At 34.6% G+C, this 288,358-nt stretch overlaps 6 protein-coding genes and 4 long non-coding RNA genes across 29 annotated transcripts; 6 read left to right on the top strand and 4 right to left on the bottom strand.

The window, feature by feature from the left end:
• The first annotated feature begins 36,857 nt into the window (after nt 1-36,857).
• On the top strand, nt 36,858-98,823 carry LOC141448584 (uncharacterized). The gene is made up of 3 exons (XR_012455143.1): nt 36,858-39,291; nt 40,811-57,213; nt 97,193-98,823. It is a non-coding gene; the product is annotated as an uncharacterized lncRNA (long non-coding RNA).
• A 17,291-nt stretch (nt 98,824-116,114) lies between these two features.
• On the top strand, nt 116,115-129,259 carry LOC141448586 (uncharacterized). 2 transcript variants are annotated; one of them, XR_012455146.1, is made up of 4 exons: nt 116,115-117,027; nt 117,963-118,070; nt 118,149-118,235; nt 118,698-129,259. It is a non-coding gene; the product is annotated as an uncharacterized lncRNA (long non-coding RNA). The 2 variants fall into 2 exon arrangements; XR_012455145.1 differs by having other exon boundaries at nt 116,115-118,070.
• Nucleotides 129,260-139,173: 9,914 nt separating this feature from the next.
• LOC141448552 (uncharacterized) lies at nt 139,174-144,905 on the bottom strand. The gene is made up of 3 exons (XM_074116973.1): nt 143,971-144,905; nt 143,082-143,116; nt 139,174-142,122 (listed from the first exon to the last, which is right to left on the bottom strand). Exons 1-3 carry the CDS (start codon nt 144,380-144,382, stop codon nt 139,405-139,407), a joined length of 3,165 nt encoding a protein of 1,054 aa, XP_073973074.1. The 5' UTR covers nt 144,383-144,905; the 3' UTR covers nt 139,174-139,404.
• A 190-nt stretch (nt 144,906-145,095) lies between these two features.
• Nucleotides 145,096-186,044, top strand: LOC141448557 (uncharacterized). 3 transcript variants are annotated; one of them, XM_074116981.1, is made up of 2 exons: nt 145,096-145,257; nt 180,489-186,044. In XM_074116981.1, the coding sequence occupies exons 1-2, from the start codon at nt 145,245-145,247 to the stop codon at nt 182,405-182,407; spliced, it is 1,932 nt and encodes a 643-aa protein (XP_073973082.1). In that variant the 5' UTR covers nt 145,096-145,244; the 3' UTR covers nt 182,408-186,044. The 3 variants fall into 3 exon arrangements, with proteins under 3 accessions (XP_073973082.1, XP_073973084.1, XP_073973083.1); XM_074116983.1 differs by lacking the exon at nt 145,096-145,257 and adding an exon at nt 178,457-178,702; XM_074116982.1 differs by lacking the exon at nt 145,096-145,257 and adding an exon at nt 178,457-178,805.
• Nucleotides 146,538-178,339, bottom strand: mle (dosage compensation regulator mle). Of its 4 annotated transcripts, none has more exons than XM_074116957.1 (24): nt 178,081-178,338; nt 177,812-177,891; nt 177,411-177,580; nt 176,001-176,171; nt 175,757-175,896; nt 170,773-170,819; nt 159,433-159,659; nt 159,183-159,350; nt 158,745-158,942; nt 158,450-158,663; nt 158,118-158,357; nt 157,784-157,998; nt 156,624-156,738; nt 155,459-155,553; nt 155,151-155,363; nt 154,729-154,903; nt 154,452-154,628; nt 153,853-154,034; nt 153,611-153,772; nt 153,366-153,470; nt 153,141-153,256; nt 152,827-153,024; nt 149,092-149,165; nt 146,538-146,978 (listed from the first exon to the last, which is right to left on the bottom strand). In XM_074116957.1, exons 2-24 carry the CDS (start codon nt 177,888-177,890, stop codon nt 146,743-146,745), a joined length of 3,717 nt encoding a protein of 1,238 aa, XP_073973058.1. In that variant the 5' UTR covers nt 177,891; nt 178,081-178,338; the 3' UTR covers nt 146,538-146,742. The 4 variants fall into 4 exon arrangements, with proteins under 4 accessions (XP_073973058.1, XP_073973061.1, XP_073973059.1 ...); XM_074116958.1 differs by lacking the exon at nt 146,538-146,978 and adding an exon at nt 147,025-148,225 and having other exon boundaries at nt 178,081-178,339; XM_074116959.1 differs by lacking the exon at nt 146,538-146,978 and having other exon boundaries at nt 149,112-151,818; nt 178,081-178,339.
• Nucleotides 186,045-186,187: 143 nt separating the features above from the next.
• galla-2 (MIP18 family protein galla-2) lies at nt 186,188-187,427 on the bottom strand. The gene is made up of 3 exons (XM_074117037.1): nt 187,186-187,427; nt 186,995-187,074; nt 186,188-186,576 (listed from the first exon to the last, which is right to left on the bottom strand). Exons 1-3 carry the CDS (start codon nt 187,310-187,312, stop codon nt 186,298-186,300), a joined length of 486 nt encoding a protein of 161 aa, XP_073973138.1. The 5' UTR covers nt 187,313-187,427; the 3' UTR covers nt 186,188-186,297.
• Nucleotides 187,428-187,434: 7 nt separating this feature from the next.
• Nucleotides 187,435-234,381, top strand: LOC141448572 (beta-1,3-galactosyltransferase 5). 5 transcript variants are annotated; one of them, XM_074117015.1, is made up of 7 exons: nt 187,435-187,556; nt 188,884-189,165; nt 189,506-189,625; nt 194,812-194,930; nt 221,399-221,929; nt 222,457-222,663; nt 225,333-225,887. In XM_074117015.1, the coding sequence occupies exons 5-7, from the start codon at nt 221,427-221,429 to the stop codon at nt 225,724-225,726; spliced, it is 1,104 nt and encodes a 367-aa protein (XP_073973116.1). In that variant the 5' UTR covers nt 187,435-187,556; nt 188,884-189,165; nt 189,506-189,625; nt 194,812-194,930; nt 221,399-221,426; the 3' UTR covers nt 225,727-225,887. The 5 variants fall into 5 exon arrangements, with proteins under 5 accessions (XP_073973116.1, XP_073973119.1, XP_073973118.1 ...); XM_074117018.1 differs by lacking the exons at nt 187,435-187,556; nt 188,884-189,165; nt 189,506-189,625 and adding an exon at nt 234,012-234,381 and having other exon boundaries at nt 193,848-194,930; nt 225,333-225,490; XM_074117017.1 differs by lacking the exons at nt 187,435-187,556; nt 188,884-189,165; nt 189,506-189,625 and adding an exon at nt 229,476-232,868 and having other exon boundaries at nt 193,848-194,930; nt 225,333-225,490.
• Nucleotides 234,382-234,476: 95 nt separating this feature from the next.
• Nucleotides 234,477-240,390, top strand: LOC141448570 (uncharacterized). 5 transcript variants are annotated; one of them, XM_074117011.1, is made up of 5 exons: nt 234,477-234,543; nt 235,371-235,448; nt 235,755-235,906; nt 236,976-237,152; nt 238,183-240,390. In XM_074117011.1, the coding sequence occupies exons 4-5, from the start codon at nt 237,114-237,116 to the stop codon at nt 239,293-239,295; spliced, it is 1,152 nt and encodes a 383-aa protein (XP_073973112.1). In that variant the 5' UTR covers nt 234,477-234,543; nt 235,371-235,448; nt 235,755-235,906; nt 236,976-237,113; the 3' UTR covers nt 239,296-240,390. The 5 variants fall into 5 exon arrangements, with proteins under 5 accessions (XP_073973112.1, XP_073973111.1, XP_073973110.1 ...); XM_074117010.1 differs by having other exon boundaries at nt 235,755-235,977; XM_074117009.1 differs by lacking the exons at nt 234,477-234,543; nt 235,371-235,448; nt 235,755-235,906 and adding exons at nt 235,917-236,094; nt 236,259-236,272.
• Nucleotides 240,391-248,961: 8,571 nt separating this feature from the next.
• Nucleotides 248,962-265,481, bottom strand: LOC141448581 (uncharacterized). Of its 4 annotated transcripts, XR_012455140.1 has the most exons (8): nt 265,287-265,481; nt 258,949-259,818; nt 257,888-258,061; nt 257,028-257,443; nt 256,740-256,918; nt 254,972-255,101; nt 249,815-250,027; nt 248,962-249,212 (listed from the first exon to the last, which is right to left on the bottom strand). It is a non-coding gene; the product is annotated as an uncharacterized lncRNA (long non-coding RNA). The 4 variants fall into 4 exon arrangements; XR_012455138.1 differs by lacking the exon at nt 254,972-255,101 and having other exon boundaries at nt 265,287-265,480; XR_012455137.1 differs by lacking the exons at nt 248,962-249,212; nt 249,815-250,027; nt 254,972-255,101 and having other exon boundaries at nt 255,870-256,918.
• Nucleotides 265,482-270,419: 4,938 nt separating this feature from the next.
• LOC141450067 (uncharacterized) lies at nt 270,420-282,753 on the top strand. 3 transcript variants are annotated; one of them, XR_012455916.1, is made up of 5 exons: nt 270,420-272,690; nt 272,874-273,032; nt 277,207-277,399; nt 278,181-278,419; nt 279,108-282,753. It is a non-coding gene; the product is annotated as an uncharacterized lncRNA (long non-coding RNA). The 3 variants fall into 3 exon arrangements; XR_012455918.1 differs by having other exon boundaries at nt 270,426-272,690; nt 277,207-277,274; XR_012455917.1 differs by lacking the exon at nt 277,207-277,399 and having other exon boundaries at nt 270,432-272,690.
• Nucleotides 282,754-288,358: the final 5,605 nt, after the last annotated feature.

Below are 288,358 nucleotides of genomic sequence, written 5' to 3'. Positions count from 1 at the left end.
GTGGTTAGGTACACAGTGTTGGATAATAACGTTGATTTTTATCCTTCTTTTTTTAGGCGCCACGATAGCCGAGCGGTTAAGAGATTAGACCCGCAATGCTAAGATGTATTGTTGGTTTAGTAGGTTCGATTCTTAGTGTCTAAGCCTTGGATTTTATTTAATGGTTAATATGAGAAATTTATAATAAAGTATGTTAGGCGGTTAAGAGACTAGACCCGCTAAGAAGTATTGTTGGTTTAGAGGGTTCGATTTCCGGTGTCTAGGCCTTGGAATTTATTTAATGGATAATATGAGAAATTTAAAGTAAAGTATGTTTGCTAGTCGCCTCCGTCCACGACACCTAATTTGGTAGTTGGACGTAAAGCCCGCCTGAAAAAATAGGCATTACTCTACAACTTTAATTTTATCCGTCTTTTATGGCATCCCTGACCGGCTTCGAACTTTCATCCATGATCAGAGGTAGACTAATCAGTTTGGAGTAAAGAATTCCGACTTCACTTATGTTTCCGTCTCACACTCACAGACAGCATCCATACGTTACGTTCAAATGACACTTTAGAGGTATGCCCAACCAACCCCACACACGGAAGTGTATTTAACAGAAACCAGGAAACCCCAAAAACGAATATATTTATGGTGTATAATCGAAAATTTTTATTTACGATAACAATACTTCCTGTAAGAGAAAAATAAAAATAAAAAAAGAAATAATAAATAACGTTGCGTGTCCCAAATCACCTGTTTCAAATATTGCCATCTGTTTTTCCGAATTCCCATTACGACGAACTTTGCACTATCTGGGTTAAGTCTGCAATACGTAATATATTTTATAAGCATGAAAGAGAATAGTTTTAGTCACGTGATCAGACTGATGACTTCATTTTGGATTTTATTACCTAAAGCCATAAAACTTCACTTTAGCTACTCTGTCATAAACTCTCAGCATGTGAATTTAAATTAAAAAAAACATGATGTAATTAACTTCAACTTTTATGGAGCCATTACAAAGAAATTTTTATTTAATAAGGGTAATATTTAATTTTAACTCCTAAATGCTTTATAAAGCAATAATAAAGTAGCCATAATAGTTAGTAAACACTGGAAATGTCTACATTTTAAGGCTAGAAGTGTATTACGCTGTTCTTCAGAGATAACGCTGTAGAAAGATTTACTTCGCTAAAAAAATAGGTTCCTCAAAAAAGAATCAAGGCAGCGAATATGGGAAGATTACAATGGACTGATGCACCCAACTTGAACTACCGCTTTTGGCTCAAATTAAAGACGTGCTAAGTCTAAAACTTAGCATTAGGCAACTTAGACATTTTTATGGACAATTAGTTACAAAAAAAAAAAAAAAAATTGAAACTTTTATCTACAAACAAATTAATATATAATTTGCAAGTGGTTCAATGATAAAGCCTTGCGTCATGAACGGACAATTCCAGACAGACCTTGGAGAATCTGGGCTTTGCCTGCTATAAGAACCAGAACTGGTAGGGATTAGATCACTTCGAATCTTCGCCACAAGATCAGTTAGAGAGAGAGAGAGAGAGAGAGAGAGATTGCAGATTGTATAGATCAAAGCCAAATAAAATGCAAAGTATCAGTGTTTATGGATGTAGGCGTCTGTAATATATGATTATATGTGTGGTGTATTAGATGAGCTCGAGTTGGCCTGTGGGTTTGCTAAACCCAAATCAACCATCTCTCTGTGAGCCCTACTTGAAGGGAATTCAGTTTTTTTCACATTTAATAATATATAACATCTTGAAATTTCATCCGTCGTGGCAAAAAATCATGTTTATTATAACATAGGCCGGTTTTGGATCTGCATCCATCATCAGCGGTAGATCATAAGCTTCACTTATGTTTCCGTCTCGTTTTACACTCGCTGACTTACTGATGGAGATTACCTTCGTGACGCGAAGGTTTCAAATGGAGTAGAAATCTCTGCGCCAAACTGATTAATCCGGGATACATTGCGTGATACGACCGATAAAATACGTGATATTATCCAACACTGCGGACCTTACCAAATTGTCAATATTTCCATGTTTGTTATCTCTTAGTAACATCTCGTACGCATATACTGATAAAAGAAGCAATTAACAAAAAAAAAACTAATCTACAATTAACTATTCCACCATTAAATATTATAGATTTAATGTAACCAATCAATAAATTGCATTTATTATTTTCGAGGTGTAAAGTAAAAAAAGTAAAGTAGCCCTATTTTTTTCAGGCGGGCTTTACCTCCAACTTCCAATTAGGTGTCGTGGCGGAGGTGACTAGCAAACATACTTTACTGTAAATTTCTCATATTAACCATTAAATAGAATCCAAGGCCTAGAGACCGGGGAATCGAACCCACTAAACCAACAATACATCTTAGCATTGCGGGTCTAGTATCTTAATCGCTCGGCGACCATGGCACCTATTTTCGAGATGTATTCCTAGGCCCTTTGTTTCTGTATGGTGATGGAGGTTTCAGTGTAAAAGTGATTATCGTATTGTTAGACAGGAAAATAACCACAGTGACTGGGTAAAAAACTACAGTGACACCAAGTTTCCTGAAGAAGTGAGCTAGTTTGCTTTCCCTGATGAGGATCAAAATAAAGTCATCCCAGTGGTGGTTGCAGATTGCCAAAATTACCATCCAAGGCTAGCTCCTCCGACAATCCTTCTTAGAGTTACCTACACTTCTAAATACTAAAATTTCTATTCCAGCTCAAAACTCGACATGAATTGAAGGAAGAGAATTTGTACACGTAGATGCGTAGTAACTAGTTCCCGCCGTACTAAACGACAGGCCCACATCTGCTGGCTATTTACCAAACCAACGGAAGTTTAAGATTAGTCAGAGGTTCGTGTGGGAGAGAGATAGAGAGTAAAGAAGAAGGAATAAAAAGTAGTTTAGTTTACAACCTTTTGATAAAAAAGAGATGAACTAAAAAAAAATTCTTAAAGTTTTTAGATGTAAAAAGACCCCAAGTCTTCTGCAGTAGTGGTAGTGGTGAGAACTATGATGACATCAGTTTCCGTTTGTATGCAAGTTTTTATTGATGATATGATGATGCAATGAAGCTATTGCCATTGTGCTGCTGATGCTGCTGGTCATCTTACTAGCTGTCAACCAGTTCTCAAGTTAGCATCCAACTGGTCAGCCTTGTTCTCATCTCTCTCTCTCTCACACACACAGCCACATTGTTTAGCTACTCCCGCGGGTCCTGTCCATTCATATTCCACAAAGAATGGAATGAAAGATGCAGCAGCAAGCTGGCAAACTGAATAACATACACACACACTGATGCAGGCGCACCGTTGCAGTTCATATAACCTTGAGAAACTTTCTTGCATTAAAAACCAGCATCTCCATAATAATGCATAATCTCCCACCCTCTTAAAGTATTTCTCAGGAGGGGGAAAAAAAGAAAAAAAAATCTCAAATATTAAAAATACTTGGCGTAGTTACTAGCACGATGAAACAGTGTTTTTCAGGCGGGCTTTACATCCAACTACCAATTAGGTGTCATGGACGGAGGCGACTAGCAAACATACTTTACTACTAAATTCCTCATATTAACCATTAAATAAAATCCAAGTTCTAGACACTGAGGATCGAAACCACTAAACCAACAATACATCTTAGCTTTGCGGGTCTAGCCTATAACCACCTACTTTACTACAAATTCCTCATATTAACCATTAAATAAAATCCAAGGCCTAGATACCGGGAATCGAATCCACTAAACCAACAATACATCTTAGCATTGCGGGTCTAGTCTCTTAACCGCTCGGCTACCGTGGCGCCTTCACAAGCAAATATATTATAGGTAAAGATTAAATATGACCCAATGTTCGAGAATTTTTACAAATAATTTTACGATTTTTCCTACGATAACATACGTTACAACCATGAGAACTACAGTAAAAGGAACGTCAGAGTGTAAACAATTTTATTTTCTCGTAGTTTTACTTGGTGGTAGAGCAAGGGATAAAAGATAAAGGAAGAAAAAACTGCGTGAGAAAATTAGTTTAACATTTTTTTTTTTGAAAAAATGATAACCTAACTGTTGCTGCCCTAGAGGAGTAGTTGTGGACAATATGGTGAGGGAACCTCTTAGCTAGTATAGTGGGGAAACATGTTGACCGGTGGACATTACAGGAGATGTAACCCAAGGGGAAGATGACCTTGAAATACTCCCCCTCATTCTGTACCCTTCTTGTATACGTGGAAGATTTCCTATTTCTGTAACGTCCTCCTTCAACTAAGCAGGTCTTCTTTGCTAGTAACACCTCCTCCCTTTTGAGAGAAAGAGTGTGTGTCCGTGTTAGTAACAAAATAACCTGAGAATCATCTAACCTAGAAATGCATAGTTGCTATAATCTTCCACAGCTAGTTTCTTCTACAGCTTCTTCTTCTTTTTTTTTTTTGCCTTCCTTCCTTTTAACCTAAGAAATAAAGAGTGCTTACTGTAGGCGAACGGTAGAGACTTTGCAGGAAAGCAAACGATTGAGGGTGGAACACAAAGGGTATCTCACCCTTTTCTTTTTTTCCATCTTTTGTCTATTTCTATTGAAAGAAGTTGGAACTTTAAGGCGAGAGAGGGTGGGGAACCGGATCTTCTAGTTGCTTGTTGCAACCCTTCTTTTAATAGTGAAACGTTTAAATAGTGAAGAAGCCTGCATTGTCAGGAGCACTTCAATTGAACTTCTAGTTCGCTAGCCCGCTAGTCCTCTCTTTCCTTCTCTTAGAGATTACATCTTCAACGCTTAGTTACAAATATCCTTTTTTTTTCCTTTTATTTTTTGTTTTTCTCTTAAAGGATTGTACAAAAACTGGATCTCGTTTCAATAGTTATGTAAATCTCTTAGGAATTGCTGACGCATTAAAAATCTGTGACCATTAGCGCCCAAAGCTTTTTACAGTGCACTACCGATCTCTGGAACAGTGAACTCTCGTTACAAGAAGCTCCTAAGTAGAAAGGCAGAGAAACTTTAAAAGGGCTTTATTAATGAATTCGCGGCTGTACATTACAGTGACGCATCAAGCACATTTGATAACTCCACCAAAAATTAAGTACAAATAAAAACTAAAATAATAATATCAGAAAAAGATTGATTCAAAGTATCGTATGAATTGATTTCGAAAGATGAAGACTTCTTTATTGTTCCACCAGTTGGTCGCGAGATCATTGAAAGCTTCAGTCCTTCAGAGAAGGATTTGACGGGAAGTTACATAGTTTAACGGCGGGACAAAATAGCGGATTTAACAGAGGTCGCCAAAGTGGTCTATATTTATAGACCCCCCCCCCCGTGTCTATTTAACAAAACTAGGGGTCGAAGGAAAAAACAATTTCGAACCCAATATAGCAAACCTTGCAAAGAAACACCAGGCATACCCATCTCATTAAATGTACAAACACAGTACCTAATAGATGGTTTTATTTTTAATTAACTGAAAATTACTTTTTAATGGGGGTCGATGGAGATTTCGAAAAAAAAGTTTGGCGACCCCTGAAATCTATCAAACCTGGGCAAACGTAGGAAAAAATTGGATTCGTTCAGTGGGTGGTACTAAAGGGAATTTTTGACTGGAGGGTTTTGGTTCCTATATTAGATTAGGAAGTAAGACGTCTAAAGCTTCCTAATTACAGTCTTCTTTGGTGACGCCCTCTGGGAAATTAATAAAATTATAATATATATATTAAAAAAATAATAATAAAATTATGAGAAATTAATAGTAAAGTATGTTTGGCGGGTAGAGACTAGACCCGCAATGCTAAGATGTATTGTTGGTTTAGTGGGATCGATTCCCCAGGTCTAGGCCTTGGATTTTATTTAATGGTTAATATGAGAAATTTATAGTAAAGTATGTTAGGCGGTTAAGAGACTAGACCCGCAATGCTAAGATGTATTGTTGGTTTAGTGGGTTCGATTCCCCCGGTGTCTAGGCCTTGGATTTTATTTAATGGTTAATATGAGAAATTTATAGTAAAGTGTGTTAGGCGGTTAAGAGACTAGACCCGCAATGCTAAGATGTATTGTTGGTTTAGTGGGTACGATTCCCCTGGTCTAGGTCTTGCATTTTATTTAATGGTTAATATGAGAAAATAGTAAAGTATGTTAGGCGGTTAAGATACTAGACCCGCAATGCTAAGATGTATTGTTGGTTTAGTGGATTCGATTCCCGGTGTCTAAGCCTTGGATTTTATTTAATGGTTAATAAAAGAAATTTATAGTAAAGTACGTTTGCTAGACGCCTCCGTCCACGACACCTAATTGGTAGTTGGACGTAAAGCCCGCCTGAAAAAATAGGCAATTAATTTTACTTTTTATTTGCTTGTGAACTACCATACTGAAAGTGATTCAGAAAAAGTCGAACTTCCGGATGATTTATATGAACAAAAAGGTGATTAGATTTTCCGGTGGTACTTAAGCGAAATAATATAAGGAAGGAGCTGTGTTGATTACGATGACTCCTCAGCCTATTATCCCAGTATCCTATCGTCGTTGTAGAACGGAAGTGGAGCAGTGGATTTTGAAGGAACCCCCAGAAACGCTGGAGATCTCGAGCTGATTGCCGTCAGGCTAACGGAATTCTTGGCCTATGGTTTGGCTTCAGCCCGGTCCCGGATCCGCCAATTTGGTTCAGGTTGGTTGAGTGGACATTGAGTGGCGAATTTAGCGGACCATCTATTCTCAAATGTGGCCTTACCCAGTCTCGCCAATTTGCGCTGGCTCGGGTGAGTCCAATGAGAGACTTTGTGCGGCACTTTGTAGAGGAGTGTCCCTGTTTATTCCTAAAACTAGATTCCTCAGTCTTCGAGGAGGTTAAATGTTTCCCTCCCGGAGATTGTGCCATCAACTGGTAATCTTTACCAGAACTTTCTTGGTATATTCAGTGCACTGGGCGATTGAGTCCCCATGCTCCCCTAGTGTCCTGTCACTTCTTGATTAGTTTATTGCACTGTTATCCAGCAATTTTTTGCCAGATTTGTTGGTCTTGAAGACCCCGATGCCTCTTATGGATAGTTGGACGTAAAGCTCGCCTGAAAAAATAGGCAATTACTTTAACTTTTACTTTTTTTACATGGCAGGGCAACCTTTACCAATAGACTTTGAACCATCACCGTTATTAAATGACAATGTTTTCGACTTATTTTGAAATAATACGCGCAATCGTTGATTGGGTGGTTATTACGACAATCCTTTTGTCGTAAAGTACTTGGAGATTACCCAAGGATTACCCACGACATTCCAACCAGTCTGAATTTCTTAAATTCGCATGGATGTGGTTTAGGTACACTATATAGAGCGCGATTGACCATAATAATGATTTACATTATTACGTCATTGTAAATAAAAATGTTTATAAACGTAATTATGTTTATTACGAAATTTACATAATAGTTTACGTTATCTACAAGACAGTTGTTTACATCATCTGCATTTCCTTTTAACTTTCCCTTATTAGGTAAGGAAAATATTTTTACAATCATGTCAAATTATTGGTTTCAATGTTTCATCGGGTTGGAAATAACCAGGTTTTTTTGGAAAGCCTAGGGTCAGAACAAAATGGGTTTAAGTGCTTGAATGGAACAAAATGTCCCAAAAACAAAAACAAATTCCAGAAAGCTGAAAGTTCTATTTCGATTTTGAATTTTCGAGCGATATGAGTGTAGACTTAACGATCAACAATTCTTAAACGGAAGTACCACTTTAAAAAATTATTATAATTTTTTTTTTTTCACAGGAAGCGATCATGAGAAAAATCTTAAAATATGGAACATTCCAATATTTTACGGAAAAGTAGGATTTCCGGTGAGCTGTTTCTCATCAAATTTGGAAATGAAAATTCCTACATTTGTTTCTTATTATTATTAAACAGGTGGTAATTAAGTGCAATTAACAGTAAAGGCACTTTAGAGGATAGCCTAAACGTCCCAATTTTCCAGGAGTAGACTTAGTCGAATTTTCCAGCAAAAACGTTTCAATTAAAAGTGATAGACCTACTTATGGAACACATTGGAACCATTTGCGAGTGAAATGCTAAACAAAATTGAAAGATCTAGTTCCAGTAAAGGCGTACTTCCGGTAGCCCAAAACTGAGCTGAATATCAATATTTGAATATTCTGGATTTTTTAGATTTTGATTTACGTTGGCTAGAAAGGGAGACTAATTTGTAAATACTATAATTTCTGACTTGGAGGGGGCCTCTAAATATTTACGAGATAGAATTACTCAAAACCTAGGAATCTGTAGCTATTTCTTAGTAGTGTAGAAGCAAGTAAAGAGTAAATAATAACAAAAGAAATATATCAAAAAAGATCACACGACCATAAGTTTGTCCGGGATAAGTTGGTAATGATAGTTTAGTAACAATACAACAGGAAGTCAGTGCGCGTTAATACGTACAACAGGTGAAGGACCTTCTGTGAGGGTGCCTTCAACCTGACCGAAACGTTCGCCATGTTCTGTGATATGGTTAAGAGCAAAATAAATCTACAGTTTTATAAAACTAGGTATTTCTTTTTTTTTCTTTTTTTTTTTTTTTTTTTTTTTTTGTATTGGCATCGGCAGCTTTATTTCAGTGTACTGCCGGCCACCAGACAATGTTCTCTCGTTACAGATCAAATTGTTCATCACAGTGATGTATCCAATACAAGCAACTGGATTTGAATCAGTGATCTCCGAATTTTCAATCCACGTCTAAGCACATCCATAAAAATATTAAATTTTTATTATTATTTTATAATGTGCGGTAGACAATAATAAAATGAATATTTTTAAACAGTAAATAATTTTTTTAATGGATCTTTTATCAATGAACCAATAAAACAATTTGAAGCGATGACCTTTTCGTACCCTGATTAATAAATAACATTTAGAAATATTACTTAAAATAGACCACCTGTTCATTTTCCATCAACAGGTGAAAATTAATATTGGATTAAACAAAGAGAGTAGTTGACATTTGCATAAAGGTCATCTTTATTAATTTAACCATGCACATAGAAGGAATTTTCCTAACTATATTATAAAGTAAAGTAATCGCCCAGTTTTTTTAGGCAGGGCTTAACATCCAATTACCAGAATTAGGTGTCGTGGAAGGTGGAAGGAAGCTCATACTTTACTATAAACAATTTTTTTTCTAACAAATAAAAAGTAGCCATACGCAGGATTCGAACTGGCGATCTCCCGCACACAAAGCCACTATCTTGACCACTAGACCAACACCCGCCTCCTAACCTATTCAAATATATATTTTCAAGACAACAAATTTTGCACTCTTTAAAAACTATTGTTTCCATTTTACATACAGTTTTATAAAGTTTAGTTATTGTTATGTATTTAAATTTAGAATTTTTGAAACATAAAGTAGATCCTAGAGAATAGTTTGCGGATGACCAATTACTGATAGCCCCCCCAAAAAAGGAGGATTTGGAAATCATGGCGAAAAAAAGGAAATTTGAGATCAACTATAGACAGAAATGGGGGTATCCGATTTGTAGGCACTTAAAGTAATGGCAAATGTAGAGAACACTGCAGAATAAAAAAAAATGACCAGATGATCATTTCAAAAGTAAAGAAAACAAGATTTTTTGGGGGGCACTCGATAATAATCGATAGCATCCAACTGTAAACGTAGGGAAACGTTGGACCACCTTTCAGCAAAATGTATAGAGATGGATTTTTGGGGAGAAGATCTCTGAGAAAGAGACCATGATGGATAAGGATAAGAAATGAAAGGTCAAGAGTTGTTATGTAAGTAAGAGGAACAACATCATCGGGAATTTAGTGAAGAATAAAATTGAGTTGGTACAGGTCAAATAAAAGGCGGATAGTACCGACTAGGTGGCCAGATAGGGTGCCACCATGGGTAGAACAAAAGAGAGAAAGACCACGGACCATACGTCGGAGGATGCAATCCTGGAGAATACGGCGGATTGTGGTTTGGCTGATGGTAACCCCTTGGGGGAACGGAGCAGCCGATAAAAGTAAGGGGAATATTTTAGTAAGAATAAGAAATTTGGATGTTTATGCCAGATTGTATTTTTTTACCACTTAGCAGAATCGAAGTATAATTGAAGTAATCCAGGGTTTAAGTACCAATTAGGGGGTGAAGGGAAGCTGTGACCTTCAACAGCAGAACGATCTCGTTAAACAAACAAAGTAGCTAGAGGTCGCTAGCCACTTTGCTAGACACAATAAGTAGCAAAAGTACAATTATATTTGTAAATGTGTCCCAATTAGCAGTTCTTATTTACACAGTTGTAATTCCAGTGTGTAAGCTTAACACATGTTTACTTTTGTAATTATCACTGACCTAGATTCTTGATGGTTCAAATGCAACCTTGTTATCTAGTTAACTCCATTTTCTAAATATAATTTTTTTCTGTTTGATGAAATTAACCCAAATAATCGGTTTTGAAGACATTATGTTTACAAAACATGTTTACAAAACACTATGCAGGGAAAGATCATTTATAGGTACAGTCATAATTTTTTTTTTTTTTTTAAATTAGTTTTAAAGCCAAGCTTTCAATCTAGGGATTAAGGTTATCTTAGATTAAACTAGGGCGGGGCAGACAGATTACAGTAATGGTAATAAAGGAAGATTCTATAAAACTATGGTAGATCAGTTACCTCTAGACAACCATGGTTTAAGGGGAACTGTCACTAATAAACAGGCTGAGAGCGAACCACGCGGTGTGTGCGGAAGATCGTATCTTCACAGGATCAACAAAAAGGTCCTCCACTCCTCTTTGCGTAGATTGCGATGAGGAGGAGGATTTCAAGACAATATAATAATGGATATTATTATTATTACCCCACGTTATGGGGTAGAGAAAGGAAACGAATGTTTGACGACTTATACAGGTATTTAGATGCACCATTTCACTACGAAGACATAATATTCTCCACCAACATTTATGTGCTTAAGTCGATAGCAGAGCTAGCAATGAAATATGAATGTATTTAAAAGTTATAGCCGAATTAGAATGAATGGAAGAAATGATTAGAGAAGGATTACGTGATTTTAATTTCGGTTAAGCTATAAGGATGGCAGGAATATAGAGTACTGATCCATCCATTAGTTGTATGTAAATAGTTGTATATAGTAGAGGGATGAATGTGTAAAGCGAATGTATTTATAAGTAAGAATGGAGAGTGAATGATATTCTAGTGATAAGCACCTAGACGATGCTGCCTGTATGGCGAAAGCCAATGCCAAAAAAAGGCAAACAAAAACAAACAAAATCCTACGCCACTGCGATCCCTTTGGATCTATTGTGGCTCCCCTCACTCTAAAGCTCGCCCTCCAGACCTCGTCCTTTTAATCAGACTCTTAATTCTGGGAGAGCGGCTCTTGGGTAAAGCTCCTCAGGCCTTGGGTTATCTTCATGGCTTATACTTTTTAAAAATTGTTATTTATAGAGAAGGACTTAGCTGAAGTGATTCGCAAATACTAGATTTTAACGCGGAGATCACAGGTTCGAATCCAGCTGGTAACCCATAGATTTTTTTTTTTTTCTAGCAGCTTCTTACAGCCTTGTCTGTAACTAGAGAACAAATACCGGTAAATCACTGAAAAAAAAAAAAAAAAAAGCTCCGAGCTTTAAAGTCCTTGAATAAGTAGGTTTATATTAATGCTTTAAATAAGAATGAGGTGACCCAATAGCAAAATTTGGGGGATGCGTAGCCTGTTCCTCAGATTCAGCCCACCAAAAAGTACTCAGGGCTTTTAGAAATAAAGCGTACCTGGGTATTTAGCGTCTTTGAAGAGAATCGTTATCAATTTTCCGATTATTTTACATCATAAGCTGTATTCTTTGATTTAATGCTAAGGCAAAGATGTCTCTTCTGACTGAAGATACAGGAAAATGACACTTACGGTGGATTTTCATGAGTTATATTGCCAACTGACGTACAAATAGACCAAACTTCCGTGTTCAGGTGATTTAGAAACTTCCGGTTCCGAAAGACTGCACGATTGCAATACCTCTTCTTACGTGGGGTAAGAGGAAGTTAAGATTTTTTTTTTTAACAAATGGAGAGTCTCTTCTCGTTCCCAAAAAAAGGGAAACCGGAAGGAGAGAAGAATAGTAAGTGTGGAGGAGTTGAGAGCGAATAGAGAACCAGAAACTGGGACACGAGATAGCAGTGGAAGGCTGTGGTGGAATTTACATCCGGAAAGGAGACGGTGCAGTTTTTCCCGATCATTCCTCCACTGGTTTTTTTTTTTTTTTTCTGGACCGCTCTCTCTCCGCTTAATTTACTATATCGTGCGCCGAACAGAGATAGAAGGAGTCTCTCCTCCAAACAAGCAACCCCACTCGAGGCGCCCTCTACCACAGAATTGTCTCTCCCAGCCGGAGTCCAGCAAGCTGTACAGGAAGATCTCTCTGTCTCTCTGTCTCTCTCTACTCTGCACATACCACACCGGCTCGGAAAATACCCAAGGAGACATGCGCGCTCCTATCGAACTGTCTGTGGAGCGCCTGTCCGTTCTCTCTCTCTCTCTCTCTCTCTAACACGGCTCTTCGTCCTTCGTCCAGACAATTGCGCTGCAAGGATGTGGCTTGGTCACTAGGGATTATGTGGAATTGGGCTCGCCGAACGGCAAGTATTTACCGTTTTAGCTGCACCGGTTTTAAATTGTGATTAATAATTTTTTAAACGATGCATTTACATTGATTTTTTGAAAAAAAGTAAAAAGTAATAATGTGTGTTTTCGTCTTGAGAGTTATGTCGATATTGACGTCTTCTAGAATGTTAAAATTAGAGATTTTGTTAATCTACTTTAGTCACTGGACTCCCACGCGGAGGTCCCAGGTTCGAATCCAGCTGCTGACCCTTAGATTTTCTCTCTTCCTAGGAGCTTCTTACAGCTCACTGTCTCCGGTGACGGTGCAGTGTTGTCTGTAACGAGAGAACACTATCCGGAGGCCGGCAGTGTACTGGGAAAAGCTCCGGGCGCCAATAACCTCAGATGTTTGACGCGCCTTAAATCATTAAAAAAAAAAAAAAATCTACTTTAGTGGGGGGCGAACTCCCATCCTAAGTGATGTACACCATCTTGACAACTAAAAGAGACGTACATCAACAAAAAAAAAAAAAAAATTTGACTCCAGTGACACTGAATTCTAGAAAATCGCTTCAGGCATCGATAATTTGAAACGATTGGAGTACTTCTTTCCGCCAAATTTTATAAAAATATCGGCAAAGATTTACAGAATGGTAGAGAGGGCCTTAAAAAACATGGGAGGCGGGGCTAACTCCTCTCCTTGTACGGGCATCGAAACCCACAAAAGGCTGATCAACATGAAATTTCGAATCGATTTTTCACTTTATCCATCAAAAATTGGTTTAGGTTAAGCGTTTAGATTCTTCCAGACGATCGAGTGATTTGGTTTTTATCAGAAAATAAATAATCGATAATCAAAAATTGCTATTTAAGGTTTATCGAAAAAAAAAATCGACCGACTTTCTTTAAACTTAAATTTAATCACAATCGTGCGGATTTATTTGTAACATCTATCCAGGAAAAGTTGAACTTCTAGAAGAGATGCAACAGAAAGCTATTTTAGATTCTACACGTAGACTTTAAATGGAGTAGCTGTTAAGACGAAGCCATTGTGGCTTCCAAAAAAAAAAAAATTGGGTCAACATTTTTGCATAGAATATGCATATACGTAATGATTTAGAGTTCGTGCCTGTTGAGACACGTTAAGCCCAAGTTACACATGGAGTATGAGTATTTGGGGTGGCCAACGAGAGAGGGCACTCCCGGGCGTCTATGACCTCACCTGATGACGCGCCTAAAATAATGAATATAATTTAACGACTACAATTAAATTCTTTGCCCAAATTACAAGGGTCGTTTGAAAAGTCCGTGCAAAAATAAAAACTACTTAATTTTTTGGGGTAAACCTTTTTTATTTTTCAACAAAGTCTCCTTTTAGGCTTATACACTTCGTCCAACGCTGCTCTAGTTTGTTGATCCCTTCCGAATAATAGGATTTGTCCAAGTCTGAAAAATAGCCATTCGTTTCTGCAATCACCTCCTCGTTTGAATAAAATCTTTTTCCCGCCAGCCATTTCTTCATATTGGGGAACAAATAGTAGTCCGAGGGAGCCAAGTCTGAAGAATAGGGGGGGATGTGAAACGAGTTGGAACCCTATTTCCATTAATTTTGCGACCACAACTGCTGAGGTGTGAGCTGGTGCGTTGTCGTGATGGAAAAGGACTTTTTTGTGGGCCAATCGTGGGCGTTTTTCTTGCAGCTCGGTTTTCAAACGGTCCAATAACGATGAATAATATGCACCTGTAATAGTTTTACCCTTTTCCAGATAGTCGATGAGGATTATTCCTTGCGAATCCCAAAAGACAGTCGCCATAATCTTTCCGGCCGAAAGAACGGTCTTCGCCTTTTTTGGCGCAGATTCCCCCTTGGTAACCCATTGTTTACATTGTTCTTTGGTTTCAGGAGTGTAGTGATGTATCCATGTTTCATCCACAGTGACGAAACGACGCTTAAAGTCCTGCGGATTCTTCTGCAACAGCTGCAAACCGTCCTTGCAACACTTCACACGATTTCGTTTTTAGTCAAGCGTGAGCAACCGCGGCACCCATCTTGCGGATAGCTTTGTCATGTCCAAATGTTGATGCAAAATATTATGTACCCGTTCATTCGAGATGCCCACAGCACTAGCAATCTCACGCACCTTCACTCTTCTGTCATCCATCACCATATCATGGATTTTATCAATGATTTCTGGAGTACTAACCTCAACAGGGCGTCCAGAACGTTCAGCGTCACTTGTGCCCATATGGCCACTCCGAAAATTTTGAAACCACTTATAAACTGTTCTAATCGAAGGTGCAGAGTCACCATAATGTTTATCAAGCGTCTCTTTAGTCTCCTCAGGCGTTTTGCCTTTCATAAAGTAGTGTTTAATCAACACACGAAATTCTTTTTCGTCCATTTTTTGAAAAATCACTCGACTTCCTCGATTCAAACGAATGCCAAACACAAAGAAATAGACCGATCTGGCTGAAACTTGGTGTGTGTTCTTCCAAGGGATGCTACTAACTAAACATAACCTCGATACGCGCCAGTGGGGCTATCTCTCTGACTTTGCACGGACTTTTCAAACGACCCTCGTACAGAAAAATAAATTAAATTACAGATTAATAACTAATTAATTCTGCTCAATATTAAAAAATAAATAATTATTAACACCAAAAAAGAGGGTCAAATTATGTTCTCCGCACTGAAATATTCTCTATAATAACGATCATGTAAGGTCTGCATCATTTGAACACTTATTTTTTTTCATAACTATCGTCTATTTTTCAGGAAGACGTACTCGTATTGAAGCACATTTAGGTGTACGTGAACATATCGGACCCTCTACTATAAGTTCAGTCGACCACTTCTTTATAGACCTAAAAATGATGAATTCTTAACTTTACGAGAAGGGAAGTATATTATTTATTAATTTTTTTTATAAATTAAATTTTTTAAATTGATAATTTTTATTGTTTTATATTTATCTGTATTTATACCACCGGATGTAGTAATTAAAATTAAATAATACTTTGGTTCAGTAGGCAGTTTTTCTGGTATAAAGTGGTGGGATAGGTAATTCGTTATTTTTCTTTGACATTTACTAGTGATAACAAACGTAGGCTCAATTTTCTTGGGAAGAAAAAAAAAATTTAAAAAAATGTTTTCCAAAATATTTTTTTGTACCATTTTCGGGAAAATTATTTAATTTTATTTTTATTGGTAAGAAGGAAGGGTGACGTCACTGTTCTACTAGAACCACTCTAGATCATATTAAAATTCAGATGTCATTTTAGCACGATAACTACGTCGCAAATATTGTAAATACCTTATTGCGATGTGGTTTACAAATCGTACAAATCGCAAGGTCTAACTAGTTGACAATCTCTGAATAGATTACTTCCGGTGATATGGAAAAAAAAAAGAAGCTATCTTTGTACTTTCCGGTAGATAAAAGTGGCTAGGTTGATTGTAAATTTTCTTAATTATTATTTTTTTTTTTAATGATTTAAGGCGCGTCAACATCTAAGGTTATTGGCGCCCGGAGCTTTTTTCAGTGCACTGCCGGCCTCCGGACAGTGTTCTCTCGTTACAGACAACACTGTCCATCACCGGACAGTGAGCTGTAAGAAGCTCCTAGGAAGAGAAAATCTAAGGGTCAGCAGCTGGATTCGAACCCGGGACCTCCGCGTGGGAGTCCAGTATGCTAACCTCATACCTTATTATTATTATTATTATTTTTATTTTTATTATTATTATTTGACAATGCATATAGACGATGCCTAAAATGGGCAAAAATGGCATGTTCAAAAATTGTTTGCAACGTAGCGCTTAAACATATTTTGTAGTAACAAATCAATAATTATTCTATATTTTCAGTTAGAAATAGAAAAAAAAGAATAACTCCGCACACAAAGTGCCGCAATGGAGAATGTGGTTGCCAGTCCCTATGCTAACTGTGGCCAAGAGGAACGGAAGTAAGTGGTTTATATTTCCGTCTGATTACATTGCAGATCAAAGGAGATATACCGCAGAAAAACCCAACAAAAGGAAATATTTACCTGTATTTTCCCTTAAAACTTGTAACATTATTTATTATTTTTTTTTTTTTTTTGTAAAATACTTGAGCTACATATAATTTCGTGTCAATGGAAAATTTAAAAAACCCGGAGGGTGGCCCAGAAAGTGCGCGTGCACGAGCGCAAGAGAGAGAGAGAAGTGTTGCAGTTATAAGAGCTCTGTCTCTCTCTTCCAAGGAAGTGGCGTGCACAACTTTCCTACAAATTGCAAAGTGCCAAGTCAAGGTCAAGTGCACGCTATGCAGTTCTATGTTGCAAAGTATATTTGCAATAAATATACTTACGAGTATTGGTCCTGCAGCAATAAGTAAGCAGCCAATGGCACCCATTTATTTGTCCACCATTTCCGCCAAAAATGATGAAATTAATTTTGGCCATTTCCTCCCCACACTAACTGCAACAAGGGGTGGGTGGGGAGGAAATGAATCCGAATAGTTTCAAGATTCATAAAGAGCTTAAGAGCTCTTTAAGAGATTCTGTAAGCTAAATAACCGACGAATTCGCGTCTAAAAAGGAAATTAACCTCAAAATTTGTCTGGCAGCCGTCTCCTTCTTTATTTCCTGTTGGCGAAATATGAATGCCTAATTAGGCTAGTCCCGGGAATAGCTACTGAGCTAAATCTAAATGTAACCTAAAAGATCTGTGGTTGGGGACTCTCTCGGATTCAGCTGTTTCAGTAAATGATTGGAGTTAAGCATTGATTATGAATTAAATTAAATTTCAAATTTGAAAAAAAAAAAAACCGAAGATTACCGGAAGTGCAATTTCACTGAACTGTCCATAGTTCCCGGAAGTGCAATTTCACTGAACTATTCATAGTTTCCGGAAGTGCCATTTCACTGAACTGTTCATAGTTTCCGGAAGTGTCATTCCACTGAACTGTTCATAGTTTCCGGAAGTGCCATTTCACTGAACTGTTCATAGTTTCCAGAAGTGCCATTTCACTGAACTGTTCATAGTTTCCGGAAGTACCATTCCAGTGAACTGTTCATAGTTTTTATATTTAAATATAAATTTTTTTTTTTTTTTTAATTTAAGACGCGTCATATCTGAGTCATTGGTGCCCTTAGAGCTTTTCAGTGCATTTCCGGCCTCTGGGGCAGTGTTCTCTCACGTCGTAAAAGGCAACACTGTATTTTTTCCCTCATCTATTTATCTATTTTTATTTTTATCTATTTTTTTTTTTCGGAATGATACATTTTAATGGTGAACGCATTTAATATTGAAGACATTTACTTTGCCGACAAAATTATCAGTTTGATTGGATTTCATTTAAAGGCTATTAAAGGGAAAATCCGCTATATTTCACGCTACAATTGCCGGAAATTGTATCTTTAGACGTAGTATATAGATAACAAAATGGAGAAGTGTGTCTGTAAGTGCGTAACGAACTAGTCTGAATGCATGCACATTTCTACTGCCTTTTTTTTTTTCTAATATTCTAACATCCTGTAGCCAACATAATATAAAGCTCAGATATCCGCACAGACCGTGTGGGATAGTGTTCAGAACTTAACGAGAAAGTAGCCCTATCTCTAGAAACGTAGAGTACGCGTGTCCAGAGAGAGAAGATAGTTTACGAGATTTTTACTTTCATAGTTTACGCAACTATTTCCCTAATCTCTCCTAGCGCTATCGCTACATAGTTCTTATCATATTGCTAGAATTTCTTATTATTTATTTTATTTTTTTGGCGAACTACGCCAATTGCGGATAATTTCTCTAATATTACTTGTGTATTGTTCAGCTCTCAGGAGTGGTGGCTTGCTACCGCTGGGCAGAGACAGGCGAAGGAGTTTATTAAAGGTTATTCGCCGAGGCTGACTGCAGAATTAATCCGTCCAGGCCGTGGGGCTATAAGGATCATTGTAGGCCTATTAACTGGCCACTGCAGGCTCAGGAAACACATGCATCGCATGGGCCTGGCAGATGAGACAGCCTTTTGTAGGTTCTGTCAGGAAGAGGAGGAAACGGCACTGCACGTGTTGTGTCAGTGTGAGGGGCTCGTGTGGCTAAGGATGTTACTTCTCGGGGAGGAAAAAACCAAGGCCTGAGAGCTTTACCCAAGAGTCGCTCTCCAGCATTAAGAGTCTGATTAAAAGGACAGGTCTGGGAGGGTGAGCTTTAAAGTGAGGGGAGCCACAATAGATCCAAAGGGGTCGCAGTGGCATAGGCCTTGAGGCCGCCCTAGTCTAATCTAATCTAATCTAATCAGCTCACTTTTTGATGTCCATACTTCTTCATACAAGGAGACTGCACAATCTGAAACAAAACGGAAAATTATAAAATATAAAAAATCAATAAAATATTAAATAACACTGTTAATTCGGAATTTCAGCATCTGATTTATTTTATTATTATTTTTTAATATAACAAGTGGTAGGAATGTCCATTGGGATAAAATAGTACATTAGAGAGAAGTCTATTTTTATTTCTAACATTTTCGCGGGAAATAAAAGGCACTTTTGAGCGAGAAGGGTAGAACAGCTACCATGCAAAGTGGCGCCAATATACATAAATGTTGGAAGCGCTTTTTAAATTAAAATAAAATGTCATAAAATAATTAATTAATACTCATTAACTTTAAAAATTAATTTAAAAAAAAATGAATTAAAAAGAAAAACGAATTGTGTAAAAACACAGGAAAGAGAACAAAACAAATGTTATTACAGACGGTAGAGGTTAAAATTTGGAGGGAAAATGGACGATGCGTAAGCCCAGATGAGGTTATAAAAAAACTTATTCCCACTACAAAAATGATGTAACATATGATTCGTAATTTTGACGTCACTTTTGGCGCCAAACTATCGATCGGCCATTTTTCGTTGTTTTATTTATTTATTTGTTTTTTATTAAATATTTGACACAAAAATTGTACGAATTCAAGGCGTACAGTACAAGACATACTTTAGCTAGAATTGATTACAAGCGTTAACAGGTATTTTAACCAGTTAAGCGTGGAATTTAGTTTTTAAAAAAAATCCTCACAGTGAGCGGAATTAAATTCAAACAATGACATGTATACACGTCGAACGCAGGCAGAGCAAAACAAACCAAAAGTTTACAATAGTCGTAATGGTCACTGCAAACGACTTTTTCCTGCAATCTCTCTGGAGGGCTTGAGATTACCAGAGCATTCTGTGCTCATTTCAAAAATCTTGCACCGCTTTACGTTATGCATTGCTCCTAGTTAACTAGGGGCGCAAGAGCTTATTTACAAGGAAGAAAAGAGAGCTTTGGATTCTGTGCAAAATGAAATCATGCTCGTACTGAGAGGTCTGAACCTCTATCTAAGGTAAAAAAACGGGCATTGCTCAAGGGTTGAGAGCTTCTATTTATGTACGTAATTCCCCAATCTCTATTGCGGAGACCAAACATGTACCAACCACTTATCATTTGGCTGGCTCCCACCGCAGTTCTATTGGATAAGATAAAGGAAACATCCCACCAAATAATATTCTTATTGTATTTTATTAAAATTACCGAGTTTTTATAGTTAATGGCAATTTTTATATTTTTCCACAACGAGTATACACGTCAAACGCACCCGTAATAGAGATTTGTGTATACACGTCAAACACGCTTAATTGGTTAAACCATATTCTGGTGCCGGTAATTCAGTTCATGTTTTGGGGGCAATTTTTGAAGAAAAGCCCAAAAACTAGATAAACAATTAACCTTAACTATTATTTACTAGTTGAGCTAGTTGTAAATTCATTTAACACTAGCACGAATCTCACTGATTCCCTCTCCGCCAATGAGGAGTACGATAATTAACAAGTCCAACAATAATTAGCCCATTTAGGTTTCAGTATGATTTACCATGCACTCAATTAGTATTCCTGTCGTTCCAGAAAAAAGAAAAACCCTCTTTCACTTTGGGAAAACTTTCATACACGCTTTCCAAAATCATTAACCTCACATTTACAAGCCACCATTAAAAGGTAATTAACTCGACTATACATAGAATTTAAATACATGGATTAAAGTATGTGGTTAATTTCATGTTAAAGCAAGATAAAACTTGCAACATTTAATGCATGAATTCACAATGGAATTTCACCATACAGGTAGGTGGGAAGTTTATTTTCTGTGCTTTCTTTTATTATTATTATTGTGGAATTTTTGAAAACGAGTTGTGAAAGGCAAAAGTGAAATTGCTTCACCACACACACACACACACACACACACACACACACACACACACACACACACACACACACAAGTGAAAGTAGGGCTGTCCGCAGAGTGGGGAGAAAAATTTTTTAGTGGTGGGGATGTGCAAGAGTGAACACGACTGGCGCGTGAACGTCTTGTTTTAGTCGCGGTGTAGACCGCTAGGTGGTGAATTGAGCGCTGTATAATTAAGCCACCTTTAGTGGGCTACAAAGTATAGCCTACTAGAAATATTAATGTTATAATTAATATAACCGATAAAATTAATGTTATTAGTATTTTTTTTTCAACTTTAAACCTCGAAACAGCCATTATGGGAATGTAATAGTTCCCGAAAATTAGAGATAAAAGGTGGGTACCAGCCGAGAATAAGTTTAGTGGAAAGTAAAGAGGGAGAATTGATTTGCGACGAAGCGGCAATTCTTGAGAGATGGGCTCAATACTTTGAAGAGGTTTTGAATGAGGGGGCCTTGGATGAGGATGAGGGTAGTTTAGGTTTGGGAGAAGTAGGAAGAAATGATGATGAGGAAGAAGAACTGGAAAGCCCGCCATCAAAAGACGAGTTTGAATATATTTTAGAGTTGATGAAAAATAACAAGGCCCCAGGAGTGGATGGGATGAGCGCTGAGATGTTGAAAGCAGCAGGAAGAAATAAAGATACATTGTTTCATCTTATATCGGATGTGTGGTGCCGTGAAGTAATGCCTAAGGAGTGGGCTGGCGCACTTATTTGCCCTATATTCAAGAAAGGAAACCGTTTAAATTGTGCCAACTACAGAGGGATTTCACTCTTGAGTGTCCCATACAAAATTCTGGCAACCATAATTAATAAAAGATTGATGGAAAGGTCAGAAATAGTTGTTGGGGACTACCAAAGTGGATTCAGACCGGGTAGATCTACAATGGATCATATTTTCACAGTGAGGGCCATATTGGAAAAGTTTTATGAGCTAAATGTGGATACTCACTCGCTCTTTGTAGATTTTAAAATGGCTTATGATCGGATTAGTAGAGCTGGTTTGTTTCGATGTATGAGAGAACTGGGATACCCGAAGAAATTGATTCGGCTCGTCAGAATGTGCTTGGCCGGCAACTATGGGCAGGTAGCAATCCAAGGGAAAACCTCCAGAGAGTTTAGGATAAACTCAGGTCTGAGACAAGGGGACCCAATGTCACCGACACTGTTCAATATAGTGTTGGAAGCTATTGTGAGGAGGTTGTCAATCAATTTGAGTGGCAATCTTTACAATAGAATGGTGCAAATAGTAGCTTATGCCGATGATGTGGCAATACTGGCAAGGTCGCAGCAGGAGCTAAAATTAGCTTTTCTGGAGCTGGATGTGGCTGCGAAGGAATTCGGTTTAGAGGTTAATAGCGAAAAAACCAAGTATATGGTCAATACGAGAAGAAGAAGAATATTCCGGAACCTACGGGTGGGGGAATATTCTTTTGAAGGGGTTAAAGAATTTAAATACTTGGAGGCAGTTTTAACCTCTAATAACAGTGTTAGAGAAGATATTTGCGAGAGAATCGCAGCCGGTAACAGATGTCTCTGGGCGCTGCAGCCAGTTTTCAAAAGGAAATGCTTGTCCCGAGCCATAAAGTTAAGAATATACCAGACTACCCTGCGTCCAATCGTTACCTATGGTTCGGAAGCGTGGGTATTAACCACAATAAAGTTTTTCCACTCACTAGTGAGGAAAGTGACACTAATGGGAATTTTTCCCCACTAGTGAGGTAAAGTTGGGCATTACACAGCTGATTTTAATTGAGTAATGAGAACATTCCTACATGGTTGCAGAAAAAAAAAAAATTTTGTTTAGAGTGTCCAGGGATGCGCATAAAATGTGTTCATCTGATGATGACTCATAGTTGGAAAACTGCATGATCTCTTGATAGGTTAGTGAAAGTAAAAAAAGCAAAAATAACCGCGAATTATAATGCAGTAGTAGCAGCCGCAAATACATACAATAGAAGGAAGTGATGTAGTATATACTATATATATGTACATAAAAAGGGCGCGCCAAATAACTGGGTCATGTGGAGTTTGGCGGGAATCGATCCGAGAGCTGTCTAGTAAGAGAGGAACGCTGCTCTCCTCTCTTTCTCCATCCCGCGCTGTCGCTAGAGAGCATTCCCGAACAAAACCAGCACCAACTGGATCTGGAGCGAGGCACTCTCCCTGTTCCAGGACCTCTCTCTCCCTCTGCTGGAACACACACACACAGAGAGAGAGAGAGAGAGAGTATGCACCCTCCATGCTGTTCCCCCCTTATCGGTCGGTTTGGCATTTTTTTTTTTTACCTGGTAGTCCTGGCAGTCACATAAAAAACCAGCTCCGTTCCTAAGATGTACCGCCCATCTCATGTACTCTGCGGGCCGGAAGTAACATCACTGTAACCTCCTCACGTACACTTAATAAAATATTTTGCTAACAAAATGGTGGACTCCAATAGAACCCTAAAAACCCAGGGTCCGAATGTCTACCATCCTTTCACTACCAACATCCAGCGTTACCAACTTTAACTTATATCATTGTTCCCAGTAATCTTTACTGAAGCGGAGTTATTTTAGTGAAAGGTGGAATTAAGCTTTCGTTACATAGTACTTTTTCCGATTTCAAGAATTATACACCGGAAACGCGTAGTAATGTCCAATGAGTCATCAAAAGAGTTTTATTTTGAAATTTTCACATAATGTATAAACCTAAGGTCCTCTCCTCTTTGCGTAGATTGCAATGAGGAGGAGGATTTCAAGACAATATAATAATGGATATGTCCACGTTATGTAGTAGAAAGGAAACGAATGTTTGACGACTTATACTGGTATTTAGAAGCACCATTTCGCTACGAAGACATAATATTCACCACCAACATCTATGTGCTTAAATCTGTAGCAGAGCTAGCAATGAAATATGAATGTATTTAAAAGTTATAGCCGATTAGAATGAATGGAAGAAAATGATTAGAGAAGGATTACGTGATTTTAATTTCGGTTCTAGCTGTAAGGCTGGCAGGAATATTGGAGTACTGATCCATCCATTAGTTGTAAGTTTGTATGTAAATAGTTGTATATAGTAGAGGGATGAATGTGTGAAGCGAATGTATTATAAGTAAGAATGGAGAGTGAGTGATATTCTAGGGATAAGCACCTAGACGATGCTGGCTGTATGGCGGAAGCCAATGCCCCCCAAAAAAAACAAAAAAAAATAAATAAACCTATCACTTCCGTTTGAAAGTTTTTCTCAGGAAATATGATTTTGGAAAGGCTTTTGAATGCAAGAAAATAAAGTCAAAAGTCAAAAAAGTCAAAGGTTGGAAGTACAGGTCCCTAAGTCTTAAGTCAATTTATTAAAAATTTTCCTACTACAGAGCCAATCAAAGAACTGCATCAAGTAAACCAGCTGTCAGCAGAGGAACCTAGTGGTAACTCACCAAAAACAATATTTAATGGCTGATCTTCCATCGCCGAAGAAATCGAGCGGCCAACAACCCTTCTGATGTCGAATAGGATTGTTGAGTGGAAGAGTATGAGATAAGAACTGCTGGATTAATGGATTGGAAGTCGTTGATGAATGGTATCATCAAGATCATCATGGATGGTGCGTTAGCCATTTGGTGAAGAATTTTTGGAATATAGGACTGCTTTTGCTCAGCTCCATTCTTTTGAGTCCGCAAAATCCAAATCTGGTTTCAGTAGTGAGTTGGGAAAAGTACTAATTTTATTGGTTAGTCTTAGTCTTGATAGACTATCAAGTTAGTCGCACCAGCTTCTGGTCGCTTGTCTTGAACGTGAATTGCAATTCAGACGTTTATCAATAAACATAAAATTTTTTTTTGCGATAGATACTTCTGCCAAGAAGCCAAAACAGAAGCTAAAGCCATTTGTGATTACCCAAGACTAAAACTGGAGTATCTCGAGAATGATCACCTCAAAAGCTTTCTCACCTCAAAAAGCGTTTTGGAAGAGAATTACATTTCAGACAGTTGGACAAACAGATGTTTTTCTATTCTAAATACAGTTTCAAACATCATACCAGTATGGACTGAAACAAAATGGCAGACCATCGCAGGTAGAAGAAGCGGGACAAAAAAACAAATGGTATAAACACCATTTTTCCTTGAAGGAAGACGCTCCTCTGTGAAGGAATAAGATATACCTGTGGAAGAGCCTTTTTTTGGCAGCCATTTATTTAGATTTTGATGGTAAAAAATGGTTAACTTGGCAGGTACACCAGTACATGGCCTACCCCAAATTCTTTGACATGTTCGGAAATAACAAACTGATTGGCTTAGAGTTCTTTTTCATTAAGAGAGAAATGGCGGCACGAATGTACGTCATATTTGGAACGTATATTTCAATACTATCCAATGAAAAATCTGTAATTTATTTTGACGTCACAATTTAATCCAGTTATTTAACCACTATATATTATAAAACCAGTAAAATCGTAAATTACACTGAAATTGTACTTTAGACCGGAAGAATAGCACCTTCCTCTCCCAAGGTACCCAAAAAAATAATGCTAATAAATTAGAAAATAAAATTTTAAAAAACTGGTAAATCGATTGAACTCCCGGTTGGCTACTTTTGTCCACAGCCACATAAATACGCGCAGGGGGAAAAAAATAAACATTTTTTTGAAAACAAATATCGTCAAAACGGATACTTCCGGTTAAAATCTGATATAATAAAATGTGACGTCATCTACATACTTTCTCTTAATTCTTACAAAGTAGTCATTAGGCCGATGTTGCTCTACGCCTGCTCCGCTTGGAGCCTGGACTTGTAGTAGCAACATCAAGAAACTCGCAAAGACAACACAGAACAAATTACTCAGACTCGCAACAGACTCTCCAAGAGCACTAGAATTGACTCACTCCACAGAGACTGCGCCCATTATCCCCCGTACACTCCTATATCCAAAATCGTCTGCTCAAAACTCCTTTCCATCCTAGACTGCTATCCCAATCCACTATGCCAGTATCTTCTCGAGAACTGGACCTCCTATTGAGAGTATACTTGAACACATGTGGTCTTGATTTTCGCAGTGCTGAATAATATCGTGATTTTTACCCTCCTTAGCTTGGCAATCCTTCGGCATTGGTAGCATGATGTGGGCTAGGGAAGTGCTGGGAGCAGCTCCTTAGCGCCATATGTTCCCTCCTCTCCTTCCAGACACTTCCTCCGAAGAATTCCGAAGATGACTTTCCCCACATGAGATGCAGAGATTATAAAAGAAATTTACAGTAAAGTATGTTAGGCGGTTATAGGCTAGACCCGCAATGCTAAGATGTATTGTTGGTTAGTGGGTTCGATTCTCGGTGACTAGGCCTTGGATTTTATTTAAAGGTTTATAAAAGAAATTTACAGTAAAGTATGTTAGGCGGTTATAGGCTAGACCCGCAATGCTAAGATGTATTGTTGGTTAGTGGGTTCGATTCTCGGTGACTAGGCCTTGGATTTTATTTAAAGGTTTATAAAAGAAATTTACAGTAAAGTATGTTAGGCGGTTATAGGCTAGACCCGCAATGCTAAAATGTATTGTTGGTTAGTGGGTTCGATTCTCGGTGACTAGGCCTTGGATTTTATTTAAAGGTTTATAAAAGAAATTTACAGTAAAGTATGTTAGGCGGTTATAGGCTAGACCCGCAATGCTAAGATGTATTGTTGGTTTAGTGGGATCGATTCCCAGTGTCTAGGGCCTTGGATTTTATTTAATGTTTAATATGAGTTTATAGTAAAGTAATCCTTCAACCACGACACCAATTGGTAGTTGGACGTAAAGCCCGCCTGAAAAAATAGGCGATTACTTTACTCTTTTTTTACTTTACTTTATTTAGCAGTGTTTGGATACTGAATATTTTTCAGAAAACTCTCAGTTGGCTTTAGATAATATTAGATTATCGGGGCGAGACCTATGCCCACGGCACCGCAGCCAAAAGAGGCTTATTGTGCCTTCCCCATTGGATCTAGTGGACGAACCCTTCCCTACTAAAGAGGTAAAGAGGTTAAGGACTTTCCCTAATAGTTCTTTTTGCGCTACTATCTCCTTTGGTCTCCAAAGATTTCCTAGCGCAATCAAACAGCAAGTGAGAGGCCGTTTCCACCTCATCCTGTCACAATCTGCATCAACGGTTCCGAGATAATAAACCCCCCCCCCTTGTACAGATGACTATGCCCCCTATGTGTACTGTGTAAATGTATTGGGGTGTTGCTCATGTTCATGATGTTAGGCTTGGATACCCGCAGGGACGCCAAGTACCCTGAAGAAGTGGGCTAATCCACTTCCCCCTACGGGGTCTCAGTTGACTTCAGTAACGCAATCAATTACAAGATCCAGCAGGTATATGTAGTAACTTAAACAAAACAAAGACAAAAAATGTTTTTAGAAATTTGATAAATTTACAACTGCAATTTACAATTTTCCTTCTGTGTACCCCCATCTTCATAAATCAAGCTACTTCAATAAGAAGCTCTACGTGCTATACACTAAAGTAACGACCGTACACAGTACTTGCAGTGGTAATGTCAACAGGCTAGACCAGAAGATATGTGACAACAGAGAGAGGAAGAAGTAACAGCCGAACTGTGTCGTGTGAGAAATGATATCACCTCACTTCTCCACCCTGGTGTCAAGATCTTCCACGATAAATGATAATACGCTCTGGGAATGATATCATTATGTCAGATGAGGTGGGCCGGTGGAACGTGTCGCAAATCATGATACATAGCACGCAGCTATCAACAAATGTTTCGAGTTCTCCATTTCCTCCAAATCTCTCTAAAAACTGGGCGGAAGTCTTCAAAGATAACTTTAGCGTATAAAGGAAATATCTGGTGCATAGATTCAGTCAGCTTTCTCCTTTAATCTGATTCTAACTAATACAATTCTACCAACTCAAAAATATAAAGCATATAGCTTTATTTTTAGCAAAGCTAAGATGTATTGTTGGTTTAGTAGGTTCGATTTCTGGTGTCTAGGCCTTGGATTTTATTTAATGGTTAATAAAAGAAATTTACAGCAAAGTATGTAAAGTAAAGTAAGAGACTAGACCCGCAATGCTAAGATGTATTGTTGGTTTAGTGGGTTCGATTCCCTGTGCCTAGGCCTTGGATTTTATTTAATGGTTAATAAAAGAAATTTATAGTAAAGTATGTTAGGCGGTTAGAGACTAGACCCGCAATGCTAAGATGTATTGTTGGTTTAGTGTGTTCGATCTCCAGGTCTAGGCTTTGGATTTTATTTAATGATTAATATGAGAAATTTACAGTAAAATATGTTCGCTAATCGCCTCCGTCCACGACACCCTAATTGGTAATTGGACGTAAAGCCCGCATGAAAAAATAGGCGATTACTTGACTTTACTTACTACTTTTTACATTGAACAGGATTAAAAAAAAAAAAATTTAAGGCACTCCAAAATCTGAGGTCATCGGCAGCTGGAGCTCTTTATTTCGCACTGCCGGCCTCTGGACAGTGTTCTCTCGATACAGGCAATACTATCATCGGACAATGAACTGTAAGAGAATACCTAGGAAGAGATAGAATCAACGGGGCTAGGCAAGCTGGATTCGAACCCATGATCTCCGCGTTTAGAAACCAGTACTCTAAAGTCTAAACCACTCGACTAATCCCTCCCCACTGAATAGATCATCATTACAAGCAATTATCAGAGTCCTGATTACAGCAGTAAATGTGCACGTTAAAAACACACACAGATATTATCACTACATATGCATATTTGTATTTTATTGCGCATTTAATGTAATTATTAGTTTAATTAAAAAAAATGTAATTAAAACCAATAATAATATTAATAAAAGGAAATAATAAGTTCACACTATCAGCCGGTTATTGTGGTTTATCACTCGAGATAACGTTTCTGTCAACAGGGACTACGCCCCCCTCCTTTTCAATTGTTTATTGTAACATTTTTTTTTCGTTTTTTATTATACATATATATAACACAATAAATGAATATTTAAATTCTGATTTTTTTTTGTTTCACATTATGGAGTGGACTGTACCTGAAATGTGTAAATATAAATAATACGTAGAGCGAACATCAGTTCAAACATTTCTTTTTGCTAAGACAAAAAAATTGAATGCGTAAAATTACGAGGGTCGTTTGAAAAGTCCGTGCAAAAATAAAAACTACTTAATTTTTTGGGGTAAACCTTTTTTATTTTTCAACATAGTCTCCTTTTAGGCTTATACACTTCGTCCAACGCTGCTCTAGTTTGTTGATCCCTTCCGAATAATAGGATTTGTCCAAGTCTGTAAAAATAGCCATTCGTTTCTGCAATCACCTCTTCGTTTGAATAAAATCTTTTTCCCGCCAGCCATTTCTTCATATTGGGGAACAAATAGTAGTCCGAGGAAGCCAAGTCTGGAGAATAGGGGGGGGGGGATGTGAAACGAGTTGGAACCCTATTTCCATTAATTTTGCGACCACAACTGCTGAGGTGTGAGCTGGTGCGTTGTCGTGATGGAAAAGGACTTTTTTTGTGGGCCAATCGTGGGCGTTTTTCTTGCAGCTCGGTTTTTCAAACGGTCCAATAACGATGAATAATATGCACCTGTAATAGTTTTACCCTTTTCCAGATAGTCGATGAGGATTATTCCTTGCGAATCCCAAAAGACAGTCGCCATAATCTTTCCTCAGGAACGGTCTTCGCCTTTTTTGGCGCAGATTCCCCCTTGGTAACCAATTGTTTAGATTGTTCTTTGGTCTCAGAAGTGTAGTGATGTATCCATGTTTCATCCACAGTGACGAAACGACGCTTAAAGTCCTGCGGATTCTTCTGGAACAGCTGCAAACCGTCCCTTGCAACACTTCACACGATTTCGTTTTTGGTCAAGCGTGAGCAATCGCGGCACCCATCTTGCGGATAGCTTTGTCATGTCCAAAATGTTGATGCAAAATATTATGTACCCGTTCATTCGAGATGCCCACAGCACTAGCGCAATCTCACGCACCTTCACTCTTCTGTCATCCATCACCATATCATGGATTTTATCAATGATTTCTGGAGTAGTAACCTCAACAGGGCGTCCAGAACGTTCAGCGTCACTTGTGCCCATATGGCCACTCCGAAAATTTTGAAACCACTTATAAACTGTTCTAATCGAAGGTGCAGAGTCACCATAATGTTTATCAAGCTTCTCTTTAGTCTCCTGAGGCGTTTTGCCTTTCATAAAGTAGTGTTTAATCAACACACGAAATTCTTTTTCGTCCATTTTTTGAAAATCACTCGACTTCCTCGATTCAAACGAATGCCAAACACAAAGAAATAGACCAATCTGGCTGAAACTTGGTGGTGTGTTCTTCCAAGAGATGCTACTAACTAAACATAACCTCGATACGCGCCAGTGTTGCTATCTCTCTGACTTTGCACGGACTTTTCAAACGACCCTCGTAAGTTTTGAACACGTGTAAAATTTGTTGATTTTACCGGAAATATGCTTTTTTTTAAAGGGTACTTCCTGTGTGAAAAAAGAAAAATAAGACCCGTCTATTTACTAACAGGAAATAACTCAAAATAACTTTCTTTATATTACCCCAAAAAAATAAAAATTTTTGACGGAACTTGACAAGGTTTCTTTTTTCAAGATTCAAATTGATGAATCCATGCAGTTCCCGGAATGTTCGCTCGCTGCAAAATTTTATTACGTCAAATTTTGAATAATGAATTGTCTTCGGAAAAAAAATCCATTTTTGAGGTACCCTGAATCCCTCTCCTCCCACGTCTGTACGTCAGTCTATACGTAACTCAAAGAATGAAACAACGCAGGAAGTCTAAATTTAGGTACAGCCATCGGCGGCTTATAAATAAGCTTTCGAGAGAAAATCAGCAAAGAGGAAGTGCCACTTAGATTATTTCTCCCTCCCCCCAGTTTTTTGGGAGGAATTCCCCAGAAATGGCTGCCACAATTTTCTTTAAACCAGATTTACTTCTTCTTTTTATTCCACGGGTTCGAATCCAAACAAAAAAAAATGGATGACCGGAAGTGCCATTTTGAAAAATTTAATGACGTAAAAACAGCGGAAGTGGAAGTCTTGTGAGTGTTCACACCAGATTTTTATCGTTTCTTTTTGAATGGAAAAAAAAGAAGTTCCACGATTTCTTTTAAAATATAATTAGATTTCAGTTAGTAATATGTATCGATTAGATTTCCTCAGTAAGAATTAAAGTGTGGTAGCTACTGTCAGATCGATACGCTGAAGAATGTAGAATTAGGTCACCGCGCTGTCAGAGCGCTGCTCACGCATTCTAGCCACAATATCCGCTTTTCACTCAATTTATTATCAATTTTTCTCTTCGGATGTTTAAAGTTTTCTCTCTCTCTCTAATCTACTCATAACAGGAAATATGGTAACCGGTGTAGATTTTCGACTTTCAAGTTTTCATCAGAATCCAGATGTCTAAGCTAAAGAAGTACCAACTTAGCCACTAGAGCTAAACAGGAAATCGCCAAAATTTCCGAGTTAAGAAAGAAATGATCGTTCCACCGGAAATATGCGACTGCCTGTTTCGGATTGTTCAATTTATCTAGAGAAATTACGTTTGTTTTGCAAGAAAATGTGTTCACGAGCACTCAAGAGTGTTAGTTTATCAAGTTAATAAGGAAGTCAAAGATTACAAATATTTCCTAACATTTTCTCAAATATTTCAGAGAGATCAGAAGTAATTTTTTTTTTTAAGTGCAATTTCTCATACGAAGATAAAAGGAATGCTGGCCAAATGATATACCGTTTAAAAGCCCACATTAGGCAAGGAAACTTATACTAAAAAGTGCCAGCATATAGGTCTGATAATGATCACATAACGGCCTAATGAGTTTTCTTCAAAAATTGCCGATTACTTTTATTTTCCCAGTATCCAGGAGGAAGATTTAAGGCTTTTCGGAGAATAATTTATGCTTCAAAATGTTGTCAATTTTCTAACCGTGTCATCAGAATCGGATTCGTGACGAAAACTTTCTGAGAAATAACATTTTTATTGGAAAAAAAAAGTAATGATTTTAGAAAAAAAAAATTAAAGTGACGTCACTCAAGAGCAGTAGAAAATATGAAGTTGGCCAATACGTCATTGAACTCCACTTTAGATGTACTACACACAGTAGGCCTATGGACAATAGTTACTGGTTCACCCTGTACACAGACAGACACAAGAGGGGGGGGAGCGAGTGAAATCATTTTTCCGACTCAAAATGAGTACTTCTGGTGGACAGCATAAAAATTCGAGGAAAAAAAAAAACATCTGCACCGATTACACTTACTCAGAATACAGGAAGTGACGGTAAAAATTACTGTGACGTCATTATTTAAATTGAATGAATTTTAACTAGTTATCCAATTTCATGAGAATAAAAGCAATTAAACTGAATAACATGTGAATTGCAGTTCCGGGTTATTAGCATTTAACGTTAGGGCAGGTTGTTGTAATGATAACGAAAAGTTATTGTATGTTCCCCCCACGGATTATGATGTCATTGGATATTAAAATTTTTTGATGTCAGTTAATAAACATAAAACGACATTTAAAAAAATTATTGCATTTTCTAATCTATTTACGATATAAAACAGTTTAATCCTGGCAGAATGAAAGAAAAAGATTGCGTCCTATTTTAAGGAATCATCTCTATTATTACCAGTTTAACTATTGCCTAAGTTCTTTTAAAAGAACAATGTCTTTACTAAAACTAATTCCATTATTTAGCGAAAATATTCTTTTATTGTTTACAACTAAAAAACAAAAGAACCTAAACTCTCATACAACTTTGTTTATTCCAATTCTCGAGTTATTAACTAAATATTTTTTAAAACATTGTTATTAACTAAGAATTTTAAAAAAAAACATTGAAATATTACTAACAATAACTAGACTATAATTCAGTTACGTAGTACTTCCAAATAAGGAATTTGGTTCTAACTTGGAATTCTAACAATTTACAGTACCTAAAATACACAGGACCGTCAATTACACTGGCAAAAGTACTTCAGCAGGACGTATCAATCAATCACCCCTCTCCCAGAAGTGGCCCCTAATGAAATTTCCCACTTCAAATGAAATATAAGTATAATTTAAAGTTTTCAACCTCTACTGAAAACTATTATCTCAATTTAATAGCCGACAATAATTAGACTGATCTAAGAAAATTATCTTTTTCAAGAAAGATCTATAGAAACTTTTTTTTTTTTTCGTCATTGAAACTATCCATTCACGATTTCTCATTTTCACACAGAAGCCCATCCTGAAATCCTAATACAACAGCTAGAGAACTCTTTCCTCTATAATCCATCCTGATAATCCACCACGTGAGCTCCTATCCTAGACAATACAAATTATTAAAATTCTCGATAGCACTGATTGATTTCTGTATTCCTGTGTCCTATACCAGGGGGGGGGGTGTCGGCAACCTATTTCAAGTAGAGAGCCATTTTCTCCTTAAATAATTTTAATAAATCTTATCAAGAGCCGCAATGTAAAAAATTCTGTAGATCACAATTTATGATTTTACGATATTCAATAACATTTAAATGTTTTATATATTTATTTTCACATATTGCAAAGTAAATAAACAAATAAATAATAACTTAACGAATGAAAAGGCGGCAGTCCTACAATATAAATCAAGTACTTTATTTTGATATTGTATAATTCCATTCAATTTCGAACCTACTTCAAAATTATTTTTGAAAAAATACCTTTAATAAATGGAATTTTCATTTGTTTCAATAACTATACAATATATTTTGGGCAGGCTGAAGAGCCACACAATTTGGATAAAAGGGCCGCATGCGGCTCGCGAGCCGCGGGTTGCCGACCCCTGGCCTATACCATTTAATTGTTTACGCTTTCTATATATTCCAAATTTTCTATTCTTTATTTCGCCTGACCTATATTCCATAGGTAATACTAGGAAAGAAAACCACTCTAAAGCTCACTCTCAAGACCCGTCCTTTTATTCAGACTCCTAAATCTGGAGAGCGGCTCCCGGGTAAAGCTCCTCAGGCCTTGGTTTTTTCCTCCCCGAGGAGTCACATCCTTAGACCCCCCCTCACCCTGACAAAACACCTGCAGTGCCGTTTCCTCCTCCACCTATGTCGAATAGAATGCAGAAGGAGGAAAATTGCAAAAAAAAAAGATTTGAGGGAAGCCAGTTGGGGATGAAACCTCTGCCTTCAAAGAGTTTAGAAAAATAGAGGTAGTAACTTTGAACTCGTGGGCCTTTCTGGTATGTCGATAAGGTATTTCTTCTTGGAACGGTTATTTATGGTTTACTGTTTGACGGATAAAAGATGAGCTAAGCGGGATATCAGATTGGCCGGTACTAAAAGAAAGAAGTCCACTGCAGATAAAAGAGCGACGTCAAGGTTGAGAATTCTGCAAGAATGATGGAAGATTGTAACCAAAAATAAAGCATACTTGATCCCCCACCAAGAGATTGGTTATCCCACCTCCACTGCGTCTTCTGTGTCTTTCTTACAAGGTATTCGGCTAGAGAGTATGAATCGTACTTTACGAGAGGATAAAGCGTATGCTAGTAAGACAAAAAAAAAAAAAGAAAAAAAGTCTATTGACTTTTTGATATCTTGTCCCGCGGTCTAGGCGGGGGTGAATATTTGGCAGCGAGTCCGAATAAAAGTCGAACATAAAGAGTCTAGGGAAAAGTCAAAAGAAAAAAAGGAGAAGAACCATGGCGAAGAAGAATCAGCCAAGAAGAACAGAGTGAAGGAGCTACGAGTAGGTGATGTAGTATTGTCCGTAGTATAGGCCTGCAGCTGTGGTTGTGCGGCGTTCTGGGCCACGTGTAAGAAAGTAGGTCGCACCCAGCGCTCCAGTGGTGGGGGCCTGAATCAATACTGGCTGTGTGACCCAGATATGCGCTAGGTGCGCGCGGCCTACAACACAATTTTACTTCCAACCAACTCTCCTGCCGAACTAAATAGCGCTGCTACAGGAGGAGCCCACTAGAGAGAGGCTTTGGACAAGCGCTGGCCGAGCAGTAGGGGGGTGCGGAGCGTTACTCATGATGCGTAAACTAAAATCCGCAACTCCTTCGCAACAAAATAATAAAGTTATTTCCGCCCAAGATAGATAGAGAAATCTAGTGCGAACACACACTCGACTTTCTTAGACTATCGTGGCTCCAACAAATCCACCTTCTTACTCTAAAACTTTCTGAGTGATAAAACTTTGTAAACGTACATTATCCTGAAATAAAAACACCCCCCTCTTAGAATTGCTCTAAACATAGAATATTTCTATTAAAAAATAATCAAGTAAAAGTTATGTCAGCAAATGTAGTGAGAGAGATGGAAACATAAGGTGAAGTCGAAATCTTTCAAACAAACTGATAATTCTCCCCTGATAATGGATGAACGTTCGAAGGTGGTCAGGGATACAATAAATATGCGAGCTATGGCGGATCAAGTCCAAGAAAAAAGTTATAAGATTATTATATATATAGAGGAAGTTCAGAAAAAATTCTAGGAATCATTTTTCGAGAAAGCGGAAAAAATCCACTGAATATTGCGTCACTTCTGGCTGAACAAGAATTTATTTTAGCGCTCATTAATACACCTGAATATGGCGCCACGGTAGCCGAGCGGTTAAGAGACTAGTCCCGCAATGCTAAGATGTATTGCTGGTTTAGTGGGTTCAATTCCTCAGTGTCTAGGCCTTGGATTTTATTTAATGGTTAATATGAGAAATTTACAGTAAAGTATGTTTGCTAGTCGCCTAATTGGTAGTTGGACGTAAAGCCCGCCTGAAATAGGCGATTACTTACACATAAATGAAAACCAACTACGATATTTTCGTTTTTTAGTTATTGTAGGGATACACGTACTCAAGCACAGGCCCATTTATAAAATTCATTTTTCTCGTACTCTAAACTGCCCTTAAAAAACGGAAATTTCAAATCAAAATTCAAAATCGATAATCTACACGATTACTATATTTTCTCTTATTATAGTAGAGTAAGAGAAATTGAAAGAAACCACAATTTTGGTCGATTTACGTCCAAAAATTGATTTTTCAATATTTTTAACGAAAATAGCTTTTATGATTTATTTTAAATGATTAAATAAATAATTTTAAAAATCCCCACTTTTTATTTGGCGATTTTTTTTGAAAGTAGTACCCATTTAAGTGAATATGTTTAATTTTGAAGCGAACTTCTTTTTATTGAAAAATTGAAAGTATCAAGAAAACTTTGGTCAGAGAAAAAACGTAAGAGGTTTTCCTGACCAGGAAACCATAAAACGATCATTTCCGGTGTAAATGTTAAATTTCGTTTGTCTCTGACCACGATCACAAAGCTTCCCTCACTAGGGGCAAGAGAAAGTACAAGAAGTGTAAATAAACAAAATTATAGAACAGGTTCCTTTTTCTGTTTGTAGCTTTGTCCGACGAGAGCTCACTCGTTATCCCGGAAACACGGTCCAGTTCTCTCTCTCCCGTGTATACTTTCACCTTTACCAAAGCTTTAATGCCAGCAAGTCGACTTGTTCTCCGGCCAGTGATGCCACTAACAGGGAATATTTCGTGGGGGGAAAAAAAATACTACTCGTGAGAACTCACCTCTACCACTTTCTCTTTAGAACGGATATTTTTACCTTTGCGATTTGAAGAGAGTCAACATCTCGCGAAGCTTCTTTCTATGGCCTCCGCTCACCAACGTGAAATTGATAATTTTTTTAAAAAAGAATTTTACTGAAATTTACTTCTTTTTAACTGAAAAAACTACGAATGGTAAGGTACAAGGGCTACGATTGGTTGTACCAATCACTTCCCCTTAAACCGTAAAGGACCTCTCCTATCTATTTAGCACAGATTCTCTTGTAACTAGTAAGTAAGTAAGTAAAGTAAAGTAATTGCCTATTTTTTTCAGGCCGGCTTTACGTCCAATTACCAATTAGGTGTCGTGGATGGAGGCGACTAGCAAACATACTTTACTGTAAATTTCTTTTATTAAACATTAAATAAAATCCAGGGAAGGGATTAGCTATGAGGTTAGCATACTGGACTTCCACGCGGAGGTCCCGGGTTCGAATCCAGCAGCTGACCCTTAGATTTTCTCTTCCTAGGAGCTTCTTACAGCTCACTGTTCGGTGATGGACAGTGTTGTCTGTAACGAGAGAACACTGTCCGGAGGCCGGCAGTGCACTGGAAAAAGCTCCGGGCGCTAATAACCTCAGCTGTTGATGCGCCAAAAAAAAAAAAAAAATAAATAAAAAAATAAAATAAAATCCAAGGCCTAAGACCGGGAATCGAACCCACTAAACCAACAATACATCTTAGCTTTGCGGGTCTAGTCTCTTAACCGCCTAACATACTTTACTATAAATTTCTCATATTAACCATTAAATAAAATCCAAGACCTAGACCCCAGGAATCGAACCCACTAAACCAGCAATACATCTTAGCATTGCGGGTCTAGTCTCTTAACCGCCTAACATACTTTACTATAAATTTCTCATATTAACCATTAAATAAAATCCAAGACCTAGACCCCAGGAATCGAACCCACTTAACCAGCAATACATCTTAGCATTGCGGGTCTAGTCTCTTAACCGCCTAACATACTTTACTATAAATTTCTCATATTAACCATTAAATAAAATCCAAGGCCTAGACACTGAGGAATCGAACCCACTAAACCAGCAATACATCTTAGCATTGCGGGTCTAGTCTCTTAACCGCCTAACATACTTTACTATAAATTTCTCATATTAACCATTAAATAAAATCCAAGGCCTAGACACTGAGGAATCGAACCCACTAAACCAGCAATACATCTTACCATTGCGGGTCTAGTCTCTTAACCGCCTAACATACTTTACTATAAATTTCTCATATTAACCATTAAATAAAATCCAAGACCTAGACCCCAGGAATCGAACCCACTAACCAGCAATACATCTTAGCATTGCCGGTCTAGTCTCTTAACCGCTCGGCTACCGTGGCACCTCTCTTGTAACTAATTTGAGGGCATCATCGACGACACACCACTTTACATTTTACTAATTTACTAATTATTTTTAATACTGTTCACAACTGCCGGAAATGCACTCATTAAAGTGACTATTCCGGATTTTATCGGTAAGTTGCGATTTTAATATACATATATCAGTATCTCGAAGGTAGGTATACAATACTGAGTCCATATTTTTTTTTTTTTTAAATGTTTCTATTAAAAAAGTACTGTTTTTTTATTACCCAAACATCTGTTAACGTGCATCTATGTTACTAATTGTTATTATTGAACAAAGATTGAAGTAAAATAACTCCCGTGGGTTTCTAAGTAAGAAAATACCGTGAAAAAATTTCGTGGTATTGATATATTTAGTGAAGAATGCCTCATTTTTTTTCAGGCAGGGCTACCCAAATTAGGTGCCTCGAATCGAAGCATATACTTTATTATTAACCATTTTTCTAATACAAAGTAATTACAGATGGGATTGGAACTGAGAATCTCGCACTTACAAAAAACCATGCTTCATAACCACGCATTACTTTATACATGTTTTTAATAAAACACCATTTTTTCTAGACCCAAAGAATCTTAAAACGAATTTAACTGCTGAAACCTGGATATCCAGACATCTTACTTAGAAGCCAAGAAATTAAATACGAATAGGATCGGTGTGAATGCAAGACGATACCTCAAAAGTTCATTTTAAGGAAAGAAAAAAAATTGAACAATCGATTCAAGTAATCCGGTACTTCCGGAAAAATTGAACATTTCGCGATTTCTCCAATTTTTTTTTTTTTGTTCTGCCCATTCAGACAGACAGACAAAATTTTTCCAAAAAACTGGTTCTTTTTTGTGATCAGAATCTCAATTTTCACGTAAAAAAAAGAGCAAAAATCGAGAAAATCTCCGCATTCTTTCTCAGATATCATAAAAAAAAGGAAGTGATAAGTAATTCATTTAAAAATTTATTAAAACAATGAAAAAGTAAAACTATTTAAAAAAAAATCTTATACAAACATACAGAAATAATAGAAGTAGGTAATAGAGTAAAAACAAAATCCAGCTTTAATAGTAAGAAAGAGTGAGCACTGGGCGGACTAGTGAGTGAAGCTGAAACCCATGTGCCGAACCCCTCCCTTGAGGGGTCCCCCTCTTACCCCTCGTCCACTCTAGCCCACCACCCGGGACACTTGGCTGTATACTGCGCTAGAGGCGCTGCCTCATTCTGTCACAAAGCTTCGTTTAGTACTTTTCGCGTAATTTTTCTTGGGGGGGCTCTTAATACTTTTTTTAAATTATTTATATATATTTTCATTGGTATTACATGAGAAATAAGTAATATGTAATTTCAGTCTGGTAATTACTTATTTTTTGTTTGTTTATTTGCCTTGTTTGTAACGGTTACTTTTGCTCACGAATATTCTGGATTACGTAGCAAGTCAAACTAAGGAATGAACGACTGAGTAAGTATTCATTTCATTTTTTAATAGTTTTATTACGCAATACATGATCTTAACAAAATCTTAAACCTGTGGTGACTAAATCATTTAGTGGAACAATTTTTTTGTTATCAAGTTACCAATATTGATATTGCCCTATTTAATATGATCAAAACCTTACGTTTTCTCTTTCAGATATTGGGGCACGTCGTGCTATTAGTACATTTTAAGTGTCATAATCTTGTTCCGAAAAGCTTGGTGCCCAGTTAGGTATTTACGTGAGTTAAGCTTACGTGGGTATTATTTTCATTCTCGTTAATGGTGTTCACGTATATTCATAAATGGATAAGTTTCTTCGAACTTAGCGTCATTTTGTTTGCAATGAAAAAATTAACGCTAAAAAAATAACTTAATTTTCCTCAGTTTAGTTTAATGCCGTAGTCAATAGATGTCATTGGTTGCCTGTTTAATTTGCTGAAAGTCCGGTAGAGTGCTCGTGTAGTTTAATTTACTCGTACTTTTTTAATAAAGATCAGCAATTTCAGTGATATGAAGTAGAAAAATAACTTCAAGATTTCCTTTCTTTTTTTTTAATACATTAGAAGAGGTCTTTGACCAGTATACTTCCAAATGGGCGTCAGGCACGTGTGAGGAATGTTTCAGTTAGATGTGATGTAAAGCCTTCGGGATTGTACGGAGCTGAATCGTAGAAGAGTAGGGTTTTAGTTTTTTTTTTTTTTTACTCTCTAGGGTGACACGTGTAGGGGCGTGGGTTTCCACGTGACGTCACAGTAATGGGTGGTCTAATACTGGTGGGGGATATAGGACCAATGGGGTTTAGTTCTGGTGGTGGTATAGTTGCGCATGCGTATCTTGAAAGTGGGGGGAATAGAAAGAAAGAGAAGAAAAAAAAAATAATAAAAATAAAAGGATCAAGGACTAAAGTGGGGATAGATGGCATTGGCAGTGTTGCGGAATAGTGGGAGAAGTTGGTTTCCTTTCCTGACGTTGGGGGATCCTTTGGGGCTTTACTTACATGCTGACCTTCTATGCAGTCAGTGGTGAGCTTTTGTGGCTTGCAAGTGTTCTCCTTTTTTTTTTTTACATTTTTGGTAGGGAACTTTCTGCCTACTAAATGCTGACCGTATTCAATGTTCTGAGTAAACAATAAGTGAATTTAAAAGTGTTCTTTGAGTGTTGAAAGGTGTGCCGAAGTAAAAAATTAATCGTGAATTTTCATATGAAGAAATAGTGCAGAAGTTTTTGGAAAGTACATCTTGAGGAAACAAAAGGATACTCTCCCAAGATGTTCGTCCAGTCAACCTGTTTTTTTTTTTTTTGAAAGTGTTCATCAATTTTCTTTTAATCTGTTTTTGTTGGGGAATATCGATAATATAAACGCCAAGTGCTCAATATCGATAATAAAACGCCGAGTGCTCAGTGATGTATCGGGGAGAGAATCGGGCTAGGCTCAGGTTTTTTTTTTCAAAAAAAGGAAAAATTACGTTTTTACGTTTAGTCAGTCTTTTTCTCTCTCCTATAGATTCACTGGACCAATCGACACTTCTGCGCATGCTCTTTCATCGTCATTTTCACCGTCATCATCAACAACAACCAACCCTTCTTCTTTCGTCGCAACATTGGCCATCGTTCTAGTTTTTATACACTCTTAAAATTATGGATTTCTTTTTTTTTTTCTTTATAACTGCGCCATAAGTTTTAGTCTCTAAAGAATTGAACACCTTATATGTATCAAGTTGTTCAGCCATATATATTTTTTCCTCTCTATGCCTTTTAGATATATCTGTTCTTAACATATACCTCATTAATAGTTCGAAATTTAATTTAGTTTGTAGTATCTCTTTTTCTTTTTTCTTTCCCCCTGCAACTATACATATTAAGGAATTCAATAAGTATCATTGTAAGAACCTTACTTTTGGATGTCAATAATCCTCGTTTCTCCCACTTCCGGTGGATATTAATCAAGAGTTTGAGCAACTTTTTTTTTTATGTACGATCTTTTGCGTGATGTTAAAAAAAAAAAATTGCATTAGTGAATAGTGATTCTACAAGAAAATCCCCGGAAATGGAGGAAATAGTGAAATTATACATCTTGAAGTCGAAAAAAATTTTTTTGTAAGTGTAATAGTTTATAAGAAAATTATAAAAAATTGCTGTTACTTTTTTCATAAGACATTTTTTTCTGTTTAAATCGTTCGATTTTATTCTAGCGGTGTTTTTTCATTGGGGTAAACTTATGAAACTTTCATACACACACTTGTACTTATAGTTCGCCCTTGAAAATTAATTTTCCGCCATGTTGTCAAAAAAAAAAAAAAAATGCGTCACTTGAGCTGGCGAGCATTTTCCCCTTCCGGTGTGAATTGGTTTCCTTCATTTAGGGAAATAATTTTTATGAAATTTTTGTATTTTATACACGCATTTATCAATGATCATTTTTTCTTCGTTAATTACTGTAGAAAATCAATGTAAATAAGTGCGGAAAAGTTTTTATAATTTGTGTTGTGCGAGGTTATTTTTCTTTTTTTCCGCAATTTCTACTTTTGACTCATTCCTTAGTGTCGCATTCTTTCGCAGTGACATTTTGGTAGTGGGGGGGGGGGAGAGGCAAGTCAGTGTTCTGAAATAAGATGCGAGATTTTTGGGGAAAGATTTAATATTTGCGAGAAAGCCATACTGTTTTTTTTTTTGGCACTATATTCTAGAAATAACCTCAAAATGTTTTGCCAGGTAATTTTATTTCTCAATTCTTGTTGGGTCCCTCTTTGTCGATGATGTAAGAGACTCAAACACGCACACTCTTTTCTCATTCTCTCTCTCTCTCTCTGTCCTTCTCCTCTTGTTTAAAAAGGAGAATGAAGTAGTTACCCAAGTTGGTGGGGGGGATGTATGCTGAGCCTCTAGAATACGTTTTACCCACAGAGGTAGTAGAATGCGCGGGAAACACACTCCACTCTTCGCGGGAGGAAGGCACAATATAAATGGTTGAGAGAGGTAAGAGAGAGAGAGAGAGACTTGGCAACGTCGCTTTTTTGCACTATTATGGCTGAGTTGATGTTAACCTCTTCTCCTCCTCCTCCTCTCAACAGAAACTCCTCCCCACTCTCTTTTAAACTTAATTCTCTCATAACTGGCGCGCGGATCCGCCATTACTACTATATGAGAGAGAGAGAGAGAAACACCGCGTTTTGTTAAGGTTGGAGGGGTCGTTATTTCTCCCTAAGAGGTTTTAGAAAAAATATTACCCAAGATCACAGACAAAAACACATTTGTTATTTACACATTTCTATAACGTTGTAAAATATATTGTTAAAATTGTGGAATCATGTACACTTAGCAAAAAATACAAACTTTTAACGCTCAATGACTATAATTTGTGTAAATAATCGCCAAGAAATGCTAGTATAGCCTTGGAGGTTATGTAACGTTTAATAAAACTTACCCCAAACGATTCTCTCATTCATTATCGATTATTATATTATTAAATGTTGTGTAGTATTAAATGAAGAAAAAACATTTGTTCAACGAGAATTGTGTTTTTAATCAATAAAGTTTTATGTATCACGTTAAAAGCAATTTTATTTTCATTTCCCTTTTATTGTGAATTTCACTATGTTAATTCTCATTTTTCCTGTAATAGGTATTACTGAAGAAAGAGGATGTGCCACTTTGATAATCCGATTACTGGTTATTCATTTTTTAATTTCCAATTTTTTGATTCTCTTAAAGGAACAGTGTTTTCTTTTAGTCAGATAACTAACCTAAGATGCTAATTCTACACGTAACTACCAAGCTGGTGCATATATATTTGCTGGGCCACCGTTATAAGTAACTCTTTTTTTTGTATATTTTAGAATAAGCGTAGAAAATTAAGCCAACTGTATTGAGTGAGCAAGCGAAACTATCACTGATTTTTTTTTTATTTAAGATTGAACTTTTACATATAGCCGTCAGGCTAAAGAAATACTTGGCCTGTCAAAAACGGTAATTAGTTGGTTTTAGCAGGTCCCGGATCCCGGCCAGTTGGTTGAATGGACATGCGACTTTAGCGTATCATCATTTCAAATGCGGTCTTATCCAGCCTTGCCAATCAGCGCTGGCTGATGGTGGAGTCCAATGAGACTGTGCGGCACTTTGTAGGAGGTGTGTCCCGTTTATTCTGAAAACTAGATTTCTCTTCTTCGGGAAGGTACAAATTCCCTACCGGAGATTGTAGCATCTGATAATCTTCACTCCAGAACTTTCTAGGTTTATCCAGTGCACTGAGGCGATTGAGTCGCCATGCTCCTCTAGTGTCCTGTTGCTACTTTATCAGTTTATTGTACTGTTATCCGGCAATCTTTAGCCGGATTTGTTGTTCTAAAGCCCCGGTATCTCTCATGAGATGAGGGGTGGACAGGGAACAATGGGAACCATTTTGGATTGCCTGCGTTCCTTCCCCTTTTTGGTGGAACCGCCCTTCTAATACAGTCTACAATATTATATTTGTGATCCCAACAATTCTATACAGGTAAAACGGGTTGCATGTATTAAGCAAAGAGGACTGACTAATCCCCACCTCTAAATCATAGGGGTTACTCACAATAACAGCTCGTGTCCTAAAAAAATATTCAAATCGCCAGCCCATTTCTCAATACCTAATTACTGTGCAGTATATTCAAACGCTTTCTAGCCTAGTTATGAATGAAGGTGGTCATATATTGTGAAGACCCATAACAGCCAGCAGCAACAGCAACCCCTCTCACTGGAAAAGGGTGTTTTCGATTTAGCAAACATGGGGGGGTATAGAAGGTTATAGAACCCCCATCTTGCGATAATCCAACAGGAAATCCGCTTAGCATGTTACAATCTTTACGGTCCTCAAATGTGGAAGGAAGGTAAAAGTTTCGTGAACGTTTTATGCCAGATCTTTTTCCGTTTGTAATTTCTTGTGATTTCCGATTCGCCGAACAAAATGAAATCTTTGCTAAGACCACTTACGGCTTACAACTTAAAAGAAAGCATTACAGCAAATGCGAAAATAAAGCTTTCTACGTGTGCCTTACTGTAATTTTAGCTTACAACTCTCCTCTGACCCCCCGGGTCGTTACCCAGTCCAAAGAGGCTGTTTCGTTCTCCTCTCTCTCCAGCTTCACTGTCCTCCCATAGTTGCTGACCTAGTTCTCTAAATATATTTTCGTTTGAATACATTCATTCTCCATGATACGATATTTGTTCTTTCTTTAGAATTATTCCTTTGCTACTACTGTTTTCTCTGCTCCTTTGACCGCCATTCTGTTCAAGCGATTAGATAACAATAAGAAAGGGACAACAACACGAAGAATCGAATAAAAAAGAAACCAAGAGAATAAAGTTGAATACAACGGAGTGAATGGAATTAAAGATACAGTAATGGAGCAGAACTGAGAGGTAGATTACCACCACAAAGAAGAGGGCTGAAAGAGTACAGAAAAAGAACAAAGATGCTGTGATGCAAAGGAAGATACTGAAAATGAGAAGAGGCTGTGGAAGAAAGAGAAAAGATGGTAAAGAGGATTGATGTGCATAATGGAAACGAAGACTACGAGACAAATGCTAAATCTGTTGCCAACAAATAGTGTGATAAACTTGGACTTGGGAATTAATTAGAAGGTTAACTGAATACCAACTGATAGAACCAGTGGTGGCAACCTACCGGTTCGCGCGAACCGTTTTTTTTTTTTTAATTATGGAACCTCAGGGAACCGGTTATATTAAAAAAAAATAAATGAATTACTCGTGACTTCAATTTTGAATCGTGCGCCCTGCAGTGTTGCAAATGTAAGTTCGGGAGCCGCACAAAATTGCAATAGCGCCCGTAATCTGGTGTCGCCATAGTGTAAAAACCGCAGAGGAAGTCGTTAGAGCGGAAGTTCCATGAATCAACAAAATTAGAAAAAGAAATATTCCTTAGTTTTGTTATCGACATATTATTTTTATCTATCGCTCTCGCTCGTGAGAGCCAGTTTTGAAAGAAGTAACTTTTTTTTATTTAGTTCCGGTTTGAAGTCATGTTTCCCCCCACTATAATTTTATTTAAAATTTTGGCTAAAGTTGGAAATTAGAGACTCTGACAAAATTGAACTACAAATTCCAGTGGATCTATAACATAATTCTTGTAATAAGATTTTATATTTTGATTTTGGGGGTGCTTCGACTACCGAAGTCATTAGCGCCCCTAATCAAATTATACGTGAAAAAATGGTATTTTTAATGCAAAGTGAGGCCTAGGTAAGTGATTTGGTTTTTACTCTTAAATAATAAAGAATAGGTTCTCTCTACGGAAGGGGTATTAGCTTCCGACACGCGGGTCCCGGGTTCGAATCCAGCTGCTGACCCTTAGATTTTCTCTTCCTAGGAGCTTCTTACAGCTCACTGTCCCGGTGATGGACAGTGTTGTCTGAAACGAGAGAACACTTTCCGGAGGGGGCCGGCAGTGCACTGAAAAAAGCTCCGGGAGCCAATAACCTTAGATGTTGATGCGCCTTAAGTCATAGAAAAAAAAATATTTTTAAAAAAAAAATAGGTTCTCCTAGATATCACTTTGACTTTATGGAACCGGTTCCTAAAAAAAAATTGAGGATGCCATCACTGGATAGATAGAATCATAAGCAAAATAGCATTTAAGGTTGGCAGATATCAGAAAAGCTTGTTTAGTGCACATTGGGCATCGATTAAACCAAATTTAAATTCGACCATTTGTCGATTTTCCGATCCACAGAATTCAATTGTTGCAAATTGACCCACAAACGTTTGAAGAACACTCATTCCTTACACTGGTGACGTCAAAACATGCATTGCCGACGAAAACATGAACTCGATTGATCACAAATCCCCACTTCTCATTGGAAGTAAGAAAAATGAAGTAATTTTAACCAAATAAACGTATTTCAGTGTAATGAATTTTTAAACAATATGAGTTCATAAAATAAATGAAGAACTAAGGAGATATTTATAACTCAGGGTTATTTTACTCGTGGCTAAAAGAATTGCTACGAAGCGAAAGTTATAAATAAGCCTAGCCTAAAATGCAGCTGATGCAATCTCGTGTAACACTTAAAAATTCTATATTTATAAGTGCACAACTTCTTCTAGAGAGAGACCCATAATTTTTCTAGTTAAAATAGTAACTTGGTACAACCTAGATTTTTTACTAGTATCACTGATTATTAAAATGTATTTATTTATTTTTAATATTTATCCTCTCAACAAACTTCAAGGTAAAAACTTTTAACTTAATTAAACCAGCTACAGACAGAAATTATTTGCAATTGGTTATCTAATAATAATTTTTCTGTACTTACAGTTTTTATATTTCTTTAAACTTTAAAACTTTAGTGGAAAATTCAGGGTAACCTAAAAAAAAAAAAAAAAAGAAAAGTAATTTACAGTGAAAAATAAATAAGAGAAATTGATCACAACACTTCCTTCTAAAAAAGGTTAAGAGAAAGTGAAAATCTATGTACAAAAATAGGACAATGAAACGCCGTGAAAAAAATAAATTAACTGTAAGAATAAAGTTCCACTTTCAGCTGTTACTAGTGACGTAAGACATAACCTTCTCTGACTTAAACTATGTGAAACCATATGTGGGGAAATCTAATACTGTAAATAATATTGATGTGCTCTTGGAAAGATAGGAATGAACAGACAATACAAACATTCAAAACAATGACCAATATGAACACTAAAACGACTTAAGCCTTCTTACTTCTTACATTCAAAGTTCGGACTCCACAAATATCCCTATTTTACCCCCATGCTAAATTCTAACAAAAAAAGATTGGAAAAACCATAAATTACGCTGAAGTATAACCTTTAACAGGGAAACCTTCCCAAGGGCTGCCCTAAAACGAGCTCTTTTTTTCCCCATCTTAAGAAAATAATAAATGGAAAGAATTCATAAACCCATGAGGGACTGAAATTGAAAATACAAAGTTGACTGAAAAAGTCTAGCATCTATTTTTTACAGGAAGTGAAAAAAAAATCCATTTGAATAAAAAAGAGGAAATTCCGGTTCGAGTGATTTTAGTCATACATTGAACACTCTCCTCCCCTTAAGGTATAGGGTGCTACAGTACATTGTACTGAAATGGTGCTTTAGAGCAGGAAATCTACTCAAATACCCCGTAACTGGAAACCCCAAAACTGAAACCTTGTAATAATACTTCCTGCAATAATTGTCACCAGAGAGAAAGTGGAAAATATGAATGTACAAACATCCTTCCCTTCAACACAGGTTTTGTATCAAGTAATCGATCTTATTAAAAAAAAAACAACTAATTTTCATCAACTTAACATTTTTAAAACTTATCACTAACATTATCTACATTATATAACTTGTACTTTACACCTTGAAATGACTGTGGGGAAAACCAACACGTTTTTTCCTTCCTCAGAACGTAAAGTTTTTATGACTGTAAATTATTAAAATCAAAGTTATCGATTTGTGTGGAGTTAAGAGACAATCGATTAGTATGTACAGTACAAATTGATATTATATTCTTCAAACTAGGAAATATTGCCACTAATCAGCAACCACAATGATTCTTCCTTAACAGAACTTAAGAGTAATTCTAAAAATAAACGTTAAACTGAAATACCATTAATCGAATCGAAAGGGCGCCACGATAGCCGAGCGGTTAAGAGATCAAACAAGGCCGTTTGTAAGAAGTTACTGCATGCTATTTATTTGTAGCCTCCATTCCCATAATAGTTTCGACAGATTTATCTAGATAATTTTGTTAAATCATATCTAGAACTTAAAAGAGAAGTGTGCAGGATTTTGGGTTGACTAGAAGAATCAATTTAGTATAATTTAAAGTCCTGTAAGGACGCCAGAATACCGCTCGGGACACTCAATTGCATTTAGGTTTCCCATCCCCAAACTTGACATCCATAACAGACAACCGCACGTGAAGCTGCATTAAAGACTTGAAACTTGGCACTTAATGGAACCTCATTCTCAGAGATAAAGCGAGACCAGATACTATTAATTCCCGCTTTAGCGGATGAAATTTTATCATCAAAGTGAGGCTTAAAAGAGAGGCGTGGAGTTAATGTTACTCCCAAGTATTTATACTGATTTACATTCTCCAAGCGTGAGCCAACGCTCACGGGCAGCTGGACGGCCTCCTTTCTTAAAAACCAGTACTTTAGATTTAGTAAGATTGAGATTAAGGTTCCAGCGGTCGCAATTTTAGAAATAGTTTATATTTAGTTTACCCCAGTTAGTTATTGCAATTTTGCGCTCGTTCCTGAGTTAGGGTTAACGCTATCCATTAAACTCTTAGTCAGTAGTATTATCTTTTATTCTATTTCAGCCCTTCTGCCATTCATATTCATGCCCTTATTATCTGGTACTTTTCCTGGCTGTATTCTTCGACATCAACCTTATTCACTGCTAACAACCCAGTATTCCACTAAGAGGTAGATGCAAATTTTTTGAAGTATGCAGTTACAGTTAATTATCTAAAGTACAAATATAAAGGCAACTGGATTGTTATTGTACTGTTCCTTTTATATATTTTACGTCTTACATTCCACAGAATAATTGCTTTATATTATATTTATTTTTTCAGATTAGGCGCCACGGAAACCGGAGCGGTTAAGAGACTAGACCCGCAATGCTAAGATGTATTGTTGGTTTAGTGGGTTCGATTCCCGGTCTTAGGTCTTGGATTTTATTTAATGGTTTATATGAGAAATTTATAGTAAAGTATGTTTGCTAGTCGCCTCCGTCACAACACCTAATTTGGTAGTTGGACGTTAAGCCCCGCCTGAAGAAATAGGCGATTACTTTACTTTTTTTTGACAATCAAGAAAAATAGCTCGCAACATTTTTCAATCATTCATTCACAATAAATAGCACTGATGAAATTTGAAGCAATTTAGACGAGACCTACAGATAATACAAAATCCATAATCATGATCACAAATATTAGTGTACAAGCATTTCATAAAAACTGATTGGCTACAAGAAATTGAACGGCAATAAATGCAAAAACATTTTCCAAGAACATGACGTAATAATTCTTTTCAAAATGTTGTGATTCGATCAAGTAAAAAGGTTTAGTTTTTCTTTAATTTATGTTTAAAAAACATCTTCATGTTGAAGATTACTAGTAGATCAGTTTAAACACAGAAGTAACTTAAGCTGTTGTTACTTGGATAGATAAGAAAGAAAAATTACAGTTAAAACTAATCATAGTGAGTTAAATACACAAATTGCCTTTTAGATTAATAAAAAACATCCGTTTCAAATTATACAAAGATTAACAATGAATAAAGTTAACAAGAACTTACCTTCAAGTAAACACAACAATAGAGAGAAATAATAATCTGCGGTCATTATCCACACATTGTGTAGCCAAACACCTTCTGTTTTGTTTTTTTAAACAGTTATTTTAAAGAAGGGAGGGATGCCTTATTATTGAAATTGGGTACTTATTAATTGGACTTAGGAAAACAATGTAGACACACAACTGTAAAACTGGATTAAACTTCACTATCACCTGACCACAAGGATGCCATGTTTGACTGTCAGCTGTTTGGTAGGTTTCATTGTTTATAATCCGTTACCATGGAATCCCAACAGGTTATGTGTAGTTTTAATGGTTATCAATTTTTTTTTTTTTTAAATCTTATAAACAAATTTAAAATAATACTTGTACAATTTCTAATGATAAAAATACATGATGCAAACACGCACACGACTTAATCTTATAAAAATTTACTTATTTTAAATTATAGAATATTTCTGTTGGATGAAAGATGACGTCATACTTCCCCCAGAAACAAAATATATATCGATAAAATGTTTTACGATTCATGAACAGTTTCAATTACACACATGCACAACAATTTTGTATCCCTCACATAGCAAATATCAACTGAAAACGGTCAGCAATACAATAAACATGCTCGCTAAAATGGTTTTTGCAACTATTTTATTTTTTTTAGCCCTGTGCAAGACGCGCTGCGGTACTTTATAATCTTTAAAGGAAAAGCCGCCTGATCGAATGTTCTTAAAAAAATGTACAGTTTTTTTTTATTTAACAAAATTGTCGAGCTAAAGCGGTAAATACCTAAAGACAACAAAAATTAAAATTCTTTTCTTCCTGTTAAGTAATATTTACGTATCTTCGTTACAGTTACGTTTTCCGGTAAAATTCAATCAAAATATTAAGTTACAGCTTTCGTTCACCACGCCCACACAAAACTTCAATTTTCTTAAAAACCACTTATTCCAGGTCGAGGGGGGCCCCAAAATTGATAATTTAAAAAAAAAATTAATTTGATCTTATTTACTTAATTAAAAAAAAAAAAAAATTGAAAGTAAATAAATGTAAATTGCAATTTGAATGCTGCTCTTGGCCGCCATACCAGGAAATGTACTTATCTACGTCCAAGGACAACAATCATTTTAGATAAAAAAACGTTCATAACTGAAATTTGCAATAATAATAACATTTGTATTTATTAATAAAAATTGAAAAAAAAGTAATTCATTTGATAATATTACGCAATATAACTTCCTTTAATTTTATTGCAAAATATTTTATATTAATTTTTTGTATTTTGTTTTTTTAAATTTATACCACTATTATCATAAAGTACAAGTTGATTTTTGATCAATCTTAAATGTATCTCTAAAGTAGTCGTGTTAACTCGCAAGTTTTTGAGGAAGAAGTGTTAACTCGCAAGTTTTTCAGGAAGAAGTCGTGTTAACTCGCAAGTTTTTAGGAAGTAGTCGTGTTAACTCGCAAGTTTTTGAGGAAGAAGTCGTGTTAACTCGCAAGTTTTTCAGGAAGTAGTCGTGTTAACTCGCAAGTTTTTGAGGAAGAAGTCGTGTTAACTCGCAAGTTTTTCAGGAAGTAGTCGTGTTAACTCGCAAGTTTTTCAGGAAGAGTCGTGTTAACTCGCAGGTTTTTGAGGAAGAAGACGTGTTAACTTGCAAGTTTTTCAGGAAGAAGTCGTGTTAACTCGCAAGTTTTTTTAGGAAGAAGTCGTGTTAACTCACAAGTTTTTAGAAAGAAGTCGTGTTAACTCGCAAGTTTTTAGGAAGAAGTCGTGTTAACTCGCAAGTTTTTGAGGAAGAAGTGTTAACTCGCAAGTTTTTCAGGAAGAAGTCGTGTTAACTCGCAAGTTTTTAGGAAGTAGTCGTGTTAACTCGCAAGTTTTTGAGGAAGAAGTCGTGTTAACTCGCAAGTTTTTCAGGAAGTAGTCGTGTTAACTCGCAAGTTTTTCAGGAAGAGTCGTGTTAACTCGCAGGTTTTTGAGGAAGAAGACGTGTTAACTTGCAAGTTTTTCAGGAAGAAGTCGTGTTAACTCGCAAGTTTTTTTAGGAAGAAGTCGTGTTAACTCGCAAGTTTTTCAGGAAGTAGTCGTGTTAACTCGCAAGTTTTTCAGGAAGTAGTCGTGTTAACTCGCAAGTTTTTCAGGAAAAAGTCGTGTTAACTCGCAAGTTTTTGAGGAAGAAGTCGTGTTAACTCGCAACTTTTTAGGAAGAAGTCGTGTTAACTCGCAACTTTTTTTTTTTTTTTTTAGGGCACATCATTCAGCAACTGGAGCTTTTTTTTCAGTGCTCTGCCAACCTCTGAACAGTGTTCTCTCTGTTACGGACATATAAAGGCCAAATGAGCAGTAGGAAGTTCTTAGCGAAAAAAAAAATTCTATAGGCCAACAGCTGCTGGATTCGAACCCAGAATCTGCAACACGTGGGAATCCAACAGTATCTCCCTAAACAACACTTAAACCAACCGTCAGATAACACAATTTTTTTGGGGGGGGGGTTCTTACTTCACTTTTGTAAGAGCTAAGATGCGTGTCAAAATTATCGATAACAATATGATAACCTCCATGAATCGTGATAATACGTACAAACAAAACAAAAATTCCCTCTCAAGAAACAATACAGCTCCCACTCCCCCGCCACCATTGGAGATAATAAAATTTATGTTCAAAAATTTCCTGTACTTTTCTTTTTTGTTTACATTAATATTGCGTATTGATTTCGATCGCTTGATGATTCATCCGCAAGGAGCGCTTATTGATAGATTATTTTATTTACAAAATGAAACAGTGAAGTAACGAGTCAACACTTGAAATTGCAGACAATCTCATGCAACATGCATTCAGCGAGTGTTATGTTTTAGTTTTCAACAATTTGTACATTAGTTGGTAATATTGATTTGTTTTTTTTATTATTATTATTATTTTGTTTTCAGATGTGGAGTCTCATTTCCTGTGTAAAGTTTATATGCATAGTGAAGAACGGATGTGATTATCAACTGCGTCGTACGCAGTTTGTTGCCCTTTTTTAGCCATTTTATTTTATTTTAATAATAGGTTATAACTTTTTTTTTTTTGTTAATGAACAGCTGGAATTAACAAAATGTCAGTTTTTTTAAATGGAAATTTTATTTTATACATTTATAGTGATAGTATAATATAACCCGTATTGTTTATATAGCAGTTGGCAATCTTACGACAAATAATTTCGAACTATTATTCGGATATAAAAAAAGTTCAAATCAATTATTGATGACTTTGAATTGTGATATTTAAATTTTTGTTAACACTATACAGTTAGATTAGATTTAGATTTGAAAGGTGGGACCGGACCCAAGCCTCACGGCACCGCAGCTACCAAAAGGCTTATTGTGCCTTCCCTTAAGTCTAGTAGATGAAACCTCCCCGTCTAAGAAGGTTGAAGGCTTTCCCTACCAGTTCCTTCTGCTCTATAATCTCCTTTGGTCCCAAAGTACCAAAGATATCTGTAGCGCAGTCTCTCGATTGCAAAGCAATCGAATAACAGGTGAGAGGCCGTTTCCTCCTCTTCCTGGCACAATCTGCACAACGGTTCCCCAAGCTAATAAGCCCTATCTTGTGCAGGTACTTCCTGAACCTACCGTGCCCCTGTGTGTGAATAGGCCTGTAGATCAGAGTAATCTGGATTTCTGCCCAAACCTAGAATCACTTTGTGGTTCTTTGTTTGCACAGCCAAGGGCATAACCCTCATTGCTGTGTTTGACCCCCAGGAAGCATCACCCAGTTCTCTTTTCATGTTCTCCAGATCCAATCTCTGAGAGCCGCACGAACTGCACCCCTAGTGATACCCCAGGACAGGCTCCGGGCTAATGAAAGGAGAGTACTAGCTCGATTCCTGGCCAACTGATCAGCTATTTCATTCCCCTTGATCCCCACATGGCTCGGCACCCATTCCAATCGGACTTGGTTGCGCCAAGCCAGTTGATCTAAGGCCTTTTTACATTCCCAGACCAGGGAAGAGGTAGTTCTGAAAGGAGAGAGTGCCTTCAGTGCCGCTTGACTGTCCGAAACCCTACTTTATACTACTGAAAAAATGTGCGTTACACTCAGAAAAGCTAGAAAAACAATTTTCCTTGCCAAATCATTGAAATAAAAGTAATAGATGTTTAAAATACCTCTAGTTCAGGAAAATAGAAATATTGTTGGAGCTAGTTTGTATAAAATTTCCCAAAAAAGTGAAAAATATGTTTGATGTGATTTTTTTTTTTGAAACACGGAATTTTTAGGTACGCATTAATTTTCCTCGTATTTATTATACAGGACTTTAAATTATGCTAAATTGATTCTTCTAGTCAACCCAAAATCCTGCACACTTCTCTTTTAAGTTCTAGATATGATTTAACAAAATTATCTAGATAAATCTGTCGAAACTATTATGGGAATGGAGGCTGCAAATAAATAGCATGCAGTAACTTCTTACAAACGGCAGACCAAGTGGGTTTGCAGATGAGCCCTGCAATAATAACAGCATCAGTTATGTTAATAATCTCCAGTATTTACCATACAATGGGATCATTTAATATACATATATATATTTATATATATTTTGATTTAATCATTATGATGAGTAGGTGGCAGCATTGGAAGAATGGTGCCACTGATTGCCATTGTTTAGCGGATGCTGTGAGCAGTATCTAAGGAGAGATCAAACAAGGTTCTGAGAAGGTGTAATTTATCATCCTACAATAAGGAGACGGAAGTTTTTAGTAAGTTCCCGCCCTCTATCCGACTAAATCTATGTCGCAAGTCGAGGCAGATGAACCTAATGATTTAATCTCTAAAAGTAGGAGTAAAGCAGAAACTGGTCTAAATCTCAGTCTACAATAAGCCTCTTGTGGGGATTTGCTTAGTGGTTAGCTTATTCTAGATTCCAACGCGGAGATCTTGGGTTCGAATCCAGCCATTAGACTTTTCTCTTCCTTGGAGCTTCTTACAACTTATTGCCCGGTGATGGACAGTATTGTAACGAGAGAACACTTTTATACCTAGCTACCTTTTCAGTATAAGCCTTGAAGATGGTGCCTAGATCGAAAGCTTGGTAACTAATAAATAAATCAGCCATTAAATAAGATAAATATATAACTATAGAGTTACAGAATTAGGATTACAAAAGCGGGGCGAGACCCCAATGCCCCAAGGCATCGCAGCCAAAAGAGGCTTCTTTGTGTCCTGTCCCTTGTTACAGAATTAGGAAATTCCAAAGATGGGAAAAAGTGGCTGTGAAAGATTTGAAGAGTTTGAAGCCAGGAACGGCTCAGAATAGATGCTGTCCAAAGCCATCAGAGTATATAAGGACGCCAGAATACCGCTCGGTACACTCAATTGCATTCACTCCCTGAGGATTCATTCTTACACTCTCTTCACGACGTCACTCTACTCGTCATCCAGTTTAGCCAATTCTTTTAGAAATAGTTTATATTTAGTTTACCCCAGTTAGTTATTGCAATTTTGCGCTCTTTCCTGAGTTAGGGTTAATGCTATCCATTAAACTCTTAGTCAGTAGTATTATCTTTTATTCTATTTCAGCCCTTCTGCCTTTCTTATTCATGCCCTTATTATCTGGTACTTTTCGTGGCTGTATTCTTCGACATCAACCTTATTCACTGCTAACAACCCAGTATTCCACTAAGAGGTAGATGCAAATTTTTTGAAGTATGCAGTTACAGTTAATTATCTAAAGTACAAATATAAAGGCAACTGGATTGTAATTGTACTGTTCCTTTTATATATTTTACGTCTTACATTCCACAGAATAATTGCTTTATATTATATTTATTTTTTCAGGTTAGGCGCCACGGTAGCCGGAGCGGTTAAGAGACTAGACCCGCAATGCTAAGATGTATTGTTGGTTTAGCGGGTTCGATTCCCGGTCTTAGGTCTTGGATTTTATTTAATGGTTTATATGAGAAATTTATAGTAAAGTATGTTTGCTATTCGCCTCCGTCCACGACACCTAATTGGTAGTTGGACGTTAAGCCCCGCCTGAAAAAATAGGCAATTACTTTACTACTTACTTATTTTTTTGAGGACACCAACTGCTAAATTTAGCTTTAGCCTCCAGAACCACTAAGCTTAATCTTTAGAATGTTTTCAGATCTATTTGGATGGTTTTTCCCTAAGCAAGGAAAATATGAATTAAGCAGATTTGAATCAAGAAATGGCATGAATAAAGGATTACTCAAAGAATTTTCATTCACAAAGCAATAATCAAATGCAATTTTATTCTATCCATTGAATAAATACTATGTAAAGAATGGCCTCTTTCTTCAAGCGCTGGATGACCTAATTTATCTTCTTAATTGTCGTCGCAAGTAATGGTCATTTAAATGAAACCATCAGATAAGAAGAGCGTGCGGTGTTTATTTTTTTCCATGGAAGTGCATTATGCAATAATGCAAGTAACAGGTAAAGTTACTAACACACTCAAGACACGAACACCCCAATGATATAATAGTGCACAGGATAAAGCTAACTATGGACGACTTGCGGAGGGAGAGGTCTGCAAGGCTAAACTTATGCAACAGTCGGAAGGTGGTAAGTTTTTATAAATAATTCTATTGCGAACACTCACACGACTCTTACACCTCTACCTCTTCGAGTATAAATAATGACATGTTAAGTAAAATTAATGACGTAACATGCGGGAAGAGGAAGTTATACATATTTGTGGGGTTGTGCACACACCAATTGTTCTGTGTTGAGTGCACCACTACACGATTACAATACTCCCTTCGCACAATGTAAGGGAAAGTATTAATACGTACAGGTAGTACAATACTTGGACAGGAAGTAAATCAAGAGAGCGGAAAACAACCAAGATCTTCTCTTAAAATGATCACTGCTAACTCAATGGTAAAAGATTTAGAATTACCCAAGACTGACAAAAGCATTTTTTTCTATCCACACTGACCTTGGGGAAATTTTTTTTTTTTAATGTCTGATTTATGTTGCCAAATTCATTTATAATTTGACTATCCTAAAATATATATATGTACACATGCTCCGCCCACGGCCTCATATATAAAAGATAAGAAAATTAAAGAGTCATCACTGTTTGCACATATGTATATTTTTTTTTTATTTCATACAACAGTTGGCAATACCTCTCAAACTGCATCAAATTAAACTTGGACAGAAATCTTATAATATCTACTTTTAGTTTGTTTTTTTTTAAGCGCATCTTTTGCCAAATACATTTGATTTCATCTGTCGTATTCTCGAGTTTTAATTTCTTTTTTTTTGTTTTGAGAGGAATGTCTCAAAGATGGGGGAGGGCCATAATTTTAGAAACTAAATTAAATAGCTAAATAGCTGGCAATTAATTTCTATTACAATTTAATTTGCGGCGGCGCGTCTATATCTGAGGTTATTTTTGCATCACTATTGCATTTTTATGGTGCACTGCCATAATAATGTTCATCACCGGACAGTGAACTGTAAGTAGCTCCTAGAAAGAAAAAAAATCTAAGGGCGCCAGAACTAGCTGGATTCGAACCCATGAACTCTGTGTTGTAAGCCAGTATCTTCTAACCACTCAGCTAATTCTCTCTCCATTAGTGGCTTACTCTTTTCTAGGTAAGTAAAGAATTGCAATTTTTTTTTTTTTTTTTAATTGAGTTACAGTAGAGTGTCTCGGTTATCCGTCATGACCGGGACCCGGACACGTGACGGATAGTCGAACAGACGGATAATGGAAAAAAAACAGGAAAACTTCCAGATTCTTTTGTTTAACGTGTATAAAACTTTGTATTAACTGGTATACATATTTTATACGTTTATACGCTTAAGCCTTAGAGTTCAGCTATCTTTCATTATTCAATTCATTCTATTGTGTATTAAAATTAATGAATACAATGTCTGCGACATCTAATCGGTTTTGTGGGCGGTTTTGTTCGTGGTTGATCTTTTTAGGAGAAAACCCACAAACTGTCGAATGATGGACACGAGTATGGACCTAAAAGACAAAGGGAAAAATCTCAAAGAAAGTTTTCTTTTTAAAATAATTTTTTGGGTTTTTTTATTAATTTTTAAACACTGAGGACAGTGACGGCGGTTAATTGGAATGGACGGATAAAAGGGTGACGGATAACCGAGACTCCACTGTATCTCTATTTTTTTGACAAAGAGTGAGGTGAAAGATGCCCTTATCTCCGGCAATACATCAAAGCCTCAGCAGTATGTCTACAAAAGATCCGCTTTTACAAACATTAGTCGGCAAAAAAGAGCAACATCAAAACCGATGTGGTTTTTAACTAAGTTCTATTTTATTCCAGCTACGGCTTCACACTTACTACTTCACAGTTAACGTGCACCAAACAAAGCTTAAAGCTTGGCCATTGTATTTATTACCAGAAATCAGTTAAGTTTCTATCATCTCAGTTTTATTCCGTCTACTTTTTTACTCTCTGATCTTAGTTTCCATCTAGTGTTTGTTTGTATATCATGTAATTACAGAATTATTATTTTAAGGCTGTGCTTTTTCATTGTAGAATCCTTCGCCGTTCAGATGAACTGATAACCTAAAATTCTGCTTTCCTCCCTCCACCAAGTGCTTTGTTCATTAAAGGTCCAACAAAGAGGCTTGCATTTTAGAAATGGCAGAATTCACCCCAGCTAGCTAACTCTATGGCAAGCATACTTGTATTTAGTTTTTGGCAGTGCCAACTGCTGCCAACTTTAAGTATGGTATTTCTTTCTTTCTTTGGCAAGGGCCGCCAAGATGCCTGCATAAGTGAATTCCCCTCATTCACTTCCCCCACCACCAAACAGGAAGGGGAAGTGATGACTTAATCTCTATACAACGAAAGTTGCATAAGTATTGTTGGATGACATGCAATCTTGGCTGCATTCTTAAGATTCACTCTACCGGACCGGTTTCTTTTTTTTAACGGATTCGTCCATCCGTTTTGAGTAATTTACACTCCTTTTTACAATTTCACAAAATCTTGCAACAATTTTTTTTTGAATATTTAGAATTCAAAGTAACTTTACTTTTTTTACTTTCTTTCTCCCTTTTTCGCCTATTTTTTCGGTGAAGTTTACCGTCCAACTACCAATTAGGTATCGTATACTGTAGCGCGGAAGCTCATACTTCACTATAAACAAATTTTTGCTAATAAATAAAAAGTAGCCATACGCGGGATTCGATTCGGGGACCTCCCACACACAAAGCCACTATCTTGACCGCTACACCAACTATCGCCTCACTTATCTTTTGTTATGAAGTTATTAAAACGACAGTTCAACTTTGAAGATTTTGAGATTTCACCAAAATTAACCATTTTGAGTTTCCCTTCAATCCGGAAAAGTGATTTTTTTTCTCTCTCTCTCACAAATTGATCTGAGTCTGTATGTGTGAGGCCAGTATAACTTGAAAACGGAAACTTGAAATGAAGTTCAAGTTCAGATATTTGGAACAGACGCCATGATTGGAACCCGTATAAAGCTTTTAGACTAAATCAGCCAACCGGAAATGCTGGTTAAAACCGATTTATCATTATTTTTGGGGATTTATTTTTTTCTTGAAAAATCAGCTCCACGATTTTCTGTAAAATTCAAAATAACTCATTGGGTACATCTGGAAATTTGTTAAGTTTTTATTTTAAAACATTTTCTCATGAGAAAATGGCAGTTTTTTGGGGGGGGAGAGTTGGGGTTGAGTATTCCACTGTGTTATTTCCGTAAACTTTGAAGGAACGTGGTTAAACGGAAGTGATATTTTACGGAATAAATTGTGTGATTTTTTACCATTTTTTTGTTTTGCTTTTGATCTAATTTCCGGAATCGAAAATTTAATTAGAAATGTAGTTAAGTTTATCTTTGGTTTTATCCGTCGTAGCACGGATGTTTATTGTATCCCTGGCAGTTTTCATATTTTCGTCCATCAACAGAGGTACATTTATCAGTTCGGTGTATGAGATTTCCGCTTCCTTTATCCGTCACTGGACTCAGCAAGTGCTTCACAAAAACATTCAAGTTTAGCACAATGTTGTAGCACTTATGTTGTTCCTCAACTGTTTCTTGTTTCCGTTTTCCGGTTTATTTGTTATCAATTATGTTTTTTTTTATTTTTTTTTTTTGCACAGGAAGTCTCAAAACTAATTTGGGCACATCCGATGAATCTTAAAAAAATGAATAAATACTATGCATATTTTTAAAAACCAAAGAGCTCCTATAATGGATGAAATCCCAGTCTATTACGTATTTTTAGAAGGAGTAAGAGCTCTCAGTAAACTATTCAGCGCTGATGTATTTGTAAGAGTGCAATGTCCTCTCCCTGTGTTTACTTACATAATCAGATCAATTGAATAATTCTTAGATACACAGAAATTTTATACATTTTAAGTGTGAATGACGTTAGCATATATATATTTTTTTTTTCTAATGGAAAAACTAGTTTTTCTAAAATTTTATTGTTTTTCTTGAAATTCCTGTCAGTGTGAGTGTGTGCGCGTGTGTGGAATGTGCAGTTAGATAAGCGATGTTAATGTAAGTAATATTTTATTCTAGACGCTTGCATAATGTTTTCAACCTCTCATATATTTAAATAAGTGTAACACATACGTCACTTCTAGATTTATAACTGTATTCTTAAGAGAAGAAATTGTTATTTATTTGACAAGTTTTTATAGTTGTGTTTTCTTTTACATATCCAAGCTTAATGGTTTTGGCCGCTATTAAACTATAGCGCTGGTAGCTAACTGATCTGGTGTGATTCCTGTTATCTTTACTGCCTCAGCATTTAATTCTTTTTTTTTTTTATCTCTCTTTCTCAAAGTGGAGGTATTCCGGTCCTAAAACTCTTCTTCTTCCGATCTCAGTCTTTCCATGTAACGAGAGAACATTGTCCGGAGGCTGGCAGTGCGCTGAATAAAGCTCAATACGTTGTTAAAAAACTATGTTCAAAGGATGTACAATAGTTTTTATTGCAGTGTGTGTTAACTTTAATAGAATTATATGCATCAATAATCCAAGTCCTAAGTCGTGATGATGAACAAAATACCACGATAGCCGAGCGGTTAAGAGACTAGACCCGCAATGCTAAGATGGATTGTTGGTTTAGTGGGTTCGATTCCCCGGTGTCTAGGCCTTGGATTTTTATTTAATGGTTAATATGAGAAATTTACAGTAAAGTATGTTAGGCGGTTAAGAGACTAGACCCGCAATGCTAAGGTGTATTGTTGGTTTAGTGGGTTCGATTCCCCAGTGTCTAGGCCTTGGATTTTTATTTAATGGTTAATATGAGAAATTTATAGTAAAGTATGTTAGGCGGTTATAGGCTAGACCCGCAATGCTAAGATGCATTGTTGGTTTAGTGGGTTCGATTCCCCAGTGTCTAAGCCTTGGATTTTATTTAATGGTTTAATATGAGAAATTTATAGTAAAGTATGTTAGGCGGTTATAGGCTAGACCCGCAATGCTAAGATGCATTGTTGGTTTAGTGGGTTCGATTGCCGGTTTTAGGCCTTGGATTTTATTTAATGGTTAATAAAAGGAATTTACAGTAAAGTATGTTTGCTAGTCGCCTCCATCCACGACACCTAATTGGTAGTTGGACGTAATGCCCCGCCTGAAAAAATAGGCGATTACTTTACTTTTTACGACTTTTACTAAATACGTTCATAGAAACGTTGCCTTAGCAAGTTTCTTTAAAACAAAAATAATAAACTGCTCAAAATTTAAGGAAATAATATCTACTAATAACTGGACATAAACCTTATGTCACCTTATATAATATTATCAATTATCACCAATTTTATCACCCTATATAGATTAGATTGTTTACAAATTAACACTGTTTCCCAAACAATAAAAAGAAGACAATTTTCTGACTCTAAGGGACTCAAAACTTGTAAATGGTTATTGAAAATTGTTAAAGATCGTTTTCTACTTCTTTTTTGGTAATAACCAAATGAAGCCTAGGCAATCGCTCTTCACACACAAAACATTGAGTATTATTGGGTGAAAATAAATTTATCGAATCAGCGGTGAATGTAAGTTGCGCGCCTTTACTGAAAATACTCTACGCATGCGCCCTAAAACAACCTTGGGAATAAAAAGCCTCTTCCCACCCCTCCATAAAGAGGGATCTCGTCCTTCCCCCCACCCCTTCTCATCAAGCCACAACGCACAAATCTCTCCTCTCTCTCTTGGTTGCTCAACCAACAGCCTCGAGTCTATTAGAAAGATAGAGAAGAACAGGGGTGGTGGTAGAGCTGCACGACCACTTTGAAAACAACTTCTCTTTTCAACGTATACGTATGTGTGCGTGCGTATATTATGTGCGTGTAGATGATTATCCCATGGGTGTGTTAGTAGCTTGCTAGCTACAGCGCTATACCGTGTACCCACTTACGGGTGGTGCCCTTCTCACCGAGAACTGTAGCTGACCTTGAGTTTTATAACAGCCGCCTCACGGGGGTCTTTATTTTATTTTTTTTTGCTTTTTGTTTTTAAAAAATTTCTGCGGGAGGAAGAAATAAAGCGTGCTTTGAGTTTGAGGAAACATGTAAACCGGAAATGGTTTGAAAGAAGTCCATACTATCCATCCCTCTCTTCCGGAAGAGTTCTTCATGGAATGTTTTCTAGATTTTCTTTTCTTTTTGGTTATAAATGCGCAATTATTAAAAGGGGGAAATCCTAAGGGACTTAGGATGAACTTCACCCTTGGTGATCCCCAGGACATGCTCCGGGGCCAATGAAAGGAGAGTGTTAGCTCCGTTCCTAGCCAGTTGATCAGCTCTTTTCATTCCCCTTAATCCCCTCATGGCCCGGCACCCATTCTAGTGTGAACCCATTATTGTGCCTGGCCAGTTCTAGGGCTTTTATAACTACATTGCTTAAAAAAAAAAATTGCAAATCTCTCTTATTTCTAAGATCCATTCGCAGACTTTCCTCAGCGCAAGTTTTTATAAAGACCTCAGCCTGGAAGACGGTGGCATATCTCCCAAGAGCTCTCTCAGAGGTAACACCCCATACACTACTCTAGCTTCGGTCCCACAAACCATCTTGGAGCCATTCGTGAACCACATAGACTCCCTTCCGGCACTGTTTTTTTTTTTATTATTATTATTTAAGGCGCGTCAACATCTAAGGTTATTGGCGCCCGGAGCTTTTTCCAGTGCACTGCCGGCCTCCGGACAGTGTTCTCTCGTTACAGGCAACACTGTCCATCACCAGAAGCTCCTAGGAAGAGAAAATCTAAGGGTCAGCAGCTGGATTCGAACCCGGAACCTCCGCGTGGGAGTCCAGTATGCTAAACCTCATGGCCAATTCCTTCCCTTTCCGGCACTGTTCTGTCCAGTTTACCCTCCATTCAGTCCTCGATCTGAGGATCACCTGAAATGGAGCCTCGAAACTGTATCTAGAACCAGACGCTGTCCCCAACCATGGCCTATAACTGGCAAAGGGTCGACCTTGTCTGTAATATTCATCTGTCCAGTAGAGGAGCTAGTGCGCCTCCATTGTCCATTTCTCGCTAGTCTGTACTTGCCTCCACCTGAATAACAACAAACTGAAGTGGAGACAACTCCAGCAGTACCTCCAGCGATTACTTTTACTTTTAATAAGAATCAAATATTGGTTCTAAATTTTTCAAACTTAATGAAAATTAGTATTTTTTTTCTTTGAAAAATAAATATAAAGTAAATAAAGAAAAAATAAATGAAGTATACAATAAAATGTTAGGACTGAAAACTAAGAACGATTTACATATCTGTAAGGATACTTAAAGAAGGGGTTTACAGAGACGAAAGAATTGTGGGAAATACTAGCAGTGTAGATAATTAGAGCATTGTTTCAGTTCTTACTTAGTACCTAATTCTGAATGTAGTCTTAAACTGTATAATTGCTAATAAAAAGAAAAAAGACTACAAACAAAACTAGTAAAATAGAAATAGTAATTTCACAAATAACACAATAAGCAGGTTTTTTTTATTACGGTGTTCTTATTGTTAGCAAGTGTGTTATTCAAATTAATATGGTATACATAAAACAAGTTAGGGCAATTAATTACCCCCCACTTGCACCATATTATAACCCCAAGCTAGATAATATACACGAACAAAAGAGAGAAAAAGTTAGAAACCCATTGTTTATTAAATAAAGTATAACTTTAAACATTAAAAAAAATTACCGGTTTGTTTAGTTTATTGTTTGTTTTGTATTTTACTTGTGGTAAAACAAATTAAAGAACTAATTTAATGTTTACACTCAAAAATCTATGACGCAATCATTAACTGAAAATAAAATACAAACGGAAATAACAAAAAAACCTAGGTTAGGTTATAAACCAAAAATGTTTTAATAGCAAAAAAAAAAAGAGAGTTTTGATGAAATTTAATCCTATTTGCGGTTAACTTCTTTTAAGTTGTTGTTGTCAACCTGCCGGTCTGTCTGTAGTTCTTGGTTAAACAACAAAGAGGAAATGTGATCGATCACTGAATTTATATTTAAGTGAGTAAAAAAGCACGCATTGTCATGCACTTTTTTTTTTTTTTAGTTACTGCATTTCTGCAATTAGGCAGATTTTTTTTTTTTTTGGACTTGCGTGTTTTTTTTACCGGAAATGATCTGAAAAAGGGTATTATTTTGCGAATTGGTGTCTCTTTTGTGTGGGAGTGTGTGTATTTACGTAATCGCCTCTTTAACTTCCTTCCTTCCTTCCTCTCTCTTTCACTCCCTCTCTTTCTTCCTCTCACTCTCTCTTTCTCTCTCTCACACTCTCTCTTACTCTTTCTTTCTCTCTCTCTCTATATATGTATATCAACGATATCTCATCATCTATCAAGAATTGCAAATATAGCCTATATGCAGATGATTTACCAGATATACCTTCATTGCCCATTGTCTGAATTAGAACAGGGTATAGCCCAAGTCAATTCCGATGTTTATTCAATTAATGAATGGGTGAAACAAAATTGTATTGAGTTTAATGTTTCCAAAACCAAAGCCATGATTGTTGGAAGTGCCAGATATATCAACGATATTGATATGAGTTCTATTTCAAAAATAACAATAGATCAGGCTTCTATTCCTTATGTTGATTCTGCTAAATGTTTGGGTGTCACTATTACTAGTACTCTATCATGGAATAATCATGTTGGTGACATATCTAACAAAATTTCTAAAACTTTGTGCCAGCTTAAATACAATAGGAATATTCTGCCTATTTCGCTAAGAAAACAGCTGATTACCACACTTATATTTCCGCATTTAGATTACTGTTCGCTAGTGTACAATGATTTAACAGCTGAATTGAACATAAAATTACAAAGGTCAATAAATTCCTGTGTTCGTTTTATTCTAAATGTAAGAAGAGATGAGCATATTACTCCTCATTTTATTTTTCTTAATTGGCTGAATGTCAAGTATAGAAGGAAGTACTTATTGGGAAGGTTTCTGTTTATGCTTCTAAAAAATCAACGTCCCGAATATTTATTTAATCTGTTTATCAGGAAGGCCCAATTAGATTTAAAAAATACCAGAACTGTTAATTCCAAATTTTATATTTCTCCATATCGAACAGTTACCTATAAAAATTCATTTCTTGTGCAATCTTCTCTTTTCTGGAATTCTTTACCTCTTACATTAATTCATAAAAGTACAATAGCTTCATTTAAAAATGCATTGTATGATTTCTTAATGCGGTCCTTCATAGAAGACGCTTCTCATTAGAGAATTTATTATTTAGTTTTATATCTATAAATTAAGTGCATTTCAATGTAATTTTTGTTATAATAATTTTACTTTTATATTGCTTTTACTTATAGAGAACTTATTGTAATTAATTTTGTAATTTAAATTTTGTTTGTTGTCCTTAAGGGATATTGTCCCAGGACAAAATAAAAGTTTCTTTCTTTCTTTCTTTCCTCCCTTTCTTCCTCTCACTCTCTTTCTCCCACTCTCCCTTTCCCTCACTCGCTCTTTTTCTCTCTCTTTTTCTCTTTCTCTCACTCTCTCTTTGTCTCTCTCTTTCTCTTTCATTCTCTCGCTTTCTCCCACTCTCCCTTTCCCCCACTCTCTCTCTTTCTCTTTCTTTCTCTCTCAGCTGGTCAGTACACTGATATTCCCTTATTTAGATTATTGCTGCCTAGTGTATGCTGATTTGACTGCGGAACTCAACTTAAAGCTAAAACGATCACTAAACTCATGTGTCCGTTTTATATTAAATATGCGAAAAGACGAACATATAACAGCACATTACCATGAGTTGGGGGGGGGGCTTAATGTTGTGTTCCGCAGGAAATATTTTAAGGGCAATTTTCTGTACCAGTTGTTTAGGACGCAGACTCCACGATATCTGTTTGACATGTTTACTGCTAAGGGTGTACTGGACTTACGGACTACAAGGACTGTCCACACCAGACTGTACATACTAACTTACAAGACTGCTACCTATCAGAACTCTCTTTTCGTCACTTCCTGTAGACTGTGGAACGACCTACCAACGGACCTTACGAATAGGAAAACAATTTTTAATTTCAGATTTTCATTTTATGACTACTTATTACAGGAATTTAGGAGGAAATAGTTTATTTATTTATACTAGTTGTGAAAGTTATTTATAATTTTTTCTTATTAGTTTATATTTATTGTAAATAATTGTTTGCGAACAGCTGTTTGGATTTTATTTTATATTTTATTATTTTAACCGAGAGTTTTTTGTGTTTATTATGTAAATTTTATTTATTTTTGTTGCTCTTAAGGGACATGAGTCCCAGGGCATAATAAACGTATCTTTCTTTCTTTCTCTTTCTTTCTTTCTATCACTCTCTTTTTTTTCTCTCTTTCCCTCTCTCTTAGGAAATAGGTGTAATTTTATTTATTACTATTATTAATAAATTTTATTAGTAATTTTATGTTGGAGTAAAAAATATTAATTGCAATTGTTTACCGACTTTTTCATCAAAAATCTCAGAAACGGAAAGAGCAAAGCACCCCAAAAAAACCAACATGAACTTAGTAATTGCATTTCCTGCAGTTTTCCATTTTTTTTTTTTTAATTAATTTTGCAAATTGATCAATTGGCTAAGAGCTCTGACTTATTCATTCCTAGAGTTGAACGACACAGAAATTGGAAAAATTCGACGAACCGAGTTATCGGCTTTAATCTTACTGTTTCTCCATTCCCCACTTCTCTATTGATGTTAGGCATCTTCTGCTAATAATATCACAGCTTCTTTTCATCTATTTCATCAAAAACAGACCTATTTTTTATCCATTTTACTTTAATTTTTTTCTTTTTCCCATTAAATTACTTCGTTTTATCTCATTGCCTTATCGTCTTTAAAGTGAAAATGTTTACAATCCTTTTTCTTGTCAAAGTATTAAGTATTTAGGGATGATTATATTAAAAGAAATGGGTTTAAAAATCCTTCCAAGCTGAACAGTGCTAGTGGTTGGCGTATTAACTCGAGTGTTTACTGATTGGATTCTCACGCGGAGAATTGCAGCTATTTCCGTTGATGGACAGTGTTGGTCTGTAACGAGAAAATAATACCCAGAGGTAGGAAGTGCGCTGAAAAAAAGCACCAAGTCCCGTATGGCGCCTATATACCTGTGGGATTATCTCAGTGGACTCCCTCGCTTCTTTTGATTCTTTTTCCTTCCTCCTTACACAGCTCATTGTCCCGGTGATGGACGATGTTGTCAGTAGGCCTGGTCTCCTGGTCGCCATTAACGCGCCTTAGATACAACTTTCTGTACAAAACGTTGATTTTTTTTAATAAACTAAAAGAAGTAAAACAGCCGCAGATCTTGAGGAAGGAAAATTTGGATCAGTACAAGGCGCTCTTGCGGAATGTTTCGATATCAAGAGAATTTTTTAGAAAAGCGAAGGAAAATCAAACCGGAAACTCAATTTGGTATACATTTATGATTTCCGTAAGGCATCTCACAACGAACCACAAAGATTGATGCTCATTTTGCTCGCAATTTCTGCTTTTATAGACTCAAACGACATTCTCTGGCTACAAATACTCATGAATCAAAAGCTTTATGGTGAGTGTGGTGAAGCTTGGACGCTTTCGTTGGGCAGGACACGTAGGCAGAATGAATCTCGAGGAAATACCACACAAGATAATAAAAGAAAATATATATGGCACACGACGAGTGGGCAGACCGAGATCGCGATGGATGCAAGAACTCCCCTTGGTGTCCGAAACTGGATGGTGGCCGGCAGCATTAGACCGGGACAACTGGCAAACTTTGATAGAGGAGGCCAAGATTCGCGGAAGCGAGTTGTAGCGCCAGTTAAGAAGAAAGCTTTAAACGGTTTTTAACATAGGACCTGTGCTTTGTTTGTGCAATTATTTGGACTTAGCGTACCCACAGGTGAACTTATCATCCTCACAGAGATTCGTACACTCTACAGACGCCTACATTACACCAACAACTTTTTTTTACGAAAAGCTTCAGGAGGTCTTTTTTATAGGCTTAGACATTGCTGCCACTACCTGTAGATAATCTACCTGCTGGAAGACGTTACCTGTAACTCACATTCCCAAAGTGACAAGTGAGTGAAATAAATGAAGAAGGACCCCCGCCCAAGGACAAAATGAATGAAACGCCGTTGGCTGCTGGAAATGCTGGAAATGGAGGGGCCGACCTGACCACCCCTAGCCTTAGCATCCACCCTCGACAATCCCCCCCTCTCACCACTAAACTTCTCCTTTACCTACCACAATGAAGACCACTATTAACCATTTAGCCAACTGAAGATACCGAACGTCCTGCTTCATCTTTTATCGTGCCACAGTTTCCTCGCCGCCATTGCTCTTTTTTTTTCATCATCTCTACCAGTTACCATTTAACAAAGAGAGAGATATTTACGAATTATCTTCACCTCACTTTTTTTGTTATCCATCTTTACGCTTATTTCTTCATTCCTGAGGATTTATATTTTAACAAAATGGCTGCCAGTTTTTCCACTTCCTCCTTCTGATCTTCTCATACTCTTTCATTCTACTTCTAACACATTCTTTTTTAGCACTTAATCTACCAAATATTTTATTCAAATATTTTTTTCACGCAATGTGGCATTAATCGATAGATCGATTATTTCTTGAATTATATAATTCTTTTTTTTTTTTTAATCAGTTCAGTAACGTCACATTTCCGGTTTATAGTTTTCAGCTACAAAACTGAGTATAAGAAGCGATCGGAAACTAAATTCAAGCTTCCTGTTTGTTTTTAGTTTTTCGAGTTACTCTATATTCTCAAATTTGACGCTTAAAATATCTATTTCCGATTAAAATATGCACGCTTTTTAGAAAATTTTATACGATTGCATATTTGTTGAAATGCATGATGCACAATTCGCTCCTTTTTTTTTTTACATTTATATGAAGTATAATGCATTTGCAAACTTGCATCCTTTTTAATAATCACTCACATCCTTTAACGCATGCGCACGCGGCCGGGTAACCAATTTCCTGTACTAGTTTTGTTTCTACAAACGTTGAAAATACTATTTATTTAAAATACATAGCATTAACGTTCAAATTTTTACATCACTGGTTTAAAGTAATAATATTTAATTATTTATTTATTGCCGTAATTAATAAAAATGATGCGATTTTTGCCCCAAATAATTTTATTGCTTTATTCTTTAATTAACTTTAATCGTCAACAGAGAGCGCTGTACAAAACTTAATCTAGAAATTCCCTAGATTTAGGGAAAATTCCCCAAAGACTTGGCCACCCTGGTTTGGCTCTTTTTTTTTTAACCACAAACTTGAGCTCCTATAAATACAAAAATTATTAGCTCCTGGTATCCACAGCACAAATTTAACTCATTTATTTACTTTTTTGTAATTAATTCTTGTTAATTTTTTTAATTTTAACTAGTATTTAATTTTCTCATTTAGAAGTGAGGTATTTCTAAATTAATAAAAAGAGAATCGTTCGGCCATTTTTATTCAATTACAATCAATAACAGGGGGGAGCAAAAGGAGGGGTAATAAAAAAAAAATTTAATTAATGCCAGGAGAGCAAAAAATGGAGGAGTTCAGCCGTCGAAAACTTGCAAGTAACACCTGATACAATTAAATGTTAATGTACTTATGTATGGTGTAATGGAGGCGTGTTTGTAATGAACAGCTGCCGGAAGTTGAAAATTCACCAACTTTCTCTCTGCCTCCCCCCAAGACAACACTTTTTCTTTTTAACCTCCAAACAATGGGCAGAAAATGGAATAATAATAATAATAATAAAGCAAATTGATAAAAAGAAAAAGGCAAATGAGAAATCGAAAAGTTTTTACTAACAACTCTCGTTAGTTTTTGAGAAATCAACCAATGGAAAATGAACATGATTTTAATTGGCAATTATGTTAGGAGAACCCAATCAAGTTGTAACTGCGTATTGATTAATGATAAAGAATATTTGTTATCTCTTTTTCTTGCTCATATTTGCTTTGTGTTATTGCAAGCAAATAATTACTGCGATCTTGATAAATGTTTGCATTTTTTAAGCGGAAGTGGGTATTATTTTGGGATCCGGTTAATATGAACAAGATTTTTTTTTTTTTTTAGCTCATAGACTGTGCATAAGTTGAGTTTTTGACACAATAGTCCCTGAAATGTCTAACTTGGTATTCAGTTTTAGTTCGGGAGAACAATGTAGAAACAAACAGCGATGCGATCATTGTTCTGGAACAATATAATATCAAGAATTGTTCCTTGAAACTATTCCATTGATTAGACAAGACAAAAAAACAAAATAAAATCTATTGCGTACGCGCTGATGAGTTTGTACGTTTGTACGTTTGTACGAGTTACCTGTGACGTATAAAAGTTTCCGTTATAGCGCTAACAGAGACGTTATACGCTTGCGCTTGGAATGTAAAAAAAAAATCGGTCACCGTTATGTACATCTTTGCTTAACTAACCATATTTTGAAAGTCGTTTCACAGATTCCACGTTAAGGAAATAAAATGTTGCCAAAGGGAAAAAGGGAGAGCGAAGAATTAAAGATTAAAATTGAGAGAGATTAGTTTCTGTATTGCTGCACGTAATTGGGGATCCCAAAAAAAGAAGATAATAGTTTCATGAAATCTAATAGTGCTAAAGAGAAATGGGAATCGAGGCCACCATTTTGGAATTTTGGCAAAGTCCAGGGGCTTTAGTGTTGAGCGAGGTTGTGAGTAGATTATTGATCTGATGAAGTTGTCGGTCCGAAATGTTGGAGGGTCTGTGCACCAGTATCACCATCTCTCTCTCGCACGCTGTGTCATAGACCCACCCCTACTCAATCCCCTACATCCCTACCACTATTAGGCTCCCCGCAGATATATATTTCAACCCCCTTCAATATGGACATGATATCCCAGCAGGAGCTATAATTACATGTAACAACACGTTACACAAATTCATTAAATAATTCAATGGAGTTTTTATTCATTTATTGGTTAAATGTTTGAAAGCAATATAATCGATGTATTGAACAATCGAGTATTTTGCTTTACAAATTACTGTATAGTAGATCTTTTGGCTGCTACTGTCGATCATTGAAACATCAGTAATTAAATCGAAATCCCTAAATTAGGCCCTTAAAATTTTGGTTTTAGACCCAAACTGTTTCTACGTCCTAACAATGTTCTGGACCTTGCAAAGAAGCCTGTATAGTCTAAATTAAAAGCAACACGTTTTTTAATTAGATTTGAAAGTCTTGGCACAACGGCAACGGTTATGCTCGGCGATAGTATTGCCAAGTCAAGATTTATATGAGACGAGAGCGTTAACCGCTCAGCTGGGCGTCAGCAGGTTGAAAAAATAAAATGAAAGAAGCACATTATTTGAAGGTTAAAAACCGCCATATCAAAGTAGTGGACATGTTCTTCTTCAATTAGGAATGGGAAGTGTTATTACGCAGTTAATACTGCGATTAAAAATGTCGCTTGTAGACTTCTAAGGTTAGACACTGAAATCAGATAAAACCTAAATAGACAAAGGGCTGCCATATTCATTCCAAACACAAATCCTTCCTTCCTCCAGTGGCTTCAAAGAGGAACCTTTCTCCAGTGGCTCCAAAGAGGAACCTGCCTCCAGTGGCTCCAAAGAGGAACCTTCCTCCAGTGGCTCCAAAGAGGAACCTTCCTCCAGTGGCTTCAAAGAGGAATCTTCCTCCAGTGGCTTCAAAAAGGAACCTTCCTCCAGTGCCTCCAAAGAGGAACCTTCCTCCAGTGCCTCCAAAGAGGAACCTTCCTCCAGTGCCTCCAAAGAAGATCCTTCCTCCACAGGCTCCAAAGAGGAAGTGGATTAGCCACTTCTTCAAAGACCTAGTTACACGCTTTTCCAGCCTAACAACTTTCAATACTCTTATTATTCACAAAATAAACACGTAACAACCTCGTCTTCTCGAAGAGGAGGAAATACTACGTCATGAGAATTTTCTATTTTTTAGTTTTCACAGGAAATACACATTTTGAAGTCCCCTGAATTCGAAGCAGTGATTTTGCCATCTCTAATTTGCTCTGTTTTACCAAGTCAGTGCTCAGCGTTAGGCGGTCGCATTGTAGCGACTGAGATCGGCAGCTTGCTAACTTAATCCTTGCCAAAAAAATGGCAAGCGATGAATGTGGTTTTTACGAAAGAATAGTGCGAAGAGTTGAAGCAGTTTGCCTAGAAATTGGAAGTCCCTGGATAAGCCGAATTTTTTTTTTGTTTTTTTTGAGGCCTGATGACGAAATAAGTCGATGACTGGCGAAAGAGTTCATCGGAAATATTTTTGGGCAAACTACTTCTTATTTTTGGAATTCCACAGAATTGGATTTAAAAGTTCGGGATGATTCTTGGTAAATATCTTTGACTCAATGACCATTTCCAAGGGGAACACTGATCCAAGATATCCTGAACGTATCCATCTTTCACTTAACCTCACCCTTCGAACACACTTATTCCATTCCTCTATACTTTCTACGATCTACGGTAGAGCTAAATAGATTTATCAGTTTTTAATAATATAAAACTAGAATGAACTTGGTAATTTTCTACACTTAAGATTCATGTTTGGACATAATGTTGAGATCATTTTTAACATATTTCGCCACCCGACCTTACTTACTGAAGGTAGAGAGTTAGCATGCTAGTTCGGCCAGAATGTCGGCGATCAGGTCGATGAACTTGGACGCCGCACATTCTACAGTTATAAACACTGGCCCACCGGCGCATCTACCTCATCTATACTTTTAAAAAAACACACACACGGACTCAAATGATGTTTTACGACGAAATGACTGTAAGAGTGGAGGCTCCCATTTTACAGTTTTCAGTTTAAAAAAAAAAAAAATCAATAAAATAGAACATCGATCGTTGCCAATGAAATTACAGTACATTTTAAATGAATGCTTGAAAAATGCTTAGGGTCGCAATTCTTCCTGATACACCAGTATGATGTCCCCTAAATTATAAGGCTATATTCTTTGGACCTGAATCTGAACCGGTTTCCAGTGGCAACTCTGTTGGATGTAGATCTTAAAAACTTCTCTAATTGCCTAAGCTCTCGGTACGGATGTGTGCCTTCATCAGGGGCAGGTGCTGTAAGCCGCTGGCTCTTTTTCAAATTTTGATTGATAAACAATAATTTTTTATTTGAATCGATTTTCCTGCAATAGTTTCAGTAAAACAGAAAAAAAATCGATCCAATAACGGAGTCGATATTTAAGTACCATGTCCTTAAAAAGCCTTACCTTACAAAGAAATCATCAAATCTGTTGTCACCACCAAATTACCCAACTTTTACTCACCTGAAACATAAAATAAAAAGAAAATTACATTAATTACATCATTACAAGAGTTAAAATGAAAAAAAAACAACACTAATTAACCATTAGAGTACTTAAATTAGGAAGGCATGCCAAAGTTCTGACGTAATCACAATTTCCCGAATCTAGAGAAAAGATGATTCCCTTAAACCTAACTAGGAAATCAATCAATCCTCTAGCTTCAGGGGGCACAATATTTTCTGAATAATGGATCCTCAGGTCCATCACAGTCTTATTATTTGAAGCGTCCACAATCTTAAGGAGATCATTGTCATCAAAAATCTCAGATACCAAATTTGCTGGTCCCGTTCTAGCTAAAATTTTCCTCGGAAGTTCTATTTCCTGAAAAATTTAGGGGCTTCCTAATCTGTATATAATACTTCCGCTATAAAAATTAGTGGTGGGAGCCAAATTGTCCAACATCGGTTTACTACTTATTCTTGCTTCAATTCTTCTTCAGTTTTTTGTCTCCTCAACACTCGTCATCCATCTTTCCTCCTTCAAAGCTGCCTTCATCTACCACTTCTTCCAGGTTTGCATCCTGGATACTCTCGCATCCTTTCCGCGAGAGTTCCGCCCACTCCAATCGCCCCAATTTAATAAAGTTCTTTATATTTTTATGTTCTAATGTTCCCTTTGATCTCGGTACTGAAGTCATGTCAGTCTGCATAGTGAGAGATGGAAAAATCACTCGAAGTCGTACTCTACACCAAACGGACTAATAAACCCCTGATGGTGGATAAATATTTGGTAACAAAAAAAAAGACTTGCTGCAGCCGATAAAGTCAATGATATTCAGCACTAGAGACCAAATTACGTAACCTTTACAGATAATTATATTTATTACCTAATATCTATAATAATAAATTCTAGTTGGTGAATCACATTTTTTCAGATTGTACCATCACGGGGTCGGAACCGGATGTTCATAGTCCCCCCCCCAAATTAAGACCATGCTTTAATCTAATTTTCTTGGATGAAATGTTTCAAAAAAACAAACTTGAAACGCCTAATGGAGTAATATTTAAAGAATTTTTTTTAAAAACCCCAGGAAAATCATGGAAAGAGTAACGATTTCCTCCTGCAATTACGAGGGTCGTTTGAAAAGTCCGTGCAAAGTCAGAGAGATAGCACCACTGGCGCGTATCGAGGTTATGTTTAGTTAGTAGCATCTCTTGGAAGAACACACACCAAGTTTCAGCCAGATCGGTCTATTTCTTTGTGTTTGGCATTCGTTTGAATCGAGGAAGTCGAGTGATTTTCAAATCGTGTGAAGTGTTGCAAGGATGGTTTGCAGCTGTTCCAGAAGAATCCGCAGGACTTTAAGCGTCGTTTCGTCACTGTGGATGAAACATGGATACATCACTACACTCCTGAGACCAAAGAACAATCTAAACAATGGGTTACCAAGGGGGAATCTGCGCCAAAAAAGGCGAAGACCGTTCCTTCGGCCGGAAAAATTATGGCGACTGTCTTTTGGGATTCGCAAGGAATAATCCTCATCGACTATCTGGAAAAGGGTAAAACTATTACAGGTGCATATTATTCACCGTTATTGGACCGTTTGAAAAACCGAACTGCAAGAAAAACGCCCACGATAGGCCCACAAAAAAAGTCCTTTTCCATCACGACAACGCACCAGCTCACACCTCAGCAGTTGTGGTCGCAAAATTAATGGAAATAGGGTTCCAACTCGTTTCACATCCCCCCCTATTCTCCAGACTTGGCTCCCTCGGACTACTATTTGTTCCCCAATATGAAGAAATGGCTGGCGGGAAAAAGATTTTATTCAAACGAAGAGGTGATTGCAGAAACGAATGGCTATTTTTCAGACTTGGACAAATCCTATTATTCGTAAGGGATCAACAAACTAGAGCAGCGTTGGACGAAGTGTATAAGCCTAAAAAGAGACTATGTTGAAAAATAAAAAAGGTTTACCCCAAAAAATTAAGTAGTTTTTATTTTTGCACGGACTTTTCAAACGACCCTCGTACCGGAAGTCGTGTGATTGATTCACACGTATCGTGAAAATGAAAATTTACTGTAGAAAGATAACTAATGTTTTTTGCTCCTCTATAAATTTAACAACTAGGAAAAAAAAATTTTGGCAAAGCTTGCTAGAGAATATAATCTATTCGGTTAATATTTTCTTAGAAATTTTAAACGGTCTAGACAAATTTGCTTATTTTAGAATTAAAAATAGCGAAAGCTAAAAATAAGTTCAGCATGCACACGCTTGGCAAATCATCTTCTTCTATCTCACATTCGCTTCGTCATTTTGACTATCTCTTCTAAGTAAAGAGAAATAAAAGTTTTGTGCTTTACAAATCGCACAAAATTGTTATTGTGTTAGATTTTCAATTTTGGGTGATTTAATCGAGAATATTTGAATTTTTTGACGTCCTCAGGAGTAAGAAAAAGAGGTTATGTAATTACGCATCTGTTTATCTGTCTATTGGGATGGCAGCTACCCTACTTCGCTGGAAGGGATTCGCTGATATTAGGTTCTTCGAGGATAGCCAGGCTGCAATTAAAGCTCTGGCCTCTCCTGGTAAGAACCAAATTTCGGTCAATTCTTGGCCATGCTGCTCTCAATTTGTTGGGAGCTTTGAATACTGTTTCGGTTACCTGGTCTCCTAGTCATTCCAGAATTACGGGTAAAGAACTTGCTGATGAAACAGCAAAGGAAGGAGCTGCGTTGATTACGATGACTACACAGCCCATTTTCCCTTTACCCTATCGACTTTGTAGAACTGAGGTGGAGCAGTGGATTCTTGAAGGAACACCGGAAACGGTTCCCGAGCTGACTACCGTCAGGCTAACGGAATTCTTGGCCTGTCGAAAACAACTGTGATTGGATTCAGCAGGTCCCGAAATCCGCCAGTTTGGTTCAGGTTGGTTGAGTGGACATGCGAATTTAGCGTATTCATCTTTTCAAATGCGGCCTTACCCAGTCTCGCCAATTGGCGCTGGCTGTGGTGGTGTGCAATGAGACTTTACGGCACTTTGTAGAGGTGAGTCCAGTTTATTCTGTAAAACTAGATCCCTCGGCTTCAGGAAGTCAAACGTCCTCCGGAGATTGTGGGCATCTGGTAGTCTTAACTAGAAGTTTCTTGGTTTATTACAGTACTCTGGGCGATTGAGTCGCCATTCTCCATAGTGTCCTGTTACTACTTTATTAGTTTATTGTAGCGGCCTTATCCAGTCGCAAATTCTGCGCTGGCTGTGGTGTGTCCAGTGATATGGCACTTTGTAGTGGAGTGCCCCGATTAGTCTAAAACTAGATTCCTCGTCTTCGGCTACCGGAGATTGTGGCATCTGGTAGTCTTTACTGGTAGAACTTTCTTGGTATATTCTGTGCATTGGGCGATTTGAGTTACCATGCTCCCTAGTGTCCTGTCACTACTTGATTAGTTTATTGTACTGTTATCCGGCAATCTTTAACCGGATTTGTTGGTCTTGAAGACGGCCCTCTTATGATGCCTCTTATAAGCTGAGGACTGGGCGGGGAACTATGGGTATTATATTCGGTCCAATGGCAGAAATGTATCTTCTACTGAAGTTCAAAGGTGGATAGAAAACGGGTTTTTCCACAAGAAGGGAAATTGCAATATTTCACCGCCGAAAAGCCCGCCAAACATTTCTTGCTTGTTCACTCATTAAATATAAAATTTCAATGAAAAGTGTTACATAAGGTCGTAAAAATTAATATTTGGAACTTTATAGAATAGAGTATTACATATATTAGCTTTGCTAATACACGGACTGAATTGTGCAGAGGGGGAAGCTAATATCTGTGTGTTGTGCTGGACAAACACTAGTTAAGCATGACGTCAGCGCTCTTGGAATCTAAACATCCGCTATTTCAATGCCAACCTAATCATTCATCGGTTCGCTTCAAAAAGACCGCCTCCATTCACCCTCTCCATCTATCTCGCTTGTCTTAACTCCTTTCTCTGTCTTCAGGTTTCTTTTGCTTCATTCTGCTTTATCTGTTGCGTTGTACACTCCCTTTATTCATATATATTTATATATATATATAAAGACTACATGGCGGCAAGAAAAGAGATAATCCTCAATCCCACATCTCTCTGCATCTCATGTGGGGAAAGTCATCTTCGGAATTCTTCGGAGGAAGTGTCTGGAAGGAGAGGAGGGAACATATGGCGCTAAGGAGCTGCTCCCAGCACTTCCCTAGCCCACATCATGCTACCAATGCCGAAGGATCGCCAAGCTAAGGAGGGTAAAAATCACGATATTATTCAGCACTGCGAAAATCAAGACCACATGTGTTCAAGTATACTCTCAATAGGAGGTCCAGTTCTCGAGAAGATACTGGTAGAACAATAATCTACGAATAAATGGATGGTGATGCATTAAGCGGTCACAGTTTTAAGAAAACCAAAATAGTTAAACTAGAAGACGCCTAATGTCTGCAGAGCCTTTCGACCCTTGCCGAAGAATTAATGTGGTGGTCCAGGGGGTGGTCTGGAGTCTCTGAAACTCCATACACCAGAAGTAAGCTTTCCTTACTTTGTAAACCGGGGGCTTGGGAGGCATTTGTCTTCCCTAGAATCGGCTAAACGTTAAATGACAATGAATGAATGAATAAATATTTATTACAATAAATATTTATACATAAAGTAAATACAGAAGGGTAAATGTATTATACATTTTAACCTTCTTATGTAGTGAAGGAAGAGAAAAGTTAGGTGAGGAGGATTGGAATGCAGGGAAAAAAGGAGAGGAAAAACCTGCAGCTAGTGTAGAGAGTTAGAGCAGGATATGTTTTAGTCTTCTGTGTCTGTATGTTGTAGAAGGATCTGTAGGAGGCTATGTCGCGGCATAGTGGATTGGGATGGCAGTCTAGCATGGAAAGGAGTTTGAGCAGACGATTTTGGATATGAGTGTGTACGGGGGATAATGGACGCAGTCTCTGTGGAGTGAGTCAATCTAGTGCACCGTGGAGAGTCTATTGCGAGTCTCCAGAAATTCGTTCTGTGTTGTCCTGGAGTTTCTTGATGTTGCTACTACAAGTCAGTTTCCAGGCGGAGCAGGCGTAGAGCAACATCGGCCTAATGACTACTTTGTAAAGGAGTAGCTTTGTTGGTCACAGTCATTTTGGAGTCACTTGGAGAGTAGAGGAAATAATGGTCTTATAGTCCAGTTTGCCTGAGTTTACGTCAGTTTGTTGTCCAAAGTTAGGCCTAAGTACTTAACGTGGGTAGACCACGGGATCAGAGGATTATTGAGTCTAAACCGTCAGTTAAAAGAGAGCCTACGTTTGGTGAAGAGTATAGCGTTAGTCTTGTCGTGGTTAATTTTAATTTTCCATTTACTGCAGAATTTTGTTAGTCTATCTATTGCTGCAAAGAGTAAGTCTGTTGGTGATGGTGTCCATACTCCAAGATGACGTGTCAAAAGACCACGTCATCAGCGTACAAGGCAAGGTTGACATGAGGAGGTTTTAGGGAGGAGGATTTATGTAGGTGTTAAACAGGACTAGGACCTAGGATGGAACCTTGGGGAACGCCTGCTGCGATTGGCTAGGGATATGGAGGAGGCAGAGTTTAGGACGTTAAATGAAAAAATTGCTTGCATATTCTCCAACGTATAGATCCAGATCACGTGGACCTTTAGCCCAAGCTAAAGACAATTTCAAAACTCTAACAAGATTGGCTGCTTCTATAGAGCTAGTAGCTTTTTAAATTTCTACATACAACTGTGAGGCTCAGGTCATTGAAACTAAAAAAAAAACCCATTCCATAATTGGCGTTAAACCACTACTAAGATGTTGCTCAACTTCATAATGATTCACCTGCTTTACAACAACAAGGTAAAATTATTAGAGCATCTTTTGTGGTGAAATTCTAACCTCGATTATGGACAAACTAACCTATTAACCTAATTTAAAGAAGCGGAAACAATGTCTTGTCGAGCAAAATGAATACTGCGTGCCAGTTACATTGTTTAGTAAGTAGATAAAGCTACATAACGTAATATATACTCATTGGCTGGAGTAATATCAATGTAAATACACCATGTATATGTATGTATTAGGCAATAACAAAATAATTGGGTCAAGAGGGCTGGCTATTATTTTAGTCCACGTGAGCATACATTAGCTCTTAAAGTACACAAATTACAAACAATTATCATCTGTGTCAAAGAGGGAAGGGATTATTAGCTAAAGTGGTTAGCAGAGATCCACAACAGCCGAAAACACTCGAGATCAGAGGCTCAAGTCTGTAACCTACTTTTTTTTTTAAGTAATTACTGGTAAGATTTATTTGATCTAAAAACAAAAACAAAAACGCAACGAAATAAAACATCCAAAAATACAGCAGACTTCAGCTAAATCCCAGGTAGGAGTCTGTGGTCCAAAAAAAAAAAAGCAATCTGGCTAAAAGAAAATACGATCACTTCCTGCAAAGACCGGTTTAAGGAAACTTAAACTGAATAGAATATGTTTATCTGTAATATTTAGATACATAGAATGAAAAAGCGTTGGAATAAATATTTGGTACTGCCATTGCCCACAAGATCCTGAAGATGAATGATTACACGAAATGGTTGATAACCACAAAATTGAGCCCATAGCTTTCACGAAAACTAAACTACCTACATATGTGGTTTCCAGCCTCTTCTCACCCAGCTAGAACTACGTGCTTCAAAAAAAAAATAACCATCTATCTGTCCACTTGTTGAATGTGTTTATAAGATTTCTTGCGCAATACATCATCAATACATGGCCGAGCTTGAAGCTAGTATTGGGCAATGTTTCGTGTGAGTGCGAGAGAGAGAAAGAGAGAGAAGATGCAGTGATGCAATGCACATAATCATCATCAACAGCTGCACTTTCATAAAGTTTTAATAATATTCTCGAGTCTGGCATAAAACTGTCAATACAATCACTAACTTAGTTAATCGGAAGTGTTGCGATCTTATCGAATTTTCTGTATCGATTTTTTTTTTTTTTTCATCTGAAATATCCGTTTTAAGGACCTACTTTTTTTGTAAAATGGTCTCTCTATTGTTAATAAAAATAATCCAGAATCCAGCACTTAGATTTTTCTCTTCCTAGGGAGCTTCTTACAGACAACACTGTCCGCTGATGGACAATGTTGTCTGTAACTAGAGAACACTGTCCGAAGGCTGGCAGTGCACTGAAAAAAGCTCCGGGCGCCAATAAATAACCTTAGATGTTGACGTGCCTTAAAGTCATTTTAAAAAAAAAAGAAAAGTCAAATAATAAAAAAAGCTTAAACTTATTATTTCGCTAATTTTCTCAAACAAGTGGTAAAGAGATGGATATCCAGCAACCGGAAGTACAGATTTCCCCCCCTTTTTTTTAGATTTCCTCAAAAATAGCTGCAACGAGTTTTTTTTTTAATTTAATTTTTTTTATCAAGAAATTTTGATTTTCCGCAGCACTTCCGGGGGAATTAGCTGGGGTAGACTTCCCTTTACGATTGCTAGATTATATTGATCACAAGTAATTTGTACTAAAATACAACTATAATGCATAGATTTGCTAAATATAGATTGCCTTAAAGTCTAGAGTGAGGGTGTTTGAAGTGTTATTCGTGTAGTTAGACTGGGATACCCGCAGGGACGCCAAATAACCTGAACAAGTGGCTAGCCTACTTTCCACTACGTGACCCCCACCTCGCCCTTCCAACAAAATTTTGAAGTTAATTTTTAAATGAACTTTTGTTCTGCTTTTGCCTAGTAACTTGAAAAAAAAAAAAAAAAAAAAAAATCACTGTACTCAAAATACCTGGTCGCTTTTCCATAGAATTTTCATTTAAGGAAAAACTATTTTTCTAGGCAATTTATTGGCCTTTTTTTTTTTTTTAAGCCAAGTGCAACGGTAAAGATTCTATGTTTCAAGAAAAAGGGAAAGCTGGTGGAAATGATACAAATTCAGGCTTATCTTAGCTACTTCCGGTGGAAAATCGATATTGGAAATTCGAGCTGCTCGCTATCCTTGCGATATACCACCACAGTTGGAAAACGCTAATTGGTTATTACCAGAAAAACGACGCCATTTTTTTGAATAGTTAATAAAGAATCTATTTTCTTATCAGTTTACTTTTATACATCCATTTCTATAAATAGCAATGCAAAGTGAATTGCTATGGATTTTTTTTTAATGCACAATCTTTACTGCACCAATAAAACTTTATACTGCGATAGTGAGTTTAAAGAAAAATGAAAATAAATACCATAAACAATGAAATAAAACTGAAGTAGGGGAAACAATTGCAAGCAAATGCATTATTATTTTTTTTTTTTTGCATGCAATATCACTTTAAAGTTATGGGCATTACTCATTCCAACGATATAAATTATACTTAGCGATAACATGAAAACAAAACAAAAAATCTTGCTCTTAAAAAATAGAGTTGAGTTTTAATGTCTAACTTTTTTGAGTTGTTTTTTAATGCTTAAAATGTTAAGAAACAAAAAGAGAAAACTTGCAATTTCCTGCAAGAAAGTAAAACAGTTATTATCTTTGGATTTGATCTGTCGTAGCATGCATGTTTCTGGTAATCCTGATCGCTTTCGGATCTCCATTTGTTGTACAGAATAAGACTTCGCTTTACGTTACCGTCACTGTGTAGAATGATTTAGAGTCAGCAAGTGTAATGTGAGAGATGGTAAGTGGTTCTTCTCCAATAAGAGCCATTTCGATGTAATGTACAATAATACTAATTGTATATTGTGATTAAAATAATACATAGAGGTATGAGAATAGGTAAAAGTAAAGTAAGTCTATATTTCACAAGCGGGCTTTACGTCCAACTACCAAATTAGGTGACGCGGACGGAGGCGATTAGCAAATATACTTTACTGTAAACTTTTATTAACCATTAAATAAAATCCAAGGCCTAAGATAGGGGAATCGAACCCACTAAACCAACAATACATCTTAGCGTTGCGGGTCTAGTCTCTTAACCACTCGGCTATCATGGCGCCTAAGGTTTAAAGAGAATACATGAGTATTTTAAAATTAATAGAATCAAAATTAAACAAATAGAAAATTCATTTGAGCGTTCACACCCAGAGATTTTACTTGTTCATCAGCTTTCTGAGCATTTATTTCCGGCTAGAGTTCGCCGCGGTTCCAACACTTTGAAACAGCTGACTGTTTACTGAAGCTTGTTTACGCTAGATTGCTAGCTATTTACGCTGAGCTGTAAATTTTTATTCATTCATTTTTTATAACATTTTAATTTGTTTACAAAATAAATATAAATTGTTTATCTAGTTTACATAATTTTATCAAATTAAGTGATTTTTACTGCCTCTTATATCTTGTAAACTTTTGTAAGTAAAATTTAAACTCACTTAAGCTTAACAACTTTTTTTGTTAATTATTTAAGGCACGACAATATCTGAAGTTAATGGCGCCTGGAGCTTTTTTCAGCGCCCTGCTGCCGGCCTCCGCCGTATTCTCTTGTTACAGACGATAAACTCCAGTATACGCTAACCACTGAACTAAACCCTTCCCTGGAAGGAGATGTTGCAATAATTTTCCCGATGAGAACATTTCTTTTCCTTTCCTGGAACCAGCCCTCCAGAAAATATTAATCAACTCTGATTACCTAGGAGGGGGAAATAGTAATTTCTATTCCAACTCCTTATGATTATATAACTTCCGTTTTTATATAATTTGCGTGACACGGATATTACTAACAAACAAACTTTCCATGAAGTCAGTATTTATTTACTATTTTTACTCTTTTATACATACATAATTGTGTGTAAACAAAAAAAATTGAGTACAAAATTCGAGAGGTTTGGTATGAAATATTTAAGTTACAAATATCAGAAATTTAGTAAGAGAAAGTCTGGGTATAGGATGTTAGCACTTAAACTCAATATTGAATTTGAGCTCAGTGTTATTTTTGTATATGAGTTACGGTGGATACTGGGGCTGGAGTGTATGGGGTTAAACCCGAGGTACTCATTGAGAGGTCTTTTGGGAGATATGCCACCGTCTTCCAGGGCCGAGGTGTTTGCTATAAAAACTTGTGCTGAGGAAAACCTGCGATCTTAGAAATAGGGAGATCTGCATCTTTTCGGCTGCGCTGGAGGCCATTGTTTCCTTCAGAATAAACTCTTCCCTGGTCTGGGAATGCAGGAAGGCCCTGGAACTGTGTGGCTCGGCACAATAAAGTTCGGTTTGGAATGGGTGCCGGGACATATGGGGATTAAGGGGAAATGAAAAGAGCTGATCAACTGGCCAGGAATGGAGCTAACACACCTTTCATCGGCCCGGAGCCTGTTCTGGGGATCACTAGGGGGATCGGCCAGAGATTGGATCTGGAGGGAGCACGAAAGGAACTGGGTGATGTGTCCTGGGGTTTTAAACACAGCAAGACTAGAATGCCTTGGCTGTGCAAGCAAAGAGCCCAAAGAGACCCTGTGTTTGGGCAGAAATCAGATTACTCTGATTACAGGCCTACTCTCAGGGGCATGGTAGGTTCAGGAAGCACCTGCACAAGGTGGGTGGCTTATTAGCTCGGAACCGTTGTGCAGACTGTGTCAGGAAGAGGAGAAAACGGCCTCTCACTGGCTGTTCGATTGTGTTGCAATCGAGCGGTTGCGCTATGAAACCTTTGGATCTTTGAGGCCAAAGGAGATAGTAGCGCAAAAAGAACTAATAGGGAAAGTCCTCAACCTCTTTAGTAGGGGAGGTTTCAACTATAAGACTCAAAAGGGGAAGGCACTGTTGAGCCTCTAGTGGCTGCCGTGGGGCATAGGTCCCGTCCCGTTTTCTAATCTTCTTCTTCTTCTTCTTCTAAGGTGGATACATACGAGGGTCGTTTGAAAAGTCCGTGCAAAGTCAGAGAGATAGCACTACTGGCGCGTATCGAGCTTATGTTTAGTTAGTAGCATCTCTTGGAAGAACACACACCAACTTTCAGCCAGATCGGTCTATTTCTTTGTGTTTGACATTCGTTTGAATCGAGGAAGTCGAGTGATTTTCAAATCGTGTGAAGTGTTGCAAGGACGGTTTGCAGCTTTTCCAGAAGAATCCGCAGGACTTTAAGCGTCGTTTCGTCACTGTGGATGAAACATGGATACATCACTACACTCCTGAGACCAAAGAACAATCTAAACAATGGGTTAACAAGGAGGAATCTGCGCCAAAAAAGGCGAAGACCGTTCCTTCGGCCGGAAAGATTATGGCGACTGTCTTTTGGGATTCGCAAGGAATAATCCTCATCGATTATCTGGAAAAGGGTAAAACTATTACAGGTGCATATTATTCATCGTTATTGGACCGTTTGAAAACCGAGCTGCAAGAAAAACGCCCACGATAGGCCCACAAAAAAGTCCTTTTCCATCACGACAACGCACCAGCTCACACCTCAGCAGTTGTGGTCGCAAAATTAATGGAAATAGGGTTCCAACTCGTTTCACATCCCCCCCTATTCTCCAGACTTGGCTCCCTCGGACTACTATTTGTTCCCCAATATGAAGAAATGGCTGGCGGGAAAAAGATTTTATTCAAACGAGGAGGTGATTGCAGAAACGAATGGCTATTTTTCAGACTTGGACAAATCCTATTATTCAGAAGGGATCAACAAACTAGAGCAGCGTTGGACGAAGTGTATAAGCCTAAAAGGAGACTATGTTGAAAAATAAAAAAGGTTTACCCCAAAAAATTAAATAGTTTTTATTTTTGCACGGACTTTTCAAACGACCCTCGTACAAACTCACAGATAAGACAGACAAACAACTAGACAGACACAGAAATCTCCAAAATTGAAAATCAGCATCATTACAAAAGCTTGTCTAACTCAAAAGTAAAGCAAGTGAAAGTAATAGAAGACGGAAATTGGCCAAGGAAATGTTTGCCCAAGAAGTAAAAAAAAAAAAAATTAATTCATATTTATTTGCGGAAGTTGAATGCCTGATGAGCGTCTCCACCAGATTCCCCAATCCACCCTCCTCCACTTTAAAGTAGCGATTGAATGAAAGATAACATTGCTATATCTATCGTGTGTACAAAAAATTGAAAATATATTTCCGTTTAAATCTTAAAATAAATCATGTGCTCCTTTACGTGGGTGTTCCGCTGTTACATTATCTGTTCGGGTAAATTTATTTATCTTCAGTGAATAAAACAGAAGAATGATCGTCTTAAAAAACAACAAGTGGCGGTGGAAATGAAAATATATTGTGAAGGTTATAAAAGTGTTAAGTGTGTTGGAGCGGGAATTTCGTTTCTTTTTTTTCCTTTATAAATGGCGGGAAATAAAGCGCGCACAAAATTTCCTTGTTGGAGAGAGAGAGAGAGTATTTTCCTTCTTTCTTTCTTTGTAGGCGTATTAAAATGAAGATAATTATGTATGAGTCATAATAATGATCAACTTGCTGTATTATACTCGTACGTGGCTTCACAAACCAGTTCAGCACTTTTTATAATATATTTCTTAACTGCTCTGCTCAACCACGTCACACACGCACGTACATACAAACAGCACCATTCCTAATTCTATTGAGCGCGTACCATATTCTCTGAAGATTTGTTTTAATACTTTTTAGTGAGGGGGGGAATTTTGTACCGGAAGTACAACTTTTGAGGCCCTTGTTTTTGGAATTCTAAAAATTCTGATTAACAGAAAATTGCGCATATGTTTTTTCAGGCGGAGTTGGCTGCCATTGAGATGACAGCTACCTTACTCCGCTGGAAGGGATTTGCCGGAACTGATATTAGGTTCTTCACAGGATAGCCAGACTGCAATTAAAGCACTGGCCTCTCCTAGTAAGAACCAAATTTCGGTCAATTCTTGGCCATGCTACTCTCAATTTGTTAGGGAGCTTTGAATAATGTTTCGGTTGCGTGGTCCCCCTGGTCGTTTCGCGGGATTCCGGTTAACGAACTGGCTGATAATGATCAGCAAAGGAAGGAGCTGCGTTGATAACCAATGACTCCTTAGCCCATTATCCCTGTATCCTATCGACGTTGTGTAGAACAGAGGTGAAAAAGTGAATTTTGAAGGAACATCGGAAAAGGGTGGAGATCCCGAGCTGATTGCCGCCAGGCTAAGGAAATTCTTGGCCTGTCAAAAACGTCTATAGTTTGGTTTTAGCAGGTCCCGGATCCCGGCCAATTTGGTTCAGGTTGGTTGAGTAGACATGCGAATTTAGCGTACCATCTTTTCTCAAATGCGGCCTTACCCAGTCTCGCCAATTGGCGCTGGCTGTGGTGGAGTCCAATGAGACTGTACGGCACTTTGTGGGAGGTGTGTCCAGTTTATTCTGTAAAACTAGATCCCTCGGCTGCAGGAAGTCAATCGTCCTCCGGAGATTGTGGCATCTGGTAATCTTTACCAGAAGTTTCTTGGTTTAGTCAGTGCACTGAGGCGATTGGGTCGCCATGCTCCATAGTGTCCTGTTGCTACTTTATTAGTTTCTTGTACTGTTGTCCAACAATCTTTAGCCGGATTTGTTGGTCTTGAAGCCCCGATGTCTTTTATAAGGTAAGGGATGTGCGGGGCATTTTGGATTGCCTGCGTTCCTTCCCCTTTTCGGCGGAACCGCCCTTTTAATACAATCTAATCTAATCTACAGCAAATTGTGTTTAATGTATGTAAAATTGTGTGTATGTAAGGTAACTGATGAAATTTTGTAAGAAAGTCGAAGAATCAGAACTAAGAATAGGTTATCGGTCGAAAATATTTAAGTCTATCACACTTAAAAAGTATTATTAACTATAATTAAATAATTTGAACAAAAAAATAAAAATACAAAATACGATTATTTAATCCATTAAGTGGCAACACTGACTAGCACATATTGGCATCACTGTACATATCTGCTTCGCTAAACCTAACCTAAACCTAACTGAAGCGAATTAAAAAAAGACCCAAAAAACAAGCTCTTTTACCTAAAATTATAGGTTACTCAAATCCTAAGATAAATTGGATTAGAATACAAGTTTAGTGAACAATAATTAACTTTAAAAAAAAAAAAAAAAATTAGGATCGTGAGTTAAGGTACGCATGCGTACTAGGTGGCTGAAGAAATGGTAAAAGCGTGTAAGGTTAGGCAATGGAATTGCCTGGAAAGCAGGGTGCGTCTGAAACCGGTTTTTCTTTCTCATCTTTACAGCATCTTTACATCATGATTCTCACTTCTTTCTATGTTTTTTTGGGGGTGGGGGTGGGGGTGGGGTAAGTTATGGTTTTGAAAAGAAGATGATCGATTACCTTGATAAGTTAATCATTAGAAAATATCGATTTAGAATATGTTTTTGATGCCCAGTTATGGGACTAGATGCTGCTAATGATATAATAATAATGTAGTAATAATTTTTAACAAAATTTTAGAAAAATGAAAAATACATTCAGAGCAATCGGGACTTCCGGTTCAGAATTCTCCCTCCCACAAAATATGAATTTTCCGTTAAAATAATTCTAAATCTAAAAACTCTCCGCACCAATGCAAAGTGAAAATACAATCGAGCATGGGTAAAGAATGTAACTATGTAAAAAGTGATGGGAGGGCGGGCGGGCGCGGGAAATAATTATAAAAGCGAAGGCAGCGAACTTGCCCGCTAGCGGTGGAGTTGGGCCGAATCTATTTTAGAGTCTTGTGTAACAGCTAAATAAAATTCAACAAGGTAACCCACCTGATATGTATTTCTATAATTCCTATATTTAGATCGTAGCCAGTTCGCGCGCATTTAGCTATATCGATTTAAAGAAAATATATTTTAATTACATATTAAATGTTCGTTTGGTATTTTTTTTCTTTTGATCAAAAATGGAATCGAATTCATGTATTGTGGTACTGGGTTCGATTCCCGGTCTAAGCCTTGGATTTTATTTAATGGTAAACAAAAGAAATTTACCAGTAAAGCATGTTTGCTAGTCGCCTCCGTCCACGACACCTAATTGGTAGATGGATGTAAAGCCCGCCTGAATATATATATATTTTCCTATATCTTATGTAGGAATCGAATTCAGTATCATCAATTGTACATCCACGTTCTTTTACTTGAATCAGCTGGAATTTTCGTTATCGAATAATTACACTATGAAGGATTTGAATAATCGTTAAGGATCCAGTCCTAAAACGCTTATCTTAGCAGACGGAAATAGCAAAAAAGCTTTAAAAGCAAGGATGCTCCAGGTAATTAACCACAGCATGGCTGAATTTCGGATGGACTCCATATTTTAAGTAATGTAAATCGCCTATTTTTTTTCAGGCGGAGCTTAACGTCCAACTACCAATTAGTTAGTCGTGGACTGTAGCGGAAGCTCATACTTTTACTATAAACAATTTTTTTCTATCAAATAAAAAGTAGTCAGTCATACGCGGGTTTCGAACTGGTGATCTCCAGCACACAAAGCCACTATCTTGACCACTAGACCAGCCCCACCAATTTCAATAATTTCAATAGAATTCCATTTTAAACAAGATGTTTGGCGAGAAACATTTTGCTTCAAAATTTGAATATTTAATCCCTGAGAAATAATTATTTTAGGCAATATGGCCACAAATTACCTATAAGCGTACACTTTAAAGGGAGCTAATCCCGATCTATCCTTCAAATCGACTCTAGGAGTATTTTGCTGGGGAATTTTTTTTTTCCAAATAAAAGTTATACAATGAGCGTAGGATTTACTTTTTGGTTAACTTTTTGGAATTTGACCAAAATCTTACTCAGTTGAGCTGCAATGTTATACAGTATGGACAGACAAAACGGATATTGCCGATGAAAAAAAAATTAAAACAATTGAAAATTTATACGATTATAGTATCTTCCTCTTTACTATGGAGTAGAGGGTTCAAAGGAGAGGAAATGGGGCCACGTTTGACGTAGATCATCATCATAATCATTCCCCCAGTTTACCGCCTAAGCAGTGTTGGGAGTTTTTTTGTAGAGTGCGGTCCAACTCTGTCTGTCCCCCGCCAGCTCCTTTCTCTTCTGCCAATCTATTCCTCTCCTCTGACAGGCCTCTTTAACACCTTCCTCCCATTTCCATCTGGGTCTACCTCTCTCTCTTTTCCCTTCCACCTGTGTGCCGTATGCAATCTTTGCTACTCGGCTAGGATCCATGCGTAGCAGGTGTCCCAGTCATCTTAACCTGTTTTCTCCTATCTTTTCTACAGCTGGTCTGGTTTCGAGCTTTGCCCTGATCGTTGTGTTGCGGATCCTATCTCTTCTCGTTTTACCTTCCACTTTCCTCAAGAACCTCATTTCGGTGGCTTGAATTTTTGATTTATTTTTAGAGGTTAAGGTCCAGGACTCGCTCGAGTATGTTAGGATAGGAAGGAATGTTGATTTATAAACAGCCATTTTTGTAGCCTTAGTCACCTCTCTGTGATTCAGGAAGCCTCTCTTGGTCGCCTCGAACATCCTGCTTGCCGCGCTGACTCTTTCAGTTATTTCCCGATCAAAAAAGCCATTCTCCTGCAGGTGTGCGCCTAGATATTTGAAGGTCTCCACTCTCTCAATCACCTTTCCATTTAATCTGATGACCCTCATTGGTTTCCCGGATTTTTTGCCTATCTTCATGACCTTCGTTTTTTCTGGATTAATACTCATGTTTATTCTAGTTAATTCTTCTTGGAGAATCTTCAGGTTATCCTGAAGATCTCTGTCATTTTCCGCGAGTATTACCAAATCATCGGCAAACGCCAGTACGGATAGGCTAACTGGTCTCAGGTTTAAGTAACCAAGGTTAAATTTCTTCATCCTTTCCTTAGCATTTTTTATGGCTGTGTCCAATACCAAAATAAATAGTAGCGGACTTAGACTGCATCCCTGTCTTATACCCCACTGACGTTTCAAATTCTGGGGATACATTACCGGCAAATCTCACCACACTTCTTGTCTTTGAATAGAGACTTCTAACTGCAAATACCAATCCTTTGTGTCCTTTCTCTCTTAGGACTTTATATATGTAGATATTGACTTTAATACTGCGATTACTTCCGGTGGACTCTTAAAGAATTCCAGCCAGCTGCAAGAATTAGTAGAGAGCAGCATCAATATAAGGGAAATCTTATACTCGGAACTACAATGGAAGTAACTCGCTCTAACTCACTTAGAGCAACATCAAACAGACGGTAGCCGTTCCAAGTGTACCAACAGTTGCGTGGGAAGTCTCCCCTCTGATGATAAAAAAAAAAACGAAAAACAAAAAATGAAGGTCACCGCCAATTCATGCCTCTGTTATACCCACCACTACGACTTTTTTATTTTTTATTTTTATTTCAAATTCTTCTCACACAGACGCACACTTACAAAACAAAAATCTGTCGTCTCATCATTTCTTGTGATTCATTTTTTTTTTTTTTTTGACTTTAAAGATGAAGGAGGTAAGAACACTTGTTGAGCACGTGTGCGTTTGGATGGGTGGTGAGCGATGATGCTAATCGAGATCTTCATTTTTAATGAAGGCAATTTTATTTCTTTTGTTCCTTTTTTTGTGGTCAGAATACAAAAAAATGTTCCGTCCACTGCCCATCCCCCTCAAAATGCCGAGTAAAACACGACTACCAAAAGATCTAATTGCGTCCCAACTCAGTGAAGACGGAAAACTCCTTTCCCAGCCGATTTCCATATTTCCCAAATCCTTAATCTTACGCTCCTAAATTGCTTCGAGGAATTTTACCCACACAATTCAATCTTCTGTAAAAGAAAACCAGAGATACCATATATCATATATCCCGTAAAAATATGGTCCCTTTAAGGGAAATCCCTCCCCATTCTTTTAAAAGTCCTCTTAAACCCCAAAATTTTCTTAGCAAAAATGTTCCAAATGAATTATTATAGATATCCAATAAGAGTACGAAGTTAACCTTACTTAATTCCCAGGTGCTGCAGCCCGGGTCGCGCCTTGATCTCCAAAAGAAATTGACCCCAATCGTCCCTATCCAAAGCCTTAGACCGCCAATTCCGCGCGCCCTGCCTGGTTGCATCCCTTCCAACTTGGTCCATCCATGGAGCCTTCGGGCGTCCAACTTTTCTGGTACCGATGACACTTTCTTCGGCATTCTGCCGTCTTCCATCCTCAGAACATGTGCCAACCCACCGGAGCCTATTAATGCGGATTACTTGCACGGCGCCGTAGTATCTTCAAATTTATCGTAGAGCTCTTGATTATGTCTCCTTCTCCATTCACCATTAACTTGAACTGGTCCGTAAATCTGCCTTAAAAATGTTTCTTTCAAATATGGCAATTTTTTTGCTCGTCCACTTTTTTGAGTGTCCAGCATTCTGAACCATAAGCTAATATTGGTCGAATTAAAGTCTTGGTTTTTTTGGTGAAATTAGTCCGTAATAACATCTACTAGCTAACGCTATTCTCTTTTCTATTTCTTTTGAGATGTTATTTTCGGCATTTACCCAGATAAACAAAACCTTTGATCTACTTCGTACTTGTAATTTTCAATTTGCAGATAAGGAGGAGTAGAGCAATTACTTCCGACTACCATATACTTGGACTTTTTTTTCATTTATTACGAGTCCCAATTTTGTATTAGCTGACGCTTGCGATGCTTTGAACGCCTCTTTAATTCCAGCTTCCGACCGGATAACCGGTGTTATCAAATATCGTCTGCATAAGCTAGTAATTGAACTTGTTTATATTGAAGATAATGGCTATTCGTTTGTATACGGGAATCTCGTATTACTTTCTCAAGTGAAATATTAAATAGCAGGCATGCCAAGGCATCTCCCTGCTTTGTACGAAGTTTAAAGAAAACCATTTAAAAAAAAGAATATCGAAGCAGTTTCAGAGAAAAACTGAAAAAAGTTAAACTTCCGGTTTATAGATTTTGAAGAAAATTTGATTGTGGCTTCCTCTAACGAGATTATCATATCCAAACTTCCGGCGATTTTTCATTTTTTCAAATAACGAACTCACACACAAAAGGAAAGAAAAGATTTAGAAAAGAAAAACCATTGAACAACGGGAGGTCTCAAAACTTGGGGGAAAATAAAGAGAAAATCTAACACACTTGTGGAAAAACCCAAGCAGAAAAAAAAGAAATAGAATGAACTTAGTGCTAAGTAACTGCTTCCTTTTCCAATGCCAATAAAAAAAGCGGCTTAAATACTATGCAATTCTGGGGGCTTCCTTTTTCCTGTTCTAGCAGGAAGTTTAGTAAACAAGTGCTTGCATTATGGCTGGTGTTTATTTTATGAAGATTTAGTCCGTTTGTACCAAAAAAAAGTAAATCTTTTCTGCTAAAGAATGTTTGTAACGTAAACACAAAAACTAAAAAGGAAACAAAATAACTATAATCCTAATCTGGATTTGGTAAAAAAAGGAAATAAATCCATTTTAAACAAGATATCCTTGAAAAAAATAATCGGATATCCGGTCTGAACTCACATGACTTCCTCTCGCCGTAATAAAATTATCTTAAAACTATTGTGCGAGGAAAAAAAAAAAACGCTCAAAATCTCGGTAAACTTATCCATTGTAGTTTGTACATCCGGTTGAATTGACACTTCGAAACAGGAAAAAAAGTCTCAGGAAATAAATGGTGATTTATTACCGTTTATTCGGATCCCGTAGCGTCATCGATTCAAAAAATATCAAATTTGAACTTTCTATGATTTGTTTTTTTTTAAAAGAAATCGATTGGATACACAGACAAATCTTTAAAAAAAAATCAACTTTTTACCGAGGACGCTGACAGCGGCCACTTCCGGTGAAAATGCCCGCAATAGTTAGTGAAAAAAATCAAGGAAATGTACTGCAATATATTATTTAAGTTTCATTTAATACTTATTTTTATTTAATTTTTTTTTTTTACGCCTCTAGGCTATTTAGATGGCTGGGAAAGCCATCCTCAGAGTATCTGGGAAGCGTTGGATGCATGCCGTAGATGGAGAGCCATCTACGCTTTCAGGAGAGCGTAGTTACTGGATGTGTAGCACGTGTTGTGTCAGTGAGAGGGCCTTGTATGGCTAAGGATTCTGACTCCTCGGGGGAGGTAAAAAACCAAGGCCTGAGAGCTTTACCCAGGAGTCGCTCTCCAGAATTAAGAGTCTGATTAAACGGACGGGTCTGGAGGGTGAGCTCTAAAGTTGGGGAGCCACAATAGATCCATTGGGGTCGCGGTGGCGTAGGTCTTTAAGACCACATCTAATCTGGAAGTGTAACTGGGTATGGCGTTGATGAAGAGAAAGCTTCTACGCATTCAGGAGAACGTGTCTAGTTACTGGATGTGTAACTGGGTGTGGCGTTGATGGAGAGCTTCTACGCTTTTAGAAGAGCGTGGCTAGTTACTGGATATGGCGTTGATGAAGAGCCATCTACGCTTTCAGAAGAGCGTGGCTAATTACTGGATGTTTTACGAGAAATGTAAACCTCCTACCAAAAAATCCTCTTGGAAGAGCATTATTCAGAATATTTAGGGAAGACTATGGGGGAGCAGAACAGGATAGTTGGCTATCTCTTGGGGAGTAGCTATCTCTTGGCTGCCCTTGGCAACGACATCTTCTACTCGAACTTCTCTGGTGTACTTAGTTATTTTTTAACTCCATGGGGGGAGGAGGTGCTGCTAAGTTTCACTTGACATTAGTGTGGAGGTACCATAAAGATTGCAGTGCAGGACATCCTGAAGTAAGTCCAGCTCCTCTTCCTTTCTAGAGCTTCCCTATCTATTACAGGGGTAAGGCTGTTTTGGCGTCAAGAAGTGGTTATACCACATTGCTGGCTTGGCTCCCTTGGGAATTACCACGAAATACAAAAGAGATACTTTTAAGAGGCTTAAAAAATACTTAGCCTAAGAGATAACTTTTCGCTTTATTCTGGTACAAGGCGATTTAAAAACTTCTTTTGTTTTAATAACTCAAGGGGGGTGTTCAAGGTGAATCTCTGGCGGTGAAAAACTTAAAACAGAAGATTTAACACGAATGCAATGCTTTTATTGGCCGGAAGTTGTATCTATAGTAAAACATAAGAACTTCATTTTAAGAAAGATACGGCTTTTTGCTGGAAGAAAGCAACCTGACATAATGGAGACAATAGAAGTGTTTCATTTTGTAAGATAGATAATAGCGAAGTAGGTCAACCGTTCGCTAAAACGCTAGTAAATCTAGGTCATAACAGCCAACTAACCAAACGGTTGAGGTGTGGTGGGGAGCATAGTACCGCCCTCTAATGTTCAAGTGAGTTTCTTGCTTGCTTGAAAAACTTCTATTACTTGCCTTTTACAGACCACACCAACACTTATGTATTTCTAACTTTTCTTTTCTAGTTTTTTTCTTGCGCAATAGTTTTGGTCTACATTCACTCTTGCCTAGATTGTGGTTCATTCTTTACAATCCGAGTCCACATTAGCCAATAAAATTGCATAATAGGAGATTCTCTAGAAGTAGAAACAAATAACTTACTCACCGCGAACATTATTTGTTCAACGTTATAATTCTGGTTGAAATAGTTCTCGTTTTGAAATAACTTATTATTATTTCTTTTTAATTTAAGGCGCGTTAACAACTGCGATCAATGGCTTTATTCACATGTACCGACAGGATTTTCTCTTGCTGGCCAGCACCCTCTAAGGAGCTTCTACGAAAGAGAAAAAAAAAAAAAATCTAAAACCCAACAACTGGATTTCAACTCGTGATCTCCGTCCCTGACACCCTGAAGAGGACTCTACCTTCTTTGAATGTGCTAACCGTAGCCAAACACTCAAGGCTAGTTAGTTCCTAACACGCACTACTATTTCCAAGTATGACCTTGGACTTCTTCAGGGTGTAGGCCCCAGATTGTTGCCTCTTCCATTTTGTAATCTGGCTTTAATCTGGATTCTGGAATTTGCACTTATGTATGAAAAAAAATCCAGCATATCCCCAGGGGTTTTGTTTTGTTTTCGTTTATTTATTTATTTATTTTTTTTAAATAATTACTTTGCTGGCGGCAATAAAACGTGCTGTGATTGGCTACTATAAAGCGAATGATTGAATCTATTACAGCAAATCCTACTGGCCCCCCCCACCTCTGAGAAGTGGAATTGTTCGGAATACTTTAACTTATTATTTGTAACTCCATTCCACTTCTCCTAGCTCCCATACCGAGGCCTCTCGAACAAGGTGATTCTCCAGGAATTCGTGCTCTTTCTATTATTCAGCAAAAATTATCTATAATTATATACTAACACACACTCACACCCCCATATATATATAATACCTAAAATCATTAGAACAAGTCATCTCGTGACGAAATTCAGACCACTCCTCCTTAAACACCTGTATTCAGTAAAGTAATCGCCTTTTTTTTTTTTCAGACGGGGCTTAACGTCTAACTACCAATTAGATGTCATGTACAGGGGCCAGAAGCTCATACTTTACTATAAACAATTTTTTTTCTAACAAATAAAAAGTAGTCATACGCGGGATTCGAACTGGTAATCTTCCACACACAAAGCCACTATCTTGACCACTAGACCACGTTTGTTCGTACAATTTTTCTATCAAGTTTAGATATTTAGTGCATTTTTGGGATATTGGGAAAAAAAGGATCTTTTCCCAGTAAAATGCCATTTCGCGGCAACATGTGCAGTTTTAACATTTATATATAATTTATTAAGAAATATTATTTTGGGTAGCTAATATTCCAAATTTTTTAAAAATTCTTCACTTCGATTGAAAAAGTTATATAATTTCTAAAAATTCAATTTAGTGTAGTTCTGATGATAAAGTTGGTATATATAACACTTTTTTGTGTAATGTATGTTCAATGTTCATTGTTCAATATTACGTGGTGTATTATGTTAAGTAGATACCATTTTGAAATTCAGCCACTGCAGTGCTGCGGTAGGTATTTGGCGCATGCGTGCTGTGTACCTACATCTTTGAGGAAAAAAACTAGACGCTATTACTGACATATTCAACCGCGTGTATATAAGAAAGAAATTTATAAGTTAGAATTGTAATCAATGAAATTCGCGTGGGTCCACACCAGAGTTTTTGGGCTGGTTTCAGAGTGAGATATGGATTTTGAAAAAAAAATAAATAAATAAAACGTAATAGTTATGACATCATTTATAGAGAAAGGAGAATGAAAAATATTTCTTAGAATCAGAATAATGAACATCCACAACATTCCCTTCTGTATGGGCCAGCGTTAATATTCTATTCTCTAAAACAGAATTACCTCCCGTAATTACCATCAAATACGTCATGCTCCATGCGTCACGTGTCCAACATTAACTCCCACCATCGTATTTCTCGCTATTAAACGCAACCTTTTTTTTGTTTTTCTACTTCCTCTTATAAATCGTAAAAGGGAAGTATTGCAGTCGTGTTCGATCTACAGGAAATAAAAAATTTGTATCTCCTAAGCACGGAAAAGAGGTTTCTAAAAAGCAACTATAGTTTGTCTGTCACTCAGCTGAGGAAAACTAATTCTATTTGAATAAAACAAAAAAAAAAAATCTTTAAAATTATAGCAAAATAGATGAAAGCTGTTTCTAAGTGAGCGTGTGTGTGTATGTATCTTTTGTTGGTCGAAGTTGATCCATAGAATCGGTCGCTTTCATGTCTGTTCAATAAAACTGCTGATTAATTTTTTAAAAAAAATCTACAGAATCAGCTTTAGACTTTAAAATTGTACTTTATTTTTATTTTTTTGTTGTTGATAGTTTTTGTTTTAGGTTTATCAATTGCTGATGATGTCGTTCTCATCTAGTAATTCTGTGAACTCATCAGCTTCCACGTGGAAAGATTTACTGAACTAAGCCATCAAACAGTAGGGATAGATGGCCAATTGTTTTAACTTTCTTTTTTTTCTGTTATAGTTTGGCTCAGTTTTCAATTCACTGCAGAAAACTGCCAACTAAGCATAGAAGACAGAACCGCGGAAATTATACTACTCGAAGAAAATTTGAGATCATATTTAACCCCCACACCAAAAACTGTCGTCTCTGCGCAAGAAAACTAGCCAAGTCTGTTGCCACTTTATCAACTCCACCCGAGCAACATTGCTGTTGTGAAAAAAACAAGAGTTGCAAAGAAATCCAAAACAACAAGAGAAAAAAATACCATCCCCAAAGAGAGACAATTCTGAAAGAAAGGATTTTGTCCGAAAAAGGAAAAACGTTCCTGGATGTTCCGATGAAGAGGATGAAACAGGAACTCTGAATTTGAAGAGGAAAGTGATACCATTTCGAGAAATCGATGAAACTGGAATGTACAGGATGTGGGGGAAAGCTACAACAAGACCAGAAAAAAAAGATTGGTTGGAATGCGTAATATGCCGGAAGTGGTTCCACGAAAATTGCTCTTCTTTTGCAAACGCTTGCCCAAAATTGTAGTAAAAGCGCATTTAAAGAGAAGAAGAATAAGTAAATATTAAGTAACCATTCATTTCTTTCTGCTATTTTTACGTTTTACTAGCGCAATTTCATTTACAATATGTGGCCATCTCTCCCAAGTTACATTGGCCAACTCACCCAACCCAGTGGGGCCAACTGCTATTTTTTTTTTGGTAAGAATAAAAAAATGTTTCCCTTAGCATTTTTTCTGAAATTTTTTCCTTATCTTATGTTTGTGAGCGTATGAGGTTTCCAAAAATAATAATAAAGTAAGCCTAGCCCTTACCAAACATTTGCAGGCATCCTCCAAATAAAATGGTGGCCATCTCACCCGACTTTACCCTATAGGTTTTAAGTAGAAAAATTTCGTGTAAACATTTTTACACGATTTTTTGTTTATATTGTTTCAAATTCTCTTTTTTTATATACGAGGGTCGTTTGGAAAGTCCGTGCAAAGTCAGAGAGATAGCACCACTGGCGCGGATCGAGATTATGTTTAGTTAGTAGCATCTCTTGGAAGAACATACACCAAGTTTCAGCCAGATCGGTCTATTTCTTTGTGTTTGGCATTCGTTTGAATCGAGGAAGTCGAGTGATTTTCAAAAAATGGACGAAAAAGAATTTCGTGTGTTGATTAAATACTACTTTATGGAAGGCAAAACGCCTCAGGAGACTAAAGAGAAGCTTGATAAACATTATGGTGACTCTGCACCTTCGATTAGAACAGTTTATAAGTGGTTTCAAAATTTTCGGAATGGCCATATGGGCACAAGTGACGCTGAACGTTCTGGACGCCCTGTTGAGGTTACTACTCCAGAAATCATTGATAAAATCCATGATATGGTGATGGATGACAGAAGAGTGAAGGTGCGTGAGATTGCTAGTGCTGTGGGCATCTCGAATGAATAATATTTTGCATCAACATTTGGACATGACAAAGCTATCCGCAAGATGGGTGCCGCGATTGCTCACACTTGACCAAAAACGAAATCGTGTGAAGTGTTGCAAGGACGGTTTGCAGCTGTTCCAGAAGAATCCGCAGGACTTTAAGCGTCGTTTCGTCACTGTGGATGAAACATGGATACATCACTACCTCCTGAGACCAAAGAACAATCTAAACAATGGGTTACCAAGGGGGAATCTGCGCCAAAAAAGGCGAAGACCGTTCCTTCGGCCGGAAAGATTATGGCGACTGTCTTTTGAGATTCGCAAGGAATAATCCTCATCGACTATCTGGAAAAGGGTAAAACTATTACAGGTGCATATTATTCATCGTTATTGGACCGTTTGAAAACCGAGCTGCAAGAAAAACGCCCCTGATTGGCCCACAAAAAAGTCCTTTTCCATCACGACAACGCACCAGCTCACACCTCAGCAGTTGTGGTCGCAAAATTAATGGAAATAGGGTTCCAACTCGTTTCACATCCCCCCTATTCTCCAGACTTGGCTCCCTCGGACTACTATTTGTTCCCCAATATGAAGAAATGGCTGGCGGGAAAAAGATTTTATTCAAACGAGGAGGTGATTGCAGAAACGAATGGCTATTTTTCAGACTTGGACAAATCCTATTATTCGGAAGGGATCAACAAACTAGAGCAGCGTTGGACGAAGTGTATAAGCCTAAAAGGAGACTATGTTGAAAAATAAAAAAGGTTTACCCCAAAAAATTAAGTAGTTTTTATTTTTGCACGGACTTTCAAACGACCCTCGTATAGTTACAGTGGATACCACGCAGGCATATTTGTAGAAACCATTATTTTTGGACAAACTCGAAGATCCGAAATCTGCACGGTTACAATTCCTTCTCTTATTGCAATAATAGAAAATACAAAACTTGCGCACAATCGGAAGTAGGTTTCTACCATTCTAGGCTAATATCTTCCTTTCTGTTCGCTGATGTAATTTCCTCACCAGTGCCTTTTGAATAGAAACCAGTTTTTACGCCCCTCCACCATCTCTAAACCATTCCCCTTCATTCCATGAACTATTCACAAATAAACCGAGAAGGAAAAAGAGAAAATAATAGCTGTGCAAAGTAGGGATACAGTACCAATATCTGGATTATTCATCTTCTGGAATTCCAGTTAAACGGGTTATTTTCTGTTTTCTTGTATCGGCCTTAGAAAGATTTGTTTTTTTTTGAATTTAAAATGCAGATTAGTGGAATAAGATTTAGATATTTGTGTGAAAACAACTGCAGCTACAATTGTTTCTAAGAGGGGATATACATTTCCAAGAAGGGATCAAGACTTTGAAATGGTGCAGCAAACTTTCCTGCTTCAATTTTAACGGTCATTTCTAATTAATGGGAACATTTCATCAATTTCCGATTCGTCTGTCCATCCTTGGTGTAAGCTGTAAGAAGTTGCTAATGGTGTCTAAATACCAGCAGCTGATTGGTACTCGCGGGATCTCTGCGTAGGTATCCAGTACGCCTACTACTAAGCTAAATCTCATTCTTTTTCAATATCTTTCAGAAATTATTAAAACTATTGCAGAAACAGGAAAGAAGTAAATAAGTAGTAAAGTAAGTAAAGTAAAGTAATCGCCTATTTTTTCAGGCGGGGCTTAACGTCCAACTACCAATTAGGTGTCGTGGACGGAGGTGACTAGCAAACATACTTTAAATTTCTCATATTTAACATTAAATAAAATCCAAGGCCTAAAGACCGGGAATTGAATCTAGTACCACAATACATATTAGCTTTGCAGGTCTGGAATGAAGTAAATAATTAATTAATGGAACCTTTTTTATTTTACAGCAATATGTGGAAACATTTCAAAGAAGTTGTAGTCAGCAAGTGTAGTGGGTGACTTAAGTGAAGTCCGAAATCTCTACACCAAACTCATTAATCTATCATCTCTGATGGTGGATAAATGTCCGAAACTGGTTAGGGTTACAACATGCGTGCTACGATGTACAAAAATCAACCGATATTATCTAATACTGTGAACCTAACCACATTTTCAACTTTAAAGTAGCTCTAATAACTAATTGCTTAGCTTGATTGAAGTTGGCTGGATCTCAAATAAGTTTTTCAAAGTCCGCACAGAGTAGCTGGGAAGAATTGACCACCACCAAATGTCTGGCAATTTTATGCGGAGGTCTCCGGTGCGATCTTTAAGGCTGTAGAAGCTGAGGATGATATACATTGGTTTGATATTTCGGTAAACCTCTGTAGTCTTACAGGGAATGTTAGCTGCAAGTACTGCTGAGATCTTAAGTGGAAAGATAATTAATTCCAGAATTGACATCTTCTCGGACGATAGGCTGTCTAGTCTACTGCAAGACCAGATCTTGGACCAGGATAAGATCTTATTGAGCTAGAAAGGGCATAGGAAGGAAATCTTCACTCGCAGAAAAAAAAAAAGATGTGGAACGTAATTTCGAAAGCTGTCTCTAATTAATGGGATGTCCAAGAAGGAACTTCCTTTCGTTTAAGGACTTCCGCCAGTATTTGGCCCAACACAGACGAAGATGTCCCCCGGGTTTCAAACGATTTCTAACTTTCCTTACAATTAAATGAACTTTTACCTTGAATTAGTTGCCATCATCACCAAATTACGACACTTTAACTTGTCTCTTAACTCACCTGAAACAAAAATAATCAAAAAAAAGTAAGATTAAATACTGAAATTATTTAAAATGGTGAATTTCTGAGTTTAATAAAAACTAATAAATAAAATGAAAATAATGAGCGCCTTTCACGTTAGTATTTATTATTATTAACCAGCAGTGAACTGTAAAGAATCTCTTAGGAAAAAAAAAAAAAAAAACTAAGTGCCGACAGCTGGATTCCAACCTGGGAACTCCACGGAGGAATCTAATATTTTGTTTAAAATTAACAATAAAATGAGGAAGATATTCCTCTTTTTTTAAATAATAAAAATACATTGGTCACCCCTACTTCCTGTTTGAACAAAAACTAATAAAAATAAATTTCCCCAATTTCTAAACTAAAGTTCCCCTCTTGTTAGGGTAGGTCAGCCATCTTGATTTCCCTCGTATTGTACAAAGACTCCACCAGCCGCAGTTATACCAACCACACACCCCACTTCCCCCAAAAAAAACAACCCTTATAACAACCAAGCCACAAGATATATCTACTGAGTTACCCTAATACATTATATTTTACTTGTTAGTAGGCCATTTTTCTTTTCTGTATTTATCAGCTGATTTACAGAAAACCTACCATTTTGTTGTTAATTCAGTCTTTTGTCTGAATTAAGAGGAGGTCGTTTCGATCAGTTAACATAAAACACTCCTCACCATACGTTCTCTTACATCTAGTAAGTGGAAGATGGCGATCATATTTTTTTTTTTTTATCATTTAAGACGCGTCAACATCTAAGGTTATTGGTGCCCGGAGCTTGTTTTTCAGTGCACTGTCGGCCTCCGGACAGTGTTCTCTCGTTACAGACAATACTGTCCATCACCGGACAGTAAGAAGCTCCTAGGAAGAGAAAATCTAAGGGTCAGCAGCTGGATAGAGAACCCGGGGACCTCCGCGTCAGAGTCCAGTACGCTAATCCCTTCCCTATGGCGATCATATTACTATTATTTTTGTTTTACCGGAAGTACAAAGTACGGATATCCGCTCAAGATGAACGATCCGATGTGCACCACTCACACGACCTTCTCTTCATTTTCTATTCCTCAAGATACTAACTCACTAAGTTTCTTTAAACATTTTTGTGACCCACATTAAATACTTTGGTTAACATTTTTGAATGAATTTGTAAAAACGTAACAATAGAACAGGGATGGCGAACCTTTTTGAAACGTGGGTCAAATTTTGTTCATTTTTTTTTTTCTAGTACTAGCTCTTGGGTCACTAATGCCCATTTGCACAAGAGTTAAGTTTAAAAATTTTAAACTGAATATTTTCAAAAACTAAACATCTTTAAAATTCAGTTGGCTTAACTGGGTAAAACGGGGACGAAACAAGTGCTATGGAAGTCCTCTTTTTACAAACATAACTGAACAAAACCTTAACAAAAGTGTGTTTTATCTGAAGACAAAAATCTAAACATAGTTATTTACTTTGGGCTGTCCGATTTTTTTTAACAAACAAAACACGAGGGTCGTTTGAAAAGTCCGTGCAAAGTCAGAGAGATAGCACCACTGGCGCGTATCGAGGTTATGTTTAGTTAGTAGCATCTCTTGGAAGAACACACACCAAGTTTCACCCAGATCGGTCTATTTCTTTGTGTTTGGCAATCGTTTGTGTCGAGGAAGTCGAGTGATTTTCAAAAAATGGACGAAAAAGAATTTCGTGTGTTGATTAAACACTACTTTATGAAAGGCAAAACGCCTCAGGAGACTAAAGAGAAGCTTGATAAACATTATGGTGACTCTGCACCTTCGATTAGAACAGTTTATAAGTGGTTTCAAAATTTTCGGAGTGGCCATATGGGCACAAGTGACGCTGAACGTTTTGGACGCCCTGTTGAGGTTACTACTCCAGAAATCATTGATAAAATCCATGATATGGTGATGGATGACAGAAGAGTGAAGGTGCGTGAGATTGCTAGTGCTGTGGGCATCTCGAATGATCGGGTACATAATATTTTGCATCAACATTTGGACATGACAAAGCTATCCGCAAGATGGGTACCGCGATCGCTCACGCTTGACCAAAAACGAAATCGTGTGAAGTATTGCAAGGACGGTTTGCAGCTGTTCCAGAAGAATCCGCAGGACTTTAAGCTTCGTTTCGTCACTGTGGATGAAACATGGATACATCACTACACTCCTGAGACCAAAGAACAATCTAAACAATGGGTTACCAAGGGGGAATCTGCGCCAAAAAAGGCGAAGACCGTTCCTTCGGCCGGAAAGATTATGGCGACTGTCTTTTGGGATTCGCAAGGAATAATCCTCATCGACTATCTGGAAAATGGTAAAACTATTACAGGTGCATATTATTCATCGTTATTGGACCGTTTGAAAACCGAGCTGCAAGAAAAACGCCCACGATTGGCCCACAAAAAAGTCCTTTTCCATCACGACAACGCACCAGCTCACACCTCAGCAGTTGTGGTCGCAAAATTAATGGAAATAGGGTTCGAACTCGATTCACATCCCCCCTATTCTCCAGACTTGGCTCCCTCGGACTACTATTTGTTCCCCAATATGAAGAAATGGCTGGCGGGAAAAAGATTTTATTCAAACGAGGAGGTGATTGCAGAAACGAATGGCTATTTTTCAGACTTGGACAAATCCTATTATTCGGAAGGGATCAACAAACTAGAGCAGCGTTGGACGAAGTGTATAAGCCTAAAAGGAGACTATGTTGAAAAATAAAAAAGGTTTACCCCAAAAAATTAAGTAGTTTTTATTTTTGCACGGACTTTACAAACGACCCTCGTATGAGTAAAATTATACATTTTATTTGATATTTTGTAAACACTTTTGCTTTATTTCAAATACTACAAAAGCATTTTGCCGTCATTTGCGTTTTAGAACTGTAATGAAATCAAACTAAAGGTTATAGACAGCATTTAAATTGCTTTTATGTCAATGCGTGATTGAAAAAAAATACAGATAGAATATAAATTATCCACACAATTAGAAAATCTAAATCAACCCGCGTAAAAAAAAAAACAAATGGTTGCCTAGCAATTGTGGGTCAGTGAAAAAGCTTGCATGGGTCAGTGTCTGACCCGCGGGTCATAGGTTCGCCATCATTGCAATAGAATATAACTTTACTGAAAAGCCTATCCAATAAATCCTCCATAAAAACTACCATAAAACGTTATATCTTCCGGAAAGATAATAATAAAAAGCTATAAATCTTCGTGTGCGTATTTACTTCACAGTTTGCAAACAGGAAATGCTAGGAGCTATTTTAACGGAAATCTTCTAAAAACTGTTGCGAGAACAATTCACTGACGTAGAAAAGGTGTACTTCCGGTTTCTAGAATTTTTCTTCTTTTTCAAACTCAATTTCAGTCTGTTTTTTTTTTGGGGTGGGGCCACCAAAATATAAAGTTTAAGCTTAAAGCGATTATATATTTTTCTGGATCTAGAACTGGTTCAGATACTTTTATGCAGCACGTTCACGAACATTTGCAATAAGAACATATGGAGACGATCTCTTTACCTAGGTAATACAAAAAAGTAAGTACACCTGCTTGAAAGTATATCAAGCATTTTTATAATAATAAATATACTAATCAAGTACAGGTGCAAGTAAGGTCATCTATAGTAAGGTTATACTAGTGTTATAAAGCAGCAGCTGGAGAGAAAGTTGTACACGGCCATCTTAATTAATTTTTTTTTTTCCTGAACTATCGATAGTTAGATGTTATAATTCAAAATATGTTCGAAATTATAGTGTTGCTTTCTTTTTAAATTTTTTTTTTAGAACAGAACGTGCAGCACTCTGGTTGTTGATACTAGGTTTTGATTTTACAGTAAATAATCATTTAAAGTGATAGTAAATAAATAAGAAAGATATAAGCGATAAATAATAACGCCACTAGAAGTTCGAGGAGCTGTTCTTTCACTGGAGCTCAGAAGCTACAGGAAGTCACTTCTAACGCGTCATTATATTCACACCTTCTAAACATCGATTTTTTAGTTGATTATTAAGTTCTTTTGGCTCTAAAGTGAAAAAGAAATTTGGCGATCATATTAAATCAATAAAATTTTAATTTCCTCCGGAAAAACTTTATTATTTTTGGGGGGGAGAATCTCAAAATGAGTATGAAAAAGCTATTTATTTATTTATTTATTTTTAAAGGTGCGTCAACATTTGAGGTCACTGGCTAGGAGAGTTATATTTATTATTTAAACACTCGCGTGTTTGAAGAAAAATTCCTCAACCCCAAGTAGATCCTTTACTCCAAGGATTATTTTTGGAATTCTAGTGAAAATGGCTTCTAGGATTTTCCGCAAATATACTTATAGACTTTTTGTTTTGTCAAAACCTTCCAATTGCTGGCCAACGCGGATGACCTGGATATTATAGCACGGTCTCTCCCTGCAATGAAGAATGCCTTCCTTGCCCTGAAAAATGCCGCATCCGCTATGGGCCTAGAGGTAAATGAACAAAAAAACGAAATATCGGTAATATCTGGAGGGGGTGGTGGAGGCCCTGGGGGAGAAAGTATCCAGATAGGAGCATCCTCTTTCAAAAGAGTGAATGAGTTCATCTACCTTGGTTCTCAAGTCAATTCCACCAATGAAATCAATAAAGAAATAAAAAGGAGAATCATGACTGCCAATAGATGTTATTTCGGCCTGGTAAAATTTCTTAAAAGCAGCCTAGTATCAAGAAAGTCGAAGCTGTACAAAACATTAATCCGCCCAGTTCTCACGTACGCATCCCAAACATGGACCCTTCCAAAAGCAAGTGAGCGCAACCTTCTTGTCTTCGAAAGGAAAATTCTTAGAAGAATCCTTGGACCCGTGAGGGAGGAGGGCAGACGGAGAATAAGAAAGAACCAGGAGGTATATGAGCTGTTTGGGGAAGCGGATGTTGTGCGGATAATAAACACTTAGTCGGCTTAGCTGGGCGGGGCATGTAGCCCGAATGGGAGAGACAGACCCCATCCCAAGAATATTGAATGGAGAGATGGGCCAGAGCAGGAAGGTTGGTAGACCCAAATTAAGATGGCAAGATGGAGTTGCAGACGATGCAAGAAGCCTACTGAGGGTTTCTAATTGGAGAGCTGCAGCACAAAACCGTCACGAATATCATAAATTAATAGATGAGGCCAGGACCCATTAAGGGTTGTTGAACCACGGAGATAGATAGATAGATAAGATACTCATAGACACAATAAGTTTTACTGTAGGGTGGATTTTCCTGTAACGTTTTAAAAATTTGTATAATGTTGGTAAGAATTGATTATAGATGTTGCTAAAAACTGATGTTTTATTTTTTTTAAAATTATTTCGAAACTAAAACTTGAAATCTCGATCATCAGATCCCCAACGTTTACTTAAAACATTCCCCCCCCCAAAAAAAATCGATTATGGGTACTTATCACAGAGTGGTATCGATAGGTTTTGATTTGCTAGAATCGGAAGTAAAAGCGCTCTTTTTTCACCTTTTTTTTTAATTTGTTTCCAATTTCTTTTCTTGAAATTGACACGTATGATTTCCTCTAAATTCTTATTTAGATTACGTACACGTGTATCTGCATTATTATGCATTTTGGGTAAGTGACGTCACGCATTACTAGGAGCGGGAAACTTCTCTGCAAAAAGTTTCGACTTTCTAATGGGAATATACCCGGGCTTCTTAAAACTAAAGGAAAAAGTAAATATTTTTCTTTTATAAAAATTTAAAGTTAAATGAAAATAAATGCGTAACAAATTTTGGAGAATTTCAGTTAGAGCTTAAAAGCTTTTAGTTAAACTTTAATATTAAAACTTTGAAGTATACAAATCTAAAAAAAAGCTCCAAACATGAAAGGACGCCTAACAAAGCCGGGCCGCCAACTTTCCTGGAATTCTATTCCAGCACAAACACACACACATACACACACAACACTATCAAGTAAAATTCCCCATAAATGGTGACGTCAAATCGGAACACCTAGTTTTGAATAAATCATTACAAATATGATTCACTTGAATGACTAGTTATAATAATAATACATTTACATATTTATTAAGTTCAATGAAATATTAATGGAGTTTTATTTAATTTAAACTGAATTTGAATCAGAATTTAGGATTTGATTGGATATATTCAGGACTTAAAACTTGAAATAGCTTGTAATTGGTCGTAAAACACTGCATTGCCAACCCTGAAGTCAATTTGACTCCAAAAAAAAAAAAAATAGGAATGGTCTCTGTTTCCCCAACATCTCATAGCTATCCCAAAATGCTCTTAGAACTGCTATCCCCCAGTCTCTCACCATTTGGCAGCACGAGCTGAAGACCGATGGAAATTCTTAGTTTCTTTTTTTGCAGATTAGTTTAAATTGAATCATAAGAGTCATTTTTACCCCAGATTGGGCATTACACGTAAATATATTGGAGTCATTTTGACTCCTGATTAGTAATACAAGTAGATTTCCGGTTATGACTCCAGATTATTGCCTAAATGCTTATTTGATAAATTTACAAAAATTTTATAGAAAGTATCAAGGCTTCAAAAAAAAAGAAGCCTCTTTCTAGAATTGGATTTTCTGTCCGAATTGTAGCAACAAAAACTTTTAGCGAATTTAAGTAATTTCCGATCCGTGGTCAACAGCGCCCAGTAATTGAAAAAAATGTTAAAAGTCCCTGATCAAGAAGGCAGCCAAATCAGGATTCTAGAAAATACTTGATATTACTGCGATCCTAAGTTGAAGTTAATTCCTTCTGCGTGTTAAAGGTGATTTGTGGTCAGCGCCGAAATTTGTTTTTTAGTTTCTTAATTCTTAAAGGCAAATTTTATTATTAAAATTGAAATCAATTAAAAAAAAAAAAAAAAAAAAAAAAAAAAAAAAAAAAAAAAAAAAAAAAAAAAAAAAAAATAGGGAAGGGATTAGCTATGAGGTTAGCATACTGGACTCCCACGCGGAGGTCCCGGGTTCGAATCCAGCTGCTGACCCTTAGATTTTCTCTTCCTAGGAGCTTCTTACAGCTCACTGTCCGGTGATGGACAGTGTTGTCTGTAACGAGAGAACACTGTCCGGAGGCCGGCAGTGCACTGAAAAAAGCTCCGGGCGCTAATGACCTCAGCTGTTGATGCGCCAAAAAAAAAAAAAAAAAAAAAATTATGGAGTCAATATGACTCCACATTGGCAATAACTAAGTTCGAGCATTGGCAATGCATTGAAAAGTACGAACTAATAAAATCGATTTTTTTATTTTTTTCTGTTCCGTTGGTGACGTGCAGAAATGTTGCGAAACCACAGGAAGTTATCACATGAAAATTACGTTTAAATTCAACTGAAGGAGCTCACTAAGCTAAAACCGGAAATACCGCTTTAAAAACTTCCTTAAATTTTGTATTCACGCTACATGTTCTACTTACTGTCCCTTCTTAATTTAAAACATATTTTCGGAGTAGTTGGATTAAGTAAAGTACTTGTAGATAAATAAAATTATTTCTCGATAAGCTTTCAATCCAAAAAATAAAAAGAAGTATAAGTATAAAAAAGAGGTGGGGAGGCGAAATTAGAATATTAATATGGGGGGCGAAAAAAATCAATGGGAATATTGATTAATATTTGACGAGTAATGTATCAATGGCCTGAACGACCTACGACCGGGGACCACATTCAATTAATATTTGTCCATATTTAGAGTATCGATTTATTGAATGGAATCAATTATTTCTAGGCTATTGCAGTATAACTTATTGATGTACTCCATTCTGCGAATCAATTATGCTAAAATATCAAATTCAGTCAAGTAACCTTTAGTGGATTGTAAAAGATCAGTATAATAATAAGGCTAATAAGCCTTATATTACCTCAAAATGGGCTAAAGCCTAGCAAAAATATTTTTCGAATAAACATTTTGTAAGTTTAAATTGTTTTGATCATTTATTTAGTTACAATCAACGCGTTTTGCGTTATAAGCGACAAGGGTAACAATAATAAACAGAATATCAGAGTGGAGAAGTTACCCAGAGCGGTAACACTCCCAATAACATTCTACTGACTCTCTTCATCAGAGAGGAGATCGCCGAGGCCCCACCTGTCTTTTAAGACGTCTGGAAGTGTTGTCTGGAAATGTTCTTGAAGATAGATGTTGGTACCAGTGGATTGTGATGAGGATTGAAGGTTAAGATGGAATTTTCTGTATCGTGATTTCAGCAACTTGTGTTTGCACGAAAAGGAATGTTCCAAGTCTGTGTGAATGGTTTGATTGGTGATGTTGAAAGGAGCGTTTACTATAGAGCGAAGAATTTTAGACTGCAAGGCCCTGGATCCTTTTGCAGATTTGAGCGTTTGATTGAACCCCACAGTTGGATGCCATAAGCCCAGACTGGTTTTAATATAGTTACATATACGAGGATCGTTTGAAAAGTCCGTGCAAAGTCAGAGAGATAGCACCACTGGCGCGTATCGAGGTTATGTTTAGTTAGTAGCATCTCTTGGAAGAACAAACACCAAGTTTCAGCCCAGATCGGTCTATTTTTTTTGTGTTTGGCATTCGTTTGAATCGAGGAAGTCGAGTGATTTTCAAAAAATGGACGAAAAAGAATTTCGTGTGTTGATTAAACACTACTTTATGAAAGGCAAAACGGCCTCAGGAGACTAAAGAGAAGCTTGATAAACATTATGGTGACTCTGCACCTTCGATTAGAACAGTTTATAAGTGGTTTCAAAATTTTCGGAGTGGCCATATGGGCACAAGTGACGCTGAACGTTCTGGACGCCCTGTTGAGGTTACTACTCCAGAAATCATTGATAAAATCCATGATATGGTGATGGATGACAGAAGAGTGAAGGTGCGTGAGATTGCTAGTGCTGTGGGCATCTCGAATGAACGGGTACATAATATTTTGCATCAACATTTTGGACATGACAAAGCTATCCGCAAGATGGGTGCCGCGTTCGCTCACGCTTGACCAAAAACGAAATCGTGTGGTGTTGGCAAGGACGGTTTGCAGCTGTTCCAGAAGAATCCGCAGGACTTTAAGCGTCGTTTCGTCACTGTGGATGAAACATGGATACATCACTACGCTCCTGAGACCAAAGAACAATCTAAACAATGGGTTACCAAGGGGGGAATCTGCGCCAAAATAGGCGAAGACCGTTCCTTCGGCCGGAAAGATTATGGCGACTGTCTTTTGGGATTCGCAAGGAATAATCCTCAACGACTATCTGGAAAAGGGTAAAACTATTACAGGTGCATATTATTCATCGTTATTGGACCGTTTGAAAACCGAGCTGCAAGAAAAACGCCCACGATTGGCCCACAAAAAAGTCCTTTTCCATCACGACAACGCACAAGCTCACACCTCAGCAGTTGTGGTCGCAAAATAAATGGAAATAGGGTTCCAACTCGTTTCACATCCCCCCCTATTCTCCAGAATTGGCTCCCTCGGACTACTGTTTGTTCCACAATACGAAGAAATGGCTGGCGGGAAAAAGATTTTATTCAAACGAGGAGGTGATTGCAGAAACGAATGGCTATTTTTCAGACTTGGACAAATCCTATTATTCGGAAGGGATCAACAAACTAGAGCAGCGTGGGACGAAGTGTATAAGCCTAAAAGGAGACTATGTTGAAAAATAAAAAAGGTTTACCCCAAAAAATTAAGTAGTTTTTATTTTTGCACGGACTTTTCAAACGACCCTCGTAAAAGTACTTTTGTTGTCCAGAGTGAGTTTTGATCTGTTGTCTAGTTAGTCTTTTCAGTTGTCGGAAGCGTCTGTTGAGTTCTGTTGCACCTTAAGTCGAGTATGAGGGTTCCCATGTAAAGCCCAAGGTAGCGGACTACTGGTTGACTATTGGGTAAAGGAATTAAATTGTAAAAGACAGGAGGAAGAGTGATGCGTCGAAGAGTGAAAGTAATGTCTTGTGATTTTGTCTCGTTCAGTTTGATAGCCCATTTTTTTGAACCATTTTTCTAAGAAGGTGAGGTGAGACTGAAGGTTTCTATGAGCTATTATTGGATCTTTGTTAGTAGATAAGATGGCAGTATCGTCAGCATAGGTGAGAAGAGTAGTTTGAGGATGTAAGTAGGTATGTCTGACGAGTAGATAGTTTAAATTTAATTTTATTAATTATACGTTCAGAAAAACAAACATTTCGTAATATCCACTTTTTTTCCTACTTAGTATGTCTAAAAAAAAACAGACACTTTCGGTCACAATTCAACGTCGAAAATCTACAAGATAAAAAAGTAAAAAAAAATTAAAAAGCATTAAAAAAAAATTAAAAGAATAAAAAATAAAACATACCTCGGTATAATTCAAAAACATTTTGCTTAAATTATTTTCAACACTAACACTATCTAGTTGTAGAATGTGAGAACTGAGGCCGTAGTGAGGTTTAGGTTTCTATTTTCTTATTATTGATGGGTCTCAGATGGGTTTCAACTGAATTTGTGCGGATATAGTGGGGCCGGAAAGAGGAGAGAATATAGATGGACTTTACTGCAGTCCACTCTGATTTCCCAGAGGTGTACAAGAGGGATGAAGAAGAAAACGTAGATGTTAGAAAATCAAGAGATAACATACTGAAAAGCGAAGAAGAAGCACGCCAGAGATAGTGAAACAACTATGACCAATAAAATGGTTTCAATGTTAACAATAAAAAACAAATTAAAAGATAGATAACGAGTGTTTTTAATACGTAAGTTAGGTGGGGATGAATTAGACGAACAACAACAAAAGGAAGTAGGTTAAATGAATCGAAAAACCACTAATCAAGATGGAAACCAGATTGCAGGCCAGAGGTCAGGCACAAAGTACCACTGGTTTCTAAGAAAGAAGTTCTTGACCTCTTTTTTTTTTCTTCATCCTGGCCTAGATTTCACAATCTGGCCCTCGCTGAAGAAACAGTTGGCTTAATGGTTTGGCCAAGGGCGAACAGACTTCACATATGTAGAACGGGGCGAACCCCCCATTGTCTGGCTGGCTGTATTAATATTTAGGATATTGTTGTAACGGTCAATCATACCATATTGATGGTCTTTATTTACCGTATTAAGGTCCAGGGATCGAATAACTGTTTTATTATTTAATTGGAGAATATGTACATATATATTATATCAAAATAACCTGTTACAGAGGGGAAAGCACTGTTACAAAACATCTGTTTTAAAACCAAAAATAGTCTTGAGAAAACACTCACACCACTTGAGTAATTATTCAAAGTTTTGTTTCAAAAGCTATCCTACCGCTTAGTCCTCAAAAAAGTACTTTTGTAAAACCGTACATTTCAATGAGAAACATTAAAGAACTGACTATCCCATCTCTCCCAAAAAAAACTTCGCCAAAATGATCTCTCAGGAGGAAAATCAAAGTTACAGATGCTTCCGCGGAAGCATATTTAGGCGGAGGCAAGGGCAGTGGAGGCGTATCAGCTTCTGCATTGGCCATATGAGTATTTCGGATAAGGTCGATCCTGGGCCGGTTATTGACATGGCAGGAGGATAGTATCTGTCCTAAATACAGTTTCGAGACTCCATTTCAGGTGTGTACTAAACCGAGGACTGAATGGAGGGGTGAACTGGATGAAACAGTACCGGAAGGGAAGGCATTTGGTTTACCTATGGCTCCAAGATGGACTGTGGGGACTTGGTCTGGAGTGTATGGGGTTAAACCCAAGGTACTCATTGAGAGATCTCTCACTGGGAGATACGTCACAGTCTTCCAGGCTGAAGTTTTTTGCGATTAAAACATGTGCTGAGGAAAACCTGCGGATGGAACCTAGAAATAGGGAGATTCGTATCTTTTCGGGCAGCCAGGCTGCACTGAAGGCGCTTGTATCCTTCAGAATGACTTCTTCCCTGGTCTGGGAATGCAGAAAGGCCCTACAACAACAAAGTTTGGTTGGAATGGGTGCCGGGTCATGTGGGTATTGAAAGGAATGAGAGGGCTGATCATCTGGCTCAGGATTGGATCTAACACTCCTTTCATCGGCCCGGAGCCTGTCCTGGGAATCACCTGGGGGTTCGGTTCGTGCGGTTCTCCAGAGAGATTGGATCTGAAGGGAGCACGTAAAGAATTGGGTGATGTGTTCTGGGGGTTAAACACAGCAATACTACGAGACCTTGGCTGTGTAAGCAAAGAGCCCGAAGAGACACTATGCTTGGGTAGAAATCAGATTACTCTGATCACAGGCCTATTCACGGGGGCACGGTAGGTTCAGGAAACATCTGTACAAGGTAGGGCTTATTAGCTCGGAACCGTTGTGCAGATTATGGTCAGGAAGAGGAGGAAACGCTGCAATTGAGCGGTTGCGCTATAAAACCTTTGGATCCTTGAGGACCAAGGAGATATTAGCGCAAAAAGAACTAGTAGGGAAAGTCCTCAACCTCTTTAGGAGGGGAGGTTTCTTCTACTAGAACTAAGAAGGGACTGGCACAATAAGTCTCTTATGGCTGCGGCGCCGTGGGGCGTAGGTCCCGTCCCATCTACTATTCTAATTCTAATTCTAAAGATGCAAAATATGAACTTAGTTATATAAATCGTGGAAACCATTATGAGTTCATTTAAAAGTTTCAGCTGTCTGAGATTTTGCAGCTTTTCGCGAGATTTTGGTAACACTCACACATAGACACACTGGAGCTCAAGAAACTTGAGACCATCTAATTAATGATTGTCCACTATTGGACGCCAAAATTGTGGAAACTACATGTGTGCACACATAGTGACAAACGGACAAGATTGGCCACCCCTGAAAAAAAGATTGTTACTTTATTTTGCAAAAATTTATTTTAATCATTAAAATTTATATAATTAAATAACTCTTTTATGATTAATTATATTCAAAAGATAAACACGTCATACATGACGAGAGAAGACATTTCCGTTAAATATTCGATAGAAATTTGGTCCAAATATTTAGCTAAAAGCGTAAACAAAACTTCCGATTGAGATACTACTTCCGGTTAACGACGAAAACCTTAATGTAACCTCAAGGTAACTGAGCAGAATAAAAAACAATTTTTGTATTATCAAGAGATTTTACTCTGCTGTGATTTGGGCTCGACCAAAAAATTATAAAAACATTTATTTAATACTGTAATAAACTATCTGAACAATTAATGAGGAAGACAATGAAAAACAAAAATAAATAAAAAAAATGTGTATTCAAAAAAAAAAAAAGAAATGGAAAAAACCCAAAGAGAACATGCTAGTTAGGAGCAAAAAAAAAAAATACTTCTATTGGTAGTTGTTGTCAGTTAGTTTTAAGGGGGGTCTACTTGGCTATCATGTTGTGCAGGAGATAAGAGAGAAAAGAATAATGAAACAACACATAACATACGCACGCGCAGAAAAGGGTGAGAGAGAGAGAGAAAGAGAGAGTGAGAGAGAATACAATACATAACAATTTTATAATCCCTTTACTATTGCTGTACTGCCGACTTCGTGGTAGCTCTACCAGGATCAATTATTTCTAAGAAGTGTTTAGCAATTCTAGGGAGCTCTTATTTGGAATATACCTCCGCGCTATCGCTTTCATCCTCTCGCTCACTCTCTCTCTCTCACGCGCGCGCACGCACAGACGAACAAAACACTGTTGTTGACCACGCTCATATTTTATGCAATAATAACTTCAAAAGAGAGTTTTTTTTGTATTATGAATACAATATAAAACCATTTTGTTTGGTTTAAATTTCTAAAAAAAATAAACTTCATTTCTTGTAAATAACATTTTATTGTTTGTTCAATTATTTTTTTTATTTCATTTTAAGTAAACAGAAGTTAAAACTTCAAAGAAACAATTAATTTTTCTTAAAACATTGAATTTATACTTAAAAAAAAAAGATACTTAAATGAAACTTCTAAAATCCAAAAAAAAATGCTTAATCCATTCTATATACATTCACAATTATAAGAAAAAAGTAAACAGGATATACAAAAATAGGTCAACAGAGATGGTTCGGCCAAAGATAGACATACCGACAGACATAACAGGCGATGGTGTCCAATTGAATTGATTAATAAAGAAATTGCTCTTTATAGAGGGAGACCTTCCCTTCCCTAGACTTTTGTGCATCATCTTATTTTGGACCCCTGTACAGACAAATCAATTTTTTTTTTTTTTTCTTTGTTTCTACTCACTGATGGGGATAATAGGATGGATAGTTTAAATGAGGATTACAGAAATTTTTTGGAGCTCTTCTAGTCCCTCAAAAAAATAATAGTCGCGAGTTTCAGGTGGATTTTGAATTAGTAAAACTCGAAAATGGAACAATCTCAGCGACGAAACAATGATAACAATAAACTTTAATAAGGAGGCGCCACGGTAGCCGAGCGGTTAGGAGACTAGACCCGCAATGCTAAGATGTATTGTGTTGGTTTAGTGGGTTCGATTCCCCCGGTCTTGGCCTTTGATTTTATTTAATGGTTAATATGAGAAATTTATAGTAAAGTACGTTAGCTAGTCGCCTCCGTCCACGATACCTAGTAAATGGCAGTTGGACGTCCCGCCTAAAAAAATAGACCATTACTACTTACTTTTTAAAAAGGACAAAGCAAATTAAATAAATAACTCGATGGCGAGTAGAAATTAATGTTACCGGAAGGAACAACGAATTGAAATCTGAATAAAATACAGGATGTGGGCCATAGTGATTATTGGAAGGAAATGGTAATTTTCTATATAATACTCGCACGATTCTCCTACCTTACAAGAAAATGTTTTCTCCTATACTCAATAAGTATGGAATAATTAAAAACTTCCGGACATTACTAAATAACTTTTCCGGTATTTTATTTTTTATTACTACGCTTTATCATTTGTAAGAGTTTTCTTTTATATTTTCACTAGAAATCAATGTATCGATTTCACTTTGAATAGGAAATAGTGATTTATCATTAATTGGTCTTAATTGTGGATTGTGGGGCCAACATTAAAGAGGAAATTGTAATTTGATGTTTTGTATCAGGTAACTCGACTAAAATAATCGACTTCCTTTTGCTAAAAGTTTTTTTTTTCTAGAAATATCTATAAAATATTTAAATATTCATACAGCTGATCCAATTTCCAACGAGATACTACAAAACAATAGGGAAAATACTGTCCGGAGGCCGGCAGTGCACTGGAAAAAGCTCCGGGCGCTAATAACCTCAGCTGTTGATGCGCAAAAAAAAAAAAAAAATAGGGAAAATAATAATAATAATAATAAAAACACCGTCAGCTGTGTTATATTGTAGTTATTAAATATTTAAAATGAATATTCTGTTTTTACAAAAGTTTTTCCAATGTTCATTTTTACAACTATTAAATTCATACATAACAATTTTAATAACATAGTTATTAAGCAATGCAAATTCGAACGTATGTCCTTGAAATGCACTTGTGCCCTGTTCAGTATTCTAAAATATTAACGTATTATGCGTTCCTGTTGTACGTATGTATGTATGTATTTGACATGCAAGTTTAATTGTATAATTAATTCTCTCTCTCTCCACTTCTCTTCTATTTCTCTCTGTCGCTCACTCACTCTGTCTCTCTCACACACACAACAAAAGCATGTACAGAGAGTTCTCAATTACTCATCTGTGTTGCCCATCTCTCATTCTCCATAATATGATCTACGTCATATTTCTGTTTGTTCTGACAGTTAGCATGGATGGTTTGTATGTCTCTCTATCTCTGTACTTATGTTAGTACTAGTAGTTGCAACTAGGGGCGCTATAGACTGTACATAGAATTCAGCTATTGTCTGTCTGTACAGGTAAGTGTGTGAGTGTGTATTGGCTAAACTGATTCCTCTATCCCACCACAGACCTAGAACCTACCGCTATTATTATTGTCTACACTGTTTTAGTGGTACATACTATTATAATATGAATATTTGTCCAAACCCTAGCCACCTCCATCTTTGCCATTTCAAGCACTACTTCTCGTAGACCAGATACCATTATAATGCCAGAATTACTAGTAATTATTCTACAATTATGAACTTACAAACATGCGTAATATAATTATTGTTAATAATTTTTCAATCATTAAATTTTGTAAAAAAATTATTGTTTAAACTGTTTAAAAAAATAATAATAACTTAATTTTGGCCATTAAATAATATATTTATTTTTTTGCGTTTATGCTATAATCAGCGCGTTAGCGCTATAAGTAACAGTGATAACCGAGCAACAAATGATAAGTAACGAGTGGAGAAGTTACCGCAGTGGCAACACTCCCAAATATTAGATGGTTAGCCACTCTCTCTTCACTGGAGAGGAAATCACGAGGCCCACTATCTTTTAAGACGTCTTGTCCGGGTTGTCAGGAAGAGTTCTAGAAGAAAGATTTTGGAGCTAGAGGATTTATATGAGATTGCAGGCTGAAGTGTTGAGTTTTCCTGTATCGTGTTTTCAGCAACTTCGGTGATAAAAGGAATGTTAAGGTCACAGTGTGTATAGTCCAGGTTGGGAGACATAAAATGGAGCGTGTACAATAGTTCGAAGTATTTTAGATTTGTAGCGATTGAATCCTTTGGAGATTGGAGGCGTTTGGTTGAACCACACAGCTCTATTCCATACGGCCCAGATGGGTTCACAAAATAGAAGTATAAATTAGTCTTTTGTTGTCCAGGGAGAGAATTTAGAACTATCGTCTAAGAGTCTTTTAAGTAGTGGATAGCGTCTGTTCAGTTCTGTTCTTTTTTAGTCTAGTGTGGGGGTTTCAAGAAAGTCTTCGGTCCTAAGTAAAGCCCAAGGTAGCGGGCACTACTGGTTAAAGAAGACTGGAGGAAGAGTAATGCGCCGAAGAGTGAAGGTGATATTTTGAGACTTGCTTTCATTAAGTTTAATAGCCCATCTCTTGAGCCACTAAATAATAAATAATTTATTTCAGAAGCCATTTTGATTCAACTCGGTGCTGTGATGTAAATCGTTGCAATAATTCAACACAAATTCAGTGGCAGGCGCTGAATGATAACGGGTAAATTTTTTTGAATTTATATTATAAACAGGAATTTAAAAAAAAAACAGTATCGATTATTTCATCGCATTTATTAAATAAATAAATAAATCCTCCATTTTATCTTTTTATGGAGTTAAATCGAGTTGTGCAGTGCGAACGGCTCATATACCACACAGGAGCTCATTATCAGGAAATAGAACTTTTAGATGAAAGCCTAACCCCTCCCACACAGCCACCCCCACTAGAAGTGTCCTTAATTGAATTATCTTGGGGGGGGCGAGAAATGTTTGAAATAAAAGTTGCCCCCATCCTGTAAAGTTTTACTTCCAGTTTAATGATAATAAAAAATAAAGATCGCTAAGATACAGTTAGGCACTCTAGTGGAACCAAATCTAATTATAAAGTTTCATATTTCTGTGATTTTTTTCAAGTTTTGTTAAATTAACTCACGTACAAACAATGTTTTGTTTTATTTTATAGGAACAAATAGTAGTCCGAGGGAGCCAAGTCTGGAGAATAGGAGGGATGTGAAACGAGTTGGAATCCTATTTCCATTAATTTTGCGACCACAACTGCTGAGGTGTGAGCTGGTGCGTTGTCGGGATGGAAAAGGACTTTTTTGTGGGCCAATCGTGAGCGTTTTTCTTGCAGCTCGGTTTTCAAACGGTCTAATAAACGATGAATAATATGCACCTGTAATAGTTTTACCCTTTTCCAGATAGTCGATGAGGATTATTCCTTGCGAATCCCAAAAGACAGTCGCCATAATCTTTCCGGCCGAAGGAACGGTCTTCGCCTTTTTTGGCGTAGATTCCCCCTTGGTAACCCATTGTTTAGATTGTTCTTTGGTCTCAGGAGTGTAGTGATGTATCCATGTTTCATCCACAGTGACGAAACGACGCTTAAAGTCCTGCGGATTCTTCTGGAACAGCTGTAAACCGTCCTTGCAACACTTCACACGATCTCGTTTTTGGTCAAGCGTGAGCAATCGCGGCACCCATCTTGCGGATAGCTTTGTCATGTCCAAATGTTGATGCAAAATATTATGTACCCGTTCATTCGAGATGCCCACAGCACTAGCAATCTCACGCACCTTCCACTCTTCTGCTATCCATCACCATATCATGGATTTTATCAATGATTTCTGGAGTAGTAACCTCAACAGGGCGTCCAGAACGTTCAGCGTCACTTGTGCCCATATGGCCCGTCCGAAAATTTTGAAACCACTTATAAACTGTTCTAATCGAAGGTGCAGAGTCACCATAATGTTTATCCAGCTTCTTTTTAGTCTCCTGAGGCGTTTTGCCTTTCATAAAGTAGTGTTTAATCAACACACGAAATTCTTTTTCGTCCATTTTTTGAAAATCACTCGACTTCCTCGATTCAAACGAATGCCAAACACAAAGAAATAGACCGATCTGGCTGAAACTTGGTGTGTGTTCTTCCAAGAGATGCTACTAACTAAACATAACCTCGATACGCGCCATTGGTGCTTTCTCTCTGACTTTGCACGGACTTTTCAAACGACCCTCGTATTGTGAATGAAATCCCTTTTTAGGGCCCTAAATCACCGAAAATCTCTAAATCTAGAGAGATTTTCATTATTTTTTCTTTGTTTTTCCCTAAATAAAAACTATTCCAAACTTTTCTCATTTAAGCCGCCGACAATCCCCTCTCTATCCAAGAAAAAAAATTTTTTTTTTTTCATTTCGTTGGTAAAGAATGTGGATCGTGTTAAACTTTACCATATCGATTTATTTATTTTAAACCGGAAATATGTTTTCAAGGTCAATTGAATTGAATTTGGAAACGGCGTCTTTTTTTTTTTTGGTGTGTGTTTGTTTGTGTATAAATCATTCTAGATAAATACACAAATTTATAAACTGAAAGAAGTTTAAACTTAATATTTCGTTTGGAAACTCTTGTGACTGACTAGACCGGATGTGTTAATCCATTTTGGACTTCTTTTTTTTTTTTAACTATTTAAACATTTTTTCGAAAATTTTATTTAAAATATGTAAACCAATTTAAGTTCACCAAATTTTTTTAAATATTTTTTTTTCTTCAGACGTCCACTATTTAATCTTCTGAGACAAGGAGTGGGGATATTTTCCCACTAAAACTCCTTTTCGGCCGTACGTACTTTCCTTTCAGTTATGTACTTTAAAAAATATGGATTAAATGTGCAGCTAAAAATCCGTATTTAAAGGAAATTCACCAACCGGAAGAAGCCCGTTATTTATTTTTAAAAAAATTAAAGCTTTTCAACATCTGAGGTTATTGGAATTCTGAACCTTTTTTAGAGGTTAGAGCACTTCCCAGCTTCCGGAAAGTGTGCTCTCGTTACTGCTGGGCAACACTGTCTATAACCTTATGGAATTTGAAAAATCTATTTTAATCTTTTTTTTAAAAAAAAAAAATTAAGAAGTGCTAGCCCTAACGGCCTAACCCAAAACTCCCAACTAGGAAGATTTGTTTTCAGAGTGTGTTTAGTCGTACATACCTTTTTCCCGACGCCCCCTCTTTTTTAAATTTCCCGCCATGCTCTTCCCGCGTTTTGGTTCCCGCCAAACTTCTGTAGCCTCGCATCCTTATAACCTTCGCTGTGTTTTCACTTCTCTTCTTTCCAGGCTACAGTGCACCTCCTTTCATCGGCAAGAAGAAGGAGCAATAATCGCCGTCCTGTATCCTTTACATTACAAATTCCTCTCTTCAGCATCAGTTTTCTCTCCATCTTCCATCTGCAGGGGTTGTCTCGGTGTCTTTTTTGTTTGCCCTCTTTATGGCCCTTGACCCCACTTGGTGTCCAACCTTGTCGAGGTGGTAGGGCATACGCACTAAGGGCACTAGAGATTAACCCTCTCTATAACTCTTGCGTCTTCCGCTCTTCGCGCCTACAGAGTGTCTATCCCTTAGAAGGATTGCCTTTATTACAGAACTATAAGAGTTTTCTGTTCTTTATAGATATACGGCCATAACTCGGTTTGTTTCCCTTGGGCTTGGGCTGGGTACATCGTAGCCCAATTCTCACTTTTATTCAGTATAAACCGCAGTAAAATTAAAAACACAATTTACTGTATTAAGTGCCCGGGAAGGCTCTACGGGACACTTGGTTGGCCTGGAGCCCTATTTTGGGGTCTCCAAGAGTGTTAAGAGAGCGGCCATTAAACTATTATGGGTGCAGTGTAGGTCTCAGGAGTGGTGACTTACAACCACAAGGCAGAGACAGGCGAAGGAGATTGACTGCAGAATTAATCCGTCACGGCCGTGGGGCTATAAGGTTGATTGTAGGCCTATTAACCAGGCCACTGCAGGCTCACAAAAATACATGCATCGCATGGGCCTGGCGGATGATAGCCTCTGTAGGCTCTGTCAGGAGGAGGTGGAGGAGGAAACGGCCACTGCACGTGCTGTGCCAGTGTAAGGGCCTTGTCTCTGGCTAAGGATGTTACTTCTCGGGAAGGAAAAACCAAGGGGCCTGAGGAGCTTTACCCAAGAGCCGCTCTCCCAGAATTGGGAGTCTGATTAAAAGGACGGGGTCTGGAGGGCAAGCTTTAGTGTGAGGGGAGCCACAATAGATCCAAAGGGGACGCAGTGGCGTAGGCCTTGAGGCCGCCTTAGTTTAAGCTAATCTAATCTACTATATTATACTATAATTCTACTCTATCTACTCTAATATACTATAGTTGTAGAAGTAATAACATAGTTAAAAACATGGTGACATTGAACGGTTTGTAACAAAAAAGTCGATATCTTCCATTTTTATGTTTGGCCTTCTTGAATAAAGAAACACTTGAATTGGTTTCCCTACCATTTTTGTAAAGATATTTTTATTACCATCAAATATTATGATTAATTATTAATTTTTATAACTGTTGGTCAAATTTTATAACAATATGAAAAGATATGAGTTAGAAGTTATTTTTAAGAAACGTTCCAAGAATTATTTATTAGCTGCTGCTTGGATCGATTTCTTGACCTTCACATGTTCAACTGTAATTTTCAATATATTCTGTATGAGCAATGAGTTCATTGTTAAGTTATCAATGAAATACTCTCCAATTTTCACAGAGTTGGTTTCTAGAATTTTGTGCTAAACACGTTTTCCTTTACTAACTGGTAAATTTTTCTACACTGACGTTGGTGTTATGGTGGAATCAGATAGGCAGACACATAAAATATTTAGTAAAATCCACTATTTCGGATTCACGGGACTCAAATTCGAACATTAAGTACGGTAAATCAGTCAAATAGACTTTGCAATAAAAAATCAAAAGATATTCATCACAGCTGACCTAATCACATTTTTTAAATAAATGAAAAACCAGAAAATAAAAGCAGCTAACCAGGAGGCAGTGAAAGAATTTAGACAGGTCACAGCTGATAATATAAAAGCTTTCTCTTTTCTCCAGCAGATGGCTCCCACTTTTTTTTTTTTTGTTAAGTTGGTACATGTCATGTTTTAAAGAATACAGAGGAGTGTGTATATAGTAACGAACATAGTACGCATGCTTCCCATAAATTCCACACCTTTTTTTTAAAAAAATGTTTATTCACCCCATAGCAATGTTGTCATTTGGATCGGCCATTTTGTACACCATCTCCAGCTTTTATCGACAAAAAAAAAGAATGTGGGGTGGACCTACAGAAAAAATGATTAGGGTCACATAACCTTTCCCAATTTTGAAGCGATAGAGCTCTTACATGTTTTAAAATGGCCCCGTATTAAATATGCTTTTAGTTGAGTAGAGAGGGGAATGGGCAAAAAAGAAAAAGGGTTTTAAGCGGTCCAATTATTAATTCATCGCCATAATGATGAGGTTAAAAGATGATGGTGAAATTAAATTATAATTCCTGCTGCAAATATCAGAAATACCAAAGAAAACAAGTGCCACATTCCATTTCCGTTTATGAACAGCAAAATGACTTCTTATTTTAAAAAAACTCACAGGAAATTCGAGTTAAATTAGAATTTTTTCTCAAATATGAAAAAAATATCTGCTTTTTCGACAAACTCTTGAGTGACACTCACACGACCATGTCTTGCCATAGTTACCGAAATTTTAACTTACGTATTATTATTATTTATTTATTTATTTTAAACTCCCGCTACAAATTACACCGAAATGATAATTTCGAGGGGATCACCCTCCACCCCCACCCCCCAAAGAAGTTATTCAAATAACAAATTATTGATCAACATTGACGAGATGAATTTTGGAGACAATCGACGAAGACATTTCAAAAAAAAATTCTCCGTAAAGTGAAAAATCGTTCAATAAAATTGCAGACTTCCGGTTATGATAATTTTTTGTTTTTGTTTTTTTTATAATAAGGAAGAAACAGAACCGTTCACTGTACTCAAATAGAACATTAGAGGGGAACCCTTGGCAATTACCCTTCTTCTCTCAGTCAAAGTTCAAAGAGGATCTTGTTTTGGTAATCCTCTCTTCTTGTACGCAGGAGACTTAAGACAGAATTTTGCTTAAAAAGGGGAAAATATTTTCATTTTTCTAAAGTACAGAAATAGACTTCGCCACGACTTTCATATCCTGTCTGAGCTGACTATCTGACCCACTTTATAACCGTTAATGGCAGAGAATGTATCCTATCTGTGAAGACCTTAGTCGGCTTTAAGGAGTGGCTATCAAAAACCGCTCTTGCTGGAGCTTTCTTGTAGAGAAAACTGGATTAGAATTATTAGCACCCGTCCAGTTTCTTTTAATATTGTTGCGGGTCGTCTTAGTACAGCGATCCCTGACTGATGATCACCTGGGGATGCTGTAGGGCCAGTGGTTTCATGAGTTTAGGACTCAATAGATCTATTTTGGTGGACTTACTTCTAGTAAAATGTATGTTCTTTGATAAGAAGCTGAAGGCGCCACGGTAGCCGAGCGGTTAGAGGCGAGACCTGCGAAGCTAATATGTATTGTGGTACTGGGTTAGATTCCCGGTCTCTTAGCCTTGGATTTTATTTAATGGTTAATATGAGAAATTTGCAGTAAAGTATGTCAGGCGGTTAAGAGACTAGACCCGCAATGCTAAGATGTATTGTTGGTTTAGTGGGTTCGATTCCCCGTGGTCTAGGCCTTGGATTTATTATTTAATGGTTAATATGAGAAATTTATAGTAAAGTATGTTAGGCGGTTAAGAGACTAGACCCGCAATGCTAAGATGTATTGTTGGTTTAGTAGGTTCGATTCCCCAGGTCTAGGCCTTGGATTTTATTTAATGTTTAATATGAGAAATTTACAGTAAAGTATGTTAGGCGGTTAAGAGACTAGACCCGCAATGCTAAGATGTATTGTTGGTTTAGTGGGTTCGATTCCCCAGGTCTAGGCCTTGGATTTTATTTAATGGTTAATATGAGAAATTTACAGTAAAGTATGTTAGGCGGTTAAGAGACTAGACCCGCAATGCTAAGATGTATTGTTGGTTTAGTGGGTTCGATTCCCCAGGTCTAGGCCTTGGATTTTATTTAATGGTTAATATGAGAAATTTACAGTAAAGTATGTTTGCTAATCGCCCCCATCCACGACACCTAATTTGGTAGTTGGACTTAAAGCCTGCCTGAAAAAATAGGCAATTACTTTACTTTTAATAAGAAGCTAAAAAACTTATTGGTATCCAAAAATTAATGATATATAGAATTTTTTCCAGGTAGGCTTAAACTTATTTTCTGGCAAATCCCAGGAAGTGCCTCATTAAAATAAAGCTTTCGAAGCCATTTTAAAATTTGAGCACGCCATCAACAAATTTTAGATGACAAGAATTCAAAGTTGTAATAAATTAAAAATTATTATATCTTTAGTCTTGTCTTTTTATTCCCTGCGAATTACATTTGGAGGCGGCACATTCTTCAAAGACCTTTGATAACAGGATGCTAGCAATGTCTAGGCGTTATATCGAATGCTGCCGCCCCTCGTCAAGAGAGAGACAGAGTAATGAAGTTCTGTTGCATTATGGTTGGTAGTACGGATGAACAACAACATATACACCAAGAAGTGTTGCGAGAGGGCGGCTAGGAGGGCACATGAGCCAACATGGCCGCCAAACATCATGCCGCCTCCGGGTCGATAGTTCGGCCCCACCCCTATTGCTACCCCATGCTACTCGTCCTATCTATCGACCCAGTTCCTCCCCTCGAATGCTCTTCAACACACACATCCTGCCTGGCTCGTTCGCTCTGGCGCTACCCTATATATTCTAAATCTATATACATATTATACACATATATACGTATTTATACATCATCACACACACACACACCCACAAGCAGCATCAACTATGTAGGTTACTCTCCTCTGGGCCATCATTCCATACACAGGCTCCATTTATATAAGCGTATCCCCCTCCCCGCTGAATAACAGACCTCATCATCCCATCCTCTTTGCCTCTTGTCAAACCATTCCTAGCCGTCATGTATTTATATTTATATAAATCTACTTTACATACATAAAGTTTCCTTCTTTGGGTAGTTATTATTATAACTAGAGTTTAAAAACTAAACAAGAATGTGTGCATAAAAAAGAAAGAAATCAATAAAACCAGAGTGCATACAAAAAGTGGCGCAAATACAGATTTATCTGGCAGCGGCAAACACTTTCATGAATTTTCCTGTCAAAACTTGCAAGTGTCCTTGAACGCATTTTTACTAAATACAGGAAAGGCTTATAATTAAAGTGCTTTTATGGGTATCGGAAACATTTTAAAAGCTTTAGTTAAAGCTAATTTGTTCATGTAACGAATTTAGACTAAAGAATAACCTGCGGAGATTGAAAAGCATATCCGGTGGAACGATTTTTTTTTCTTTTCCGCTCGGAATTTTAGCGAGAGATGATGCGGTTGGCTAACGTGGCATTTTAGAAGTTTGCGTCAGTTCGGCGGTCCACCTCCACCATCAATATTGTATGAGGTTACTACGATATAGAGTGCAAGGATGAGATCCATGGATTTGGATAAAAGGAAACTCTATCGATAACGTCATCTCCTATAAAACTGTTTTTTTTTTTTTTTTGGGTGGAGCCATTGAACGTTGGCTAAAAAGCATCAGACTCTTTATTGGGGAAATATAGTGGGCATGAGGCGATCTAAGTATGGCCTGAGACTCCGCCCAAACTGCCTCCAAAGAATGATGATCACAATAGCTGGGAAAGCATCTTTATTACTTACTGGGATAAGACGGGACAAACTGCAGAATTAACTGGGTACAAAGTGTGGTTTAGAAGAGATTCTCCTTGTTCCGAATCCTTGCAGAATGAGGGCGTTATGCTTCTAGACGTTTCTTTTCCTTAAACCTAGAACCGTGTTCGAAGTCTGCGGTTACTTTTACTATGACCTTCTTAAATGATACAAGGCTGTGGTGATGCGCTCAAGTAGCCTATTTGTGACCTAAGTACGTATCTCTACTTCCCTTTCAGAAGGCCCAGACCATGCTCAGATTAGACCACCTATTCGGGAGTGTGCCTTGTCACAGAAATCTAGACTTTGAAAAGCGCTTCAGATATCTAACTACCAGCGATGAAGTGCAGTCACACAACCTATTGAAACGACTTACTGGAATAACACGGGAGCGTCAAGATATTTGGTCCTTAACATCTAGAAGTCCTACATTTGTCCAGGTCTTAGATTACAGTGCGGAAACCCGCCTCTCGTTGGCAATAGAACTCATAACCCTCAGATCACAAAACTGTGAAGCTAACAACTGAAGCAAGCATCGCTCACAAAATTGGTAGAAACCTCCTTTTTTGGGACGCAAGGAAACCTCAAAAAGGGTAGCAATTCACCCTCATAGTCGTGGCGGAAAAAAATTAAATTAAGTAAAAATACCCAAAATTATATAAGTATAAAACCACAAGGTAAAAAAAAAAGGGTCCGTTTGTATTAAATAAGTTGATTGTACAACAAAGGGCTGGTTTTATCTACTTTGAAAATCAGATAATATACAGGGCGGAGCTAAATGCCACAATAGGGGCGTAGTCCTTCACTGGCAGGCATCTTAGTTCTAACCAAAGAGCTCTAGCGTTCTCTTAAAAGATTAAGGGATTTAATCGATTGTGCTCGCATTGTACATACATACATACACAAGCTATGGTGTGTGGTTTAGATTTAGACTAGTCGGCTTATCTGAATGTAATTATATTTAAGTTTCGTGTAAACAATATGCTTAAGTCAATAAGTTAAGGTTCAGTCAAAAAATGGTTTATGGATCTTCTTAGACAATTTAAGAACCTAAATTTTCTTGAAACCTGACAGTTGATCTAAGCATTATTTATATTCACTTTGTAATAAAATAGATCAAACAATGAATCACCTTTTTTGGATGACTCTCATAACGGATACTTGTGAGAATTTTAACTCTAAAGATGTATGAAAAGAGGTCAGAACATTTGCGGACCTTACACTTCCCCCATTAGTGAGTTCTGTGAGGGGGAAGTTGCTCGAACCAACAACAAGTATCAAAAAGAAACCCTTCAGTCCCTAGGCGTTTATTAACTGTACAAGTTTTTGATGCATGCTAAAAAACCAGGATGTATTGGCCTAGTTTGGGTCATAGGTGCATTGAACTTTTGTATAGCTCTTCCCCTGGATCTTCGCAAAGTACAGAATAGAACCTATTTTTAAAAGAAAATACAACTGCTCCCTACCGAACTTCTCTGTCCGTCCCCTAACTACTACAATACGTAATGGTTACTATAAACCTAACAAGGAAGTAGGTATATAAAAAAAAAAAGCATGTTCTAATTTTAGTACAAACCTTTTTTGTAAGCATTGCCCAACGTAAATGAATGGTGTTATTTTTATTTATATATTTATTTATTTTGTAAACTCCACAATAAGCGAGTTTATTAAGGTAAAAAAATTAAACTCCAAATTTTATGTTCCTGAATCCGAAAACTATTGGGCTTACAACGAGGTTTTTAATTCCTCTTACCCATCAAGGAACTTGTCATTCCCATTTTTTAAATTTAGTATGAAGAAAATTCAAAGAAAGTCACAGGAATCATTTTCAAAGGAAACTGAGTAAAACAGATTAATCACTTCAGTAAAACTGCATTTCCGGGAAATGCATTTCGGAGTATAAGATGTGATAATAATATCAAAACGAAGTACTTAAGTCTGAACTGCCTATAGTTTCACAAGTTTTTTGTGAAAACAAAACAAGCTCAGCCAAAGATCATGGTAGAAGAAAACCCCCAAAGTTAGAGAGAGAAATTTAATAAATGTTCACATAAATCTTATAATTTTTCGGCTGAAAACGAAAAAATTAATGCTTAAGATAATCTTGAACCCAAGCCATTTCTTTCCCATAATAGTGTGGATTCTATAACTTTAATCAATATTTTTCTAGACAAAATTATTTAGAGAGGAAATTGCTAAATAAAAAGGGATAAACAAAAATGACTAATAAACCATAAGTAAATCTTTATCATAAAAAATTATCTAATTTTAAAGTTAATAAGAAATTCATTAAGGACTAAATTTTTGTACAAGCAAAAACCCTTAATACGTAGAGCTACCTGGTGGTCATATTTGTACTAACTTATTGCATGAAAATTCAACTTATTGTACGTAAAAGTTTTCAATTTTAGCTACTTTAAAAATTAGTTTTTTTTTTTATAGCTGTGAGAACAGCACGTTATTTGTAAACTAACTAATTCAGGAAAAACTAATTGTCCAATAACCAATTGCCAAAAATAAGACTTATCTATTCATTGATACCCTACCGTTTCCGAAAGATTTCATCAGAACTTTGGAATAAACTAGACAATATCCTAATCACTACAATTACATTTTTCAATGTTCTTTTAATAAATAATTCAAGCTATCACTAACTCTGCAAAATAATACTAACAAATTCGTTCAAAAGTTTAAAAAAGGTTTTGCATCCTTCGAATTTTCTTTTAATTGTTCTTAAAAATGCCCAAGACTTTGTACACTTACAAATACTTAATAAACTTATGAAATCAACTTAACGTTTTAAGAAAATTGGATTAATATAATAAATGGAAACATATAATATATATTTAGAATTACCTTAATCAAAGCATGATTCACAGTTCAGCTGATTTTATCCTCAGATAAGACATCCCCTTTAGCAGTTGAACTTAAATGGCCGCCTTTACACTTAATTTCACTCACTACGTAATTAAATGAAATATAGAAAGAGTAAATCCGAAATTACTTATTCATTTTTAAAACTTCTTTTCACTTATAATCACTTGAACATATAACAAATGCATGATGTAATTAAAATTAACTTAATACAAATTAATATTCGAATCACATCAAAATTTCCACTTCGAATTATATGCCAAACTGGTCACGTAATCCCACCAATAAGCAGTGCCACCAATAAACAATTTTATGATTTGTAATAAAAATTTTTTGTATTTATTTAACTTATTAATTGGATAAAATAGGAAGAAAATAATTTAATATTTAGTTAAATTTTGAATTTGATTAAATATCTGTATAAAAAACAAAAATATTTTAAATTAGCCTTCCGAGTACCTGCTATGATAAAGAAAGGTATGTAACAGCAGGTTATGTTTATCTAGTCAAAATTGATTTCGTATTTTTAAATTATTAATTGCAAAAATGCGTAATTGTTGTAATCGCTTCTAATAATTTTTTGTACTGGAAAAAATTATTTAAAAATTTATTAATCATGGAAATTATTTGTTTCTTAAAATTTGTGATTATTGATTTTTTTTTCGGTTTTACATTTTTTATTTAACTCTGTTAGTGTAACATTATTATTGATTTTAAAATGATAAAATGAATGAATAAATTCAAAAAAATTATTAATCACTAAATAGGAGTCTCATTTTACTATGAAATTGCCCGCATAAAATTGTGCAACGACGAAAGTAGAATAGAACCTACATTCAGTTCTACTTTCACAAAGTAATTTTTACGTAACTATTTCAACTATATCCTCAGATAGCTTTTTTAAAATTCAATATTAGCTAATAATAATTCGTTTTTGTCTTTTGAATTCCATTGCCTTTGATTGTGGGAATTGATTTTTACACTGACTGACCTTTCTAGAACTGTTGTTGTACATATCTTCCAGAACTTCTTCCAATAACTGAAAGTATCTGGATAAAGTTCTAAAGAAGATAAGTATCCTTTTTCACAACACCTTGTTAACTTCCCAGGAATCTAAATCGTCGATTGTACGAAGGAATATTTCACAGTTGCCACCTTTCTTCGTCTCTCCATAGAATCTGCAGCAAGTGCCATCACGTTTTTCCAGATCTAACTTCTTCAGGTGCCGTCTGAGTTGACAATACCCTGTAAGGATATCCGTTTGCGTGAGAAGTATTTTTTTATTTTTTTTTTACGCAGGTGAAGTTCATATTAGGAAATTATTTTTTCTTCTTCTTCTTCTTTAAAAGTAATCATCCTATAAAAACGCTTACTTGAATATTTTTCTTTATATATAAAAAAAAAGAAGCTTCTGAATTCGAAAACTCGCAGAAAAATTTACGGCAGACGAGAAAACTGTAACTGATGGTGAGTAAAAACAAATTTTATTTTCGCTCTACAAGGAAGAGGATGAATCACTTCTTCAAAAAATACCCATTGCTCAAGTTTTCAATGTACTTTTTCACTTTGATCAATAGCTATTTTATTAACACTCAAACGGCCTACATGCAGAGTGCACCCAATCCACCCACCAAGCAGTAACTAAGTTTTTAGTAGTTTTGTTAATTTGTTTTGTAAGTTTATTTAATGCCATAAATGACAAAACTTTCCATTAAGAGTCAGAAAATCACATAAAATATACATTATGTTTTCATTAGGTTACCTTAAAAGGTAAATTGAAAAATGAATAAACATCTTTATGAGTATTTAAACTCTTTTCAGCGTATAATTTCAGGTTGAAAAGCTCTACAAATCTGAGTAAGTTTAAAGTGCAAAATACTTTCAGAGTAAAGTGGAAAAGTAAGAGCATGAAGCTCAAAATTTTGGTTAGTCTTTATGATCTTAAATAATTTATTTTTACTAACATTTTTGTTTAGATTATTATAACAATGGAGAAGTAAAGATGTTGGGGTAATAACTAAAGGATTTGTCCAAAAGTAAACCCATAATGTGGATTATAAAAACAAAACAAAGAAATCTTCAAATCGGTTTTATCAAGTATCTTACTTAAAACACAAGGCTTTGTTTACATGCTCAAATTATTGCGTAATAACCTAATCTATGTTTAAAAAACAAACAAAGTTTTGTTCTTATTTTGTTAAAGGATATTGTGGATATTCTTTACCACTTAGAATTGCGTTGGAACTTATAAGTCTGGCTTATAACAATGGCTTTGATGTATTCAAGAAAAATTTGTTCGTTTCTAACATTTGTACAATTATAACTAAAAAGAAAAATGAAAGTGGAAAATTATTGATGACGTTTTCTAAATACCAATTTCCTTTTTTTACTTATGTAATCCGTTTCTTATCAAATTAATATTGTCTCATCAGAAACAACATTCATTTGAAGTAACTACTTTAACTATATCATATAGCAATGATTATGAACAACTAAAGTAAATTTCCATTATCTTTGCCATTTAACAAACGGGAATCGTCTCTTTACGTTGAGCTTAAATTTTAAATGTAGCTTAACTAGTTTCACTAGCATGTAGTTTTTGTTGTTTTTTTTAACAGAATAACTCAATGTTAGACATATTTTTTAATGTATTCGAAGGCTGATTTTATAAAAGCTACCAAACTCTTGTGTAATGAGTTATTAGTCAGACTTCCGACTATATTTTACTATTTGTAAGTGTATGGAAGATGATTAAGAAGATGTATTATCATCTGTAAATTATAGATTAGAGATTAGAACGAGAAGATTATAAAGCACGAAAAGTTGGTCACTTAAAAAAAGAATTTTCGTACTTATTAAGTAAATATCATCTTTTGAAAAATGTAATATTCTTTTGATAAGAGCACTTGAAATTTATGGTCGGACAAGTCCCTCATTTTTTTTCAAAGAACAAGTTTTCCTTAGCAGTAACTTCCTTGCATATCTCTGCTCTGATCTCTAAATGCGATCTCATTGAACACACTAGCAATTTTAACTGTAGAACATATCGGCACAGTGGCCAAGCGATATCGCTAGGAAAAGAGTCGTTTGGCCTTATCCCCGGCCAAGTACTACTGGGATGAGCTTTTCTTCGAATGCTAGTTATAAGTATAAGTAAAACTACTCTTCTAGCCCTCAGAAAGCCCCAAGATACGAGGTTAAGGCGATATACTCTGCATCAGCTTCTAAGTCTTCGTCACTGGATCTGAAGAGAGAAGGAATCGATGATCGCCTGTGAGGCGCGACCCAATTTTTGCCCTCAAATTTTTGCAAACATCCATATAACTTAAGAAATTAAATCCTGCAACTTAATCGTGAAACTACTGCAACTATGGAGATGATTATCTACTTATTTCTTTTCTGGAACATATGTAAGCCGTTAAACAAAAATAAAATTTGCAATTTCTGGATGATGCTAGAGAATCAGGTCTTGGTTTCTAAAAACTTTTATGACACAAATTAAGCGTTAAACAGGCTCTAAACTGTTGGTAAGTTCAATGTAGCAAACCCTGTTTATAATAGAGCATATAAATTTAAAAAAATACTTCCTTTTAATTTAAAAACAATTCTTGCTGAAACCCCCAAAAAATACAAATAACCATGTAAACCAAAGTACATATGTTTAGAAGATAATGAGCAATGAATTGGAAACATTAAACAACGTTTTTTTAGATTTAAATTGAATTATTATTTTTGTTTAAATCCCAATCGTTATTTATTCCAAAAGAAAGGTTTTCGTAGATTTTTTTTCCGGAAAGTAACAAACCAGCAAAATGGATGAGTATAATATGGAATTGAAGGCGGAATGGATAAGGGGCTTGCAAAACATTCCTTATACCAGCGCCGTCAGTGCACTGTTCCAAGAAGTACCAAAACCTGGTAACATTGATGAACTTGTAAGCATATTGCCATTATGGAAACTACTTCCGTTGCATTGTAAATTTCCTGGCATTAAAGGAATGAAATTCACTCGCGGTTCATTTGGTACATCATCCAAAACAGAACCACAATCTCTAGATTTCATCACATATGATCCGTATTGCTATGAAGTAAATACAAATTATTATGATTCACTATACGATAAACATTTGAAAAATTATTTTAAATCAGAAGTTATTTGCAATTTTTTAAGAAAAATCGGTGTACTAGATGATAAGAATCAACCGATATGTTCTTTAAAAGATATAAATTCTTATCGTTTTTTTCTTAGTAGAATACATAAAGATGCTGTAAAACGTGAATATAATCGATTGCTTGATGAAAGAATCGAGAAAAATCTATGGAAAAAAGCACAATTAGGTACAGTAAATACTTATTTTAAAAGACTTCAAAGAGAAAAATCCTTGAATTTAACAAGTACACAACGTCAAGTAGCGTTGAAGGAGAGACGTAATAAAAGGTTGAAAGCCATTGAGAATATAAAAAAACGAGAGAAAAGATTAGCTGATCGTGAGGAAGATTTAAGGAAACAACAGATCATAAATAAGGAGGTGATTATGAGAAAACGTAATAAATATGCCAAAGTACTAGCCAGAGGTAAAGAATTGGCAAAAGTTAGGCCAATAAAAACTATTGTAAAAATTAGAAAACAGTTTGCTACAAAAGATGAAATCTTAAAGAATAAGAAAGTAATGAGCAAACTAAAGCGTAATTTTGATACAGAAAGAAATTTATTAAATAAAACATTTGCACAAATAAATTCTCTACACTGGTGGAATGAAATAGCGACTGTGCAAGAAAAAAGTAGACAGTTGAGATTGGAGAGGAGATTAAAGCAAGATCAGCGTGCAAAACAAAGGATGCAAAATAGAATTCAGCGCGCAAAGGCAAAAAAAGGTTTACCAATGAAAACTAAAACTCCAAAGGATAGAGTACTAGCAATAAAAGATAAAAGAAATATAGCCAATAAGGGTGTACCTTATATAGTCGATGAATTAAGGAAAATAGACAAGGGAGAATCACTGATCGAAGATGGAGCTGCTTATTTAAGATCTGAAAAGCACATTTTAAGAAAGGTTGCCAGGCAGATGATTCGAAGAGCTGTCTATTTGAATTTAAAACATTTATGCCAACATTTTGTTAACTTAATGATAGATATTTTTTTTCAAATATTAACAAAAAATATAAATGGTAAATTGCCAAGTTTTAAAGATATTACCAACTTTTTGCACAAATTTTCATCATCACCAGATAGTAAAAAGGATTTACTCGATGCAAAAACGTTGGGTAGCGCCCATGCAAGATATTTAGATGAACCAATATCAACTGATTATCTAAGAGATCATTTACTACAGAAAAAACAACTACTCAGGACTTTACATAAAAATGCATCCAGTCTATTTGAACTGATACGCCATCGTGTACTATTATTACTATGTGTAGGTGATCCATTTATAGAAATGCCACAATTAAGAAAGAAAATTATGGAAAGTAGAAAGGTAATGACTATAACTGATTTACAAAACTCTTTATTGAGGTTATTAGTTACAACTGATAAAAGAAAATTTTTCACATCTGAATTGGGACGGATTGCTGCAGTGTTTTCATATGCATTTCTATTAAAAACGCGTAAAATAATCAATTATGACAAAAGAATTCTTGATTCGTCTTCTGAATGCAGTATTAAAATACGTGATATTTCTGTTTGGGAAATGATAAAATCCGTCTTTAGATATATGCAAAAGGAATACAATAATTACAAGCAAAATTCAGAAAGAACTATTGTGAAAGAGAAAAATAACGGGAAGATTACAAAGTTTCAAAGAAAAGAATGAAATATTTTAAGCTGGATGTAAAAAAAAGAAGAAGCTTTTTCAAAGAAAATATAAACGAACAAAATAATAAAAATAAAAAATTAAAGTATAAAAAAATTAAAACATTTCTGTATTATTTTTGTGAGACAACATTGCATTTATAATTTCTAATTTGTATACAAATATTCATATAAGAACACTGAATAATCTTATGTATTCAAATAATAATTACACAAAAAATAAAAGTTTCAGAAGGCTGTATTAAAAGGCATAGAAAAAACTTACGTTTTAAACCTTAATCCTGTCTATAAATTATATTTTTTGAATTTTGTTTTTAGACGTGCTACTTGACACTAGATTAAGATGATCTTTTAATGGATGCGGAAAGAAAACTATTTTCTTAATCTGTATATATAAATGTAAATACAAAAATTATTAGCTAACTTTTATAAAAACAAAATAAAATAAAAAATATGAGCTCCTTTTATCTGGGCAAGATAAAACTTCTTTAATTCAGAAAAATTACATCACAAAGAAACAACTTAATGCGTGGGTTTTATGTATCAGGTTATGTTTTAGGCAACAAAAGAGAGAGAAAGAGTGAGTGAGAGAGAGAGAGAAAACAGAGTTAATAATTATTTGAAATTTTAAGTGTGCTGCAATTTAAAAATTAGCTCATGGTCGTGTGCTGTAGTCGCAGTAGTATAGATTACTGCGCCATCTGTACATCTAATGTTCAAAATGACTCTAATAATTTGTTAATTTGAATGCTATCTAGCGGATTTTCTTGTAACTTGTGCTTAATTCTTTACTACAAGCCCAAGATTTCTTTACTTTCTTCTACTCTTATGTGAGACCCTATAAATTTATTGATTCCTACCGTTTAAATAAGTAATAAATATAGTTAATAGTAAATGTTAAAAAAAGAGAAAGATAATTGATTACAGATTAGTGAATTTTCTATTTTGTGGTCTAGACACGATTAAACATTAATTTTCAAGTATTAGAGATATGTACATTTCAAATTATAAACATGGTCATTAATAATTAATTAATCAGAAAGACTATTAACAAATGGCTCACTTTTTATTTATTATTGCTCCCCGATTTGCTCACAAATTAAATAGAAAGTATTTACAAATATATCTTTTTTGTAAAGTTTATATCTATTTATCTATTCTATATTATATAATTGATTGTTCAAGCCGACCTAATGTGTATAATGTGTGCTTGGCATAAAAATACAATGTTAGAAACAGAAACTAAGGAAATTCCAATAAAACTATTGAACATTTACCATTTCTTCCCTTTTTTCTGAAACTCTATATCCAAATCAAGCCGACCTAATGTGTATAATGTGTGTTTGGCATAAAAATACAATGTTAGAAAAACTAAGGAAATACCAATAAAACTATTGAACATTTACCATTTCTTCCCTTTTTTCTGAAACTCTATATCCAAATCAAGCCGACCTAATGTGTATAATGTGTGTTTGGCATAAAAATACAATGTTAGAAACAGAAACTAAGGAAATCCCAATAAAACTATTGAACATTTTCTATTTTTTCCATTTTTACTAAAATTTACATGAACTGGGAATTTTAATATCTCTAAAACTAAATCGTTTGTGGAACAGAATTCTTTCAAAATAATAACTTAAATTTTGTTTTATTAATACTAATACTTTACACAACGCTAGGATTTTTGATTAGATAAAGGAAGATTAAAATAAACCTACATTTACCATTAAAATAAAAGTAACCAAAGATCTGGAATTCGATTCTTCAAACAAATTTTGGGGGGGCTCCTCACAATCTAAATTATTACATAACATTAACAATGCATAGTTATAAACATATATTCTATAATGTATTGATAAAAGTATTCTAATTATAAATTGTATGGAATGTAATCTGTTTTTATTAAAACTACATAATTCTAGCAAATGTCAAATGAAATAAATTAAAGCCTTAATAGCATGAAATGTTTCTTGATAATTTAAGTTGAATATCATAATATTCGTTTGTTACAATTTAAAAAGTTGGTTTAAATGGGTATTGATTCTGTAATGACTGTCAGCTTTATAACTTGGAAAGATGTACTGTTCAATATCAACACTGAATATTTTGTTACTGTTAATAAGTAGGTTATACCTAGTGACAAATGTTTAATTTGAAATGGTTTTTAATTTAGTAATATTTTTTTAGTCTAATGATTGTGTGGTAATTTGTTTAAATATCAAATCTAGAATCAATCTCGTATTATTTGAACAATCGTTTCAAGACTAGATTAACAAGTGCACAAAAACCAATAGTGTGATTTTCATAGAAAAAGAAAATGGATTTTTCCGAAACTGAACTTGTTCCTACGGGCAACATGAAATGGCAATGCCCTGAATGCCAAAAGAGAGGTCAGTTTTCGTCGGTAAGATTGTTTCAAGCTAATTTCGATTCAGCTATATATTTTTGTGAAAACAAAAACTGTTTATATCCACATGAAACAGGCAGTCCATCTAAGTTTGTTGTTCGTAGATCTGTCGAAGAAATACCTGTAAATGTGGAAATGTTAAGATCACTTGATTTGCCAGAGACATTATTATCAGAGCCTTGCCTGAGAACTGGTCATCTTGATCAATTGATTTGGTTAAGCGCTTTCCATCCGCATATTAAAACCGCTGTTGAAGTCGATCAGCATTGGAAATTATTGATGGCAAAAATGAGAGTGAATGAGAAAATTGAAAATGAATTAGAAAAGATAAAAGACTTTTATGATCCAGATTTGGAAAAATTGAAAGGATTTACTGATGAAATGATAAGGTTTGGTAAACACATTGTGCCTGATCTAGAAGAAATTATTAATCTAATTCGATGCTAGTCTTCGAATTGCAACCATTTTCTTCTTTTCGATAACAAATTTGGCCACCACCAATTCAATTACAATAATTTTGACTTGCTTTGTATATTTCTGTGCTTAAAAATCTTGTGTCTATATGAAATAAGATTGTAAATAAAATTATATATTTATCATATGTATATTGGACGATATATTTTGTATTTAAAGAGAGAAAGCAAACCCTTAGCATACGTACTCATGTATATTCACTCAATATATACCTAATTTTGTAAAAATAAATTATTTTTACTTTTTTGTATTTAATAAAGTTATTAATATTGCCAATGTTGTTAATTTGTGCAGCGCCTTTGAATTCAACATCTCTTGATGGGAGGACTTCTTTTGAATATTCATGTTTATCCCAAATTTGGCCTGTATACATTTACAACAGTTTCGATACACAGAATCGTTTTTTCAAAACACTTCTACCGGGATGGCAATAAGATAATAAGATAGGGACACGACGTAAAACAGGGCTGAGCGTCTCCCTTCAGCTGTACGCAGAGGATGCTGACTGATGACCTTTAGCAAGAAATAGATTCGACTTTGAGGGCTTAGCTCTTGCTTATATAATTACTTACTAAGGGTACACCCTTTAAGCTTGTCTGCTTTAAATTCCACTTCTTTTTATTTTAATTGATGTATCTTGAAACGTCATACTTCGGCTGGATCAACTTAAAACTTCCCTACAGAAATCATTGATGTTTAAACCATCGGCATTAACATTCTGATTCCTGATATATTTGTTGGGAGTTGAGATATTTTTCTGATTCAGAAAAGTCATATATGTATCTTAGATCGCAACGCTTAGATTTAGAAGAAGGATTAAGGCGTTCGGAGCTAATCCGTGGAATAATAGATACCTCGCTAATCCCAGAAAATCAGACCAGACTCACAGCAGAGCTGAGGCAATAGCACATTCTTATTTATACAGCTGAGATCCGAGCGTTATAAAGCTTTACCTAGGGGTAGTTTAAATAGAACTGTAAGGGAGCCCATAACTTGCGTTGCCATCTAACCAAACTTTGGCAATTCGACGAATAAAACCTGCTCAATCATTATAATTAAAAATTTAAGTTGGAAAAGAAAGTTCTATTTTCATTTTATAGGCTTTATTTTTAAAATATTATCATCAGTTTGTATCAAATAATGTAAATGAAGAAACAAAAATTATTAAAATAAAAAGTAAACTATTATTATAATTTAGTCTGAAGTACTTTTAATAGTAAACCGACTATAATGATGAAAATGGATTTCTATCAAGGCAAATACTGAATTATCTCTTTTTCATTTTGAGATAATATAATTTTTTAAAAATACTGATGTTAAATCAGAAAACATTTATGGAAAATTATCAATTGATAACAATAATTTGTTTAATGATTAATATGTGCATAATTACAAAAATAACAATAACTAAATTTACAATTACTAAAACAAACAAAAATTTAAGGAAGAATTATTTCTTCAAAAAGTTCCGTAGTTTCAACTACAACTTCATTACTAATCAATTCATTACTTGGTACAGTTTCCACAGTAACTTCTTTTGTATGATAATCATTAAACATGATTGAATCATCAGCGATAAGTGTGTCGGCAGCATGGAATATATCCTCGTCAGTGGCATTCAATGGTAATGATGGTATTCTACCATGAGACTTTCGATCATGATCAACCTGTTCAACACGGGTGTGTACAACATCAAGATGTCTATGGAAACCATAGGTGGTGAGAAAACCTTTTTTACAAAGCACGCACATATGTGGAAAAGCTTTAGTATGCACGCACATATGTTTTCTTAAAGTTTCACCAATTGAGAAAGCTCTAGGACAGTGCGGACACTGATAAGGACGAACATTGTAATGTCTACGCCTGTGTATGGCCAACAATGATGTATCTCTGAATGTTCTATTACAAATATTACACACAAAAGCTGAACCATGTAACTTTAAATGCATCCAAAAGTATGCCCTAGAATGGCAGACAAGATTACATTTTCGGCAAGTGTACTCATTTTTAAAATGTAAAATCTGATGCTCTTCCAATGACTGTTGAGTAGCAAAACCTAAACCACAAGTTTTACACGGATGTACAATTTCCCCTGCGTGCGCTTTTGTATGTAACAAAAGTGCAGTTTTGTTTCTAAAAGTTTTACGACATAAATCACATTGTAATCCTTTGTCATAAAAATGCCTTTTTTCATGACGCCTCAATGAGTTCATATCGGCAATCACTTTACCACACAATCTACAAGACATGGTTCTATGATGTTGTTCAGTATGTAAAGCAAGTGCACGGTGTGTTTTATATTTAATATTACAAATTTTGCAAAGAAATTCTTTATGTTTTGTTTCATGCCTATTTCTAACTGATTCACTAAGAAAAGTCCTATCACAATGTTGACACTTAAACAATTGTGCACCATGCGCTTCTAATAGATGTTGCTGTATTTGAGATTTATCTTCAAATTCCAAAAGACAATAATGACAAGCACCTTTGTTGGTACCTTTATAATGAACTTGTAAATGTTTTCCCAATAGAAATCGAGACTGGAATACTTTTCCACAAGTACACTGATGGATATGCACTTCCTCCTTTTGTTTTACCAACGCCATTTTCTGTTTGTATATTTTATGCGCATGTCCTGTGTACTGATAGTGTTTTCTCAATAGTTTATTATCAAAAAACTTAATGCCACATGTCATACAATTTAGGCATTCAATTTCTTGATGATTTTTCAGAATTTCTTCATTCGGGAACATTGCTCCGCAGGTGTCACATTCTTTTTCATTCACCATCGGCGGATTATTTTCATTATCTATAACACGTACAAAACAGTCCATATATGATTGATTTTGTTTTTTAATTTCATCATCATTTTGTCCAGGTACATTAGCTCGTATATTGAAGTTTTGTTTAACAACTTTAAACGAATGCTCGGTCTGATTGTTCTTATCCTTGATCTTATTCAGCTCAATGGTGGTGGTGCACACTTCCCGTGAATGTCCCGTCAGATCCCAATGTCTGCGCATAAGGCTGATTGATTTGAATTCCGCTTGGCAAGTTTTGCAATTCATTTTTGTGGTGCTGTCATCGGTTACATCTATATATGAATTCTCCTGGGCTGGGATTTTCGGTATTCTTCTTCTTCGTCGCCGAGAACCTTTGCTGATTACTGCTCCTTCGGATACAGATTCATCATGAGCAGCACTGGTCATGTATCGGTCATCTTCCTGTTGTCCTTCCAGATAGACTGGCATTGCAAGTAATTGTTCCGTTTTACTTAAAGTAGGATGTTCAACTTCGGCAAATTCTACAAGCGTACCAGTGGCGAAACACTGGTGCGTGGCCAATTGACTCAGCTCGAATTCTTCATTACAAGTTGTACACTTTAAATAAGAAGCTGGTTTAGCGATGTCATTGCTTTCAATTTGATCAACTTTTTGATGTTGTTCAATTTCTGCTGGTTTCTCAATGATTTGTTTTTGATCAATTTGATGGTTTTCTTTCACAAAATGTTCTTGTTTTGAAAGTTGTCCATTATTTTCAACTCTTTCTTCCACGTCCACCTCACCTTCTTCTACTTCTAGCAACATGTCTGTTAATGCGTCATCGTTACCTACTTCTGCTCCGTCTTCCTCAGCTGGTATCTCCTCAGTTAGTTTTAAAAACTCTGGAGCCACAGCACTTAAATCTGCATCAGTAGCAGCAGCTGAATCTTTTTCAGGTGAGGAGTTCGCTTCTGATGAGGCGATAGCTTTTTCTTGAAAACGTCGGGTACATTCTTGACATTGATAATTCTGTTGGCCATCTTTTTTAGTGTCCACAAATCTTTTTTTACATGTAATGCAAGCTAATGAAACAATAGCAGAATTGCATACATGCCGGCAATAAACTTCAGTATTGTAAGCTTTGAAACCGCAGAGTACACAATTTAACTCCTTAGCTGGTTCACTAATTGTATGCGATCTTTTATGTGATTTATATTTAGCTTGTGAATGTAAAATAAGACCACATTCTTCGCAAGGATATTCTGGAGGATGTTGCTTACTAATATGATGTGCCAAAGCAGCGCTGGACATATACTTCTTTTCACAAATATTACAGTTAAATCCTCTTCTCCTTTTTCTGGGATTACTATCTTCAGAAATATTCGGCTGCTTTACCTAAAAAACAGTGAAATATTTATCAGATTCAAATCTTTATTATAAAAACAATAAACATTAAAATAATACATTAATGTACATATTTTATAGGTCCCAAAAAACGAAAAACGGATTTATCTCTCAGAAAAAGGAAAAAGAAATAACACATGGTACTGATAAGAAATTATTTTAAGAAAAATTAAAGTCATAAAAACTATTTCATTATTTTAAAAAACTCTTCTAATTTAATAATTAATTCTAGGATCACTTTTTTTTAAATTTATCAGATAAGGGCATTAGGCTAAATTGAGATAATTAGATAAAGATGAACTTTAAATTATGTAATCAGCTTTAGGACCACCCTAAATTCTATAAAACGTCTTAAGCACCACTGGGCCCAACCAAAAAAAAATATTTGGGCCTGTTAATTAGGAGTCTAATGAATACAATTTTAAAAAAACTACAGAAAAATATAAAGTGTAAATTAATTTAGGAATAATTTTTTTTAAATCTTGCTTTAATTTTGAGACAGTCTGTCTTCAGTCCAGTTAAATTTTGCTGCTGAATTTCTGTTATGTTTCTCTAAAGTTTATGCGTACACAAAAACGCAATATGTATCTTACAAGACGAAAATGGACCAGTAATGAATCCAATCTCGGAAATAGTTTCGAGGTATTTGATTTATAATATACTACATATATAAAAAAAGAAGAAGTTTGATACATGGATGTAGAAGTCGCTTATATCTGCCATACAAATTTTAAAAAAGGTGGTAGATTTAGAGCCAGTGATCTAGAACTAGATTATCAGATTTTACGTAAATTAAAAAAAATGCATAAGAAAATAGTTTTGTAGATCATCAAAGATCAATGAAATATCTGAATATACGAAGTCAAGTTGCAAAGGGCCTAAAACGTTTAGACATTACATTTATAGTATTTAAAGAAAAACACATCTGAAGAATACATTATTACTCATACCTTTATTTCCGGCTCTGGCTCAATTTCATAGTTCTCTGAAATGAGAGAATAAATATATATCAAAATAGCAAAAAAATATGGCAATTTATTATTTTCAATAAGTGCAATTTTCACTTCTGACTTCTGCCAATGTTACTTGTTCCAACAGACAGAAGTTTTCTACACAAATACAAGCAATCGGGTAAGAATCTTTCTTTCACAACACTAGACAGCTTGCAATTATTTAAAAGCACGCAACTAGGTAGAAAAGTAGAGCATATAATTTGGACTTCCACGGGTTTAGAGTCAATAAGATAACTCATCTATAGATCTCCTAGAAAACGAACCTTTCTTACAATGGATATTAATTATTCCAAGGCCCAATACTTTCATGGACGGCATGAAGAATTTGAGAATCAAAGGCTCATGCCATTAAGAAACTATGGTTCAATCATACAGTGGAAATGAAAGATTTTAAAGTATAACCAGAAAGGAGTTTCAATCACAACTTCAGCCATTACTAACTAGGTCAGCTATTATCACTTTTGAAACAACATGTACATATCCTACAAATTCCAAAATCTACGGGTAACTATCACTTAAGTCAGCAAGAAATATTAGCTGCAAATTATCATAAATAGGATTCCATAATGGTAGCTGGATATACATCTCTAGACTATACTTCAAGTAATAGGGCCATACACCCTTTAACTGCAAATATATACAGGGGACAACAATGTAGACTAATGAACAATACCAAATGCTTTGACAAATTAAATTGCATATAGTTTTAAATAAGTAATGAAACTTAATTTTAGATAATTAGTTGATTTTTAAATGTAAAAAGTTTCAGTTCATTACAAAAAAAAAAAAAGGTACAGTAGAGGCAAATGACGCATTATTTACATACCTGTAAAAGATAATTGTTCAGGTTCTTCTGGAATGTTCGATTGCAAACAAACTTCTAAACTTTTATATTTATTCACAACTTGATTAAGAATTTTTTCCTTAATAACATCAATTTTCTGTTCGTAAGTGTCAACCCAGTTAATCCTCTCCGCACAATCCCAACAAATAGAATCTTTTTGACTAATAAGAACAATAAATTTATCTCCCAAAATCTCTTGAAGCTTTTCTCCAAGACAAATCCTAGAAAATGTAGTCTCTGCTAATAACAATGGTAAACCTTTATCTGCTGATTTTTCATCACATATAAAGCAACTATATTCTTTAACTTTCAATTCAGTGTCCTTAGTCATTTTCATTTTGTACCAAGTAAGAAAAGTTGAATCAGTATTTTCTTTATCTTGAAGTAGGTGCATAGGAATAGTTTTACTTCTGCATGCTAAACAATAAAATGAAGCAATATAAACGCTAGTCTTTTTTACATTTATAACAGCAATCCTTTGCCAAATAAAGTTGGTATTCCTTCAAAGCGATGAATTCATTTCTGCAATTTGGTTATTAAAATAACAATACACTATAAACATTTTTACGATTCACTTTAACTATAATATCGCTATTCACTCAATATTAGTATAATATTAAACATACAATATTATGCACTTCCGATCAAATAAAATTTTTTTCCGTTGCTATGCCCAACATTATAACTCTTTCTAGGTAATAAACAAAATGGCCCAGAAAAGTATACTTATATTAGTTGATAAAACTATGTACAAATAGGAAACTTTACATTATTAAGTAGCAACTTGTGTAAAAATTAAATTTACATATTTACAGTACAAATAACCTAAATATTTCATAACAATTCTAATATTTATTAGTAAAAACAGTTACAATGTTGATATACACGTTGCAAAAGGGAACTTATCCACACTAACTGAATAATTCGAATTAAATACTTCATAAAAATAAATACTTTAATGAATATAATTTTAAATTTATAAAATAAAAATAACAAGCTTAAAAAAGTTATTATTGAAATATTACCAACATTTTGTTTTTTTGATCAAGTTGACCAATACCAAGAGGTAAATTTAATTATGAAAAGACTGCGATTTTCTTATTTTGAATAAAAGAAATTATTTAAAAAAAATTGTAATGAAAGTTTAGTAAGTATTAACTAGTTGCAGCTAACAGTTGCAAAGAAAGAGATGCGTTTTTAGATGATTATAAAATTAAGTCTAATTCATCTTAAGAAAAAAAAGGAATGTGGGATAAATGACTGTAAGAGGTAGGTGTTTTTAATCTAATTTTATTTTATTTATTTTATTCCGTTACAGTCAAAGATTGATAAACGAAATCATATTATGTTCCTCAAACCACACTTTTGTTCCACAAAAACAGAAATTTGGTGTAAAAGTTTTTTACTTAAAGCTTTTAAACATTTGTCGTCGTCACCAATACACTCAAACAGCAGTCACTATCGCGCTACATTTTACTATTATGAAATTTATCAATTTAATTATGAAAAATCGTAATTCATTGAGAACTACTATAGTGTTAAATTCTCGAAAAGAGATTTCATATTCCTAAATGGACTGATTGGAATTATGGTAGAATTATTATTCTATGGTATGGTAGAATTATCAATAAAAATTACCTTTATTAGATTAACAATTTTTTTTTACATTTTTAATAAAAAAGAAGAATTCATTGCATTGGGAACATTAAATTAAGGAAAAAATGTCGGTTTTTTTAAGTTTAAGATTTAATCTTTGTGCACATTTCTTCTGTAAAACGATTTCTGGACAGGATTCAAAAACTTCATAATTTAAAAAAAAATAAAATAATTTTGCTTTCCTTATCTTAGAAGAACAAACTCGACTTTTTTCATGCTTCAAATCTATTGGCAAATTTATGCGTTTTAGTCACTTTTCCAGACTGACTTTGCTGCAAATAAATAATTTGACTGTAACTATGAGTATTGGATTTTTTCTCCTCTTCGAGTAGCTACGATTACTAGTAGCTTTATTTCTTCGACTTACATGATTTCAAAATTAAGTAATTTTACCTAAGTCGACAAACACGGCTTTCAAAGCCAAAAAATACTTGCATAAACAACGAATCTTAAATACGATATTTGTTATTGTACACACTAAAACAAACTATCGTTTAATGTACGAATATCTTCTCTAAACTGACCGGTATCGGATTCTCCATCAACAGAGTTTATCGCCTGATGTAAAGCCTTTTACATCCACTCCAGTAGAAGCCTCATTTCCATAGGTATCAACTTGGAATTTGTGAAATTGGGGCTTGCGTATTATCAAAACTGTGCCATCGGGAATGCAAACTTCATATGAGGCTTTAGCACGGTCTTTAACACGGCGACCTTGCAAAATAATGTAGTCTACTTTAAGGTACATTTCCTTTAGATTAGGTTTCATCAGGTCGCTCAGCACAAGGGTCATCTGATTTTCATGGTTTCTCTACGTCCTTTAAACTTCTTAGCCTAAGAAGTTTTACTAGAGGCATCTTTCACACAATTTTACAAAGATCAATTTGGACAAATTCAATAAAAACAAATCAAATTTATTCTATTTAAAATGAATCAATGCAAATTACAAATTAGCCTTTCTACGTCTTATAATATTACAGATAAATAAATTATTAAATTTAAGTTCATATTTATTTTACCAGTGCTAAACATCAGTGATTAAAAAAATAAACCAAAAATAGGAATTTTGGTTTAGGATAGAGATAAATATCATCTTCATTAGAATCTTCCGTTGCTTCTGCCGCTCCAGGAACCTGCTCCTCCGCCGTAACCTCTACTTCTTGAACCGTAGCCGCTACTACCAAAGCTACCTCCTCCTTTTCCTGAGCCGAAACCACTCCTATATCCTCCGCCACTACCGCTTCTTCCGCCGTAGTTCCCGCCGCCGCCATGATCCCAAATACTAGTATTAGAACTGCCACTTCTACGACCACCGCCCATACCCAATCCGCAGCCTAAATTTGGAAAGAAAGAAATGTTACCAATATTAACAAGTATCAGAGCATTATTATTTAGGGTGCAAAGAAAAAGGATGAAGAAATGAATAAAGCAACAAGCATTATAATATAGAGCTCATCTCCATCTGCCCGAATTCTGTCCCTCAAAAAAAAAAAAAAAAAGGGCGCTAAGGACTCTCCTTCCAAGAGGGACATCGGTAAGCCCAGAGACATATCGTCGTGCTCTAAATCTTTCAAGCATTATCTAAATCAGTGGTTCTTCAACTATTTTTTTTAAAAGCCAATTTAGAACAACTTTTTTTCAATCACCTTATTCGGTGCTTTTCCTTAAAAGTGCGAAAATGATGATTTACATAAAATGATGATGGGAATTGTAGTAGCATTTCAAGGATTAAATTTAACAAGGAGAGTAAGCATTTTGGCAATTTGTCTAAAATTGAATTAAAATCACATCTACCCCAAAAATATTTTTTATTTCAATGAGTTCTTATTCGTTAAAACAGGAGAAGCATTTGAAAAATTATCTGCAAAAAGATTTATAACCAGAACATAATACGTATATCAAGGCAAAATAATCTATTCCTTCAAATGAATGCATCACAGTTCCTTGCACCGAAGTGTTACTGACGAGCTTAAAGGTACCAAGATATGGTTAGCTTATAATATATGTATAAATTCAACTATGTAAAGATAGTTTCAAGACCCAATTTTGGCGAAAGGAAACCAGAGACCACGATAGTAATAGTAAACTAGGACAAGATGAAAAGTTCTTGGCATTTGCACAAAGATGGCGTTATTACCAATGAATGTAGATTCACGGCTCGCTTATTTCATTCTAAATACTCATTTCTAAATATTTTCTTAATATGGTGTCTTACAGTTGTACTTAAGGAGATTCATCTCTGCCTAATACCTTATATGAGTCACTCAGCTGAAATTTAAATATCTCTAAAGGATAAAAATATAAATTTTACAGTTGAACTATTTCTAGTCTGATCAAAGACATAAATTTGGTTAGGCCCCCCTTCTAGCAAGATCCAAAATAATCCTACTTTTAGCATTAATGTTTTAATTTATACCTAAAAATAAAATTATGATAAAAAGAACGAATAATATTCTTTAAAGTTGTCTTTATATTTTACTACAAACGTTATAATAACTTTAAAAAAAAAAAGAATTATAATTTAGTCACTACACAAAGCCATGTTTTCTTGCAGAACTTTGTCCCAGACTACATCTTTGGACTGCAAATTTAAAATATTTATTAAAAGCCATTAATAACGTTTTATAGTTTGTGTATAAGTTAGATTGTTAGGGCTTTCAAAGAGACATAGTTCTAAAAAATAAAACGAGTAGGTTCGCCGGACTGATAAGACAAATGTAAGGGGCCCAGTCAAATAGTCCAATTAGGGACAAAAAAGTTTCCTTTACGTAAATTTATATGTAATGCCATAAATGAACCACTTTTTATGAACAAAATATGCTGACTAATATTTTTGACAATTTATTTAATTACTTTATTGCTTCAAGAAGTAATTTTTCTGGAATTGAAGCGGAGTCATTAAACTCATCAAGAATATAAGCTTAATCCCTTCCTAAAATGGAATTCTTGGATGAAATTCATCACGATGAGGACTGGATGTAAATTACATGTACTCAGGTATTGAACGGAATTGTTTTCATACGATTCGTGAGAAAATGATACGACTTAAATGACAACGTATCAATTAGAACTGAACATAACGCAATGCTAAAAAATAAGTGGTACAAAAAAGATGTTGATTCTAAAGAACTGGACGAGAAACTATGTTACTTTATGCAGAAACCAGAATTTAAAATTTAGTCATCTAACACATACTATACAATTTATGAAGGCCACAATTCAGACATTATCTACATTTCCAAAATCTCATTGCGCAAAGTATCTAACTTTGCCTGCATCAAATGTAAGTAATGAAAGATCATTTAATGTATTAAAACCAACAGCGGATCATACTTCTCCACCATATTTTGTGCACTTACGTCTGACGTAGCATTCACTCTTAATCTTAGTTAATATTTACGATAATACAAGATACATATAAAAAACAATACAAATAAATAAAATAACCTCTTCCAAGTTTTGGTCTATTTGGCTCAACTGGTTCAGAGTCCATGTCACTAAAGATTCTTTTATTTCTAGACCTGAAAAAAAGAAGATATTCACCTATCAGTGGTCGTTTTTCGTGAATTCAATGAAGTGTACGGCATAACATGCCTTTATATCTTAACAACCCTTATACAATTTTCTTTTCGGGCAGATTTAATGAATTTTTATTAAGCTTTAGTTAAGGAAATCCAAATTCATATAAATAAGCTTTACACTTAATATTTTAGGCGGCTTTAAATGCTAAAGCCTTTACCCAATCAACGAAAGCTGTAGAGCTCGGGAAAAAATAATACCATGCGTAGTATTTCAAAACAGCATTCTGTACAATAATCTTTCTATGTAAGACAATAATTGTTCAATCCAATTGCTCATTACAACAGCCAAGATAAAGTAGAGAATTCATAGCACATTGGTGGTACTTTTAAAACCACTCCAATAAGATCCATAAAATAACAAATAGGAATTCCGTCATTATAGATGATTAGAGAAAGACAGCAGCTATGAATATTAGCAAGAGATGTGCCTTATTAGCGCTACAATGAATGTTTTATTTGCTCAAAAATCGAATAAAAGATAAAACCGGTCAGAACATTTTATTTCTACCTGGCGAAATCTGAGAATCCCGAAACATAGCTATTCAATGCACACAAGGTCCGTGTTGTATGAGTCAACAAATGTAGTGCTATTACGAAAATATAAGAAGTCGAAATCTCTACTCTAAACTGATAATTCTACCCTCTAATGATGGATGTAAGTCTGAAATAGGTCAAGGGGAGAATAAAAACATTTTCAACGGAGATCTCACTTTAAGACGATTTGACTTAGTTAATTTCGTGATAGTAAAGTTTAAACTATATTTAAATTAAAAAACGAATTATTCCTCCATTATTATTAAAGTGAGACATTATTTTCCCACTAGAATTACTCTACTCCAAAATTTGATCGGCTAATTTTATAAAATTCAAATTAAATTATCTATAATTAAGGATATTTTTTTTTTCTGAAGAGGTTACAAAGAAAATTGTTTTTAGAATTCAGAAAAAATCTCGTATCTTTAATTTCCAATTATTTTTAAGAGATTACTTTAACGAACAGTTCTGTGGACAACTTCCTTCATAGTATTTTACAATGTAATTATTATATATAGAATTTTCAAACCAAACGAAATTCAAAGTTTAAAAGAAATCTTACGAATTGCAACTAAAGAAAGTCGTAGAAGTGTTTCAAACAAGATTTTTGTTCACATTTTGTGTGTGTGCTGTTTTAGAACTTCAAACAGATTAAAAAAGTTGGTCATTAAGAATTTGATCACTAAATAATAATTTTAAAGAAATGGATTGGCTAAGTGATCAGCGTATTGGGGATTCCCACGCGAGGATCCTGGGTTCGAACCAAGCTGCTGCCCTTATACTTTTCCTTTCTAGGAGTTTCTAGAAAGAACCGGTCATGGAGCTATCTGCAGCGAGAAACCGGTAGTGCAATGAAAAAAAGCTCAGGACGCCAATGACCTTAGATGTCGGAACACCTTAAATTAATACTAAATAAATAAATAAAATAATAGCAATAAAAATGCGGAAATAGCTTACTAAACCAGACGGACGTCTGTACAATAGACAATTACAGAGCACGAAAGAAAGTCAATGCGTATAAAGTTTACTGCAGTGCTGTTGCAAATTGCTTAAACAAAAAAAAAGTTTCTTGCGTAAGACGCAGGCAATAAGTTGCCGAAGTAACTTGTGGAACCAGTGTAACACACTTGAAAAACTTGTAAATGTTGCTTTTTTAAAAAAATCCTAATTGGCTTGTTATGATCAGGAAAAAAGTTAGTCTGTACGAAGTAAAGTCTGTAAAGTAAAGGTATTCGCGCCCTGGCGACAATTGATGAACTATATCCGTCCCGCCATCCATCACCAATTAGATTCACACCAACTATATCGATAGATCAGCTGATGAAGCAAACCAAAACGCAGTCTAAAGGATGCCTGCTCTTTTATATTTAAGCGAGCATCTTGGAAGATTGGTGATTTTTAACGCTGACATATAATGTATATGTCATATCTCTCGCTTTCAGAAGTTGAAATCAGTGTTACTATATATGGTTGGTTAATAGTGTGTTTCCAGTTATATTACAAAAATTTGAATTAATTTGAAATGACAAGCATATTTTTAGTTAAAGAGAAAAAAACTGTTTTTATTCATATAAAACTGACATACAACTTGGTTGCAAGATATCTACAATTTACTAGCGGCCATCTAAAACTAGCAGCACAACCTCTTTGGAAAACATGAAAACATCCCACTACCGCCCTTGAAATTGTGGATAATCTTTCAAAATTGGAAAAAAATATATATGAAACTAAAAAAAAAATATTGAAAAGTTATCTGAAAAAACTACATAAATAAAAATACTATCTTTTAAGGTCAAGCAAGGAACGCAAAATAAATTACAAATAATAAATCTAAAATAAATAAATACATAAATCAGAATAAAAAAAATAAAATAAATAAAAATAACAAAAATATAAATAAATGATCATTCTTCATCCAGAAAAGAGTTAGGTGATTAAAACAGAAGTTCTTCTGAAGTTAATGGCCGTTTATCGACGTTGATTGTTGTAGTAACTCGCAGAATACCATCTGTTCCAGCGTGGACCGGAAATATACCCATAACCCACTGCAGAGATGGACCTGCGGTAGTATCAAGCAGAACTACATCAATAACTAGAATTTTTGGTTTTGTTTTGTTTATTGCTATTAAGTCTTCCATTCAAACAAACTGCTGAGAAACTATCTACGACTTTCATTTACTAGAATTCTTAACGTTTTAACTCATAATTTTTATTTAAATTCAAAAAATTTGAGATGTAACAAATTTTTAACAACATTGTCAATCTTTTCATTGCATTGTTAACCTATTAGCGATGTCTAGCACAATCTTTTTTTAAAACTGGTCCCTAACTAACCTTTAACTCTTTGCGGATAGGTGGGTTAAAAACTGTGCCACCTTTTGCTTAGCATTTGCTGCATGGTGGGATATATTTTAACCCACCTCGAAAAGTTGAAGTTATTCATACATATAGCTTAATATGTTATTTAAAGTTGTTCATTCAGTTGGCAGTGCTATGCACCAATGGTGAATGCAAAAATAAGTGAAATAATTTTTATATTTATTATAAACTTGACCGATAGTTCTTCTTTTTTTAAATGTATAATCTATTATTGTAAGTATAACCAACCAAAGAGTACCATCTACCAAATGATAACTAAATCCTGAGGAAGATCCAATATTGTTTGCAGGATATATGCAAAAACGTTTACTGCTATTCCCGTTTTCGAACAGACAGAAACCACATAGCCCTATATTCCCACATTTACCAGTAGAAACTCTAGGCAAAGCTCTTGCTAGGGGGAAAAAAAAATCTTAGTAGGACTTAACGACTGAAAACCAACTCAGAATAGTCAAAAAGCCAAAAACATCCAATAAATTAAAACTACATAAGCAACAATTTTGTAAAAAAAAAAATATACTACGAATGTAAAACTGCATGCCCAAAAATCAAAATTCAGGATTAATTATTTGTTCTCAAACCAAAATTCCATCATTCCATCCGCCATTCGGCGAAATTAATTGAATATATATACGTATTATGAATCTATATAAATTATAAATTAAATAAATATCAATAAAAAGCTTACATAGAATATTGTTTTAGACTGTATCTACCAGCATTGAATCTGCACAATTCTTTTATTACAGAAACCACTTCCTTATCAACGTCAGATAGATTCATTATAGATTCTGGATCAGAACTAGCTTTTATTACTAAATTTTCTAATACTGGTCGTAAGCTTAAAATTGCTGCTGCTAGTTTGGGTTCCATTTCTAAATTTACCCTAAAAAAAAAGAAAAAAAAAATTGTGGAAGAATTAATTCAGTAACTTGTCAAGTTACAAGATGTTATTCGGTTTAAATGAAAATAAATAAATAAATAAATAAATAAAATACAAACCAATTATCTAATCTAACACAATTGTTTACTAATTCCACTTTACGTGCACCAAACAATAACAAATGTAGCGGCGTAACCATAGTGGTTTGTTTACAGGATACTGCTCGTGTTCTAACCTAAAAAAATATTTTTTTTTATTCAAAAATAAAATAAATCTTGTAAACGAAGACACTAACTTGTTTTTTTTTGTGGAATTGCTTGAGTAAAGTCCTTTAAAATACTTACTTTTTCACCAAATACGAAGAATGGAGATGGGAAATTCGTTTCAAACTTTGTACAGTTAACCGATGTCTTATGAATTAAAGCTGGTTTTGATTCTGTAGTTAAGACCTGAAAAAAATTCATAAAATTAAAGAAAACTTTTGTAGAATATGGGTCTTTATTGCCTTGGACGAAACTTTAATTGTTTTTTTGTTAAAAAAGAAAAGTCTAAATCTATCTTCTTAATGTCGACCATAAAATGATTTTACCTTTCGCTTTTCCTTATGATAACAGACATTAGGATATAGTCCCATACATAACAATGCCACGATCATGTCCAAATTCTCGTCTTCATCATTAAACTGATAGAATAAGGGCTGTAAAGCTTCTTCGGGAAATCCGCAGGAAATTAGCAATTCCTTCAATTGCATCTACACAAAATACAAGAAATGAAAATAAAATCTCGTAAGACGAAACAATAACAACTTTAAAACGACTTTAGTACACACACCTTAGCATCGGCAGTCACTTTAAGTGTTGGTTGTGAAATCTGTCTATGCTCGCAGAATTGTTCTTCAGCTAGTGGGCCACGATTCGAAGCGCTCGCCCATTGACAGAATACGTTCAACATGGCTATATGGTCAGAACATCGAGTTCCAGCAAATGCTCTTTGCAGTCCAGTCAAACGGCGTTCTTGAGAAGGGGGAAATATTTAATATTAAAAAAAAAAAACACTCACAAAACGAAAGCTGTTTTCGAGGGAAATCATTGAAAATCTTATGAGTGAAGTACTACTTCTGGTAAAAAATCTATTTTGACCAAGATTCCTTGGGTCTTGAACCTCATTCTAAATAACAAAATTTACAAACTTCTTGTATTTTTTTTTTTTTTTTTTTAATTTATGTTGACGACTGACGAATTGACAGACCAATCCATAAACACACTTTATCGTACTCTGAGGATCAAGTGTTTCCGATGAAAAGTAAAAAATGGAAAATCTGAGCGATTACAATACATTCCTCTGACTTGAGGGAAGAAGAGGACAAAAAATCAAAATATTTCCCTAATTTCCACAATTGAATACTAATAATAATTTTTAAAAAAAATTACCCGTAATAAAAACTTCCGGAAATGTAGAACTGTTGGCTGCAATGGTAGCAAGAGCATCACCAACTCTGAATATAGTGCCCAAAATCATCATTTTGCCTAGTCTTGGTTCGATTGGTAATTTAGCAAGAATTCTTCCAAGTGGAGTCAGTTCATCATTTTTGTCCAAACACTTCATTTCTATGGAAAAATTAAGTATTTTTTTTTTTAAAATGGCAGACAAAAAAATTAAATTATTTAATATACGAGTATATATAAAACTATAAATATAACAACCAACCTCTGAGAAGTACTTCAGCTTCGATTACAGCATCAATTGGTGGCGGTTCCAATGCTTTACTCAGGAAATGACCAATAGCACCTAATTTTAAGAGTTTAATAGAAAGTGCCAATTGATGCAATGGCGTGCGGAACATTTCTGGAGTCATATGTTCTTCCAATTTCGTGTATCTTCCCTGAATAAATAAAGCACAGATTGTTTTAAAACAAGACTTCATTTATGCAAAGTTTATTTTAAGAATTGTACTGTAAATGTATGATTGGTCTCAAAAGTATACTTGTTCATTGTTAAGTACAGCCGTCATGTGCAGTAGCCTTTCGGTGGTACTGACATTCTTAAACCCGGAATTTTCTAAAATTTCCCTAAAAATATATATTAAAAAAAAAGAAGAAAAGTTGCCAGAAAAACTAAATCCTCTTTACCTTTGTAAGTAACCTAAACGCAAAGCCAGGTCTAACTCGACCAGCTCTACCTTTTCTTTGTTCTAAATTTGTTTTCGAAGCCCATACTGTCGCATAACTAGTCATATTATTGTGCGATGTGAACAACTTTATCTTAGCTTTGCATACATCAATAACGAATACGACATCATTTATAGTGATTGAAGTCTCGGCAATATTAGTTGATAAAATGATCTAAATTCAGATTAAGAAAAAAGAAAAAAAATTAGTTCTTGAAAAAATTATTATAGATCACAGTATTTACTTTACCAGATATAACCCATACTTACTTTTGTAACTCCCGTTGGTACAGGATCAAAGACTTTCCTCTGATCTTCTCTAGGTAACTGCGAATGAAGTGGCAAAAGAAGAAACGACGAACCACCTGCAGAGTAAATTCAATTGATAGAAATTAATTTCGAGTCCAATCAAATCAACCAATGAATAGGTTCGCTGTCTTACTTGAATAATCATAAACATGCTTAAGGTTTAAGACTCATCTGGATAAGATGGAATGGCTAAATTGAAAGGCAATGAATAGGTTCGCTGCTTCACTTGAATAATCATAAACATGCTTAAGATTTAAGACTCATCTGGATAAGATGGAATGGCTAATTGAAAGGCAATAATGAATAGGTTCGCTGCTTCACTTGAATAATCATAAACATGCTTAAGATTTAAGACTCATCTGGATAAGATGGAATGGCTAATTGAAAGGCAATGAATAGGTTCGCTGTCTTACTTGAATAATCATAAACATGCTTAGGGTTTAAGACCCAGTTGGAGAAGATGAAATGACTAACTTAAAAGGCAATTTCTCATTTAATTAGTTGTTCTAGTGGATATAATGAGACAGGACCATAGATACTTTAAACATGACTATGTACTGGGAATAAATATTATTATTATGAACTTTAAGAAATAAAAAAGAAATGTGAAATGTATATCGCCAAGTACTTGAAATAAGGAACCAAAAGGAGATGCTAAGTAAACCGAAAAATGTACTGAACAATCATACAACTTCCTCGCACTGTGCTGCCTAATTGAAACTTTCTGAAATTTATAATTATTACCGAAAAAGGTAATTAACTTGTAACACTGTACATGACTCCCCTAGAACTTTTGTAAAATGAATAGGAAAAACGTAGTTGAAACCAAGGTGACTGGACAAGCAAATAACATAGTTCAAATGAAACTCTTTAGGCCAATGTCTAGATTCTAAATTGCTGGGAGCTTGTAAAAACCATACTTTTAATCACACTTCCAATGGAGTGATGTTTTTCCAACTAAGAATTTTCATACTCATAATTTATTACGTAGATGATAGAACATATGATACAACTTACGAGGTGAGCTTAACTTCACCTTTCCTGAGTAATATTCGATACAGAAAATTTGAAATGAATAAAAGAAAAAACAAAAAAATGGAGAATTCGACAGAAAATATTTACTTACTAAAAAGAGGATGCTGTTGTAAATGTCTGAGAAGAGCAAAAATTACATTCCATCCTGGCAAGAAAATCAGTACAGCTCCAGGAATATCAATATTTTTAATATGTTTCAAAAGAGCCTGTGAAAAATTCATGATATATCTAAATTAATATAGTCGCTTCAGGAGAGAATTCCATCAGTTTTTCTTATTCAGGAGGATCAAGTGCGCAAGATTTTATAATTTTTCAAAATGGGATTATTAATTCAGAGTTTTCCTTTATTTGAATCTTTATTTTTAGGGAAATAATTATTAGTTTTCAATTATCGCCCTTAAAAGTTGAGTTACTACGGATTGAATATGGTATCAGCAGCGTTTAAAAATTATCCAAAAAATAAAAATAAAAAAATCTATACATTTTTTTGGTAGGCAACTATCCTAAAAGAGCCCACCATTTTATATTTTAGAGTATAAATATTTGTAAAAGATCCCTTAAGTGAAATATTAAGTTCATTTAATAAGTTAATTTATCCTCGCCATATTCGCAGACAAACGAGCCAAATTTCGCGACTGCCTGGTATGCATTTCGGGTGGATTGCACTGTTTGGATATGATTTCTGGCAGTGCAGATGATTTTTACTTGTCGCTACAACTGGAGAATTTATTTTATAGCGTCTGGAGTGATTTATAATTAATATTTCCAGAATCCTATAGCGTTGTTCTGTACCTCTCTGATTTCTAAAAGTTGCACCAGAAGCTACTCCTTGCCATTATTTGGTCCGCATGCGACTTAAGGCCAATGGCATTACACTAAGCCTCTACTGATTCATGTAGTCTAAAAATGAGGATTTGGAAAAGCAGCCATCTGGTTATAGACCGATAAAAGTATAGACTTTTTAAGGCCTTGAAAGACTCAGAAATAAATTTACACAACGTGTTCCCACAAGCTAAGGTAATTTCTGCATTGCTAATTACTGCGCTAACTGTGCCAGGAAAACGAAGAAACGGCCTTGTTTATCTTGTTCAATTGCCAGTACAATCATTACTTTACGACAAAAGAAGTTTTTCAGTTTCAAGAATCTGAATTCTTTGTCTGATACGTGACATAAATAGGGGCAACGCCACAATTAGCCCATTGGCTTGGCAACCAGAAGGACTCATTCCATGACTTCATCTTCAATCTTACCTCAATTAGCTCAAAACTGATCTCCTTTTCACTCATTTTTGAGACAGCATGCCTGGTACTTGGTTCATATTCCTCGCCCACTTTTAAGTTCATATTCTCATCATCTTCTGCACCTACATTTTCATCGTCCTTATCTTTATCTTTCTTATTTTTCCTAGAAGTGTCCGGAGGTGGATCAAAATTCAACATTTCTACTATGTCTTCTAAGAAGTATGCTACAAAAAGAGGAAAAAAGATAAACACAATATTTCAATAAAAGAGAAAAAATAATTTGTTTAATAATAAATATAAATACTTCGCAATGCGTATTGAAAAAAAAGATCTGTATACTAACATTTCACGGGATAAGCTCTACCAGGTACTTCAATAACTGGACATTTGTTAAAGTACTCAGAGAATAATGTAGTATCAATAGTGGCCGACATAAGTATCACCCTAAGATCTGGGTAAGTGTGGACCATATCCCTGACAACAACTAATAGGAAATCCGAATTTACATCACGTTCATGGATTTCGTCAACAATAACGTGGGATACACCTCGCAGTCCATTTTCTAATTTACGCAGAAGTACACCTGACAAAAATTTCAAGTATAAAAATAAACTGTAATGTACAGAAAATTTTTAATTTTATAAGTAAAACAGTATTGGTTTGATTATTTTTTACCTATAGTACAGAACATGATTCCTCCATAAGCCCGCGGTAGGCAGGATTCAAATCTAACCGAATAACCACAGCTAGCTCCTAATTCTTCAGATCTTTCACTAGCAACACGGTCAGCCACTGAGATGGCGGAAATACGTCTAGGTTGAGTAACAATTATGTTACAGTATGCACCTTGGCCAGATTGAATGTAATCATCTAGTATAAATTGGCACACCTATTACAAAACAAATGATACTTAATTAGATGTGAAAAGTTTTTTAGAGAATCAAACTAATTATGAAATCACATATTTCACCTGCGTAGTTTTACCGCATCCCGTGTTTCCACGTATTATAATCACAGAATGTTCATTGATTGCTTCCATGATTGGTCCTCTCATTGAGAATACTAGAAGTTCTTCACGTTCTTTAATCATATTTTGTAGTTTAACGTCACTCTGAAGACGTTCACGATATGCTGAACAAAGATCATCACTAATCTGATCTAGGGATGCCTAGAACAAGATAAAAATAGGAATAAAAAAAAAGTTCAAGTAAGCCGTGAGATCCCTCATTACTCCTCATTAACCAACTTTATCGATATGAAATGGAAAAGCGATTGGAAAATTAACCAACACGTTACAGTCGTTGAGTGACCAAGATATTAATAAAATATTTTTTGCAACTAACTCGACAGTGGTTTTAATCAATCTATATATGCTTTTAATAGAAGACAAATCAAAATAAACACTCACCGTCGCCAGTGGACCCTCGTCAATATTACAAGCGGTCCATGCGTTCCAATTTGGTTGCGGTGGCGACCAAGATACTACGCCAGCAGATGTTTGTCGTTGAGAAACAAGTTCATCAAGTACTTGGCTGCAAACTAATGATACAGGTTCTTCTGCTGTACCGGGTCCCGTCTATCAGTTAAAAATGTGAACATTCCTAGTTAATAACTCTTAAAACTTTAACAACATTCAATAAAATTAAAATAAAACTTACAATAGGAGGTGGTTCAATGTTTAATGTTTCAAGAATACCAAGAATTCTTTCAGAAAGTTCAGGATCAACTTTCACTTCATAAGAGCTAATCTGTTCTGAAGTGGTTTTCTTCAACGTTCCAGAAAATGCTTCAATAACGCCCAAATGATACAACTGTCTGACAATACTGAGAGCACAACTTTTGGAAGCTGTTTGTTTATTAGATCCAGTTTCTCGGCCAGTGATTGCTGAGTTAAAAAAAAAATATATATTACTCTCTATATACAGAAACAAGTTCAATACTATGTGATACAAATAAAAAAAAAAATGACTTCTTCCATTTAAACTATCTCTACAATTGGGTAAAGAAACCATTAAAATCGGATGAATACAAGAGGAGATATGGAGGTTTGAAATTTGAACGTATTTGCAAACCTATAAACTTTAACCTTCCTTATCTCATTAAATATTATCACTAAAACATTGCCGTTTATACCAGTTCTTCAGCTCTCTTTTCTCTACAATTGGGTAAAGAAACCATTAAAATCAGATGAATACAAGAGGAGATATGGAGGTTTGAAATTTGAACGTATTTGCAAACCTCTAAACATTACCCTTCTATATCTCAATAACTATTATCAATAAAACACTGCCATTTATACCAGTTCTTCAGCTCTCTTTTCTGTGCAATTAGGTAAAGAAACCATTAAAATCGGATGAATACAAAAGGAGATATAGAGGTATGAAATTTGAACGTATTTGCAAACCTCTAAACAATAACCTTCCATATCTCAATAACTATTATCAATAAAACACTGCCATTTGTACCAGTTATACAGCTCTCTTTTCTCTGCAATTGGGTAAAGAAACCATTAAAATCGGATGAATACAAAAGGAGATATAGAGGTTTGAAATTTGAACGTATTTGCAAACCTCTAAACATTAACCTTCTATATCTCAATAACTATTATCAATAAAACACTGCCATTTATACCAGTTCTTCAGCTCTCTTTTCTCTGCAATTAGGTAAAGTAACCATTAAAATCGGATGAATACAAAAGGAGATATAAAGGTTTGAAATTTGAACGTATTTGCAAACCTTCTATATCTCAATAACTATTATCAATAAAACACTGCCATTTGTACCAGTTATACAGCTCTCTTTTCTCTGCAATTGGGTAAAGAAACCATTAAAATCGGATGAATACAAAAGGAGATATAGAGGTTTGAAATTTAAACGTATTTGCAAACCTCTAAACATTAACCTTCTATATCTCAATAACTATTATCAATAAAACACTGCCATTTATACCAGTTCTTCAGCTCTCTTTTCTCTGCAATTGGGTAAAGAAACCATTAAAATCGGATGAATACAAAAGGAGATATAGAGGTATGAAATTTGAACGTATTTGCAAACCTCTAAACTTTAACCTCCTATATCTCATTAACTATTATCACTAAAACACTGCCATTTGTACCAGTTCTTTAGCTCCCTTTTCTCTGCAATTGGGTAAAGAAATCATTAAAATCGGATGAATACAAAAGGAGATATAGAGGTTTGAAATTTGAACGTATTTGCAAACCTCCAAACTTTAACCTTCTATATCTCAATAACTATTATCAATAAAACACTGCCATTTGTACCAGTTATACAGCTCTCTTTTCTCTGCAATTGGGTAAAGAAACCATTAAAATCGGATGAATACAAAAGGAGATATAGAGGTTTGAAATTTGAACGTATTTGCAAACCTCTAAACAGTAACCTTCTATATCTCAATAACTATTATCACTGCCATTTATACCAGTTCTTCAGCTCTCTTTTCTCTGCAATTAGGTAAAGAAACCATTAAAATCGGATGAATACAAAAGGAGATATAGAGGTATGAAATTTGAACGTATTTGCAAACCTCTAAACTTTAACCTCCTATATCTCATTAACTATTATCACTAAAACACTGCCATTTGTACCAGTTCTTTAGCTCCCTTTTCTCTGCAATTGGGTAAAGAAATCATTAAAATCGGATGAATACAAAAGGAGATATAGAGGTTTGAAATTTGAACGTATTTGCAAACCTCTAAACATTAACCTTCTATATCTCAATAACTATTATCACTGCCATTTATACCAGTTCTTTAGCTCTCTTTTCTCTGCAATTGGGTAAAGAAACCATTAAAATCGGATGAATACAAGAGGAGATATAGCGGTTTGAAATTTGAACGTATTTGCAAACCTCTAAACTTTAACCTTCTATATCTCAATAACTATTATCAATAAAACACTGCCATTTGTACCAGTTATACAGCTCTCTTTTCTCTGCAATTGACTAAAGAAACCATTAAAATCGGATGAATACAAGAGGAGATATAGCGGTTTGAAATTTGAACGTATTTGCAAATCTCTAAACTTTAACCTTCTATATCTCAATAACTATTATCAATAAAACTCTGTCATTTGTACCAGTTATACAGCTCTCTTTTCTCTGCAATTGGGTAAAGAAACCATTAAAATCGGATGAATACAAAAGGAGATATAGAGGTTTGAAATTTGAACGTATTTGCAAACCTCTAAACATTAACCTTCTATATCTCAATAACTATTATCACTGCCATTTATACCAGTTCTTTAGCTCTCTTTTCTCTGCAATTGGGTAAAGAAACCATTAAAATCGGATGAATACAAGAGGAGATATAGAGGTTTGAAATTTGAACGTATTTGCAAACCTCTAAACTTTAACCTTCTATGTCTCAATAACTATTATCAATAAAACACTGCCATTTGTACCAGTTATACAGCACTCTTTTCTCTGCAATTGGGTAAAGAAACCATTAAAATCGGATGAATACAAGAGGAGATATAGAGGTTTGAAATTTGAACGTATTTGCAAACCTCTAAACTTTAACCTTCTATATCTCAATAACTATTATCAATAAAACACTGCCATTTGTACCAGTTATACAGCTCTCTTTTCTCTGCAATTGGGTAAAGAAACCATTAAAATCGGATGAATACAAAAGGAGATATAGAGGTTTGAAATTTGAACGTATTTGCAAACCTCTAAACATTAACCTTCTATATCTCAATAACTATTATCACTGCCATTTATACCAGTTCTTCAGCTCTCTTTTCTCTGCAATTAGGTAAAGAAACCATTAAAATCGGATGAATACAAAAGGAGATATAGAGGTAAGAAATTTGAACGTATTTGCAAACCTCTAAACTTTAACCTCCTATATCTCATTAACTATTATCACTAAAACACTGCCATTTGTACCAGTTCTTTAGCTCCCTTTTCTCTGCAATTGGGTAAAGAAATCATTAAAATCGGATGAATACAAAAGGAGATATAGAGGTTTGAAATTTGAACGTATTTGCAAACCTCCAAACTTTAACCTTCTATATCTCAATAACTATTATCAATAAAACACTGCCATTTGTACCAGTTATACAGCTCTCTTTTCTCTGCAATTGGGTAAAGAAACCATTAAAATCGGATGAATACAAAAGGAGATATAGAGGTTTGAAATTTGAACGTATTTGCAAACCTCTAAACAGTAACCTTCTATATCTCAATAACTATTATCACTGCCATTTATACCAGTTCTTCAGCTCTCTTTTCTCTGCAATTAGGTAAAGAAACCATTAAAATCGGATGAATACAAAAGGAGATATAGAGGTATGAAATTTGAACGTATTTGCAAACCTCTAAACTTTAACCTCCTATATCTCATTAACTATTATCACTAAAACACTGCCATTTGTACCAGTTCTTTAGCTCCCTTTTCTCTGCAATTGGGTAAAGAAATCATTAAAATCGGATGAATACAAAAGGAGATATAGAGGTTTGAAATTTGAACGTATTTGCAAACCTCTAAACATTAACCTTCTATATCTCAATAACTATTATCACTGCCATTTATACCAGTTCTTTAGCTCTCTTTTCTCTGCAATTGGGTAAAGAAACCATTAAAATCGGATGAATACAAGAGGAGATATAGCGGTTTGAAATTTGAACGTATTTGCAAACCTCTAAACTTTAACCTTCTATATCTCAATAACTATTATCAATAAAACACTGCCATTTGTACCAGTTATACAGCTCTCTTTTCTCTGCAATTGAGTAAAGAAACCATTAAAATCGGATGAATACAAGAGGAGATATAGCGGTTTGAAATTTGAACGTATTTACAAACCTCTAAACTTTAACCTTCTATATCTCAATAACTATTATCAATAAAACACTGCCATTTGTACCAGTTATACAGCTCTCTTTTCTCTGCAATTGGGTAAAGAAACCATTAAAATCGGATGAATACAAAAGGAAATATAGAGGTTTGAAATTTGAACGTATTTGCAAACCTCTAAACATTAACCTTCTATATCTCAATAACTATTATCACTGCCATTTATACCAGTTGTTTAGCTCTCTTTTCTCTGCAATTGGGTAAAGAAACCATTAAAATCGGATGAATACAAGAGGAGATATAGAGGTTTGAAATTTGAACGTATTTGCAAACCTCTAAACTTTAACCTTCTATGTCTCAATAACTATTATCAATAAAACACTGCCATTTGTACCAGTTATACAGCACTCTTTTCTCTGCAATTGGGTAAAGAAACCATTAAAATCGGATGAATACAAGAGGAGATATAGAGGTTTGAAATTTGAACGTATTTGCAAACCTCTAAACTTTAACCTTCTATATCTCAATAACTATTATCAATAAAACACTGCCATTTGTACCAGTTATACAGCTCTCTTTTCTCTGCAATTGGGTAAAGAAACCATTAAAATCGGATGAATACAAAAGGAGATATAGAGGTTTGAAATTTGAACGTATTTGCAAACCTCTAAACATTAACCTTCTATATCTCAATAACTATTATCACTGCCATTTATACCAGTTCTTCAGCTCTCTTTTCTCTGCAATTAGGTAAAGAAACCATTAAAATCGGATGAATACAAAAGGAGATATAGAGGTAAGAAATTTGAACGTATTTGCAAACCTCTAAACTTTAACCTCCTATATCTCATTAACTATTATCACTAAAACACTGCCATTTGTACCAGTTCTTTAGCTCCCTTTTCTCTGCAATTGGGTAAAGAAATCATTAAAATCGGATGAATACAAAAGGAGATATAGAGGTTTGAAATTTGAACGTATTTGCAAACCTCTAAACTTTAACCTTCTATATCTCAATAACTATTATCAATAAAACACTGCCATTTGTACCAGTTATACAGCTCTCTTTTCTCTGCAATTGGGTAAAGAAACCATTAAAATCGGATGAATACAAAAGGAGATATAGAGGTTTGAAATTTGAACGTATTTGCAAACCTCTAAACTTTAACCTTCTATATCTCAATAACTATTATCAATAAAACACTGCCATTTGTACCAGTTATACAGCTCTCTTTTCTCTGCAATTGGGTAAAGAAACCATTAAAATCGGATGAATACAAAAGGAGATATAGAGGTTTGAAATTTGAACGTATTTGCAAACCTTTAAACATTAACCTTCTATATCTCAATAACTATTATCACTGCCATTTGTACCAGTTATACAGCTCTCTTTTCTCTGCAATTGGGTAAAGAAATCATTAAAATCGGATGAATACAAAAGGAGATATAGAGTTTTGAAATTTGAACGTATTTGCAAACCTCTAAACTTTAACCTTCTATATCTCAATAACTATTATCAATAAAACACTGCCATTTGTACCAGTTATACAGCTCTCTTTTCTCTGCAATTGGGTAAAGAAACCATTAAAATCGGATGAATACAAAAGGAGATATAGAGGTTTGAAATTTGAACGTATTTGCAAACCTCTAAACATTAACCTTCTATATCTCAATAACTATTATCACTGCCATTTATACCAGTTCTTCAGCTCTCTTTTCTCTGCAATTTGGTAAAGAAACCATTAAAATCGAATGAATACAAAAGGAGATATAGAGGTATGAAATTTGAACGTATTTGCAAACCTCTAAACTTTAACCTCCTATATCTCATTAACTATTATCACTAAAACACTGCCATTTGTACCAGTTCTTTAGCTCCCTTTTCTCTGCAATTGGGTAAAGAAATCATTAAAATCGGATGAATACAAAAGGAGATATAGAGGTTTGAAATTTGAACGTATTTGCAAACCTCTAAACTTTAACCTTCTATATCTCAATAACTATTATCAATAAAACACTGCCATTTGTACCAGTTATACAGCTCTCTTTTCTCTGCAATTGGGTAAAGAAACCATTAAAATCGGATGAATACAAAAGGAGATATAGAGGTTTGAAATTTGAACGTATTTGCAAACCTCTAAACATTAACCTTCTATATCTCAATAACTATTATCACTGCCATTTATACCAGTTCTTCAGCTCTCTTTTCTCTGCAATTAGGTAAAGAAACCATTAAAATCGGATGAATACAAAAGGAGATATAGAGGTAAGAAATTTGAACGTATTTGCAAACCTCTAAACTTTAACCTCCTATATCTCATTAACTATTATCACTAAAACACTGCCATTTGTACCAGTTCTTTAGCTCCCTTTTCTCTGCAATTGGGTAAAGAAATCATTAAAATCGGATGAATACAAAAGGAGATATAGAGGTTTGAAATTTGAACGTATTTGCAAACCTCTAAACTTTAACCTTCTATATCTCAATAACTATTATCAATAAAACACTGCCATTTGTACCAGTTATACAGCTCTCTTTTCTCTGCAATTGGGTAAAGAAACCATTAAAATCGGATGAATTCAAAAGGAGATATAGAGGTTTGAAATTTGAACGTATTTGCAATCCTCTAAACATTAACCTTCTATATCTCAATAACTATTATCACTGCCATTTGTACCAGTTATACAGCTCTATTTTCTCTGCAATTGGGTAAAGAAATCATTAAAATCGGATGAATACAAAAGGAGATATAGAGGTAAGAAATTTGAACGTATTTGCAAACCTCTAAACTTTAACCTCCTATATCTCAATAACTATTATCAATAAAACATTGCCATTTATACCAGTTATACAGCTATCTTTTCTCTGCAATTGGGTAAAGAAACCATTAAAATCGGATGAAAACAAAAGGAGATATAGAGGTTTGAAATTTGAACGTATTTGCAAACCTATAAATTTTAACCATCTATATCTCAATAACTATTATCAATAAAATACTGCCATTTATACCAGTTATACGGCTCTCTTTTCTCTGCAATTGGGTAAAGAAATCATTAAAATCGGATGAATACGAAAGGAGATATAGCGGTTTGAAGTTTGAACGTATTTGCAAACCTCTAAACTTTAACCTTCTATATCTCAATAACTATTATCAATAAAACACTGCCATTTATACCAGTTATACGGCTCTATTTTCTCTGCAATTGGGTAAAGAAATCATTAAAATCGGATGAATACAAAAGGAGATATAGAGGTTTGAAATTTGAACGTATTTGCACACCTCTAAACTTTAACCTTCTATATCTCAATAACTATTATCAATAAAACACTGCCATTTATACCAGTTATACGGCTCTATTTTCTCTGCAATTGGGTAAAGAAATCATTAAAATCGGATGAATACAAAAGGAGATATAGAGGTTTGAAATTTGAACGTATTTGCACACCTCTAAACTTTAACCTTCTATATCTCAATAACTATTATCAATAAAACACTGCCATTTATACCAGTTATACGGCTCTATTTTCTCTGCAATTGGGTAAAGAAATCATTAAAATCGGATGAATACAAAAGGAGATATAGAGGTTTGAAATTTGAACGTATTTGCAAACCTCTAAACTTTAACCTTCCTTATCTCATTAAATATTATCACTAAAACATTGCCATTTATACCAGTTCTTTAGCTCTATTTTCTCTGCAATTGGGTAAAGAAATCATTAAAATCGGATGAATACAAAAGGAGATATAGAGGTTTGAAATTTGAACGTATTTGCAAACCTCTAAACTTTAACCTTCCTTATCTCATTAAATATTATCACTAAAACATTGCCATTTATACCAGTTCTTTAGCTCTATTTTCTCTGCAATTGGGTAAAGAAATCATTAAAATCGGATGAATACAAAAGGAGATATAGAGGTTTGAAATTTGAACGTATTTGCAAACCTCTAAACTTTAACCTTCCTTATCTCATTAAATATTATCACTAAAACATTGCCATTTATACCAGTTCTTTAGCTCTATTTTCTCTGCAATTGGGTAAAGAAATCATTAAAATCGGATGAATACAAAAGGAGATATAGCGGTTTGAAATTTGAACGTATTTGCAAACCTCTAAACTTTAACCTTCTATATCTCAATAACTATTATCAATAAAACACTGCCATTTGTACCAGTTCTTTAGCTCCCTTTTCTCTGCAATTGGGTAAAGAAATCATTAAAATCGGATGAATACAAAAGGAGATATAGAGGTTTGAAATTTGAACGTATTTGCAAACCTCTAAACTTTAACCTTCTATATCTCAATAACTATTATCAATAAAACACTGCCATTTGTACCAGTTATACAGCTCTCTTTTCTCTGCAATTGGGTAAAGAAACCATTAAAATCGGATGAATACAAAAGGAGATATAGAGGTTTGAAATTTGAACGTATTTGCAAACCTCTAAACATTAACCTTCTATATCTCAATAACTATTATCACTGCCATTTATACCAGTTCTTCAGCTCTCTTTTCTCTGCAATTTGGTATTGAAACCATTAAAATCGGATGAATACAAAAGGAGATATAGAGGTATGAAATTTGAACGTATTTGCAAACCTCTAAACTTTAACCTCCTATATCTCATTAACTATTATCACTAAAACACTGCCATTTGTACCAGTTATACGGCTCTCTTTTCTCTGCAATTGGGTAAAGAAACCATTAAAATCGGATGAATACAATAGGAGATGTAGAGGATGGAAATTTGAACGTATTTGCAAACCTCTAAACATTAACCTACTATATCTCAATAACTATTATCAATAAAACACTGCCATTTATACCAGTTCTTTAGCTCTATTTTCTCTGCAATTAGGTAAAGAAACCATTAAAATCGGATGAATACAAAAGGAGATGTAGAGGATTGAAATTTGAACGTATTTGCAAACCTCTAAACATTAACCTACTATATCTCAATAACTATTATCACTAAAACACTGCCATTTATACCAGTTCTTTAGCTCTCTTTTCTCTACAATTGGGTAAAGAAAACATTAAAATCGGATGAATCCAAGAGGAGATACAGAGGTTTGAAATTTGAACGTATTTGCAAACCTCTAAACTTTAACCTTCTATATCTCAATAACTATTATCAATAAAACATTGCCATTTATACCAGTTATACAGCTATCTTTTCTCTGCAATTGGGTAAAGAAACCATTAAAATCGGATGAAAACAAAAGGAGATATAGAGGTTTGAAATTTGAACGTATTTGCAAACCTATAAATTTTAACCATCTATATCTCAATAACTATTATCAATAAAATACTGCCATTTATACCAGTTCTTCAGCTCTCTTTTCTCTGCAATTAGGTAAAGAAACCATTAAAATCGGATGAATACAAAAGGAGATATAGAGGTAAGAAATTTGAACGTATTTGCAAACCTCTAAACTTTAACCTCCTATATCTCATTAACTATTATCACTAAAACACTGCCATTTGTACCAGTTCTTTAGCTCCCTTTTCTCTGCAATTGGGTAAAGAAATCATTAAAATCGGATGAATACAAAAGGAGATATAGAGGTTTGAAATTTGAACGTATTTGCAAACCTCTAAACTTTAACCTTCTATATCTCAATAACTATTATCAATAAAACACTGCCATTTGTACCAGTTATACAGCTCTCTTTTCTCTGCAATTGGGTAAAGAAACCATTAAAATCGGATGAATTCAAAAGGAGATATAGAGGTTTGAAATTTGAACGTATTTGCAATCCTCTAAACATTAACCTTCTATATCTCAATAACTATTATCACTGCCATTTGTACCAGTTATACAGCTCTCTTTTCTCTGCAATTGGGTAAAGAAACCATTAAAATCGGATGAATACAAAAGGAGATGTAGAGGATTGAAATTTGAACGTATTTGCAAACCTCTAAACATTAACCTACTATATCTCAATAACTATTATCAATAAAACACTGCCATTCATACCAGTTCTTTAGCTCTATTTTCTCTGCAATTAGGTAAAGAAACCATTAAAATCGGATGAATACAAAAGGAGATGTAGAGGATTGAAATTTGAACGTATTTGCAAACCCTATAAACATTAACCTACTATATCTCAATAACTATTATCACTAAAACACTGCCATTTATACCAGTTCTTTAGCTCTCTTTTCTCTACAATTGGGTAAAGAAAACATTAAAATCGGATGAATCCAAGAGGAGATACAGAGGTTTGAAATTTGAACGTATTTGCAAACCTCTAAACTTTAACCTTCCTTATCTCATTAAATATTATCACTAAAACATTGCCATTTATACCAGTTCTTTAGCTCTATTTTCTCTGCAATTGGGTAAAGAAATCATTAAAATCGGATGAATCCAAGAGGAGATACAGAGGTTTGAAATTTGAACGTATTTGCAAACCTCTAAACTTTAACCTTCTATATCTCAATAACTATTATCAATAAAACATTGCCATTTATACCAGTTATACAGCTATCTTTTCTCTGCAATTGGGTAAAGAAACCATTAAAATCGGATGAAAACAAAAGGAGATATAGAGGTTTGAAATTTGAACGTATTTGCAAACCTATAAATTTTAACCATCTATATCTCAATAACTATTATCAATAAAATACTGCCATTTATACCAGTTATACGGCTCTCTTTTCTCTGCAATTGGGTAAAGAAATCATTAAAATCGGATGAATACGAAAGGAGATATAGCGGTTTGAAGTTTGAACGTATTTGCAAACCTCTAAACTTTAACCTTCTATATCTCAATAACTATTATCAATAAAACACTGCCATTTATACCAGTTATACGGCTCTATTTTCGCTGCAATTGGGTAAAGAAATCATTAAAATCGGATGAATACAAAAGGAGATATAGAGGTTTGAAATTTGAACGTATTTGCACACCTCTAAACTTTAACCTTCTATATCTCAATAACTATTATCAATAAAACACTGCCATTTGTACCAGTTATACGGCTCTTTTTTCTCTGCAATTGGGTAAAGAAATCATTTAAATCGGATGAGCACAAAAGGAGATATAAATTTTTGAAATTTGAACTCGTATTTGCGAACTTATACTTGCATTTCAATTTGTTTAAAAATTATCCTAAAATTTATTCTACAATTAGTAAGATTCGTAAATTTTGTAAGATTTAAATTACTCACATCTTCCTAGTTTTTGCACAGGAATAGTCATCTCTGCTACAAATCCTCTAAAATATTATAAAAAAAAGAAGTGGGAATTAGTTACATTACGTTTAAGTATGTAAACAATGCATCCATTTTAAATTGCGTAAATATTTAATTTCTATAAGATTCAACGCCCTTAAATTTGTAAATATTCGAGTCAGTTAATAAATGCAATTTTTTGGCTAAATTTTCAGCCAGTCATTAAAATCTATGTTATGAAATGTTAGTCTATTCTTATTCTGACTATATTACAATAGAATAACATATTACACAAACACACAATATAAATATATATATTGCAAATATAAAGGTTCAGAGCTTAACGTGAAGTAACCAAATCAGCTAATTGGTTTTAAAATTAATTGAATTTAAATTTTATTCAGTACATTATTCAGTTTACAATCAGGGTTTGGTGCAGTCCTAATACGTTTTAATGTCCATTAAAATAGTTTTTAAAACTAATTAGTACTGACCATTTTACAGTAATTCAAAATAATATTGGCTAAGTGAGGGTACCTGTTAGTGCTTCCAAGACTGAAAATCTTGTTATTAGCAAAACGGAAGCAAAATTTCTTAGCTTAATTTCAACTTTAATAAATTATTAACTACCACAACCATGTTGCTTAAATTTTTTACAAACGGAAAGAGGAGAATTTCAACCGTATCCAAATAATTTCAAAAAAAAAAAAAATCTTTAATTAATTTTTGTTTTGCTAATGGATAACTATGAATTTTGTGGATCCCATAAATCACTGGCTTAATTCATTAATGAAAAATATCTATACTTTTAAGGAAGCTGTGAACAAAGTTTAAAAAAATTTTCTTCAATTAACCATAGAACGACAAGGCTGTATCATGAGACAAATTTACCTCAACTTTTTCATTTTTTCAACACTTATGATTTAAACCAACCATTTATTGGGTTTAAAAGTATATCTCATGTAAATCAATAAATGTGATATGAGTAAATGATATGACGAACCAAATAGATGTGATTTTTTATAAAATTCATTTCCCAAACGCAGAAAAAAAAGAAAAAAAAGAAGAAAGTATCCAAATTAGAATGAAAAAATGGAATCACTGTATGAGTAAAATCATCTATCAACCACACAATTTTGAAAATGTAGCAATTATTGTCCGACAAGGCAGGGCCAAGTATGACACCTACCAGGAGAAACGCAAAATAACTTTAAAACCGCGAAATGGAAAGCCACTGAATGACTGAATAAGAGGATATACTGAACGCGAAAAGGCTGTCCTACCATTTTTTTTTTCCTTCGCATGCACTGAAACTAAAGAAAAGTAGGTGTCATGTACGCACGTATGACATGTTATGACACAGCCTTGTCGTTCTACGGTTAAAAGTACTCCTGGCGTTGTTGAATCTACTAAAGACCTTCTATGGCCTATTACCCATAACCATATTCATTTAATTTGCAAACTTTACCAATATAAACTTACATTTTAAAAATAAATTTTATACTTACAGTAATTTGATGAAAGATTTAGTGTCGCCGGAAGAATGTATAATTATATTGGAAGAATCATCAGCAGCCAACAACTCTGTTTAGCTCATCTGTAGCTAAAGATCAAAATATCAATTTTTTTTTTTAAATTTATTTATCTTTGTTCAGCTGATTTCTTAAACAAATATACAAGAAATCAGCCGAAATTTGTTTGTTTTTTTTCCTAAAGAAATATAAAAAAAAGAAAAAACTTAAGGGTCTTCATTTAAACGTTATGGCGAGTTGGTGATGATTCTTCCAAAAAAAAAAACGAACTTGTAATGTCTAGCAATTTCCTTTACTTTTTTAAAAATAATACGCTTCTAATTCGCGTAGAATTTTTAAAAAAAATAACGGCTTCAAAAACTAGGATAAATAATCTTTACGTACACAGTAAATGGGAGTGTAACTCTTTAAAACAATAATAAATAACATTTTTAAAGTGTTACACACTCTTAAACAGTAAATGCGTGAAGCGTTTTGAAGCAATAATTTTTCGAAAAAGTATACACCTTAGCTTAAAAAGAGGAGTATAATTTTCCACAAAAAATTGAAATGAATTTTTATCCCAATGGGTCAAAAAAGTATTCTCATACACTAAGTTTTTTAACTTTAGCTACTGAACTTTTGTTTCTAGGATGACTGCACTTGTTAATCACTGAAATTGAACAAAATAACAATGAATTATTGCTCTATTTTCTTTTATAAACATACTGAATTGATTCAAAAGCAGAAAAATAATTTATTGTACGAGGGTCGTTTGATAGGTCCGTGCAAAGTCAGAGAGATAGCACCACTGGCGCGTATCGAGGTTATGTTTAGTTAGTAGCATCTCTTGGAAGAACACACACTAAGTTTCAGCCAGATCGGTCTATTTCTTTGTGTTTGGCATTCGTTTGAATCGAGGAAGTCGAGTGATTTTCAAAAAATGGACGAAAAAGAATTTCGTCGTGTGGTGATTAAACACTACTTTATGAAAGGCAAAACGCCTCAGGAGACTAAAGAGAAGCTTGATAAACATTATGGTGACTCTGTACCTTCGATTAGAACAGTTTATAAGTGGTTTGAAAATTTTCGGAGTGGCCATTTGGGCGCACAAGTGACGCTGAACGTGTTCTGGACGCCCTGTTGAGGTTACTACTCCAGAAATCACTGATAAAATCCATGATATGGTGATGGATGACAGAAGAGTGAAGGTGCGTGAGATTGCTAGTGCTGTGAGCATCTCGAATGAACGGGTACATAATATTTTCCATCAACATTTGGACATGACAAAGCTATCCGCAAGATGGGTGCCGCGATTGCTCACGCTTGACCAAAAACGAAATCGTGTGAAGTGTTGCAAGTACGGTTTGCAGCTGTTCCAGAAGAATCCGCAGGACTTTAAGCGTCGTTTCGTCACTGTGGATGAAACATGGATACATCACTACACTCCTGAGACCAAAGAACAATCTAAACAATGGGTTACCAAGGGGGAATCTGCGCCAAAAAAGGCGAAGACCGTTCCTTCGGCCGGAAAGATTATGGCGACTGTCTTTTGGACTAGGAATAATCCTCATCGACTATCTGGAAAAGGGTAAAACTATTCCAGGTGCATATTATTCATCGTTATTGGACCGTTTGAAAACCGAGCTGCAAGAAAAACGCCCACGATTGGCCCACAAAAAAGTCCTTTTCCATCACGACAACGCACCAGCTCACACCTCAGCAGTTGTGGTCGCAAAATTAATGGAAATAGGGTTCCAACTCGTTTCACATCCCCCCTATTCTCCAGACTTGGCTCCCTCGGACTAATATTTGTTCCCCAATATGAAGAAATGGCTGGCGTGAAAAAGATTTTATTCAAACGAGGAGGTGATTGCAGAAACGAATGGCTATTTTTCAGATTTGGACAAATCCTATTATTCGGAAGGGATCAACAAACTAGAGCAGCGTTGGACGAAGTGTATAAGCCTAAAAGGAGACTATGTTGAAAAATAAAAAAGGTTTACCCCAAAAAATTAAGTAGTTTTTATTTTTGCCCGGACTTTTCAAACGACCCTCGTATTTATAAGTATTCATACACTCAGTTACAACAACCAGCTGTATGAATGCTTTTTTTAGCATACAATAAATTATTTTTCTGCTTTTTTAATCGATTCTTTATGTTTATAAAAGAAAATGAGAGCATTAAATTCATTGTTATTTTGTTCAATTTCAGTGATTAATAAGTGTAGTCATCCTAGAAACAAAAGTTCAGTAGATAAATTAAGAAAACTCAGTGTATACACATACTTTTTTGACCCACTGTATATATGAAAATGATAAGAAGATGGAATTCTGTTAACATAAACAAAATTCCATCTTCTCCAAAAACAATGATAAATAATTCTCTTCTACCCGCTTTGAAGCCATGATTGATTATTTAAATGCTTTATAATAAAAACCTATAAATTAATAACTTTAAAAAAAAAAATCTATTACAATTCTACAATACTTAAATTCTAAGCATTTCCTTTTGATTCGGATTATACTTGATTTCATTTGGGGGAAAAAAATAGTATCGAAATGAAAATCTAGAGAAACTAGATTTCACCGATTAGAACTAGGATTTTTCTAGATTTCTTTCCACCCTGTAGTTTTAAAACAGAACTTGGGGAAATTTTATATGAATTTGCGGTTTGGTATGAAAGGATCCTAAAACTAAATATTTCGAGTTTAAGGAATATGTATGAGAAAGTATGTTTATTAAGAAGATCAGAAGTTCCTAATCTTGTTGGACCCGTCTAATTAAAATATAAATTGTTCAGTAAGCCTTATCATTTGAAAACATGGAGGAATAATTACAACTTAAATAATGAATTCTGGGGTAAAACTTTCAACAGTTTACCACGCAGATGTACGGAAAAGGAAGGCGTTTAAAAAGAATTGAAAAAGAAAAGAAAGCATTCTGCCTCAACTGGAATCCAGCCCATTATCTTGAAGATATTAGAGAAACAAAGTCAGAAAGTCTCTAGGCCCAGAAGACGGATGAACTGCCAGTTTTGCCAAAAAAAAAATTGACAAAATAGGCAAAACTTCATCCAATCAGAATTGCTGAGCCTTATGGAAAGGATAACCGAATAAGGACTCAAAAAAAGGTTCCTATATGGCAAGCCTAAAGGCAGAAGAAAAAAAATTCAAGACGTCACTTGCTGGACGATCTGGAAGCTAGAAATAAGAAGCTAAGAGACTGCGTGCTTTGAACAGGTATGAGTGAAATGTAGTTAATATTAGAGGAGGCCCAAGATCTTTAATGGATCTTACCGCCCTTCAGAAAATGAGATTAAAACAGTTTGCGGATAAAAACTTACTAAGAAATTTTTAGTAAAATGAAAAAGATCTTTTAAAAATGAAGACGCGACAATCACGTTCCGCCAACAATTTTTTTTTATTGTGGAGTGGAAGTAGGTACATGAAAATTATTTCACCATTACCTGTTATGATCTGGACCGACTACAGTATACTTATAATCGGCATTAATTTTATGAACTTGAAGATATTGATGTAATTTAGATTTAGCATTTTCAACAGTCCAATTTCCATGGATGGCGGCATTTACATCTAAATCTTCTGCCTAGGATTAGGAAATTGATGTTTCATTATAATCAACTATTTTCAAGAATTTGATTGTGTTTTTTTTTAAAAAAAAAAAGATAATAAAATAAAGAAAAAAGAAACCTCTTCAACTCTTTTCTGTTCAGCAATCACATCAATATACGTTTGTGGTCGTTCAGCATCTGGCCGTTGTAATGGGGTATAAGCTGAGCCCATTGTATTCGGGCCCACTCCTGGTTGAAAAACACTCGGTTTAAATCCTCCAGCAGCTCCAGCTCCAATGCTATTCGCGACCTGTTTACGATTGGTTCATAACAGAATATGAGTGAACAAACTATATAAACAATTAACGTACGTCATAGTTGACATATATATTATATGGATAAATAACAATCACCCGACTTTTACTACTGTTGTCATTGTTTTGTCAGGCAGATTTTTTTTCTCAACTTAGGATTTTAGTAACCTTTTTTTTTTTTATTCATAGTTACATTTACATTGGTATAAACCCCCTTCTGGGTATATGTACCGCTACAAAGTACAGAGAGGTTTCCCAATATCCCCTCCCCAAGAAATCTACATTCAAATTTTTACTAAATAAAAGCTTCAAGCGAAGCTAAATTAACTTCTAAGGATTCAAGATTGGCAAGGAATCGGTCAATTAAAAACAACAACTCGTCTCCAATTTCTCGCCAATGCTTGAATCCTTAGTTTAATAAATTTACGGTCACAAAACCTATATATTCTAATTATCTTCATTTGAATGGTAAATACAAGTTTTTTCTAGATTGGAATTTGAACAATATCCCTAGCAATTAAGTGAACTGGATTACTAATTTTGCCATTTGCAATGCACTTTATGTTTTCAATTTATCAAAGTTGGGTGTTTTTCAAAAGTTACACGCTTTTTTATGCAGTTCAATCGTTATACATCGAATAGCTTATACATCGATCAATCTACAGGTTATACAGCCTACAGTTTTAATATCAAACAACCCCAAAACTTACGATAGTTTCGAGTAAATATAGTAGTCGAAAAAGACTTTCGAAAAATACGTTTAAAAAAGAATGTTTTGAAGAGGCATTTTAGAGATGTGCTTAAATTGAGATACCCTAAGGTTCCTTAAAAAAATAAATTTTCCGAGTAAAGTTTCAAGGTAAAAGTGATAGTTCTTTACATAAGTAACTAAAAATAAATTAAAAAAATCTTAAAAAATAGTTTCAGTAAAGTAGCACGTCGGGATAACGGATTCAGATAAAAACCTTGGTATCTGAAGAGACAACGTTACGAAGTATGAAGGTACGACTTTCATTTAAGAGAAAAACTGGAGAGGAAAAAACGAAACATGCAATTAGTGGTACTTCAGTTTCAGTGATTTGGAAAACTTCCAGTAGGATCAATCCTATGTTATCGAAGTGTAACTACACCCTCAATGTATGTATTGCATGAAAAATTAAATTTGATACCACTGGCAAAACTTCGTCACTCAGCAGTTAACAGAAAAAAAAAAAAAAAAAAAAAAAGTAAATTACCTCAGTGGGAACATCCTTTGCATCAACAATGTTCTGTCTAACAAGAAATTGTACAAAATCCTTAGCAGCATTGAATTGTGCATCTTTCTTGGTGGTCGAATTACCAGCACCAACATAAGTGAAACCCGAAACTCTAACTTCACATAAAAATCTCTGTCGATGTTTTGGACCTAAAAAACATTTAATATGAAGAAACTTATGTTAAGAGGCACATAATATGTCCAACTTGAAAGCGACTTTTCAATGTGAACAAAATGATAGAACTTTTCATTGGATGGCTTCTTTAATAACTACGTCATTTATGACAAATTAATATATTAAATATTTATTCTGGTAATGAATTAAGAAGTTAAAGTAATTCAAACATAATTAAAAAATGTTAATTACTGATGAGTTCTTACCGGTTGGCCTTACGTCAAAAGTCGGATCAGCTCCCTTTTTCACGCACCATTGGTGGAAAAATGATTTTACGTCTGACATTCTAAAAATAATAAATAAAAAAGGCAAGTTTTAGACTCAACAGAACTCATACAAACCTGATTACAAAGGGGCAAGTTAATATAACTATTTAGCCAAAAGTTTGAAAACTTCTTTTTTTTTTTAAATACGTGCATAATTTAAAAAACAAAATTCGTTATTCCTTCAATCACAGCCTATTTAAGGTACATACCTAAAATCCTCTAGAATAGTTAATTGCCGGGTAATCCTTTAAATGTGGAAGGCGTTGTTAATGTTCCCGATAATTTGAATGCTATGTGTACACTATTTTCTGCAATGAGAGAATATATCTTTAATCTTATTACCTAGATAACATTATTAAGCGATTTAATGTACAATATCATTACACCCCAATAGCAATGGAGTAAAATAACAATCCCATAAATTGACTAATTGAGACGCCACCAAACGCCATCAAAATTACAAGATTGCAAGACAGCTGATTTTTTTCAGTTGTTAATTGAATTTAAAATGGATTTACATTTGTATATAGTAACAATTACTTGACAACAAAATAGTTATTAATTATTTTTAGTTATATAACAAGTAACTTGGTTACAATACGGAAAAAAGAGTAACTTTGTATCTGTATGTTTTGCTTTCTAAAATATGAGGTGTTGTAAACGTTATTGCTAGTTCAAAAAAGAAGTAATAATTTTTTTACGTCGTCGGCAGATCAACTAATATTCTTTGTTTAAACTTATGTCTAGTTTTAGTTAACTATCAATGTGACATTAATTGACTATAACCACACTGCACCACTGCAGCTGTAAGCGATTTGCGGCGCGTACAAGGTAGTGTCAGATGCTTGTTGCTAGTAAAATATACAGTACAGTTAACAAACGCTTAATCGTTGTCATTTACTATTAAAGTTTTATCTAAGTACGACCAGGAAAGGTTAGCATTCTTATATTTTATTTAGTGCTATAGTTTTTTTCATTTCCTCCTTTTCTACATAAGAAAATATAGGCTGACTTTTTATAAACAGTAATTCATAGCCTTTTGATTTTCAGGGAAAAACTAACATAATTCCATTTTTACGTGTGGTGTTTCACAATTAAGAATCCTTAAGTAGTATATATAAATTATTTCAATTTGATATTGTTTTAGTTTATTAAATAATATGGTGGGAAATTCACTTTAATGTGGGTTTGACTTAGCTAAGCCGAGAATCGTCTGAAAACTAATGACATTGCTTCTAGAAGGGCAACACGGCGCTGTTCCAGTGTTAGTTTGAAGATGATCATGAGTTACGCCCTTTGAGTAAGAAAAAAATTTGATACGTTGCATTAATGTTGGGAACATTTACAATCGGTCACATTTCAATCGTCAATTAAGTACTAACCATATCGCGAATTATCTATTAAATGTACTGCCTGTGGATTGGAATTGCTTTTAAAGAGAACTGCCAATCCAATGTAGTGATAGGTTAAATGTTCTACTAAATACAGTTCGCTGTAAATGTCAAGAAGTAGCAGGGCATACTGGTGTTTAGCAGCTTATAAAATTTCGTTGCGAGGGATCAGGGGCATATAACCGGGGTGTTTGTGAGGGGGTTAGAAGTAAGTAAAAGCAAATCATCAAAGAGCTGGGAAAATTATAAAATAAAATTATTATCTTTTTACGTATCGGTAGAACGTCGGGCTGAAATCCTATCCAGTAAACCATTAATTTATTTTATTTTCTTTCATTTTTGAAGTTCAGAGTTGTATTTTTTACCGTTAACTAAAAGTAAAATAATCACAGTTTTTTTTAGAGAAGACTTAACATCCAAGTACCAAATTAGATATCGTGGACAAGGGCTCATATTTTACTGCGTAATAATATTTTTCAATAAATAAAAGGTACCTACACGCAGAATTCAAATTGGTGATCTTGTTTTTTGCCAAAACTCATAATTCGCTTGATTCACCCCCTTAAAGACAAATACGTTAAGTGTGTACTTATACCAGCCCTTGATAGCCTTCAGGAAGTACTTGTTGTATCCAACAACTAACTGCATATGTGGATTATGCACCAATGATTTCATTCCATCAAAATATTATTTTCTTTCATTCCGACACGTTCAGATTTCCATCCATCTTCAGCAGTAAAATCATCAGATTTGATCAGATAAATTTTACTTCTACTTATAAAGTTTTGTGTTACGTTTCCACCACACAATCTTGACTCATTGATACGGTCTTTGGATTCACAGATACAAACTTTTTTCAACTTTTCCCATTTAGCACATTTCGGTTCACCCATTGATTTTCCTTTTCAATATTACTTGGCTAAATATTATTTACAAATTTCGAAGGTCTCTTAGGTCTGATAAGTTATGATTCACGCCTTTTAAACCCTGCTTAACATTTGAATTGGTTTCTTGTTAAAATTACATTAATATTTTTTTAAAAAAAAAAAGACCCATGACTTGGTCGTTATTATTAATCATTTTAAATAAGTATTGTGCAAAATAGCTGAGATGTAAAAACGATGCTGAGATTTAATAAAAACGATAACTAAAAAAAAAATTTTATAGACGAAATTATTCTCAGTAATCAATGTCATGTCATTTCAGCAATGTTTTTTCTTTTTCAGATTCTCCTTTCTCAATGGACACACTTAACGAAGGAACGAGGAAAAAACGCAACAAACGCAAAAAGCGGATTCCTCCACCAATTTTTAGCAGCGGTACATCTCCACCACCTAATAATTATCATGAAGATATGCCCAGTACGTCAGCATTTCCTTCAGAGAACTATGTTGCACCGTCTGCTATTATGTTAAGTAAAAATGAAATGTTAGACAGATTTAATAAACTTTTTGATTGGGATGTGGCGGTTAGACGGAAAGATAGTCAAATGGGCTTTGTTGGTGGTCATGTTACTGAGAGTAACGACCATAGTTTTGTTCGGGATGATGAGCTTTATCAGAATTCACAATTCAACATGATTCAACAAAGACAGTCTAATTTATATGACCTCCGCAATCGGATAAGTCGGCCAAATATAAGAATGGCTAAAATTCAAGATCGTGACGATGTCTATAGAGAAGATAACCGTGGTAATAGAACTCGAAGAGATAGTAGTTATGATATGGAATTACAATATAACCGAAAAGCAGTAAGTACTGATAGTTTGCCCGTGAAGTCCAGGCCTGGTTGCTTTGATTCTAATAATCGCGATCGCGACGATGTCTATAGAGAAGATAACCGTGGTAATAGAACTCGAAGAGATAGTAGCTATGATATGGAATTACAATATAACCGAAAAGCAGTAAGTACTGATAGTTTGCCTGTGAAGTCCAGGCCTGGTTGCCTTGAGTCTAATAATCGTGAAGGACGAGGAGCTGAAGAACGTCAATTTAACCCAAAGAAGGCTTTATCTATGTATTTTGTTCAACGTCAACCGAAAGAATATGTGACTGCTAGTGAGACACCTCATAAGGAACAATCTTTTCACCCAGATCTGGGGCTTCGAGTGAATTGTATTGTGGAAGGATCTAACTTTAACCCGAAGGATTCTCTAACTCAAAATGTTGATCATTGTCAGGTGAATGAATACAGAACTCACATGGAGCCACTACGTAAGGAACAATCTTTTAATCCAGGTCTGGGGCTTCGAGTGGATTATGCTGATGAAAGAGGTCTTTTAGGAAATCGAAAAGTAGTAATTAACGAAAGAAGAGCAGATTTGTTTGATCAAGATGAATATGCCCCGAATAATTATTATTCCAGACGGACTGTTAGAGATGTTGCGGATAGGTATGATTTGCAAAGGAGTTTGGACTATGGTCAGTTTACAGATGACTTCAGTGAACCTGATCATCAGATTGAAGCTTCTGAACGTGTAAATAATTATTCAAATGAAATAGAGGCACGTTTATCTGAGAGCAGGTTTAGAGATAATGAACCTACAACAGTTGATGATCAATATCCAACGGCAGATCCTTTTCTAAGTAATGGTGAAGAACTGATCATTGTGATACACAAGCCAAATTTTGAAAAAATTACTCCTCATGAAGCAGATATCCTGAGAAGCAATCTTATTGATCTAATGGTGACATGTGGAAATCCAAATGAGATGCCAGAATTTATTAATTCTGGTTTGAGAGATGGTGGTCGTAAGTTTTGTATTGATTGTCGTACAGAGCAATCATTTCGTTGGCTTATTAAACAATCTTTACCACCACTTAATGGTGTAAATTTGTATATGCGTAGAGATAAACTTTGTGAAGTTGTTAAAATATCAACATTTGCACAAAAATGTACACGTAGCAGAGAAGATATTTTAAAACTTATAAAACTACAAAATGGTAAAAAAGGATTTAATTTTGACAGTTGGTCAATGAGAAGTTATAATGTAAGCCCGAAAGGTATATATTTTGCTTTTAATATACCAGTTGAAGATGCAAAACTATTGAATGATCTTGGCTGCCATCTATCGTTTGAACTAAAATATGTTAAATTTACTATTGCAAAACGTAGTACACGAACATTTTCTACCGTTATGATCTAATTAGTCACAATTAGTCCCCCCCCCCCCCCAAAAAAAACAAGTAGAAAGAAGCTGTTTTTTTAAAATTATTTTTATTTATCTACGTAACGCTGAAGATTATCCGCAGAATTGGTTATTCGTGTATGCATATTTATATTTCATGTATGCGCTAGTGAATTGGTGAATATGTACGTAGTTTCTTTTCTTTGATTATTTTTGTTTGTAAGTTTAAATTTTTATTATTAAGAAAAAATGAATAATACCACTTATCCTCAAAAAGTAAGTAAAAGATCATACGACTACAGGACGGACTTGATTTGTGGTAGCTTGACATGGAGGCTATGATCCTCCACTTCGTATGATAGTCTATATTTCTTATTGAATCGTAAGCATGAAACATTTAATAATTAAATGAACACTGAGGATTTCTCTTACTTTTGTTCGAGTTTGTTGATAGAGAATTCAATGAATTAGGGGGGGGAAAAACCTTGAAAATCTTTTGAATTTTTTAATATGCCTATACATTAATTTTACTATATTTTTCACTTAAAGATGATTGGCTTAAATAAAAGTGTAAGAAGACGATGAAAAGGTTGCCGTAATAACAGCAGCATTTAAAGTCGATGGTACATTTCCTCGGATCGTTTGGTACGCCCTAATTTATTTCAAACCTTTTATTTATCTTAAGAAGACTATATATTCTTCTGATCAGAGACCAAGAGTTAAGTCTTTAGTTAAAAATAGAAAAAGCATTCTAAGTATTTATTTATTTTATATTGTAAGTTTTTAATTTTATGTTATTTATGAAGATAAATGTAAATATTAATTAATAAAGACAATTATTATTATTATTATATTCTTCTGATCAGAAAAATTTAAAACTAGGAAAGCATGGAAAATTTTGTAAATATATTCGTTACCGATTATGGGAATTTGATTGGCAACGTTTCGTGGTTGTGTACTAGACAATTTTTACTATGAGCCGCTTAACCCGTTGCCGCAAATGACGGCTATAGCCGTCCGATCTTTGTTGATATGTAGGCAAACGACGTCTATAGCCGTCGTGCAAATTTTAATTAATAAAAAAAAGTACAGCGTTAGTACGAAGTGTACTAACGCATACACTTTGTTAATTATTGAATTAGTAAAGCAAATGCTGTATAGTCGTCACGACAGTCATAGCCGTCATTTGCTCTGGAAAGAGAAAAAATGACATGATGAGCAAATGACGGTTATAGCCGTCGAGAGTTTTTTTTTTTTGGAAAAACGTGGCCAAATGTGATAATTTTTACTTCCAAACATACAACTTACACTTGATTCCATCTGGCAGTCATGAACAATTGAGAAAAAAAAAAAGTGTGTTTCTGAGCACGATCATCAAAATAAAAGTGTGCGGCAACGGGTTAATATTATTTCTTAAAGGTATGCCCGTTTAACGCTTACGCCGTTAATAGCATGATAACTTGTATTCATCTCCACCGTGAAAATAAAATCAATTGTTTTTCATTGGACGAAGATATCAAACAAAATCTCTGAAAATAACAGGGTAATCTCATTTTAAATAGTAATTATAAATAAAACATAATTAATTTCTTGGCATTTCAGGTATTCTTAGTTTAGAGCTTTGTAAAGCATATAATTTATTTGTATTGTTTTCAAATAAGTACAGAATTATTCGGTCAATATATTTATTTAAAACTAATGCTATAATGAGTTATATCATCACAAATTTTACTAAGGATTACTTTATACATTTGTAAAAAAAAAGCGTATTCCTGTTGAATTATCTGGCAGAAAAAATATTTTAGTTGTTTAAGTGTGGAAATAGCCGAATTTTGTATTGAAGAATTTCATTCCTTGCCTCTACGTGTTGCCTAACCCTGACCGTGTGTATGTAACCATTGGAAGAGGAATGTATATTCTCGGATATAAGAGGAAGGGCTGTGTTTGACACTAGGGAATGATTATTCCAATAGCCGATTCCTCATCCTTCATCGGAACGCCAGGCTAGTTACCAGAAATGGGAAGGTGATATATCTTATCCAGAATCTTCCTGTTTTTTTTTTTCATTTCTCCTACAAACTATCTTACTACTGGACTCCCTCTGCTCTTTCTAGAACTTTCCTTAGGAGAGAGCGGTGTCATCATTTGGAGGTGCTACTAGATGATAAGAGTTCAATCTTTTGTTTTGATCTTTGAACAGTACACCTCATTAAAAAATTAATAAAATTCAAAGCACCGGTGCAACACCTCAGCCTTTAGTAAAGCAGATTAGAACTTCACAAAGTAAATATAATTGCAAAATATGTCCATAAAATTTTGATGTCTACCAAACGGAATAAATATAAAATTTATGATGTGCCGTGGATAAAAAAAAAAAAGGTGCACAACTCTTTCTTTATAATTTCTAATCAATCGGAATCTTGAGTGAAAAGTGGTTCAAACAGTAAATGCATTTGTATTCTAACGTGTAAATAAACATGTTTAAATGTAAGCTACACTATAGTGCGCTCATAAACTGATAATTTCTTTGTATCTACATTTAATCCGGTCAAAGCATGCCTGTTTTCCTTATTTCGGCTTTCGCGAATTTTATACATCATGATGTTGATTTATTAGTAAAAATGTAGTGAATTTGACGATCTCTACTTAAAAAGCTACTGTCAAGAAGTTGGAAATATTGGCGACAAATTAGAAGTTCTGAGATTTCTCACCAATCACATTATACACAGCTGATAAAGTTCATAAAAGATTAACTCTTTATTTATTTTTTTTAATCTGTGAACTTCCATTTTATAATTATATTACGAATTTGGGAAAGTATGTTGTAGACCTTCGATTGGTACAGGATCAACTGTGAAAGAGCTTAGGAGGTTTCTTTTTTTAAGATTATTGCCAGATTTGTGTTGTGTATATTGCATTATGTCAGATTTAGATGAATCCGAAATGCTATTTTAGTATTGTGGATCCACAAGAGCTTAGGAGAAGAGAGTTTGATTTCTTCCAGCAGTCCTAAAGGAAGAAACAACGATCAAGTTTGAAAATATCCATAATGAAAGTTTCTTCTACATAATGAAAGTCTATTGTACAGAATTTTTTTACTATTTCATCAACTTTTAGTACCTGTTTAACAAAATTGAAGTGTATTAATTTAAAAAATGATTAAACCATGTTAACCCTTTTTAAAGATATTAATCAAATTTATGTTTCTACAACCGGTGTTTGCTAAAATTAGAATTCAATGTATTAATAATGAATAAATTAATGTGTAATGCTTCAAGCTTTAATTACTTATTTTAAAACTCTATCCTTTGAATTTTCTCATCGCTTAAATCTCTATCTTGAATTATTTTATTTAGTTGTTTAAGACTTTTAAGACCCTGAGTATAATCTTAAGTATTCATATCCAGTAGGTAGGAGAAGAAGAATTATTTATATTTTAACTTGAGCAAATTCAGTATAAAAACAGCAAACCACAATTTTCTTGCTCATTCACTTAAACATTTATAGGACAGATTTTAGTATAATTTATTATTTTTAAGGTTAAAAGTTTTTGTTTTTTAATGAAAAGTTGTAATGAGAAAAATTAGAAGATAAGAGAAGATTGTGAAGTTTGTACATTGTCAAATAAAATAAAAGAAGAATCTACTTCAGAATATTTAACTGTCGACTCATACTTCTCTTCCTCAACTCCTTAGAGAACTTGGATCTGTTTTATTATAATATGGTATTAGTGGAGGGCACTAGATACTTTAATTAAAGGTCATAGTGCAGAATATTCTCCATAAAGAAGGTAACCTATCAACTTTGACACTAATACAAACACATTTTTATTATTTTTTGTAATTAGTTAAATAAATTATTTAAAACAGAAAATAAAGTATGTACAAAATATAATTTCTTAATTTTCATTAGCAGTATTTCTCCACAGTTGCTAGACACTGGTTAATAGTTTGAACTAAAGCTGTATTTTCAGTGGCAGCTGCAACTCTTTCTTTGTCTCCCAGCTGTTTATTGATGGCATCTTCAGTTGAATGAGTACCCGGTGAAATCAGCACTTTAATTTTAAAACGTGCAGGCAATGATCTCTGTAGCTGAACTCGAATAGTTAAACCTATCAGCGTAGCCATGCTACAATGTGGTATGGTGGGCGTGAAATGTACTATTATTTCATTCTTCTCATTATTTACCTAGGGGAAAAAAAAGGATTAAAATTATAAATTTAATCGGAATCGATGCATATAAAGCTGGTAATAATGATAGTGTATCGAAAAATTTGTGGCACATCATTGTTTCACCAGTGACTTGCGAATATAATAGTTTCTAAGCTGAAATATCAAAATTGAAGAAAAGCAGCTCCGACAGTTATTATTTGAGTAAATAAACTTTTAACAAAACCACCATTAATTAATGGTTTTTATGTTTAAAAATAACATAACATTTTGAAACAGAAAAGGATGCCGCTCCAGTTACACCAAGAACGGGATAACAACGTCTGAAGAATTTTGGACTAAATATTTAACCAGAGAAGTTTAGCTGATGCTAAATATGGGAAATCGAAATTAGAAACTAATTGCAAAAAGAGGCCAGTGATCCCAAGATACATACCTTAATATTGTTTAAATCGACCACATTCAATTCTTCTAGAGTTAATGGATGTTCAGGATCATTGATATTTCTAATTAGATCTGATTTAAGAGTAAAGGTTATCTATGCACCAAAATAATAACGAAACAATACAAATAATTTTTTAAAAAGTATGATGGTGACAGCTAAAAATCACATAAAATAAAGGATACCGAAAACTTCTCTTTCATCAAATTCATCCACTACATCTTCATCTCTATCAGCATCAGTTAATATCCTCTCATCGCTTTTCACATATAGTTTTGGATTTACGTTTAAAAGTGTTTCAACTACACCCATTTTATGTTGAATGAAAAGATTAACACATAACGATACTGATTAAAAAATTCTATCAAAACGCAAACTGACAACATAACCTACGCCAACTATAACCTTAGGAATGTGATCATGTATTCAATATGCAACAGGCCCTGATTGTAGAGCATTCTTGGGTTGGCATCGTAAACTAGCTTGTTTCCTTAAATTTTATTTGGGAGTTATTTTGATTTTCAAGTTTTTCAGGATGAAAATCTACTTGTATTGGGTAACTATGTTCACACATACTTATTATTGTTTAATAGTTAATGGTTGATAGTAGAAAGTGTTTAAATATAAAAAGAGAAATTGTTTTTTACCAGTTGAGTAATATTGTATTTTTAAAGATAATTTTCTAACATTATACCAATCTCCTCAATATCAAGCTTCAAAAATATCCGTACAAACTATCAATTAAAACACACGATCAAAAACTAACTAACAAAAAAAAATCAATAGTGAAAACTGCGTTCAAAGAAAATTGGGAGAAAATTGAAATTACTTTTAAAAAAATAACTTGGTTATTCAATGTCCAAGAAAAAGTATAAGGACCAAAAGGCGTATAAAATCTTTAATTGTGCTTATAATTAAAATGATAAGTTTTGATAGTTTTGTAAGTTTTAATTAAGACAATGTTTGAAGAAATTATTCTCTAATTTTTAAAAAGAATGAAAATGATTAAAACTAGATATTTCAGCTAAGATACAGATATTTCAATATGGTTATGGCTTATTTCTGATGACTTATTTTGCTTAACACTTAAATTAATGGAAGAGTAAGTAAAGAAAAGAAGCTATGCAAATGATCCTGATTTTATTAGTATTTAATCTACAAACTTAGTATTTAGTATTTAAACTACAAATGAGTGTAAATTTATTTATTATTAACCTTAAAAGTCAAAAAATCAAAAAACAGAAGTTAATAAAAATGTAGAAGTTTGCTGTATGCATACGTTTGCAATTAAGCTTAGCTGTAATTCAATGAATATCCAGTGAAATAATTTAAAAGAATCAGAATATTACTGCAAAAAGTTAGAAATAATTAAATATATATTTATAAAAAAATAAATTAGAGGAAATGTATACAATTATGAATTATTTTTTTAACTGAACTTTTTTTCTAAAATGTTGGATTTCATTAAAACTGTTTAACACAAACAGCTCGAATTAGCGAAACGATTCACTTTCTAGGCAAACATATCTACGCACTTAAAAAGCAACTATCTTTATACTTTATCGTGAGAAGGGGTGGAAAAAACGGTTTAGTATAGGTACCCCTACAGTTCAGTATCTTGGGCTTATTTTTATTTCATGAAATCGCTGGAAAACGTCTCCACAGCTTTTCTCTCCACACTCTTTAAATTTGTTAAACATATATTTGTTAAGAGAGAGATAAATTGGTAGTTTTGAAAAATCTCGGGCCAAGTTTGAGCTTGCTTTGTACAAGTTCAAGAAATAAATATAGACTAAATGCCTTCTACCTGACATTCAAACCCAGATCTTTTAGTTTTAAGAAAATTTGTAAATTTAAATAATTGTAATTTACATTGATTGCAGTGGGAGGTTTATATTGGAGAATTTGATTTGGAGATTCTGCGACAGCCCTCCTCTACCTACACTTCAAAGCATCTGGACCTGAACCTAGAAAAGGTTTTGCATTCCTGCGCTAGATTTTTGGCTTCAAAAGTTCGGGAAAAACCTGTCAGCAAACCACCAAAGATGTACCCAGATTTTCTCTTATTCACGGCCATTTTTGTGAACACAGCAGCAACTATGACGACTGTAGAAACGATGGCGAAACCAGTCCTGGTTGAAGCTAATCTCTGCTTATTTAGAACTGTGCGTATAATAATGTAGAAGTTCTTATTAAGTTTTAAGCATAGAATCAGAAGTGCACATAAGTTGAATAAATTTAGATCTTTTAATTGCAGTTATATCTTTGATTTTAAACGTCATAACATGCATCGGTTTCGAACATTTATCCAATTCAGATTTTGGTATAGAAATTTCGAGTTTAATAATGGATTCCGTCTCGCCCTACACTTCTGTTTCGTCAATTTATTTATTTATTTATTTCATACAAGATGTATGTTTTCGAGGAGTTGGCAGTAATATTACATACTGAGTAAACAAAATAAGTTCTACCAAAATTTAAGATTAATTTAACCTTAATTTTTAGAATCATTTACGTATTATGAAATCAACATGGATAAAGAAACGAAATCTGAAGACTACACGTGTAGTAAGAAGTGCTCTAGCATTTTTAAGCCATTCCAACAGAACTACGACAGTTTTAGAGGTAAGTTCTATTTCATGTTAAAGCCTAGTTTCTATGGTGCTTTTTTTTTTTTTGCGCAAAATGATGCAATAGTGTTCTGCGTGAAGAGAAGTATGCATCAAATTTTCTATTTACTTACCTGTTTCGTTCTCAAGAATATCTGAAAAAAAAAGACATGCATAACTACTATTCAGGTCATGAGTCATGTCCAAAAAAAAAATTCTAATTTCAGCAGCGGTTGCAGCTACATCTAAAAACAAAAATCGGCTAAAACAGTATGTACAATAGGGTGGGTCAAAAAAATCGACTATTTTTTTTTTTACAAGTGCAACGGAAAAATGGGTTCCTAGACACCTTAAAAAAATTCCCACCAAATATGAGCTCTTAATTTTGAAGGGAAGATCCTCCGCATCGCAGTTTTTTATTTTTTTTTCAGTCCAATAGAAAAAAATTCATACCTCTCTATTAATTGACTGTACAAAAAAATGTTTCGAATGAATTTTGTAGGAAATTTAATGCTCTACAAAAAAGGTACCTTATATTTTTTTCGTAAACCTCGCCATTTGAAAGATATAAAGGATTTAATTTTGATTATTTTATGACAAATTCCATTTTTGTTTATGAATTTTATAACTCGACAATAAATGACTTTTACGAAATGCAAAATACCAATTTTTGTTGGAAATTAACTGCTCTATAAAAATGGTTTCTTATGTTTTGGCGATAAAATTAACCGTTCAAAAGATATTCATCATCAAACTTTCATGTGTACGGATTTTAAAAGTTTTTGATTAGATATTCGAAAAATTTCAATTTAATTTATGATTTTTAAGAAAATTTACACGAATTTTAGTTGTTATCGATTGAGAAACGTCAAAATATTTTTTAAGTTTTTATTTATGTTTAAGTATATTTGTCTCGATTTATTATCGACAATATCAAATAATGCTTTAAGTTCGTTCTGAAATTTTATTTCATTTTTGCATCGTCCTGATGATTTTTTTCGCGCAAAAGATTTTTGCAATTTCAACCATCGATTATGATAGCGAAGAATTTTTTTTATTACACTAGTCGATTCACTAGTCGCAATCTGGTTGTTTTTCCATAATTCAATAACTTGATCAGCTGCATTTTTGGCACTTTGTTTGACAGAACATTTCAAAACTTTGAGCTGATGAAAAAAAACACTCATAACCTCTTTCACTGTTGGTAACTTACGTTCTGAAAGTTTTTGCACAAGTTTTCCGATCAAATGAATTTCTTTATCCATATTTTCGATAAATATCAAGTTAATTCACGTAGTAACCACAATATTTGTAAATAATTAATCGATCGATCACATATACAAGACCATAAATTTTGGAAACACTAAAAATGCTGTAGAAATAAATGTATACAAACCAACGACAACATAACGATGAAGTAAAAAGTAGGTGGTGCTAGTTCAAAGTTCACAATTCAAACAGATGAAATAAAATACGAAACAAAAATTCTCTAGAGAAGAAATTTTCCCTAGGATCTCGTGATTTCTAATGATTAAAACTAAAATGTTTAGAATAAATGAAGAAAAATTTTGATAATTTTGAAAATAAAACTCAAATAATACCTATATTAATGACAAGAAATGAAATTTATAAATTAAATTGAAATTTTTCGAATATCTAATCAAAAACTTTTAAAATCCGTATACATGAAAGTTTGATGATGAATATCTTTTGAACGGTTAACTTTATCGCCAAAACATAAGACACCGATTTTATAGAGCAGTTAATTTCCAACAAATATTAGTATTTCGCATTTCGTAAAAGTCATTTATTGTCGAGGTATAAAATTCATAAACAAAAATGGAATTTTGTCATAAAATAATCAAAATTAAATCCTTTATATCTTTCAAATGGCGAGGTTTACGAAAAAAATATAAGATACCTTTTTTGTAGAACATTAAATTTCCTACAAAATTTATTCGAAACATTTTTTTGTACAGTCAATTAATGGAAAGGTATGAATTTTTTTCTATTGGACTGAAAAAAAAATAAAAAACTGCGATGCGGAGGATCTTCCTTTCAAAATTAAGAGCTCATATTTGGTGGGAATTTTTTTAAGGTGTCTAGGAACCCATTTTTCCGTTGCACTTGTAAAAAAAAAAATAGCCGATTTTTTTGACCCACCCTAATGTACAATATTTAGATCTTTTTCAGTATTTGTTTTGTAATAATGATTTGGTATAAACATATTATTAGTATGTCTTATCTGGGCCCTATGTAATCTTCTTTTTATAATTCGCGTGGGAGTCACGCCCATAGAACTTCTGCTACTGATACGCTTTTATAACTTTTGTGTAAAACATTTTTCTAGCTAAATTCTTAAAGGGGGCCATGCTGTGCGTTTAGGGATTAGTATCTATCTACTTGCTAATCATATATTTATTTAATAGATCTATGATGAAAAATGATTTCCAATTTCAAGTATAATTTTACTTTCTTTTGGATCAATTATTCGGTTCCCCCACAAACGATGGAACAATATTCTATAGATTTTAGATGGAACAATAGATTTATAATTTTAGTTGTAACATTTTAGGTTTCTTTTATGAAGCAGGAAAGTTGGTAGATTTTTTTTTACACTTTTTTTTATTTATTTTTGAAAGTAAGGGAGATTTAATTTGTTGTGCAAATTGTGTTTTGAATAAAATTTCCCAAATTTTTGTACCTCTTTATTCAGTTGGTTTGTTCATTTTCTTGAAAATTGATTCCTAGACTCTTCGTGTTAACCTGAATACCCTGAAATTCATAAAAAAAAAATTCTAGAAATTGTTTCATTTTGGGGTGGAGGTTAGGGTAGGCTTTCTTTTAAGGTTCCAGTATATCTACTACGGTGACCATTCGTACTTTTTTTAAGACGCTGTCCTTTTTTTTTTTTTGAAGCATAAATGTCCTGTTTTTTTATTCATTTGTACTGTTTTTTAATGAAATTTAAATTATACTCAAAGAAATTAATGAAAATATGAATATTTTTTCGAAGATTTATATATGATTTTGTTAAGATCTGACCTTGATATTGTGAAAATTAGATATATTTGTATTTTACTTGTCGTTAGTATAGTTTTAAAGAATGTGACATTAAAACAAATTTTGTTGTGATTTTAAAAGACTGAATATTTTTTCTATTTACAAGAGTTACTATATTTACAATTTGTTACTAATTAACAAGTGTATAGTTCAAGCAGTCGCTCAGTTACGGCTGAATTTGGGCCATATTATATGGCCATTGTTTTGTAATAACCGATCTCGTGTTAATAAACGTATTAATATTTTTTATAGATTTTTTTTTTTGCTCCTTGTCCTGTTTTTTGATACAAAAAAAAAAATGGTCACCGTAGGTATAACCTAATGTATGATTATTAACTGATAAATGTTGGGTAAGAATTAAGTATAACTTTAAATGTTTTTTTTTTTTACGAATATATGTTAGAATAGCAGTAAGAGGAACTTGTATAAGCATACCAGCTGTTTTTATATAAAATATTCAATTTTATCATCTTTGCAATACTAGAAGGGAACATACAGTAAAAGCTCTGTATTCGCGGGGTATATGTTCCATAAATATGCCGCGAATACAGAAACCGTGAATACGGAATGGTAATTTATATGGGATTATAGAGGATACGTTCCTAGCTGACAAAATAAAAAAAAACAAATATATAAAAAAAAACAATTTAATTGAAGTTTTTGAACATTTTGATTAATTATCTTAATGGCTTAGGCAATGGTTTGAAGAATTTTGTAATTTTCTCTTGCTTGGCAGTTTTTGAAAGCTTTTGTTTGCAGTCAAAGTTTGAACTTACCACTACAACTACCATCAGGTTCTTTAAAATGAGTGTAAAGATACTTTGCCTTCTCCCGGACCATTGGACCACTCAGGGGCACCCTTTTTTGGTTGCGGTCTTCGATCCATAATGACAACGCCACTTCCATTTTTTCTATTGCTGGATCGCGAACAATTTTCGCTGACAGTGAAGTTGAAGCTACAGACGATCTTATTTTATCTTCGGATTTTTTTATCGATCGTACAGTTGATTCGTTGACATGGAATGAGCGTGATATGGATGCAAATGACTCTCCAAGGCGTAAATGATCAAGCATTTCTATTTTCACTTTTAGCGGTAACAGATTTTTTTTCGTGTCGAAACTCGTTTCTCATTTTTTTTAGTTGACATAAATTAGAAAAAGAGCGGTAGAGACGTGTTACTCGATCACAATTTTTGTAACGGATGTGAAAGACGAAACAATAGAACACGCAAAGCGGCTTTTACCATAGAACGGAACAGCAACATTTAAAAATATACTTTATTCATCGAGTAATAAGGTTGCTTTCATTCTGTGCGTTTACATTCTCAAAAACACCGATCGCGGCGAAGGCGGCTTATGTCAAAGTCCTCGGCGATATCATTTAACAACATACTTTAGGCAAAGTTGTAATAAGATCTATTTTACTTTTTTTATTAGTCCATTTGACGGCATTTACAAAGGATATTGGGTTGGATACCTATTGGAATCCTTTTATTATCATAGTGTACTTCCGCGAATATAGGAATTTGGTCGCATTTTTTTAATCCGCGAATAGTGAAAACGCGAATGAAGGAAGCGCGAATAAGGAGCTTTTACTATATACAAAAAAAGAGAATATCCAAGGCCTTGTTAAAATAGGGTCTCCATCACCCACATTGGGAGGGGATGTATGAAGCACAACAACACGGACTCATGTGGGCGATTGTTGTGTTTGGATAGAATGCGACCCTCGGACACTTTCTTACCCCCTCCATGCACCCAACTGTCTGTCGTAAACGCCCGCCTGTTCTCGGTCTGCCACAGTAGTAGGGTAGGAACGAAGTAGAGAGTGACTGTAGCAGCGTTGAGCCCAGTTATACGTTGGTGGACGCGCCGTATTGGTTGAGCGAAACAGGCCAGTGTTTACGGTTCTTTTGTTTTTTACTCGTACAGAAGTTTTTTTATTAATTTATTAAGTTTGTTTTTTATTAACAACACTATTTTTTTCTTTTGTTGTTCTTTTTATATACATATTTTACAAAATGTTTTTTAGGAATTGAAACTTTTTTTTAAAAGCAAAAGATACTTGTAAAATCTTGCGTGAAAATCTTTATTTATATTTTATTTATAAGTGAAGTTATGTGATGTGGAATTTGTTAGATGAACGTGTACTAAATGGGACAGATGTGAAAGTTAAAAGACGCAGTCAGCATCCAACGTTTCTGAATCAATACTGCCACCTACCGGCCGGCGATACGCCCATCAAATCTATTTTATAGGTAATACCGTAAGATTAAAAAAAAAGAAGTTATTTGTAAAGTACAAAACCAAAAAAAAAAATGATCGATTTAAATCAAATTATAACATATTGAAAGGATATTCACCTTAATTTCTTTTTAAGATGGAAGATTACGATTTGGAAGGCATTCATTACAAATCAAGTATGTTTTGAGGACTCCCAAGTAAAAAAAAAATCCGGTGTCAAACTCAAAAGATTGTGCTGTAATTGGTCGATCTATTTCTAACTTGTATCATTTTTCCAAACTATGAAATTTACTTTTTACCAAACACACAAGTTTGTTAAACTCTGTACATTTCACTGAATTGACACTTAGAAGAAAGTCCAGATTCTTATCCATCTGTCCAAGATGACAGCGTTTTCTGTAATGAAAGAGAACGAAGGCCGCCAATGCTTTGAAAGTAAACTTCGGGCGTCAATGATGTTTGAAGTTGACGTGTCATAAGTGTAATATAATAATAAATAGATTGGAAAACATGAAGCTCACGATGTGGGTTGCATTTACTAGCTCTGCATCCAAAAGAGGCTTGTTGTTGCCATCGCTTGCAGTTCGTTCCTTTATTATGGTTTTCACCTGTTTCGTATCGTTTTTGTTCATTATCTCTTCTGGTCTCCGTCAGTGCTCAGTTGACTTATACCACAAACTAGCAACCATGGATACAAGAGGGTAATTTCCTTGGTTTACGTTCTACAGAAACTTCTCCATTTGGTCCGAGTTCATATCGTCTTGCTAATTTCCTATCATGCCATGTGTTCCCGAACTACAGTTCCCGAAAATGAGGGGTGAAACTAGGGCGGAGAACTTAATTTCTGCCAAAATAATATTTAAAAAAAAAATAAAGAAAAAAATATTTCACAGGAACTGCCTTATAAAGTTAGTTTTAAGTCATTAAATTTATTTATTTAAAGACAAATGTGTTCGTCCATTTTTGTGGATGACTAATTGATTAGGTTTTAGTCTTATCGTGTACATTAAGTCTTTTTTAATGATAAATAATTTTTTTTTTCTAGAAATTTTCCTTTATACTTTCCTCATATTTTCATAACTAGCACAAATATGGCGGCAATGACAGCCAGCGTTGTAACGACATGCCAATTATTTTTTACGTAACAGTAAATTATTATTATTATTATTTTTTTAAATGATTTAAGGCGCGTCAACATCTAAGGTTATTGGCGCCCGGAGCTTTTTTTTCAGTGCACTGCCAGCCTCCGGACAGTGTTCTCTCGTTATAGACAACACTGTCCATCACCGGAACAGTGAGCTGTAAGAAGCTCTCCTAGGAAGAGAAAATCTAAGGGTCAGCAGCTGGATTCGAACCCGGGACCTCCGCGTGGGAGTCCAATACGCTAAACGCACAGCTAATCTCTTCCCTTATTATTATCTTTATATTAGAACTTGAGCGCTTCGTTCTCTCCCAATCCTTGTTCATAAATAAAAGCATTTAATCCCTATTCCCATTTAATAAACTTAATTCTGCAACACATTTAATTTTAACCAATTACAAATCTCCGGTAGGACAGTTGTTGTTTATAAAGGTTTGATTGTCTTCTTTCATGAATCTTTGGACATTTTCTTTGAAAAATTCCTTTATGGACACTTTTGGGTTTTTCTTTAAATTTCTTTATATGTGTAATATAGCGTTCCACATCATGTGAAATACTGAAAAAGAATTAAATTTGAAACCAAAATTCCAATTTGAAGCCTCTTTAGTCGTACACTAAATATTTTTATTTTATTTTTTGCCTAAATTAGTTGCCTAAATTAGTTGCCTTAATTTGCATGAAACACTGCACTATACACATTTAGATTTTATCTTTTTTACTGGCAACGTTTTTCAGTAATATAAAAGGACAATCTAATTCTACATTACATGGACCACAGTCCGTTTCGTTTCAGTGAATTGTCTAGTTCTAACTGTGTAAAATATTGATGAGTATCAAAATGTTAAGCCAACATTACTATTTAGCATTATATCGGAACCCTTGAAGTGCGTCTCTACAGAACAGCATTTACTGTCGCCCTACGGTTTCAATTAGATTTAGACATACCGCTTACGCCTACGCTTTTTAAAACTTGTCCTCAGAAGATATTGATTTTTCGTAAGATTCGGGGCCAGCTGGTTAGTTCATGCTTATATAAGAAAATTTACGTAGGAGGAATCCCTGACGAGTGTTTGCAGCTGAATTCTAAAACGGGACTATTGCTAGTGATAATATTCAATTTCAAAAAAAAAAATTGGACTCGATTAAAATGCTGCCTATTAATTGGGCAAAATTATTCTTGGTATTACAAGATTATCGCAAAACCTGTACAGTTTCTCGTTTTTTTAAGATAAATAATAGAACTAACCCACTTTTTTTTTTGCCTCTATCCCTAATTCAAGTTCATTGGCGCCTGGAGCTTTGTATTTTTTTTTTTTTTAACACTAATCAGCCTAAGTGACAGTGTTCTCTCGACATAGGACCAACACTGTCCATCTTGGGACGCTAAAAATATTGTAAGTTACTGCTAGGTAGAGAAAAACTAAGATTCTCAGCAGCCGATTCGAAACCCGTACGCAAAACTCCTGAGCCCAATCCCTTCCCCTTAGACCAGCCTAATAAATTTGTTTATGAAATACCGCTAAGCTAAAAATATAGCATCATCAAAACAAAACCTAGTTTGCGAGCAAAAATTAAACAAACATGGCGAACTAGCAAAAAAATACTGCACGAAAATAAAATAAACATTACATCTGGCTGATTATTTAAATTTATATAATAATATTTAATAATTTAAATAATAATAATAATAATAAAGAACAAGGTTAATTCTAGTTTTAGATTTGTTTATATTTTTTATTTAAAACTTTCATTGACATTTTTAATTTAACCTGGCAACATATTTTTATTGCATCGTGTTTAATAAACCTTATAACCTTCCAATGTTTATTTTTACTAACCTTATTGGATTTCAATAAATAATTATTTTCTCGTCGTCTTCCTCTAAGGTGTGCGTGCAATATTTTTTAAAAGTTAAAGTTTTTATAAGAAGTAAAATTTTTAAGTTCCTAAAATTAAAAAAAAAAGTGGCAAGGTTACAATGTATCCTTGTGTACAGACTGGAAACACATGCTTTGTGTCGATCTAATCACTCTGTAGAAGTCCAATAACATGCGATAAATAATACTGAATTTGATTAAAGTAGTAAAATTTAATTTACGAGTGTGGCAAATAATAAATCTTGCGTACGTTTTATTGTTAGATTAATTTGTTTGTTTTATATATTTATTACTCTTATCACCTCTTGACACTTAATAAGAATTTTCAAGTGACAATTTTTAATAAGAATTGCATTTTTAGTGACCTTTTAGATACAGAAAATCTTTTGTGAACACTCTCATTCAAATTATTCTAGTAAAAATTGGCCAGGATTCTATCACGTCCGTTATCTTCAAACTTAAAACAGTCAAGGAATGATTTAGCTTAATAATGTTACAGAAAACTCCGTTGTGTCGTTGTAGGAGGAGGATGTGGTGGGGGAAAATAGGGGTATTTAGGCCCTAAATACCAGGATTGATAGACTTAAGATCTCGCACAGTCTGAAGATTATGTACTTTCAGATCTACTTAGAGGTGTGTACTTGCGTGACAGTTCCAGATGTTCTACTTAGGACTTTGTACCCACAGCGGCCTTGAGCGATTTTCTTTTCATCCTACCACCAGTTCGTGTCCTATATCCATGGTGTCTGCTGCAGAGGTTGTGCATGGCAAGAAGCTAGTTTGAAGAGGCAAGCTTTCGGACCACTTTAGGCACAGCAGAGCCATATCAAAAGCTTGCTTGGAAACAGATCCAATTCTGGTAACTATGTTCTCCGGACAGTGCTTACTGCCCAGGGTCATGCGACTCCGTATCTAGGTACACTGTCGGGGGGCTCCAAGACAGTGGAAGTAGGCGTTTTATGGAGCTAAATCGAAGTTCAACTTTTCATTAAAGCCTATATAGGCTAACTAGAATAGTGTTTCAGCTTGTAGCAAAATATCTTTGTGCTGCCGAGATTATAAATCGGTGGGGAATAATTAATTTCAAGGTCTTCTTGGACAGCTAGGCGTCCTGACTGGCCCTATGAAGGCTGTTCAAGGCTAGTGATTAGTGTATGGGGGATTCTTAGGCGACCTCTGCCAATAGGTGGAGGCTCGTTTTTTTGTCGAAACCTTACGCAATTGCTCGCATTCAATGATAAAAGACATTAGTAAGAAAACAAAAACGAAATCAAACTATAATTATTACAACAAATTTTTATATTGTTGGAAACGTATTAATACGTAATCACATAAGCCACATATTGTTTATTGGTGACCTTGAAACAACAACAACTTTCAACAATAGACTGTTTTGTGCGGTTTTCTGTGTTTTATTAGTTGCTTTTTGTTTCCCCCTTCTCCCATTGTTTTTGTTGCTGTTGTCGGCTTGTTAATATGCACGTTATCCAGGAGATTTTCATAAATAAATATTATCAGAAATCATGACGTACGTATGTATAAATTAGTCATATGTTCGGTTTTGGTCAATTATAAATAAATTTCAAAAAAAAGGAGAGATAAAAGTGTTTATGTTTAAAGTTCTGAATTTGAAGAATCATCAAAAAGCAGAATTACCTCTGTAATAGATGGATTTTTTTTTTCTCCACTTTTTAGACAGTTTTTCGAAAATACCTCTTCGAATAAACTTTTCGAGTAGATTGAAAGTATTTATGGTATAAATTTTGGGTTTTCTAAGTTGGGTTGGTAGTATTGATATATATATTTTTTTAAACTTTTAAGGAGTTTTAGCAACTCAGGGGCGCTGAGTTATTTTTCAATCCTCTGCCATCCTTCAGGCAGTGCTAATCCCTGAGCTAATCCGCTTCCCCTGGTAGAGCAATAAATTCTTCTTTATTAATCTGACAACGGATCCGGTGCCTATTGTTACCCATCATGATATAACTTCCGCCTAACTGGATAAAGCGAAGTTTTATGTTTTGTTTTTTGTTTAATTCGTAAGTAACTACGTTCAAACTAAAAAAGAATTTTAGCCTTTTTTTTATTTTTTTTTTTGCACGTCAAGAAAAAGATAAAAATAAAGAAAACATCATGACCAACATTACTGGAACTTGGCGTGATAAAACGCCACATTGCTCCTGGGCCAGAATACTACCCACGCTAACTCAATCAATTAGCTCTAATTAAATCATTTGTATGTCATGTCTTTTCGACCTCTTTCTTGATTAGCTCAATAGGCAATAATTGTAACATTAAGAAATATAAGAAAAAAGAAGGAGAAGAAATAAAGAAACTGGTATGGGGGGGTAAAAAAAGGATTTTCTAAAACTATTCTCGATTTTTGGACTTTCTGGGACATTTTTTGAAACACCACACTATGTCTAAAAGTGTTATTACTAAGGAACGGATTTTTATGTATTTAAAAATGCCAAATATTTAATTAAAATATGCATTTATTTTCGTCAATTATGTGGAAAATATGTGATTTTCTTAAAATATTTTCTGGAATATTTAAGTAAAATGGAAATTTTTTTTTATGAAAATGGATTTTTTTGGGGGGGGGGCAAGTTATAATTATTTATACAAGAAAAGAACATTTTTACAATTTATAATAATTTATTAGGAACAAAATAATTTGTTTTTACAAGTTATAATGATTTATACAACAAAGAACATTTTTACTATTTATAAAAAGATGTGTTAAATTTTCAATTTTGAAAACTTCACTCTTCGAAATTGTTTGCAACCACATGAAATTTCAAATGTTGGAACGTAAAGTGACGACGATCTGGGCGTAAGATGGACTTGTAACGACTAAAAGATCGTTCAACATCTACTGATGTTGCCTTGCTGAAAGAAGTTATCTCGTTGGTTGTAAAGGGTACACGATGTTCTGAGGTGACTTCTGTTCCACTGATAATATCAGAAATCTGGCAGATGGTCTCCCACCCTTTGTTCTTGCTCAGTACTTCTACCAGTTTTGATCTGATCAGATCTCCCTTACTCCCAGGAAAAAGTTCTACTGGAAACTTGCGAAGATATTTAGCAACCAGTTGTTTGTTTGAGGCCGATGTTCGTGGCATTTCACCCAAAAAAGAATACACTAAGTGACCGAACGAAATGAATTGGACACTTCAACGAACGAGCTGAAAGAACAGACAACGTCAGACAACTTCAAAGAACTAACAAGTGCCCGTCACTGTTTAGCAGCATTCTGTGTAAATTACAATAACCATTGTACCCACTGTGATTCACAGCCCTACTGTCTGTGGTTCACAGTTTCTGTCAACCACCTCCCATTTATGAAAATATGCCCAAAATGAAAAATATGAAAAAATATGTACATATTTTGATTAAATATGTCTTCTTCTTCTTCTTCAGCGGCGCTACAACTCATTGCTGAGTCCTGGCCTCCTCAATACGTCTCGCCCAAGATTCCCTCTCCCGTGCAGCCGTTCTCCAGTCCCTCACCCCCAACAGTACTCTACTATCCTCAGCCACGCAGTCCACCCATCGAAGCCGGGGTCTGCCTACCCTTCTTACCCTAAGGGGTTGTGCTGACATTAGCTTTTTGGGCATGTCATCTTCTCTCATTCTGGCCACATGGCCCGCCCATCTAAGTCGACCCAGCTTTATAAATTTTACTACGTTTATTTCTGCATATAGGCTGGCTAACTCTAAATTCGTTCTTCTCCTCCACCCTTCTTCGGAACGAACCGGTCCGTATATGCGGCGGAGTATTTTCCGTTCGAATATAAGGAGCTTATCCTCGTCTGCTCTTGAAAAGCTCCAAGTCTCTGAGCCGTATGTGAGTATGGGGCGGATTAATGATTTGTACATTAAACATTTCGTTTTCCTGGATACCAGGCGACTACACAATTGGCGCTTCAGGCCAAAATAACACCGATTCGCCGCCACGATTCGGCATGCTATTTCTGCTGTTATGTTATTATTAATGTTGACCTGAGAGCCCAAATAGGTGAAGTGATCGACGGATTCAAATGTGTATCTGCCTATTGGTATTGACATCGGCAGCCTTCTATCCGTGTCTGCCGCTAGGTATTTAGTTTTTTCTTCATTTACAATGAGACCTATCCTACGAGCAGAGTGTTCAAGGGCTAGGAATGCTTCTTCCATTGCACGGTAAGATCTTCCAATAATATCAACATCGTCAGCGTAAGCTAACACTTGCACCGATTTATTGAAAATAGTGCCTCCTATTTGAATTTCCGTTTCTCTCATAACCCTCTCTAGCGCTATGTTAAATAGAAGGCACGCCAGTGCATCCCCTTGCCTCACTCCCTTTCTTGTCAAAAACTCCTCGGACGTTCCAGCTTGTACACGTATTGTGCATCGAACTGTGCTCATTGTGAGCCTTACCAGGCGAATCAATTTTTTTGGCACATTTAGTTCTTCCATAGCTCTATATAATTCTTCCCTTTCAATACTGTCGTAAGCTGATTTGAAATCAATGAAAAGGTGATGGGTTTGCATTTTATATTCCCTTCCCTTTTCAAGGATCATTCTTAGGGATTAAATATGTAGAAATATTTATTTATTTTAATCAAATATGTATAAATATGCGATAACATCCAAATATGTGGAAATATGTGAAATAAAAGTAGACTCAAACGGCTTAAAAAGTGTCAGTATGAATACTTCTAGTTGAAAAACGTCTGTAAATTGCCTAGAAAAAAATATGTAAATACATACGAATCCGTTCCCTAGTTATTACTATTATTACAAAACCATTATTCAAATAAAAGAAAATTTTCATCAATACAAGCAAAGTTTTGTGAAAATTGAAAATGCTTGTAAAAGTGCCATCAGAGGGGGCTGGACGACAACGCGACACAACCTGAAGGTTAGGTTATAGCCTGGGAAGGTTTAGCGTTAACTTTAGAGTGTTTACGTTTCATAGAGTGTTTTCATAGTGTTTAACGACGGTGAAAAATATAAACTAGTAATTTAATTTGTAAGACGGTTTTTTTGAAACAGATTTACGTAAACACTGTAAAGTGACGCTAACCTTCCCAGACTATAACCTAACCTTCAGGTTGTGTCGCGTTGTCGTCAGCCCCCTCTGATGGCATTTTTACATGCATTTTTTTTTGCGGCGAAATCAAACACAAGTAAACATATGGGACCGCGCATAGTGGCGAGCAAAGCGAAGATAGAGCAACTCTATCTATTTCTAGTTTTTGTTTTTGCCGCTTCGCTCTTCGCTATCAGCGCCGCTTTGCTCGCCGCTCCACTATGTTTCCAGCCTAAGGGGGAACAATACTCTGTCCAATCCTATCCTTTTAATCGGATTGCCAAGTGAAAACCTGGTGCAAATTAAAATGGCCACTTTAATGAAAATTGTTGGCCGTTATCCTTAAGAAAATACAGTTTTTCCGTTTTGGGAAAGTTTCATCTAACTTAACGAGTTTTAGCAACATTTTATAATGTTGTAGGACACTAGATCGTCCGTACATTTTATTGGTACTTAAGACCAGTGATTCTCAACCTTTTTTTTGTCGCGGCGGCACACTTTTAACAATTTCAAAAATTTGGCGGTACACTAACTATAAGATTAGTTTAAAAGTATTTTACTTATCTATAATATACTGCGTAAAATAGTTTGTTTATTTTCAATATAAAATAAAATAATATGTACTACAAAAAACAACAGTATATGTTTACTAAGGGATTAATTACAAGTTAATAATAAGAATACTTTTAATGAGATATTTGAGCTTGATGTTTTTTTGATAATTTCGTCGTCTAAATCAGCGTTTCCCAACCTTTTCTGGCTCACCGTACCACTTGGTAGTACATCATGCTAAATTGTACCACTTCGTAAAAATGATTGTCTTTCGTGAAATTTGTTTAATAAGATTTTAGACTGTGTAGTGTCTGCAGGCGTTTGGAGTTACTAGGGTTTGGTTTTGGAGCCCCCACACTTCTGCTCCGTATGTCCGTATGGGTCTTAACATGTCTTGTAGGTCTTTGACCCTGTAGCCAGTCTTTATAGTTTATCTTTCTTTGTAAAAAGTTGTAGTTTCAGTTTGTATATAAAATAAAGACAATAATAATAAATAAATAACATGTCTTGTAGATTTTTTTTTTTTTATCTACGCCACCCGTAAGTCACGGCAGTTCTGCCATCCGACGTCGGGCTTCCCAGTACACTAATGCTTTTTTCCTGTAGATATCGTCCGATAAGATAAGACTTCTTATGTCCTCTATAGAAGGACACACGTCAAGGTGTTCGGAGGACATGTCTTTTCTTCCACACGGAGTGCAGGTCGGGTCCACCGCCAACCCAATGCGATATAGGTGGGCCTGTAAATAATCATGACCCGTGAGCAGTCTGAAGTCTTGTAGATCTGTCAGTTTGTGATTCAAGTCGAGTTTGGATGTACGGTCAAGTAGTGTAGTAAGTAGCTTGTAGCGTCTGTTCACGTCTTGAACGTTTCAGTCGAGTATGTGGGTTCCACCAGGTGAGTCTCTAGTCTATGTACAGTCCTAAGTATCGTACTACGTCCGCAGGAGGAATCGTTACACCGTTCAGTTGAACTGGTGGACTCGCAGATTTTCGTAAAAAGTAAACGTAATGTACACTGATTTTTGCTCATTTTCCATTTTCGGAACCAGGTTTCGAGAAAATTTAAATGGACTTGAATTAATTTAATAAATTAAATTCCTTATTTATTAATTAATCGAGTAAATAACTCACCAAGTTTTCGTACGATTATTTTTTTCCCCTCTCCAACGGGATAGTTCTAATTTTGATCTATTGTTACCTTTGTGTATTGTTCATCTGTACCTGTTTTCCTTTACATAGTACGGGGTGTCCTTCGCTTTCATGGCAACCTGTTGCTACTAAATAAAGGTATCTCGTGGACAGAGAGGTTTCCCCACTAACACTGAAGCACAACAGACACAAATACTCTGGAATAAACTATTATTTCGCACGCTATCCTTTATTATTATTTTTTAATTAATTTTAATTTGGAAAAAATAAAATAAATGAAAAAAATCAAACAATAAATTAGTCTATGTCATTTTACTTTGTGATTAAACATGAAATACCCGCCATGTTTCTATTATATTTTAATGAGTGTGACGTATGTAGACACGTCATTGAATTTTTATTAGGTAATTGGTTTGATAGGTAGATATCAAATATTTAAATTTCTTTCTTTACACAAGTCGAAAGTATAAAATTTTCAGTAATGCGAAATATTGGGAATACCTGTTCTCATGTTCCCCTCTGGCATGAACTCTCACACGATAATCTGTTAATTCTGAAAGTTTAAACTTATAAACATTTGTTTCAAACGTGTTTAATACTTAATTCCGAATTGAATATTAACTATCGTATAGAATGTTATCTTTCAAGTCCTACAAAAAAAAAGGTTTCTACGAGACCAAAGAGAATCACCATTCCATGTTAGATGAACTCTCTTAAAGAAGTAAAAAAAAAGTAAAGTAAAGTAATCGCCTATTTTTTCAGGCGGGGCTTTACGCCCAACTACCAAATTAGGTGTCGTGGACGGAGGCGACTAGCAAACATACTTTACTGTAAATTTCTCATATTAACCGTTAAATAAAATCCAAGACCTAAGACCGGGAGAAATCGAACCCACTAAACCAACAATACATCTTAGCATTGCTGGTCTAGTCTCTTAACCGCCTAACATACTTTACTATAAATTTTTCATATTAAACATTAAATAAAATGCAAAAGGCCTAGACACCAGGAATCGAACCCAGTACCACAATACATAATTAGCTTTGCAGGTCTCGCCTCTAACCGCTCGGCTACCGTGGCGCCCCTCTTTGAAGAAGTCGACGTGGCCAAGACAGCTGACCGGTCATTGTCCGCTAGTGAAAGGTTATATACTATTGTTTCCTAACCTGAACTTGTTGACCTGTTTGAGTTGGTTTTTTTATTATTTATGTAATCATTAATTATTGTAATTTCGTGAATCATTAATAAGCATTTCTATTTTTCTCGCTATTTAATCTATTCACTGTAATAACCTGTATTGCGTGTTCTGTTGAAGTTGTTTATTGGAAAATAACTGTTGAACAAAGAAATCGCATTTATATTGGGCTCTTTATGAAAAGGAAGTATTGCAGTCGTGCTGAAATTTGCGAAAATTGAGTTGTTTTTTTTTACCGGAAACTCAATAAAATGAGTTGCTTACCTTGTGAGCTTTTTCTTATTCTTTATTTTCATTTCAAATGTTTGAGATCCTGACATTGGTAGGGAGCCAATCTGGATAACCCCTTTACTTTAAGCAAATATTTTAGTTAAAAAAATGCGTGCCCTCATCAGCGACGTTCATTCCTTTTAGATCCTAAAGGCTGTGCCTAAACTTAACAATTTTTCCATAAAAAATGAATCTTAACTATTAAAAAGGTGATTAGATTCGCAGTGCTGGATATTAGTTCATATTTTCTCCGCCGTAGCGCGCATGTTTATTGTATCTCTGACCAGTTTTAGACTTTCATTAGATTCAAGGGGGTTAGTGCTAGCCACGGAAACATAAATTAAGTCGTTATCTCTCTTCACCAACTGATTCTCATCTACTTCTAATGATGGATGAATTTATTATCATAACCACCAATATCTCAGCAAAAAAAACAAAATTGAATTTTTGATTAAATAATTATTTCTAATCATTCGCTCAATGATTAATCTACCTTAAACATTACCAACGATATCTCTAAACTTTTCTGAAGATTACCAGGGATTATATTGAAACAGATTGCATTAAAGTTTATCATAAAATGGATTACGTAGTATTTAAGGTATTTTTTTTTTTAAATTATTGTATGCCAAAAAAAATGGATTAAAATTTGACGTGTTTATTTTTAGGTTAGGTTTTCTTGTCAAACAATGCTAATTATTAATAATTAAAAAAAAATAAAACCTTCAGATAACATTTTAAATTCCTCATCTCAGTAATTACTGTATTATTGCATTATCTTTTAATTACTTTACTTTTTAATTATGTTTCAAAATGGGGACAGATTGTGAAACATCTTATGGAAATTGTTTCAAAATTTTTACGTACTTCGAAATGAGTTGATTTACTGAAAAAAGGTTAGAAATATGAAACAGTAATGTTACCTACACATGTTATAAGTAACCTTCAAGATTATTGTTTTATTTAGTTATGCTAATCCCTTTGGAGTTGCCGGATACCGATTGTATCCCCAGAAACTGAGAGGGAATGATTTTATTTAATAATTTCATTATTATTAAATCATTTTTTCGTATAGTCGATTATCTTATTCTTATTTTCTTTATTTTGGGAATAATTCTGTAGAGCGTCACAAGTATCCTGCATTTATTTTATTTAAATTGAAGACTGCACGGGAAGAAGAGGGTTAAGTCCATTTTATAGATTTTTTCAGGAGAGTAACTTTAAAGTTTAAAACATTTGCAGTTTGCAGTGTTTATTGAAATATGCTTTTGTAATTTATTCAGTTCATTATTCAATGCCACCATGCTTTAGTATTCCTTAAAAGTATCAAACCAAATATTTTGGGGCCTCTGTGTCTATTTGTCTGTGAGTCTATTCTACAGTTTCTTAGTATAACCCTCAAATCAGATTGTGAAAATAAGAATATAATGTAATATAGTGATCATATTTCACTATACAAAACTCCATGCAACTCCCACGACAAAATTCTATTCATCTGTGAGTCCGTCTATCATACAGGGTGTTCATGACTAATTGAGTTTCAGAAAATAATAATATTATTTACAAATTTTCAGCTTTTATTTTGAATGAACTTATGTAAATTATAATATATACCTTTCATAAAATCAGACAAAGAAATTAATACAGCTTAGAAATCCACACCTGCAGGACTTCCACTCTTTCTGTCCGTGTTTTGGATGGGACTTCACCCGTTTTCTCAGAGTATACCATCTGGCTATAACTCTCGAGACTAAAAACCATTACATTCAACTTAACTTTCAAGTTAACCCCATCTGACGATACATAATGATGGCAAAAACTCACTTTTCGTCAAAATTGGACTTAACCTCTTCTTTCCATTTGTAGTCTTCAATTGTTATATAGCCATAGTGCCCAATTAAAAGGTACCAGACCGATTATCCATGACCATTCCTTAATTTTTCATAGCACAACCTAGGGATTCTGTTTCCTCCATCTGTAAGAGATTTAACCATCAATCTATCTATCTATCTCCATGGCTCAACAACCCTTAATGGGTCCTGGCCTCCTCTATTAATTTATGATATTCGTGACGGTTTTGTGCTGCAGCTCTCCAATTAGAAACCCTCAGTAGGCTTCTTGCATCGTTGGCTACTCCATCTTGCCATCTTAATTTGGGTCTACCAACATTCCTGCTCTGGCCCATCTCTCCATTCAATATTCTTGGGATGAGGTCTGTCTCTCCCATTCGGGCTACATGCCCCGCCCAGCTAAGCCGACTAAGTGTTTATTATCCGCACAACATCCGCTTCCCCAAACAGCTCATATACCTCCTGGTTCTTTCTTATTCTCCGTCTGCCCTCCTCCCTCACGGGTCCAAGGATTCTTCTAAGAATTTTCCTTTCGAAGACAAGAAGGTTGCGCTCACTTGCTTTTGGAAGGGTCCATGTTTGGGATGCGTACGTGAGAACTGGGCGGATTAATGTTTTGTACAGCTTCGACTTTCTTGATACTAGGCTGCTTTTAAGAAATTTTACCAGGCTGAAATAGCATCTATTGGCAGTTATGATTCTCCTTTTTATTTCTTGATTGATTTCATTGGTGGAATTTACTTGAGAACCAAGGTAGATGAACTCATTCACTCTTTTGAAAGAGGATGCTCCTATCTGGATACTTTCTCCCCTGGGGGCTCCACCACCCCCAACGTACAGATGTTTCGTTTTTTGTTCATTTACCTCTAGGCCCATAGCGGATGCGGCATTTTTCAGGGTAAGGAAGGCATTCTTCATTGCAGGGAGAGACTGTGCTATAATATCCAAGTCATCCGCGTAAGCCAGCAATTGGACGGTTTTGTTGCAAATAGCGCCCGTGGTCTGAATTTGAGAATCTCTTATAACTTTTTCTAGAGCAAAGTTAAAAGGAGACACGCGAGGGCATCTCCTTGCCTTAGTCCTTTACTCGTCCCAAACTCAGGGGATACATCTGATTGCACTCGTACCACGCAAGAAGCTGCTGACATTGTCATTCTAATCATTCTGATAAGCTTAGATGGTATGCCCATTTCCTCCATAGCAAGGTAAAGTCTTGGGCGGAGAACACTATCATATGCACTCTTAAAATCAATGAATAGATGGTGTGTAGGGACTCTGTATTCAAGCCCTAATCTATAGTTCTTTTAAATATCTCCAACTGCATGTGAACTCTTCTCACTTCTAAAATGTAATCAAAGCATCAGGTGCTGATCTGGGTAGCTGGTGGCAACGATTTAAAAAAAATTGTACCAGAACTTTAATTTTCTATCAATGTGTAGTCTAAATCTTTACACCAAACCTGATGGCTGAAAAATCAGAGGAATAAAAATTAGTTACACGCAGGAATCGAACTGCGGTTACCACCATTTACAAATCGATTAATTTTCCTATACAACATTCATCTTCTTGGCTGTCTCAATGATGCTTTGCCCTAGATTGAATTCGTAAATGAAAAATCGTCCGTAACTCAGTCTTGACCTTTCTCAATGGTTCAGAAATGAGAAAAAAGGGAAACAATAAAGGTTAGGTAATCAAAACAAACAAAATTAACCCACAAAACTTACCAAATACATCTTGGCCCCCCCCCCCAAAACTGCATGTTTCCAGTTGAGTAATAATTCAATTAATGTTGACATTTTAAAAGTGTCAGGATCTTCCTTTCCTGTATAAATGCGAGTGGCTACTTCCAAGTTTGGGTGTTTGTCTGTCATTTGTGTGCGGAGGCGGTAGACGAGGGTTTATATATTTTATGCTATATAGTTCACGCCAACATATTTAAGTTGTGGATCGATAGAAGCAGCAAATTGACGAAATAAACTGTTCTAATGTACAGGACAAGACAAGAACTACGAAATTAGATGTGTAATCGGCAGTTTTTGTTTATCGATTATTTTTTTTTTTTTGGGTTACAATGTGACCTTTCAACCCGACTCGAAAAATTAATTGTTCTTTCATGAAATTATAATATACTTGCAGAGCAATTTTACGTATTCATTTGAAAAATTAACGTATCTCCTTCACTCTCTAACGAAGAGATAACCGATTTGAATCCGATAAAACCGTACAATTGTCCAAAATGGCACTTAAAAGAAAATCACTTTTTCCAGAAATGGCAATCAACAAATATTTGGAATAAAAGTTGTTGATAAATCTCCTTGTGAAATATGATAAGTCCATCAAGTTTCTTTTAAAGGATAATCTTAAAAAACTAGAAAAAGAAATCGATTCTGGTATCTTCTGGGTGACTGTGACTAAAACTCTATTATGACATCTTCTCTGGATAGTTCGTAAACGAAGTACAGTACAACCTCGATTAACCGGCCCCGTGGTTAACCGGGATTCGGATTAACCGGGATCATGTTGAGTCATCATAAGAACACCTCAGATCGGCGCCCGAAACAAAAGTTAATTTTCGGTGGTGGCGACAGGAAAATTTTTTGTCTTCCGATGTAACACATAATTGTAGGCGTGGCAGCAGCTCTTTTATACCTGATTTTCTTGAAGGGTCGTTATGTATGTATGTATGTAAAAAATAGAAAAAAAGGGGATTGCCGTCTAAGATAGGAGTTGATCTCTGGGACGATACAGTAATGTATTACTCTGTAATGCTGTGTATTCGGTTTAACCGGGATTTCAGTTTTCCGGGGTGGGTATAGCCGGAGGTCAGCCCGGTTAATCCAGGTTCTACTGTAACTGATTTGATACCAATTAGTAATATTTTTCGCACTCTGGAGCCCTAGGTAAATAAGTAACGCTTAGTTTTTCAGATAGGCTTTGCGTTCCAACTACTAAATTTGATGTCATGGACGGAGGCGACTAGCAAACATGCTTTACTATTTAAATTCTCGTATTAAAAATCATTAAATAAAATCCAAGGCCCAGACACCGGGAATCGAACCCACTAAACCAGCAATACGAGGTATGGCTATTAAATAACGAGACTGATGCTGCTACAGAAGAACTATGCATGCGCCAAATCCTAACGACCGACAGCTGAATAGCGTCAAGCCTTTCGATTGCAGCGTCTCACGTGTTTGTAGACAAAATCTGTCTGACCGGAACCATCGTTTTGTGTTATAGGTGTTTTAGTTTCGTTTTGCCGAAAACATGATACTACACATGTAGCAGAGCAACGAATTGTCGTGAAATTTCACGTGAAACCGCTACTGAAACTTATCTTTTATTAAAAGAATTTTTGGCGAAGAATATTAATCACGTGCGCGAGTTTTTGAGTGGTTCAAGCGTTTCCAAGATGGCCGAGAAGACGTAGGAGATGATGACCGCCCAGGTCGCCCTTCCACGTCCAAAACGGATGAAAATATCGATTATAATTAATCAACATTACTACCGTGAGGTACTTGCTCAACTCCGCGAAAGAGTAAGGAAAAAACGACCCGATTTTTGTGGAAGAACAAGTCACGGGGTTCTCTCCATCAAGACAACCGGCGCCGGCTCACCACTGTACTGTCTGTCAAGACGTTTCTAGCCAAGTACAACATCCCAGTTTTAAGCCATCCACCTTATTCGCCTGACCTGGCCCCACCCCCATGTGACTTTAGATCTGTTCCCTAAAGTCATATCTACATTAAAAGGAACACGATTTCAGTTTATTGAAGCTGTGAAAGAAAAAGCGGCACGCGTCACATGCAGGAGCTCACAGAAAAAGACTTCCAGCACTGTTTCGGAACAATGGTAATTTCGCGTGGAGCGTTGTAGGGATAGGGGTGGGGGTGTATATTGAAGGTAGTAATAACTAAATATATGTATAAATTTAAAATAAAATGTTTTTCAGCATCAGTCTCGTTATTTAATAGTCACACCTCGTACATCTTAAATTTACGGGTATAGTATCTTAACCGCTCGGCTACTGTCACAATAACCTTCCGCAGTGGTAATATCCTAACCAATGAAACACCTCCTGAGGGTGCGATGATTGCTAGTTGAATACTTTTGCCTTGAAACAAATATTTTCGGTGGAAATTACAAATTCCAAATTCTGCGCAATTACTATTCTCTCATTATCTAGTAAGAGTAAGAATCCACATTGGTTGATTGGGTACCTCAAAGCGGATTGGTTTTTCTCCCGCGGTGATTACTCTATTTTGAAACTGTAACACGCTCGTAATGATTTTCTTAACTAGCTATAAAATATAAAAATGGTTCCTTTTAAAATGCTCATTATTCATTCCATCTTATTTCTTTATTTTTCTTTTGAAATGGCCTCAGGAAAATGCTTCAGGCTAGGGTAACGTTATAAAAAATAAAAAATGAAAGTAATAATTCCCCTCGCTGGTCACGCAACAAGAACTACGCATCTGATAACAGTACGCTGAACTCAAGTGAGCTCTTGCTCGTGTATCGGTTATTTTCATGCAATTTTCCAACCTATACTCTGTACTCCTGGTTACATGCGCGGCAAACTTCTGTAATCTCTTTTTTCCATCCTATACTCTGTTTTCCTGGTTGCATGGGCGGCAAACTTCAGTAATCTCTTTGTTGTGACACATCGGCCGCTCTTGGACCTACTAAAGAAATCTTTTGAGAACCTTTGTGTTGTTAGCTGTAGATGAGGTTGTTGTCGACGAGTTCAGCCATGCAAAGATGATTGAAGTAGCTAGTAATTTATAGACACGAGCGGAATATTGGGATTTGATTAGGGAGGCTGAAGAGCTGAAATAGAATAAAAGATAATATTACTGACTAAGAGTGTAATGGCTAGCATTAACACTAACTTAGGAATTAACTGAGGCTAAAATATTAAATGTTTCCAAAAGAATTGGCCTAAACTGAATGACGAGTAGAGTAAGTTCGTTTTTATCGTAATTTTTTTCGGTGTTTCCAGAAGCGAGGCATCAACTTCATTTTTTCAAATGGGGAGGTGCGGTTTTTATTTAAGGAAATAGATTCCTCTATTTTTTTTTAAAGAAAAATTTACTCGAACGGTTTTTTTCTGTGAGCGATATTTTGCAAGTTATGAATGAAAACATGATTCTTATAAGAAATTTCAAAATGATAATATTATAACGGTTTTTTGATTGAATAAGAAGAAAAGTACTATTTTATTTTAAATTTTACTCCTCATTAATATTACAGATCTTGCTCGAAATGGCCTCCACCATTAGAGATGCATAGACATGCACTTTCCTGCCAATTGTCCCTTACTGCCAGAGAAATAGATTCGGCTTTAACTGAGTTACAGGCACCTATTATTCTTTGCTTTAGTTCATCTACAGATGCAATACCGGCTTGATTCTGATACACCTAGATTTAGAAATGCTTCTAGGTAAGCAGAAATAAGGAAAGAAAGAAAAAAGTTATGAATAATCACCTTGATTTTCAGGTATCCCCAAAGGAAATAGTCCATAAGTGACCAAATCCGGTGAACGAGGTGGTCACTGAATCGCCCTCCCCCCGTGTCGATATAACACCATCAGGCATGTAAAGAGATATCTCGATAGGAAATTTGATGGGCGTGTTATATCGACACCTCCCCATTTGAAAAGATGAAGTTGGTGCCTGTATCTCGCTTCTGGAAGCACCGAAAAAAATTTACAAATTAAATTTGTATTTCTAACAAAAAACTAAGGGAAGACGTATTTTTTAGGGTTTTTTTTTTTTCTAGCTATCTTAGTTTCCGAGAAAAAGTCGTTATCCATATAGCTTGGGACACCCTGTATGTTGAAACAGAACTTAAGACGGAAATCTAAAATTTGGTATGATTTAGTGGTCGATAACTTTTCATTAACGTACCGAAAGGAAAAGAAAAACAGTTCGTGCGATATAGCCGTTGATAAAGTAAGGGGGGGGAATATAATTCCCATTCTTGGAATGATACTTGGAACTAAGCTAGCAAGGGACTTACAGGTTCCTGCGTATGCAAACGTAATTCGAGGCGCCGTACAGGCTAGAATTACCGGCGGCCTAGAGGTGATTAATTTCTATTCCTTGCACATGCGCAGATGCACCCCTTTTTCTTTTTTGTTTATTTTTTATTAAATACTGCTTCAGCTGACCCTTGTAACAGTCATTTTAATATACGTTGACTAATTCTCAGCATGAGTCATAAGTATAGCACAAAGTCATGCAATGCAAGTAACTTTTCTTTTTATAAGTAAACCTTGCCATTACAAAGGAAAGTGAAATTCATTTTCAATTTCTGCTAACGTGTTAAATTTTCGTTAACATTTTTTTCCATAACATAACCATATTGAGGTTACCAGAGTTCTAAAAATGGTGTTTGGTAGAAAAAAAAAAAAAATCGCTGGAAGCTGAAACCTTGTTGATTAAGGTTTAAAACCTGTCAAAACCTGTATAATTTTGTCACTAACTGTATTAATGGTATTCCTAAACTAAAAAACACTCAATTATGAGGCAGATGTTTTGTTCACACAAAACGAGCGCGGTTTTTTTTTTTTTTTTTGGTGTGAACTCTCGACGATCTCGAAACGTAAAGTTCCGCCTAAAATCTGTTTTCGAAACTGTGATACGACTAAGATAGTAAAAAAAAAACAAAAAAAAACAGATAGAAAAAACATTAAAAAATTTCTGTACATCTTTGTGTCAGTAAAGACAGTGTTGTTTGAACAGTGCAACTATAGAGTGGAGGGGCAGCGTATCGATTAATAATAATTTAACTACTGTACTGTCGTTTAGATTATCGATGTACTTGTCAGTGTTGGCAAGCCAGTTTAGCAACGTTATTATCTCTTTGATAAAGTCTATATTTTAATAATAAAGGTCGTGCATGTAGCGTAACGATAAAATTAGCTATTAATTTGATTACACAAATTTTCCAATTATTTAATAGAAGATAGAATAGTATTTTCACTTTTTTAAAAAGAAATACCCCATACAAAAACAATTTTTTCTTACTGTAATCTTCAAGATTCTAACTCATTAACTCAAGAGTTAAAAGAAAATCCATATTTCTACACAATCTAGCTTATAGGCGGTCCTAGATAAAGAGTTGATGCTCTCAGAAGAATATCAGCCAGTCTCATAAGATAAAGTACATTTTAATAATTATATTTTGAAATTTAGTGTAGTTTGCAATTATTGGGGAATTACGAGGGTCGTTTGAAAAGTCCGTGCAAAAATAAAAACTACTTAATTTTTTGGGGTAAACCTTTTTTATTTTTCAACATAGTCTCCTTTTAGGCTTATACACTTCGTCCAACGCTGCTCTAGTTTGTTGATCCCTTCCGAATAATAGGATTTGTCCAAGTCTGAAAAATAGCCATTCGTTTCTGCAATCACCTCCTCGTTTGAATAAAATCTTTTTCCCGCCAGCCATTTCTTCATATTGGGGAACAAATAGTAGTTCGAGGGAGCCAAGTCTGGAGAATAGGGGGGGATGTGAAACAAGTTGGAACCCTATTTCCATTAATTTTGCGACCACAACTGCTGAGGTGTGAGCTGGTGCGTTGTCGTGATGGAAAAGGACTTTTTTGTGGGCCAATCGTGAGCGTTTTTCTTGCAGCTCGGTTTTCAAACGGTCCAATAACGATGAATAATATGCACCTGTTTTACCCTTTTCCAGATAGTCGATGAGGATTATTCCTTGCGAATCCCAAAAGACAGTCGCCATAATCTTTCCGGCCGAAGGAACGGTCTTCGCCTTTTTTGGCGCAGATTCCCCCTTGGTAACCCATTGTTTAGATTGTTCTTTGGTCTCAGGAGTGTAGTGATGTATCCATGTTTCATGCACAGTGACGAAACGACGCTTAAAGTGCTGCGGATTCTTCTGGAACAGCTGCAAACCGTCCTTACACGATTTCGTTTTTTGGTCAAGCGTGAGCAATCGCGGCACCCATCTTGCGGATAGCTTTGTCATGTCCAAATGTTGATGCAAAATATTATGTACCCGTTCATTCGAGATGCCCACAGCACTAGCAATCTCACGCACCTTCACTCTTCTGTCATCCATCACCATATCATGGATTTTATCAATGATTTCTGGAGTAGTAACCTCAACAGGGCGTCCAGAACGTTCAGCGTCACTTGTGCCCATATGGCCACTCCGAAAATTTTGAAACCACTTATAAACTGTTCTAATCGAAGGTGCAGAGTCACCACCATAATGTTTATCAAGCTTCTCTTTAGTCTCCTGAGGCGTTTTGCCTTTCATAAAGTAGTGTTTAATCAACACACGAAATTCTTTTTCGTCCATTTTTTGAAAATCACTCGACTTCCTCGATTCAAACGAATGCCAAACACAAAGAAATAGACCGATCTGGCTGAAACTTGGTGTGTGTTCTTCCAAGAGATGCTACTAACTAAACATAACCTCGATACGCGCCAGTGGTGCTATCTCTCTGACTTTGCACGGACTTTTCAAACGACCGTCGAATAACTGAAAATAGCAAACCAAGATGTCAAACATTAATTTGATATAAAAACACACTTCGTCACAATAATATTCACAAAAAAAAAAAATATAACCTAACTAGTCGGCTCTCTATCTAGAACTGTTCCTTTTGTATTTTTAAAAAACTACGCTAATCAAGTTCGCTCCACTCAAAATTCTGAACCGCAACTACTCTAGCCAAGTTCCTATCACTGTTGTCGACCTTTTTCAAAGCATATTTTTTTATTTTTGGGTAACGGTGTTCCCGCGCTTATCCATTACAAGTGGGTTTCGCTTGTTTGTGTTCCACTTTCGTAACTTTCATCTTTATTCAATTGTTTTGGAGTAATACATTAATTTTAATTCCAGTATATTTTATTTATTTTCAATTTAGAGAGATAAATTTTTGGCGGTTTTTTCCAACCTTCTTCAGAGCTGAATTCTTTTTGTCAGAGCCCGCCCCGTTTTTTGAATGTTTCCTCTCTTTAGTTCCATTTCACGATAAACTTGCCACTCTTGAATTTTCTTTTCAAAAACAACCCGAGGAAAAGTTGGTGTATTACAATGAACGGTTTTTCATCACCAGTCGCGTTTCCTTCGCCAATGAACGATCAGCTGTTTTTATTTCCAGTAATACCAGAACGGTGCGTGTATGTGGGTTGGCGAGCCTGCTAGAGGGATCAAAAGCATAACTAAAAAACATAGAAAATTATGGGAAATTACATTTTTTTTGATGACCATGATGGGGATGCTTAAGGAAATAAGCTTTCGTTTTCCAACTAGGTATATTTTCTTAAAATCGACTTGAAACAGTTTTCATTTAACTTCCTTTAGGCTACATCTATAACTTTTCTTTCCCGGAAAATAGTTCTTCTTTTGAAGCTTCATTTTGGTGAAAAGTTTACGATATCTGCATAATAATAATAATAATAATAATAGGGATTTTGTGTTTAATTAAAATTATGAATAGGGAACAAATCGGGTCAGCGAAAGTGCCACTTTGAGTCAATTTTGTGGTTGATTATTCGTACCATATTTGGTTTTATTTTGGGTACTTTTTATTATCCTTTTATTTATTTGCAACAGTTTAGAATTTACAACAAGCATACGATGTGAACCTAGAATAAAATGGCATTACCGTCATATTGCTTCATGGCGTTGGAATTGGTGAAGATGATCTTGAGGCCGCTGGCGCTTCAGTCGCCTAATGTGGGGGCATTGGGTAAAGTTAGGCTTGAAAGCTGATGTACAAGAGGATTGTGATGATAGGATAAAGGAGTTTTGGAATCTTTGATTTTACCAGAAGGGAATGAATACAGTGGAGTCTCCGTTATCCGTCATGACCGGGACCGGACACGTGACGGATAGTCGAATAGACGGATAATGGAAAAAACAGGAAAATTTCCAGATTCTTTTGTTTAACATGTATACTTTGTATTAACTGGTATACATATTTTATACGTTTATACGCTTAAGCCTTAAAGGTCAGCTATCTTTCATTATTCAATTCATTCTATTGGGTATTAAAATTAATGAATACAATGTCTGCGACATCTAATCGGTTTTGTGGGCGGTTTTGTTTGTGGTTGATCTTTTTAGGAAAAAACCCACAAACTGTCGAATGATGGACACGAGTATATGTACCTAAAAGACAAAGGGAAAAATCTCAAAAGAAAATATTCACACTCTGCGTTGAACGTTTTTTTTTTTTTTTTTTTTTCAGTTTTTAAATACTGAGGACAGTGACGACGGTTAATTGGAATAGACGGATAAAAGGGTGACGGATAACCGAGACTCCACTGTAGTTCAATGTGTAGGGTTTTATTGGGAGACATAATAAGGAGCATTAAGGTGATTTTTCCCCAAGGATTTGGGATTATTAGGATTGGATTCAGTAAAGATTGGAATTTCTAAACGGAATCCCCACCACCGTATAGGTTGCAGCAAAGTTTATTGTACAAAGTAAGTTTGTTTTGTAAAGTATGTAAGTTTAGATCGTTTGTTCGAGTACTAATTTTTTTTTTTTTTTTTTTTTGAGAGGGGGTAATCGGAAGTATAAAGCGTTTGTGGGAAAAATGATGGTGAATATTGGAAAATGAGGTCAGTATATGTACTCTGAATGTATCTATCATCTATCTTTATTTAGCCTTGATAAGAGGTTAGCTCTATCCAGACCTGCGTACTCGTCTAGATATATCTCTCTCTACATGCTACAGGTATTATATCTGTTTCACCTTACAATCGCCTTTCTAGCATTAATGATACGTAATTGGAACTTTCTTTTTTTATCATCAGCATACATGATGTATTTTTGATCACACTACTTCCACCATTAACATTACAATAGACTTTCTGCTTTACTTTTTATATGCTCTTTCCCTGGTGATGAGCGGAAGTATTGTTACTTAGCAAATTAGCAATATATATGTATAATATATAGCACTGACACTTTCGTTTTGGCGTCCACTAAGTTCGAAAAAGTGGTTTTTGGTTGTATGTCTATGAGTTAACACGTTAGGCGCAAAAAGTAAAAAAAAAATCACTACTAAAGGGACGTGACGTAACTTGGCTATCCAAATCTCTCCACCGGAAGTAACGCTTTACATTAGAGATTTGAAACTTTTTTTTTTTTTTGAGATATTCTTGAAACGTTACGTACGATTTTATTCAAACTAGTAATCGCCTACTTTTACAGGAAGGGTGTAACCTCCAAGTGCCAATTAGATATCGTGGATGGAAGTAAAGTACATAATTTACTATTATTATTATTTTTTAACAATTGAAAAAGGCCGTTTTTCATGAAAATGCCACAATTTTTATAAAAGGAAAGGGATTAGAACAGTGGATTCCAACCAGGGGATTTCGGGTTGGACCATGGAAGAGTTTCTATTTCTTAAATGTTGATGCATTTTTTTTATTTTAAATTTATTTAGTTATTTACAATCTGTATAAATATATACAATAAGCAAACAGGAATATATAAGATAAATGAATGCGTGAAAGGCAGGAGGAGAGAAACTACCCAGCGATAGCACTCTTTACAGGATGTTAATGGTGTTTATGGTCTTCAGACTGTAAGGAAGTCGCTGGGTTACTGCCGATTCAGGATTGTTAGGGATGACAGAGGAGGCGAGAGACAGTAAAAGAGGATTTGAGCAAGTAGAGAGAGCAGAACTTGTGAAATTTCGTCTTGTCAAGTTCTTGTACGAATATGAGATGCAGAGGTTGGGTAAGTAACTATAAAGTTAGTCAAGTAGAAAGGAGCGTCACCTCTCTGTCGGAGGAGTTCTGATTGGAATGTGCGTACAGTTCTGTAGGTTTGGTTGAACCTCACAGTACTATTCCTTAAGTCCACATAGGTTTGAGGATAGTGTTGTACATTAAACGTTTGAGTTCTACGGGCAATTTGGATTCAAGCGCCTTAAATAAATAAATAAAAATCATTCTAGCACATACTGAACATTAGCTAAGGTCACGTAATTACAAGCTCGAGAGTTGCGTAAGGTTAAAACCTTAGAGGTGCACCTAGTCTATTCAATTTGAGACCAGCCTTCTTCAAAGATATTGAAAGTGAAACGAACCGAGAAGTTGTGTTCTGATGCTCTTCTCTTTGAATAGCCTAGGATTCCAGGCACTGGAAGTCAAGTAGTCTCGTTCCGTCTAAATATAAGAGGTATCCGCCAAAAATAAAAAAAAAAAAATGACTTCAATTTAAATTGCGACACCATAAGTGTACCCAACTAGGAGAGGCTCTTTTTTTAGTCGTCTTTTGAAAGTACCTGGGGGCCATAAACGTTCCATTTTCAGTAAGGCACTTGTCAGTTCTTAGTGAACATTCAGTATATTATAATTGTAGTATCAGTCAACAAAATTCCACAATACTTGAAAACTGTTAGTGTTTACTAACAACGAATGCAACCTCTCTTTTCTGCAACTCCCTAGTAACATAGGATAAGATCGAAACTATCCCTCGGCCATAAAATTCGATATGTAGCCCATTAACTAATCGATTTATTTCTATAAACTTTTATAACCTCAGCAGTGTTTACAAATTGAAAGCGGACCTATAAAATGTTTTAAATGCAAATAAATTTTAAACAGTACATTATCGACTTCTTGTTTTTCCTTATAAAAATAAATGTTTATTCTATTAAATATTCATAAAAATTTTTCTCCCTCCATCAGGCTGAAAATCGACCGGCCATATTAACAGTACTTAGCATTTTTACATTATTACAGTGTAGGTTAGGGTCGTCGAATGTAGTAGTTGAATACTAGATTCTAATCAATTATAGACACAATAATTACAGTTTCTTTTTCTTTACTTGATTGCACCTTTACGTCAGAGGAGGTCGTAGTTATAAACAATATCAAATCGAAAATATACTTATTTTAAATATAGATTAGTTTGTAATCGAATTGAATCGATAATCAACCGAAAAGATTATCTCAATCTTTATATAAAAAAATAATGTTGTTTATTTTAACTGTCGTCCGTCTGGTTAGCATGAAATCACTTCAATAAAACACATAAGCTATTACGAATGATTAAACTGGCACTAAGGAGCTTGAAGAATGAATAAGATGCAAAATACTTGCCGATTTCGGTACCTTTCGTCGCTTAATCAACACTCTAATCTTAAATTAACTCTCGATTTCTCGTTCCACATACATCGGATCTTTATGAAAACTTAACCATTTGTAGACAATATCATACTGTATATACGGGTAAAATATGAACTTTTACTATGCATTAGTTTAGGAGACAGGTAAACTTTTCATGTTTCTAAACACACCCTAAAATTTCTTGCTTTGTATTCGTCAGACTATTATTAATTTTTAAACTAATTTTGATTTTGTTGCAGAAAATGTAGCATCAGCAGCACATCATCCATGTTCGATAAACGCTGTTGTCGACTTGTCTGGGCGCTGACAATGCTGACGTTCGGTTTACTGGCGCTATGGCAGCTTACCGGATGTCCAGGACCACCTGCACAAGAGATCGCCAGCCGAGATCATCGTCTAGCACTGCCTGCACTCTCTCCAGCCAGATTCCAGCCATTGTTGCCGAACAACGTGTCCACCGTTCCCGATCCTTATCCAGTGCATTCATTACCAGACATGGACTTCACAAAGTTGATTGATTTGGATGGATTCTCTTTTATCACGACTCGTAGTCCTTGTAATAATTCTACAGCATCCTTACTAATCACTTTAGTACACTCCGCACCAGCCCACGTTGAAAATCGAAAAAGAATCAGATCGACGTGGGGCCAGCCGCTGGATCTTGTCTTCCTAGTTGGTGAAACTAATTCTACTAAAGAAAAAGAATTACTTGAAGCAGAAATGAAAGAATTTGGTGATATCGTGCAGGGCACTTTTCAAGATACTTACAGGTTAGTTATTTTGAAATTATTCGTATATTATTCAACCTGAAAAACGTCCTGCAAATGGAATCTATTTTCACCCTACTTTGGTTCCTTCTTTAGAATTTCACATTCCGACATCCTTTTAGAGCTTTCCAAGCTATCTTAGACGATTCCATTCTACAAAATACTCCATATCTGGCACTAGCTGCTCGACCTTAGATCTTATTTTACGGTTTCGATTTTTCAGTTATTAGTACTGCCAAAATCCCAGACTACGAATTCTATAAACATTTCTGCTAGTTTACATCGATGGAGCCGAAATTTAAACCAATCTCCTCTTTGCTTAAGTGAATTAATGATGCCTCACTTTCCGGACGGTATTTGGAGTCTCTTATCTGGAATTTGCTGTTAGGAGAGCTTCTGACTATCTCCAATTGGAAACCTATTCTTCGATATTTTGAATACTTTCTATTTGCCTATACATCATTAAGAAAAAAATTACTCAACTTTAATACAATAATAATTCCTTAATTTTATCTTCACTTGTTTTACAGGAATCTCACTTATAAACATACTATGGGTTTGAAATGGGTGGCTTACCATTGTCCAGGAGCTCGATATATACTTAAAACCGATGACGATATCTTTGTAAATACTCCTTATTTATTGGAAATAATTAAAAATGATCTGTCACCGTTGGGCGGCCGAAGACTTCTACTCTGCAACGTCATGAAAGGGGTCCGGGCGAAAAGAACATACAGGTAAACTAAACCTAAATTAAAAAGAGTATATATTTTTTCCAAAGTAAGTTTATAAATGATTTTTAGCTTATAGTGTATTAAAATGTTTTTAAATTAGCTCAAATTTTGGACCCCCAATTTGAATTATTATCATTAATATAGTCCTATATAAGTCTAATGAGTCGTCAACATGGTTAAATGAGTGTGTAACATAGTTTTATATAAGTCAAGTGAGTTTTCAACATTGTCAAATTGTGAATGTAGAAACTGCATTTATGTTTACAGAAATTGCCACTAGAGTTCTCTACCGGTTGGAGTATAAAGTGAGCTTACAGCCTAGGTAATGGCGGCTTACAAATCTACAATATGCCCATTCCTCTTTTATCTATTTCACGATTAAACCATACAAATTCTCAACTTTTTGGTTTCTTTTAACGATAATTGTGTAAATCATGAAGTATTATTCCAAAAGAAACATTATTTATCGTCTTTTTAAAGGGAAAATGTTTTCTTGCTTTATTCGAAAGTTTATCAAATACCTATGGGAGAAATGTCGAAAAAAAAATTTTAAATTAATTATTTCATGGAAATTATTTCGTTCAAAGTAGTAGCCAATCACAATGCAGTTGGGTTGCAGACTGTGGGCGGGTCATGCCCACCTCTAGTGTAACCACGCCCCGTCCAATGAAAACGAATCATGGCTGATCAAAGCGTGTTAACAATGGTGCTTCAATTTTTTCTTTGTTTTTTTCTAAATCTTTTATTATTTTCTCATATTTTATCAACTTTTTTTGGTTATTTTATAAATAGTATTAATCTTACTTGGATATTGAGAAAAAATGCTAAAAATTTATTTTAAAAAAATATTTTTAATTTTCAATACATTTTTTATTAAGTTAAGATCGTTTTCGTATAGTTTTCGCCAATATTCGAAAGTTTCACTTTATTTTCTCATAAAAAAATCTCTTTTAAACATTCATATGACTTTTTCTTTCCATAATTTACGAATATAATTGAATTTTATTGTAACTTAGAATTGAATAATAAAAAGAAAAAAAGAGATCAAATTAATAATAATGTTGATATTAATAATATTAGTAATAATGGATGTCGTCCGAAAGATTGGTTGAAGTCATATAGTGATTGATTAAATCGATTTGATTAACGATTAAAATTAAATTAATTCGGTGATTAAAATTAAAGTTCAATTAAATTCTCAGATTTAATCACAATTTTTTTTAGTTTGATTAACGATTAAATTTGAAATTTAGTTCACTAATTAATTGTTATGTGATAAAAAGTACGATTAATTTCGCCGATTAAATATTGATTAAAATTTAAAATTGCAATTATAAATTTAATCAATTAAATTTATGATTAAATTATATTTTTAATCCCTGACTATCTCTGGTGTCGGGTCAGAAAGTACCTAGTTAGATATTTTTAGTTGAACTTTATTTTAGTGAGTAGAGGTTGGCAACATTGTTATAAGTGTAACCTCTGTTATAACTGTTGTAACCTGAGTTTTGTGTTTTAGAATCGTTGAAATTTCGGTTAGATTCCGTTGTAATGATCTATTAGTGCAAATATTTAGAGTTCATGGAGATTTTTAGAATAGTCGATTATAAGAACGACGATGCAGCGACAAGGTATGCGTGAAAAAATTCAATGGTAGTAGCCATTCACGAAAATCTTTTAACATTTTTGAATCAAGCGATAACAAACATGATGCTTTAGGACATTCACAGTGTCACAAGTGGTTTACCCGATTCTAAAGTATTAGTCAATCAAGTGAAAATGTCCTTGTCATCAAGTGATAATTCTCAGTATAAGTATTTATGATCTGGGTGCTTTTAGCAACCGTCGCAATTATGCAAGCGTTTTTACAACGATTACGCGACAAAAAAACTCGCTAAAAGTGATTGGTAAGAAAACTTATAGTACCTTCACCATGACTATGTGCTTGCTCACCAATTCTTTTTAGTGCGCCAGTTTTGTATCAGAAAATTTGGAGTCCTCAAAGACTTGAGTTCTGCGTTTTGTTTTTGTTCATGGTCCTAAAATTAAAACAGCACTAAAGTATGATTTCTGACACTATTGATGTCGTTCATAACAGGAATTTTAAACATTTTCAAGGAAGTTAATCAGGGTTATCGCTGGAATTCTGTGAAGTAGAGAAAGATCAATGATCTGTAAGTTGATTTTTTGTATCAGTATTATGCCAGTTTTTATGGTTACCCAGATATACGTATTTTTTTCACTAAACTATATTGTTATACTATACGATAATACTGTGTTGGAAGAGGTAGTAAATCCCTCTGCTAAATTGCAGGTATCTTAAAAACTTAATATTAAGTTTTCCTGCTCAACTTGGAGAGCATTTTTAATGGGGAAAAATGTTTTAGATCTCATTCTGCAATTTAACCGTATGAATTATTTTACATTTTTTAAATAGATTTTTCATTGAGCATAAAAAGTAGGAAGTTTAATATCCATTAGAATTTACGAAATTATTGCTTCTTCCGCCCAACTATGTTTTGTTTATAAGAATTAACATTTAAAAGTTTAAAGAGAGTATAGAAGTTAGCTACCAAAAAAAGAGAGCGTTCTCTGAGCAACTCTAATTCTCAATAGAATTTTTGGATTAAATTTTGTGTATATTTATTTTTATGTATCATTTCTGTGCCCAGATCTAAATGGCGAGTCTCTCCAGTAGAATACCCAGAACGTTGGTATCCAGACTACTGCGCTGGCTGGGTCATACTCTACACTCCGGATGTAGCATTCACATTGTACAGAGCTGCTCAACAGACACCATACTTCTGGATAGACGATGTACATATTACTGGTAATCTGGTAACACATACCAATTTTACACATACAAATCTAGGTGAATTGAGTGAAATAGAAAATAAGAAAATCGAAGAAGTTATTGATAAAGGTGGCCGTGTAGAATTCCTTTTTAGCCTGTTAACTAATAAATATTACCAAGAATTGTGGGATCTAGTGGTTAAATCTGAATATTATAATAGTTTTCAAAGTTTTGTTACACATCGTAATATATTTAGATCTACATCACCATGAGTATTTTGTTTTTTTCAGGGACACATTTTACCATAAACAGTCTCGATGATTCTGGGATAAACCAAAAGCTAAGTGGAAAAATTACTTTTGATCTATGTTGTTATCTCGTTGGCAATATTGTTTTGTCTTGCTTTTGTCCCTCAATTAACAATTTATTAACCTTCGACTCGTGGATGAGGGGAGCTTTCAGTTAGAATATTAGTTTTCTGATCTGGTGAAAATAAGAAAACTAGAAATTAGCTATTTCTGAACGTCCCAAGCACCAAGTACAGTTGAGTTTATTGATCTCTCTCTTGTCATTTTGTTTTATGTAAAATTGCGGCTCCACATTTTACATTTCCCTTGCAAAGATTAGTAGTATTACAATTAAAAAGCCGACTGCCTGCCATTCATTTGTAATAGACATAATTAATAGTGGTAACCGGAGTCTTAACTTCTTCACCAATTTGGTTGTTACTAGTTGTTGCCATTAATTGATACAATTGTAGAAAAAATACTAGAATAGTAAGTTAGCGACTACTGTTACTAACCAAAAACCTTGATCAGCAAGTGGCGAATAACTTTAAATTAGCCAAAACAATTTTAAAGAACTCTCTGCATAAACTGTACTCATCATTAAGTTAAGGTCTAAGCACAAGTATATAAAAATAGTATGTTTTAAGCCTACCAATGAAATGGTAAGCTACAGTATTAATTTTGACGGCTTAAAGTTCAATCGTCCCATTTTCTAAACTTCTACACCCTTTGGACAGGCCCATAGCAAGAATGTCCTCCTATTAGCCAAAAAAAACTGAAAACAGAAAAAAAAAACTGAACCAATGCAATATCGTGTGCATCATCCAAGACTAGTTTTCACACAATTCTGTGCACAGTATCTCTTTTAAGATGATCTCAGCATGGTGTTTTCTGTACCCAGTAAATGGCTCAGCATACTTCTCAGTATTTTTGGTCGAGTAAGTTTTTCATTTTAGTTTGCTTCGTTTTAAAAAATTAGTAGCTAATTTTCCTTGTAATCGTTGTACCATAATAAAGGTATAACCTTCAATTATTAAAAATAATGCTTTATTGAAGAAAACATTAAACAGGCTGGCTAATGTCTTACCGGTTTACTAGCTAATAGTAAGTACTTCGAACCGAGGGAATGGACCTGCTTCAGAAATACATGAAGCTGGTTCTTCACCCATCAGAAGTGCTACTTTGCTAGGAAAATTCAGTTTAGCGCAGTACTGGGATAAGACCATTCCATAAGATTCCCATTTTAGTAGATATTAAGTTTTCCACAATTTTCACGAAAAACCATTCCACGTGTATAATTTCTTAAAAGTCCACTCACATATTTATAAGCGTATCATTTCATAATGTGTTGGTTTTGTATTTCGAACATTCCTTGTATACCATTCCTTGGATTTTTTTGTAATTAGGAATTTCATTCGCTACCTATTTTTCTTGAAAGTCTTCCCTTGATTCCTGTCTACTGACAAAAAAAAAAAAAAAAAAAATAGTTAAATGGAATATCCTGTTTCTGAAGCTGATTATGAGGATACTCCTTGAAAGTAGGCTGATGTTTTAAATTATAAACATTTCAATTGGCAAATCATTCTTTAAACCTTCATTTAATTTATTCTTTTTTAAAGAGGTAATTTGTATAAATAGCTCCAAATGTTACTTAAGACTGAACAACCTATTTTTACAAAATTATCAGAAATTTTGTATTTATCACTAGTATATATTATAAAATTTATTATTATTTATTTATTATTTAAAGTATAGATGTATGAAAATTTACTTTTGATTATTTAAATCTAATTATTAATCAATTACTTTGAATAATATTAGTTAAATAGAGAATTGTTATGTAAAACCATTATGGAGTAAATGTATAAATTGCTTAATCTAGTTTATTATTTTTTTTTTGTATAAAATTTAGAGATCTAAAGATTTCCAAAATATTTTTGTAAACAATTATCAGAATTTATTTTAATGTATATTTACAAATATATTTCTGATAGAATAGTACTCCTTAGTATCTAAAAAAAACATTGCATATTGAGAAATATCCAGTTATGAGATTCTAAGTTTCTGGCTAAGATTGGTTATACCGTAGACAGCCTAAGAAATTTTTTATTTATAACTAGTTTTAGTTTTCAAGCTGAAAAGCCTTTAAGTTTTTGGACACGTTTCTTATTTTATTGCCAACTATAACTATTTGCAAACAATTCTAAAACAAAATGCACAATTGAAGGAGCACTACTTAAAAAATAATAATAAAAAAAAAAAATAACTGAAATATAAAAACTTGATTTAAAAAAGTAATTTACTTTAATTAACAATGGTAAAAATATAATTAATAAATTTAAGAACAAAATTTGTGTGTGCATAAAAATTGAAACATTTGTAGTTTTTACATTCTATTTTAAAAAAAAAACTTGCATTGCCAAATAATTTTTAAATGGATCAAATGTTAGTGAATCTCAGCATTTTATATTAATTATCATTCATAAGCCTACATTTTTGTTTTTTCTTTTATTGAATGAATTTAAATTTTTTCGGAACAACTGCCTTCGGAAAAGTGAACAGAGAATCTTTGAAAAAGTACTTGGAACGTTTGATTAGCACCTAGTATTTCCTGTATGGTTCCGCATTTATCTTCGGAAAAGTTAGAATTTTTGTAAAGATTTTGTAAACATCTCCCACTTAATCGTTAAATATTGTAAGCAATACGAGTATTTAGAGAATTTTTTTTTTTTTTTTTTTTTTAGTATATCCTGCTCACAAAGTTTGATTTATCAAATTCATTTCATGAAATATCAATACAAATAATTGAATAATATTGAAAATGTGGTTTTTAGGTTGGTAGTGTTGGATAATATCTTTGATTTAATCCTGTCGTAGCATGCACGGTTATTGTATCCTTGACCCGGTTTCAGATTTTCATCCATCATTAGATGGGGTAGATTAATCAGTTTAGTATAGAGATTTCCGACTTCACTTACATTTGAGCCGTTTATTTTGAAAGTGGCATAAGTCACTTTGTTTTTAAGACGAGATATTTAAGGGTTTGCGTTTTAACACGTTTAAAAATATGGATGCTAACTTTCGAGAAGATTTACTTGTATTTGTTATCCCATGATACTGATATTTTTCTCAGTATAAATAATTTCGTATAAACATTAAAAAAATCACCATTTTTCATTACGGTAAAGTGACTTAAGCCACTTTCAAAATAAATAGTTTAGAAAAATGACTGACATATATTAATTTTGTCCGACGTATTTTACTGAAGTGATGTTTTTGAAAGGGCAGTGATTTACTACCTGAGCTCCTCCAAAGGAGAAGAATTAAAAACAGTTTTTGGATATAATATAATTTACAAAACTGCACTATTCTTTCGCACTTATAAAAATGAGTCCAATGATGACAACTTTTTTAAAAATACTGAAAATAATTCAAAACAATACTTCACACACACTTATCACATGTTTCTATTTTTTTCACACTAAGCCCCGTAATTAATTTCCTGAGTACAGCGACTTACGCCACTTTCAAAATAAACATGTTTGGTATACCGTTAATTACCAACACTTCCTCTCCAACAAATCTCAATAGTTCTCAACTTATTGCATTGCAAATTTTTTTAAAAATGAAAAGATACCGTTCAACTGTATTTAGTGTTGCCATTAACTCGATTTTTTTGAAAAAGTGACTTATGCCACTTTCAAAATAAACGGCTCATTTATTATGTCACACAGTACACTTGCTGATTCGTGAGTATATCCATACTGCTGAGTTCAGCAAGTATAGTGCAAAGACAAGTAATATAAGTGAAGTCGAAATCTCTACACCATTAATATACTACCTCTGATAGTGGATGGAAATCCAACAGCGGTCATGGATACAATAAATATGCCTACTATGATGGATAAAATCCAAAATTTGTTGAGTAATACCGAAAAAATAAAAAAATAAATATTCATATTCAAAATTAAAGTATTGTAAAAATGGATTAAATAAATATATAAATTTATTTATTCTGTTTGACTTTGCCTAATATTGTATACTAAACAAAAATCTGGCTTAATACATTTATTGTACTAGTTTCATGTGGGAATTTATTGTAAATAGATCGATGAAAATATATTCCTTACATTAAATGGATTTAAAACTTCTCAATTTCATTTAAAAAGTATCAAATTCAGAATTATGTGTTAAGAAGAATTTCAATTAGTCTAAAACCAGTTTTAAATGATTTTAAAAAAGTAGTAAATTTATTTTTGTTTTATTTTCATTTCTATTTAATTTGGTTTAATAATAGGTAAATCTGGTCTTTTTTAGAGTGCGTATAATGTACAATTTCTTATATATATATATATTTTTTTAAATATAAAAAATTAATAAAAGGCTCAAGTCAAATTTATTTTTCGTATTGGCAATACAGTAATATTATTTTGGATTTAATTTTTCTTGACGAAAAGTTCATCATTTTTCTTGTTAGGAGTAGCAATGCGGTGGGGATAGATAGGGATAAAAAATTTTGTATTTAGGATAGGGAAAAAAAGTACCTTGTTGAAGTAAAAGGAATGTAAAATTGAATATAATGACCAAAATATATGTACAATTTTATTAGCAAAAATTGAGAAATTAAACTTGATTTAAGGAAAGAATTTATTAATATAAAGGTTTTATTATTGTAGTCTTTTCATTAAATGAAGATATGAAAACATGTATAATGCAAATACTAAGATTTTTATTATATTTAAAATATATAATATGTTAATCAAAAGAGATATAATATTAAGTTTTGGGAAAAATTAGTAATGTATGAAAATGAACTAAAAACATGTGTTTTTAATTTTACTTATAACTAAGGAACGGATTTTTATGTATTTAAAAATGCCAAATATTTAATTAAAATATGCATTTATTTTCGTCAATTATGTGGAAAATATGTGATTTTCTTAAAATATTTTCTGGAATATTTAAGTAAAATGGACTTTTTTTTTTTATGAAAATCGTGAAATGGTGGAATGATTGCATTTTTCGAGAACCTCACAATTCAAAAGGAATGGCTTTGAATCCACATCAGCATCACTGTCAAGTTTTCCAATAACTGCATTGGCAATATACCTGCCCTCAACGTCAGTGGCTTCATCAATTGACGCCCAAATCGGTCCATCTTTGATATGTTCTCGAATTTTGGTTAGTGTACCTTTATAGATATCTTCCAGGTAGTTTTTCCTCAGAGCGCTCTCGTCAGGCATTTTTTTCCCCAATATAGGTCTCTAAGAATCATTTGAAATGAGGATTTTTAAGTTTGTGGAAAGGGATATCTGCTCTAACCAAAGCCCGACACAGATCTGTACTCAGAGTAGACTTACTTGGTGATGGAGATGTAAGGAAGGCTTGAAAGGACGTCCTCTCTTTCTTTCTGTTTTTATTCTCTATGTGCGATCCGGTGGCAATATGTTGGGTGACTTGGGAACGTTGAGAGCAAGAAACGCGCTTGTCACAAGCTGTGCAATACAAAATGTCTCCATCACTTCGAAAAAGTTCTGCTGGAAACTCGCGAAGATATTTAGCAACCAGTTGTTTGTTTGAGGCCGATGTTCGTGGCATTTCACCCAAAAAAGAATATACTAAGTGACCGAACGAAATGAATTGGACACTTCAACGAACGAGCTGAAAGAACAGACAACTTCAAAGAAGTAACAAGTGCCCGTCACTGTTTAGCAGCATTCTGTGTAAATTACAATAACCATTGTACCCACTGTGATTCACAGCCCTACAGTCTGTGGTTCACAGTTCCTGTCAACCACCTCCCAATTATGAAAATATGCCCAAAATGAAAAATATGTACATATTTTGATTAAATATGTAGAAATTTTTATTTATTTTAATCAAATATGTATAAATATGCGATAACATCCAAATATGTGGAAATATGTGAAATAAAAGTAGACTCAAACGGCTTAAAAAGTGTCAGTATGAATACTTCTAGTTGAAAAACGTCTGTAAATTGCCTAGAAAAAAATATGTAAATACATACGAATCCGTTCCCTACTTATAACATATGTACAACATATTACATATAAATAATACGTATTAATGTTAAATTTAATTGCAGATAACCTTTTTATGGTTGTTTTATGTTAATTAATAGATTACAAATTCATTACTCCCAGTGGTGGAGCTATAATATTGCCAAATTCTGTAATGCGGGGGCCTCTAATTATTGTTTGTTACTTTTTTTTTTTTGTCTTTCTCTTACAAAGTAGTATTTGCAATCATGACAAATTTTTGGTATAATTTTCTCTATGGAATGTTTGGCGGGACGATATGACCGCTTTAAAAGCGTCTTACTCTTTCTCTCTCACTTTATTTTGGGGTTAATTACATTAACCAGCTAACGTGTGGAAATTTTGTGTCCATTACATTTAAACGCATAATTATTAAAAATACAGCGGTCAGATTTTTAATGTTTCACCATTCAAGTCATATTGCATTTTCTATAAAAATGCCTACTGTGAATGCACATTCACATCCGCCCAGCGTCTTAAAAGAGATCTATTGTGGCTTCCACAATTTATCAGTGTTTTGTGTATAAATTTAGGCATTTAAAAATTTTAAATTCTATTTGTTCCAGTGTGTGAGTGATGGATGAGCTAGAGCAAAGATGGCGAACCTTTTTGAGACGTGGGTCAAATTTGGTTCATTTTTTTTTTTTTTTTAGTACTAGCTCTTGGGTCATTAATGCCCATTTGCACAAGAGTTAAGTTTAAAAATTTTAAACTGAATATTTTCCAAAAACTAAACATCTTTAAAATTCAGTTAGCTTAACGGGTAAAACGGTGACGAAACAAGTGGCTATGGAAGTCTCTTTTTACAAACATAACTGAACAAAACCTTACAAAAGTGTGTTTTTTTATCTTGAAGAAAAATCTAAATATGGTTATTTGCTTTGGGTTGTCGATTTTTTTGACAAACAAAATATGAGTAAAAATTATACATTTTATTTGATATTTTGTAAACACTTTTGCTTTATTTCAAATATGTACTACAAAAGCATTAGTCATCATTTGCGTTTTAGAACTGGTAATGATCAAACTAAAGGTTATAGATAGCATTTAAATTGCTTTTGTGTCAAATGCGTGATTGAAAAAAAATACAGATAGAATATAAATTATCCTCAACAATTAGAAAATCTAAATCAACCCGCGTAAACAAACAAATGGTTGCCTTATAGCAATTGTGTGGGTCAGTGAAAAAGCTTGCGCGAGTCAGTGTCTGACCCCGCGGGTCATAGGTTCGCCATCACTGCGCTAGAGTTTCCGTTTGCGTTCGTAAAATGCAACAAAATAGTTGCCACTCAACAACTCGGTATCTCTACAGAGACCCTATGTGTATTTTTTTTTTTTTTTTGAGTGTGGGGGTTTATAGGGTTAATGTTGTTTGGGTAGTTACGAATTGGGGATGCTAAGATCCCAGGAGATGGTGGCTATTCCACTTCCTCCTACGGGAAGGGATAAAAAGATGAAGAGTTTTTAAAGCTAAAGGCCATTTTGTATTTAGTCTAGTACTGGAGGAAAGGTCCTCCAAAGCAATTCTGGTAAGGAAGGAGGGAAAATTTGCTGGTGATATAATATAACTTTAAAATTAACTAAAATTTTATAACTTTATAACTTAATTAGTTATAAAATTTAGGGACGGAAAGAAATTCAATGAAAATGTGAGTGCCTTTGTGTAAAAGTGTTGAGTAATTCCTTACTTTCCTCTTTTTTTAAAAAATTATTACTGTTATTTACCGCAAATACCCTCCAGTTTTTGGGTTAACCAAAAAAACATGGCTTAGTAACCACAAATATTCATTAAAATGCATGTATATTTCAATTATTAATGAAAACCTTTTTTCTTTCACTTTTTATTTTTGTCAAATACATTTAACTATTAATCGAGTTTGGTTATTTTCGATAAAACTTAAATTCACAGGTTTTAGGTAAGGCTAGTGATTTAGTTGGTAAGATATCTGAAATTATATATGTTTAAGAATATATGATTAATTAGGATAATATATTTTTATTTTCTATTATATTTAAAGAAATATGTAAGTAGAATTATTTTCTTCATCAATTATTTATGTACTTCCAAGATTCTTCATCATTCCATCTGTTTGCGGTGTACATTTCTTTTCTATGTCTTTTATGAAATCTATGCAAATAAATATGAACACATTTAATTAATTAAATGTAAACTTAAATAACAAAATGTGTTTTTCACTTTGTTTTCTGTAGATAATGAACAAGTCGTAAACCCTTTAGATGATGGCTTTTTTTTAAGGGAGGAGATATAAAGCGGATAATTAGTCTTTGATGACATGTCTTCCATCTGTAATGGATTTTATTTTAAATCATGAAGCACAATTCAGGTCAAAAATATTACCTTAATCAGTTTTGAAGGACTAAGTTGCTATTTGTATCCTTGATACACAATTTTTATATCGTAGCACGCTTGTTCTTTATATTTCCAATTCGTTTCTGATTTTTATCCATTATTAGAGATAGATTTATCGATGTGGTATAAAAATTTGACTTCAATTAAGTTTCCGTCTTAAAATATACTTACTTTATACTCTAAGATAAGTTTTTATATTTTTTTAATTCATTTAATCCAGTTAAAATTTTAATATTTTTTTTGTTTTTGTTTTTTAGTAAGTTACATTAGAATTTAGTCATTCTCAAAATTCCATGTTCTCCAGATGTTCTGACCTTAGTATAACTCCCCTATACAAAAGAGAATTATAGTCTCCAGGGGTACTAACCTGAGGTCAGTATAATGAATTAAATCAATTCGTACGATAGGTTAAATTTGAAATTTGGAGTGACTGAGTAATATAAACTTTTTTCGTTATTCTAATACTCTCTAAGGCGTGGGTGGCCAATCCAAATGATCTTGTGGTCCACTTGGGAAATTCATTTTAAACTTATATGGATATCTTTTAGATTAGACCCATTACAAAAAATGTGTACAGTGAAAATTCAAAACAGAACTATTATTATTCATACATAAACCTGTGTTAGATTTAATTGTTACAAAACACTACACTACAAATCAAAATATTGCACAAAATAAAAACAAATTTTGATTAATCTCGCAGGACATAAAATTATTCAAGGCAGGCCGCGGGTTGGCCACCTTAGCCTAAGCGGTGTCGTGATTTCCTGTACGTCAGAAACGAAGATTCCGATTGGAAGTGAGACAGATTTGCAGGCTGAGGAGGCTTACTTGGGAAGGAGCAAGATATCGAAAGGAAATTGGGCATCGGACGATTCTTAGACATGACATGACGAACAAAATTCTTGTTATTTACTGTTAAGTTCAGCAATTATACGTTAAATTATACTCATTATACTTGGAGGAAACTCTTTTCACAGATTTTAACAATGAAAACATTATTTTACCAAATTCTTGTTTAATAAAATTATGTCGAGACATATTTCAAGTCAAATCAGTAGATTTTAAAGTGCTTCTGCCTGCAAAGTTTGATTAATGCTAAAATATGATTGTTTTACAATACAAAATTCATACTTTCCTTAATTTCATCGAGTTAGAAGAATATATACAGAGGTTTAATGAATCCCCAATTCTTTCAGAGACTCTTGGTTGAATATTTTAAACGCTTGTAGTCAGTTCAATGAATGAAAGATCTTGTCTTTTTTCAAAGATAACAGGTAGTAACAAAATTAAAAATAAATTAAAAAATGTAGTTTTAAAGGTGCGCCAGTTATTATCGTTTTGTCTATCTTCTATTGACGACCAATTATTTGTATGTCCTAATTCTGAACTCAAGGAATTCATGTAAGGTCTGTTATTAATTCAGATTATTAATAATAATTGTCTATTATTACTTGAATTCAGATTTCGGACATACAATTGGTCGTCGATAAAAGATATACACAACTATAACTGGGGGACCTCTATGAATTAAATTTTTCAGGTTCTGATGTTGAGAGGTAATAAAGATCTTGTGTTGTTAGGATATTTTCAGAAATGCTTTAAGTGGTTTCTTTTGAAGAGTGTGCTAAGAGAATTATTGTAAGAAAACGTGGCATTGATCACAAGTTAAACTGGAGGGTGCTCCGGAATTCGAGTAACTTAAACCTCGTACAAGCGCAGCGCCACTTGGCAAGTAAGTACGAGTAGCCGACCAGTACTTGTGTGCTGTATTGAATTGTGCATTTATCTAATTTAAGGTTATAAGTAAGTAAACATAAGTAGATCTTAAAGTAAGTGGAAGCTGAAAGTCACTAAACGTAGATTTTCGAAATAGTTGTGTTTAAGAATGAAAAAAAAAAGTTCGCCTTTGCTTTTGATTAGGTAGTACGAGATAATCTCACAACCCTTAAATTCAATATTTACATTCAATTGTGTACTTATCATAGATTTAGTTGTTTCTTTTTTAATTCACAAATTCATGTGATAATTTAGTCATAAATTTTGTTCATTCATGAAACTTCTACCTTTGTCTTTGGGTGCACAAGGAAACAATTTGCGAGTAAGTTGAAAATCAAATATTTGGTGAAGGTATTTTGAACATTATTTTTATTTGATTGTATGTGACTTTCATATGAGAGTAGATACCTGTAAGTACATTTACGCGCAAGGTAGTGTGTCATAAATGTTTGGTTTAACTTCTTGCAAGACAGCGAATATATTCTGCTGATATCTCTGAATGTTTGGGGTTCTATTAATGTAAATATTGATACCTATTTGGTACTTACTAAAGCGTATTCACTAGCAATTCGCGATATATGTATAAAATGATTTTCCGCATAAGTTAAGATCTCTAATAAATTTTTAATGGTTTCAGTTAGTTTCTCTGGAATTGTATTTAATATCGCAAGTAGAGTAGGTCTATGTCAGTCTTATATTGCAAGAAAAAAGAAAGTATCTATCCGTCCCTTCAAGTAATATTTAATTTTCACTAAGCTGGCTAAAATCAATTTTTACGTATTAGATACTAGATTAAAACTGTTCAGTGGTGAGTTTCTTTTAGAATTGATGCAATTTGTGAATATTTCCTAGGTCGTAGATTATTGTTCCAAGGCTCCTGTGATTTGCCTAGGAGGTTTCATCTAAGTGACAGACCATTGGGTTTTTTTTACGGGAGAGGTTGGAGGAAATAAGAGCCATATGAATACTGTAATAAATTAAAGTGTAGAGATAAAAGAAATTAATATATTACATATTACTTGTAGGTTGCTAAGGCTGCAGGCATGGATTATAAAATACTTAATAAAATAACTGTAGCGGACATTTCAAAGAGGGAACCACCTTTACGAGACAAACCTCTGATCAGAATACTTTCATCTCAGCTTGTGGAATGATCGAACAAAATGTCAGTTAACATGGAAGACGTTGCTTTTTATTCACAGGTAATTTAGTTTTATACATACTGGCGAAAAGCCGTACCAGTGCAATAAATGCGATTTCAGAAGTGCAAAATCCACAAATTTGAAAAGACATTTACGCACACATACCGGCGAAAGGCCGTATAAATGTGATATCTGCGATTACTGTTGTTCCGGAGTGATTGGGTTGTAAACCACATTTCATTTCAGAAAAAAAAAATGTTTATGCACCCTGAAAATGTCTGCATGCTTATTAAAATAAATAGAGTGTCGTAAAAATGCATCTAACGAAAGAATAAATAGATTCAAGAAATAATGCAATAACTCACCATAAATATACTTTCAAAATTAAAAAAAAAAGTGCTTTAAATGTTTAAATCCGTAAGATTTAATTTGTACCACAACTTACGAAAGCTTATCGAATGGAATCATTTTAAGGCTTAGTACTGTTATAGAATTAATTATAAAGTAATCATAAAGATCCAGTAAATATTGAATTAGCCATAGTATAATCGAAGAATTTCTAGCTAGGGATTCAATTTTTCCTGTGGCATTCCTTAACTGCAGGAAGTAATTACACTAGCAATCTTTTATTAAAGAGAGAATATTCAACCCGAACAATAGTTATTTTATCTAGTTTATAATACCACCGCGTTAAATTATGTGAAGAAGGATATTCAGCAATGATCCTGAATGAATCTTAATTTAAAAAAAATTAAGTGCTCTACATCGGTAGGTATTTATGTAGAACTTCTGAGGGAGTTCAAGAGTTACGAAGCTTAAAACGTACAAACTAGATTCTTCGTTCCCAAAAAGTTCCTGAAGAAGCGAATCAATGGTACTCGATATGTAGAGCTGTAGTAAACAGTTTTGTAAAGTAAATTTTCGCTGGCCATTGTCAAACATCTTCCTTCTTAAAAGTTATTTTACTTTAGGAGAAGATTATTTCGGCCTACTATTTTTAATTTAGTTAGTCATTTTATTAACTTCTTCACTTAAAGTAGAATTCTTTAAAAAAAAAAGTATTCTCAAAATTTTGTTATTAATTTTCCAGGCTTGTCACTTTCTTGCATCAAATGAACCGGATACGGATATGGAGGAAGTGTCTCTTGATGGCTACGTTTCGACTGTACTCACAGAAGACGAAGAAGAAGAGGAAGAAGAATTAGAAGAACGTGTTGAAGGGTATAGTCCTAAACACCCTTATCAGTGTACCGAATGTGAGTGTAGTTTTACTAAACCATCACACTTGAAAATACATTTACGAAAGCATACAGGTGAAAAACCTTACACATGTGATGAATGTCCATACAGTACTTCAGTTTCATCCAAATTGAAGATACACATGCGTATACATACTGGTGAAAAGCCATACCAGTGCAATATATGCGATTTCAGAAGTGCAAAATCCACAAATTTGAAAAGACATTTACGCACACATACCGGCGAAAGGCCGTATAAATGTGATATCTGCGATTACTGTTGTTCCGGAGCTTCAATATTAAAGGTGCATAAGAGAACACATACAGGTGAGAAACCATACGAATGTAATGCATGCGATTATAGTGGTACATCGCTTCGATGTTTGAAAGAGCACATGCGTATACATTCTGATGATAAGCCACACAAGTGTGATGTTTGTGATTATAGTACAACCAAAGCGCAACGTTTACAAAGACATATGAGGACACATACAGGTGAAAAACCATATAAATGCACTGTATGTGATTATAGGTGTATAAGATCGTCAAGATTGAAAGATCATATGCGTAGACATACTGGCGAGAAGCCATATAAATGTCGTGAATGCGCTTACAGTTGTGCGGCCAGCAGAAATTTGGTAGTACATATGCGTACACATTCTGGCGAAAAGCCATATAAATGTAGCCATTGCGATTATAGTTGTACAGTGTCAGCCAGTTTGAAAAAACATATCCGTACCCATTCAAACGAGAAACCATTTAAATGTGGTGAATGCGAATTCAGTTGTAGTAGATCCGGTACTTTGAGAGTGCATATGCGTAAAAATCATACAAGCGAAAAACCGTACAAGTGTAGTGATTGCGACTTCAGTTTTATTTATTCTGCAAATTTAAAGAAACATATGATGCAAAAACACACAGTGAAAAGTAAAAAGCGTTCAGCACAAGAGGGAAGCTTACTTTAATAATTTAGAAAACGTGATTATATTGTACAAAATTTTGGAAGTTTGATTTACCGTTAAATCAAGAGGGCATTTTTTTTATTTTATGCAATACAAGGCTCTTCAATTACAGGTCACTATTTTTAACTTTTTTTTTTTGCTAAGAAAGTTTGTTTTATTTTGAAAGAAGAAGGAGGACGATAGTTGCTAGAAACGGAGGTGTTGAACAGCAATGTCCTGGGTCTAGATGGTCCTCAGTAATTCGTCTGATTCTTTTTACCGTATTTATTTTTACTTTAAATGTTGTGCTTTTCTATGGGTCCAGTTTTTTTTAAGAATACAAAGGACTTTATTTTTACCAAAGCACTTTTGTTTTTTACAAAAATTATAAATATGTGTAATGCATTTTAGGATTTGTTTTATTGATTATGAGTGCGTACTAAGAAAGAGAGAGATTCCCGTTTCGAAACCTCCGTGTAGTTACTTTTTATTCATTGGGATCTACTTCTAAACAAAAAAAAGAATCATTTCCAAGAAACTACTTTGCTAAGCCAACCTTGACCTTTCACAAACTACTTTTAAGCACCTTCAAAGCATTGAACTTGTAGATTTCCTAGACTACCCGCTTTGTAACATGGTTGAATTGGCATGGCAGCAGTTAGTTCTTAGCCTTGCTCTGACTATCGATGCCTATAATGAAGATATGGTTCATATATTAAAATGGGTAATTTACATTCGGTTGCCAAAAATATATGGCGTTTTTTTATAAATTGTAAACTTGGAACCCTACAAGAATTCTAATCTAAACGATCTGTGTAGTATTATTGAATAAAAGAAAGGATTGTAGTGCAAAAAAATCCTAAAGACAAAATAATTTTTGAACAAGTATAATACGATCTGAATTTTTATTAATACCAACTTGAGGAAATAACATTAATTTAATTATTCCAATTTACTACTTTGAAAACGGATTTGTTCTGATTTTGCTAATGATTAAGGAGTAAAATTAAATTGAGTGAATTTGGATTTAATGTAAAGATTTAAAGCCTCTAGTACCTCGATGTGTGTACACTAATTTATTAAATGGTAAATAAAACAATTATTGTAAGTTCGTTGAAATCTAGGAAATAACCTATCGTACCTCTCACAAAAAATGTAAATTATTTCTTCCAAGACTATTGTTTGAAGGCGTTAAATCTAAAGTTGCCAGCGTTTAAAGATCAGCCAAAGACAAAAATATGTTTTCAATTATATTATATTTATTTAGTTATAATTTTTCTTACAGTCTTTATGCTCGTATTCATTCATTCTGTGGTGTATTTACAATCAACATTAAAGTGTCTAAAAAATCATAAATGATAAAAACAACATCTACAATGTTGGATTTGTCTCTCAGTTAAGGACAAGTGATTCTTACTTACAACGTCTAGGCTTAATGGATTTATTAATATATATATTGCTATGTCCGATGGCAATTAAAAAAAAAAATTCAAAACAACTCTTTATTACAATTTTTTATAATAACAATAATTCTACATATAATTATAATAGTTACTCAAACTTAGAACAATAGAACAAATCAAAAATTTACCTTAAAAAATTTAAAGTTATTCATCTCATTACTAGTACTAGCATCTCATTCCCTATCCACACACACAGCCCGACTGACCCCGCGTTAGTCCGCTCACTCCCCACTCCTTGTTCTATTAGAACTTTGTCACTTCTTTACCGACGTCACTACACATCAATTGCCCACCGATAAAAGAAGAAGTGACAAAAGTCTCAAACACCAACTCGTCATCCTGACATAGGATCATGAAATTTCTTGAGAGAAGAAATGTGAAACTTCCCTCTAACAGTATGATCTAGTCTGGCCACCGTATAAGTAGATGCGCTATGCTTCGTTTGTATGTAGAACGGCCCTTCCCAAAATGGCAGAAACTTGGATGCTTCATTCCTACCATTAGGAATGCGTAAGGAAGCCACTAGCACCAGATCTCCAACCTCCAACTCTTGAATTTGGTGGTTGGCATCAAACTTACTCCTTGCCTCTTCACCCTTTTTTATAATTCTATTATGGGTTGCATCCCACAGTGCCGCTATCTGCTCCTCATCCAGCTGGCTGTTGGTGTTGACCACATACTGTCCAATTACATTTTCAAACAGGCATACAGTGTCTCTTCCACAATGAATCCTTATCGGATATCCGTCTACTCCCTGGTGGTAAGTATTGTTAATTAAAAATTCAATCAGAGGCAAATATTTGATCCAAAGTGTGTGCTTTTTCTCTTTTAACAATACTCGGAAGTATTCCCCTAGGTCACGATTTGTTCTCTCAGTTTTGTTTGACTGAGGGTGTCTTATAGATGCATAAGCTACCAAAATGCGTAATTTATTCATTTCTTGCTGCCAATTCTTGGACATGAACTGCGAACCGTGATCGCTCACGACTCTATATGGCCGACCTACTTCATCACAGAACTTCTTAACACATTTCACCGCATTATTGGTATTTGCGACTGTAACGGGGTACAATTTCGTGAATTTAGAAAAATTATCAACTATTACAAACAAATAATGTGAAACCACCCTGCGCTCTAGGCAGAGGTCCCATGTAATCTACACTAACAGTTTCTAAAGGTTTTGAATTGGCCAAATAGGTATATTTGGCGTACATAGTATTATTGGTGATCTTATACATTTGACAAGTTTGACATTTCTTAATCACATACATTATTCTCTCTTTTAGATTAGGAAAATCAAAATATTTACTTATTAAATGAAACGTTTTATGAATACCTACGTGCCCATGACACTCATGAAATAACAAAATCAACTCTACAATACTCTTTTCAGGAACACAAATTTTGTTGTCCATACTTTCATTTTTCTTAACTAAAATTATTCTGAACGGACCATTGTCATTGTAGAAGTATTTAGGAAATTCATTGTTCAAGTTACTACCCTGCATAATATTAATTTTAACAGTACTCAGATTTTTATCAATACTGTAATAGTCATCAAATTTGGCAAAAAAACCAGTCAATAGCTTCTCGTCCACTAACGATATTTGATTCACTTGTACGATATCCATTTTATTCTCCATCATCTCAGCTCTGCTATACCTCGATAAGAAATCTGCAACAACGTTCTTTTTACCCTCGATGTACTCTATTCTGTAGTCGAATTGCTGCATAAATAATGCCCACCGATGAAGGCGTGCAGGCAAGTTTTTACACTCATTCAGGTAGCTAAGAGCTTTGTGGTCGGTCTGAATGACGAAAGGTTTACCAAGAAGATACAATTGAAATTTCTTGACGGCCCAAACTATTGATAAGAGCTCCTTCTCAGTAATGCTGAATTTAACTTCTCTATCCTGAAGCATACAGCTGGCATACTGTATTACTTTAATCTCCCCATTAATCTCTTGGAATAACTGCGCTCCCAGAGCATAATCGCTTGCATCGGTCTGTAATATAAATGTTTCATTGAAATTTGGATGGTGTATAAGAATTTGGTCAGTAAAAACTTTCTTAATTTCTTCGAAATTGTTAGTATCCTTTTGACTCCATTCCCACTTCCTCTTCTCCTTCAACAGATGTCTCAACTTACTTACTTTTTCTGAATATGATGATGAAAACTTTTGATAATACCCACATAGGCCCAAAAATGATTTTAAATGTTTCTTGTTTTTTGGTATGGGAAAACTATGAATTAAATTAATTTTCTCTGGTTGTGGCATCACTCCTTCGGGTGTTAAAACAAATCCGACATAGTTCAATTTTTGTTTAAAAAATTCTGATTTTCCAAAATTCACAGTAATATTATATTCTTTAAATTTTTGAAATAACTTCCTCAGAATAATCATATGCTCCTCCAAGGTTTCAGTTAAAACCAACATGTCGTCAACGTAAAGCTGAATATTCGGCTTTAAATCTTCTACTATAGGATTGAGTGCTCTACACAAACTTGAAGTCGACACTTTAAGTCCGAATGGGACGCGTGTATATTGATACGTTTTACCTTCAAATATGAAGGCAGTGAACTTTCTAGAATTTTCGTCTAACTCGACTTGATAGAATGATTTAGTTAAATCTATAGCGCTAAAGTAACGCATACTGTGGCACTGCGCAAGTATGCCATCTATTTGGGAAGTGCGTTCATGGTCACCTTTTAATCTTGAATTTAAGTGTCTGCCATCAGTGCACACACGTATTGAACCGTCCTTCTTAGTGACTGCAACTAATGGTGATATGTACTGGCTCGTACTCTGCTCAACCACTCCACTCTTGATTAGCTTGTTTATCTCTAACTTGACCAACTCAGTTTTGTGATATGGAATCGGGTAATTTTTAAAAAAGAAAGGAGTTGAATCCATTACATCAAGTTGATACTTGAAGTTCCTAATTAAACCTGGCGTCTTACTAAAGATGTCCTTATATTCTCTAATGATTTCGTTGAACGATTCGATGACAGACGGATATTTTTTCCTTATCTCGTCACAACTTTCTTCTAGTTTCAATTTCAGAGCCTCCTTCTCATCAACGTTATCCATGTTTTGAATATCGGCGGTGTTAATTTGTATACTGCAGCTAGTTAGCAGCTGATTGAGATGTGCGAATGGAATAGAACAGCGGTTTCCGTTAACTTTAATTGATAAAGTCTGCTCTGCAATATTCACGAAAGCATTAAGTTGTTCCAGCAAGTCCATGCCGATAATAAAATTCTGAGTCAACTCTGGTACCAAGTAAGCGTGAATCGTGGTTTGTATCTTGTCACTAACATTCACAAGCAAGATTATCTGCTTTCTTATGGGCTTTGAACGTTTGTTAATTGCCGATGTAACGTACAGGTTTAGGACAGGTAAAGCATCTACTTTTACACCTTTTAATTTACTTATAAAGTTATAGAAATAGTCTTCATTCATACATGTAATCTGAGATCCGGTATCAATTAACGCCTTCACCAAAAATTGATCCAATTTGAAATTAATTTCTGGACAGCATACCATTTTCTCCTCTCTTATTGTATAATTCTCCTCTGTCAATAGATTCGTGAATTCTTTCACCAACGAATTAATAGATGTATCTCCTGGCTCTGCACTAATTCCGTCTCCTTCCATATTATTCATAAAAGTAATATCCTTTTTTCTATTCTGCTCAATAGTTTCTTCTGAAATTCTCTTCCTTTGAAATTGATTACTTTTTATTTGATTTTTAATAGTTTCATTTCTCATTAATTTACTCCTCCAAAATACACGGGTTTTATATACAATAAAATTTTGAAATTCGGGCGGACTGACCCGCCCTTTCATTCGTTTTTTGCGTCATCATTTTTTATCTCAATATGATTGTTTGAAGCATAAGTTCGTCTGTTATGGTTTCCTTGTGGGTGATTCCTTCCCATTTCCTGCTGACTTGGTTTAATCTCATTCTTAAACGAATTGCAACTCTCATTATTATTTCTAATGTTGTATCCTGTCCTGTTAAATTCTCTGTTCCTGCTAAAATTATTTCCTCCGAACGGCTTCCTGTCACATGTTCTCTCCGCTTCCTGTTTAAACTTCGTAGTTCTATTCTGACTTTTAACTTCACTTATTATCTTATCTTCTAGCCTATTCAACAACTGCATGAATCCTTCAACAGTCTGGATATTCTGTATTTTCACAGCGCATTCTACAGTTTCACCAAAATGACTACTCAGTCGCTCACATAAATACGCCTCACTGTACTCTCTACTACATTCAAACGCTCTGGATACAATTCTTGAGAAGTACTCGCTAGGACGCTTATCCAAATGATCCTTGTACTTTTTTCCATCCAACTCTCTTGCAATCACATCATCATACTTCCAACCATGGTATTCATTCTTAAATGCTTCTTTAAATTCTTGAAAACTTTCAACTTTAAATCTTTTGATCATGTACCAATCTCTTGCCTCCCCTGCCAAGTGGTTTAAGATAAATTGTTCCAAATCTAAATACATCCCCTGCACCTTGTATAATTTGGTTAAGCTTCTCAGAAACTGCAATGGTTGGTCTTCTCGATTATTTTCGAATTTAAATTTGTCATCCACCATCATCTTCCAGCAACCACCGGCGCAAATATTCGTGTGAGACAGTGACGAAGCTTCAGCGCCATTATCTTTGGTTTCGGCAAGTTCTTGAGGTTGCATTACCTGTTCATGTGCGACATTTTGATCTGACAATTTTTTGATCTCACTGTTCTGTTTATCTACCGTTCTGCTTAATTCCGCGATTTTCTCATTTTGCTTAGCCATTTCTCCACTCATCTCAACTAATCTCTGAAGAATTTCCTCCATATTCTTTGACCTTGTAATCATCTAATTAAATGAAATCTCTAAACACTTCTACAACTACTATAAACTATATTATCAAAGGATTTATTTATTTTTTTTTTTTTTTATAATAAACTAACAAAACACAGAAGAATAAAAAAATGAAAGCTTTCAAACATCAAAGGCGGTATTCAATAAGACAAAATAATGTTCTTTAAACAAGAAACCAACCAACACACTATTGAATAAAATAACAATAAGAACCTTTATTCCACTCTAATTTAAAATTATTTTGTTTTATTATTTATTTAATAAAATTTAATGTCAATCCCGGAGCGGCCCCCAAAATTGCTATGTCCGATGGCAATTAAAAAAAAAAATTCAAAACAACTCTTTATTACAATTTTTTATAATAACAATAATTCTACATATAATTATAATAGTTACTCAAACTTAGAACAATAGAACAAATCAAAAATTTACCTTAAAAAATTTAAAGTTATTCATCTCATTACTAGTACTAGCATCTCATTCCCTATCCACACACACAGCCCGACTGACCCCGCGTTAGTCCGCTCACTCCCCACTCCTTGTTCTATTAGAACTTTGTCACTTCTTTACCGACGTCACTACACATCAATATATACATATTCAGTTTTCATTAAATTTTATAGTTATCAAAATCAGGTTTGCAGTATCATACAGGCAGTTCGAAGGTTATTTATTACCTCCTGACTGTTACCTCTCAGTAATAGCGTTGCGGACTAAGGAGTAACTAACGACCAATGTGCAAGTAGAGCTGTAAGTTAACGTTTTAAATTAATACTTTGCAATTTTTTTTTTTAAAAAAAAAGAAAGAATAAGGACAAAAAATAATTAATACAAGGAAATAGAATCAATCATGTTTTTGCTAAATAAATAAAAGTAGTCGAAGTTGAACGTAAACATCGAAACTTTTTTGAAGAGTTTCTAAAATAGACTCTTAATGTTGTTTTTAAATTCATCTCCCTGAAAAAGAAAAATGTTTTAAAGGGATTGCTGGAGCTGGAGGAGACAATATAAAATTAAGATCTCTGGAAAAAGTTGTATCATGCTGGAGGTTTGTTTTATGGAGAAAACAGTTGTTTGAGGAAGTTCCATTTGGATTTGTAGTCGACGCAAGTGCCTTTTTTAAATTATAAAGCTATTACTTGTCGAGGGTGATGTTTCGAAGAAGCTGCTGTAAATTAGTCTTTATATAAATGGAAGCCTAGCGCAACTGGCAACATCCCTGCGACTGCCGCCATCTACTATAGTCTTTTGAGTAAGCAAGAGTACGAGGAAAGTTCAGACTATTGTTTATTTTTGAGGTATAATATCTATGGTAATATCCTATTGAGAAAAAAGGTAACATTAGAAGTAAGAAATCCCATCATTTCAACCAAATGACTAAAAAAATTATGGTCTCGAATGGTTTCTAAATCACACTTACAGATCAAGGATATAAATTGCTAGAAGTTACAGTTCTGAGAGAGTAAGGATAGTACACAATTAATTAGGAAATGTGGGTAAGTTCGTGAGACAATAACAAACTTACAGGATGTTGTAAAAAGAAGTAAGATTTTTCAGGGAAAGCCAATCGACAAGATGGGAAAATGTTGAGAAAAGAGAACAACTACTAATATGTTTGTATAAAATTGTGGCTGTGTCATGGACATCGGTATGCTTAAGATTTTTAATAGTATTTTTTTATTCTAACACCTTATTATATTCACTGTCACTATTTTACACTGTTTTATATGCAATCGAAAGTTTGTGACGACAGCTGACGATTAAAACTTGAAACGAACATCGTAGCTTCTCCGAGTCCAAATCTCGATACGCAGCAAAATGATCTCAAAATGGCGGCGCTTCCCCCTCCACCGCGCGCGATGCGTCACAGTCCTCGCTTATCGTAATGAATTCTTTGATCCTTTAGCTATCCAGTGGTCTAATTTAGTTTTGGATGTAGACAGATTCGAAACTATAATGCCAAACTGTATCCCCTGATTTTGTTATCATTAGGTTTTTTGGATTGCCTCCATATGGTAGCAAATTTAAAGACGTATTCACGTCAAAAAAAAAAAAAGGAAAAAAAGATGCTTAGATAAGTATAGAATCTAAACTAGCAGAAGATAGGTGTTAAGTGAGCAAATTCCAAATTTCAACCATTCATGTGCAATATATGTGATATGGGGTATGGTAATGTACGTAATAAATAAATCTAATTTTGTATCACATGGACAAATGTAATTTTCACAATCGGTATGCTTAAGATTAAGCATAAAATAAAATTTAAATAACTATGGATAGCTTAAATAATCAGTCAATATTGTAAATGCGGGCGAGCTCGCATGTGGTGTATTTAATATATTGAATATATAAAATGTTAAATATATAATGTATTGAATATATTTAATTTCTATGTTTTTAATTTCAACAATGAATATACATATTCTTGAATACAGTTTTCATTAAATTTCATAGTGATCAAAATCAGGTTTGTAGTATCATACAGGCACTTGGAAGGTTATTTATTACCTCCTGACTGTTACCTCTCAGTAATGGCGTTGCGGATTAAGGAGTAACTAAGGACCAATGTGCAAGTAAAGCTGTAAGTTAACGTTTAAATTAATACTTATTGAAGTTGCTACTAATGTGCATGTAAAACTGTAAGTTAATGTTTAAATCCTATTTTACAAGTATTTGGTATATTTCGTAGACAGGCATCTTAGGTAAGATCTAAAACGTGACCTTAAATTTTATGAACAATAAATTATATTCTTAGAGTATGTTCATTTTTTTTTTTGGCGCCTGATTCATTAATTCAAATGATTCAAATCGAAAATTAACAAACAGTAACATAAACTACATGCAAATTAGTTAAAAAAAGAAAGTGTTTTAGCACCTCTTCTCATTGAAAATTACTTGCAATTGAACCGTCGAAGCGACAACATCTTCCTAACCATTACACTCAACTTCATGATTCTTTGGGAGAGAGGTGTTGGATGTTAGACTAAGACTAGATATGTTTGGAGAGACGAGCGATATACCCTCCTGCATCACTCAAGTCGTACTGAATGAAAATGGCTCTTGCACCTGTATTTATTGTGTTACCAGGCGGCCATTTTTAAAACATCTGATCTATATAAAAGTCCAGCAAGTGCTGCTACCTGGTGGCGATTTTTGGAACTGTATATATACAAGTCCAGCAAGTGCTGCTACCTGGTGGCGATTTTTGGAACTATTCTTAATTTTTAGTGTTTTAACCATTTTTCTTTGTATATCTTTTAAATATTTGGTTATTTTTAAATCAATTTTGATTTTTAAAATGTATAATCATTAAATTAATGTAAAATTAGGTAAATAAAAACATTTTTTCAAGTATAACGTTTTTTTTTATTCTGTTACCAACTATACATCCTTTTTTGTTTACATAAAAGCTACATCTGTTAAATTAAGTTTTTACAATTCATTTTACAACTACAATAATTTTTTTTTTTTAATAACAATCAATAAACTTTGTTTGTGTATTTGTTTCGGATAGAATCCCATTGTCTTTTTCATTTTAGCTTAGGTTGATGAACAGTTTTGCTTGCACTACACCGTTATTAGCTGCTTATAATCTGAAAATCAACATTATAGAATGTAATCATGGTTTATTAAGAAGCATTCTCTTCTTTGAAACGATAAATTAAAACTTAAATCTCCTGAAAGAATTAATTGTAGAAAGAAGCAATAGAAAACTTTGTATTATTAAACCTTACTTTTTTAAAATGAAGTATTTTTCTATCAAAATAAATTATCTTGCATTCAATTTTCTTGAAACAAGATCAATTTAGTTTAAATTTCTTAATTAAAATGAAAAAAGGTAAATTAATGAACTATTTTTCATTAAAATGAAATATGAATATAACTTTAGCTATAGCATTGAAATTTAAACGTAACTAATTTTTTTAGGAACCTAAAACCTTTTTATCTATGGTAATGAATTCAATTAAACACATATTTTTATTGACAATTAGGTTTATTTATTGACAAATTTTAACAGTTATATGGGATTGAAAAATAATGCAGTATTTATATGTACGGTTGACGTATTTTTCAATAAAATTAAAAAACTTCTTTCAACAAAATTAAAACTTTTGAAAGGAAAAGAAAGCTACCAGAAAAAGGTTTCATTTACTGTTGCATGCCTTTAAAAGTACTAAATAGTGGATAAGATTACCTGAAGAACAGCTCCACGAGATGAAGATCAGGCAGTATGGTAGGTTCATGGATGTCCTTACTGTGGTAGGAGTAGGAATAGATGCGAATCACCTCAGCACATTTACGGTCAATGTAAAGAAGAGTCCTCAAAGGTAATTATTCCAGATGAAAGCTGAACTTTATTGAGCAGCAAGCCAGCAAAGGGCTATAGAAAGAGCCCATAGGAAAAGCACTGGAAAGTGAACACTGCATTAGTAACATTTAAGACTCGATTAAGAAAAATGTACCATTTAAAAGTTGAGAATTGCAGTAAAGAGTTTTATAATTCATAATTATACTTAAGGTTTCAATTAAATTAAGTTTGAGAAGTATGTTGCCAGGAAAAAAGTAATGTACATACATATTTTAATAAAATAAAGACATATTTGAAAAAAAAAACTACATATTTTATAACCTCTCAATATTTCACATTAAAATGAATCTTCACTTTCTGAATAGTTGATTTGTTGTTCGTATCATGTTAACAATACAATCACTTCTTTGATAATAATGTAACAATAGTGAATATTTTTCTGTAGGTGTTATTCGGATTTCTATCAATCATCTTAAATTGATCAGTTTTAATTAGAGAATTTGAACTCGAAACTAAATATCAATCTTACACAATAGAAATCAAACACGGTACACTGTTAACGAGAGCATTTATTTCTTTCTAAGTAAGTTTTTAACTAAGTACAGATTAGTAGATTGTCAAGTATGTGAGTGACTACAGCCACTGAAAACTATTACGAATAGAAGTTTTAAGTATTAGTGTTGTTATCACGAGTCTTTATTAAATGGGAATGAGTGGGTTTGAGATGCTGGAGACCAGGCTATTGTTTGTCAGCTAATCCCACGTAGTTGCATTAGTGTATGAATGATTAGGGCGTTAATAGAAAGAAATGATCAAATATTTTAATGAATTAGAATTATTTAAAAAGTAAAACTTTAAAATCTTTAGAAAGCACAAAAAAACTACTAAATATGTAAGGAAATCTAAACCCAACTCAATTATTTAAAACACCAAAATTTTCTATTTATTGACAAATTACATTATCCTAGTGGAATGTGGTACAGAGAGCAAGCTGTTGACCAATTATAAACGGCAAAGAAGGGTAATAAATTTAGGTTCAAAATGTCAACAACTCTGGAAATTAGAATTGTAGCTAACGATAAAATTTATCTTTTTGGATAATAAAAGTACTAAGTACTTTTAATAAACTAAGTACTATTTACAATTTATGAATTGTAAATTTAATTCAGCAACAAGAAAATATATCAAATCATAGCCAATATCCCTTTACTTTCATAGATCCTAATAAAAGGCAACTGAGGTCTGGTTAAAAAGAGGTTAAATTTAGTGTTGTAGACTTAGCGTTTAAATCAAATAAACAAATGTTGATATAACTTACTTGGTTTGTTTTGAATCCTTTAGAAGTTAAATTGCCCATCTCTGGATAAACATAATCTTAAAGATTTAGCCAAGAAATTATGAAAATGCAGTAAATGAGAATGTACGCCCACAACACACTGGCAATGATGTGGAGATTAAAATTTGCATCATTTAATTTTGTACAAATTATTCTGAGATGTATACTGAACTTATTACCGTTTTCTTAACTGACAGCACTTATAACCTTTCCGCAGATTAGTTGCACCTATTTTACTATAAGATTTAAGTAAGTTTTATCAGTTAGTTTCGTACAATTGATTTAATGTAGCCAGGAGTTATTTAAAAATATTCATTACAAACTTTGTCACACCGCGTCTGCATCGTGATAAGAAGTTTAAGGAGGTTTCTTTTAGGTTACAGAACAGTGATGCCTAAATTTTTAAATAATATTTAAAAGGTTGCTAACTTTTAATATAATTATTTAAATTTATTTAGTAGGTAAATATGTAACGTCAGGATTTTTAATTATAACTATTGCTTTTAAAACTATAGTTTAGAGTTTTTTTACTATTTGTCCTGTAAGTATTTCATAAAGAACCAACTTAAAAAAAAAATAAACAACTAAGAAACTAGAAAAATAAATAAATAAACTTGTATTTATTGTGAAATAAAGAATAAATTTATAAATGTATTACATTATCTGTTTGTTTATTATTATTATTAGCGATTAACGTTCTTCCCTATATAAAGGATTATTCCTTTCCTAAATTTAGTGTAATAATGGGCCGATTATTTAGTGATAGTAGAAAATCAATTTGTAACAAAAATATAAGACGCAGTCCAAAAATCAATACTTTTGAATACTTAGTAAATAATATTTCTCTACTATATTGCAACCAACTATTACGCATTTTAAGTATATTTAGAACAAATAACCAAATATGAGATGTTTGTTCAGTTTGAAGAAGGTTCTTCCCTACATTCTTACCTATGCTTGCAAGTCCTGGGCACTTACCAATAGACATAAAAGTCAAATCCAGGTAACAGAGTTAAAGTATGAGAAATGAAAAGAGAAAGACTCGGCGTAATTATAAGAAGAGAGCAGACAAAAGTGCGGATGGACCCAGCAGGATCGTCTAGGCTCACCTACCAAACACTGGATGAAGGTAAGAAGAGAAAGAGGTGGATGCAGGTTGAAATGGATGGATGGGATAAAAGAAGCTAATCTTAAAAGGAACATGGAGGTGTAAGGCTGTAATAAAGAAGTAGACTAAATGTGAAATCTTTTGTATTGAATTAAAATATATGTATATACATTTTACAGTTGGTTCAAAAATTAAAATGTAATGAATGACTTCAACAAATGAAAAATTTCATGTTTCAAGTTTACCCTATGTTCTGCCTCGGTGTAGGCCTTAGATTTTATTTAAAATGGTTAATATGAAAAATTTACAGATAAGTATGGAAATCGCTAGTCGCCTCTGACCACTGCACTTAATTTAGAAAAACCCGCCGGGAAAAATAGGCATTACTAACATTAGTCAGTAATTTCCTTGGAGGACCGAGTTCCTTCCATGGATTTGGAGGGACTCCCCCCTATTATATAGGTAGCCTTTTCTACAGCTCTTGCTCTGGGGTTTGGCAGTGCTTACTGAAGGGAGGGTAGTTACCATATTTCTACCAGAGTTCATGGAGCACTTGTGGTATTTAATGATGATTCCCTCGTTGCAGGTATACTCCCCATGGTTCGGAGTCGTTTCTGACCTGCATATTTGCTGGCCACTCGCTATTCGCCCACCGTCTTGAAGCTAGAGGCCCAAGCCTCCGGATTTTTAGCGATTAAAGTTGTAAATAAAATTCTAAAAAAAAGTCGATCAAGTGAAATTGCCACTCGACTGAATAAATTTTCTATTTTCTTCCTATTTTTCTGGAAAACTGTTAAGTTCTAAGAAAATTTATGTAATTTAAGTGAAAAATCGTGTAGTGTTTTACACATCATTTCATGAATAAACAAAATTTGGATTATTTTTTAATAAACTTTGACTTTATTACCATTCATAAGCATGCAAGAGTTAGTAATTATTGACTTTTACCATGAAATATTTGCATCGATAAATAAATCAGACTTACTTTTTCATGTTTTTTAAGTAACCCTGGAAATATATGAAATATTTTTGACATGAAATTCGGTTAAAATAAACATCAACACATTTCGTAGTGCACAAAACACACCCACACACTACGCATTACAGAATGAAACTTTTACAGAACACTAACACCAACAACAATTTGCCTGCTCTATGAACGCATCAATGATGGAGAAGAAAAAGTAATAATCATTGAATCATAAAAATTCCAAATATGAATATTTAAAAAAGGAAAAAGGTGAATATTTAGAAAATTATGTCAGTTGAATTATGTTCTCAAGTATTTTTTTTAACTGTTACATATTTAAAAAAATGATCTACCAGTAGAAGTTCTGTTTATTAAAACTATAAAATGCTCAGTTCTGTACAAAAATAAACAGCATTTTTTCTAACTTCTTGGGCGAAAGAAATTGTTGGATAAAGAAGCGAAATTAGCCAAAACTGACAATGTGGACTCCAATTGATGGGAGGAAATTCCTTGAACCAATAGATTCACCAGAGCCAATGGATATTGATCAAACGATTATAGATGAACCAATGGATATTGACTTAGAAGATTTCACCTATTTGTTCGACACAAACCATTTAACACAATTACCATTTAAAACTGTACACAGTAATGGCCAAGTTAACTATTGTACTCCTGAAACTAATACGTTGATACCGTGCATTAAAAAGAATTCAAATAAAACGAAGAAACATTATCGTGTAAGTTACTTTCCATGGGTGAAAGAGATGGGTTCACCGGGTGTCTATTACCCGTTAATCGATCATGAAAATCTATAGACAATGTAACTGTTGAACAATAAATAGATTTATTCAGTGATGCATTCAGATTTATTTTCTGGTTGAATCAAAAAACTATTTTTTTTACTGTTCATTAAGAATCGATTTCAGTGAACCAAAAATTAAGTATCTGGATAAACACTAAGTTACCTACCTTTTTTTTTGGGGGGGGGCATTTATGGCCTAAAATCTTTATTTTTTACAAATAAGATCAGCAGGGAATTAAATGCTATTTTTGTCTTGTAACTTTTGTGGAAAGAACAAATTTGTGTGAAATGTTCCCGCTAGATTTAATATAAATTTATTTATAAAATATATAATGTGCGGCAAAAAAAAGTGACATCATTTTCTAATTAATTGCTTTAACCAACACTAGGGAGTTTGAATTTTGGAAGATTGATTGAAGGGAGATATTTTAAGCCTCCTCATTTTTGCCCTTTTTTAAAATAATAATAAATACCAGTATTTTGAAGACAATGACGTGAGAGGTATAAGTATCACTTCCGTTAAAGATTGAATTTTTTTTTTTTTTTACACAACTGAAATTTTGATGCTTTTCTAGACTTAAGCAGATGCACAGAAAAATGATAGAAAATATTATTTCACTGAAAATTCATCTAAATCTTGTAAATCCTTTAGTTTTCTCAAAGAAGATGCTAGAAAGTGGAAGAGTTATGGTTTTTCTGTCATAGTACTTAGATAGGTTCGAATGAATTAATTTTCTTTATAGAGCTCTTTGACGATAGCAGTCTTAGATGATTCAGGACATTATTTCAGAGGCTGTTATTTAATAAGAATTATTTTAAATTACCTGAAAAAATATTTCAATTTCGGTCGACAGAATGGCCAGCATGTACTCCAGATCTAAACCTTGCTGAACATCTATCTAGGACGTCCTAAGTTGTCAAAAAGAATTACTTCACCAAAAACACTCTTCGAGGCTTGAGGTTTCCATTGAATGAGGAACATGAAAATTTCGCTCAGAATAGCAAGAAAAAAAAGAAGTAATTATACCTGAGTATCAGTACCTTAACACACTAAAAATCGATGCACAATATTCTATAACCCCTTAGAAACCTCATCATACCAGCAACAATGATAAATAGATAGCCTAATATTTTAAAGTATCAAATTGTTTGAAGTACTTAGTAGCTTATAAATGTTTGTTTCATGAATTAAGTTTTTGTATGACCATTTGTAGACTTTATTAAATTTCTAATTCCTTACTTATTACAGTAAAAATAAGTAAAGTTATTTATGAGAAATTAATTGAGAAACAAAGGTAAACAATAGGGGGGTTGCCACTTATTTAAGCACACAGTCTATACATACATATGTAGAACAAAAACCTAAAAGGATTGAAGCACTCAAAGCGCCTTTGTTGAGGACAGCTGACTAAGAGAGAATTGATTGTTGATTGCAAGGCAGCTTGATGCTATTTCTCATAGATTACAATCGTGACATCTCTGCTCCGGTCATTGATAAAAAAAGGTAGCCATTAATTCCAATTGTAACTATGCATAAAGAAACTATCTCTCTCCTTAATTGGAATAAAAAAAAAGAGATTTTTTTTCTACCAAAATTCCGAAGTTCTATAATTCAGGTTTGTTTTTAAAATAAGATTGAACTAGATCTGTTTTTTTTTTTTTTGGAAGTAGGAAAGAAATCTGGAATAAGGGAGAAAGATGAATCAGCACCTGGACACAGACTCAGTACAAATTACATTTAATTATGTTCAGTTTAAGGTTTTTACATAATCGAAGTTAACTTAAATATGTGAAAATGAATTTAAAAATTACTTTTTTTGTACATTATTGCTTCTGTATGTGTATATAAACAAATTATTTGTGTTGAAAGTTGTAATTTACATTTTTTCGAAAATGTTGCTCTGTTTTTGACCACTTGAAAATTACGTAACAGATTTTAGGTTTGCTTCTGGAGAATTGACAGCGTTTCGATAGGTTTTTTTTTTTTCAATAATCTTTCTTGATGTATGTTAACAGGATATTAGAATAAAATCTAGGGGAAACACTTCTCTTGAGTAAAGGAAATAGAGAATATTATGGGCTGTGGAGGCGACATACGATATTAATCAATTACTAACGGCAGAATCAAATAATTTTGTATCTCATCAACTAGCTGACTGTAGGAGTCAAGCAAAAAAAAAAAAAGACCGAGGATATTTGAAGGAGCTAGGCCTGAATCAGCGAGTGTAACTCGGACGGGAGATCAATTTAGAAAAGACTGATGGATGAGGGGTGGTGTTTAATCTAGTTACTAACTTTAAAAAAATCACATGTTTAAGTTGAGATATAAAACACCAATTGTAAAAATAAATAAAGAATTGCTTGAAACAATTCTCGAGTACTTTTCTGTGATATTGGCGGAATTATTACACTAAATGGATACTGATTCTTCCGAACGTTACAACGCCAGATGCACTAGGGAATACAGAGTTCTATTTGAATTTGGACATTTTTATTTCATTTTCTTTTCCAGTGAACAAGTTTAATCTGATTTTAATTTTTCTTTGTTGTATTACTATTATTCTAATAAGAAATGATTTAGATGATTCATACCTCTGGCTTGAAAACTTGCAATTTCAGTTGGTAATGATTTGACTCCAAGGAGTGGTTATACCTAAATGCTGAAAATCCCGGTCTTCCTAGAACATCCTAGTAGAATCTAAGGGAGCTATGAATGGGCAGATTAGATCTATTTGGTTGTGGTGTAGTTCGAAAAGCGTTGAGTTCAGCGCCTACAAACCAGAATATTTCACACACAATTTTTGCAACGATTACGAAGTATTGTAACAATGAAATAAAAAGTGAATTAAAAGCTTGTATTTTGTTCTGTTTTGTTTATACCTTCTTTTTTATTATTTTCTCTCCCATCGACAGGAGAAAGAAAGTTATTACCGGGAAGTTTGCTGCTAATGAGGTGAAAGGAATGTGGGTGTCCCTTGACCATTTGGTAGAGTAGGAATAACTTCTTTTACCACGAGTAGAGGCAGAGAATAGATCGTAAGACACTTCTTCTTTCTTTTTTTTTTACACAGTTTTTGAACTAGCCAGAGTTTATTTTTAATCAGATGAGATCTTTCGATTAATATGTTACAAAGAAAAATTTTAGCCTCACAAATCCATTAAAACACAAGAATATATTATCTATTTTATCAGTTTACAGTTGTTCTTCTTCCATTTTATTCTCAACATCCGGAGCACTAAGATTTCAGGGGGGAACCATGTATATTTTCAGTGTTGTTAAAAGTAGGCCCGTTCACCTAAAAAAACAAACTATTTTGGTAAAGTTAGTTCTGCCACTGGTAGGTTATAAATTGAACTATCTTCGATATTTGGAGGTGATATCGATTCAGAGGTCGTTGAAAACAGCAGAAACCTACACCAAGTATTCTTGGGAGGAGGGGAGAAAAATAAAATGAAATAAAAAACCTAATTCTGGAAAGGAAGGACTCTTGATCTAGTTTTCACTGAACGATTTATCCTGTCTTTTAATTGGAAAGGCAAGTTACAAAAATATTCCAGATATTTTTCCTTACTACAATCCTGTTCTATTCGATATAATTTTTAGATAATTTTTTTTTTTTACAAAAGAATTTTGTATTAATTGGGTAAATATCTTATTTTCTAATGGAGGTGTATCAGCTGTCACATCTCGTTATCGAATATTTAGAAACATAAGCTGTGTTCGGACGTTTTGAACTTACATCAATAGTTGCAGTATAGCTCACAATTTCAGCTGGTTGGTTACTTTTTACCATATCATACATGAGGTAATAGACGGACTCACCATCCAGGAAATATTCTTGCGAATTGAAAATATAATTAAAATTCCAAATTTGGGAAATTGATCATCCAGAAAGAGAAATTACAGGACGAAACTGAAAAAAAAATTTTTTTAAAATCAAAATTGCATTTGCATGCTGTTATATAGGTAGCTATGAAAGAATAAGAAAAGTTAGGTTTCTTTATTTGAAAAATATTTTGGGTAGGCTTAGCCGTAACTACTGTCCTTAAAGAAAAACCAATGTATCATCAACAATCAAATCAGTAAATTAAAAATGAAATCGATTGCATCGATTTCTAATAGCTAGGATGTATGCACAAATATGGCTGCGTATATCTATAAACTACATTACTAAACCAAACTCCTGCACTCAACAATGCAGACATCCATTGTGCAATAAACAGAGCAAAATGCAATGAAAAAAAAAAAAAACTTGCAGATTTTTGTAAAATCTTGAACAAACAATTGAGGGGCACCCCCCCTCAATGATGGCTCTGTAGTAGTATAATAACAAGCTACTTCAACTTGCCCTTGAAGAATACAGGACAGGCGCTGCCGACTTAAGCGTTATTAGTTGGGCACGTGTCAAATCAACGTGTCTTCTAGTCACGTGTCGTTCATTCTCACCCACCCACCATTAGAATATTCTCTACTAATTAGTTAGTAGGTCTGAAGAATATGGATGTACTTGTGCTTTCACATTTTTTTGTAGACCATGGACGCCTCGCGTTTTATTGCCCAGATAGCGCTCTAGAAACTAATCTAGAAACCCAGTTATGCTAAAAATTATGGTGTAAAGAGCATTTTTTGTTTTTTGTTTTGTCTTGGTCAGTATTAAAGTCACAGTTCTGGGCGGTATCCAAACTTTTTTTTTTTCTGTAAATGTTGGATAACCAATAGTTTGTGCTTTTACTACTTTTGCTTTTTTGTTAAATTTACTGCTTCTCAATCTATGTACAGCTAAAACCAATTTGGACTTACCTTCCAATATACATCCAAGCTTCCTTTTTTATTTCACTAGCTCATTAGAAATAACTACGTCATGGACACTCTCCAGAGAATGTGTGAATGACGCTTCTTTTTATTTTATTTTTCTTGAATTCCCCACCCCCACGAGATATGAACCGACGGCGTTGGTGGGGATAAAGTGACTGCCTACTTTGCAGTTCCCATGTGTACAGACTGCACAAGTTTCGTTTCTTAACTAGTGAAAAACCTTCTTCTAAAAAAAAAAAAAAAAAACAAACTGGACTGGAGAGCGCTTAGCAACGTTTTGCTTCTGCAGAAGTGGTTATTGCAGACTCAATTGCTGTTGAAGAGTATACAATAAAAAAAAAAAGTTTGCCTACGTTCCCCCACTCTTTCTGTGTTTTTCTGTTTTTATACTTCTTTGTACATGTCTTGCAGCGACATGTAAGTGAGGGGGGGGGGCGAGCAAAGCGCTGCCCTTGTTACTAAGGCAACACTTACCCACACTCTTCGTCCCTTCGCTCTTTCTCTCGCGATCTATCTCTCTCTCTTTATAAACCTTTTCTTTCTCTTACTCAACACACCACTAACTATCAAATACACACACACACACACACCGCCAGAAATAATGAGATATCGAACGAAAGAGAAGAAAAGCATAAACTTGTTTTTGAAGGGATTCGGTCACTAATTAGAGAAGAGCTAGTGAACGTCTTTGGATAGTGAGCGTGGAAGAAAGAGATATTGACTGTGCGAGTGAATGCGACGTCTTCTCGTTAGTGAAGTCCCATAAGGGGATGTCCCAAGCAGTTCTGTTCGGACCAACAAAAGTTTCTTTTAGTCTTCTCTTGTCCTTCTTCAAATCACTACCATTTAATATACCTGAAATTGTGATTTAAAAAAACAAAAAATTACTAATTTTGTTATTATTTTCGAAGGGGGAAGAGGATTGTGTTTAGTGCGCAAAAAAGTTTAAACGGTCAGTGTTCTAAGTGAAACATCCACAAATAATGGTAAAAATCCAATAGCAGCATAGTTATATCCATGGATTTAAACATTCCAATCCATTATTGCACTCTTAATCTAGTAACTTCCCCAAAGTCCTTTTTTGGATGAAGAAGATCCACTAACTGATCCCCATAGATATGCAGGCGTTAGGGGGAACATTGGTGAAAAGGTGAAACATAAAGAAGAGCCATGCTTGAACATATATAACTAAAACTGGATGACGTCATAATTGTAGAGGATGCGCGCGCACTTTTGAAGACAGGTTACAAAGAGGCAGGTACCTTATATATCTAATTTCTAGAAAATTATAATATTCTCCTACGTTTATAAGAGAAACTGTAGCAGGTTGGGTGAAATTTTGCGATGTTGAAATTTCAAAAAAAAAGTATTGTTTTAAGAGTTTGATGAATTTAAAATTGAGTGGTTTTTAGCAAACGTTGTGCCTTGGTAATCTTTTTTTCTTTTTTGGGAGAGACATCCTAAAAAATGTATATCTCTTTTATCGGGAAGAAGAGAAGTTTTCCGGGCTATTACTTACAAGTTTCTGTCTACTGCAACAGCAGTGAAAGATCCTGTTTTATTGTTCAAAAAGGGCTCCTCTACCTGATCGCCTTTTAGGAAGATACGTTCTGTTTAATCTCTACCAAGAAATATCAAGACCAAAAGAGTAAATAATTCATTCCGTTTGCCCAGTCTGCTATTATAGGACTCCAGTGTTATCAGTTGGCGATGGCCTAGGATTACCTCGCAAGCTCAATGAACTATGGTAGAGAAAATAAGTTTCCTTATTATAGTTACCGAGGAATAGTGGCTGTTTGTAAGGAAATGTAAGGTGACCAACGCCCTGGCAAGACAAGGCAGCACCAAAACTCCTTTTTTTGGCAGATATAGGACCAGAACATAACATTGAAAAGGACTGTTCATTATTTTTGGAGACTGAATCATAGTTTCAATAGGATGAAAAATAAATGCCAGTTTCAGTCATGATAAACTTTATTATGCCGAGCTTTCGACCTAGGGACTAGGGTCATCTTCAAGGCTAATTTACAATATACTGTTTTACATCATTAGAGACTGGATAGAGCCCATGAACAGACAAGACAGAAGACACACCAAAATGATGTAAAACTGTATATTGTAAATTAGCCCTGAAGATGACCCTAGTCCCTAGGGCGTAATAAAGTTTTTCAAGACTGAAACTGGCCATAATTTTTCATCCCATTGAAAAGGACCTTTAAAGTCAATTCATCCCCGAATATCTCTAAATAACTTCTTTCCCCAAATAAAATGTATTACATAAAAGATGATAACTTTTTTTGGGCAATAGATATACCAAATTCAAAGAAAAGAATAGGAATTGTTTTCGAAAAAAAAACTCAAAAAATGAAAAATTGAGCTAGTAAAGAATCAATTATGGTTGGCTAATTTTGTCCCAAAAATATGGTGGCCCTCCTGAACCAAATATAAAAATTAAACTTACTGCGAAGTTTTGTTTTAAAGTTATGCTAAAGTCAGACAGAAAGACGAATTCTCTCTCTGCCTAGTTGGCTTTTACTGATTGGTTAACAGGGGATCTTACTCTGGTTTAATATATTAAATCCAAAAACCACTGGAACTTAAAAGATCTATTATGCCACAATATTCGTACAGCAGTAAAGTGTATGTGTAAAAGAAAAATAAGGCTGTTAGTTTTCTAAACTCAAATATCTGCACAATCAATCACCTTTGTTGTCTCTACGAGGGTTTTGAATTTTCTCAGAATGGAGAACACTGAGAAACTTCTAGGAGAGATAATTCCCAAAAGAAGTGGCTGGTCAGCTGTCCCTAACTTACGGCCTCTCCTGTCTAAAAGCTCAAAGATTCCTCTGTGGTACCTCATAATTCCATAATTGCTTGAAAAGGCCAATAATCACTAGCTTGCTAACATCGTGACACCACCGAAAGGTTATGGTAGGCAGAGGCTAATTTCTAGCAATTATTATTATTTTTTAAAACATATCTACAACACAAATTTTACAGATAAACTGTAGTTCCACAAAGGCAAATTAATAAAAAAGTGAATACACTCAAACACACACCCAAATATAAAAATCAATTCCAAAAAAATAAATGATTTCAGTAAAAATAGAACCTCAAATTATACATTCCCCTTTAAAAGTAAGTTACAAATATGTGACATCATAATTACTATAGTTCTTCAGAACAGTAATAAAAATGTAGATAATCATATACAAAATTTTAAGCGAATGTCTGAATTCAAACATTAAAGATAAGACTCAGAACTTCTATAAACACCATGATGATGATAGCTAACTAAACATATTTTTTATTCAAGTATAATTGATTACCAATAATATAAAAATTAATAAATTACCAAACATTAATTTATTTGACTTTTTCATATCATTAAATTAGTTCAAGAATAATCATTAACTAAAAATTTAAAAGAATATATAAAAAATAGTACCTATTAGGAATCTAAACAAATTAGTAGAAATAACCATGGAAGTTAGTTGCTGCATCACGCAACAGATGTCGTGGAAAGCTCGTTTCAGAATACATATCTTTTAATGCCATAGGTTTTAAATTTTTCAAATTCCTATTTGATTTTAAAATAAAACCTTTCAATTAAAACCTGCCCCATTAATTAGCGCGTTGATCACCAACAAAAACCACTTCAAATTACTTACTAAAACAATCAAATAAGTCACTTATGCTGATAAAAACGAGAGACGAAAAACTTTAGATGTTAAAAAAAATCTCTTCCTTATATAATTAAAAAATTATCAAGAATTATTACTATTGTAATACGTAAATTCACGAACTAACAAATTAATCAAAGCTAGTCTATTTTCCAATAGAATACATTAACTAACGCTTAAATCCACGTCACTGCCCTAATCTAAGAAGAATGCACAAAAAATCTAGGTATTGTTATCAATAATGTTTACGTCGGTCAAAAATTGGTAAGTTATGTAAACATAGAAAACTTCAAACCACGATATATCCAGTTCTAATGTCGCCAAAATGTTGAAATTTCACTCAATTGTGGAGATAGTTAATATCTAGCATTGTGTACAATTTCATCAAAATCTAATCGGTAGGAAGTGAAATATTAAGACTCAAAGTTAGCGAGTTATATAAACCTGGTTAAATTTCAAACCACTATATCTCAAGTTCTAATGTCTCCGAAATGTTAAGATTAACATCCAGTTGTAGAGATAGTAGGTATCTAATATTGTGTACAATTTCATTGAAATCTGATCGGTAGGAAGTGAAATATTAAGACTCAAAGTTAGCGAGTTATGTAAACCTGGAAAATTTCAAACCACTATATCTCCAGTTCTAATGTCTCCGAAATGTTGTAATTTCATTCAATTGTAGAGATAGTAGTTACCTAGTATTGTGTACAATTGCATTGAAATCTGATCGGTAGGAAGTGAAATATTAAGACTCAAAGTTAGCGAGTGATGTAATCCTGGAATATTTCAAACCACCATATCTCCAGTTCTAATGTCTCCGAAATGTTAAGATTTCATCCAGTTGTAGAGATAGTAGGTATCTAATATTGTGTACAATTTCATTGAAATCTGATCGGTTGGAAATGCAATATTAAGACTCAAAGTTAGCGAGTTATGTAAACCTGGTTAAATTTCAAACCACTATATCTCCAGTTCTAATGTCTCCGAAATGTTAAGATTTCATCCAGTTGTAGAGATAGTAGGTATCTAATATTGTGTACAATTTCATTGAAATCTGATCGGTAGGAAATGCAATATTAAGACTCAAAGTTAGCGAGTTATGTAAACCTGGTTAAATTTCAAACCACTATATCTCCAGTTCTAATGTCTCCGAAATGTTAAGATTTCATCCAGTTGTAGAGATAGTAGGTATCTAATATTGTGTACAATTTCATTGAAATCTGATCGGTAGGAAGTGAAATATTAAGACTCAAAGTTAGCGAGTTATATAAACCTGGTTAAATTTCAAACCACTATATCTCCAGTTCTAATGTCTCCGAAATGTTAAGATTTCATCCAGTTGTAGAGATAGTAGGTATCTAATATTGTGTACAATTTCATTGAAATCTGATCGGTAGGAAGTGAAATATTAAGACTCAAAGTTAGCGAGTTATGTAAACCTGGAAAATTTCAAACCACTATATCTCCAGTTCTAATGTCTCCGAAATGTTGTAATTTCATTCAATTGTAGAGATAGTAGTTACCTAGTATTGTGTACAATTGCATTGAAATCTGATCGGTAGGAAGTGAAATATTAAGACTCAAAGTTAGCGAGTGATGTAATCCTGGAATATTTCAAACCACCATATCTCCAGTTCTAATGTCTCCGCAATGTTAAGATTTCATCCAGTTGTAGAGATAGTAGTTACCTAGTATTGTGTACAATTGCATTGAAATCTGATCGGTTGGAAATGCAATATTGACTCAATGTTAGCGAGTTATGTAAACCTGGTTAAATTTCAAACCACTATATCTCCAGTTCTAATGTCTCCGAAATGTTAAGATTTCATCCAGTTGTAGAGATAGTAGGTACCTAATATTGTGTACAATTTCATTGAAATCTGATCGGTTGGAAATGCAATATTAAGACTCAAAGTTAGCGAGTTATGTAAACCTGGTTAAATTTCAAACCACTATATCTCCAGTTCTAATGTCTCCGAAATGTTAAGATTTCATCCAGTTGTAGAGATAGTAGGTATCTAATATTGTGTACAATTTCATTGAAATCTGATCGGTTGGAAATGCAATATTAAGACTCAAAGTTAGCGAGTTATGTAAACCTGGTTAAATTTCAAACCACTATATCTCCAGTTCTAATGTCTCCAAAATTGTAGAGATAGTTGATATCTGATTCATTTATGCTGAAATATCAACTCTACAGACGGACAGAAGAACAGAATCTGCTACTTTGTCTTTCTTTCATTTTGTTTCTAACACACTTTTGCGAACACGTGCAGAAAAAGTTGTAAACACTTTTTTTTTTTCGTTTTCAGTGAAGTTTGATGCTTAAATTTCATGCGAAAATGAGATATAATGAAAATGTGCACTATTTCCTAACTTCCTCTTACTAGTATAGAGAGAATAAAAAAAAGTTAACTAGTACGTAACAAGCTTTAACTAGAAACTGTAAATTGGAATTGATTATTGCCTAGTTTCTATCTAGAATCTAGTGGATGATACCTATCTGAAATTCAAATGAATATCTCAGAAGGAATAGCAATTTTTCGAATTGTTATACACATCACGTAGTACATGGAGTGCAGAACTATCTACTTATTTGTGTGAATGTGTGTGTTTTATAGAAAAGAGGGAAATACATACCCTTGTCATACTAGAGCTAATCATGTTGTATAACCAGGCAGGCTAATATAGAAGCACTTCTTGTTTTTCCACTTGTTTAAAATGGTAATTTGTAGTGTGTCACAGATTTGGTGGAAAATTGAATTACTACTGTTTAATGTAATTCTACGATACGTCATAGCCATTGTGTGTTACCTTCCAGTGCTGCTATATAGTCATGACACAAGCTTGCACACATGATTGCTTCACTTGCCAAATCGATTAAATTACAAATTTATGAATTTTATTAAATTTTAATGCCTCTAACTGTATAATAATCAAAACAAATTTCACTGATAATAAGTATTAACACTACTAAATGACAAAATATTTTTGCCATTGAATAATGAATAATTTATTTCAGGAGTTAATCGATAAACTCCCTTACTTTAATGTAAACTGTAATTAACGCAATTGACGACTTTTTTTTTATACACAATAAACTTTTCTTTTTAATGCAACAATGTAATACGAGACAATAACAGTAAACTGGTTATTGTGGTTGCCCCATCACGAAGAAAGAGATTAATCAGTTGCATTCTAATTTCCACAGAAGCATTATAACGATATGTTACATCTTATTCTTTTAATAAGTCATAAGATAAAAGATATATCTGCAGCAATTTAGTCTACATCGTTTATCTGAATTTATTGTTTAACAAGGAATTTTAAAAAACAATATATACCTACTACTTTTTTCAGCTTTTTGTTTTGTGGAGTTAATCGATTTGGTAAATGAAGCATTTATATAGTAAATAACACTTCTTTTATTTATTTTTATTTTTTTGAAGTGGAAATTAGCGTAAATAGGTCTACATTGTCTGACGCCATTCTTACTAGAACTTATACCAAACACGGCAATTCTTTCCTGTAAAATACAGTTTTTCCGAAACTATTATTAAAAGTGATAGTTTTATAAATAGATAAATTAAGCAAATTCATGTTTATAGAAGAATCAATGCTGGGAAGAGGAAAATTTGTACAATTTTTCCAAAACCACTCTATTTGCTACCGCGAAAAACAATAACAGCGACAAAGTATAGGATAAAAACAATCATTCTTGTGGGACTAAGCCATTTTGGATTCAAAAACTGTAAACTCAATATACCTTTTCAAAAAAATCGATGTTCTCCCTTTTTTGTCTCACAAATTCCACAAAAGATATGAGGCATGAGCCTATATTCTATAGAACTACCTTCACAAAATGTCCTGTGAGGAAACAAACTAGAAGTCAGAAAAAGTTTCTCGCTGATGACTCTATGAGTCTCGAATCCACAATGTCGACAGCCCATAAGAATGAATGCTGCGAGGCTGTCCACCATTCTGAGGTACCTGGACATTGTCCCATAGCAGGTTCAGGACCAATAAAGGGAAGAAAAGGCTCCCTATTTGGCCAGCCTAACCACTTCCTCGTGACCCCCAGAACCCCATATTACCCGTAACCAAGACACTAGAAGAACAAATTTAATAGCAGCTAACGCTTTCAGTCTCTCCTAGAACATTCTGAAAGTGAAAAACACGCAAGTGTTTTTTTGGTTGGCGCCTTCAACACCGACTAACTATCCAAACTGATGCAAAAAAACCATTTCCATTTGTAAAACGATGGTCCACTCTCCAATTTAGACCACCGTAATCATCTGTGTGACTTCTAAAGTATTTTTCATGAAACAGAACAGACGGAAAATTTGGTTAGACCTACAGTGCTGGATAATATCTTCGATTTTCTCCGTTGTAAAGCTTGGAAAATATTTTTTAGGTTAATCAGAAGGAAATTTAAGGAGAAAACTTTTGTTATTTAAAAAAATTATTCATAATTCAAAAAATAGAAAGGATGTTGCTCCCTTATACGTCAGCGGAAGTCTTAAGAAAGCTCTAAAGAATAAATATATATATTTTTTTTTTGTTTCTTTATACATTTATTCAATAGAAAGCTGTTGTCGGCAATTGGTTCACCTTGATACATTATTAATTTTTTTCTCAAAACATGGGGATTAAAACGAGAAGCAGTGGAAAGTAGAAAGAAATAAAAAGTTTACCGAATGGCCGATAAGATACGCACAAAAAAAATAAAATGGAAGAAAACCCGACAAAAACTGGTCAACAGATAGAAAAGGAAAAGACAGCTTTGGACATACAACATACCGGAAAGAGTTTCATTAAAAAAAAAAAAAAGGTCCTGCGTATCCTGTTTCAACAGGAATTATTTGTACAATGGGGGAAAATTTAATAAGATAGAATTGTATAAATTTTACGAGAATAAATAAGCGAGGTGGGGGGGCCCCGTCACCAAAAATTTCTTCAACAGTTACGTTTGCCATTTCGATTACTGCATTTCGATTACTGTTTCTGTCAGTTTGAAAACAGAAAGAAAGAAAGAAAGAGAGAGAGTGAGAGAGTGAGAGAGAGATCAAAAAGTTAACAGACGATGTTTTATTTACACCAGAAATAACCTCTGCAACAATCAGCGCATTTAAACTGCGTACCGTTAGCCGTTCTTCTTTCTTTTTGTTAAACCAAACTTCGTCGATGGAATTTTAAACAAAGGTTGGCAAACCTGAGAGGAGGGGGAAAAAAAACCTACGAGTTATTTTAATGAGAAAAGAGGGGGGAAACTGGTATAAACATATATCTGAGTTTCTCTAACTACTAATTCTCGAGATTTTAATTGATCTAAAGAATTTTTAGACCTATTTTTGTCTCCAGTAAAAAAAGTTTCGAAATATTAATTCTAGTTTAAAGAAAAGCGTTTTAAATTGCAGTAATTTTCTCAAGTTCGAGTATGACACGAACACCATATTGAATAAAAAAAATATTTGAAACTCTCAACTTTAAATTCAATGTTTAGGCGTGGATTCAAAACCATATATTATATTCCTGAATGTACACATAGTAGAATAGAGAGTGGTAAATGCATCCAACATTAAGGAGCTCACTGCAGACTGGAGAGTAGAGCTCCTGCCACCAGGCCGCTGTCCGTCGTATATGTAAAACTCCTATTCCACTGAACCTGGGGGCCTTTGCTACACTGTTACCACTATAACGACGAAGTGAAGGCCAATTCTACATACAATAGCCAGGCGCTCCTTATATTTATGCGGACATGCAAATAATCTTGGTCTACGCATGTAAACTGGTAGATTTTTTAAGGCAAGAGGCAGGGTGGTAACCGCTGTATAGTTAAAGCCAAATGATTGCGTTGCTTGGCCGACCAATACACAATCGTACAATTTATTTCATCTGCCTTTCTATCGGATATAAAATGTGGAAATCGATAATAGGATCTGAAACATGAAAAGGAAAAAAATCACTGTTGAAAAACTAAACCAAAGATTTTCTGTTTTTTCAAAGTTTTCTATAAAATAAGAACGTCAAAATAGAATAGAAAAAAAATAAGAGAAAAACATGATACAATAAGATAAAATTTGATGAAGATTGGAAACAATAAGAAAGAGGCGATATTCAAATAAAAAAAAAACAGGCTGTAATACATCAGAAAGTGGAAAGCTAACCGCAATAAAACTTTAAAAAATAAAAAGATAATCGATTGGTTAAATCAATATCAATACATCTTAATACTAATCAATTTTTTACCTTGGCATCTTTTATTCTTATTATTTATCTATTTATTTTTTTTACAATTAAAACATATAAATCGAAAATATTTCAACAATATAATTGAGAATACTATTTATTATTCAGATGAGATTCCCGGCCTTATAATATTTATATAACTCCCCTTATACATATGTATAAACATGTATTGATTTGTACATATTATATGTGTATGACATCAATATTTATTTATTTATTTATAAAGACAACACATTTCTTTTAACATGGCTAACCCACACATTTCATTTTTTGTTATAATTTATTTAAATACTGTTTTATTAATATTTATATTCAAATAAGTTATATGATGAAATCATTTGATTGGATGTAAAGTTCTACTGATTATTTTAAAATATTTACTCTTAATATAAAATTGTATTGAATTTCCAAATAATAATACTAAATAACTGGACAAAACGTAAATTAAAAAGCAACGGCGTAATGTGAAAGGTGTACTATAATTTGAATGGTGAATGTGTAGAAATTATATAATGCCACAATAGCCGAGTGGTTAGAGACACTGATCGCAACATTTAAATTGGGTTATGCACTTTGGGTTCGATTCCCGGTCTAGTTAAAAAAGTTTTTTTTCAATGGTGTTATTAAAAGGGAATTTATAGAAAAGTATATTAGCTTTACACTCGCTTCTGTCCTCGATCTTGTCGCTAGAATTGGACTTAAAGCACATCTGAAAAACAATAGGCAATCGTTCAGGTTTTTTTGATGATAAACTCTTATAAAATTGTAAACAGTAGAGGGACAGTTCTGCTGAAATAAATTTTCTAAATTGTGAATTCGAATAAATTCATAAATAAATAAAAATTTAATGAATTGCGAAAACCCTAATTAAGATTTACGCAAAACACGCCTATATTTTTTTGTCTAGCAAAAAAAAAATACACATGACGTTTATGTTTATTCCCCTACCTCTTAACAACCATTAATATTCGCATGTAATACTTTATTGCCATTGGCGACGAAGGAAGTTATGTCCTCTAATGTTTTTTTTACATCCCTCCACCACCATTTATTTTCTATTACTAGCTTTATAGGTTAATTTTTCAACACCAAGTATGTATGTATGCATTCTGTATGACAGGCGTCAGAAGTTAACATGTAGAAAGAGAAAGAGATACAGTCTGACATACGGTGAATGTTGATTTATGTTACGCACAACTGACAGGGACAGTAGCCATTATAAAGAAGGCCATTACGTAACACCCTGGAGTGGACTATTGCAAGAACATTTCAGTATAAATAGTTAGCGAGAACGCGGTTGGGTAAAAAGACGAACTAAACGGGATGAAGGTTGAAAAATTGTGGCTACCAGGGTGTGCCACTGTAGCAAATGCCTGCTTAATAATAATAAAAAAAAAAAATTGTTATTATTAATGACTGTTAACTTTTACTTTGTATGTTTCTATGTGTCTTGTACATAATATATGTATAATATTTATGTTATTATGTTTAAAAACTCTTCTTTCGATTGGTATATCGAATTATCTGCGTCACAAACAATTATATAATTATCAAGGCTTAGAATTTATAGATTCCTATATATTTACTAAACAGTAATAAGTAGGTGTTTTTGGTTAGTAGCAATGTAATATTTTTCTTTTAGAATTATTAATTTTACACCATAAAATATGTAGCTTCTTTATCTGCTTATTAACACCCAACAAAAAGTAATGATTGTACGAGGGGGCACCACTTATATTTTGAGCCTTGGCAACACTGAGTGTTGTCAGGTTCTATCTGAACGTTTCCACTTGAAAGTTTGACATTTTCGACCATAACCTTCTTCAGAACGTTTTGTTATTTGAGCGTGATTTGTGTTTTTTTTTTACAGTTACTTGAAAATTGTGTCTCAGCGCAAAAAAATGGAATTAACTCGTGAAAATTTTCGTGCAATGATTTATTTACGACTTTCGACGTGGATTATCAAGAACAGGAGTGCATCTATCAACTTACTTCCACTTTTTGCGATAAAACCCCATCCTTTGCCACTGTGAAAAACGCTGGTATAACGAATTCAATCGTGGTCGTCGTTCGCTCACCGACGAAAGTCGTGAAGTTCGTCCAAAATCAGTTGTTGTGTCAGAGAAAACATTTTGATGCTGTGCAAAAAACTAATAATGCAAGATCGTCATGCTGTGAGATTGAGGCAACCTTAGGCATTAGTTCCACCAACATATATAAAATATTGCATGATCATTTAAGCCGTGAAAAAGGTTGGATCCCACATAATCTGACGAAATCTCAAAAAGATGCTCGTGTCGTTTAATGCAAGCAAACAAATGCTTAAGAAATACAATGGCGGTGCTTCAAAAGACCTGTTTAAGATTGTAACAGGTGACGAATCATGGATATATATGCGTATGAGCCGGAAACTAAACAGCAGTATGCTCGTATGTTACAACTAGGAAAATCTCATTCTCAATCATTTATTAATTATTATAAACGTCTAATATAAAAAAATATCAAGATAAACGTAGAAGAAGTTTCAATGGAAATTGATTTAAATCAATAAATACACCCACTGAAAAAGTTTATCCTGGATGGTTGGACACCAAAGTGGGGAACTATTTAATTGCAGCAGGATGAAACATAGAACTGAGAATGAAGAAGAGAAGGAAGTATAAAAGTAATGTTGGAAAGATGTATCGCTAAACGCAGAGAACATAGAAACGGGACACACAAGAGAAGATGCACAAAGAAAATAGAAAGAATGGAAATAAGAAAAAAAACTTCTCCAGTAGTTGTTGTAGCCTGAAGAAGAAGTAGTAGTAGAGAAAGAAGAAGCAGCGACGTATCAGAATAGAAGTGGACTAAGAAGGGAAGGTAAAAGATACACAAACGGATTGTATAGGAGAAGTAATGGGGGAGGAACATGGATGCAGGAAAGAAGAAATGTATGTGGTTGGAGGAGAGAATGGACAAGGAAGATGTCGCGTATAGAGTGAGAAAGAGAATCCACTGGACTCCACTGGTCAAGGCACACAAACAGGGTTCAAACACATTTAGCCCCCGGAGAAACAGAGCTCCAAGCTTGTTGTAATAGCAGTGCCTGCTATAAATAAAAAGGTAGAACGGAATGGTTGAAACGCCTTCTGGAAAGATTTTTTGGAGGAAATAAAAGGAAGAGGAGAGGGAAAAAATAAAAAACACAAAAGAGAAGATACGCTTAAAAAACAAATAAAACAAATTACAGAAGACGCCATATCTCTTTTTTAGGTTAGCCTGCTTAACTTTAAATCGATAAAACTTAGGATCCAAATATTTACTAAAGTGGGGCCCGTACTTTAAATTCTTTTCCATTATTCCGTTTGAATCATATGAATGTAAAAACGATTTTAAAATGGATATTAAACCATGTACCATTTAATTGGCAGGTTGTAAATAAAACAAGTCAGCGATTTACAACACGGTTCTTTTCTTAAAGCTCGGTCCTCACATATTTGAGAATGATTTGAAATGTACAGTTTCTTCCAGTGTCCCAAATTACTATTCAGGTTATTGAGTATTCATTTTTTAAACCCTACAGGAGGGGCGCGCTGGTGAATTTTGTAAACCATCCCGCCAATTTCTTTGTTTCCATTGACGAAAGGTTATCAAATGCTTGTTACCTTTTTACTTATCTGTTTTTGTTTTTAGGTGTCTGTATAGTGTAAGTTGTAAATAGTGAAATCTCTATTTTAATAAAATAGTGATCTAAGTTCAACATTGCGTCTAATGTCTCATGTTATATGTGATAAAAAATGTTTCTCTCTTTATGTAAGTTGATGCCCAATTACTTTGTTCATATTAATTTTCAATTTATTTTAAAACATATTTCAAAGATTTTACATTCATGGAAGAATAAGAAAATTCGTAAAGTCTTACTACACGATATTTCCTACGAAGAAAATCAACTGAATATTGGGATTGTAAATCTTGATTGAGGTTCTTATTTTTCAGGCAGTGAAAAAGAAAGAAATTTTATGACTAAGATCGCGATACTAGAAGAGGAAAACTTTTTGATGATGATGACCGTAAATCTGATTTAATCCATTTTCACTTTATTGATGTTTGGGTCAACTAGCTTTTTAAGTAAAACACTATTTTAGTAGCCCTTTCGTAAGTATAGGACTTTTATAATTTTAAAAACATTATCCGTGGAGTTTTTAATAGTTTACTTATTACATTCACACAAAATTATAATTAAAACTGCCTTGGTAGGACAGTTGTATGAGAGTTGATCGTCAAAAAGTGCACGAAAAAGCGTAACGCTGAAAAACACCCAACTTTGACAATTTTTTTCCTCTTTTTCTGTAAAAGATAAAATTCCCAAATTTTCTTTTAAATATAGGGTAAATCCTCTTTTATAACTGTATTTTGCAGCAACATTTATGAAATAAATTTCATGAAATACGTTGCTGAAAATGAGCACAAACGGCATTTTCAGAAAATGTTCTTGTTCTTCTGGTTACTTTTTCTGTAAACAACGTAACGCCTAAACGCGAGAACCGATTTTCATGAATAAAGTGTCATTCGATTCGGAATTTTATGCGGATGTGCCTATTGGGGGGGGGGGGGTCATGACGCTGTACATCGAATGGGATAGGAGTTAGCCCCATGTATGTGAGGCCCCCTCCAAATTTATTATTACAAATAACCCTGTAAATCCTATATAATATAGGGAAGAAATTAGCTTAGTGTATTCACACGCGGAGATTTTGGGTTCGAATCCATCTACCGCCCTTACGATTTTCTGTTTCTCCGAGCTTTTTAAAAGAACACTATTCGGTGATGGAGAGTGTTGTTGTAACAAGACGACGCTGTCCAGCGATCGGCAATGACGCGCCTTAAATTAAGAAAAAATAAACTAATAATAATAATGGATTATTCACAGTTACGGAAGTTGTTATAAATACAATAAATTAACAGATTTCGGAACATATTATGGATATGTAAAAATTATCTGTTGGCTCAACTGAGATTACATTTTGCCCGATGATGAGACTGCAAATAGCGAGGGTTTAATTACTGCGGAAGTTAATGCTTCTAATCCAAATTTAAATGCACGTACAGTGATCCTACAGTTATGGCGGTTAATAGGGACCGGAACCGGCCGCGATAAGTGAAAAACCTCGAAGTAGAGTCAGCCTCTCATTTTTAGTATATGTATAACATCAATAAGTGTGTATGAAACCATATAAGTGCATATATTATCATTAGAACATTACAGAATAGTTTTAATAAAATATTAATGGTATAGTAAAGTAAAGTAATCGCCTATTTTTTCAGGCGGGGCTTAACGTCCAACTACCATTTACTAGGTGTCGTGGACGGAGGCGAATAGCAAACGTACTTTACTATTTCTCATTAAGCATTAAATAAAATCCAAGGCCAAGATCGGGAATCGAACCCAGTACCACAATGCGTGTTAGCTTTGCAGGTCTCACCTCTTAACCCGCTCGGCTACCGTGGCGCCTATTATTAATGGTATAAATAACATACATAAAATAATGTATAAATGATATTAACACGATACGTGTGTGTATAACATACGTATATGTAACTATAGTGTACATACTGTAAATATGTTTTTGGAACTCTTTTATTTAGTTTTTGAATTGTGTGAGCACTCCCCTGCCTTCTGCTGGCGTGCGGCGGGCAATTTTCGCGCCATAATTCCTCAATTTTGAACCTTTTTTGAACAATCCGCGAAGTAGCGAGGGATGACTGTATTATTATTCAAATATTCTGGAATTTATAAATTAAGGCGTTCAATGCCAACTAGTAAAATAAGATTCAAAATTTCACCACGAAGAAAATACGCTTTAATATCCTTTTGTTTGAGGTTTACTTAATTTTATTCAATGCCAAAGATTTCTTTAAAAAATCCCAATGACGAGACGGAAATGTTACTCTGATGACTGTTCATTTCTTATAAAATGTTTTATTATAAAAGTGAAACGAATAAAGTAGGAAGAATAGAGTGATAAATATTCTTTAAAAAAAACAAAAACAAATAAATAAAACGATACTGCAAGATCTCAGAACGAATACAGAATCTTCCTCCATCATGACGTAACAAAAGAATCCGCCTTTGGTTTCTTCTTCTTTTTCTGTCTTTTTCTTTCTTCAGACGGGGAAGTGGACTCTAGGAAGGAGCGACGCTCATCTAGAACGGAATCCTGTCCAGAGAGTGTTCGTCCCAACATGGTATCCCCCTACTTTTTCCAGAACTTCTTTCTCCTACCTCATTCTCCTGCACCATTTATAATACACAATCCGGGACCAATACGATAAAAAAAAAAAAAAAACACTACGCTTTCAATGTAACTCATATTTTACTACATGCACTGTCTATTTAAGCGCACTCCCTTTGCAATGTGAACTAAGAAAAAACTGAAAGAAGTACTGGAAAGAGTTCCGCTCAGTACGGTGGTGTTTCCGGTGATGGAATTTCAATGCGAGCTGCAACGGATGAAATAAAATATAGAATTTGGTTGCTACTGATGGCAAAAAATTATAGTAACTGATGTTTAATCATCATCAAAAAGATGTTCTTGAAGGAAGAAACATGATGTCATATCTTGTTCAAAATCCCATCAAAATAGTTTTAAATCGAAGTTATACACCTAACTGACGATATGCCCCAAAAAAATTCATTGTTAAATGCCTAGAAAATTACAAAAAAAAAAAAAAAAAAAAATTGAACAAGTCGTTCACAAAAGATATGATATTCGTCCAACTCAGAATTTCTATATTCATAAATCAAATTCAGTTGTAATATTAAGCGCTTTCGTCCACGTCACCACATTTAATTTAAAAATCTCTTAAATAAAAGCTGTACGTCTATTTACTATCTGAGAAGGCGAAGCTTGAAAGAAAATCTTCATATTCAAACAAAAACCTCTAAAAGAGAACTATTTAATGAAAAAATAGTTTAAACTGAAAAAGTTTAATTGCTAAGTTTTTTTATCACGTCCCACGAAATGAGTCCAGATACGAAATATAAAGTTTTTCCAGTGATTTTTCTTTAAAAAAAAGTAGAATTTCTGAAATAAGTAATCTTAAAAAATTTAACAAGTACCCAGGATAGAGAGGAAAAGACTTTATGGAAGTTTAAATTAATAGAACAATGATAGAACTTTACTTTGATGATAAATTGAGACTGCTTGTTAATTTAACCCTCAAACCACAAGATGAATTTTCTTGACACGAACACTAAGGTAGGGTCGGATCCGACCCGATACTATATTTTCTTACTTACAGTGAAAAACTCAAATATAACTCAAAATAACACATTTATTTCTATATAAAATGTATAAATTTTTTAATAAATTGTATAATTTTATGGCATTAGTCTATTTAGAATGGACTAATAAGTGAAGAAATGAACTTGAAAAAGGAACTTTGTTTCAATAAAAACAAAACAGTTTACAAAAAGGTTGAATGAAAATTAAAGTAAAATAGTGGTGTGGTAACAAGATTATCACATTGTTAAGGAAAAAAAATCATTTGATTGTTCGCCATTATCAGTGGGAACAAGTAGGACATATTTTCCAATCGTAAGGAATAATTCCTTTGGAATTACGCTCGTTTTTCAGTCTTTTTTCTTCTAGAGGAAGCGTCAAGGCTTGAGAAACGTCGAACGTGCATCTCCAGAATAACTTTCTTCATTTTTGTTCCACTTGTGGAAGGTCGGGTCGGATCCGACCCAGAATCTGACTTACTGAAAGAAATACAAACCTAGAGAGCGGAGAGACACTTACCGAATCGGCGGAAACAGTGTGGCCTCCTCCTAAGGACTCACAGAAAGGGTATACCGAGTCTAATCGCTAAGAGTTAATTGTGGGGGGGAACAATGGAAATTTGTTTTCGCCTCGGGTCGGATCCGACCCGCATCTTGTGGTTTGAGGGTTAATACAAATCATATGAGGCCCAGAATATCTCGAGAGTTGCAAATGTATATCTCAAAGGTACCTAATATAATGTAGTTGGATAGCTGAAAAAATTAGGCATTACTTACTCACTACAGTTTTTATATTATTTAAAATGAAGTGTACGATGCTTTAGCGATAAAGAATAAACCCAAATTCAATTGAAAAACTGCCAAATTACTATTAGAATATTAAGGCATGCGCAATGAGAACTTAGACTAACTGGTGAGGTCATATTAGCTTCCAAAAATTCCATCTGTTTTTTAAAAATTTGTTTTCTTATTTACTTTTTTTTTTTCTTTCTCTTTTTAAACAAATATTTACTGTAAACTATTGTGTAGAAATGCGCTTAATTGCAGATGGCAGATTTTGTTGCAAGCTGGGCGGTGTTGAATGTGTCCCGTAGCAGCATGTTTTCCCGCAGGTCGTGAGTACAATCTAAATACAATGGTCAAGCTAAACAGACAATGGGTCTACACAAAAAGAACAAGAAAGCTGTTCTCCCTATATCGCTCTTTGTTACAGCCTCCTGCTCCTGCTGATTTCCTCTATGTACATATATATTCTCTCTTTCTTTATACCTTTATTCAGAACTCTCAATCTCTGTCGCACGATTTCAAAATGGCCACAATGCTAACTATTTTATTATATTTAAATCACTAAAGGAATATAAACAATTTCAGTGGAGAAGATATTTATATATAAACGATAAATCTTAGCTTTTTGAACAACTATATGTATATATAATGAACTGAACCATTTATTCTAGTCGGATCGAGCACATTTACTATTTCAAAATGGTTGCCGCAATATAAATTTAGACAGGAATGGGAAATGGCAGGCTTTAGGGTTCAATTTCCCTTCCTGAACTTACCTGGACGTAGTTTCTTCTTAAAGCATCAGGAGAGTATCCAGTTTTCTCCGCTTAAACCAAGAACAGGACTTTCTCTTGCAACTGTTATTATTATTTTTTAAATTAAGACTCAACATCTGAAGCTATTGGTTCTTGGAGCTTTTTGCAGTGTACTACAAGCCTCTAGACAAGTTCTGTGTAAAAGACAATCCAGTTACAGGGCAGTAAGCTGCAAGAAGCTCCTAGAAAGAGAATTGCATTTATTTTTCTACGTAACTTTAAGTTCAATGCACTTTCTGCAAGTTATTAATAAAACCAATACTGGAAGATGTACCAAATTCTATGGAAAAAAAACAAACAAAAATACTACAAAATACTTAAATATTGCTTCTTTTCCTTCAACACTTCTATAACTTTAGTCCAAGCGGATAAAATTGCCGGGGTTGTAATAATAAGAGAGTTCTTTTTCTTTTTTTCCAGTGCATTTCCGGCTTCTGGACAGTGTTCTCTATTACAGACAACAATTTCCATCACCGGAACTAACCTAACCACTCTCAATTCCCAGTACAGTTAATTTTTAGCTGGGGGCTGTACAACATTGTAATCTAAGTACGTGCCGCCTCTGATGAGAACCCCGTTAAATTTAAGTTGCTGGAAGACATGTTTAAAATAAAACTTGTAACATCTTCTTCTGGTCAACCGAAATGCTTCAAATTCTGGTATGTTATTTAATTGCTATTAATATTATACTGATATAGGGAGACCTATCAAATACAAAAATACTTTTGCGAAGATTAAAACGAAGTGGAAATAGTGCTATTAAAAGGATTACGATTTCCTTCCCTTTTTCTTAGCAGGATATTTAGTTCTCTTTCTCCCCATTCATAATTACTAACTGAGTGTGTGTGTACGATTGCCTGTGAGGATCTGTGACTGTGGATACGTGGGTGGTGTCGACGGAGGTGGGCTACAATGTTAACTTTACTGACACACTATCTCCAGATCGGCGTGACGCCTCCACCTCGCCACCTGTTGTTCACTTGTGGCTGCACCAGCTACTTACTGCTGCTGCTGCTGCTCAGGGCGGTCCTCTACCCCGTCTCACGGTCTGTCTGTCGCATTTCCATTACCACTCTCTTTTTCCTCTTCATAAGCTTATTTTATTCTGCCCCCTTGCTCCGTACTCCATACTTAATGGTTGCAACTTAGAGAGAGAGAGATACTTGTGTGCCTCGTATGATCGTATTTTCATTAATTAACACTAATATAACAAATAGTCACAATTTATCATCAGAGTAAACTTCTACCATAGTTCTATTATTTTTTTATAACTTCTTTTGTGGTCTTTCCTCTTTGAAGTATCACGTTCTTGGTCACATTTTCAAGATTACGTTTTTTGGTTTCCAGCCATCTTCTAGCCAACGAGATTTACTGAAGAAGGGGAGCTCGAATATCAAGGCTTGGAAGAGTAAGAAATGAAGAAATAAGAAAGAAAACGAACGTTTCAAAAATAATGTGCAGCAGAAGATGGAGGAAAAGAAACTTAGATGGTATGGGCATATAAATAGAATGGAAGACGGAAGTATGGCTAAAGAAATCCTAGACTGGGAAGCTGAACAAAGAAGAGGCAGACCCAAGGTTACGGACTGAAGCTTAAATTTAAAGAAATATTTGGTTGAGAAAAACCTCAGTATTGAGGAACTCCTGAATAAAAAAATAATGTTTTTTTTTGAAAATTCTAGTTCGTGAAAGAAAAAATCACAGGGAAAAACTTTAAAATCTCGTTTGAGGACTCATCCCATGGGATTGAGACAAAAAATTTAGTAATTCAACTTTTAAACTATTATTTCACTAGTTTGTTCCCTTTTTTGAGATTTTGTTTGAAAATGGAGATCTTCAGCTTTTATTTAAAAGATTTTATTACGGGCTAAAGGCAAAAGGCTTCAAGTCTTTTTGGGGTGGGTCATAAACCTGCTTAAGAAATATTGTTTAAGAAAAAAGTAATTGGAGCCTACCATCTTTACAAGTTGCAAATAGTGTTGTTACTTGCGGTAAGGCTTCAACTTGTCCAAGATCTTATGCAGATAGTGAGGTCATTTCTTTGGCTTCCTCTCATCTAAGCGCCAGTACTCAGAGAAGCTCTGAATACCGAAAGTAAGCTTACAGAGGCGACCCTTTGAAGTTCCTGTAGAAAAAAAAAGAAAAATCCAAAGTTTCTCACTAGCAAAAAAGCTCCAAGGGCCGTAGATGAAAGGGCATAATGACTTTTCGCTAGACTCCCAGAACTGGCGATCATCGCTGGACTAGAAGGCCTTTTTTTTCCCATCTAAACTCTTCGCCAAAAGACATCCTTGACGATTATTGTCATAGATTCTGAACAAGTAAAATATTCTTTCTACTATCAGTAAGTACTTTGAAGATAATCCAAAACTTTAACCTCTTTTAATTGATTTATTTCATTTAAACGATTCAAAATCGTAATTACAAGAGTTCCTGATTTAAACGCCCACACAATACCCAGCCCTAATATACATATCAGTACGGAGTACAAATTGCATAATGTCATGGAAATGATTCAATACAAATTGCCAACATTGTCGCTTTTTATCTGTAAATACCGAGTGCTTATATATTCATCAGTACAACAAAACCAACAAAAAAAGAATCATTAAAAAAATATATATATTAGAAATCTAAATTAATTGCTTTCAATGAATCGTTCATTTGAATTGCAGATGTTTTCATTTTCCGTATTTAATAAGGTGTCTTTTGCACATGCGCAAACTTGCCTCTCACATAGTGGAATAATTAAGTACCTGTTAGGCTTATATTTAGCATCCGTGCAGTTTCGTTTAACTTAGAGCAGTCTTCTTCAGAATATCTTGAAGGAATTGTTGGCCGGTTTCCCGTCGGTGAACCTTGGTGAGTGATTACCCCATAACCTGGGGAATCCTACAAGATGAATTCACTCATGAGAGTAGGGTTCAGCAGATCTATTTTGGTCATAGGGCTGGGTACTTAGTTCATAAAAAGATACAAAACAAAAACCCATCGATGGAGCAAATGCCAAAGAAGTTGTGTGCAACACTTCTTGCTGTTGTAAAACAGAGATGAATTACTTAACAACGAAATTTAACTGCCTTAGTGGGCGAAAAAAAAGAGATAAGTCCTAAAATTTTTTGCAAATTCAAGTGCTTAAAAAAAAACCTGAAAACTTTGTGGTGCGCCAAACCATGTTTGGGAAAAGATTGCGAAATGCGGAGCTAAAGTTGGTGCATAGATATTAGGGCGTCAATAATGTGTAACATGTAGTATGTACGCGTTTGAGATGACTCGAGGTTGCCTATGGCAGGAATTGAGAACCTTTTTGAGACGTGGGTCAAATTTTGATCATTTTTTTTTTTTAGTACTAGCTCTTGGGTCACTAATGTACATTTGCACAAGAGTTAAGTTTAAAAATTTTAAACTAAATATTTTCAAAAACTAAACATCTTTAAAATTCAGTTAGCTTAACGGGTAAAAAGGGGTCGAAACAAGTGCTATGGAAGTCTCTTTTTACAAACATAACTTGAACAAAACCTTACAAAAGTGTGTATTTTATCTGAAGACAAAAATCTAAATATGGTTATTTGCTTTGGGTTGTCCGATTTTTTTAACAAACAAAATATTAGTAAAATTGTACACATTTTATTTGATATTTTGTAAACACTTTTGCTTTATTTCAAATACTACAAAAGCATTTGTCGTCATTTGCGTTTTAGAACTGTAATGATCAAACTAAAGGTTATAGATAGCATTTAAATTGCTTTTGTGTCAATGCGTGATTGAAAAAAAAAAAAAAAAATACAGATATAGAATATAAATTATCCACAACAATTAGAAAAATCTAAATCAACCCGCGTAAACGAACAAATGGTTGCCTAGCAATTGTGGTGGGTCAGTGAAAAAGCTTGCGCGGGTCCAGTGTCTGACCCGCGGGTCATAGGTTCGCTAAACCCTAATCCCACATCTATCTATCTCTGCAGGCTGAATGTGGATTCTGTGTGTTACATTTGGGGTTGTCAGTGTGTTGTCTGTGTTGTTAGACTGGGGGATACCCGCAGGGACGCCAAGATCCCTGAAGAAGTGGCTAGTCCACTTCTCCCCTACGGGGATGCTGAACATAATTTACAGTTATCTAATCATAACCCCAAGTAGTCTTTTCATGATTTTTGCTCATCTTGGGGAAAAAATTTTGATCGGATTATAATAAACGAATAAAAACCGAAGCAAACAAAAACAGAAGTACAGTTAGATAGACAACTCAAAGAAGTGCCGCTCAAATCCGATGTTGAGCTCTATAAACTTATAAAAACTTGAGTAGAGTTAGTTATTCGCAGCAGATCTATTTCTTTGCAGAAAATAAATCGTAAAATGTTAAGATAGTTTTCTTTTTTTTGATTGTTTCAAAGATTTGGAATTTACATCTTTGATACATATATACTTTTTCTTGTTTCTAAAGTAACAAATGTTTTTTCTAAGATTGGTTATTTATTGAGGTTGTATTTTTTCTTTTTAATTTTATTTTTCTTCTTCAAAGAACATTTCCCTTTAATCAGAAACGCAATAAACCCTCAATAGAGTGTGCACATAACTCTAAAAAAGAAAAATACCAAACGACCAGTTTATAATATAAATGCTAAAACCAATATTTACAATCTACATATAAAATTTTAATTACTCTTTCTACACGTATACATACTTTAATCTGATTTAGAGATAATAAAACTTAGAAGATAAAAGGAGAATAGATAATAAAAAACTGTACCAGTAGTTAATAATTTAATGACTATTAATGGTATCTCTTGGTACAAGTGTACATTTTTCATTGCATTCATTCAAATCTCGCTTACAAATAGTGGAAGTACGAGTATATCTCAATGCAAACTACAAGTTGTTGCTGCATTTAAAATTGCATCGCACTATCATAAAATGTGTTTTTGTTTTTTTCTACTATTAAAAAGCTCTCTGTATTAATTTATATTCCTATGTAAATAATAAAAAAGGTTTATGGTTTGAGTATTACATACAAATAAATAATTATTTATGTATTTTCTGTGTTTATTTAAAAATTGTGTTTTTTATTTATATTTACAACTCTATCAAACAAACAATTAGGGTACGTTTACAACGGAGCTGTGAGTATAGATGATAGCAGAGATGATAACTGATAGAGTAAAATATAATCGCTGATTAGTGTGCACAACAGAGCTGTGATACATGCAACATGTCCGAGAAGTGAAGAAGAGTTTTTATGTTCAGCAGCAACGAAATGGTATATTTTAAAGAAAAAACGCTCAAGAAAATATCATGTACATCCCATAAATAAAAAACGAAGTACTTTGGATGAATTTCACTATTTATATAAGGAACTTAGCAATTATCCTCATCGTTTTTTTTGAATATGTGAGGATGGGTCCACCCACATTCGACTATATTTTAGAAAAAATAAGGTCAAAATTAAGAAAACTTTGATAATTATCCATAGTAAAACTGATTGTTCCTCAATTTTAGATAGACATAAAACTTTTTTATTCAGTTTGGACTGCAATAGAGCGGAAAACTCAACATACAATAGTTATATAAAACAATTATTACCTAATGAACAGTTATGCCAGCCTTATTTACACCTTAACGTTCCTTTCAAATATATTAAACTGTTATCTCAGGTGAGATTAGCCAATAAATATTATTTTAAAATTAGTGTTGGGAAAACTACAGTTAAATTTGATGGCCAGTCTGTTTGTAAAGTTTGTAATACTGACAAAGAGGATATCTTTCACATAATGTGTAAATGTCAATCATATTTAGAAATTAGAAAATTGTGTTTTAACTCTTTGGATAGTGATTTTATTTTAAATGAATTTATAGCAGCCAATTGCAATTTGGAGAAATTACATAAATTATACAAATATTTAGATTTAATTTTAAAGTTTAGGCATTTCTGTACCACGTTCTAGGGTTCCTTAGCATTTTTTTTTTTTTTTTTTTTCTTACAGTTAAAAGTTCATTTAAGTATTATTATAAAAGAAATTTTTGTTATTTTAAGTTATTGCTTTTTTTGCTTACTTTGTAATTAACCATTGCTCATTGTTGATTGCGACTCTGTATTGTAACGTTCATTCTTATACAATACACATAAATAAATAAATAAATAAAAATAAGAAAACTTTGGAAAAATTGTCATGGAAATCCTATAACCATAGAAGAAAAACTAGTGATTACTCTTAGGTAAGTAATGATTTTATTGAAAAAAAAACAAATAAATACACATGAAAATAAATGTAAGCACGATTTAAAAAACAAAATATTGTTTAAAAGTAAATAATAAAATAATAACCAAAAATAATGAGTAAAGACAGCACTAAATAATTTTTCGACGTCCATTTTGAAGCTCCGATACTGGAGTTCAGCTAGCAGAAAAATGAAAAATTCAATTCTATCATCTATGCTCGTTTATAGCAGCGCGTATGAGTCACTAGTCGAAGCCTCGTTGTGCACGCTCACATAAGAATGTTATTCTATAAGCGCTGATGCATCACTGCTATCATCTCCGCTATCATCTATGCTCACAGCTCCGTTGTGAACGTACCCTTTTAGGCGCTACAGTAGCTGAGAGGTTAGAAGCGAGGCCCGCTAAGTTGTATTATGTGTAAAGGGTTCGATTCCCATTGATATTTTTAGCAATCTATAGCCAATAATATCTTAGACCTAAAAAATTGTACATGCTTTTGAAAACGAAAAAAGTATACCTAATATGCCAATACTTTTTTTTGACCCACTGTGATTGAAAAGGATAATTCCAGTCCCTTAAAAAAATAGGAAGGAAAGACAGAAGTCTTGGCTGTAGAGGGCGTTTCAGGACCTTATGGAAGGTCAGTTGCAGAACGGAGAGGAATAATTATTGGGCATATGAATGAATGAATATGCTTTATTTACATAAAAAAAAAGAAACTTTTACAAATTAAATTACAAAATAAACTCTTTTAACTTATTAAACTCAAAATTATATTTCTTAAAGAATATAAAGCAATCTGACAATGGTTGCAAACAACCGTCTGCCATATTGGGCATATTAGGTATACGGTTCCTTAATTCAGGATAGACATCATCAAACCCCATTGAAAAACTAACTGCTAATTTCAACTAACTTCTTCCCCAAAGCAGGCTATAAATTTATGAACTTTGTCAAATGAAATAAATATCCTCTTTACTCAAAGCTAAACAAGGCGCCAAGGTAGCCGAGCGGTTAAGAGGCGAGACCCGCAATGCTAAGATGTATTGTTGGTTTAGTGGGTTCGATTCCCTTGTGTCTAGACCTTGGATTTTATTTAATGGTTAATATGAGAAATTTATAGTAAAGTATGTTAGGCGGTTAAGAGACTAGACCTGCAATGCTAAGATGTATTGTTGGTTTAGTGGGTACGATTCCTTGGTCTAGGCCTTGGATTTTATTAAATGGTTAATGACCAGAGAAATTTATAGTAAAGTATGTTTGCTAGTCGCCTCCGTCCACTACACCTAATTTGTGATAGTTGGACGTAAAGCCCGCCAGAAAAAATAGGCAATTACTTTACTTTTTTACTCAATCTATACGAAACCTTTTTAATTCTGTCTTTTTATAACATTTTCTAATAATGTTTCAACTGTTATTATTACACCAAATCAGCAAGAAAAATGTCAATTAATTTTCTCTTAATTGGTAAGTTAAACACTGCGAAAAATATAACAATTTTTTTGCATCTAAAACATCCACTATGTTCGTAATAAATTTTTTCTGAGACTATTGGTTGTCCACGACTCAACATGCTTCCATGTTTTGTGAAGTTTTGTTCGCTAAGAGTTATAGTCGAATACTTGTGGTTGTTCAAATATTAAAAATATAAAGTTTGACTGTCAAGTTTCAGTTTGATTTTTCTGTTTCTATAACTTTATGATAAGTTAGCATTGATATTTCCGTTGAAGAACTGAATTTTTTTTTTCTTTAACATTTTACACGATTGCAAGACTTCCTTTTACCTAGCAGAGAGAGAGAAAAAAATATAAATAGATACGTGACTGATTGTATAGAAATAAGTGATGCCGCATGATCATCAGAGATGACTACGTGTTCATCCAGTTACTGTCTATTGTTCCTTAAGTTCTACTATAAGATGTGGGCTATTTGTGTTGCAAGATTCAATTCTCAGGCATCACAGTAATTACAGTATGGGCTGCTGGAGATTTGCATGGCCGTGGGACTTTAATCACATGTATTATGCACTTAATAACTAATTTTTTTTTTTTTTCTTTCTTCCATGACATGAAACAACTCTTTATAAGTGTATTGAATAGGAGAGCAGATCTTCAAGCATCTTTTTTTTCACAAGAGCTCAGCCACAAACAATAAATCCTTTTACTCCTGATCCTTCAGAAAACTCTGCGCCTTCATTGGATTCGTGGGATTTGATTTAGGTGGAGGTGTTCAAGAAGTTGTAGATCTTATCCAAGCTAACGCACCAGTACTTTATACCACCATCATTCTTACAGTAAAAACCTACCTACAAACAAAAGAAGTTTTTTTTTAATCTCCACGAATTCTAACAGGAGAAAAAGAAGAAGCAAAAATAAAGAAAATAAAGACTCTTCTCGTTATCAGAGTTTGCTGTCCTAATAATTTATTACAGAACATATTACATTAAAATAAATAAAGAAAAGTGAACAAGCTCCTAGCTTTCGATCTACCTCCTACAGACACAATGTCGTTTTCTTTGATTCTGCATAACCACACGCGAACAAGTTTAGACTTGAGCTTACAGAAGTTCTCAATTATCCTTTTATTTTTTGTTACAAAAAAAAAAAAGATAAAAAAAATAAATAAATAAAAACAAAAAAGGCGACAGCCCACTTTATTTTTTTTTACTGAAAATTTATTTTTATCCTGATAAAACTCAGCTTAAACCATATTGTTTCAACTTACAACATAAATTCAATTCTGATCGTTATAGTTTTGTGATTTCTTAAATTCTTTCTTATACAAAACAGAATCAGTAATTCTTTTGTTCAATTCGGCATCCTGATTGGAGAATTTAAATTCTTTCTCTTTTAATCGATAATAATTCTTTAGAACAAAAAAAAAAAAGATCTGGAACAAAATTGTTCTGCTTATCCTGTATAAAATAAATATATAAAAAGTAAGCTTCTTTTTAGCAATTTTCTTTTTTTTTTATAAACAAACTAAGAACTGCAGTTCTAATTAATTAAACAAGAAATAAAGATAAACAGTTTTGTTTAATTATTCTAATGTAATTCATTGATTAAAAATTAATTGAAAGTGATTAATTTCATCACTATTAATGTCTTTTGAAAGATGATTTTTATTTGTTAAATTCTCACTCAAAAGGTGTGACATTTTATAGATTTTAAAATTCTATAAAATTCTCGTCTTGACAGCTGAAAGACTGAGTTTATTACTTTTAAAGAAAAGTGCATTTATTTTTGTACGAGGGACGTTTGAAAAGTCCGTGCAAAAATAAAAACTACTTAATTTTTTGGGGTAAACCTTTTTTATTTTTCAACATAGTCTCCTTTTAGGCTTATACACTTCGTCCAACGCTGCTCTAGTTTGTTGATCCCCTCCGAATAATAGGATTTGTCCAAGTCTGAAAAATAGCCATTCGTTTCTGCAATCACCTCCTCGTTTGAATAAAATCTTTTTCCCGCCAGCCATTTCTTCCTATTGGGGAACAAATAGTAGTCCGAGGGAGCCAAGTCTGGAGAATTGGGGGGATGTGAAACGAGTTGGAACCCTATTTCCATTAATTTTGCGACCACAACTGCTGAGGTGTGAGCTGGTGCGTTGTCGTGATGGAAAAGGACTTTTTTTGTGGGCCAATCGTGGGCGTTTTTCTTGCAGCTCGGTTTTTCAAACGGTCCAATAACGATGAATAATATGCGCCTGTAATAGTTTAACCCTTTTCCAGTTAGTCCATGAGGATTATTCCTTGCGAATCCCAAAAGACAGTCGCCATAATCTTTCCGGCCGAAGGAACGGTCTTCGCCCTTTTTTTGGCGCAGATTCCCCTCTTGGTAACCAATTGTTTAGATTGTTCTTTGGTCTCAGGAGTGTAGTGATGTATCCATGTTTCATCCACAGTGACGAAACGACGCTTAAAGTCCTGCGGATTCTTCTGGAACAGCTGCAAACCGTCCTTGCCAACACTTCACACGATTTCGTTTTTGGTCAAGCGTGAGCAATTCGCGGCACCCATCTTGCGGATAGCTTTGTCATGGTCCAAATGTTGATGCAAAATATTATGTACCCGTTCATTCGAGATGCCCACAGCACTAGCAATCTCACGCACCTTCACTCTTCTGTCATCCATCACCATATCATGGATTTTATCAATGATTTCTGGATTAGTAACCTCAATAGGGCGTCCAGAACGTTCAGCGTCACTTGTGCCCATATGGCCACTCCGAAAATTTTGAAACCACTAATAAACTGTTCTAATCGAAGGTGCAGAGTCACCATAATGTTTATCAAGCTTCTCTTTAGTCTCCTGAGGCGTTTTGCCTTTCATAAAGTAGTGTTTAATCAACACACGAAATTCTTTTTCGTCCATTTTTTTTTTGAAAAT

The sequence above is a fragment of the Rhodnius prolixus genome, unplaced genomic scaffold (genome assembly GCF_049639745.1).
Source record: "Rhodnius prolixus isolate KJV_2025 unplaced genomic scaffold, Rpr scaffold_2, whole genome shotgun sequence".
NCBI lineage: Eukaryota > Metazoa > Arthropoda > Insecta > Hemiptera > Reduviidae > Rhodnius > Rhodnius prolixus.
The sequence above is the reverse complement of the archived record's forward strand: the minus strand, read 5'-3'. Positions and strand labels throughout refer to the sequence as shown.

What these genes read in the sequence shown, in the direction of transcription:
- LOC141448552 (XM_074116973.1), bottom strand. Translation starts at nt 144,382, where the DNA reads ATGCACCTACTTCAAGATAAAGAAAATACTGATTCAACTTTTCTTACT. An exon ending in TGAACAATTATCTTTTACAG is followed by an intron (nt 143,117 to 143,970) that starts GTATGTAAATAA and finishes CTCTCATTTCAG; the next exon opens with AGAACTATGAAATTGAGCCA. An exon ending in AGCCAGAGCCGGAAATAAAG is followed by an intron (nt 142,123 to 143,081) that starts GTATGAGTAATA and finishes ACTGTTTTTTAG; the next exon opens with GTAAAGCAGCCGAATATTTC.
- mle (XM_074116957.1), bottom strand. Translation starts at nt 177,890, where the DNA reads ATGTCAGACGTAAAATCATTTTTCCACCAATGGTGCGTGAAAAAGGGA. An exon ending in ACAACAGCATCCTCTTTTTA is followed by an intron (nt 155,554 to 156,623) that starts GTAAGTAAATAT and finishes TTTACTCTGCAG; the next exon opens with GTGGTTCGTCGTTTCTTCTT. An exon ending in TAGACCAAAACTTGGAAGAG is followed by an intron (nt 146,979 to 149,091) that starts GTTATTTTATTT and finishes TTCCAAATTTAG; the next exon opens with GCTGCGGATTGGGTATGGGC.
- galla-2 (XM_074117037.1), bottom strand. Translation starts at nt 187,312, where the DNA reads ATGGGTGTAGTTGAAACACTTTTAAACGTAAATCCAAAACTATATGTG. An exon ending in TGATGAAAGAGAAGTTTTCG is followed by an intron (nt 187,075 to 187,185) that starts GTATCCTTTATT and finishes CTCTTAAATCAG; the next exon opens with ATCTAATTAGAAATATCAAT. An exon ending in TCGATTTAAACAATATTAAG is followed by an intron (nt 186,577 to 186,994) that starts GTATGTATCTTG and finishes TTTTTCCCCTAG; the next exon opens with GTAAATAATGAGAAGAATGA.
- LOC141448572 (XM_074117015.1), top strand. Translation starts at nt 221,427, where the DNA reads ATGTTCGATAAACGCTGTTGTCGACTTGTCTGGGCGCTGACAATGCTG. An exon ending in ACTTTTCAAGATACTTACAG is followed by an intron (nt 221,930 to 222,456) that starts GTTAGTTATTTT and finishes CTTGTTTTACAG; the next exon opens with GAATCTCACTTATAAACATA. An exon ending in CGGGCGAAAAGAACATACAG is followed by an intron (nt 222,664 to 225,332) that starts GTAAACTAAACC and finishes TTCTGTGCCCAG; the next exon opens with ATCTAAATGGCGAGTCTCTC.
- LOC141448570 (XM_074117011.1), top strand. Translation starts at nt 237,114, where the DNA reads ATGTCAGTTAACATGGAAGACGTTGCTTTTTATTCACAG. An exon ending in ACGTTGCTTTTTATTCACAG is followed by an intron (nt 237,153 to 238,182) that starts GTAATTTAGTTT and finishes TTAATTTTCCAG; the next exon opens with GCTTGTCACTTTCTTGCATC.